This window comes from Podarcis melisellensis, assembly GCF_964234715.1.
Source record: "Podarcis melisellensis genome assembly, chromosome: 11".
Taxonomy (NCBI): Eukaryota; Metazoa; Chordata; class Lepidosauria; order Squamata; family Lacertidae; genus Podarcis; species Podarcis melisellensis.
The window spans coordinates 63,203,555-63,479,793 of record NC_138543.1 but is presented as its reverse complement, the minus strand read 5'-3'; the positions used below and the strand labels follow the sequence as shown (position 1 = coordinate 63,479,793).

Below are 276,239 nucleotides of genomic sequence, written 5' to 3'. Positions count from 1 at the left end.
GCTCCACCTCTTCCTTTGCTCTTTCCTCCTCTGGGTCCGCCTGTCCGCTGGGGTCTTGCCCTTCCTAGACTCTTCTGACGCTGAGTCCCCTGATTCTTCCCCCTGCCTCCGGCGGGCTTTAGGACCTGGTTCCCAATCCGGGTTTTCTGCTGTCCCGCGCGCCTGTACATTCGAACTTGGCGCGTGCATCCAGCCGGCAACCTTCCTCCTGACCGTTACACTGCTCCTGTCACTGCTTCCCCCTTCGGGGAGGCTAGCTGGACCTGACTTCCCCTCCGTTCCCTCACTCTCCGATGGAGGCGTGGTCAGCCCTGACTCATCTTCTCTCCCTGCTGGAGGAGACGCTGGCCCTGATGCATGGGACTCTTCCCCCCCCACTATGCTCTGGTGGAGGAGCTGGTCCTGATCTCCCGCTGCTGCTTTGGGAGTCCCCGCTGGCCTCTTGCTTCTGGTGCGTCCCCCCTGGGACCCCCCTTGCCCTAGCCATCGGCGCCCCCCTCTGGGAATCTTCTGATTCGCTGGAGAAGCTCATGGAATCCCTCGGGCCACTGTCATACTCCCCTACGCTGCCCTCAGATTCTTCCCCTTCGCTCTCCATTTCCTCTCTCCCCTGTGCCTCTGCTCCTAAGCCCCTGACAGGTGTTCTAAAGAAAAACACTTTATATACTCATGAGCATTCCCTTAGAGTAGGCTCATGGTTTTTTCCTTTTGTGGAGGTATAAATGTTCTTAGCCCCTTCCTGGATCACTGCCTTGCCATCGCGAAGGGGATTGAATAACTCAGAGAAGCCATGAACTATGCCGAGCAGGACACCCAAGATGAACAGGTCATAGTGAAGAGTTTTGACCAAATGTGATCCACCTGGAGGAGGAACCGGCAAGCCACTCCAGTATCCCTTCCAAGAAAACTCCATGCACACAGACAACAGGCATATAAAAATTATGACGCTGGAAGATGAGCCCCTCAGGTCGGAAGGCATCCAACATGCTACTGGGAAAGAGCGGAGGATGAGTACAAGTAGATCCAGAGCTGATGAAGCAGCTGGGCCAAAGCCGAAAGGTTGCTCAGTTGCGGATATGCCTGGAAGCGAAAGGAAAGTCCAATGCTGAAAAGAAAAATATTGCATAGGAACCTGGAATGTAAGAACCATGAACCTGGGTAAGTTGGATGTGGTCAGAAATGAGATGGCAAGAATAAATATTGACATCCTGGGCATCAGTGAACTAAAATGGACGGGAATGGGCGAATTCAGTTCGGATGACTATCATATCTACTACTGTGGGCAAGAATCCCGTAAAAGAAATGGAGTGGCCCTCATAGTCAACAAAAGAGTGGCGAAAGCTGTACTGGGATGCAATCTCAAAAATGATAGAATGATTTCGATACAAATCCAAGGCAGACCTTTTAACATCACAGTAATCCAAGTTTATGCACCAATTACTGGTGCTGAAGAAACTGAAATTGACCAATTCTATGAAGACTTACAAGACCTTACAGAAGTGACACCAAAGAAGGATGTTCTTCTAATTATAGGGGATTGGAATGCTAAAGTAGGGAATCAAGAGATAAAAGGAACAACTGGCAAGTTTGGACAGGATCACACTTCAAAATGACCTTGACAGATTAGAGAACTGGGCCAAAACAAACAAGATGAATTTTAACAGGGAGAAATGTAAAGTATTGCACTTGGGCAAAAAAAATGAGAGGCACAAATACAAGATGGGTGACACCTGGCTTGAGAGCAGTACATGTGAAAAGGATCTAGGAGTCTTGGTTGACCACAAACGACATGAGCCAACAGTGTGACGCGGCAGCTAAAAAAGCCAATGCAATTCTGGGCTGCATCAATAGGAGTATAGCATCTAGATCAAGGGAAGTAATATTGCCACTGTATTCTGCTCTGGTCAGATCTCACCTGGAGTACTGTGTCCAGTTCTGGGCACCACAGTTCAAGAAGGACACTGACAAACTGGAACGTGTCCAGAGGAGGGCAACCAAAATGGTCAAAGGCCTGGAAACGATGCCTTATGAGGAACGGCTAAGGGAGCTGGGCATGTTTAGCCTGGAGAAGAGGAGGTTAAGGGGTGATATGATAGCCATGTTCAAATATATAAAAGGATGTCACATAGAGGAGGGAGAAAGGTTGTTTTCTGCTGCTCCAGAGAAGCGGACATGGAGCAATGGATCCAAACTACAAGAAAGAAGATTCCACCTAAACATTAGGAAGAACTTCCTGACAGTAAGAGCTGTTCGACAGTGGAATTTGCTGCCAAGGAGTGTGGTGGAGTCTCCTTCTTTGGAGGTCTTTAAGCAGAGGCTTGACAACCATATGTCAGGATTGCTCTGATGGTGTTTCCTGCTTGGCAGGGGGTTGGACTTGATGGCCCTTGTAGTCTCTTCCAACTCTATGATTCTATGATCCTATGATTCTATGAACTATGGATGGAGGCTCGCAACATTATACAGGAGGCAGCAACGAAAACCATCCCAATGAAAAGGAAATGCAAGAAAGCAAAGTGGCTGTCCAACGAGGCCTTACAAATAGCGGGGGAGAGAAGGCAAGCAAAATTCGAGGGAGATAGTGAAAGATACAGGAAATTGAATGCAGATTTCCAAAAAATAGCAAGGAGAGACAAGAAGGCCTTCTTAAATGAGTAATGCAAAGAAATAGAGGAAAACAACAGAATGGGAAGAACCAGAGATCTGTTCAAGAAAATTGGAGATATGAAAGGAACATTTCGTACAAAGATTACCATAATAAAGGACAAAAGTGGTAAGGACCTAACAGAAGCAGAAGACATCAAGAAGAGGTGGCAAGAATACACCGAGGAATTATACCAGAAAGATATGGATGGCTCGTACACCCCAGGTAGTGTGGTTGCTGACCTCGAGCCAGACATCCTGGAGAGTGAAGTCAAATGGGCCTTAGAAAGCACTGCAAATAACAAGGCCAGTGGAAGTGATGGTATTCCAGTTGAACTATTTAAAATTTTAAAAGATGATGCTGTTAAGGTGCTACATTCAATATACCAGCAAGTTTGGAAAACTCAGCAGTAGCCAGAAGATTGGAGAAGATCAGTCTACATCCCAATCCCAAAGAAGGGCAGTGCCAAAGAATGCGCCAACTACCGCACAATTGCACTCATTTCACACGCTAGCAAGGTTATGCTTAAAATTCTACAAGGAAGGCTCAAGCAGTATGTGGACCAAGAACTCCCAGAGGTACAAGCTGGATTTAGAAGAGGCAGAGGAACCAGAGATCAAATTGCAAACATGCGCTGGATTATGAAGCCAGAGAGTTCCAGAAAGACATCTACTTCTGCTTCATTGACTATGCAAAAGCCTTTGACTGTAGACCACAGCAAACTACGGCAAGTTCTTAAAGAAATGGGAGTGCCTGATCACCTCATCTGTCTCCTGAGAAATCTGTATGTGGGACAAGAAGCTACAGTTAGAACTGGATATGGAACAACTGATTGGTTCAAAATTGGGAAAGGAGTACGACAAGGCTGAATATTGTCTCCCTGCTTATTTAATTTATATGCAGAATTCATCATGCGAAAGGCTGGGCTGGATGAATCCCTAGCCGGAATTAAGATCGCCGGAAGAAATATCAACAACCTCAGATATGCAGATGACACGACCTTGATGGCAGAAAGTGAGGAGGAATTAAAGAACCTTTTATTGAGGGTGAAAGAGGAGAGCGCAAAATATGATCTGAAGCTCAACATCAAAAAAACGAAGATCAAGGCCACTGGTCCCATCACCTCCTGGCAAATAGAAGGTGAAGAAATGGAGGCAGTGAGAGATTTTACTTTCTTGGGCTCCATGATCACTGCAGATGGTGACAGCAGCCACAAAATTAAAAGACGCCTGCTTCTTGGGAGAAAAGCAATGACAAACCTAGACATCACCTTGCCAACAAAGGTCTGTATAGTAAAAGCTATTGTCAGAGCTGCCCAAGGTCCCAGCTCACAGAGGACCAACGCCAGTTCTTGTTATATACAAAAGTCTTTATTAAGGTTCAGTTTCGATTTCAAAGCCGCGGCGCGCAGCTCTTACGTCTCAACCCTAGACCGCTGAAGCTCCGTCTGAATCTCCTCCCCCCAGACACCAGTTCAAGACCCTAGCCTTGCTCCACCTCCTCCTTTGCTCCTTTCTCCTCTGGGTCCTTCTGCCCGCTGGGGTGTTGCCTTTTCTGGACTCTTCTGATGCTGATGCTGACGAGTCCCCGGATTCTTCCCCCTGCCTCCGGCGTGCTTTAGGACCTGGCTCCCAGTCTGCGCTCCCGGCTGTCCCACGCGCCTGTGCATTTGAACTTGGCGTGCGCGCCCAGCCGGTAACCTTCCTCCTGACCGTTACACTGCTCCTTTCACTGCTCCCTCCTTCGGGGGGGGCTAACTGGATCTGACTTCCCCTCTATTCCCTCACTCAGCGACAGGGGCGTGGTCAGCCCTGACTCATCTTCTCTTTCCCCTGGAGTGGAAACCGGTCCTGACACCTGGGACTCTTCCCCCCCACTACGCTCTGGTGGGAAACTTGGTCCCGATCTCCAGCTGCTGCTTTGGGAGTCACCGCTGGTCCCTTGCTTCTGGTGCGCCCCTCCTGGGACCCCCCTTGCTCTGGCTATCGGTGCTCCCTTCTGGGAATCTTCCGAATCACTGGACAGACTCCTGGACTCTCTTCCTCCACTGTCATCCTCATCTACGCTGCCCTCGGATTGTTCTCCTTCGCTCTCCGCTTCCTCTTTCCCCTGTGCCTCTGCTCCTGAACCCCTGACATATATGCCAGTATTTGTAAATGTAAATGATTCAATCGGCTTTTGGTTTTGGCCCCTGTTGCAGGGGCTCAGCCCACTTAGTCTTGTGGCATTGGGGCAGCTGTGGGGCTGCTGTGGGGCAAATTGCACAGTTGATTTTTAAGGGGTGACACCCCCCAAACTTTATTTAGACATTACTAAATACTAAGATTTCAATTTTTTGAGAGACCGTGGGAAAATGCAATCTCCCTGACCATCAAGGAATAGAGACTGTTCTCTGGGAGGTTGCCAGGGTTACTGGTGTGAGGATAGGAAAAGAGACTTTTCGACCAGCTGTTTGAGCTGAAATCCACCTTTGGAGAAGGCAGGCTGCACCTCTGGAAAGGACCAGGCCTTGTGGAAGTGTAGGGACTGTGCGGTCTTACCGACTTAGAGAGATAGATAGGTATTTCCCACCGTTCCCTTGGCTCCTTGCTGCTAAGAAGCTTTTCCAGTGGATGGAAGTGGACTTAGGCAGATGTAGCATTCGACATTAAGGAATAAAGCAGAGCCCATACAGGCAACCCACCTTTTGCAACTGCATGGAGATGTCTGGGAGTTGCCTCTGCCACATTTTCTTTTCTTTGGCTGCCACGCTGATGGGCAAATCAGATGTTTGGAAAAGCAACTTAAAGGAGGCATTGGCATCTTGTCTCAAAAGATCCCCTTTCTCTCTCTCGACCCTTTTCTCAATCCCTCCGTCAGGCGAGGCCTCCCCTTCTCCTTCCCCTTTTTTTGGATCAGGAATTCAGCAGAGCCCATAGAAACCTGAGAAATATCACTGGGGTGGATTTTTTTCAGAACTGAAAGAGGGGGTCTGTGTAAAAACAGGCATAGGAACTCCCAAGCTCAAATTAATGTGCAAGGAATAATAAGGTAGTTCACAGGAAGTGAGGCTATCTACTGTTGGAAAATTCCATTCCACCTTTAGTTGCAGACATGGAACTGTTGCAAGTCACATATCTGTTCACATACCAGCACAGCTTGCTGGGAACTTCCGTTGTGTATGCAGTGGTACCTCAGGTTAATAATAATAATAATAATTTATTATTTATACCCCGCCCATCTGGCTGGGTTTCCCCAGCCAGTCTGGGCAGCTTCCAACAAAACACTAAAATACAATAACCTAGTAAACATTAAAAGCTACCCTAAACAGGGCTGCCTTCAGATGTTAAGAACTTAATTCGTTCTGGTGGTCCGTTCTTAACCTGAAACTGTTCTTAACCTGAGGTACCACTTTAGCTAATGGGGCCTTCCGCTGCCGCTGAGCGATTTCTGTTCTCATCCTGAAGCAAAGTTCTTAACCCGAGGTACTATTTCTGAGTTAGCGGAGACTATAACCTGAAGCGTCTATAACCCTAGGTACCACTGTATAGCTTTTGCTTCTCTCTGTCTCTCTGTCGGAGCAGAGGCAGATGGGTCTTCGCAGCGGGACGGCTGGAAGAACATGATCCAGCTGGGGCTAGCCAGCTGGCCTTGTGACCCTCTGCATACCGACAACTACAACTACAACTAACTTAAAGGAATGCTATTTCTCTTTATTCTTTCTGAAGCACTTTCCAAAGAATCATATGATGGTGGGTGAGTGGGTGAGTATATATCGGGAAGGGACCCCAAGGGTCATCCAGTCCAACCTGCTACAAGGCAGGGATTTGTGTATGGCTGAGGGATCCACACTTCTCCTGCAGCTGCAAGTTAAGTTACGCCATGAAGCGTATCTTGCCATCCCCTTTTGCTGACTGAGAGCAAAGGAAGTGCTGCTTACAGCCTCTCCAGGAGCATTTCGACAGTCAGGAGCAGGCCTGAAGTTCTTGGGGTGTTTGCACATATGCTAACAACATTTATACCTCCAGGCAAAGGAAAAACCATGAGCCTACTCTGAAGGCTCATAAATGTAGAAAGTGCTTTTCTTTAGAGCACCTCTCTTAACATTGCAAGCTGCTGTAAGTGTCCAAAACTGGTGTGAAGTTGCTGGTTTGTAAATATTAATTATTCCTACTTTATTGATCTGAATTACTCAAATTGCTTTTAGTGCTGGTCACTACAGCAGGGGCTGATCCCCATTTATTCTTGTGGTGTTCAATTCAGAGTATCTGTTAAAAAAATCAAACAGAAAGCAATGGAGGGTTGCCATTAAGGCTGGGGGAGGGGGCAAACTGGGTCTTATAGACCCAAACTGGGCTTTGGATGCTCCATTAGACAAATCAGCCAGCTCACTGCCTCTCTAATTCACTGGGCATTCAAGTATTTGCTTGCAAATTAATTATCTTTTTTAATTTATGCCTTTTCCAAAACATTTATCTAAAGATGTAATGTGCAAGTGTACCACTTTTGGATGCTAATTAATCTCCGCTTGGATTATGTGGATAAATCGATAGGTGAAAGAATCAGTGCCTTGAGTAATACCTGGTTAAAGCAATGGTTCATTTGAAGAAATTAAGTTTTCAACACATTCCTTTGTCACCTTTAGATAGCCTAACAAGAACAGGAAAAAGGAGACAAGCCACACCAACATGGGTGAAGCCAGGAGGTGCTGCCCTACCCCAATCAAATAAATAAAAATACTTTACTGTATTTTTACTGTACTGTACTGTGCTGGTTAGGGAGGATGAGGTCAAGCCCCACTTGCGTGGGTGTGATATATCAGGAGTGGGGTTGTTTAAAAATGTTCTTAAGTGTTATATGTTAATTTGTATTTCTATTTTTTCCCCTTTTACCTTTATGCCTGCAGCTGACTTTTCCTCAACCTCCTCTTCTCCCTTCGTCAGGCAAAGCTTCCTCCTCCTCCTCTTCAGAGCAGGAATTCAGCAGAGCCCATACAGACCTAAGAAATATCAGTAGGATCAATTATTCTCCCAAGAAGGGAAAGAGGGGGTCTACGTAAAAGCAGACATATAATATGTCAAGAACAGATTGCAGTGGAAGAAATAATAAAGTGGGAAAGAAGCCTCCCTTCCTTATGAGCCATCATACGACTAAATGGAAGAAATGTTTTTTTCCCCTTGTTTATTCTTTCTGAAGCACTTTCCCAAGAATCATATAATGGTGTATATAGCTGGAAGGGACCCCAAGGGTCTTCCAGTCCAACCCGCTGCAAGTCAGGAATATGTGAATGAACCACAAGGTGATTGCATTTAATAATAAGTCAAGGAATTGGGATCTTGAGGAATTACCTGGTTACAAAAACACTGCTTACAGCAGTGGTTCATCTGAACAATACATTGTTCAGATACAGTTTCCAATACATTAAAGGCGGCGTGAGGGGGAAAGCAATGGAGATCTGAACTCACAGCCAGTTACTCTGGAGTTGCTGTAGCCAAGGGGAGCTTCCCCGCCCCAATTGGAATAAATAAAAATATTATACTGTTAAGGCTTAGGGGGGAAGAGGCCATGTCCCACTTGGGTGGGTGTGATTTATTAAAATAATAATAATTTAACGTTTAATGATAATAATAATTTATTACTATTTCCCAGCCACCAGCAGAATATTTTTAAAAAACGATAAAACATAATATACTACAAATGTCCCTAACAGCCTCTCGGGATCCCAATTCCCCATGTCATTGGCTGCGAAGCCCCCGCGCGGCACAACGCCGCTTCCCTCCGCCCGGGCTTCGTCGCCCCTCCCTGCCTGACCCGGATATATAACCCCCGGGCGGCGGAAGTGCTCTCCCTTTGCGCCGAGAACCCGCCGCCATGGTGAGTGCTCGGGCTTCGGGTCGGTGGAGCGATCCGTAGCCATCCGCGGCGGCGGCTCCGCCGAGCGCGGCGCTTTCGGGGCGGGGGGCGCGGGAGACGCCGCTCTTCCGTGGGGCGGGGAAATGGGGCGCGGAGGCGCCGCGGCGGGGCTCGCTCGGTCTTGGGGGGGGGACGCCAGCATGCGCAGTGCGGGCCGCAGGGAACAAGGCCGCCGGCCAGACAGGCTCTCTAAAGCGATCGCTTGGGAAGGGCCGGGGGAACTGCCTGCCACTGGACTGGGGCGCAGCAGCGGGGCTGGATCCTGCTGGGGGGTTGCCTTAACGGAGAAGGGAGCCCAAGGATGCTCGACTAGAAACTAAGTGGGAATCAATTAATACGGGAATAACTGAAGAGCTGGGTGCGGGATCATAGAACAGGGGCGGCTGGAAGGGGTCCGAGGGTCATCTAGTCGAGCCCGCCGTCTTGCGAGAATGATCCGTTTAAACATCCGGGCAAATTCGAACCCACGCCCTTTGCCTGCTTTCCCCCCCTCAGGCTCGAGGACCCAAGAAGCACCTGAAACGGGTGGCAGCCCCCAAGCACTGGATGCTGGACAAGCTGACGGGAGTCTTTGTAAGTATCTTTTTTCCAACTTTGTATAAAAGGAGATAGGGAAAAGGCATATTTCTATTTCCTTTTACAACCCTTTTTAAAAGGGGAGCCTTGCACTTCAGGCATTAGTTTGCACCTGGGCTTCTTCATTAAATGCCTTACCCTTAGTTTTGTTTCCTTATTTACATATTAGATTCCTTGTGGTGGTTTATTAAATCTGTATTAAATCTATAAATTCCTTATGATGGTTTATTGAATTCCTTGTGGTTTCTTATTAAATCCCACCGTTCATCCCGGGATAGTTTATAGCAGAAAAATGCAAAATTAAACACAGTGCATAACAACAAGAATTGATAACCAGTAACAGAGAAACTAACACAATATTATACTTCAAAGTAACGGAAAAGTAGAAAATAAAGGATTTTGAGGAAGGATAAGTTGGGGAGTCTGTTGAACATTGTGACAAAACAACAAAGGGATGTAAAATATCATCTGGGAGAAAGCATGCCGCCCTGTAACTTTCCCTTTCTCTTTTGGGGTTCTAGGCACCACGCCCGTCAACGGGACCCCACAAGTTGCGTGAGTGCCTCCCGCTTGTGATTTTCCTCCGCAACCGGCTCAAATACGCCCTGACGGGTGACGAGGTCAAGAAGATCTGCATGCAGCGCTTTGTCAAGATTGACGGCAAGGTTCGCACCGACGTCACCTACCCGGCGGGCTTCATGGGTAAGGCCCTAGATTTCTAGCAGTGGGGTTTGAAATGCCAGATTTCCAGCGGTGGGGCATTCCACACAGCGGAAAACGGGTTTATGCAGCGGTTGCACCACACTGGCATCTCATCGTAACTCCCGCCCTTTCTCCCTGCAGACGTCATCAGCATCGAGAAGACTGGCGAGCACTTCCGCCTGGTGTACGACACCAAGGGGCGCTTTGCCGTGCACCGCATCAGCCCTGAGGAGGCCAAGGTGAGAATTGATTTGAATCCTTTTCTTACCAAAAGACTCAGTCTTGCTGGCATCTTAAGATGGGCAACCAGAGGAAGGAACAATAAATGCTCGGAGTGGTTTCGTGATTTAAGTCATGATTTAAATCCCTCGTGAGTTAGACTGGGTTCAAATCCCTTTTTTACAGAAATACTCGGCCTTGCTGGCATTCTCTTAATATTGACAAAATGACTGATTTCTCCATTCCTCCCGGCAGTACAAGCTGTGCAAGGTGCGCCGCATCCTGGTGGGCACCAAGGGCACCCCCCGCCTGGTGACTCACGACGCCCGCACCATCCGCTACCCGGACCCCCTGGTCAAGGTCAACGACACTGTCCAGGTCGACCTGCAGACGGGCAAGATCACCGACTTCATCAAGTTCGACACAGGTGACGGTTCCTTTGTTCCTCTGAGCGTGTCAAGAGCGCCAGAATCCTTCCCCAATGGGGGGAGATGGGGAGACTTCCTCTGGCCCTGGAAGCGAGCACCCCCATTTTTGGAAGCATATATATATATTTCTGTCCCCCCTGCCCAGTCCCAATTCCGCCTTCTGACCCTTTCCCTCCCTCTTCTCCCCAACAGGCAACCTCTGCATGGTGACGGGGGGCGCCAACTTGGGGCGCATCGGGGTGATCACCAACCGCGAGAGGCACCCTGGCTCCTTTGACGTGGTCCACGTCAAGGACACCAACGGCAACAGCTTTGCCACCAGGCTCTCCAACATCTTTGTCATTGGCAAGGTGGGTGCTTTTTATTTAATATTATTTCAAATTTTCCTGGAATTTATTAAGACCTTTTCACCCCCCCGAGATCCATAGAATACCACCCAATGTTCAAAACCATGGAAAAGGTTCCCCATGTAGGAATGCCTAAATGGGGAGCCTTTTCCATGGTTTTGAACGTTGGGTGGTGCTCTATGCCTTGCGGCTTGCTCCTTTTTTTTTTTTTTACTAAAGCAATAATCCATTCAAATCTGATAGGAAAGACGTTGTCAGGGGCAGCTCTGACAGACGTGAAATTAAACACCAGCAAATAATAATTAAACAGTTTGCGCTTATCGATTATAAGGAAGAATAGGAATTTATGGCATCATCTCCAGAATGTGAGATCCATGTCGATTGAGGGCTTCCTAGACAGGAACCCCACTGGTCGTCTAGTCTGATCCCATGCAAGGCAGGAAGAAAACCTATTTTATGTCATAAACAAAAAATCTGGCCCTCTTGCCTATTTCCCTCTTTGCAGAAGTTCCTTGCCCAACCTCCATTTCAGCCCCTCGTGTCCTAGTTTTATATTATTGCAAACAAGACATTAGTTGTGCGACACAGTGTGGATGGATTGAGGGTGCCGACTTCCTTGAATATTTCTGGTGGATCTTGTAGATAGAAAGCTTTGAAATTTTGGGAGGTTGCAGAGGTTACTATGGAATGGTTTTTTAAAAAGTTATTGTTACGATGAAGAAATTTTGATGAGATCTTTTGTGGTTTATATTTTGCTTTTGTAATAAATCCAGGGGAACAAGCCGTGGATTTCTCTGCCTCGTGGGAAGGGCATCCGCCTCACTATTGCCGAGGAGCGAGACAAGCGGCTGGCAGCCAAGCAGAGCAGCGGGTGAACATGCACATGGAAACCCGATTGGGACTAGACACTCTCGGTTTTATAGTCTTGCTTCTAGTCAACTCCCCTGAGGTTTCAAGGGTTTGTTTTCCATCAAGTGGCTTATGCCTTTTAGGAACCAAATAAAGAAATTACAAAAATGGTCATTTGGAGGGATTCATTACTTAATTTCCTGAGATTTGTAGCCTGCTGGATTGTCAAAAGCGATTTGCAAGGAGGTAATATAGGGAAAAGGAGGAAACCCCACCCCTATGAAAGTTAAAAGGCCTCAAAATGAATTAAAATTAATCTCAGGGTTAGGCTTCTCCGAAGGGGAATCTTTGGCGCAGGTGCTGAAAAGAAGGATCTCCAGAGCTGGTGAGCCACCTGCCCTAAATATGAGGCAGGGAGTTCCAAAGGGCAGATGACCAGGTACAAATGCCTCAATTGTATAAGCAGAAGCAATGTACACAGCTTAATACATTGGCAGGGTTATAAGAATACTTGTAATTTGATTATGAATGGACAATAAGTATTTCAAATGGTTAAAACTTTATAATGGACATGTAGTACATTGCTATACAATAGAACCAAGGAAGGGTTTTTATTTTGTGTTATTGTTGGAAAATTAACAAAATGTTATTGGGGGGAAAATGCCTCAAATACCATATTTTTCGATCTATAAGACGCACCAAGTTTTTGGAGGAGGAAAACAAGAAAAAAAATATTCTGAATATCAGAAGCCAGAACAGCAAGAGGGATCGCTGCGCATTGAAAGCAGCAGTCCCTCTTGCTGTTCCGGCTTCTGGGATAGCTGCGCAGCCTGCATTCGCTCCATAAGACGCACACACATTTCCCCTTACTTTTTGGGAGGGAAAATTGAGTCTTGTAGAGCAAAAAATAGGGTAGATTGTGGGCAGCACTGCAGCTAGCCTGGAAAAACAGGCCAGAAAAAGGATGGCAAAAGTGTTCGGGGACAGGGGGCTCGGGAGGAAGCCAGGAGACCTTGGCAATGCTGGTGCGATAAATCCTTTTTTAAAAAATCCCCTGTAAGCCACAATAAGCTTTCAAATATGGGTTGGGAAAGTGAACCGCTGGAAGGGTTGTTTTTCCATATATGGTGGTCCTTTGCAAAGGCCAAGGATTTATGGGAAATGAATGAAAAAAGATGTTGAGTTGGAGAAATCCCAAAGCCTTTTTGCGAGAGATAATTGGGACGGAGGTTCCGCAGAAGGGGACTCAACTGGCAACAACCTGATAGGCAAATCACAATTGTAGCATTGGAAGGGAGGGGCCCCAACGGTCATCTAGTCCAGCCCCTGACAAGACAGGTATCTTGGCTCAAGCATCCAGGATAGATGGCTTATAAAATAATGGATTATGCTGACATGTGAGGTCCAAACAGGGAACTGTATGGGCAATTGGGCTATCCATCAGAATATTTTCACGCTAAGGAAAATAGGGTTTGAGAGATGAGCAGTGAAGAAAAAGGAAGTTTCGGGAGTTGAGTGACAAAGTATACAGCAAGTATGAGGATACAAACACCAGCCAGAAAAAGTGAATGACTATAGAATCATAGAGTTTGAATGGGTCCCATGGACATGTAGTCCCATCCCCTGCAATTCAGGAATAATAGGTGATTTTTTTTAAAAAAAATTAAAAGCCCAATAATAATTCTTCATAATAAAAGGATCAAGGCTTTGTGTTCTCATCAGTTCGGAAAAACAAGGAACAGCCGGGAGGCTGTCTGAAGCGACTAATGAGTGGCATTAGAAGCTGCCTTGGAGTGTCACTTGAGAACGTCCCCGGAGAAACAAGGAGGAGCCAGGCTTTTTCCCAGGGAGAAGGGCACTTCCTGTCCATTTTGCTTGCCTGCCAGCTGGATGGGAAGTGTCAAAACGCATCCCTCCTAGCTCTACCACCCGATGATGATTCTAGGCTGAGATTCCTGTCAGGCCGGGGTTGGGCTGGATGAGCTTCTGGATCCCTTGGAAGGTTCAATAAGCCGAGAAAAGTCCTGTGTGACAATTTGGCTCTCACTCACCACTACTCCCAGGACCCAGGATCATCCAGTGCGACTGCCAGAGAGGTGAGTGCCAACCGTTTTCTACAAATGTGGTTTATTTAGTTTTCAAAAGTTTGCATGCTTTAATATTACCATTCTTGAACAAGAATAACAACTGCAACAATACATTTAATTTATCCATTGACTTCCTACCCCCTTGCAATTTGTGTCGAAATTATTTCACACACACCCCCCTTGCAAATCAGGAAATTCAGTTGCAAATGCAACTGCTCTGGGCTTCTCCAGTCTGATGATGTGAATTTGGGGGAACCACTTCAAGCATCCACCGTGCTTTGGAGTGATTTCCTCCTTTGCAAACTGCTGGAAGTCTAAATTTTGAGAAGAAGCCTGATTTGCAAGGGGTGGGTGGGTGGGTGGAATGATTTTGATGGCAACTGTCAGAGCTGCCTCCAGGTCCCAGCTCACAGAGGACCAACGCTAGCCGGTAGTAATGTACAAAAGTCTTTATTGAGGTTCAGTTTCCATTTACAAGCCGCAGCGTGCAGCCCTACGTCTAGACGCTAGATCGGCGAAGCCCTGTCTGAGTCTCCACCCCCTGTACACCAGTTTAAGACTCTAGCCTTACTCCACCTCTTCCGTCTCTCCTTTCTCTTCTGGGTCCTTCTGCCCCCCGGGGTCTCCTCCTTCCTGGACTCCTCTGACGCTGACCCCCCTGACTCCTGTCCCTCCTTTCGACGGGCTTTAGGACCTGGCTCCCTATCCGGGCTACCTGCTGTGCCGCTCGCCTGTACATTTGAACTTGGCGCGCGCGCCCAGCTTCCAACCTTCCTCTCGACCATTTCCTCGCTCTCCGATGGAGGCGTGGCCAATCCTGACTCATCTCCTTCCGCTGGCGGTGAGCAGCCTGATCCCGATGCCTGGGACTCCTCCCCCCTACTGCGCTCTGGTGGGGAAGCTGGTCCTGATTTCCAACTGCTGCTCTCTGAGTCCCCTCTGGCCCCTTCTTCCTGGGGTGCCCCCCTTGCTCTGACCCTGGGAGCCCCTTTCTGTGAGTCTTCCGATTCGCTGGAAAGACTCAGAGACCTCGGTCCACTGTCATCGCTTACGTTTCCTTCGGATTCCTCCCCCTCGCTCTCCGTTTCCTCCCTTTCCTGTGCCTCTGCTCCTGAGCCCCTGACAGCAACTATGTATTATTTATTATTTATTGGCTTTATATACTGCTCAGGGCACCTCGCAGAACAAAACCAGAACAAAAACCACACAAAATATATAATCAAAAATGACAAACCTATAATTTCTCCCACCAAAAAGACCACATTTTAAAAGGGCATAGGATACACCCTAAATAGTTATCTGTAACATCTTTCTGCTTTTGCTCCTATTCCAAATCCGCTTCGCGATTTCCTGCCCTTACAACCATGCTAGAGATCAACAAGACGGAGAAATGTCAACCAAAGAGTATAAACTCATATGACCACCAAAATTAGGGACCCAGAGGAATCAAGGGAGGAGTGGAAACCCTTTTGTAAAGCATTTGAAAGAAGCTTTCTTGGTTTTCATGAATTTTCCATAAAGACTGGAGAAGAAATTGCCACTGAAATATTAGACATCTTAGAGAGGCTCAATTTGAACTTTCAAGACTGTCGGTCAAGCATACGACAATGGGTCTAACATGGTTGGAAAGTACGCAGGTGTACAGGCTATCCTAAATGGAAAGAATGAGAACAAAACAAATTCCTTCCAGTAGCACCTTAAAGACCAACTAAGTTAGTTCTTAAGAGTCGTCAACAGGCTCATCACAGCTATCTGCCAATCACCCATTCCCACCACCCTTCTGAGTAATACCCCTCCCCACCTTCTCACTATATAGAAGGGTCTGGAAACTTCTGTTTCAGTGTATCTGAAGAAGTGTGCATGCACACGAAAGCTCATACCAAGAACTAACTTAGTTGGTCTTTAAGGTGCTACTGGAAGGAATTTGTTTTTTGTTTTTTTGTTTTGTATCTGTTTTGTATCTGTAACTGGAAAGAATGAGAACTGCATTTTCTCTAGTTGTGCCAATCATACTCTGAATCTTGTTGGTACCAATTGTGCTGAAGCCTGTAACGAAGCTATTACCTTCTTTGGAACCATTCAGAAAATGTTAAATGTCTTCAGTGCAAGCCCTTCACTTTGGGAGGTACTGAAGAAAAATGTTCCTGCCTCACTTCATTCAGTCTCAAAAACAAGATGGTCAGCAAGGATTGATAGTGTAAAACCAATTGCAAACCATTTTGATGGTATTCGAACTGCAGTATCTGAGATCAGTGAATTTAACGGCAGAATGTAAAGCTAATCTTCAGTGAATAAAAAAATACTTGAACACTTTTGAATATGTTGTAATGTCAAGGATTCAGAGCAAACTTCTCACAAGGAAACATGAGATAAACCTGGTAATAGAATCACATAATGCCACACTGGATGTTGAAAGGGACAACATAGATCAACTGCGTACAGACATTTTGAATTTTAGAGAGAAATGGAATAACATACTTCAAGAATGTCAACATGTATCCGTCAAACTAGGTGTTTCAGATACTTTTATTACTCGCAGGGGATGTCTAACTCAAGAGGATGCTGAAAAAGACTTCAGAGTGAATGTATACTTCAAAATAATTGACTTTGTTATTGTTGGACTGACACTGCGATTTTCTGCTGTTAGGAAAATATGTGAACTTTTCAATTTTTTGTGGAAGTTACAACACTTCAATAATGACGAACTGATACAAAAATGCACTCAGTTTCACTTGCGATACTCGAACCATATTTTCCGTGACGAAATTCAGAGTAAGATGCTCCTCCTTAAGTGAACTTTTGATACGAATTTCAAACTTAATTCTCCATCACCAAAAGAAATTGCCAATCAAATACTAAACTTGAATTTAGTATTCAAGTTTAGTATTTGATCCCTTCTGGGCCACTTGGCAGCATGCTCAGATATGGTTCAGGCGACACTTTTTTGTGAAGGTGCATGCACTGAGTGCATACACCTTTTCTTTCCTTCTGCATGCACTGAGTGATACACTCTTCTCATACTATTGAACAATATTGAGCACAATAGTGTTTAAAGGTAACCTTGGAGGTCATCATCTAGTCAAACTCAGAGCAGAAAGTCTGCAGCTACAGCATCTCTGACTGTCTAAGGATGGCTAATCTGTGGCTTTCTATATTTTGTTGGATTACAACGTCCATAATCCCACTTCCGATCTGATCGCCATGGCGTTTGGCTACTTTCCCATGGCACTAGACTCCAATCGTGCAATTATTCAGGGATAATATGGGGGTAATTATCCCTGCTGACCCCTCCCCAGGGTAGGGGGGGGCTTGCCATCACCCACGGGTCATCCGAAAACTCCCACTTGCTACAGAATGTGGGGGCAGGGACGCTGGGTGCTGAGTATCGCATGAATTGGAAACTCTCCAGAGCCATTGCCATGAGCAGGAGGATCCCTGTTCTTCAGAAAATTTTTGAATTTGGACTTTGAAACAAGTATGTTCTGGAAAGAAGGAGACAAAAAAAGGACCTGCTAAATAATTCAGTCACTGAGTGCCAAAGATTTGAAAAGGACTCTCGACATTTTGCTACGTTTTATGTGAGGTGAGCGGCTGTTTCTTCTGTTTCTTCTCTATATTTGTTACTTCATGATTTGGCAAGCCACACTAAGAAAGATCTAATTAATTAAATGGAATGCAGGAGGAACTGTATAAAAACTTCAGAATTTGATATTTTATGGCACGGTCCCTTGTGGAGGGCTCTAATTAGAACTGACAAAAACAAGATAAGATGTGCTTTCAGCTTGGGACGATAAAATGGCATAAACTGTGGTGCTGCTGAAAAAGAAAGGAGCCTCCATAAGGCGGTGGAAGACAACCAAAGGACTAAAACGGGAATATTTCACAAAAAAACTGCATCTGTTCACATGGATTTTGTCATATATGGATCAACATTAAAGTGAAAGTGAATCTTTGATCTTTGCAAGCTTCCCCTAGGGCCCGGGGGGAGCAAGCTTGGATTCTAGGGGAACCAAACAATTATTAACTGTGGAATATACCTGATGGCATTGCCTTCTATGGAAGACCTTTATTTGGATTTGGGAAACCCCAGGAGACTCGAAAGACTGCTTTGAATTTTATTAAACAAAGGAAAGTTGGAAGCCAGCCCAGAGTTTTGGAGTTAAGAGCACGTATTAAAAGGGGGCCCTCTGAGGGGGACAGTGCCAAAAACAATTGTCGAACAACAGAATCAATAAATATGGATTTGGTAAATATGATTAAAAGTCGCATACCAGTGATTGTCATGATGATAAAGGGTTAAGATCAGAACTATGATATTGGGAATAAACAACAGAGGAAAATTCAAGAACAAGAATAAAATACCTTCTCCTACTAGCCAGAACATGGGCAGTCCCATTAAATTATTTAATTTGGAATGTATAATTGGCTTTATTATTTGTGCTATGATGTGGCAAGATTTGATATGTTATTAATGAAAAATTAATAAAAATTATTTTTTAAAAAACTTCCATAATCTCATGGTAGCTAGGAGTGATGGGAGCTGGAGTCTAGGGCCATCTGGAGGCAATTTAGCTATCCCTGGAGTATGTAGTGCAGTTGAAAACGGCAATAACCTTGGAGAGCAGAATACACCAAGTGTGGCATCTAGTGGTAGACTACAGCAGGCACGTACAACATGTTGATCGCAAGCCCCCAGTCAACCGTGGTTTTTTTCTGGTCGACCTCAGGGCCTTTCTCTGCAACCTTAGATGCAGCAGCAGCAGCCGCTGCCAGTCTCCACAGCGATGCAACTCTGAGCAGCGCGCACATGGGGGGACAGAGGGAGGCACAAGGGAGCTGGGAGAGGTCTGTGTGATGCTGTTGGAAGAGGGGAGGTGGGCTTATTGTGGTTTTCTCAATTGGGGAAGGGGGCGGCTGCTGGAGACGGAGCCACATGGAGGGAAGGAATAAGGGAAGGAGGGATCGAGATCAGGACCAGCTGCGTGGCCCCCTTTGACAGGGAGGGGAGGGCAGGCACTATTGGGATCCACATCAGCTTTGAGGCTCCCTTTGACAGGTGGGAGGGAGGAACAGCTCAGCAGCCAGGGCTGTCTTTTCCCCCCAAATTTTTTTAATTGATTTTCCCATTTTTTTAAACAAACGAACAAATAGACAAGCAAACATAAAACACTGGTGATGGGGGCCGCATCTTCTGTCACATCTGAGTGCAGCAGCCTACCTTAGAGGGTGCAGCATAGGCTGCCTGGCATATACTCTGGCTCAATAAAACCTCACTGGTTTTGCCCACTTCTCAACATTTGCCATCTAAGACAGCTGCATCCCTTTGCCTAATGCTATGGCCAGGTCTGCTTTCAATCCCACCCTGCCTGTTCCCTAAGATTTTACAGACAACAGATATGCTCCTTGTCTGTATGCTGCAATTAACATCTGCTGAGCTAATTGACTTGGTAGGGAGTTTTCTTGTCACCATCTTCACCCAGAAGCCCCATAGATGTTATATAGATGCTGAAGGGGAGCCGAAGGAAGCAGTGGTGTGTCCGCTCTTAAAGAAAACTTCACTCGATCCTTCAGACCTATCCAAGGACCGCCCAGTTTCAAATCTTCCATAACTGGGTAAGGTAACTGAGAGAGCGGTTGCTGAACAGCTTGGTAGGTTTCTGGAGGAAACATCGGCTTTAGATTCATTTCAGTCTGGGTTCCGTCCTGGTTTCGGGACCGAGATGGCTCCGGTTGCCCTAACAGACAACTGGATTGAGGCTGGTCGTAGACAACTGGATCAAGGCTGGTCAGGACTGCTGATTCTTTTAGATTTGTCAGCGGCCTTTGACATGGTTGATCATGATCTTCTGGACCACTGCCTCGCTGATGTGGGGATACAGGGCATAGCCCATAAATGGCTGTGCTCTTTTATCTCTGGTCGGGGACAGAGGGTGGCGCTAGGGAGGGAGATGTCGTTGCGCCACTCCTTGGTGTGTGGAGTGCCGCAGGGCGCAATCCTCTCCCCAATGCTTTTTAACATCTTTATGCGCCCCCTTGCCCAGATTGTCCAGAGCTTTGGGCTGGGTTGTCACCAATATGCTGATGACACTCAGCTCTATCTGCTGATGGATAGCCACACCAACTCGGCCCAAGACATACTGACCAGATGCTTGGAAGCTGTGGCGGGATGGTTTTGTGGGAGCCGATTGAAACTAAATCCTTCGAAGACAGAGGTCCTCTGGCTGGGTCGGGATTGTATGGGGATGAGGGACCAACTCCCTTCTCTTGCAGGGGCCCAATTAGTGCCATTGCCTTCCGTTAAGAGTTTGGGTGTAATCCTTGACGCCTCCCTTTCCACAGACTTTGCTGGCCCCTTTCAGGGGAAGACATTCTTCATAGTGGTGGCTGGAAGTCGCACTGGTACCGTCCACTTCCACGTCCGGAGCCATCCGGGTACTACGCAGGGTGTTTGCAACCCACGGGCTCCCTGACACTCTCGTCTCAGACAACGGAACCGCATTTACGTCAGGAGAATTCCAGACCTTCACAGCGCAGAACGCCATCCACCACATCCGCTTGGTGCCATTCCACCCTGCCACCAATGGCCACGCAGAACGCATGGTGCAGACCACTAAGGACACCCTCTGCCTCATGACGCAAGGGGATTGGGAGTACCTCCTTGCCACATTCCTTCTAGCACAGCACAGCACCCCCAGCTCAACAACTGGCTGGAGCCCCGCTGAACTACTAATGGACCAGCGCCTCGCAATCAGACTGGATCGCCTTCACCCTGACAGAGCTCAGGATGAGGTAGTGGTGGGGGAAGGCAGGAACCCCTGGACGTTTGTGGCCCAGGACCCAGTGTACGCAAAGAATTTTGGGGCAGGCCCGGCATGGGTACCCGCCACAGTCACCAGGTTCACTGGCCCCGTGTCGTACAAAGTGCTAACGGAGGGGGGGCAATGCTGGCGCTACCACTGCGACCAGCTACGGTGACGATTCCCAGGAGAAAACCAGGAGGAGGACAGGTCAGAAGAGTCCCAAGGGAACAGTGGGGCAGTGAGGCCTGGAGAGCAGGAGGGGCCAGCGGGGGAGGCAGAATCAGTAACTACAGAGTGGACCTGTGAGGCCGAAAGGACACCGGAACCAGAGCCATGAATGAGCGAGTCAGTTGCGCCAGACCAAACAGCCCAATCGCAGCCAGCATCCTTGGAACACGAGCTAGAACCCAAACCCCTGACCAGGGAACACCCCAGGCTGCAACGCACACTTGAGAACTATGAATGCAACCTCCCGGGCAGGACTGGAACTTAGAGGGGAGGGGTGTTATGTACTTAGTTGAATAGGATCCAAAAGGCAGCAGTCTGATTGGTCCTAGCACAATAGGATTCAGAATGCAGCAGTCTGATTGGCCCTAGAACAATGCAGCAGTATGATTGGTTCGCAGGAGCCACCCAATCCAGCTCCAGGTGGAAGTGAATCCACAACCTGATTGGCCTACAGGAGAATCCCAGAATTAGCCAATTATGTGCGGCCCACTGTGTAAATAATGTATATAAAGCAGATATTTTGGGGGAACTTTCATTCCTCACTACTATGAGCTGAATAAAGAGCATGAAATCCACACTCGACTCCGAGTATATTTCAGCTGGGTATTTACCACTCTGCTTGATCCCTCCAGCTAAATGGGGGAAGAAAGGAAGGATTTAAGCCCCACATTGGGCAAAAGATTCCTGCATGAGGGACTAGTTGAACCTCATGGTCCCTTCCAACTCTACAATTCTATGATTCTGTGGCAGGTCCCCCATGCCTGGGTTAGGGGTTGTTTCTGGGGTGAGAATTTAGTTCTGGAGAGGCATTTTTTTTGCTGTTATGTTCTTGTGTTTTTATCAATAGACTTCAGTGTCCGGGCAGAAAGATGGGGGTGGAGACACTCATGTATACTGGGCCGAGGCCATTTAGGGCTTTAAAGGTCAACGCCAACACTATGAATTGTGCTCGGAAACATACTGGGAGCCAATGTAGGTCTTTCAAGACCAGTGTTATGTGGTCTCAGCAGCCACCCCCAGTCCCTGCAATGCAGGCAGAAGGAGAGTTGGAAAATCCAGAGAGGCTGTGCAGCTCTCCCTAGTGAAGCAGAAGATAGGATCCCCTGTGGATTTGCTACTATGTGAGAAAGAAATTCTAGAGGGAGGGAGGGGTGGGAAGCTGCGGAAGAGAATCAGTTGGACTAGATGATCCTTGTGGTCCCTTCCAACTCTACAATTTTATGATTCTAGGATCCCTTCAGAACTATTAATGTGTTGAAACAGCTAAGGTTGAAAATTGAAAGGACTCTCGTTGAAGCTTACTCAGGAGTTAATTTACATGTCAAAACTCCTTGAAAGGGTTTGCGCAGAACTAAGAAAATGGGTGGGTGGCAAAAAGCCTCAAAGCGGGGGGCGCATTTTAAAAGGAAACCAGAGGGTCTTGGCTGATCTTATGAAAATGCAATCTTTTAATGTCTTGAGACGCTGGATTTATGCGGCAGCTAGACTGGTGACTGGGAGCGGCCGCCGAGACCATATAACACCGGTCTTGAAAGACCTACATTGGCTCCCCGTACGTTTCCGAGCACAGTTCAAAGTGTTGGTCTGACCTTTAAAGCCCTAAATGGCCTCGGTCCAGTATATCTGAAGGAGCGTCTCCTCCCCCATCGTTCTGCCCGGACACTGAGGTCCAGCTCCGAGGGTCTTCTGGCGGTTCCCTCACTGCGAGAGACCAAGTTACAGGGAACCAGGCAGAGGGCCTTCTCGGTAGTGGCGCCCGCCCTGTGGAATGCCCTCCCATCAGATGTCAAAGCGATAAACATCTACCTGACATTCAGAAGACATCTGAAGGCAGCCCTGTTCAGGGAAGTTTTTAATATGTGACATTTCAGTGTATCTTTTATCTTTGTTGGGCGGGCTATAAATAATAAATTATTATTATTATTATTATTATTATTATTATTATTATTATTAAACCTGGGTTTGGGACACTTCCATACTTTCACTCTTTTCTGGTGGAATTCAATCATATAACAACATAGGACATCCGGGTTAGCGCCTCCGGCAATGGCGGAATTCCTCTGATCGGGAGGAATTTGCTTCGTGGGAATCTGGGTCTGGCCGCCACGGCGAAGGCGGAGACCCATTAAAAATCACAGGCGGATGAAGCCTGTGAACCTGGGATTCGGCTGGCACCTTTTGAGCCTCCCCTACTCGCGGGGAAACCCGGTTTCGGGGATCCGGAGTGACGTGGGGTGAGCGGCGCGGTGCTTCTAATTGACTGCTTCTTCCACGGAGCGAAGCCGCATGGCTGTTGCCGGAGAGCGCTGACTTTTTCCTGTGGACAATTTGATTTTAAAACAACTACCCGTGAGTAGAGCCGAGAATTGGATATTTAAAAGTCTTAATTTGGCACCGAAACGGGGAGGGTTAAAACAGGAAGTCCACCTTCCCCTTTTGTAAATAGACTGAAGCAAAGAGGTTGCAAGCTAAAGTCTTGGAAAGTCTTCTGTAAAGGACTAAATCTCCATCGATTAAAATTATTAACCCCCCCCCCTTGGAAGCAGGAGAAGAGGGGGGGAGTTTTGGACTGTGTAAACCTACAGGAGAGAGTGAAGAACGTAAAATACCACCTCTCTGAACCTGGAAACGGGCTGCTAGTAAGACTGACATTTTTGGAATGTTCATCAACTGTGAATAGAACGTTTTCTGACAGCTAGTTAAACAAGAGAAATATTTTGTTTCCACTGTCTCCTTCTGTGTTTAAAAAGGAGTAAAAGTAACTGAAAATTGAAACTAAATTTAATGTTTGAACTGTGTTTAAAAGGATTAATACAAATAGAAACTGTTTCCCTCTAGAGGAAGCTTTTGAAACTGTTACAAGAGCTGAGCTGGGGGAATTTCCAGCTGCAAGCTTAAAAGCCGTGAGATTTTGGGATTGACCTTGGATTGCTTAAGAATGTCGACAGAAGAGGCCTTAGTGGTTGTTTTAAGTAAGATAAGTAATTCACTGGAACAGCTCAACAAGAAGGCAGATGTGGCAACTGCCAAAATGATAATTTGGGACAAAAAGTGACTACTAATACAGAAACTATTCAGAAGTTGATACAGGATTCTACTCTGACATGGCAAACTGCGGAGAAGGCTAGGGAGAAAGTTGTTGCTGTTGCTGTTTGTCAGGGTTTCAGGGAGAGAAGAGCAGATGAGGGAGGAGACAGAGAGCGAGGGGGAAGAATCCCAGAGAGACGAGGAGGAGGATGACAATGACCAAAGGTCGTCCATGAGTCTGTCCAGTGAGTCAGAGGACTCCCAAAAGGGAGCCCCCCTGGTCAGACCAAGGGGAGCCCAAGGGGGAAGCAGTCAGGAGCAGGGGAGCGGAGGGAGAGCCCCCAGTGGGAGTTGGAGATTGGGGCCGGTTTCTCCGCCGGAACGGAGTGAAGGGGGTGGAGTTACCAGTGTGTCAGAGGGAGCAGAGCAGGAAGCAGACAGGGGAAGGAGATCGGGGCAAGACGTTCTGCCGGAAGGGGCGGAGAGTAGCACCGGGAGCAGTGTAGCGGTCGAGAGGAAGGTCAGAAGCAACGTACGCGCGCCAAGTTCAAATGTGGAGGCGCGCGGAAGTGAGGAGAGCCCTGGGGAGGAGCCCGGCCCCAAAGCACGAAGGAGGGGGGAACAGGCATCAGAGGATTCAGCCTCTGGTGAGTCCCGGCGGGAGGGAACCCAGGGGGGCAGAAAGACCCTGCGGAAGAGGAAGGAGAGGAAGAGGTGGTCCAGCACAAACCTCTTAAACTGGTGCAGGGGCGGCACTGATTCAGAGGGGACTTCAGCGGTCTGATGTCACAGACGTAGAGCCACGGAGATGGAATGTAAAAGCAGCAATGTTCTTCAATAAAGACTTTTGTAAATAAACTGGATTGGACTTAGGTCTCTTGTGAGCTGGGACCACGGGTGGCTCAGACAGTAAGTCCCCTCTCACAGAACGCAAAATTTTTTTTTGCAAAGCTCACCAACGGTAGCAGCCATGAGTGCGGAGGAACAGCTGCAAGCGCTGGGGAAGCAGGTTACCGAACTCACAGCTGCAGTCATTGCATCTCAAAAGAAGAATGACGAACTGGAGAAGCGCTGCCAGGACCTGCAAACAAGGTGGGAGCATGCAAGCAGGGCAGGGTTCCCGGGATCCAAATCGGAGGGAGTTGGACTTGGATGGCGGGGGGGCACCCTAGTCACCCACTTCGATGGGAACCTGAAGCACTACCCTAGTTTCAGGGCAGACGTCTTGTATGCACTGCATTTGCTTCGCAATGATTTTAAAGATGAGGAAGAGAAAGTGGGATTTATAATTTCGCATTTGCATGGGGAAGCCAGAGCTTGGTTGCGCAATTTGTGGCGCGAAGATGGCCCTGCCTGCCGAGACTCTGATGAATTTATTAAAGCGATGGATGCCTGTTTCCAGTCATCTGTGGACCTGGATATTGCGCGTAAAGAGATGCATGGGCTGCGGCAAGGCAAAGCCACAGTACGTCAGTATCATTCCAGATTCTTCGCATTATTAACTGTGTTAGGCTGGGAAAAGCACAGCAAACCACTGAGAGATCTCTTCTGGGAAGGTCTTAGCGGCCCCATCAAGGATGAGCTTGCCAGGGGAGACAGACCCCAGACCCTAGAAGACGTGGTGCAAAGGGCTCTTGCGATAGGAGTAAGACACGAGGGACGCCCTTGGCACGATGGGGAAGGCCCCCAGGCGCGTGCACCAGCAAGGACACCCCCTTTTATCCCCAGGGACTTTGGCCAGGCGCACCCCTCGCCCTTGGGGAGGCAGGGAGAAGAGCCGATGGAAATTGGTGGTGCTAGGGCTCAGACACCAGCCAGAGCCCCGGTTTCCGGTGCAGTAAAGGCGAAGCCTCCTAGAGGGACCAGGAAATGTTACATTTGTGACAGTGCACAGCATATGGCGAAAGAGTGCCCCCAGAGGCTCCAGAAGCACACTGCAGCTCTAGCAACAGTGGCAGCAGAAGTGATGCAAGGAGAGCAACCTCAGGGAAACGACAGTGCCTGGCTGGAAGCGGAGCTGCTGGGGCTCAGCCAGGCGGATCTGTAGAGCAGTCCCCAGCGCCTTTGCAACGCACAGACCCTTTACCACCCAAGCCAGCAGTGCAGCTCACTGCAACGCTTCAGTTGCCGAATGGAACCACCCTGGAAGTTCCCATCACGATCGATTCAGGGAGCAATGCGGATTTTGTGGGGATGCAATTTGTCAAGCAGCATCGCATAGCGCTTCTGCCCGCAACAACGCCTCTGAACGTAGTTACGGTGGATGGCAGGAAATTGCTAGGGGGGCAAGTTGTGCAACAGACGCCTCCCATGGTGATGCAGATTGGAAATCATCGAGAAGTCATTAGCTTCAATGTCACCCACCTGTCAGACACGCCCATTGTGTTGGGCATGAGTTGGCTGGAGAGGCACAGTCCCGCTGTAGCGTGGTACCAGCGGCAGATCACCTTCTGCTCATCGTATTGTGCTCAACATTGCATCCAGTCCAACCAGGAGGAGGGGGCTGAGCAGCAGCTGCAACTTGGCATGGTGCAGGCAGTGCCTCGCAAGTACGAAGGATTCTTGGAGGTTTTCTGCGAGAAAGAAGCTGACAAGTTGCCGCCTCACAGGCCTTACGACTGTGCGATCGACCTGGTGCCGGGGGCGCAGCTGCCGACTGCAAAGCTGTATTCCATGTCTGAGGACGAGAGTTCATAGAGCATAATTTGAAGCGCGGTTTCATCCGGGAATCCAAAGCAGTGGGGGGCAGTCCTGTTTTCTTTGTGAAGAAGAAAGACACGCCCCAAAAAAGACTCATTGTGGATTACCGGTTCATAAACAGACTGACTAAGCCCAAGGCCTTTCCCATGCCCAAGATTGACGACTTCCTAGCGACCGTTAGGAAGGGGAAGATCTTCACCAAGTTGGATTTGCGTGGAGCGTACAACCTCATCCGCATCCGGAAGGGCGATGAGTGGAAGACTGCCATGTTCACGCCTCTGGGCACGTATGAATACAGAGTTATGCCGTTTGGTCTCCAAAATGGCTCCCACGTTTTCCAAGCCTTTATGCATCACGTGCTGGCGGGACTCCTCTACAAGAAGTGTGTGTGTTTTCTCGACGACATCCTGATTTTCTCGGAATCGCCAGAAGCTCACGAGAAAGACGTAAAGGAGGTCCTGCAGAGACTGCGGGAGCACAGGCTCTACGCCAAGTTGGAGAAGTGCCAGTTTGATGTGACGGAGGTGGATTTCCTCGGCTACAAGCTGTCCGACGAGGGGCTGGCCATGGACAGCGTCAAGGTCCGAGCGGTGTTGGACTGGAAGAGCCCACGCAATCGGAAGGAAGTCCAGAGATTCATTGGGTTTGCCAATTTCTATCGCAAATTCATCAAAGGTTTTGCAAAGGAGACGGCAGCAATCACGGACACCCTCAGTTCCAAGAAGAAGAAGTTCGCTTGGACGGAACAGGCGGAGCGCTCTTTTCGGAAGCTTAAAAGCCTCTTCGCCTCCGAGGAGCAGCTGCTGCACGTGAATCCCGGCAGGCCCATGCGGGTAGAAACCGACGCGTCCGACAGAGCGGTTGGAGCCGTCCTTCTGCAAGAAGATCCGCAAGGGAATTGGAGACCTGGTGCCTTTTACTCCCGGAAGCTCAGCAAGACGGAGCAGAACTACACCATATGGGACAGGGAACTGTTGGCCATTCACGCAGCTTTCAAAGCGTGGCGACACTTCCTCATAGGAGCCAAGCACACAGTGCAGGTCCGCACGGATCACAAGAACTTAGAGTATTGGCGAACAGCGAAGCTGCAGAGCCAAAGACACATGCGCTGGGCAGAATTCTTCGCGGATTTCGACTTCAGAATAGAATACATCCCGGGGGATTCCAATGTTATAGCCGATGCGCTCTCCAGGAAACCACAATATCTTGAGGAGACGGCACCAATAGCAGCTAAGCACATTTTTGCACCGCAGGCGTGGGCGTGCGCTGCCATCGCAGTCGACCTGGACGCGGTGCAACGCGCGTTGCAAGTGGATCAGTTTGCACAATCCAAGATGGAGGAGCTGCGCAGGGGTTCACAGAGAGACGATGAGTTCCAGTTACGAGACGGGCTCTTGACTCGCAAAGGTGCTCTCTACGTACCAAGCGACGAGCTCCGCGCAAAGGTTCTGCAGCAGTTGCACGACGCCCCCAGTGCGGGCCACTTCGGCAAGGAGAAGACAATAGAATTAGTGGCCAGGGACTTTTGGTGGCCCCAGATGCGGGGAGAGGTGGCGGATTACGTCGCCAGGTGTGACACCTGTCAGAGGTCCAAACCAGTACACCAGAAGCCAGCGGGATTGCTGGAACCACTGGAGACGCCGCAGCAACCGTGGGAGAGGGTAGCCCTAGACTTTGTTACTGATCTGCCCAGCTCCAGGGGCAAGACGGCGGTACTGGTGGTTGTGGACCTGTTCACCAAGATGGCGCACTTCATTCCTTGTGTCAAGGTGGCGACGGCAGAACAGACCGCCAAACTCTTCGTCGACCACGTGTTCAGAGTGCATGGGCTGCCGCAGTCCATCCTGTCCGACAGGGGGCGCCAATTTGTTTCCAATTTTTGGCAGAAGCTTCTAGGTATCCTGCACGTCAAGATCAACCTAGCGTCGGCGAGACATCCACAGACCAACGGCCAAGCAGAGAGGGTCAACGCGATCATGCAGCAGTACCTGAGATGTTACGCCAATCAACGACCCGCAGCGTGGGTGGACTACCTGCCGATGGCTGAGTTTGCCTACAACAACACGAAGCACGCATCGACGGGGGTGACGCCGTTCTTCGCGAACAATGGTCGTCATCCCAGAACCTTTCCGAGGCTCGTAGAAACGGGAGAGGGGGTGCCGCAAGAGGCCGACCAGTTCGCAGCAGAGTTGCAAGAGGTGCACGAGGAGCTGCGGAGACATTTGGAGCTGGCCAAACAAGCCTATAAGGTGCAGGCGGACAAACACAGAAGGGCGGGAGAAGACATCCAGGTGGGGGACTGGGTATGGTTAGCGGCCCAAGCGATGCCAGCCAAATCGTTAGCCAAGAAGAAGCTAGGACACAGGCAGCTAGGGCCATACCAAGTTGAGGCTAGGATCAATCCTGTAGCGTTTCGCCTGGCCCTCCCAGAAGGATCCAGAGTGCACCCGGTCTTTCATAGGTCGGTGCTCACTCCCTACAAGGCCCCGCACAGGTTTCAGGAGTCAGAAACAGTACCAGACCCACGCAAAGAGTCACCCAAGAGGGGGGGGGGGTCGCCTAGGGCCGAACCACTCAACGAGGTCACAGAGATCCTGGACTCAAGATGGGGGGCAGAGGGAGTTGAATACTTTCTCGCCAGAGAGGGCACCCCAGCCAGTGCCAATAGTTGGGTGCCGGGCTACGCGTTAGACGAACCCCTTTTGAAAGATGAGTTCCATGCACTTTTCCCACATAGACCCATGCCAGCTGAGTACTTTGATGACTGGCTCTTTACGCCCACATTGTCAGATAGCACGTTCCGGGGCTTCTCTTCCACCGAGGAAGGAACGGCAGAATCGAGCCCGCCCAGAGGATCGTGTTCGGGAGTGGACACACTACCCTCGGATTGGTGGGAGGAGCAACCAGAGGAGGACTGGCGTAAGAGGTGGGTGAAGTGGCCTTGGCGGGCAGCACCAGACGAAGTAGCAATGGAAGAGGAGACTGAGAATGCTTTGGGTGAAGAGCCCGAGTTCGAACACACATACACAGAACTGCCAGCAGAGAACATTGACGTAGACGACCTGTATCCCGAATCTACCCCCGAAGAGCCGCAGCTCCCACAACCTGCACCCGACGGGCGGGAGGGGGGGCTTCGAGGGGGGGATGGATGTCAGGGTTTCAGGGAGAGAAGAGCAGATGAGGGAGGAGACAGAGAGCGAGGGGGAAGAATCCCAGAGAGACGAGGAGGAGGATGACAATGACCAAAGGTCGTCCATGAGTCTGTCCAGTGAGTCAGAGGACTCCCAAAAGGGAGCCCCCCTGGTCAGACCAAGGGGAGCCCAAGGGGGAAGCAGTCAGGAGCAGGGGAGCGAAGGGAGAGCCCCCAGTGGGAGTTGGAGATTGGGGCCGGTTTCTCCGCCGGAACGGAGTGAAGGGGGTGGAGTTACCAGTGTGTCAGAGGGAGCAGAGCAGGAAGCAGACAGGGGAAGGAGATCGGGGCAAGACGTTCTGCCGGAAGGGGCGGAGAGTAGCACCGGGAGCAGTGTAGCGGTCGAGAGGAAGGTCAGAAGCAACGTACGCGCGCCAAGTTCAAATGTGGAGGCGTGCGGAAGTGAGGAGAGCCCTGGGGAGGAGCCCGGCCCCAAAGCACGAAGGAGGGGGGAACAGGCGTCAGAGGATTCAGCCTCTGGTGAGTCCTGGCGGGAGGGAACCCAGGGGGGCAGAAAGACCCTGCGGAAGAGGAAGGAGAGGAAGAGGTGGTCCAGCACAAACCTCTTAAACTGGTGCAGGGGCGGCACTGATTCAGAGGGGACTTCAGCGGTCTGATGTCACAGACGTAGAGCCACGGAGATGGAATGTAAAAGCAGCAATGTTCTTCAATAAAGACTTTTGTAAATAAACTGGATTGGACTTAGGTCTCTTGTGAGCTGGGACCACGGGTGGCTAGGGAGAAAGTTGTTGCTGTTGCTGTTGAACCTAAAGTAACACAATTGGAGAGAGTGAGTGTCCCAGCCTTACATATGCAACTTGATGATTATAAGTTGATGCCCTCTATGACTGAATTTAAAGAAAATCAGATTTTGAGGACCAGAGTCCTATCTGAACAGGAGGACTTGGGTCAAGAAGAGATCAAACGTGTGAGGGCCTTCAGACTTGGAAGAGGAGGGGAAAAAGAAAAGAACAAAATTTTGAAAGACGTCCCGAAGTATCTTTTGGATCTTGGGTTTAATTACGGAGATTTGGTCGCCCTGTCGAAAAGGAATAAAATCATCTCTAGGTGGGAGCTTCCCCGAGATCTGCTCTCCAGCCTCAAAGGAAGGAAAACAAAAATAAGATCAGCAGAAGACAAAGTAAACTGCATGTATAAGTACAAAGAAGATTTGCAGAAGGGACTTGGAAAAGAGTTAAGAGCCACGGACAGAAAATCACCAGGTTGATGGACTATATGGATTTAGTGGAAATGACTGGCAGATTCTGAGACCAGGGAGAAGAGATGGTGGAAGAAGATTAGAAAAAGTTTAAAGACTATTTATAGAAATATTGTAAATTAATGAGTGTTAGAAATATGTTGGAATGAAGTTACATGGCTTTAGTAGAAATGTTATAAGGAATTAAGTACAATTAGACTATTAGAGTATTAAAGGGAAAATAAGATTAAAATATGTTAAGATAACTACATGACAGAAAATAGAGGAAGATGGAAAGGATTTGCTGAAACAATTAATAGAAGTGGAAGACAAAAAGGAAGGTGTGAGGAGGTCCCTGAAACAAGTGAATGAAAGTTAAGATATTGAAATGATATGATATGAGTTTTAAATTGTTTTTGTTTTGTTTGGTTTTGTTTATTGTGTAAATGTTGTGTTGTGCTGTGTAATGTTTATATATTGTATTGTATTGTTTTTCTTTTCATTTTCTTTTTTCTTTCTTTTCTCTTTTGTAGTGTTTAAAAGTGTCAGGGGCTCAGGAGCAGAGGCACAGGGGAGAGAGGAAATGGAGAGCGAAGGGGAAGAATCTGAGGGAAGCGTAGGGGAGTATGACAGTGACCCGAGAGATTCCATGAGCTTCTCCAGCGAATCAGAAGATTCCCAGAGGGGGGCGCCGATGGCCAGGGCAAGGGGAGTCCCAGGGGGGACGCACCAGAAACAAGAGGCCAGCGGGGACTCCCAAAGCAGCAGCTGGAGATCAGGACCAGCTTCCCCACCAGAGCGTAGTGGGGGGGAAGAGTCCCATGGATCAGGGCCAGCGTCTCCCCCAGCAGGGAGAGAAGATGAGTCAGAGCTGGCCACGCCTCCATCGCAGAGTGAGGGAACGGAGGGGAAGTCAGGTTCAGCTAGCCTCCCCGAAGAGTGGGGGGCAGTGACAGGAGCAGTGTAACGGTCAGGAGGAAGGTTGCCAGCTGGGCGCGCGCGCCAAGTTCGAATGTGCAGGTGCGCGGCACAGCAGGAAGCCAGGATTGGGAACCAGGTCCTAAAGCCCGCCGGAGGGAGGGGGAAGACTCAGGGGAATCAGCGTCAGAAGAGTGTAGAAGGGGCGAGACCCCAGAGGAGGGGCGGACCCAGAGGAGGAAGGAGCAAAGGAAGAGGTGGAGCAAGGCTAGAGTCTTAAACTGGTGTCTGGGGGGAGGAGATTCAGACGGAGCTTCAGCGGTCTAGAGTTTGAGACGTAGGGCTGCGCGCCGCGGCTTTGAAATCGAAACTGAACTTCAATAAAGACCTTTGTAAATAGTAACGAACTGGCGTTGGTCCTTTGTGAGCTGGGACCTCGGGCAGCTCTGACAGCGGGAAACAATTTACTTCCTGGTTCTGGAGCTTGCTGCAGGTCGAGGTGGGCTTCTCGACGGCGAGACACCCGGAAACCAACGGGCAAGCAGAAAGAGCGAACAGTATACTCCAGCAATACCTACGCTGCTACGTCAGTGAGAGACAGAACGATTGGGTAGAGAAACTAGCGCTGGCTGAATTTGCGTACAATAACGCTGAGCATGTGTCCACGGGAATGAGCCCGTTCATGGCCAATTATGGGTGTCACCCCAGGGCCTTCCCGGGGAGGGGGGAGGAAGGATGGAGTGTACCTGCGGCAGAGCAGTTTGTGGAAGAAATGGAGGCCTTGCACCAGCAACTCAAGATGAACTTGAAGCGGGCCAAGGAAGTTTACAAGAGGCAGGCAGACAAGCACCACCGGGAGGGGGAGGCCATACAGGTGGGAGACCGAGTGTGGTTGTCAACCCAAGGGTTACCCCTAAAGGGAGGGTGCAAGAGGTTGCAGCCAAGGTGGCTGGGACCTTTTGAGGTAATACAGCAGGTGAACCCTGTGGCATTCAAGCTCAAGTTGCCCGACAGCATGAAGATACATCCGGTGTTTCATAAGTCCCTACTCTCACCGTACAGGGAGGGGTGGGAATTTCCGGGGCAGGAGGGAGGAGTCACCACCCACCTGGGGGTAGAGGAGAGGGAACACCACAACCAAGCCACGGAAATACTCGATTCAAGGTGGCGAGGGCGCCAGGTGGAGTACTTGGTAGCTTGGGAGGGAGAACCCAGGTCAGAAATCACGTGGGTTCCCGCTGAGGCGATCAATGACGGATATCTGGTGGAAGAGTTCCACAGCCTGTTCCCAGATAAACCAAAACCACTAGCGAGATTCTGGGAGGAAGAATTTGGAACCACAGACGACGAAGAGGACTTTGTGGGTTTTCCTGCCTCCGAAGAGGAGTGAGGGGAGGTGTCCGAGGGAGAAGAATCAGACTGGGAGGCCCACCCCACGGGAAGAGATCGGAGCGGGTGGGAAGCGGGTTTTGAATCCTCAGAGGAGGGCGACAGCTCCTTCAGGGGATTCCCCGCATCGTCGGCCGAGGAAAGGGACGAACCATTACAGGTCACTTCCTGGTTCACATGGAAAAAACATTTTCAAGAGAGCCCAGCAACAGAAGGGCACAGCTGTATTGAGGCAGCACTGGGTATTGAATTTTTGCACCCCAAACAATTTTGCAAAGGGATGCGGGTGGCGCTGTGGGTAAAACCTCAGTGCCTAGGACTTGCCAATCGTATGGCCAGCGGTTCGAATCCCCGTGGCAGGGTGAGCTCCCGTCTTTTGGTCCCAGCTCCTTCCCACCTAGTGTTGGGATACTGCCAGGGAGACAAAGTCCATCATGGCTCCCAAGCCATCTCCGGACGTCCATCAACCTCCTGTAGAAACGCAGTAACAGCAATTAGCGACATAAGCTCCAGAAAATAGCTTGTGATATTCCAGAGTCAATATGCATGCTCTGTCAGGGGCTCAGGAGCAGAGGCACAGGGGAGAGAGGAAATGGAGAGCGAAGGGGAAGAATCTGAGGGAAGCGTAGGGGAGTATGACAGTGAACCGAGAGATTCCATGAGCTTCTCCAGCGAATCAGAAGATTCCCAGAGGGGGGCGCCGATGGCCAGGGCAAGGGGGGTCCCAGGGGGGACGCACCAGAAACAAGAGGCCAGTGGGGACTCCCAAAGCAGCAGCCGAAGATCAGGACCAGCTTCCCCACCAGAGTGTAGTGGGGGGGGAAGAGTCCCATGCATCAGGGCCAGCATCTCCTCCAGCAGGGAGAGAAGAGGAGTCAGGGCTGGCCACGCCTCCATCGGAGAGTGAGGGAACGGAGGGGAAGTCAGGTCCAGCTAGCCTCCCCGAAGGGGGGAAGCAGTGACAGGAGCAGTGTAACGGTCAGGAGGAAGGTTGCTGGCTGGGCGCGCGTGCCAAGTTCAAATGTACAGGCGCGCGGGACAGCAGAAAACCCGGATTGGGAACCAGGTCCTAAAGCCCGCCGGAGGCAGGGGGAAGAATCAGGGGACTCAGTGTCAGAAGAGTCCAGAAAGGGCAAAACCCCAGCGGACAGGCGGACCCAGAGGAGGAAGGAGCAAAGGAAGAGGTGGAGCAAGGCTAGAGTCTTAAACTGGTGTCTGGGGGGAGGAGATTCAGACGGAGCTTCAGCGGTCTAGAGTTTGAGACGTAGGGCTGCGCGCCGCGGCTTTGAAATCGAAACTGAACTTCAATAAAGACCTTTGTAAATAGCAACGAACTGGCGTTGGTCCTTTGTGAGCTGGGACCTCGGGCAGCTCTGACACATGCGTTCATTCACCACAATGCCTGTGCAATAGTGTCCAATAACCAGCATGGACGGGCTGATGAGTTGCTGATTACTATCATAACCATGCTGTTCTCTGGGAGGTACAGCCTGTGTAGATACAGAACTTGTCCGTACTTTCGCCTGACTTGGGCCTAGAAAGTACAGGTCCGGAAGTTTTCTACTTGTCCTCAGTGGCAGAGGAAGCCACTCGGGCCCCTGGGGTGGGGTGAGGCAAGGGCGGGGTGAGCCCCCCATAGGGGTGGGGCACACCACGGGGCCTCTGGAGTCTGCCTGCCTCCCCCCACTCAGCCACCCTTAAGTTGGGGGGGAGGCAGAGCGCCGCCTCTACGTGCTCAAGCCAGCGTGTCTCTCCCAGTAGAGATGCGTGGCTTGGGTGCACTGCAGGCCCAGCGGTGAGTGCCGCCCAGCATTTTGTCTCCCCCCTCAGTGGTGACACCTGGGGCGGCCTGCACCCACTGCACCCTGTGATGGAAAAGATTGTTTTTGCTGGGGCTGGTTGTGTCCCCAAGTACCGTATTTTCGCTCTATAGGACGCACTTTTACCCCTCCAAAAATGAAGGGGAAATGTGTGTGCGTCCTATGGAGCGAATGTAGGCTTTCGCTGAAGCCTGGAGAGCGAGAGGGGTCAGTGCGCACCGACCCCTCTCACTCTCCAGGCTTCAGGAAGCTATCCACAAGCCTTTGGAGTGCAGCGGGAGTTCCCGCCAGGCTCCGAAGGCTTGCGGATAGCAGCCTGCAGCCTGAAGCCCGAGGAGCGCAGTGCCAACTCCCACTGTGCTCCCCGGGCTTCAGGCAGCTATCCGCAAACCTTCGGAGCGCTCCCCCAGCCCGCAAGCTCCAAAAATGGCGGCAAGGCTGCGCAACCTTGCCTCTGCTCCTGGACCTGTTCTGGGGGCTGGGGTCAAGGGAAGCTCGGGCTTCCCCCGCCCCAGCCCCGCGGCTAAAAACGAAGCCGCGCGCAGCCTCTCCCGGCTGGAGAGGTTGTGCGTGGCTATAGAGGAAGCCAAGACAGCCAGCAGGATGGATCCCACTGGGTGTCTTGGCTTCTTTGCTCTTTGGGGCTGGGGGAGGGTTAATAAATTTCTTTTTCTTTATCCCCCCCCAAAAAAACTAGGTGCACCTTGGATCTGCAGTGCTGAGGAAGAGGCTGTGCCTAACCCTTTCTCCCTACATCAGGTGCAACTGCCTTCCTGAAGCTGTCAAACATCAAGATAGCTATATCAAGCAACACACATCTCTCCGCTTAAGTTGAGGGGTACTGCTGGGTTTCAGCAGGGTTGGGCAATGGGGATCAGGGGCACGATGGATGAGAGAGAGGGAATGACACATCAGACATGAAACCTAAAACAGGATGTAAGTAGGAGCCCAGGGCCCTTCTGTGCTTGAGCTTTAAAAATGGGGAAGTTCTAGCTTTGCAAACGGTTTTTGGAAATATTCCTTATTTCCCCAATTGCTCAACTGAATCAAATCTTTTTTTGGCCAGAGCTTAAGGGAACTTCCAGTAAAACACTTTAAAAACAACAACGCAGCATTGCCCCTTAGCTGGACAGAGAGCATGGAGAGAGAGAGAATCTCTATAGACCACAGCAAGTACCCTTCCCTGAACCCCAGGTCTGCCCTGATGCTGCACCAAGTACCCAGGTGGGCACAGTTGAGCGAGACCAACTCCACCCTGCTCATCCACCCAGGTCTCAGTGACACAGGCCAGATCAACATCCTCATCTATAATCAGATCATGGGTGAGGGAGATCTTATGTATTTCCTGTTTTAATATTATGATTTTATCCTGTGAAGCGCCCCGAGACCTGCTGGTATAGGATGGTATACCTTGTATTATTATTATTATTATTTAAATCTTATTCTGAGCTGCCCTGGCATTCAACAATAGTCACAGACCTGAGGGCTGGCTGATAGGACCAGCACAATTCCCCAGGTTGGAGGCTGGCACGTGTGCCCCTTACCTGGCCTGCCCCCCTCCATACCTCTCCCTACCCTAAACCACTGCGATTGAGGGGCCCTGCTCCTCTCCTCTCCTCCGAGGCACATCCCCCAAAGAGCCTTTATAAAACAGGTTGAAAACAGTTGAAAGCAATTTAAAATTATTAAAACGCTAAAGGCCATTTAAAACACTCTAAGCTGTTGGGGCACAACAGCAACAAAAATTTTTTTTTTCTTTATTCCCCCCCCCCCTAAAAACTAGGTGCACCCTATGGAGCGAAAAATACGATATTTTCTTTTTCTTTTCCCCATGCCAGAAAAGGGTTAATGTACAGCAGCCTCTGACTGTCCGAGGTTCCAGGAGGGAAGTTGAAAAGGAAAGGATTTGGAGAGGCAGCTAGTGAGCTTTGGAAGGAGTGTTGGGAGGAGGTTTTGGAGTAGGCTGGGATTTAGGTTGGGAGGATAGGTAGGAAGAGAGGGAGTAAGAGTTGGTTCTGGGTAGAAACATCCCCTTCATGGATAGAAATCCCCTTCATGGATCACTGCCTTGCCGTGGCGAAGGGGCTTGAAGAACTCAGAGAAGCTATGAACTATGCCGAGCAGGGCACCCAAGATGAACAGGTCATAGTGGAGAGTTTTGACCAAATGTGATCCACCTGGAGGAGGAACCGGCAAGCCACTCCAGTATCCCTGCCAAGAAAACTCCATGGACAAAGACAACAGGCATATAAAAGTTATGACGCTGGAAGATGAGCCCCTCAGGTCGGAAGGCATCCAACATGCTACTGGGAAAGAGCGGAGGATGAGTACAAGTAGATCCAGAGCTGATGAAGCGGTTGGGCCAAAGCCGAAAGGACGCTCAGTTGCGGATATGCCTGGAAGTGAAAGGAAAGTCCAATGCTGTTGTCAGAGCTGCCTCCAGGTCCCAGCTCACAGAGGACCAACGCTAGCCGGTAGTAATGTGCAAAAGTCTTTATTGAGGTTCAGTTTCCATTTACAAGCCGCAGCGTGCAGCCCTACGTCTAGACGCTAGATCGGCGAAGCCCCGTCTGAGTCTCCACCCCCTGTACACCAGTTTAAGACCCTAGCCTTACTCCACCTTTTCCGTTGCTCCTTTCTCCTCCGGGTCCTTCTGCCCCCCGGTGTCTCCTCCTTCCTGGACTCTTCTGACGCTGACCCCCCTGACTCCTGCCCCTCCTTTCGGCGGGCTTTGGGACCTGGCTCCTTACCCGGGCTACCCACTGTGCCGCTTGCCTGTACATTTGAACTTGGCGCGCGCGCCCAGCTTCCAACCTTCCTCTCGACCATTTCCTCGCTCTCCGATGGAGGCGTGGTCAATCTTGACTCATCTCCTCCCGCTGGCGGTGAGCAGCCTGATCCCGATGCCTGGGACTCCTCCTCCCTACTGCTCTTTGGTGGGGAAGCTGGTCCCGATTTCCAGCTGCTGCTCTCTGAGTCCCCTCTGGTCCCTTCTCCCTGGGGTGTCCCCCTTGCTCTGACCATGGGAGCCCCTTTCTGTGAGTCTTCCGATTCGCTGGACAGACTCAGAGACCTCGGACCACTGTCATCGCTTACATTCCCTTCGGATTCCTCCCCTTCGCTCTCCATTTCCTCCCTTTCCTGTGCCTCTGCTCCTGAGCCCCTGACATCCGTAAAGAAAAATATTGCATTGGAACCTGGAATGTAAGAACCATGAACCTGGGTAAGCTGGAGGTGGTCAAAAATGAGATGGCAAGAATAAATATTGACATCCTGGGCATCAGTGAAATAAAATGGACGGGAATGGGTGAATTCAGTTCGGATGACCATCATATCTACTACTGTGGGCAAGAAACCCGTAAAAGAAATGGAGTGGCCCTCATAGTCAACAAAAGAGTGGCAAAGGCTGTACTGGGATGCAATCTCAAAAATGATAGAATGATCTCGATACGAATCCAAGGCAGACCTTTTAACATCACAGTAATCCAAGTTTATGCACCAACTACTGGTGCTGAAGAAACTGAAATTGACCAATTCTATGAAGACTTGCAACACCTTATAGAAGTGACACCAAAGAAGGATGTTGTTCTCATCATAGGGGATTGGAATGCTAAAGTAGGGAGTCAAGAGATAAAAGGAACAACTGGCAAGTTTGGCCTTGGAGATCAAAACGAAGCAGGGCAAAGGCTAATAGAGTTCTGTCAAGAGAACAAGCTGGTCATCACAAACACGCTTTTCCAACAACACAAGAGACGACTCTACACATGGACATCACCAGATGGGCAGCATCGAAATCAGATTGATTATATTCTCTGCAGCCAAAGATGGAGAAGCTCTATACAGTCAGCAAAAACAAGACCTGGAGCTGACTGCGGCTCAGATCATCAGCTTCTTATAGCAAAATTCAAGCTTAAACTGAAGAAAGTAGGAAAAACCACTGGGCCGGTAAGATACAATCTAAGTCAAATCCCTTATGAATACACAGTGGAAGTGAGGAACAGGTTTAAGGATTTAGATTTGCTGGACAGAGTGCCTGAAGAACTATGGATGGAGGCTCGTAACATTATACAGGAGGCAGCAACGAAAACCATCCCAATGAAAAGGAAATGCAAGAAAGCAAAGTGGCTGTCCAATGAGGCCTTACAAATAGCGGGGGAGAGAAGGCAAGCAAAATGCGAGGGAGATGGTGAAAGATACAGGAAATTGAATGCAGATTTCCAAAGAATAGCAAGGAGAGACAAGAAGACCTTCTTAAACGAGCAATGCAAAGAATTAGAGGAAAGCAATAGAATGGGAAGAACCAGAGATCTGTTCAAGAAAATTGGAGATATGAAAGGAACATTTCGTACAAAGATTTCCATAATAAAGGACAAAAGTGGAAAGGACCTAACAGAAGCAGAAGACATCAAGAAGAGGTGGCAAGAATACACCGAGGAATTATACCAGAAAGAAATGGATGTCTCGTATACCCCAGGTAGTGTGGTTGCTGACCTTCAGCCAGACATCCTGGAAAGTGAAGTCAAATGGGCCTTAGAAAGCACCGCAAATAACAAGGCCAGTGGAAGTGATGGTATTCCAGCTGAACTATTTAAAATTTTAAAAGATGATGCTATTAAGGTGCTACACTCAATATGCCAGCAAGTTTGGAAAACTCAGCAGTAGCCAGAAGATTGGAGAAGATCAGTCTACATCCCAATCCCAAAGAAGGGCAGTGCCAAAGAATGCTCCAACTACCGCACAATTGGAATTAAGATTGCCAGAAGAAATATCAACAACCTCAGATATGCAGATGACACAACCTTGATGGCGAATTAAAGGACGAATTAAAGGACGAATTAAAGAACCTTTTAATGAGGGTGAAAGAGGAGAGCGCAAAATATGGTCTGAAGCTCAACATCAAAAAAATGAAGATCATGGCCACTGGTCCCATCACCTCCTGGCAAATAGAAGGGGAAGAAATGGAGGTAGTGAGATATTTTACTTTCTTGGGCTCAATGATCACTGCAGATGGTGACAGCAGCCACGAAATTAAAATACGCCTGCTTCTTGGGAGAAGGGCAATGACAGGCCTAGACAGCATCTTGAGAAGTAGAGACATCACCTTGCCAACAAAGGTTCGTATAGTTAAAGCTATGGTTTTCCCAGTAGTGATGTATGGAAGTGAGAGCTGGACCATAAAGAAGGCTGATCGCCGAAGAATTGATGCTTTCGAACCAAAGTATTAAGTGTGAAACAACTGAGAAAACCTTGAAGTGAAATAACATTGTAAACTGAAATATCCTAAGTTTTATCCACTTGTGTCATAAACTTCCCTGTTAAATAAAATTGTTATTGTTTATTTGATCAAATCCTGCCTGAGACTCCAAATTATTAAGTTTTCCCTCACACAATTCCCCCACAAGATAATCTGAGGTAGTTTGGGGGAATTCATGGAAGTGGTGTTCTGTAAGGTGGGTGCACTATATTCAAGTGAAGGGCGGGCCCAACGGTGTGCCGTTGCACCGTCACACGCACCCCTTCCTCTGCCCATGCTTGTCTTGCGCTTTCTGGATATAGGTTTTGCCTTTACCCTGCTGCTTTCCCCTGGAAAACCAACTCAAAACCAACCAACTAAATCAGAACAAATAGCATTCTGTAGAAAACCCAGTAAAACTGAATTACTATGTTGCGAAATGATGCATCTCTAAAAAGTGTGTCACCAACATGGAAAGTTTGGAAGGCTCTGATCTAACCCTTGAACTCCCTTATTTCAAAGAAGAGTTTTGGTAACCAAGATACGGTATATATCCTGGTTATCTTCAATCACTGCATAATTATGCCTAGTCCGCCATTACCTCCCCAGAAGTCGCAGAAAATGTGAATTCCTGTTTTCATCTCATTCCAGTCTCACTACATTTCTATTTCTTTTTCTCCACTGCTACATATTTTGTTTCTCAACAAATCCTTTCCTTGCCATTTGGCAGAAGTGACTGCTGAGGAGCAGTACTGCAATGAACCTGCCCTCCCAGCACCAGGGTTATCTTTTGATAAAGGGTGGTGTATAAATAGAATATAACAATAACAACAATAAACTGTTCATTTATTAATCTTTAAGATGCCACAAGGCTCTCTTGATTGTTTCTGCTGGAAAAGACAAATATATTTCTTTTTTCCTATTAGGTTATTATTTAATATTAAGGTAAAGGTACCCCTGCCCGAAGGCCAGTCGTGTCCAACTCTAGGGTTGTGCGCTCATCTCACTCTAGAGGCCGTGAGCCGACACCGTCCGAGGACACTTCCGGGTCATGTGGCCAGCGTGACGAAGCTGCTCTGGCGAGCATGCACCAGTGCAGCACACGGAAACGCCGTTTACCTTCCCGCTTTAAAGCGGTACCTCTTTATCTACTTGCACTTAAGGGTGCTTTCAAACTGCTAGGTGGGCAGGAGCTGGGACCGAATGACGGGAGCTCACCCTGCCGTGGGGATTCGAACCGCCGACCATACGATCAGCCAGTACTAGACACTGCAGCTTTACCCACAGCACCACCCACATCCCATTATTTACTGTAATATTACACAGATGCTAAATCTTTAAGCGCATACATGCTGCCTGCTTTAATCTTTTCCGTTGAAAATGTTAAGTGAATGTTGAAATATTTCCTAAGTTGCACACTGTTATCATATATCAAAGCAGAATTGCACCATTTGTCTGTTTTTTTGCAGGGGCGGGGTTCCTATCAATACTTATTCCCCTCCCCCTGTTAGTGTTCTGCTCACCATCTGGACTCCGCCCAAAACATTGGTCTACAAAAGCCACTGGGGATCCCAGGGAATCCAAGCATCACTCTCCAGGGAGCCGCAGAGATGAAGGTTCTGGCCCTCACCCTCTTCTGCTTCCTCTTTGCAGGGAATGAAGCCAAAGTGTATAACAGATGTGAACTGGCTGCGCGACTGAAACGGGGTGGGTTGGATGAATATCGTGGCGTCAGCCTGGCCAACTGTGAGTTTGCTCTTCCTTTCCCTTCATCTTTGCTATTTCTGATGTTTTGGGGCAAAACTGAAACGGGGACTTCTTTTCAGGAAAAGGTTCACACACCCTGCTGCCCATCAAAATGTCCCAACTTTCATTCGTAATTCGTAGTTTGTGCAAATTTCTATTTAAGACCATGGGGGGGGGGAGTAGACATTACAGGCAGCTTCCATAGTGAACATTGAAAGAATGTTTTTAAATTATTCTATTTCTAAACTTTGACAAAAAAGATTGCACACCGAGCGTATACCCAAATTGCAGTCCTTTTCTTGTTCACTTTCTTCCAGGGCTCTGTACCGCTTATCATGAAAGCAGATTTAACACAAGAGCCGTGGGGCCACCAAACTCTGATGGCAGCCGTGACTATGGACTCTTTCAGATAAACAGCCGCTGGTGGTGCGACAATGGACATCGCCCAACAGCCAATGGGTGTAGAAGCTCCTGCAATGGTAAGCAACTTGATACTGCAGGGATTGCTAGCTTTGTTGTTTTAGTGTATTTTTCATCTTTGTTGGAAGCTGCCCAGAGTGGCTGGGGGAACCCAGCCAGATGGGCGGGGTACAAATAATAAATTGTTGTTGTTGTTGTTGTTTAGTCGTTTAGTCGTGTCCGACTCTTTGTGACCCCTGGACCAGAGAACGCCAGGCACCCCTGTCTTCTACTGCCTCCCACAGTTTGGTCAAACTCATGCTGGTAGCTTCGAGAACACTATCCAACCATCTCATCCTCTGTCGTCCCCTTCTCCTTGTGCCCTCCATCTTTCTCAACATCAGGGTCTTTTCCAGGGAGTCTTCTCTTCTCATGAGGTGGCCAAAGTATTGGAGCCTCATCTTCACGATCTGTCCTTCCAGTGAGCACTCAGGGCTGATTTCCTTAAGAATGGATCGGTTTGATCTTCTTGCAGTCCATGGGACTCTCAAGAGTCTCCTCCAGCATCATAATTCAAAGGCATCAATTCTTCGGCGATCAGCCTTCTTTATGGTCCAGCTCTCACTTCCATACATCACTACTGGGAAAACCATAGCTTTTACTATACGGACCTTTGTTGGCAAGGTGATGTCTCTACTTTTTGAGATGCTGTCTAAGTTTGTCATTGCTTTTCTCCCAAGAAGCAGGCGTCTTTTAATTTCGTGGCTGCTGTCACCATCTGCAGTGATCATGGAGCCCAAGAAAGTAAAATCTCTCACTGCCTCCATTTCTTCCCGTTCTATTTGCCAGGAGGTGATGGGACCTGTGGCCATGATCTTTGTTTTTTTGATGTTGAGCTTCAGACCATATTTTGCACACTCCTCTTTCACCCTCAATAAAAGGTTCTTTAATTCCTCCTCACTTTCTGCCATCAAGGTCATGTCATCTGCATATCTGAGGTTGTTGATATTTCTTCTGGCAATCTTAATTCCGGCTAGGGATTCATCCAGCCCAGCCTTTCGCATGATGAATTCTGCATATAAGTTAAATAAGCAGGGAGACAATATACAGCCTTGTCGTACTCCTTTCCCTATTTTGAACCAATCCATTGTTCCATATCCAGTTCTAACTGTAGCTTCTTGTCCCACACACAGATTTCTCAGGAGACAGATGAGGTGATCAGGCACTCCCATTTCTTTAAGGACTTGCCATAGTTTGCTGTGGTCGACACAGTCAAAGGCTTTTGCATAGTCAATGAAGCAGAAGTAGAAGTCTTTCTGGAACTCTCTAGCTTTCTCCATAATCCAGCGCATGTTTGCAATTTGGTTTCTGATTCCTCTGCCTCTTCTAAATTCAGCTTGCACTTCTGGGAGTTCTTGGTCCACATGCTGCTTAAGCCTACCTTGTAGAATTTTAAGCATAACCTTGCTAGCGTGTGAAATGAGTGCAATTGTGCGGTAGTTGGAGCATTCTTTGGCACTGCCCTTCTTTGGGATTGGGATGTAGACTGATCTTCTCCAATCCTCTGGCCACTGCTGAGTTTTCCAAACTTGCTGGCATATTGAGTGTAGCACCTTGACAGCATCATCTTTTAAAATTTTAAATAGTTCAGCTGGAATACCATCACTTCCACTGGCCTTGTTATTAGCAGTGCTTTCTAAGGCCCATTTGACTTCACTCTCCAGGATGTCTGGCTCAAGGTCAGCAACCACACTACCTGGGGTGTATGAGCCATCCATATCTTTCTGGTATAATTCCTCAGTGTATTCTTGCCACCTCTTCTTGATGTCTTCTGCTTCTGTTAGGTCCTTACCACTTTTGTCCTTTATTATGGTATTCTTTGTACGAAATGTTCCTTTCATATCTCCAATTTTCTTGAACAGATCTCTGGTTCTTCCCATTCTGTTGTTTTCCTCTATTTCTTTGCATTACTCATTTAAGAAGGCCTTCTTGTCTCTCCTTGCTATTTTTTGGAAATCTGCATTCAATTTCCTGTATCTTTCACTATCTCCCTCACATTTTGCTTGCCTTCTCTCCCCCGCTATTTGTAAGGCCTCATTGGACAGCCACTGTGCTTTCTTGCATTTCCTTTTCATTGGGATGGTTTTCGTTGCTGCCTCCTGTATAATGTTGTGAGCCTCCATCCATAGTTCTTCAGGCACTCTGTCCAGCAAATCTAAATCTTTAAACCTGTTCCTCACTTCCACTGTGTATTCATAAGGGATTTGACTTAGATTGTATCTTACCGGCCCAGTGGTTTTTCTTACTTTCTTCAGTTTAAGCTTGAATTTTGCTATAAGAAGCTGATGATCGGAGCCACAGTCAGCTCCAGGTCTTGTTTTTGCTGACGGTATAGAGCTTCTCCATCTTTGGCTGCAGAGAATATAATCAATCTGCCCATCTGGTGATGTCCATGTGTAGAGTTGTCTCTTGTGTTGTTGGAAAAGCGTGTTTGTGATGACCAGCTTGTTCTCTTGACAGAACTACGTAATGAAATTCAAAATGTTTCACATAGTATAGGTTCCATTTATTTGTTAGAGTTAAAGCCATTGGGGTGAGCATAGGGAAAATTGCAGAGAGTACAGTACAGTCATTGCTGCTTCCCTCCCCGCAAACTTCATGTTTATCATGGAAAGCCAGCTGTGCCCTGTTTGTCCTGACTGTGTCACTTAATATTGTTTTTACATGCAAACGTACACACTGGTACCACTGTTGTCCAATAACACCAGGGAGCACTCCCTGTACCAGGAAAATCTATACAAGGTAGCCGCACGACACTATTGTGTACACACAGAGCCCTCACATATACAGACCACAGACATACATGCAAGTTTTGTGTCTCTCGCTCCACCTTATACTGCACAGATATACATTCACTCAGATATGCCTCTCTCTCTCTGCTCAGGCGCTTGTCTTCCTCTCTCTCTCATGAACCACATGTGCATATGTGCATCCCTCTGCCCTCACCAGCAGCGCAGTGTGGGTTGCCGCCTCCCTCCCTTGGTGGACTGGGCAGTTGGGGCGGGCACCAGGGGTGGCATGCAGAGCCCGCCTCCAACAGGCTCTTCGACTGCTGCCTCAATCCACCTGCTCACCAGACCAGCCTGCCTGCCGATGTGCCTCAGCTGCCAGGGCTCGGTACCTGTCGTGGGGATACCTGATTGCACACCCTCAAAAATGTGTGCCAGGGCGGTGGCCCCCCTGGCTCCCCCTGGCCCCTACACCTCAGCCCTACCCCACTGCTCTCCCTCTTTACTCAGATACATATCTTCCCTTCTGAGCACACATACATGTAACCCCTTTTTCTCACTTGCACGAAACAACATGTAAATCTGTCCCTCCCTTCTTCCATCACACACACATCACAAATACATCTCTCCCACCTTCCTCACACAACTTGCACAACTCTCTCGCAGTCACACACACATTACTTGAGCACTAACATCCCAGCTCTAAAAAGCATCCTCATAGGGCTAAAGAACCATCTGCCAACAGTGCCGCCTAGTGGGCAGCAACATTCCCCTGACTCTGACCTCAGCCTCTCCTTTACTTTTCCACCCCTTTTAAACAAAACATCCCCAGCACAAGGTTGGTGGATAGCAGAATCCTGGATCCATGCTCTTCCTCCTCACCCCCCTCCATTCCATTCAGCCTTACTTACCATGGGACAAACAAGACACTCACTGCTTGCTTGCTGGCAGGCAGCAGCAGCAGCCGGAGCACACAGGTATAACCCCACAGATCCTTCCTTCCTTTCCCAACCTTTCATTTCAAGTAATCTGAAGGCAGGCAGCTGTGCAAACAAAGGACCTAGCACTCCTTACCAAAGTATTCCAACGGGGGTGGGGGTGGGAAGCACGGAAGCAATCGACCCACTTCAGCGGGTTTGCCTGCCCACTTGCAGGCCGTGACCCACAGACTGGGAAACAATGCCCTAGGCCATGAGCTCTCACTAGGCCATGCTCTGCCCCACTGCCTCTGCTCTGTATCCTCCTGCTTTTACCGGGTTGCAATGTCTCCTGGAACTGTGACCTTGCTTGTCTGGATGGAGGATGAGATGGCCATTTTTAAAGAACTGATTTCTTTCTCTGGCTAGAATGCAGCTGACTAGAAGGGATCCCCCGCTTGGTGCTATAATGACTGAATGCCAGCTCAAGGGGGAAATGCTTTAAGTGTTCCCCAAAAGTTGGATGGATCTCTAGGGAAAGGTTTTCCACAGATCAGAGGCAGCCTCTGCAACCCTGGGGGTGTTTGTATTCTGGGGTTTGCATTTTAGGAATCCCCAGTAACCTCCTTTGCTTTCTGACAAATCTTTGCCAGCGTTCTTAAATGATGACATCACAAATGATATTAACTGTGTCAAGAGGATTGTCCGTGACCCCCAAGGGATGAACGCCTGGTAAGTGCTAATGTCTCAGTGCTTGGAACATTCAATACCAGCCAAGTTTTCAGTTCACATAACTGTGAAGAGGAAGGTGGTTTCACTTGACTGTTGTATAGCTGGCAGCTAAAGATCCTTCCCCAATAGGCACTGACAAAGGCCAAAGATGCTTCCTTAAATGTACAGCCAGTAGTGCCCCCACTGCTCTGGGACCCTGCTGCCCTTCTCCGCTTCCTCTGAGTAACTGGCAGCATCACACAGTGCTGGGAAGCCAGGAAAAGACCGCAGCGCCCCCCCCCCCCCCGCATCACAAAGCCAGCCACCACTGTATGCAGCAAACACTTGGTAGCTGTCTTGGTGGGGATTTAAGGAAATGATTTGGCAACTGAGCCAATGTGGAGTAGTGGTAAGAGAGGACCTGGGAGACCAGAGATCAAATCCTGACTCAGCCAGGAAGTTCACAGGTTGACATTGAGTCAGTCACTGTCTCACAACCCAGCCGACAGTGTTTTTCTAAGGGGAAGAACCATGTATGCCACCTTGAGCTCCTTGGAGAAAAGGTGGGGTATAAATGTAGTAATACATAAATTGGAATGCAGGAAAGGAGGAGACAGTCTGAGTTCTGCCATGGGCTGGAGCGAAGTCCTGGGGCAGATGGTTCACTTCCCAAGTTTGCTTGGAGGTCTTTCACAGAAGGCTATCAATGCTTAGCAGCCACAATGACTCTGTTCCACCTCTGTTTCACTCACTGGATCATCACCTTGTCGTGGTGTGAGGGCTTGCACGTTGTCGTACTCCCAGCAGGGTCCCCCAAGGCGGTAGGGTCAAAGGGGAGGAGCTAGACAAAGAATGATCCAAGAAGTCCTCAGTGGCAGGACCGTGAAATCTGGAAGCCCCTAGTCATGAACCGGCACATGGGAGGTGGATACAGATTCAGTTGCTCAGACTCAAGGAATGAGGCAGTTGAGCAGCTCGACAGCTGTATCAATGACTGAGCAGTAAAGTTCCATGGGATGGGATGGGATGGGATGGGATGGGATGGGATGGGAAGTTAAATTTTGCTAGAAGGGCACCATGGGCTGTTAATAGGTAGACTTTCCGTGGACCGCTTAAACTGATCATCAGCAGAGAATGACCCTGCAGCTGACCCAAATGCCTCACTTGGAAATGTTGTGGAGCTTTTAAAGAAGATCCACCTCACTTGTAGTTACCGGTAGTTATACAAGCAACAGCCATGTGGCTTCCCTTGCTTCATTTTTTGCTCTCATTCTGACTTTTAGGGTTGCTTGGAGGAATAATTGCAAAGGAAAAGATCTCTCAGGGTGGACAAAAGATTGCAATCTCTGAGTTCCATGGTCCTGAATGAATTCCAGCATTTCTCTTGAGATCCCCTTTGATGAAACCTACTGCCATATAATCAAAATCCAGCTGCTTCTTTCTGGGCTAGCACTGCATGTTGTGCCCCACCCCATGGTGGAGGGAAATGGCCCTCTCTCTATATGAGGGAAAGTGATTATTATTTGTGAGTGTGTCTGGGGTGGTGAGTCATCTTGCTTTGGATTGAGAGCTTCTTTGCTTGAAAATCTTCAATAAACTGAACATAAACAAAACTCTTTTGTTGCTTGATTGGTAAATAGAAACAACAGAATTAGGTTAAGCATCATCGTCTCATCATAATTTGCAGGGAGGTGCAGAGGCGTATCTAGGTCCCTTGCACCCCAGCAAGGAGCTGTATGGGCACACACACACCACCAGAAAAATCACTTCTCGCACATGTGATCTTGCTGTGACATCAGCAATGCACTGCCACACACATACACATCATAATCTCCCGCAGTCTACCTTCATGCTTCCTTGCCATCTCTCCCACCACTCAGCTCCCAGCTCTTGTCTAAACTCATGACCTTATACAGATAGTGACAGATTTCTGGGGTGACCTACAAATGTCAGATAGATTGGAAAATGGGCCCCAAGTTTGCAGTCAATTTAAAATCGGAACACACCCTATAATATTCCCATTACTTCCTAACTGGCTTTCTCCTGCTTATAACTTCTGGTACATCCTATTATTATGAAGTTTTCCAGGCATTCTATTAACCCTCCAAAGGACCAGGATTGCCTTGATTTGGACTGGGTCTGCAGTGCTGAGGAAGAGGCTGTGCCTAACCCTTTCTCCCCACATCAGGTGCAACTGCCTTCCTGAAGCTGTCAAACATCAAGATAGCTATATCAAGCAACACACATCTCTCCTCTTAAGTTGAGGGGTACTGCTGGGTTTCAGCAGGGTTGGGCAATGGGGATCAGGGGCACGATGGATGAGAGAGAGGGAATGACACATCAGACATGAAACCTAAAACAGGATGTAAGTAGGAGCCCAGGGCCCTTCTGTGCTTGAGCTTTAAAAATGGGGAAGTTCTAGCTTTGCAAACGGTTTGGGGAAATATTCCTTATTTCCCCAATTGCTCAACTGAATCAAATCTTGTTCTCGTGGTATGGATTTGTTTAAGAAATGCTATCAGTTCCCCATTGCTGGTGGCCAGAAAATATACAGAACATTTCTTCTCCTTTTTTGGCCAGAGCTTAAGGGAACTTCCAGTAAAACACTTTAAAAACAACAACGCAGTATTGCCCCTGCTCATCCACCCAGGTCTCAGTGACACAGGCCAGATCAACATCCTCATCTATAATCAGATCATGGGTGAGGGAGATCTTATGTATTTCCTGTTTTAATATTATGATTTTATCCTGTGAAGCGCCCCGAGACCTGCTGGTATAGGGTGGTATACCTTGTATTATTATTATTTAAATCTTATTCTGAGCTGCCCTGGCATTCAACAATAGTCACAGACCTGAGGGCTGGCTGCTAGGACCAGCACAATTCCCCAGGTTGGAGGCTGGCACGTGTGCCCCTTACCTGGCCTGCCCCGCTCCATACCTCTCCCTACCCTAAACCACTGCTCCTCTCCTCTTCAATTGCGTTCTATGTTGTATTTCTCCCAATATACATACATTTGTATGCAACTGTAACTTATGTAATGCATTTTTCTATATTGTTCTCATTAATATATTGATTTTCCCCTAAAATACATATTATTTGGCTGGAGAACTGCATTGCAAGATTAGGGATTATAACTGTATTTGGAGGTTTTGAAACTGTATTTTGAAAGATAACTGTTTTTGGGATTGCATAATATTTCAGGAAGTGCAAATAAGATAATTGGGTGAAACAAACTGAAGTTCACCCCCTGTTCCTTGCCAACCACTGTGTGTTGCTGGAGAAGCAAATAAAAACCGTTACATGTGCCTCTCTGTTGAATAGTTCTGAAGAATTGCTTCCTCTTCGCCCCCAGATCAAGTTCTTGAGCTTAGATGGGAAAGCATAATCAACACAATGGCTTCTTCTGCTCCTCATTCTACAAGCTTCAGTCAAGGATGGAAGGGGAGGCAGTGGCGTAGCGTGAGGGGCCACTGAGGGGAGGCAGTGCATCTTGAACATTCTCTCCCCTCCAGCCCCCCCACTCCACATTCCCCGACACACTCTTTAGCCCTCCATGATTCTAGTATAAGAAAATGCATTTTCAGGCTTTCACCCATCCATGAGGACAGCCAGAATGCTTTGAATAAGGTGAATTAATTGTGTGACTAAGTAGCGCTGTTATGATTCCTACAGCTGTTACTGAGTAGCTAGTGCAGGATGGAATCCAACACATCCCTAAATTAATGTTCCATAAGCCAAGGATTTCTGTTTCCGCATTGAAACATTATGCCCCTCTCCTCTCCCAGCACGACTCCTCAATCTGTTCTAAGGTAAGGTTACCAGAATTTTTCCAATGAATCCGGGGACACTTTTCAACTTCAATGGATTTTGTATGGGGACTGATTTGTAAATCCGGGGACTGTCCCTGGGAAACAAGGACCCCTGGGAACCTTATTCTAAGAGTCCCCCCAACCCTCTGAAGCAGATTTGGCAAGGCCATGGGGCACACATGATGAGGGGAGAGGGGAAACTTTTCTTTGAACTTGTAGTCACTATAATCAAGGGCATCCTGATCAAATTTGCAGATGACACCAAACTGGAGGGGTGGTTAACACCCCAGAGGACAGGATCACACTTCAAAACGACCTTGACAGATTAGAGAACTGGGCCAAAACAAACAGGATGAATTTTAACAGGGAGAAATGTAAAGTATTGCACTTGGGCAAAAAAAATGAGAGGCACAAATACAAGATGGGTGACACCTGGCTTGAGAGCAGGACATGTGAAAAGGATCTAGGAGTCTTGGTTGACCACAAACTTGACATGAGCCAACAGTGTGACGCGGCAGCTAAAAAAGCCAATGCAATTCTGGGCTGCATCAATAGGAGTATAGCATCTAGATCAAGGGAAGTAATAGTGCCACTGTGTTCTGCTCTGGTCAGACCTCGCCTGGAGTACTGTGTCCAGTTCTGGGCACCACAGTTCAAGAAGGACACGGACAAACTGGAACGTGTCCAGAGGAGGGCAACCAAAATGGTCAAAGGCCTGGAAACGATGCCCTATGAGGAACGGCTAAGGGAGCTGGGCATGTTTAGCCTGGAGAAGAGGAGGTTAAGGGGTAATATGATAGCCATGTTCAAATATATAAAAGGATGTCACATAGAGGAGGGAGAAAGGTTGTTTTCTGCTGCTCCAGAGAAGCGGACACGGAGCAATGGATCCAAACTACAAGAAAGAAGATTCCACCTAAGCATTAGGAAGAACTTCCTGACAGTAAGAGCTGTTCGACAGTGGGATTTGCTGCCAAGGAGTGTGGTGGAGTCTCCTTCTTTGGAGGTCTTGAAGCAGAGGCTTGACAACCATATGTCAGGAGTGCTCTGATGGTGTTTCCTGCTTGGCAGGGGGTTGGACTCAATGGCCCTTGTGGTCTCTTCCAACTCTATGATTCTATGATTCTATAATTAACACACAAACACATAACCCCCACACAGGGAGGGAGACCTTCAGGGCAAATGTGGCCTTCCAGACATATCTGTCCACCTTGCATGACTTTCCCTTGACCACGCCCTCTCTCATGGCCCTGTGCTGTGTGCAGCCCAAGTGCTTCACCTGAATGTGCCCTTGAACTGTGATGAAACCCCCTTGCTTGCCTGCCTGGAGGATAAAGAGACAAGATGGGGGTTGAAAACTCTGACTGTTCTGTGGCTACTGTAGCTGGCTGCATAAAGAGTCCTATCCTTTGACCCACCCACTTTTACCTCTGCACTAGCATGTGGCCCTCATAAGACTTCCCAAGAGGAATTGTGGCCCTCAGGCTGAAACATACTCTCCAGCCCTGCCCCAATATCTGAAGGCCAGTTCAAAGGGGAAATGCTCTAAATGCTCCCCCAAAGTATTCCGGCTTTGAGTTTGAAGGGAAAAGCGCTTCCACAATTCTGAGGCAACCCAATGTATCCTCCGTGAGCCAGTGTGGGTTTAGTGGTTAAGAGCGATAGTCTCGTAATCTGGGGAACCGGGTTTGGGTCTCCTCTCCTCCACATGCAGCTGCTGGGTGACCTTGGGCCAGTCACACTTCTCTGAAGTCTCTCAGCCCCACTCACCTCACAGAGTGTTTGTTGTGGGGAAAGAAGGGAAAGGAGGTTAGCTGCTTTGAGACTCCTGAAGGGGAGTGAAAGGCAGGATATCAAATCCAAACTACTACTACTACTACTACTACTACTACTCTTCTTCTTCTTCTTCTTCTTCTTCTTCTTCTTCTTCTTCTTCTTCTTCTTCTTCTTCTTCTTCTTCTTCTTCTTCCTGAGTGCAAAGGCAGTATGTGCTTTATGGATTGGAAAGAAGCTCTTTAGAAAACCAAACACCCTCCTTTCCTTTCTGCTAATTTTTTCAACAGCTTTCACAGATGACGACATCACAGATGACATTGAGTGTGCTAAGACAGTTGTTCATGACCCCCAAGGGATGGATGCCTGGTGAGTCTTGCTAACTTCTCACTGCTGGCAAGACTCAAAAGCAGCTGAGATTTCAATTGTTGTGACTGCTTAGAGACGTGTCTTTCACTAGGCTTTGTTGCAGCAAGAAGCTAAAGATTATTCCTCACTAGGCACTGGTGATGCCTCCAAGATGCTTCCTTAAATGTTCAGCAATGGCTTTAGGTGTCTCTTGCCTCTTGGGAGCTGTAAGTATCCAGGTGTGAGTTTAAGGGAACAGTCTAACAACTGAGCCACTGTACAGCAGTGGTTAAAAGTGATGGACCTGGGAGGCCTGGGTTCAAATCCCAGCTTACAGTGGTGTAGCATGGGTTGCCAGCACCCTGGCTGTGCAGAGGGGTCAGTGGGAGGGAGGGAAACAGATGAAGTACACATGCGCACTGCCTAACAGTGTTGGTGTCACGCAGGAGATCGCAGCTGCAGAGATTAGAAAAGAAGAGTTGTTCTGTTGTCTGGAGAGGTCACTTCCTGGTTCACATGGAAAAACCATTTTCAAGAGAGCCCAGCAACAGAAGGCACAGCTGTATTGAGGCAGCACTGGGTATTGAAATTTTGTGCCCCTAACAATTTTGCACCCACAGCAACCACCCCTGTGCCCTCCCATGCAATGCCACTGCCTGCTCACGGGCTGATACTTGGTCTCTCAGCCTAATCTACCTCACAGGGTTCTTGAGAAGATAAGATAGAGGGGAGAACCACATATGCAACCCCGAGTGCCTTGAAGGAAATGTGGAATATAGGTGTAAAAATAAATAGATTGTACTGTAGGAAAGGATAAGGCTGTCTGAGTTTTGTTGCTGATTGGGAAAAAACCCCTGGGGCAGATGACTTAGTGCTTTGGAAAACTGAAACTATTTTAAAGATTCCCCCCCCCTTCCTCATACCCAGAAACAGTAGCTGTAAATAAGCAGATATTTCCAAAGATGCCTTCTAGCCAAATCCTAGCCATGTATAGGGAAAGGGAAAGGGAAAGGGAAAGGGAAAGGGAAAGGACCCCTGGATGGTTAAGTACAGTCAAAGGTGACTATGGGGCTGTGGTGCTCATCTCACTTTCAGGCCGAGGGAACCGGCATTTGTCCACAGACAGCTTTCCAGGTGTGAGAAGTTACTTACGTGGACTTACAATGAGACAAGGAGACACCGAGATAAGGTCTATTACTTCCCTTTTATTATAACGCGTTTGCAAAGGCGGGCTCCCCGTCCCAGGGTGGTACGAAGAGCCCCGAACAATGGACGGGCAAGTGTATTTATCCCTATTGCTGCCGCCCTTCATTCGAAGCTTGGCTTACAATCTGTCTAATCATCAAAGACATGGTACTAATACATCATCCATTCTACACTCTCTAAACCTAACCTTATTTAGAGACTCTTTCTACTTCCTTATCTTGTTGACCTGGCTCCCCTGCAGCCGAACCCACGCTGGAATTTACAACAGCCCAACTCTGGAATTTACAACTGAGTTCGAGGCACACCTTTTTACTCCTTCTCACAATCCCCCCTCTTTTTGTATCTTGTCTCGAACTCACATAATAATTCTTGGGCTGTTATTTCTGCTTCCTCATCGGATGTGGGTACTGAGGCATATTGCATCTTCATGAAATAAGTGGATACCTTCCGTTCCGCTAGGAGGGACAAAGAATTATTGATGGTTCTAACAAAGATTGGCAGAACGCATGGAAGTAGTACGCATCCTGCCGCAATTAACCCAATTAGGGCCACTATGGCCTGCAGACCAGGTAATTTAGGGAACCATGAACCAAACATATCCTTAAGGTTGCCAATACACATGAGCCGACCCAATTTAAAGGTAACCTATTGTAAGCATAGCTCTCACAAGCCCAGTAAAACCCATCGGGGGTTGTCCATTCTAGCATTCTGTTCTCCGGGTCTAGGAGAAAGCTCATATTGGTAATATTTCCGAGGGGAGAGGGCCAAGTTTTATTATTATTCCCTTGACTCCACCACTGTTTGTCCTCCCATTGTCCTATACAAGGGAGTGTCCCCACATGCGTTCCATTTATTCGGCTGGTGTTCCTGGTGAAGCATTCTGTCCCAACTAGGTGATTAGAGATTTGCCATACCTCGTTACCCAAATGCTTATAAGTGTAATTGTTTTGTGTTTTATATACCTCCGTATAGTTTACTTCATGAGCCACCCATGGCCACTGATCCCCCATTTGTTCCTCCACATACAAAACAATTTTTCACCGTTAATTCCTTGGCTATAGTCTCAGCTAAACTCAGGAACATATTATGGGCTTTAGGGGGTAGGGGAAGGGTATTTAAATGCTGTACTTCTTCCTCAAAATCTTCGAATACTGATATGGGTTGTCTTGTTACCTTAGTTGTGTGTATTTGTATGATGAGATATCCATAAGGATCTTTTCCAGTCCCATCAATGCCTATACCTATGTGCACAAATTTAGGCGAAGTAGAAGGTCTCTCGCTCGCCCATAGACATACTGGGTTGCATTTTCCTGTGGAGCAGTCGGTGGAGGCAGCTCCCCTAGTGAGATTTATTCCCTCAGGGCCTCTATAGGTGGGCTGTTTATTAACTCCCTCTGAGTACCAATAATTATATACCCCGGCCCCAGCCCCCACGTTGCTTCCTTTTATTCTCTGGAAAAGGTACTTTCTTTCCTGTAAATATGATTGTTCCCATCCACGATTTCCACACCAGACCCCTGCCCCTCCATTTGGGCCCTGTCCTTTATCTATTGCGATACAAGCATCAAAACAGACCATAATCCTGCCCTCTCCCCTTGTTGTATTATGTGCTATATAACCCTGTCGGTTTTGGGCCAAGGAAAACATACTTCTCCCCTCACCAGCTTGATTAGCGGTTCCGCCCTTATATCCGTAAACATATATACTGGAAGTTATGGGTCCCACCGCCAGGGGTTCATAGCATTCCGTCTTGTTTCCTTTTACCCTACATCTATAATATTGAGTTTGGTTGTGAACACAAGGATCTAACTGTTGAACACATTCTGGCGCTATATTATAATACATTAGGGTCTGTGTGATTTTATTGCCTGTTCGGGTTGTCTGGATGCACTCGGTGCACTGGGGTTCCGATTGGGTTGCCCATGAAGTGGCCCATCCTATTAATACTATTCCTAATACTTGCCAGTTACCTTTCATGTGTGGGGTTCAAATAGATTAAAGCTTGCCTCACCGTTGGGGTTTCTGCTAATTGGCACGTTACCTCCCCTCCTAATTTCACTTCACAATATTGGAGTATAACGTCCTCTATAAAGATGATGCTGCACCTTTCAGTACAATGCACACACTGCACACACCCTTCGCAATGTTGACAGCAACAGCACTCGAAAAAAAAACACACACAGGTACAAAACAAACACATCACAGTCTAGGTGCGCCCTTCTGGATCCCGGTTCCTGATTTGGTAAGCGTAACTTTCAGCGGATTATTTGGACTAGTCACTGCTGTCCAATTTTCAGGTGGAGCTCTTTTCACCCGGTGGTAATGGGTCCATCCATGCTCTCTGGTCCGTACTGCTGATTCGGTTGTGAGCAGGACCTGGTATGGGCCTTCCCAACTCGGGCTGAGTTTCTCCGTCCGCCAAGCCTTTATCAGGACCAGGTCTCCGGGCTGAAAGGTGTGCTGTTGCTCCAGGAGCGGGGGCCGCTGTGCTAGTATGCCTTGTCTGTGGAAAGATAACAGAGACTGGGACAGTGACTGCAAATATTTCCTGATAAACTGATCCCTGAACTCGATTTGAGGGTTTCCTAATACTACCAAATATGGGTGACCCATCATCATCTCAAAAGGGGACAGACCAGTGTCTTTTCGGGGAGCTACCCTCATCCTTAATAGTGCCAAAGGGAGATTTTTCGTCCAAGGCAGCCCATTTTCAAGATATAACTTAGTCAAATGTTTTTTTATTTCCCCATTCGCCCGTTCCACCTTTCCGCTGCTCTCAGGGTGCCAGGACGTGTGGAAACTCCACATAATCCCCACAGTACCTCCTGCATTGCTTTTTTGGTGAAATGAGTTCCCCTATCAGAGTCTATGACTTCTATTATTCCATACCGAGGAAGAATGTGTTCCAGAATGGCTTTGCTAACCACCTGAGCTGTGGCCCTACGGCTAGGGAAGGCCTCAATCCAACCTGTCAAATGATCTTTAAATATCAACAAATACTTCTGCCCCCCCCTTTCTGGCAGTTCGGTAAAATCTACTTGTACTCTCTGGAAGGGCCATACCGCTAGAGGCCGCCCACCCCTTTCAGTTTTCCTTGCCCGGGCTTTGTTAACCTTTTGACATATCAGACACTTCCATGCGATGGCGTGCGCCATCGGCCACATGTCTCTACTCCAATACACTGACTTCACCAAATTCACCATTCCCTCCGTGCCTAAATGACTTCCTTCATGTATTTTCTCCAATATATTTAACATAGTTGATTTTGGAAGGACCATTTGCTTTTCCGGAGTCTCCCAACTTTCTCCTTTTCTTTCCCATCCCTCCTTTTCCATCTATTCTTTCTCCTTTTGAGTGAACACTAAATCTTTTACATCCTGCGGGTCAATCACAGGTACTTGCAGGACACATTGTTTAAATATTTCCTTCCTTGGTTCCCCCTCCGCCGCTTCTCGCGCTCGGAGATCAGCCCATGCATTTCCCTGTTCCTCCGAACTGTATCCTTTGGTGTGGGCGAGGATGTGCACAATGCCTATCTTCCGAGGTCCCATCAGGGATTCTAGTAGCCGCTCGAGTAAAGCAACGTGTTCAATTTGTTTCCCATCCGCCTTTATGAAGCCCCTTTCTCTCCAGGTCCGACCGAAAGTATGCACCACTCCCCATGCATATCTTGAGTCAGTCCAGATTGTCACATCTAACCCGGTTGCCAATTCCAGGGCTCGGGTTAGCGCCATTACTTCACATTTCTGGGCTGACCACGTGCTAGGGAGGGCCCCACTCTCTATCGTCTCCCCGTCTTCCTTGACCACTGCGTATCCCGACCTTCTTTTTCCTTCCCTCACATAACTAGATCCATCTACGAACCATCTTTCCCCTTCCGTTAGAGGTACCTCGCTTAGATCTTCCCTAACTTTGGCCATTAATTCTATATCTTTAAGGCAATCATGCTCCTCTAGTTCCCATTCTTGCCGCTCCCCTCTTAGGAATTCCGCTGGATTCAAATTTCTATCTGTCCCTATGGTTATATCATTTCCAGTTCTGAGTATCCCTTCATATTGCACTAGGCGCCTGTCCGTCATCCAGGTGGGTGCAGCACCTGTCAGTACTGCGCCTATCTGATGAGGGCTGTGCACTATCAGTGCTCCCCCAAAGGTCAATTTCCTGCTTTCCAATACTAATTCGGCCGCTGCAGCCACCGCTTGAATGCACGCCGGCCATCCTCTAACCACTGGTTCTAAGGTTGCGCTTAGATAAGCTACTGGCTGATATCGCCCCCCTCTTTTCTGAGCCAGGACTCCTACTGCCGTCTGAGCAGCCGCTGTCACATACAAGTGGAACGGCTGCTGTAGATTTGGCAGGGCCAGAGCCGGACTAGTTATTAAAGTTTTCTTAATTTCTTCCCACCTGGCCTTATCTTCCTCGTCCCATTGCACCTCCTCTTGTTTTCCTGTCAGTTTCCTATTCAAAAACTGAGTCAACTTTGAATACTGATCTATCCACAATCTGCAATATCCCAATAATCCTAACATTCTTCTTACATCAGTTTTATCTTTAGGTGGTCGTAGTTCCATGATCCCTTTTACTCTATCTGGGTCTAATTGCCTTATCATCCCAAGCCAACAAAACCTGTCCCAAAGGACTATTTGGATCTATGGGGTCTTTGGTCCCATTACTGGGGCCCCTTTTACATGTACTCTGACTCTTTCCCATACTCTATTATGTCTCTTTTTCGTTCACTCACACAATCACGCGGAATCGCCTGGCCGTTTCCCTCGCGGGAGAACGGAACCGCAAGCTAATCCTCCCGCCGGGGTCCCAGGCCCCCCGGTCCACACTCACGCGTCCGTTTGGAACCTCTCTTTCATACAGAGACCACACACCAACAACACCCAATATTCCCCTTCCCAGGGATATATTACCAAGATACTCACCCCCTTCAGTCTAGTGCCTCCTTCTCGGTGGCTGGTAAACTGGCAGGCGTCCCTGCAGGGCGAGGCAGTCCCCGACTGCGGCGGTCCCAGACCACCAGTCTTTCAGAATATCTTAAGTCGGTTCTCCGTCCTTCCAGCTCCCGGAACCTGTCACCGCGGGCCCTGAGCAACAGATCTCTCCGAAAATCGGAGTGCCGGCTGATCCGTTCCCCAGCCCCCGCCGAGCAGGTCGTCGAGAGCCCCACGTTGGGCGCCAAAAATTGTGAGAAGTTACTTACGTGGACTTACAATGAGACAAGGAGACACCGAGATAAGGTCTATTACTTCCCTTTTATTATAACGCGTTTGCAAAGGCGGGCTCCCCGTCCCAGGGTGGTACGAAGAGCCCCGAACAATGGACGGGCAAGTGTATTTATCCCTATTGCTGCCGCCCTTCATTCGAAGCTTGGCTTACAATCTGTCTAATCATCAAAGACATGGTACTAATACATCATCCATTCTACACTCTCTAAACCTAACCTTATTTAGAGACTCTTTCTACTTCCTTATCTTGTTGACCTGGCTCCCCTGCAGCCGAACCCACGCTGGAATTTACAACAGCCCAACTCTGGAATTTACAACTGAGTTCGAGGCACACCTTTTTACTCCTTCTCACACAGGTCATGTGGCCAGGATGACTAAACTGCTTCTGGCACAACGGGACACCATGGTGGAAACCAGAGCTCACGGAAACGCCATTTACCTTCCTGCTGCAGTGGTAACTATTTATCTACTTCCACTGGCATGCTTTCGAACTGCTAGGTTGGCAGGAGCTGGGATAGAGTAATGGGAGCTCACTCCATCATGGGGATTTGAACCACTGACCTTCCAAGTGGCAAGCCCAAGAGGCTCAGTGCCAGACCTTAAACTTTACTATGAATCAGCCGCATTTTGCTGGCTGAAAGATTGGCTGCTTATTGAAAACACGGACATTTTGGATTTGGAAGGCTTTAATAATGTTTTTGGATGGCATGCATATTTGTGGTACGATAAGGTTAAAGCACATAAGGCCTTTAAAAACCATATTGTCAGGAAAGCATTGTTTAATGTTTGGATGAGATATAAGGACTTGCTTGAAAGTAAAACACCAAGGTGGCTGTCACCAATGGAGGCTAAGGCTCTGAAAAAACTTAATAAGGAGACAAATTGGCCAAAATATTGGGAAATTTTGGAACAAGATGGAGATAAATTGAAGTTGCAGAGCTTTGACAGATTAAAAACTAAAGTACGAGATTGGTTACACTATTATCAAATAAGGGAGGTTTACAATTTGGATAAGAAAATTGGTTTTCAGTTGGAAAAATCAAAATTGGAAACAGAACTGTTAGATCCTAAAACTAAGAATTTGTCAAGAATGTATAACTTGCTGTTGAAATGGAATACACAAGATGAAACGGTTAAATCTGTTATGATTAAATGGGCACAAGACTTTGGACACAACATTATGATGGCTGACTGGGAAAAGTTATGGACCACAGGTATTAAGTTTATGGCATGTAATGCCTTAAGAGAGAATATAATGAAAATGATGTACAGGTGGTACTTAACTCCAGTCAAGCTTGCAAAAATCTACCATTTGCCCGATAATAAATGTTGAAAATGTAAAGAGATTGAGGGTACATTTTTTCACCTTTGGTGGACATGCCCAAGGATTAAGGCCTTCTGGGAGATGATTTATAATGAAATGAAAAAGGTATTTAAATATACCTTCCAGAAGAAACCGGAGGCCTTCCTCCTGGGCATGGTCGGCCAATTGGTGCGAAGGGAGGATAGAACTATTTTTATGTACGCTACAACAGCAGCAAGAATACTCATCGCAAGGTATTGGAAGACACAAGAATTACCCACTCGAGAAGAATGGCAGACGAAAGTGATGGACTATATGGAATTGGCTGAGATGACTGGCAGAATCCAGGACCAAGGGGAAGAGTCGGTGGAAGAAGATTGGAAAAAATTTAAAGTATATCTTCAAAAATATTTTAAAATTAAGGAATGTTAGGAAGATGTTGGAAAAAGAAAGTTAGGTGGTTTTGGTAGAAATGATATGATGAAATTGATGAAAGAGAGGACGTTAAAATTTAATATATTAAATTAAATTACTTAATTGAAAAGTAGGTTGGAAGGATGTGCTGAAACAATGATTTGAACTGGAATACAAAATTGGGAGGTGTGAGGAGGTCAAGGAAAGAAGTAAAGGAAAAAAGTCATATAAAGGTTTAATATTCTTTTTTTTTTTAGAGAATGTATTTTTATTCTCTCTTGTTTATCTGTTGTATTTCTTCTTCTTCTTTGTATTTGGTATTGCTCTTGCTTTTTTTCTTTTGTAACTTTTAAAATCTGGAATAAATATTATATATATATATATATATATATATGCAGGTTTTGGTGTCCTCGGGTGTCTTCCCGTGTAAAAGTTGGGGTGTCTAGGCGACGTTTCGACGAGGTCTCACTCGTCATCTTCAGGCTGGTGCTTTCGGCTTCTTGTTACTGGAACAGAGCAGGATCTCAGTGTTTGAGTTCCTATAAATACTGTTGAGGGGGTGTGGTGTATAGCCTCCAATGTTCTGGGCAGAGAGGAAGTTCCCAGGCTAGTGTGCCTTTTCTTCTTTTGTTCCTTAATTACTTGAGGGATATCTTGAGTGATTTCTTGAGTGATATCCTGAGTACCACTTAGGTGGGTCATTAGGTGTGGATTAGTTGCTAAAGTCTTTGTGTCTTGACCTCTTGAACTTTGTGAAGAGTTTTTCTGAGAAGATGGCTGTACTGCACTTAGTTGTGCTCTGGCTTGGCTTCGTGTATAGGGGCGAGCTATGGTTTTGTGGCCTGTGTCAGCCAGATCTGTGTAGGGATTGCAGGGGGGTGCAGCATCCGGAGGTGCCACCATGGTTTGGCTACTGGATGGTGTCTGTAATTTATCTGTGGAGAGGGTCTGGGTTTGGGTCTGGTGTGGTTGATTGGTGATGGCGTTCTGTGTGCCTCTGGATCTGGTGTCAGTTTTTGTGGGGAGGGCTAATTTCCAGATGTCTGGCAAGCGGGATGTGTCGTCACGCTTGTTCATGTTGTGAGGGTGTTTCTCTATCTCGATGGCTTCCATGATTATTCTCTTGTGGTGATGTTCCATGTTAAAGAGCAATTTGGAATCTGCAAAATTAATTTCGTGTCCTGTTTCTTTCATGTGTTGGAAAAGAGAGGAAGTTTTTTCTTCTTTTTTGACGGCATTCTTGTGTTCTGCGATACGTGCATTTATTCGTCTGTTTGTTTGTCCAATGTACGTGGCTGGGCAGACTTTGCAGGGTATTTCATAGACCCCTTGGTTTTCCAACTGGATTTTATCCTTGGGGTTTCTGAGGATATTGGCTATTTTTTGGTTGGTGCAAAAGGCTGTTTTGATATTGTGTTTATGGAGGATTTTGCTAATTTTATCTGTAGTGCCCTTGATATAAGGAAGGAGGGCCATGCCATTGTTTTCTTCTGTGTCTTGGTTTTTGGGGGGTGTTTCTTTTTGGATTAGCTTCGTAACCCTGTTTTGCTGGTATCCATTGGCAATTAACACATTTGAGAGATTCTGTAACTCAGTTGTCAAGTGGTCTTTGTCAGCCAGGCGTTTGGTTCTGGAGATGAGAGTCTTGGCTACAACATCCTCTGCTCCAGCAAACCACCCAGAAGCAATTTACACAAAGAAGAACAGAAAGCACTCACCAACCTGAGGAAAGACAACAACATAATCATTCTCCCAGCAGACAAAGGTAATGCCACTGTTGTGATGAACACATCGGACTACCAAGCAAAACTATCAAATCTACTCCAAGATCCTACCTACCAACCTATAAAAACAGATCCCACCACCTATCTGGAAAAAACCACCAAATCCAAAATAAAAGCCTCTCCTATCAGTGAAGAAATCCAGCTAAGAATCATCCCCAGAGAAAAATCATCCAGATGCCCCAAACTCTACGGCCTCCCCAAGATACACAAAGAAGGAACACCACTCAGACCAATAGTCAGCTCCATAGGCTCACCTCTACAAAATCTCGCGAAATTTCTCGCCAAGCAACTTCAGCCCTATGCAGAATCCATCTCTTCACACGTTCCAAACTCCTTCCAGTTCATAGAAACAATAAAGAAGCAAAACCTACATCCTAATGACCTACTTGTGAGCTTCGATGTTGTATCTCTCTTCACACAAGTGCCCATTAATGAAGCCTTGACAGCCATTCAAAACAAATACAATCCCCCCGAATACATCTTGGACCTGACCAACCACTGCCTAACCAACACGTACTTCATCCACAATGGACAAAGATACAAACAGATAGAAGGAGCACCTATGGGATCACCCCTCTCACCGGTCATCGCAAACCTGTACATGGAACACTTTGAAACCAATGCTTTAGACAAGTCAGAACACAAACCCAAACTTTGGCTCAGATATGTTGACGACACCTTTGTAATTTGGCCACACGGGAAGGAAAAACTGGATAGCTTCCTCACACATCTCAACAGCCTACACCCCAAAATACAATTCACTATGGAAATAGAAGCCAACAACCAACTTCCCTTCCTTGACGTCCTAATCTACAAAAAACCTGATGGCTCCCTAGGACACACTATCTACCGGAAAAAAACACACACCAACCGCTACTTACATGCACAATCACACCACCACCCTGCACAAATAAACTCCGTAGCCAAGACTCTCATCTCCAGAACCAAACGCCTGGCTGACAAAGACCACTTGACAACTGAGTTACAGAATCTCTCAAATGTGTTAATTGCCAATGGATACCAGCAAAACAGGGTTACGAAGCTAATCCAAAAAGAAACACCCCCCAAAAACCAAGACACAGAAGAAAACAATGGCATGGCCCTCCTTCCTTATATCAAGGGCACTACAGATAAAATTAGCAAAATCCTCCATAAACACAATATCAAAACAGCCTTTTGCACCAACCAAAAAATAGCCAATATCCTCAGAAACCCCAAGGATAAAATCCAGTTGGAAAACCAAGGGGTCTATGAAATACCCTGCAAAGTCTGCCCAGCCACGTACATTGGACAAACAAACAGACGAATAAATGCACGTATCGCAGAACACAAGAATGCCGTCAAAAAAGAAGAAAAAACTTCCTCTCTTTTCCAACACATGAAAGAAACAGGACACGAAATTAATTTTGCAGATTCCAAATTGCTCTTTAACATGGAACATCACCACAAGAGAATAATCATGGAAGCCATCGAGATAGAGAAACACCCTCACAACATGAACAAGCGTGACGACACATCCCGCTTGCCAGACATCTGGAAATTAGCCCTCCCCACAAAAACTGACACCAGATCCAGAGGCACACAGAACGCCATCACCAATCAACCACACCAGACCCAAACCCAGACCCTCTCCACAGATAAATTACAGACACCATCCAGTAGCCAAACCATGGTGGCACCTCCGGATGCTGCACCCCCCTGCAATCCCTACACAGATCTGGCTGACACAGGCCACAAAACCACAGCTCGCCCCTATACACGAAGCCAAGCCAGAGCACAACTAAGTGCAGTACAGCCATCTTCTCAGAAAAACTCTTCACAAAGTTCAAGAGGTCAAGACACAAAGACTTTAGCAACTAATCCACACCTAATGACCCACCTAAGTGGTACTCAGGATATCACTCAAGAAATCACTCAAGATATCCCTCAAGTAATTAAGGAACAAAAGAAGAAAAGGCACACTAGCCTGGGAACTTCCTCTCTGCCCAGAACATTGGAGGCTATACACCACACCCCCTCAACAGTATTTATAGGAACTCAAACACTGAGATCCTGCTCTGTTTCAGTAACAAGAAGCCGAAAGCACCAGCCTGAAGATGACGAGTGAGACCTCGTCGAAACGTCGCCTAGACACCCCAACTTTTACACGGGAAGACACCCGAGGACACCAAAACCTGCATATATATATATATATATATATATATATATATATATATATATATATATATAAAAAGAGGCTCAGTGGTTTAGACCACAGTGATTTAGATGCCACCCGCGTCCCTAAAACAGAGACATCACCTTGCCAACAAAGGTCTGTTTAGTTAAAGCTACGGTTTTCCCAGTAGTGACGTATGGAAGTGAGAGCTGGACCATAAAGAAGTTTGTCCTGGGCTTTGAAGACACTCAAACTCAGGACGCAAGGGAGAAACGTGCTGAGAGGAAGGCACATTTGACAAATCTTCACCTGGATCAACTCCTGCCTGGAAACCTACATCCCCACTGTGGAAGGACATGTGGATCCAGAATTGACCTCCACAGTCACTTACAGACACAACAATAAGACCCCTACTGAGGGGAACAGAAGCAGTGATCTGTGGGCCTGACAAGATGTCTCGGGAGGTGTGCTGTCTCCCCGGGGCTAAGATCCAAGATGTAACTGAACGACTGCAAGGAATCATAAAACCCACTGACAAATACCCCTTCCTCTTGGTTCATGTGGGAACCAATGACACTGCAAGCAATAGCCTCCAGAAGATCAAAAGAGACTATGAGGCTCTGGGCAGGAAATTGAAGCAATTAAATGCGCAAATTGTCACCTCATCTGTCCTCCCAGTTGAACGACGTGGCCCAGGGAGAGAGGGAAAAATAGTGGAAGTGAACAGCTGGCTTCGCAAATGGTGTAAACAGGAACGGTTTGGATTCTTAGATCACGGACTGCAGTTTCTTGAAGATGGACTTCTGGCAAGCGATGGGCTGCACCTCACAACGGTTGGGAGGAATGTTTTTGCCAAAAATCTCAGAAACTTCATCAGGAGGGCTTTAAACTGACTAATGTGGGGGAGGGAGACAGTGCTCCTGAAGGTAGGAGTCTATCAATTGATGAAGATGATCATCCAAATGTCATAGACCAAATGGAGCAAACAGCACGCAGACCTAGCGGTGGGAGGAAAAAAATCCTTAAATAAGAGACACGGGGGAATGATTAATGGACCAATGTCTGTACACTAATGCGCAAAGCATGGGAAATAAACAAGATGAGCTTGAGCTCTTGGTACAGCAAACTAAATATGACATAATAGGCATCACTGAAACCTGGTGGGATAAGTCCCATGATTGGAATGTAATAATGGAGGGATACAATCTATTTCAGAGAAACAGACCAGACAAGAAAGGAGGAGGAGTGGCGTTATATGTCAGGGATGTTTATACCTGTGAAGAGATCCAAGATTTAGAACCTCAAAGCCAAAGTGAGAGCATTTGGGTCAAAATTAAGGGAGAGAAGAATAACAGTGACCTCATTATGGGAGTTTACTATAGATCCCCAAGCCAAACGGAGGACATAGATGATGCCTTCCTGGAACAGATGGCCAAGCATGCAAAAGGAAGGGAGATAGTAGTAATGGGGGACTTCAATTACCCGGATATTTGTTGGATGTCAAACTCAGCCAAGAGCATAAGGTCAAACAGATTCCTCACTGGCCTTGCAGACAACTTCATTGTCCAGAAAGTGGGAGAAGCAACAAGAGGAACAGCCATTTTAGATCTGGTCCTAACCAATGTTGATGACCTGGTTAGTGGGGTAGAAGTGGAAGGATCATTAGGCGCGAGTGATCATGCTCTTCTGAAGTTTACTATACAGCGGAAAGGAGCAGCCAAGCATACTAGGACTCAATTTCTTGACTTTAAGAAAGCCGACTTCATAAAACTTAGGGAAGTGCTGGGTGAGATCCCATGGACAGTAATACTAAAAGGAAAGGGAGTTCATGATGGCTGGGAGTTTGTTAAGAGGGAGATAGTATAAGCACAACTTCAGGCAATCCGATGAGACGGAAACGTGGAAGGTGCCTAAAGAAGCCAGGGTGGCTATCTAAAGAACTTTTAACTGATTTAAGATTAAAAAAAGGATGTGTACAAAAAATGGAAAAGGGGGGAAACCACCAAAGAGGAATTCAAACAAATAGCCAGCACGTGTAGACACAAAGTCAGAAAAGCTAAAGCACAGAATGAACTCAGGCTTGCTAGAGAGGTTAAAAGCAACAAAAAAGGCTTTTATGGGTATGTTCGTAGCAAAAGGAAGAACAAAGAAACCGTGGGGTCACTCAGAGGAGAAGATGGTGAAATGCAAACAGGGGACACAGAAAGGGCTGAACTCCTCAATGCCTTCTTTGCCTCAGTCTTCTCCGATAAAGAAAACAATGCCCAACCTGAAGAATTTGGAGCAAATGATTCAGCAGAGGAAACACAGCCCAGAATAGCTAAGGAGATAGAACAAGAATACTTGGCTAGTCTAGATGTTTTCAAGTCTCCAGAGCCAGATGAACTGCATCCAAGAGTATTAAAAGAACTGGCAGATGTGATCTCAGAACCACTGGCAGTCATCTTTGAGAATTCCTGGAGAACAGGCGAAGTCCCGGCAGACTGGAGGAGGGCAAATGTTGTCCCTATTTTCAAAAAGGGGGGAAGAGAGGACCCAAATAATTACCGCCCAGTCAGTCTGACATCCATACCAGGGAAGATTCTGGAGCAGATCATTAAACAAACAGTCTGTGAGCACCTAGAAAGGAATGCTGTGATCACCAATAGTCAGCATGGATTTCTGAAAAATAAGTCATGTCAGACTAACCTGATCTCGTTTTTTGACAGAATTACAAGCCTGGTAGATGAAGGGAATGCAGTGGATGTAGCCTACCTTGATTTCAACAAGGCATTTGACAATTTTCTGAAAAATAAGTCATGTCAGACTAACCTGATCTCATTTTTTGACAGAATTACAAGCCTGGTAGATGAAGGGAATGCAGTGGATGTAGCCTACCTTGATTTCAACAAGGCATTTGACAAGGTGCCCCATGATATTCTTGTAAAGTAGCTGGTAAAATGCGGTCTTGACTATGCTACCACTCAGTGGATTTGTAACTGGCTGACTGACCGAACCCAAAGGGTGCTTATCAATGGTTCCTCTTCATCCTGGAGAAGAGTGACTAGTGGGGTGCCACAGGGTTCTGTCTTGGGCCCGGTCTTATTCAACATCTTTATCAACGACTTGGATGATGGACTCAAGGGCATCCTGATCAAATTTGCAGATGACACCAAACTGGGAGGGGTGGCTAACACCCCAGAGGACAGGATCACACTTCAAAACGACCTTGACAGATTAGAGAACTGGGCCAAAACAAACAGGATGAATTTTAACAGGGAGAAATGTAAAGTATTGCACTTGGGCAAAAAAAATGAGAGGCACAAATACAAGATGGGTGACACCTGGCTTGAGAGCAGTACATGTGAAAAGGATCTAGGAGTCTTGGTTGACCACAAACTTGACATGAACCAACAGTGTGACGCGGCAGCTAAAAAAGCCAATGCAATTCTGGGCTGCATCAATAGGAGTATAGCATCTAGATCAAGGGAAGTAATAGTGCCACTATTGTGGGCCAACAGTTCATGTTTGCGGGTTGTGTAGCCAGCGATTTCTGGCCCGGGCTGCTGCTGGGCCATCCCTTCCACACCCAGTCCAGGACCCAGGAGATGACCCTATCTTTCTTGGAATGGTGTGCAACTTCTTGTGCCTGAATGGGGCGGTTGGGAAGCAGCTCCAGGCTCATAACCTCTTGTGAGGGCGCTGGGTCGGGGCCTGTTTCCGGTAGTGGTAGCCTGCTGAGGGCGTCCACGTGGCCCATCGCCTTCCCAGGGCAGTGAATCAGTGCATACTGGTAGCTGGCAAGGAAAATTGACCACCTGAGGACGCAAGGAGACAGAACTTGGGGGGTCTGCTTTTTTGGGGGCAAACAGGCCAAGCAACAGCTTGTGGTCAGTCACCACGGTAAAGGGCCGCCCGTACAAGAAATCATGGAATTTTTTTACTCCCTTCAGAAACAACCTTTCTCTCTCCTCTATGTGACATCCTTTTATATATTTGAACATGGCTATCATATCACCCCTTAACCTCCTCTTCTCCAGGCTAAACATGCCCAGCTCCCTTAGCTGTTTCTCATAAGGCATCGTTTCCAGGCCTTTGACCATTTTGGTTGCCCTCCTCTGGACACGTTCCAGTTTGTCCGTGTCCTTCTTGAACTGTGGTGCCCAGAACTGGACACAGTACTCCAGGTGAGGTCTGACCAGAGCAGAACACAGTGGCACTATTACTTCCCTTGATCTAGATGCTATACTCCTATTGATGCAGCCCAGAATTGCATTGGCTTTTTTAGCTGCCGCGTCACACTGTTGGCTCATGTCAAGTTTGTGGTCAACCAAGACTCCTAGATCCTTTTCACATGTACTGCTCTCAAGCCAGGTGTCACCCATCTTGTATTTGTGCCTCTCATTTTTTTTGCCCAAGTGCAATACTTTACATTTCTCCCTGTTAAAATTCATCCTGTTTGTTTTGGCCCAGTTCTCTAATCTGTCAAGGTCGTTTTGAAGTGTGATACTGTCCTCTGGGGTGTTAGCCACCCCTCCCAGTTTGGTGTCATCTGCAAATTTGATCAGGATGCCCTTGAGTCCATCATCCAAGTCGTTGATAAAGATGTTGAATAAGACCGGGCCCAAGACAGAACCCTGTGGCACCCCACTAGTCACCCTTCTCCAGGATGAAGAGGTACCATTGATGAGCACCCTTTGGGTTCGGTCAGTCAGCCAGTTACAAATCCACTGAGTGGTCCTCCTTGCTTGTAATTCTGTCAAAAAACGAGATCAGGTTAGTCTGACATGACTTATTTTTCAGAAATCCATGCTGACTATTGGTGATCACAGCATTCCTTTCTAGGTGCTCACAGACTGTTTGCTTAATGATCTGCTCCAGAATCTTCCCTGGTATTGATGTCAGACTGACTGGGCGGTAATTATTTGGGTCCTCTCTTTTCCCCTTTTTGAAAATAGGGACAACATTTGCCCTCCTCCAGTCTGCTGGGACTTCGCCTGTTCTCCAGGAATTCTCAAAGATGACTGCCAGTGGTTCTGAGATCACATCTGCCAGTTCTTTTAATACTCTTGGATGCAGTTCATCTGGCCCTGGAGACTTGAATACATCTAGACTAGCCAAGTATTCTTGTACTAATTTTACAATTGTTTTTCATTTTCATTCAGTAGAGCAGAATGTTTCTCCAGTGCTGAAAATTTAAAGTCTCTCTGCTTCACAAATAGGTTTCCGCTTCCATTTTAAAATATTTTCCCTACAGTCTCCATTTAGCACGTTGAAAACAAGAGGTTGACAGCTTTTGGGGAAATAATCTCCTTTATTCCTAAGGATGTACAAATTATATTTAACCTACATGTCTCTGAATATCATAAATCAATGAGGAAGAGGGAAAATTCAAGTTAGATCCAAATTCCACTGCTCTTGAACTATTTATTTTTATACTCTTTTGGTATCTGACCTGCTCCTTCCATTGAAGAGCCACTCATACTGCAAGGGTGATAGCTTCAGAGTTTCTATAGAACCCTTTGTCTGTTCTTCTTTGTAGGGGATCAAAGGCCATATGGTGGACTCTGCAAACTGAGAAGTGTGTCCCTCCGTGGACTGACACCTTATAGTCTGACACTGGTAACTAAGTTTTGTCTCTCAATGGGAGGAACATGACTGAGAAATAGAGGCTGCTGGTTCTTTGGGGAGCAAGGAAATAGGCCAGCCTGCTGGGGCACATGTACAGGGATCTCCTAAGGTGCCACATAGCCATGACCCTTCTTAGTCAGGAAAGTTTCTCAGCGGGAATGTTGCAGGGCAAAAGCACATCTCTTGTAGACAGCATAGAGAAGAAGGATGGCTCGCAGCATCTGTCGGCACATGGCCATAGCCACGCGCACTTGTGGCTCCTGGAGTCCACGGGGCCAGCGCTGGCGGGGACTTATGACTTGACTGAAGGCCGAGGGCTCAGAAACCCTGAGAGAGCCAGTCCAGCGTGGGGGCTGTGCTGTCACGAGGTGTCCAAAGACAGAGTCAAGCCCTGAGAGGCGCACGACCTGTGGCCTGTGCACACTGCTGGAGCGCCCCCTTGTCTCTCCTGCGGCTCCAGGAGGTTGCAGCTGCCCTGCCCCCGTCTTTGCACCAGGCTCTAACACCAAGCTAAGTCCCTGGAAGCAAAGCTGCACTTCCAGGTCAGCTGCTGCTGGGCTCTGCCCACTTCGGAAGGGGTGCTTGGTGCCAACAGACCGGGCACCCCTCAGCCATTGCAGGGACTCATCAAGAGGAGACCAGGGTGCCCAAAGCTGGTACCCACCAGCCATGGTCAGTGCCAGCAGGCGTCCATCCTCTGTACTGCCCAGGTTCCAGGTGCATCTTTCCTCTACCCAGCGCCCTTGGTAACCTATTGTGAGCACAGCCAACCTAGAACTCTCCAACCAAGGCAACGTTCCAGAACATCCTCATTCCCCAGGACGGTGTTTCCTGCAGGAGCTGTGTGTCCGTTATAAGAAATTATCTTCAGGCAAATGAAAATAGGTATAATAAATAATACTTATTGTCAGGGGTTCAGAAGGAGAGACACAGGAGGGGGAGCAAATGGAGAGTGAGGAGGAGGAGTACGAAGGGGGAGCAGGCAGTGACAGCGGCCAGAGTCACTCCACAAGCCTCTCTAGCAAATCGGAGGACTCACAGAAGGGAGCGCCAATGGCCAGAGCGAGGGGGGTTCCAGGGGGGAAGCCCCAGGAGGGAGGGGCCAGCGGGGAGTCCCTGAGCAGCAGTTGGAAATCAGGACCAGCTTCCCCACCAGAGCGCAGTGGGGAGGGGGAGTCCCAGGAGTCGGGACCAGTGCTCTCACCACCAGCGGGAGGAGAGGAGTCAGGTTTGGCAACGCCCACATCAGGAAGCGGGGAAACGGTCAGAAGGAAGGTTACCGGCTGGGCGCGCGCCAAGTTCAAATGTACAGGCGAACGGCACAGCAGGGAGTCCTGACAGGGAGCCAGGTCCTAAAGCCCGCCGGAAGGAAGGGCGAGACTCAGGGGGGTCAGCGTCAGAAGAGTCCAGGAAGGAGGAAACCCCAGGGGGCAGAAGGACCCAGCGAAGAAAGGAACAGCGCAGGAGGTGGAGCCGGGCTAGGATCTTAAACTGGTGTGGGGTCAGCAGTGAGTCAGAGGGGACTTAGCCGGTCTAGCGTCAAGACGTGGGTCTGCGCGCCCAGAACTTGGAAATGGAGACTAAACTTCAATAAAGACTTTTGTATATAACATCCACTGGGCGTTGGTCCTCTGTGAGCTGGGACTTAGCGGCAGCCCTGACACTTATGTATAAAGTTACTTTATCCTTTCCTAGCAGCGAAAGAGCTCTGACGGCTTCACAGCGCCATCTACTGTATCTATAATGAATAACACCAATTCACAATGTCGATCCACTCCATTCAGTGAATGAGGGCTCATTCATAAAAGCTGTCAAATTGTGTCCCCCCCCCCACACACACATTGCATGATGCCCGTGATCTACATACTACGTATATAAGTCAAAGAACCGGGTACAGGTAAAACAATAAAGTTTATTATTTACACAAGAAATAAGATGATAATTTAAGTCTATACATTCTATATAGCTTTGCTTCCATATACTCTGGTTGGCCTCTGCTTCTTCTCTCAAACCCATATAGACCTTCCCAAGGGGCTCTATACGGGACCCCAGAAATGAGATGATTTTTTTTCTTACAACATGTCTTCTCTCACACATTCACAGAAACACTGAATCAATTGTAGAGTTGGAAGGGACCCCCGGGATCACCTAGTCCAACCCCCTGCAATGCAGGAATCATAACTAAAGCATCCCTGACAGGGGGCCGACTGACCTCTGCTTAAAAACCTCAAAGGTATTAAGAGTCAAAATAGGATGGTAGGCAGCATAAGTGAACAGAGTCAAATCTCTCGAAAATGCTTTGATAATTGTCCAAAACCACAGCAGAAATGTGTGCCGTTGGCATAGGCATTGTTGTTGAGTTGTTTAGTCGTGCCCGACTCTTCGTGACCCCCCTGGACCAGAGCACGCCAGGCACTCCGGTCTTCCACTGCCTCCCGCAGTTTGGTCAAACTCAAATTAGTAGCTTCAAGAACACAGTCCAACCATCTCCTCTGTCGTCCCCTTCTCCTTGTGCCCTCCATCTTTCCCAACATCAGGGTCATTTCCAGGGAGTCTTCTCTTCTCCTGAGGTGGCCAAAGTATTGGAGCCTCGGCTTCAGGATCTGTCCTTCCAGTGAGCACCCAGGGCTGATTTCCTTCAGAATGGAGAGGTTTGGTCTTCTTGCAGTCCATGGGACTCTCGAGAGTCTTCTCCTGCACCAGAATTCAAAAGCATCCATTCTTCAGCGATCGGCCTTCTTTATGGTCCAGCTCTCACTTCCATACATCACTACTGGGAAAACCAGAGCTTGAACTATACGGACCTTTATTGGCAAGGTGATGTCTCTGCTTTTTGGCTTGGGCATAAGGTAAAGGTACCCCTGCCCGTACGGGCCAGTCTTGACAGACTCTGAGGTTGTGCGCCCATCTCACTCAAGAGGCCAGGGGCCAGCGCTGTCCGGAGACACTTCCGGGTCACGTGGCCAGCGTGACGAAGCTGCTCTGGCGAGCCAGCACCAGCACAGCATACGGTAACGCCGTTTACCTTCCCGCTGTAAAGCGGTCCCTATTTATCTACTTGCACTTAAGGGTGCTTTCATACTGCTAGGTGGGCAGGAGCTGGGACCAAAGAGGGGAGCTCACCCCGCCGCGGGGATTCGAACCGCCGACCATGCGATCGGCCAGTCCTAGGCACTGAGGTTTTACCCACAGCGCCACCCGCGTCCCCTTGGCTTGGGCATCGCCAGGATTTATTCTGGAGGGGAACAGGCATTGCACTGGGGCTTCAGAATCGAGCTCCTGCATCGCAACTGGTCGCGTATTCTCATGCATTTGCCGCCCGCTTGACCGGCAGAATCCTCAAAGCAGCCCGGGAAGCCGGCGGCGCCCTTTCCCCGGGCGAGGCCGAGCAGGAGGCCGGGCCCCGCCCCTTCCTCTCGCCGCGCCGCCTCGAGCCCTGACCTCAGGGGCGGGACTTCCGCCGCCGGGACACCGGCCAATGACAGCGAGGCCGGGCGGGTCCGCCTCCCTCTGGCCCGCGGGCCACGTGACCGAGGGCGCTTCCGGCTGGCCGCTCGGTGGCTCCGCGATGCGTCTCTCGGCGGCGGCGTGGATCAAGCATGGGCGCGTCTACCGGCGCCTCGGCCTGGGGCCCCGCTCGCGCCTCGACCTGCTGCGGAACCTCGTCACGGCCCTGGTGCGCCACGAGCGGATCGAGGCCCCTCGCGGGCGCGCCGACGAGATGCGCTTCTACGCCGAACACGTGAGAGGGGCGGGCGGGAGCGGTGCACGTCGGAACGCGAGAGCCTCGTAGACACGCGTCCAGGCGGGCGGGCGGGCAGGCGCGCAGCGGAGAAATGCCCGTGAAATGCCCTCTGCGTGCGCGCGGCCGTGAAAAAGCAAAGCCCTTCCTGGGGACCGTTAGCAAAATGAAACTGCCATGAGGCAAAGCTCTGGCGCGGCCGCGTCCTCAAAAGGGTTATTGCCGAGTTAGGAAAGGGGGCAGCGCCCCTCCCTTTCTCATAACAGTCCAACTTGTGGGCCTCTAGTGAAGCTGCAGGTTGGGAGATTCAGGGCAGGTGTACATCGTTCAACCTTGGAACTCCCTGCCACAGGAGGCAGTGATGGCCTGAATGGCTTTAAAAGGAGGACTGGGCAAAGTCCCCGATAGCTCCGAGCCGGGATGACTCTGCTGTTCCTCCACAGCTGGAGGCAGCAATGCTTGTGAATGCCGGAAACCACGTGAGGGGAGCGTTGCTGTTGTGGTCGAATCCTGCTTGCAGGTTTCCCATTGGGGGCACCTGGTTTGCCAGTGTGAGAACAGGAGGCTGGACTACATGAACCCCCTTTGGCCGGATCTAGTAGGCTGTTCTTACCTTGACATCCTCTCCTCTCTCTCCTCCCTTCAGCTGATCAACTATGCCAAGCGTGGGGACACGGACCCCCAAGCAATGCGCATGGCCGACTTCTGGTTGACGGTGAGGCTGCGTCCCTTCTGGGGGGGAGGGTCTCCTGCCAGCTCTGCCCCCACTGAGCCCCCCTCTTTTGCCTCCCCCACCCCAGGAGAAGGATCTCCTGCACAAGCTCTTCAAGGTGCTGGCTCCTCGCTTCCAGGCACACTCCAGCAACTACACACGCCTGCTGCGGATCCCCAACCGGGAGAACCTGGACCGTGCTGAGATGGCCGTCATTGAGTACAAGGGGAACCCGTTCCCGCCCCTCCTGCGCCCAAAGCGCGACAGCGAGAAGACGCTGGTGAATCAGCTGCTGAAGGGCTTCCGGGAGGATGCACTGAGGGCGGCGGAAGCTCCACTCCAGGGGAGCCCATCTGAGGGCACGGCAGTGTAGACAGAAGGACAGACACCACTTCTTGCCCTGCTCCTCTCACTTGGAAGCCTGCCTACGGCCTCACCTTGATGTTGGGGAGAGGAGCTGCATTTCTTTGGGTTTTTTGGGACCACCTCCCTGCTTTCATCTACTTTGCTATGCAGGTTACTAGTTTTCTCTTGGGACTGGAAACTTGAAAAAAGAGCAGCTCTCTTACCATCATGCACACAGAAATAAACGACAGCAGCCGTGGGGCAAATGCCTTGGTTTCTCTCAATTCTCTTTGTGCTGCTTGCAGCCGAGTGATGGTGCTTGGTGACATATCTGGCCTGCGGTGGCACCAGCGGAGCCAGGAGCAGGTGACTTACTAGGTGGTTGAGTTGGGGAGGGAGAAAACCTTATGCTGGAGTGCTCTCGCAATTTAAGACAGCCATTCTCAAACTTGTGTCCCCAGATGCCATAATCACTATTTAGCAGAACCAGTGGTCAGGGATGATGGGAGTTATAGTGCAACATCTGGGGACACAAGCTTGAGAAAGGCTGCTTTAGGAACACAAAAGTGCCGCCTAGCAACTGGAGCCACTGTTTGAAAACCAACCTTTGCATTTAACTAGTAACTTCCACTGGATCATTTCTGTAAATCCCAGATCTCCCCTCTCATTAAACGTCTTTTATTAAAAGAAGTACATCGCTTTGCTTTTTCATTTATTTTGCCCCAACATCAGAAAGAGCTTGCTGACAGTAAGAGCTGTTTGACAGTGGCACAGATTCCCTCGTGAGGTTAGGATCTGTCCTTCCTTGGAGGTTTTAAAGCAGAGATTGGGTGACCATCTGCCAGGGACTCTGTAACTCTCGATTCCTACATTGCAGGGGGTTGGACTAGATGACTTTTGGGGTCCCTTCCAACTCTACAGTTAAATGGTTCTATGACATTTTAAACAACTCACATTGCTACATTTCCAGCTGAGGTTAAAAGATAGGTTTTAATACACCAAAATCTCAAAGAAAGTATATTAAAGCTACACAAAACTTGAACACAAAAACCATAATCTCAAAATATATTTTGTGATGGCAATGTAAAAATGGTTATCATTGCAATTATAAATGTCAGGAGTGAGTAGAACATACTTCAGTTAAACTTGACAAGCCAATTCTTTGTGGAAGCTGTTGCCTTATGGAGATGCATTTTACTTGGGTGGTCACACAGAGGGCAAGTAGAGAGAGGAGGGGCAGCTTCCCGTCTCCTGAGAAACCTTGGGCTGCATTGTGTCCAATCCCAGGACCACAGATATCCCTTGGCAGAGAAGCGGAGGGCATCCTTAAGAACAGGAACTTACTAAAGTTGCTTAAGGCCAGCGTGAAGAACCCTTTTCTCTTGGGGTCTCCCCTTTTCCGCCTTGCTGAGGGACGCAGGTTCCTGACCTCTGGCTTAAGACATCACAGTGCTTGCTGACATCACAGACTTTAATCACTTTGCGGAGACCACAGTGTACCTCAGATTCTTCAAGGGATTTTGTTTCTTAATAGTAGAGAATAAACAGGGAGCAGCAGCTGCACAGGATACACCACTCAGAGGCATCATGCCTTCACCATCTTCATCATGCCAAACGGACCCACGGGGGGTTTTGGCCCCAGAAGCAGTCTAATGTTAAGAATTCTAAAAGGATTGTCATTTTTTTTACAGTCATGAAGGTAAAATGCAGATTTTAAAAGGTCACAGCTTGTTCAAGCCAAGGGAAACTTGCAGCTTTTGTTCCCAGCCATCTTGGAGTGAGACTGCTGATGCAGCTCAAGCCAGATGGACGTTTTGCTCCTTCACCTGACTATGCTTAAGGCTCAGGTGCCTCTGCAGCCTGAATAGGCAGAGTGGCCTTGCAGGTAGCAGCTCCAATGAACAGGCCAATTCTGGACATCTTGCGGGTCTCCAGGTAGAGTCAAGGGGAAGCAAAAGCAAGGATGGGCCAGTGCTAGGTCAGGTTGGGCCTTGGGCTGCGGCTTCCAAAGAAGGGAAATGGTGGCTTTGGTAACCAGTGGTTTCTATGTAGCCCGCACAGCCGTTGGCACCCACTGGCCTGGTCCTGGCTTGTCCAGCCCCAGCAGGAGGGGCCCCTGTGCAGGTCCTCTATTCAGCAGGAGGGGAGTCCACCTGCAGCTGCCTGTAGATGGAAAGGGAAGGAGGTGAATTCTGGATCTCAAAAAACACAAGCCTAGCAATGTCTCCACAGCAGAGGGGCAGGGTGTAGCCTACCTGACAGCAGTCAACAAGGTCTGGTGCCATTCATGGAAGTCCTCCTGATTACACGACATCAGCAGCAACGTCCTGTGGGGGAAGGAGACCTGGAAGAAGGGAAGCATTGCTGGGAGATGGCAAGCTCTTGGGCTAAGGCAGGAGGTTGGGCCACAGAAATGGCCCAGGGAAAGGTGGTCCAGGACTTCCTTCTCAAGGCAGCCCATGACGGGGGGGGGGTGCTTGGAGGCCTGCCAGAAGCCCTTTGTGGCAGAGCAGCAGCCCCCCATCCCCACCCATTTCTTGGACCTTTGGGTGTTTGTTCCTGTGTGCGCACACAAACACACACCCCAGCAGCTCCCCTTTGTTGTTAAGCTTGTTGCCTCTCTGCCCCTTGCACCTGCCCTGATGCTGCTGCCACAGGATTTACCCAGCAGGCCAGGTGTGGACCCCCCAAGTGAGGTGGTCGGGACAAGGGCTTCCTACACCAAGGCAGAATTTGCTGGGTTTGGGAAGAACTTACACTGAGCAGCCCCCCTTGGCTCTGCGTGTGACCGAAGACTTTCTGCACCGTGCCATGCCTGAGAGGGAGAACGGCCTGGCAGGCAAACTTGTGTGCGTTCCAGGGGTGGAGCGGGTGGCAGGGCTTGGTCACCAGCAAGATGTCGGAGAAGAGGAAGAACATCCGGCGCTGCAGCTCCTCCCCCTTCGGGGGCACCACCGATAGCCAGCCTTCCCGGAGAAACCAGCGCCCTGTGACAAAATGTGGGGCCACAGAGGCCAATTGGGGTGTTGGGACTGCTGGAGTCAGGCAACCTCCCCAGACCCACTGAGGGCGGCAGCTCCCTGACAGGCTGGGACCCTGTTGGGCCTGTAAGCTGCTCTCATGGCCTTTTCAGCCATCAATGCATGGCTCTGTCTTGATGAGACTCTGCCCTCTTTCTCCCCAGCATGGAGGAGGTTTGCTGCTGTCACACCGGAGGAATCTGCTGAGATTACCAGGCTCCCCTACTTCACAGGGTGGTTGTGAGGATAAAAGGGGGACAGGGAGAACCATGTATGTCGCCTTGTATTCCTTGGAGAAAAGGTGGAACACAAAGGCAAAACCAACAATAGCCAGAGCACAGGTTGACTTGCACAGCAGCCCTTCTAGGGCGGCATAAGGGCTTCTCACTCCCGACTGGCCCTTGCAGGGACCTGGTGACCCTTCGCCTGAGTATCTTTCCCTGTCTCTTGGGTTTCCCTCCAGCTTTTCATCTGTGACAAAACTGGCTAGGAGGTCCTTAGCCACAGAGAACAGGGAGAGGAAGGACAAGGGAAAGGGGCAAGCCCACCCACCCCTATGCACTGGGGTGGATAAAGCCTGGAGGTGGGAGCCGCAAGGCTGCAGAGCAGCCCTGTGCACGCAGGATGTGGCTGCGGGTGCCCCACTGCCAGCCTGGAAAGCCCTTTCATGGTAAGAGAACCAAAGCGAAGGTTTGTAAGTCACAACAAAGAAAAGCCCAAAATAGTCTTGCGTTCTGAGGCTGGCATGTGAGTCACCCATAGAGTAGGAGTTGCCAGCATCCCTAACATGGAATCCTAGGACTGTAGAGTTGGAAGGCACCCAGCCATCTAGTCCAGCCCCTGAAATGCAGGAGTCACAGCTGCCTGAAGCTTCCTGAGCAATGCTGGATTGAGGAGCATCCCAAACCTGCAAATCCACGGGGAGCTCCTCTGTCCTCAGCGGCGTAGCAACCGGACATTGGCTGTGCTGCCTTGCAGCACCAGTACCAGGAACCAACTCCTGTGCCACCCTGCAGTTCCAAAGCTGCCCTTCAGAGCCCCCCCCCCATGACGCCCTGTGGTCCACCCAATGCAACTTGTGCTCTATGCCCAATGCAATGCCCCTCTCCTTGTGCTGATGGTGGGACTCTGTCGCTAAGGGCTGCTCCATGGCTGCTTGTCTTGTGAGGAGCTGAGCATCATCCTTGACGCTGTTGCTCTTGCCTAGCTCAAAGGCCATTCCATTTCAGGTGAGGCGACTGCTCTCCCCACTGAATTATCCTTTTAAACTAAGCAGCAAAGCATTGGGAGAATTGCCTTAATCAGTGCAGAAGGAGGAAGTGGAATGATGGAGTCCAGGCAGAGGAAATGGGGGCTGAGCAAGGACGAGAAATGGGAGGTGGGAGTCTTTGGGGTGGAATCGCCAAAGACCACTCTGGCTCTAGCAAATGATCTCTGCTCCAGTTGCCAGAAATGTCCAGCCCCAGGAGCTGCCCGTCAGCTGCATCCCAGAGCAACAGAAGCATGAACCCACAGCGTCCTGTACAGACACGTTTGAGGAGCAAAGATAGGTGGTTTACCCAGCCGAAGGGTGGCTTCTTTGCTGCCTGCCCTGCCTCCTTGTCTCCTGTTACCAAAGCAGAGGACCCACCTGGAGCCAGAATCCGGGTCTTCTGTCCCTTAAGCAGCTTCTGAACCCGGCGCATCTGGTTGGCATTGTCACGGCAACGAGATATTTCCTGGACTCGGTGATATGCCTCAGAGACAGACTTCAGAACTCCTGCAAGGACCACAACACCACCTGAGACAAGGCACACACCCACACCCAGGGGAAGTAGTTTGGAGCCTCTGTGGCTCAAGGGAGTTAATATTATTTACTTGATTCCTCTGCCCCCGCCCTTCAGCAAGTCCCCCCGGCTGCTCACAGAAAAGTTAATATCCTACCTGTCAGCTGCTTAAAGTCAGAGCTTTCTGGGTGGGTATTTCCTACCAAATCCTTCAGCAAGTGCCTGTACCTGCCAAAGAGAGGGGGCACTGTCAGATGGGGTGGGGAAGGAGGGGCAGGTGCACGCCTTCCGGCTCAGCCCTCCAGCAGCCTCCTCCCTGGGGCTGAGGGGGTGCAGCCAGGCTGTGGAGCCCCAGTGGGGCCAGCTGAGCAGCCCCTCCCAGATGCGATGAGCACAGCATCCTCCTGCAGAGGCGGCCACCTACCGAGAGAGCCTCTGGAGGGGCAGCGGGAGCAGCTGTTCCAGGCAAAGGCCCCCAAACTCTGGCCGGGACTCCTGGAGCTTCTTGAAGCGGGAAAAGGGTTTGTTCTTCCGCACCTGCCTCTGGAAGGGCAAGAGAGGAGAAGCAGGAGTCACGAGCTGACCTGCCACCCACTCCCCACCCCAGGGCATCACAGAATTGTAGAGATGGAGGGGCTCCAAGAGGCATCTAGCCCCGCCCCCTGCAAGGCAGGAATCACAGCTAAAACATCACTGACACGGCTTGATCAGCAAAGGGCAGGAAAAGGCTCCAGGCCTGGGGGGGGGGGCTGTGTGCCCAGAGCAGCGACCTGCAAGATTCCTGCTCAAAGGGTGTGACAGGGACAGAAAAAGGAAACAGGTACCTCCAGGGTGCTCTGGGCCTTTCCCAGGTTTTCAGCATAGCAGACGTAGAGAACCAGCTGGTGGCAGAAACCCTCCAAGCCAAGCCCCAAGCGGCCTCCCTCCAGATGGAAAAGCAGAGTCCTGGGTGCAAAGCGGGAGAGGCTCCTTGAATCAAGAAGTTTGTGAGGGGCAATGCCACTTTACCCGTATTGCCTCACACTGGCGCTCCCCCTTGCTCCCCCCTCCCCAGCCTCCATAAGGGGCTATATGAGAGGTGGGTGCAGGACTATCCACGACACTTGTGGTTAGTGGCATATCCTGCCTTGCAGGAGATATCCTGCCTTGGAGGGGAGCTCACAGGGATTCAGAGGTAGGCTCTGTTCTGCACCAAGGGGGGGGGTCGGGTTTGATATCTCAACACAGGACAAAGCTTCCTCCTGTCCAAAGGAATACTATTCAGCTGTAGATGTCAGGACGATTCACAACATAAAAACACAAATACATAATAAAAATATGAGCAAAACCAAACCAATAATCCATGTTTCCACATTTAAAAGAGCACCAGGTGTCAATCAGTCAAAGGCCTGGTTGAAGAGGGACGTTTTCACCTGGCGCCTAAAGGTGTATAATGAAGGTGCCAGCCGAACCTCCCTGGGGAGAGCATTCCACAAATGGGAAGCCACTGCAGAAAAGACCCGTTTTTGTGTTGCCACCATCTGGACCTCTCATGGAGGAGGCGCACAAGGAGGTACACTCAGTGGATGATCTCAGGATCTGGGTAGGTTCATATGGAATATTTTCAGCACATTGTTCACATGTGAGTTTTGCACAGTGCTAAAATTAGGGCTGGGCGATCTCTGGTTTTCAACATCAGGCTATATCAGCAGCTAACCATCGTGATATACTGGTATCTCATGATGTCTGAAATAAGGCGGGGTGGCTGGGCTGTGGCAGGAGGGAAGCTTTTTGCTGCATGATCTCCATGCTCTTTCTTAGAGCACCAGGTTGTCCTTCCCAACAATGTGCACAATCGAGGCGCCTGGGCTGGGTAGGATGGGAGGGAGCAGAAGAAGTGACCAGGAGAAGGAAGGAAGGAAGGAAGGAAGGAAGGAAGGAAGGAAGGAAGGAAGGAAGGAAGGAAGGAAGGATCGCACCTCCTGGGCTGGAAGAGCTCTTTGCCATCCTTCCCAGCCACATGCAGGATCACATCACCTAGGCTGAGGGTGCTGGGCTGGCAGCACTCAGCTGTCCTTCCCAGCACAATTGTGGTGCCTCGGCTGGAAGGAAGGAAGGAAGGAAGGAAGGAAGGAAGGAAGGAAGGAAGGAAGGAAGGAAGGCAGGCAGTGGTGTTTCTTAAAGCACCAACACTGCAATTAAGGGGAGGTGCTGAGGCTGACTTCTCAAATTTTTCACAATTATATTGCCCTCTGGAATTTTGAAGGCCGTTTACAGTGAATTGCTGGGTCAAATATTGCAATGTGGGCTTCAAACCGGATTTGAACTATGTATTGGTACATCGCACAGGCCTAGCTAAGATGTTGTCCCAAAGGCCAAAATCCAGCCAGGGGCAGCGGTTGCCCCAAATATCTGAGGAGACAACTTACTCCCCCAATTTCCTTTACAGATCCATGTCTGTCATTTGAGAGCCTGCTCTAGTCCACACATATCAGGTTGAGAGGCAGCATTGTGGTTCTTGCAAAGAGGACTTCCAAGTGCCTGTTTAGTCTGATTGAAATAAAATCTGAAAATTTAAGAGGGTGCAATCGCCTCCATCATAAAGCTAACCCCTAAACCCAGCTCCCATTTACCCCCACCCATATTAAACAGTCAGGAGGTGTCTCAGTGTACTGAGGTCCTGTAAGTTTGGAAAATGTGGGCTACAGAACCAGACAGGATACAGAGCAGGAAGTTAGAGGAAAACTCTCAGAGCCCACTGCCACCACCCAACAGACCCATGCTACCCCACCCATCAACAAAGGCTCCCGCGGTGGGTCCCTTACCGGCTGGCAGAGCAGATGGCCTCCAAGCACCCGAAGATAGCCTCCTGATCCGCTGGCTTCAAGGTCCCTTTGGCCTTCAGGATGGCCACAAAGTACTAACAAGAGACATGCAAAGCAGTTACTCCTCCCCAGATCCAAAGACTTTTCTAACTAACCTAACCCTTGACTGGATATATGCATGTTCAGGTCACAATCAAGGGGGAACATTGCTACATACTGTAAATGACGGCATCCTACAGCAGTTGGTGATCTGACTGACCAGAGGGGTGACTATGCTGGACTTCATCTTGAAGTGGGGCCCACAGCTTGGTGTGAGATGTGCTGTTGAACCAACCAGTGACATCAGCCAGAGTGCTGCCCAACGTTAAGTGGGCAATTGTCAAGAAAGTATGGCACCTTTACATTGGACTTCAAAAGAGATAACTACCCAAAAGCGAGGAGTCTGGTAAGAAGGAAGTTGAACAAGAAAATGATGGTGGCCAGATTTACCCAGAATGCTTGTGGGTCGTTCAAAGCCACAGCAATAGCAGTTCAGTTAGAACACAGTAGAGGGCAGAAAGGCCTCCTTTAGAAAATGGAAGGCCTGTCCAAACAAGGACCACAAAAAGGAAAGTCAACTTGGGCCAAAGAAATGCAAGCAGACAATCAGGGATGCAAGGGGGGGAGGGGAATACGAAAGAAAGAGAATTTGAAGAGCCAACTGCTAGAAGCAAAGGCCCACAAAACCATTTCAATACATTATTGTACGGCCAACCAATGAAGCGGAGTGTTGGAAGACTCAAAGCTAGAAAAAAGGAAACCCTTCTTCATACTGATGTATCACAATGTCTGAAATAAGGATGGAACTATGTAGAGGTGAACAGTAGGGTTGGGAGATATCTGGTTTTCAACACTGTGATATATCACCAGCTAAACAAAGCAATATACTGACATATCCCCATGTCTGAAATAAGGATGGGGCTTTCTAGAAGCATTGGCTGCCTTCACAGTTTCCCCCACATTGTGATTTTTGCATTATGGTTCACAATATATCGCCAAGTCAAAATTTATGAAACCGTTATCATGATATGGACATGCTCTGCTTATGTTCTTAGGAGCCCTGCCAGAACCAAGAGAAGGCTGCAGTGCTCAGGGCTTGATTGAGGGTGGTGAGAATCTGCCTTCTCCTTTCTGCTCCTCCTTCCTCTGGTCTCTCTCCCTGCACCATTTGGCTGCTAACAGCAACAAAGAAAAAGCAGCACATCACTGAAAAAAGTGAGCCAGGAAGCCGGCTCAGCTTGCTCCTTCAAGAAAGAGCTGGGAGCAGAATGGCACCCTTAGTCCTGCACAGTATCTGAGCTCAGAGAAAGGCCCAGGGCCCTGCAGCCCAGCTTCTCACCGTGGCTACCAAGCCCAGCTGCTCCAGGTACTGCTGCTCTGTTTCCACCAGTTCCTTAGCCGTCCGACAGCGCTTCCTCTCCCACCGGGCTCTCTGCTCCTCCACCGGGTGGCAGCTGCTCCCAAGGGTGCTGGTCATTGTGTGTTTTTCTTAGGGAGAAAAAGGGAAGCCTTGAAAAGAAAGTTGCTCCAGCCAGCCCATACTAAGGATCATTAGGAAAGGGACTGGGAATAAAACTTCAGATATGATAACAATGTCTGTATAGGAACTCTCTCCTAAGAGGAAATGCTGCAACATTAGGTACTTTCTAGTTTAGAGAAAAGGTAAGCAAAAGTGGGCAGGGCATGATAGAAGTTAAAAGATAATGCAAGGGATGGAGAACATAGGAAGAACCTGCAAAACCCACAAGCAGGACATGAGCACAACAGCAGGACTCTCCTCACCTGCAATTCCCAGCACCTGGTATTGTCAGAGCCCTACCACCTGCAGCCTTCCAGCTTGCTCCCCAGCGCTTCCTCCTTCCCTGATCTTAAGCCTGCACACGGTCAAGAGTAGGAGTCAGGGACAAATTGTGGACAAGATGGATTGTTTCAAGAAGTGGCAGAAAGATATTTCTAGATTTGTCTGGCAGGGCAAGAAGCCCAGAATAAAATTTAAGATATTAACTGATGCAAAGGAAAGGGGTGGATTTGCCCTGCCAGACTTTAAACTTTACTATGAATCAGCAGCATTCTGCTGGTTGAAAGACTGGCTGCTTCTTAAGAACACAGACATTTTGGATTTAGAAGGTTTTAACAATGTTTTTGGGTGGCATGCATATTTGTGGTATGACAAGGTTAAAGCACATAAAGCATTTAAAAACCATATTGTCAGGAAAGCACTGTTTAACGTTTGGATAAGGCATAAAGATCTATTGGAAAATAAAACCCCAAGGTGGTTGTCCCCAATGGAAGCAAAAGCTCAGAAAAAGCTCAATATGGAGGCCAAATGGCCGAAATATTGGGAAATTTTGGAACAAGAAGGAGATAGACTGAAAGTGCAGAGTTTTGAGAAACTAAAAAATAAAGTGTGAGATTGGCTTCATTACTATCAGATAATGGAGGCATATAATTTGGATAAGAAAATTGGCTTCCAGGTGGAAAAATCAAAATTAGAAACATAACTGTTAGAACCCAAAACTAAGATTTTATCAAAGATGTATAACTTGCTGCTGAAATGGAACACTCAGGATGAAACGGTTAAATCTGCTATGATTAAAAGGGCACAAGATGTTGGACATAACATTATGTTTGCTGACTGGGAACAGTTATGGACCACAGGTATGAAGTTTACTGCATGTAATGCCTTAAGAGAGAATATTATGAAAATGATTTACAGGTGGTACATGACCCCAGTCAAGCTTGCAAAAATTTATCATTTGCCCGATAATAAATGTTGGAAATGCAAAGAAAATGAAGGTACATTCTTTCACCTTTGGTGGACGTGCCCAAGGATTAAGGCTTTATGGGAAATGATTTACAATGAAATAAAAAATTTATTTAAATATACCTTCCTGAAGAAACCAGAGGCCTTTCTCCTGGGCATGGTCGGCCAATTGGTGCCAAAGAAGGATAGAACTTTCTTTATGTATGCTACAACAGCAGTCCTCATTGCAAAGTACTGGAAGACACAGGATCTACCCACTCTGGAAGAATGGCAGATGAAGATGATAGACTATATGGGACTAGCAGAAATGACCGGCAGAATCCGAGACCAGGGAGAAGAGTCAGCGGAAGAAGATTGGAAGAAATTTAAAGACTATTTACAGAAACACTGTAAAATTAATGAATGCTAGAATGATGTCGGATAGAAATTAAGTGGTTTCTAGCGGTAATATTTTAAGAGAATAGGGGGGGGGGAAAGGTTCAGAAGCAGGTTAAAACTTATTGATAAGGATTTGCTGAATTAACAATTTGAATTGGAATACAAAAAAGGGAGGTATGAGGAGGTCTGGGAATCAAGTTAATGGAAAGTAAGTTCTGGAAACTTTGTGTGTTTTTTAATTATTCTTACTTTTGTATTTTTGTAATTTTGTTATTTTTGATTTTTCTTTTTGTATTAATATTGAAAACCTTAATAAATATCTTATAAAAAAAAAAGAGTAGGAGTCAGGGACAAAGCTCCCGTATTATAATTTGGGGCCATCCATTGAAGCAGACTGCTGGAAGCCTCAGGACACACAAAAAGAACTTCGTCACATGGCACATAGTTACACTATGGAACTGGCTCTCACAGGAGGCAGTGATGGCCAGCAACTTTAATAGAGGATCAAAAGAGGATTAGACAGATTCCTGGAGGAGAGCTGGACTTTCTGTGGATACTATCCTTGATGACTGTGTTGCCCCTCCATGGTCAGAGGCACAGTTGCTGCCTTGCTTGCGGGCTTCTCATGAGCCACCTGGCAGCCCCTGTGAGAACAAGAGCAAGAGCAGGACTCTTAGGGGGCCCCTGAGCAGTGCAAGTACCTGATCCTTGGGTCTTCACCAGGCACTATGCAGAATCAGCACAAGCCAGTGTGCAGCCCTTTGGCACACAGCAGATGGAACCACAGTCCATTATTATTCAAAGCACTACCAATGAACATGGCATAATGCAGAATAACAGGGGGAAGAACATGGCTTGGGAGAAATGCCGGGCTGTGAGGTCCCCGCCTTGAGCTCGGAGGAAGCGCACCAGCCTTGCACGAGGCCCTGGCAGCAGCTTCCCCCGCCGGGCCAGAAGGCCCAGGCCAGCCCAGAAAGCCTTTCTCCGGAGGTTTGCGGCAACGCGGAACCGGGAGGCCTTGCTCCAAATCCAGTCAGCCACGAACCTCGAGGTGGGGGGCAGGGCGAGGCCAGGACCTTGAGCTCCTTGGGGGAAAGGAGCCACCAACCCCGCTCTTGCCCGGCTTCCCCGGGGTCCCCGGCAGCCCTTCGGAAATGGGGCCGCTTCCGGGGACCCCGAGAGCCCAGCCGACTCAGGTCTACTCGGAAGCAAGTCCGACTACAAGCGGAGTCCGCATGGCGGCTGCGTGGCGGGTGGCTTGGGGTGGGAAGCCCCCGAGGGAGCGGGAGAGCCGGGGGGCTGGGGGTCCCCGGCCCGGCCACGCTCAGCGGAACCAAGGGGGTCCGGGAAGCCCCCTGCCGGCCTCGCCGCTCCCCTACCTTGCTCCGTCCGGCGGCGCCCGCCAAGCGTTCAAACGGCCAGCTGGTCCGGCCCCTTCCGGGCGGGCGAGCGGGCGGGCGGGGCTGAGCTCGGGGGCGGACTCGGGGTCGCCCGAAGGGGAGAGCGGCTCTTGGTACACCCCTTCTCCGCCCCATAGGATTGCCCGGCAATGGTTCTTCTTTCTTTTTTAATCAGAACTGTATTCATAGACAAAACAAACAAAATTCCTTCCAGTAGCACCTTAAAGACCAACTAAGTTAGTTCTTGGTATGAGCTTTCGTGTGCATGCACACTTCTTCAACACGGCTACCTATCTGTAACTGTATTCATAGAATCCAGTTTGATGGGACCCGAGGGTCGCCTAGTCTAAGAGCCTGCAATGCCGGAATCTCAGCTGAAGGATTTCTTTCAGATGGCCATCTCTGCTTCAAAACCTCCCGGGAAGGAGAGTCCATCAGCTCCTGAGGGAGGGAGACTGGTCCACTGTCGAATAGCTAAAAGGTAAAGGACCCCTGGACAGTTAAGTCCAGGCAAAGGCGACTGGAGTTGCCACGATGCCACGTTTGTTCCCAGGCAGCTTTCCGGGTCATGTGGCCAGCAGGACTGAACCGCTTCTGGCCAACGGGACACGTGGCTGCCGTAGCAGCGCCTGGTATGCTTTCGAGCTGCTAGGTTGACTGAGATAGCTCCTTCTGTCAGAAAGTTCTTCCTGATGTTTCTTCAGGCTCTAGCTGATCAAGTCCTACACTGCAGAGCAGAAGAAAGAAAGCTTGCTCCCTCTTCCATGTGACTGCCCTTGAGATATTTGGAGATGTCTATCATATCTCCTCAGTCTCCTCTCCTCCAGGCTAAACATAGCCAGCTCCCTCAACCACTCCTCATAAGGCTTGGTTTTCAGACCCTTGATCATCTTGGTTGCCCTCCTCTGCACATGTTCCAGCTTGTCAATATCCTCCTTAAATTGAGGCTCCCAAAACAGGACACAGGACTCAGAATGTGGTCTGAGCAAAGCAGAATGGAGTGGTCCTATGACTTCTCTTGAACAGAATACTATACTTCTGTTGATGCAGCCTAGAACAGCATTCACTTTATTTGCTGCCGCATCACACTGCTGTGTGGTCCTAGATCCTTCTCACTACTAGTAAGCCTGGTGTCCCCCGTCCTATATTTGTGCATCTCATAGGAGCCAACTCCTACGGGCTGTGAGGGCTTTGGCCCCCACAATAAAATGTTTGAGGGGGCTGGGCCCCCCCAAATTTGATGGACATTCCTATTCAAATGGAGTGTGTGCACTGCATCATGTGATTGATTATGTGGGGCAGGCCTTACCTGGGCCCCTACAATATTTTATTCAGGTTGGCACCCCTGGTGCATCTGGTTCTTCCTGCCTTAGTGCAGGAACATTGGTCTCTGTTGAAACTCACTGTTAGTTTGCACCCAGTTCTCCAATCTGTAAAGGTCATCTTGAATCCTGATTCTGTCTTCTGCGGCATTGGCTACCCCTCCCAGTTTAGTGCCATCTGCAAATTTGATGAGCATCCCCTCAATTCCTTCATCCAAGTCATGTATAAAGATGTTAAACAACAACGGGCCTAGGAAACTCACAAGCAGAACCTGAGCAGTGGAGCCCCCTCCCCACCAGTGGGATTCTGGCATTCAGTAGCTTGAGAGCCTCCAGGCATTGCTGAGGTCCTCTGGAAAGGCCTGGAGTCAAGCAAGCTGCTGCCAAGTCAGCTTCCTCTCCTTCCTGACCTTCCCAAGGAGCAGAAGCAGGTCTTTCCTGCCCTCCTTCCTGGTTTCCAGCCCATCTCACCTTTGCTTTGTATTGATCTTCATCCTGCCTTATTGGCCAGCCCTTCCCTCTTCATAGGATCAAGGTTGCATCCAAATAAGATTCGTTTTTTGAAGGGGAAAAAAAACCAGGATTAAAAATAAATATATTGGCAATGCAGATTTATTTATTTAGCATTCCAATTTCTCTCTGCCCAGGGATGGTTGCAGCTGGCAGAGCCACGTGCCACTGATGCCACCCAGGCCTCCAATGATAAATGTGGGTCAAAGAGAAGCCCCAGGCTCCCCACCTGCTCTTTCAAAGGGAGCGCAGCCCTTTCCAGGACACGCTTTGCACCCAGTTCCAGGGCCTGAGAGCCGTCAGTCCACAACACCTCTGCCTTGTCAGCATTCAGTCACCGTTTATTGGCCCTCACCCAGATATACCTATGGCAGGTACAGGTACTGAACAGATAATGAAATGTCATTAAGGGGGGGGGACAAGTGGCAAACAAGCATTGCATAATACAGACACATGGATCCAATAAAATATGGAGTAACCTTTGATTTATTTTTATCTATTATACAAAATGTATATGCTGTTTAATTGTAACAAAACCTCTAAGTGGTTTACAATAAATCATTAAAGTCACTTCAGGCATTCAGGATCATTTTGCTATTTGTCCCTGTGGGGTCAGAGGCAGCTGCAAGTGTTGGGTCTCCTCCTCCTCTGCTTTCTTCCTTTGATCAGTAGCGTTTCTTAACCACCAACTGACCTCAGAGGCTGTTAACTGCATGGCAATGCTGAGAATGAACAAAATTAAGTAATTTTTGCAAGATAGCCTATTAGCCTAATGAAAATATTTTCAATGTGACAGGCTTTGACATTTTGTGTCATTTTATTTGAACCATTTCAGAAAATACTAAATTCCCTTGCTCAAAAGCATCTTTTACCACTGGGATCAGTGGAATGGTAGTTTTCTAAAATGTGCGATGCTTCTGGGCAATGGTGTTGCATCCATATTTGGCACCCAGAGAGCGCCAGGCCAACAGACGCCACCAGGCAGGCCAGCCCTCGCTGCCAATGCTGCTAGGCATGTGCAAACAGGTGTGGAGGGTTCACAGAGCCCATGCACCAGCTCAGCCCTGGGCACTGGAGCCAAGCGGGGGTCCTAGCCACCCATGCAGTGTGGCTGGGGATGTGGTGGCAAGGCCAAGCCGGGCTCCAGGGCTCAGAGACCCCCGGCAGCAGGCAGGGCAGGGGAGTGATCCTTGGGGGGGGGCTGGTCTGGCTTCCATCCTGTAAAAATCATGCGCCCAGGGCTCTGCTCCCACCCACGCCCACCCCACTACACCCATGCTTCTGCAGTTTGTGTGAAAATGGCAAGCATGCGGACGGATGGGTTATGCCAATCACATGTGCTCCTGGGTTCCTCACCAAAGACTCCTGAGTAAGCCATGGAATATGAGGAGGGGGCTCTGTTCCCCTTCCCAGCCAGGACTAGACCTTTGCTTTCTGATGTGGTTCCTTCTGACCAACAACCACTCTGGTCACTCTTCTGTCTTCAGCATGTCCTGGAACTGCAGGCAACCACCTCTTGCATTGCCACACAAGCTCAATGTCCCAGTAACTGCATCATTGCTTGCTTAGCTCCCTATTTTCTGTGCTTATAACCTATTTTCTTTGCTAAAGTGGTTATCTTTGTCCCCAGGGCTTTCTGAGCCTCTCTTCTAGGCCTTGAAATGCTGCTGAAAGGAGTGAGGTGGTGATGGACTTCAGGGGTGATCCTGGAAACTACAGGCTGCTCAGCTTAATGTATAACTTGAGAAAATTGGTGTAAAGTATTGTTAAGGATAAAATAACTAAGCACATAGAAGAACAAGCCCTACTGAAGCAAAGCCAGCATGGCTTCTGCAAGGGAAAGTCCTGTTCCATTAATCTATTTGGGTTATTTGGGAGTGTCAACAAGCATAAAGATAAAAGTGACCTGGCTGACATGGTGCACTTGGACTTTAAAAAAACCTTAAAAACTTTAAAAAACTTTCAACAAGCCAAAGACTTGTGAGTAAGCTTAGCAGCCACCGACTAAGAACCAATGAGGTCCCCTTGTAGATCAGGAATTCGTTGTTGCAGAAAGAAGAGAGTAGGAGCAGTGGCGAAGCTGCATGCCCTGGCACTGGGGGCAGAGTGCGCATCCTGGGGACGAGGTGCTGCCTGTGGGGCCGTGACACCAGGCGCGGTGTGGGGGGTGCGCAGCACGTGTCCGGGGGGGCTGCTGCGATGGTACCTCCCTCCCTGATGGTGCTGGTGTCGGTGCACTCCCCCTGCCCCCCTGTTCCTCTGCCAGTGAGTAGGAATAAATGGACACTACTCCAAATGGAGAGAAGCAAACAGTGGAGTCCCCAAAGGTAAAAGGTAAAGATAATAGACCACTGGACAGTTAAGTCCAGTCAAAGGCAACTATGGGGTGCAGTGCTCATCTCGCTTTTCAGGCTGAGGGAGCTGGCGTTTGTCCATAGACAGCTTTCCAGGTCATGTGACCAGCATGAGCAAATTGCTACTGGCACACGGAGGACTGTGACAAGTGACAGAGCGCATGGAAACTGGCGTGTGCTTTTTTACTTGTTCATAAATGAGTAACAGTACTGGAGTCCTGTGTCCAGTTCTGAGCAGCACATTTTAAGAAGGATAGTGACAAACTGGAAGGTGTGCAGAGGAGGGCGACCAAGATGATCAAGGGTCTAGACACCAAGCATTATAGGAGCAGTTTAAAGAGCTGGGTATGTTTAGCCTTGAAAAGAGGAGACACAACAGCCATCTTCAAATATCTGAAGGGCTGTCACATGGAAGTTGGAATGAGTTTGTTTTCTGCTGTTCTGGAGGGTATAACTCACCAATGGATTCAAGGCACAATAAAGGAGGTTCCAACTAAACAGGAAAAACTTTCTGATGGTAATAGCTGTTCAGCAGTGGAACAGACTCCCTCAGGAGATTGTGGACTCTCCTTCCTTGGAGGTTTCTAAGCACATGTTGGATGATCAGCTGCCAGGTAGGGCAGAAGTAAGTGGCCAGGTTGCTCACTGAGGCAGGTTAATCTACCTCTCATTTAAATCAGAACCAGTGAAAGTCTGTGTGAGTGTCTGGAGGCGGTTGGAGGATGGATGGCGGCTAACAGAATGAAGTTGAATCCCAGCAAGACAGAAGACTGTTTCTAAGGGGCAGGGGACTCCCTGGTCCTGAATGGTATAACTGTGTCCTTGAAGTACCAGGTGTGCAGCCTGGGGGTCATTTTGGACTCACAGCTGTCCACGGAGGCACAGGTCAATTCTGTGTCTAGGGCAGCTGTCTATCAGCTGGCTGAGACCCCACCTGCCTGCAGACTATCTCTCCAGAGTGGTGCATGCTTTGGTTATCTCCTGTTTGGACTACTGCAATGCGCTCTACGTGGGGGTCCCTTTGAAGGTGACCTGGAAACTACAATTAATCCAGAATGTGGCAGCTAGACTGGTGACTGGAAGTGGCTGTCAGGACCATATAACACTGGTCCTAAAGGATCTTCACTGCCTCACAGGACTTTTCTGAGCACAGTTCAACGTGTTGATGCTGACCTTTAAATCCCTAAATGGTCTCAGCCCTATATACTTGAACGAGTGTCTCCACCCCCATCTTCCAGCCCAGACACTGAGGTCCAGCTCTGACGATCTTCTGGCAGTTCCCTCACTGAGAGAAGTGAAGTTACAGGGAACCAGGCAGAAGACCTTCTCAGCAATGACACCTTTCCTGTGGAATGGCCTCCCATCAGATGTCAAGGAGATAAAAGAGCTACACAACTTTTAGAAGACATCTGAAGGCATCCCTGTATCAGGAAGTTCTTAATGTTTGACATTTTATCATTGTTTTTATGTGTTGAAAGCCAACCAGAGTGGTTAGGGCAATCCAGCCAGATGGGCAGGCTATAAATTATTATTAGTAGTATGAAGAAGAAGAAGAAGAAGAAGAAGAAGAAGAAGAAGAAGAAGAAGGAGGAGGAGGAGGAGGAGGAGGAGGAGGAGGAGGAGGAGGAGGAGGAGGAGGAGGAGGAGGAGGAGGAGGAGGAGGTAACACCTGGCTTGAGAGCAGTACATGTGAAAAGGATCTAGGAGTCTTGGTTGACCACAAACTTGACATGAGCCAACAGTGTGACGCGGCAGCTAAAAAAGCCAATGCAATTCTGGGCTGCATCAATAGGAGTATAGCATCTAGATCAAGGGAAGTAATAGTGCCACTGTATTCTGCTCTGGTCAGACCTCACCTGGAGTACTGTGTCCAGTTCTGGGCACCACAGTTCAAGAAGGACACTGACAAACTGGAACGTGTCCAGAGGAGGGCAACCAAAATGGTCAAAGGCCTGGAAACGATGCCTTATGAGAAACGGTTAAGGGAGCTGGGCAATGTTTAGCCTGGAGAAGAGGAGGTTAAGGGGTGATATGATAGCCATGTTCAAATATATAAAAGGATGTCACATAGAGGAGGGAGAAAGGTTGTTTTCTGCTGCTCCAGAGAAGCGGACATGGAGCAATGGATCCAAACTACAAGAAAGAAGATTCCACCTAAACATTAGGAAGAACTTCCTGACAGTAAGAGCTGTTCGATAGTGGAATTTGCTGCCAAGGAGTGTGGTGGAGTCTCCTTCTTTGGAGGTCTTGAAGCAGAGGCTTGAAAATCATATGTCAGGAGTGCTCTGATGGTGTTTCCTGCTTGGCAGGGGTTGGACTCAATGGCCCTTGTGGTCTCTTCCAACTCTATGATTCGAAGAAGAAGAAGAAGAAGACGACAAATCGTGGCCTGACTGCACTGGTTGCCAATTACCGTAGTTTCTGGGACCAATGCAAAGTGCTGGTTTTGACCTGTAAAGCCGTAAGCAGCTCAGGAGCACAATACATCAAGGACGGCCCTTCCCCCATGTGTACCCACCCAGACCCTGCAATCATCATCAGAGCCCTTCTTTGTGTGCCTCCTCTATGCAAAGTCTGGAGGGTGGCAACACATGAATGAACCTTTTGCAGTGGCTCCCATTTGTGGAATACTCCTCCTAGGGAGGTTTGCCTGGCACCTTCGTTACATGTTGTTAGATACCAGGTGAAAACTTTCCTCTATGATCAGGCCTTTAGCTTTTAAGTATCTGTGGTCTTTTAGAACTGGGTGGGACATTTTTAATGGTTTTCTCTTTCCTCTTGGTTTCTAAGGGTTTGGTGTTTTGTTTTTTTTTGGTTGGTTCGTTGGTAAGTTGCTTTGAACAAGATAAAGTTACTAACAAGTTTAATAAATAATAATAATAATAATAATAATAATAATAATAATAATAATAATGTGTAGTATGTGAAAACCAAAAGTTTATCTTAGGATTGATATGACGACAAATTCCAGGGAGTGGGGTGGGCAGTATTTATCTATGCAAGAGAAGACAACAAAGGGTCTTATGCCACAACAAACCTTAGTCTTCAAGCTCCAACAAGACTCTAGTTAGTGAGAGGTAGAGATTCTGCATGATTTGCACTCCAAAATATGGAGGTGTGGCAGCATTCACAGGTGAACATTCTCACCTGCCCTCTTGCATTGGGATGTGGCCACCTTCCCTCTTACACCATTTCCAAGGCTTGAAAGGAGACCTGCTGTTGCAGCTCCTCCTGAGATCAGTCTGGGAGCTGAGTCTCTACCCCACAGGATCAGGGCACCTGAGCATCCTCAGCAGCTGCTGGGGTCTCACCACTGAATGACCCCACTGGTTCTGGCAGGCAGGCAGCTCCAAACCACCCATTAAAGTAGGAGCATTGGAGGCTGCTGCCTAGCTCCCTACTGTCTACTCTGACGGCAGCTGCAGTTCCCCAGAGTTTCAGGTAGGAACCCTTTCCTTTGCCCTACCTGGAGATAGTGCCAGCCAGGGATTGAACCTGCAACCTTCTGCATGCAAAGCAGGCAAATGCTCTGCAACTGAGCTGAGGTTCTTTGGTGCCCCACAATGCAGCAGAGCAATGCTCTATTGGAGACTCTGGGTCCTTGTGGGTAATTTAGACTGGTGGCTACCAAGCTCCGAAGGGGCCTTTAAGACAAAGAGAGGCTCTGTAGGAGCAGCTGAGAGGAGTAAGCCGGCTGGTGCGTCTCAGGGGCGACCATGGCGAGCGCTGGGAAGAACGGCAGCAGGGCAGGGCAGAGCTCCCAGGCTCAGCCGGGAGATAGTCCCCCAGAGCCAGGAGCCAGGAGGGGGCGCTTTCAGCCCGCGGGGCTCCCCGGAGGAGGCGGCGGTAGCAGCGACAGATCCTGGCTATAAAAGGGCGCGCCCGCCCCGTCGGCCGTCCTGAGCGCCTGCCGGTCCCACTCGGCCAGGCGTGGAGGGAGCCGCGTGCAGCGAGGACCATGCGCGCCCGGGACTGGCGAGGGCTGCCCCGCAGCCGCCTCCTCCTGCTGGCCGCCCTGCTCGCCTGGGCCGCCGCCGATGCCCACGAAGAGGACGCGGAGGGGCCCCACTCGGAGGCAGGTGGGTCAACAGTGCGGCTGAAGCCCCCAGGTCCGCCCCCGTGTAGACCTGGTAGAGCCGCCGATCTTCCAAGGGAGGCCCCGCCCCGGGGGCAAGTGCATCTCCCCCCGGGATGGAGGGCGCGTGGAGAAGGGAGAGCCGCTCCGCCAGGGACCGCCACGCGTGCCGCTGCTGCTCTGGTGCCGTCCTCCGGCTCCAAGCTCGCCTTTACTCCCGGGGCCGGAGCCGGAGGTCGCCCCTGGAGGGGCCGAGAATGCCGACGCGACCTGCAGGCGCCGGCGGAAGAGGATGCCTCTGAACATGCTCAGAGTGCCCTTCGCTCTCTGCTCCCTCCCAGCGGGAAAGGAAAGTGCCTCCCGGGACTCCATCCTGCTCTCGCTTTATCACCTGGGAGCCAGCGGCCCCCACGCCGCGCCCAGAGCAGCACAGCAACGCGGCCAGCCAGGGGTGAACAAAAGGGGGCGAGGGAAGGCGCGGATGCTGGTCTGTTTAGCTGGCTTGGCTTGGGGGTCCGGAGGATCCTGATCGGGAGAGAATCTCGGTGGGAGTGTCCCCCCCCCCGGGTCCTGGTAGTCCCGCTCCAGCTGTGGAGGCGCCCCGACGAGCCTCTCCGCCGGGAAGCCACCTCGCCTCCCTGCCTCCAGAGGCATCTCCCTCCCCCCATTCCCGCCTTCTCCGACGGGCCCCCGGCCTGAGGCCTCTGTGAACAATGGCTGGGGGAGAGAGGGGGGAGGTGGTCTAGTTTGGGGAGCCGGAGAGGCAAAGAGTGGCCCACGTCCCCCCGGCAGCCCCCCTTTCCCGCGGGGCTTTCTGGGCTTTCTGCTTGTTCCATCCTCAAGTCAAGGAACCAAGTTAGTCGGACCCTTTGGCGGCGCGGCGCCCCCTCCCCGCCCGGCGCTGCTGCCCCCGAGGCTTCTTTCTCTCGAGCCCGGACAAGAGGCAGCCGGGCTGCGCCGAGGCTCCCGAGGAGGTCGACTGAAAAGCTCTCGACTTCTTTTTCCTTGGAGGCTAGAGCTGTTTTATGTATGGATTAGCTGCTACATTTTGATGGTCGTTTGGGCGCAATCCTGTATGAGGAAATTGACCTTGAAGGAAGATCTGAACGCAGAACCTGAGTACTCTGCCCAGGTCTGGTTGTTCCACCTCCAGCCGCGTACAGGGAGCCGGGGAGGGGCCCGATCCCACAGCCATTTCCCAGCCTTCCCGCAGCAGTTTGTGCCCAAGATCCTCCTGGCCTTAATGTCCTGGGGGCTGGGGCGAGGGGGGCGCAGCTTATGGCAGGCATGCGCTTGCAGTACTCTCCTCCCGCTGCTTTTAAATAAAAATTGGGTCGATGTGAGCTCCCTGGAAGGGGGGGGGGCATGCAGAGCCTTCAGGTAATGCAAAATACAAGAGAGCTTCAGGTTCAGTCAATTTATTAAGTTGGTTAATCAACTAAAGGTTTAATTGCCGACTGAAATGTTCTCCCCATCCCACTTCATTGGCGCGGCAGCGACTGAGTCAACCTCGAGGGGAGGCGGAGGCTTAAAGCCGGCTTTTCTTTCCCATCTCCACCCCAGGGATCAGGAAGCCTGATCCTGTGGGTTTCAGGGGAAAACCGCAGTGGCATTTTCTTCCAGCAACTGGAGCTGGTGGGGCTTGGTTAAGTAAGTGTTGCTACAGTAAGTGTTCAGGAGAAAGCTCTCAAGAAGGCTGGATGGGCTCCTACCCGAGGTCCACAAATGGGACTAAATCCATAGGCTTCCTCTCAGGCAGAGCTCTGGGAGGTGAAACACTGGAGCTCCTGGGGGTGCTGCTGCTGCCCCTCCCCAGCTCCTGCTGCTTCAGTCACTTGGTCTGATTATGATACTCCCAGCCCCCTTTTCTAAGCCTCAACACTGGGAGTTCTCTGCCCTCCCCTCCAGCCTGCTCCTTATGGGGGGACCCTGGTGCTAAGGGGGCGGACCGCAGCTGCTTGTCTTGTGAGGAGCTGAGCAGCATCCTTGACGCTGTTGCCCTTGCCTAGCTCAAAGGCCATTCCATTTCAGGTGAGGCCACTGCTTTCCCCACTGAATCATCTTTTTAAACGAAGCAGCAAAGCGTTGGGAGAATTGCCTTAATCAGTGCAGAAGGAGGAGGTGGAATGATGGAGTCCAGGCAGAGGAAATGGGGGCTGAGGAAGGACGAGAAATGGGAGGTGGGAGTCTTTGGGGTAGAATCGCCAGAGACCACTCTGGCTCTTGCAAATGGTCTCTGCCCCCTACTGGGCAAGCCACCTCTATCTCTTCCACCTCTCCTTGGTCACCTGGTGGGAAAGGCTGAGCCCATGTTCTGGGCAGAGCATAAGGAAGGGGATTTAGTGCCTCTCTTGCTCTGAGCTTTTGGGAAGTGCCCAAAACAGCAAAGTCTCCCCAGAAAGTGAAACTGAACTAAACGACATTATGCTACCGTTTCTGCACAAACTTTTTGCTTTTGTTTCCTGCATTTAGCCCAAGATATCCCAGACCTCCCACAATCCACTTTGTACCTAACTTACTCATGTTAGCAGTAAATGGCCTCTCTGGTTGGTATGAGAGGAAGCAGACTGCGTCTTTCGCATTACTTGGGGCAGTTCCAGGAGGCCTTGGGGTGCACTGGCAGCTTCACCCTAGAACCTGCGGTGGGCCTCGTGGTGGCTTAAGGCCTGCTGAGCAAGGCTTCAAGAGGCACCTGCAGTCCACTCTTGGAACCACTGAAAGACACCAGCACCCGTCTCCTGAGCAGGCTCAGCCACATCCATGTGGGGCTTGTGGGAAGAGAGACACTGGCCACCTGAGAGGCCGGGCATGTGTGTACACCCTTGGGGTGGGTGGGTGGGTGGGCGGGCAGGGAGGAAGCACATTACAGTCTGTGCCACCAGCACGGGGGCGGGGGAGAGGGGAGAACTTGCAGGAATCTGGCCCACTCCCAGCCCTCAGGCACATGAATTCCTGGCCCAGGTTGCCAGGAGGGGATTATTATGTGTGGCATAAGTTGTTCTGAGCGGAAAAATGTTTTTCAGGAAATTTCATTAATTACATCTCAGGGTGTTCCATTTTCTTCCGCATTAGCTGTGCTTAATTTATATATGGAAGAAACTGAACAGTTAAAAAGCAAAGAGCTTGTAACATGTCTTTTACCAGCAGCACATACAGCCATAGCCAGAAACTGGAAAACTTAAATTCTCCAGATATGAACCAGTGAGATAACATAGTTTGGCAAACAGCCTTACTGGGGAATCACTATCACACAAATTAAGTGTCATGTGGACAAAACAAAAAGCACCTGACAATTTCCATGAAATCTGGCATTATTTTATTGTATATACAAATAATGAAGCAAGGGTCTGGGAAGAACCTCCAGTTCAGGGTGCAGTTGGCTTCTATAGACCAGAGGTGTTTGTTTGTTGCCCACCAGCCATATCCTGTAACAAAGGAAGTAAAGAAGTTAATGATATAGTGTATTATAATTTGTTTGGTATTATGGCAGCCCTGTATCTGGATGTCTTTAATGTTTGATGTTTATTATATTTTTATATGTGTTGGAAGCTGCCCAGAGTGGCTGGGGAAATTATTACTACTACTGCTACACCATGAGAGAGAGAGAGAGAGGAAGAGAGAGGACGAGCTCTTAGATCCTAATGACTTTTATTTATTTAGCTTTTGTATGCCTGAGAAACTTGCTTTTTCTCTTTTTGTATTGGTTACTGTTTTGAAATTCATTAAAAACGATTTGGTGGGGTAAGTTGTTCTGAGCAGGAGGTTGCAGAGGAAGCACTCCAGCAAAGTCGCTGCCAAGGAGGGGGGCTGAAGTCCCACCTGGCCCACCCGTCCTTTTTAGGTGTCGATTTTATTAGAGCTTTCATCTTTTCACAGTAAAATGGTTCAGTCCCTTCTGCCACTGGAGCCTCCACTCATCCCCCAACCCCGTCATCTTTTTGCAATAATATTTTCATTTCTGCTTTGGAGTCCTTGGCACATTCTAGTGCTCAGCTTTGCTTAATCCTCCCTCCTTCTAGAGGAAATGCCTCAGGTGGTTTCAGTGCCACCTCCCAGATGATGTTATTGTTCCTTCTTACATCCCCAAGTCTGAATGCAGGTGGGGGAAAGGTCAGAGTAGGGTGGTTAGGAGTCCAATGAATAGGGCTTGGAGGGACTTGAGACCCCAGAGACCCAGTGCTGCCAGTCAGTGTGGGCAACACTGGCCTAGATGGACCCAAGGATGTGACGCAGTATAAGGCAGCCTCCTGTGCTGTGTGCAGGAGGCTTCAGTGGGGACAGTCCAGGGTGTTTTGCTTCCAGGGGCAGCTGCTTCCATCTGCCTAAGGTTAGGGCTACCCTCTGTCCCAGGTCCAGTGCCCCGTCTCATCTCCAGGTAGGAATGGGAAAGAGCCACCTGCTAGTCAGTGGAGGCAATGCTGAGCTGGGGGGTGCAGGGAATAGAAGGCAGTTTTCTCTGCAACAGAGGGCACACCTGTTGATCAGAACAGACTCTCAAAACTGGGCAACTGTGTTCAAGTCTTGTACCTGGCCTTCCTCTTGGTTTCTAAGGGTTTGATATGTGGGGAACATGTGGGTCAAGGGCGAGTAGGGTGTATGTGGAGCTCCAGGAGCAGCAGGTTTCCAAAGGGCAAAAGGTGGGGTTGCAGATAGTGCAGAGCTAAGAGTGGGGTCTTCCCTGCTTGATCTGGGAGTGGGCACAGCCCAGAGTTTTCTTTGCAGTCATGCAGGAGATTAGGAAGGAACCGCCATCTAAACAGAGGGCCCTGAGCTAAGAACTGAAAGTGCTTATTGGGACAAGTGCCCCAAACAGCCTCATGGGAGGGGGCCCCAGTGCCTGAGTGCTTGCCCAGAAGCCCTCCAGGGGAAATCTCAGCTCAGTCATGGACCCAAGAGGGGAATTTTCGCAAGAATCTCTCCCTCCCATTGTTCCTTCAGCAGGACAAGAATAATCCTGTTGGACTACTTTACAGGGTTGTATGAGTTACTGAGAGGATGTGTGTGAAAAACTTTCAGCATGAGAAAAGAGCCATAAAAGGCTCCCATATATTCTTCCACTTGCCTCTCCTGCCATACATTGACACCAAGTTCTGCCATCCTCATGAGGCTGCCTGGCTGGCTATGGGGACTTGGCCTCCCCATCACCATAGAAACCAAGCCAGGCCAGGTGTGGAGTGCACCTGAGCAGGGGAGGGGGAAGGGCAGGCAGGCAGGGAGGGAGGGAGGAGCAGCCACTCACCTCTCTTCTCTAGACCACCTGGCCTCCCTTTGGAGGCAAGCAGGATTATACCTGGCCTAGGTAGGTAGGTAGGTAGGTAGGTAGATTGGTTGATAGCCAAGCTGCCTTACCAGGTAGGGACTGGTAGGCTCCTGGCACTCTCCCACCTCTGCCATGCAGTGGGGTTGCATGGGATGGGAGTAGAGGACCCTTTCCCAGGATAATGCCTGAGCCGGTAATATCCCCTTCCTCCACCAGAGGCTCACCAGGAGGATGGGAGCCGGTAAAGCAGCTGTTGAGCCTTGCTGGAGAACCTTCAGACTTCCTGATCCCTGGCTTTCCTTTCTCTTTCCAGGTCTTCCTCCTGGCCATGGAAACCGTCACTGGAGCTATGCAGGTAAAGGCTGGCGGTGAAGGCTGCCCCCTCCCTCTCTCCTCTAGGCTTCTGGCCAGAAAACAGACGCTGTGGGGCTTAATGATTAGCCAGCTCCCTGCTCCCTCCCTCTCATGCAGAGCCAGCTGCCCTGCTCTCCCTGGGCCTGATCAGCACCACCCCAAGGCCTGCATGGGTGGGTCTGGGTCTGGCTAAATGAGAGTGGGGGCAAAGACCTCTTGCCAGTCAGTCCTGTTGGTCCCCCAGCTCAGTCGGGCACAGCGGTGGACCTGGAGTCCTCTGCAGCCGCAGAACAGGTGCCACCATCTCCCGTGAGGCTGGGCCCCCAGGGCCTCCTTCCGTGGCTCTGGCGCTCCTTGGCCCCCTCCTCCCCCAGCAGGAAGCTCAGGTGCCTCTGCTGGCACTTGGCCCTGTGGGAACCGGCTGCTTCTGAGATTCAGCTGGTTTGCCTTGGGGAGGAGAGCAACCTTGGCACGTGCCCTTGAAGGCCTGGCTCAGTGCGGAGGTGTGTGGGGCCCAGCTGGGGGGGGGCTGATAGCAGGGAAGCAGGCGCCAGGAGGGCACTTTGTAACAAGGGCAAGACAGGAGAAGTTGAGCCACTTGCATCTCATCTCTGGGGTCCTTGATGGCCTCTTAGTTTATCCCCCAAGAACATCAGGATGAGAGTGAAGGGCTTGTTCAAGGTTGACCTCATCAACCCCCAAGATGGGCCACAAGCAGCTAGAAGGAAAAACCCCTCCCCTGATGCCTGCCCTCCTCTTTCAGACAAGGCAGAGTGGGCCTCTGATTTCCCCCACTGCGGGGGCCACATGCAGTCCCCCATCAACATTGAGACGGGGGCCACCCTCTTCAGTCCCCAGCTGGAGCCCATCCTGCTGCCTGACTACAGCCTGCCTCCCAGGAAGATGCTCCGCCTCCAGAACAATGGACACACAGGTGAGACCCCTACCTGCCCATGCCCAGCCACACCCAGGAAGCACCAGTGCGCAGGGAGGCGTTGGCACATCAACCGTTTGGGATTTTCATGAGGCTGGCAAAGGGACCCCCACAGGTTGGCACCGCTTCCAATTATGGCGAAGTCCAGGCAGCCTTTGGCAGGTGGAGCTGCTTCTCTGTTGATGTTCCAGTTCTGCATTGTTATGGTTCCCCTCCCCCCGGCCAGGGGGAAGCCCCCCAGGGGACTTCATACCTGGACCTAGATTCAGACCTGTGGCTGTCATGCTGCACTCCAACCCTCCTTATTCTTCAATGGTTTATTCACTTAAAATGTTTCTCAACATTTACAAAAGGATCAACAACACACAAAAAAGAAAAAACTTCCATTTCCTCCCCATCCCACACTTTCCCAAGATAAAAAAACCCAATAAAGATATTCAGCCAAGCAATTAAAACATTTTCCACAGCTCAGCAACCCACAGTCTGAGCCAGAGGGCATTTCTCAAGGACAGGCTGGTCATAAGAGAAACTTCAACGCCTCCCCAAAGGTGAACAGGCGGCTGAATCTGCTTCAGATCCACCAGCAGGGAGTTCCAAAGGCATGGGAGCCACCACAGGGAAGGTCCTCTCTCTCATGGACACCAACAGCACTGAGCTAGGAGTTGTGTGCATGCAGAGGGCTTCAGCCCATGGGCAGGCTGATAGTGTGTGCTGCAGGCAGTCCATTAGATAACTTGGGCCCAAACGGTTTACGGCTTTAAAGGCTAAAGCCATCACTTTAAATTGGGCTCAGAAATGCACCAGAAGGCAGGGCAGAGCCAGGACAGCAGAAGGGGTTACAGTAGCTGGCCACTTCTCTTCCTTGTCAAAGATCTAGTTACAGATAGGTAGCCATGTTGGTCTGCCATAGTCAAAACAAAAAAAATTCCTTCCAGTAGCACCTTAAAGACCAACTAAGTTAGTTCTTGGTATGAGCTTTCGTGTGCATGCACACTTAGAAGTGTGCATGCACACGAAAGCTCATACCAAGAACTAACTTAGTTGGTCTTTAAGGTGCTACTGGAAGGAATTTGTTTTGTTTTGTCAAAGATCTAGTCTTTCAGCAGCCCCCAAAGCAAGGCCAAAATTTGGGGAGCCCCCATCTTTCACCAGCCATTCTGCTTATTTCACTATGTCATAGCTGTGTGTTAACAGAGAAATCTGAGGACTCCCTTGGGCAAAAAAAAAAACAAAAAAAAAACCAAGGACACCAGCCAGGAATCCCAGAGCAAAACAGCAGCCAGTCGGCTGGGTCTTGATTGAAGACTGTCGCCACAGGACTCCCACCTGCCACCAGGTGGAACAAGATGGAAGCCCTGAACGAAAGAAGACCCCAACTTTTATTAGCTACTAATCCCCCATGCTACACCCCTAAGACTACATCATAACTACATCATGACTACATCATTGACACATCACAAAGAGGAGGGGTTGAGGTAGGAGTTGTGGTGGTAACCTGAGTGTCTTGTCACCTGTCCAGTTCCTCCTTTCCCCCTCCCCATGATTACATTCCTGAGGACAAAGAGGAGTTCACTGTTTCCTGCCCTGAGGGAATAATAATAATAATAATAATAATAATAATAATAATAATAATAAATTAATAATAATTTATTTATACCCCGCCCATCTGGCTGGGTTTCCCCAGCCACTCTGGGTGGCTTCCAAAAAAACACTAAAATACAATAACCTATTAAACATTAAAAGTTTCCCTAAACAGGGCTGCCTTCAGATGTCTTCTAAAAGTTTGGTAGTTATTTTTCTCTTTGACATCTGGTGGGAGGGCGTTCCACAGGGCGGGGGGCACTACATCCCAGAGGCTAAGTGGCCTTGGTGTCTCCTGCCATCTTGCCCCTTCTTGTGCTGCTAGATCAAGGGTGTCTGGCTGACTGGTCGGCAGGCAGAAGAGGAGCAGGTGGTGTGAGCGGGACGGTGCTCCCAATGTAGGGAAATCTCTCTGGCTGTCTTGTGCTTTTGCCCTTCTACCCACCTTCCTCCAGCCCTCTTCTCCTCCTCCTCTTTTTTGCTGGGCCAAGCAGAATTATTCTTGTAACCTCCGCACAGAAGAAAGGACTTTTGGAGCTCTCCAAGGATCAGCTCCCCCCATTTGCAAAGTCTTCCTTTGTTCAAAGTGAGTCATATGGGGGAGGGAGGATGAGGGCTCCCCCCCCCATTGCTCTCCCATAGGCAGCAGGGAACCTCTTGAACTCTGGGGGCTGCCTATGCACTCTGGAGTCCTGGATTCCCCCCCTGAGCTCTAAAATGCGTGAAGAGCCAACAGGATCCACAGAGTCTCTCTGCTCAAAGTGGCTTGACCCTCTGCCTCTTGGAGGACAACCAGGAAGGCGAGGGAGGGGGCTGGGCAAGCAGGTTCATCCCCACCTTCCTCCTCTGCATGATTAATATCTCAAGGGCAAACCCAGCTTTGAATGGGGCTCTCATGTTTTACTGCAGATACTCAGATGACTGATAATACCTTTTTGCAAAAGCAGCAGTGGGGGGAGGGAGGTTGAGGCTCCTTAGAAACTAGTGAATGCATAGAAGCAGAAATACATTTTTGTGGAATCAAGCCTCTAGCTGCACCTGATAGACTCCAACCTTCAAAAGCTTCTTCTGTTGTGTATCTGTTTGCCTGAGGAGCCTAAAGACTCAGTGCCAGCAAAGCGTCTTTAATGCTCGTCCAGTAGGCAATAGAGAAAGTGAGCCCAAGGAGGGGGCAGGCAGGTCTCACTGGGGCTGAATTGCCCCGAAGGCCTCCCCCCCCCCAGTACTCTGGCCGTCCTGGCCACGCCCTGAACACAGCCTATCCTGCCTCACCAGGCTGTTGTGAAGACAAGGAAGAGAGGGCTGGCTGGGCACTTTCTGCAAGGCGCTTCTCGGATGTAGGATGACTAGGGCTGGAATAGCTGCCATTTGAGGAGAAACATAAACAGCCCTTGCTCCAGGAAGTGGAGAGGGCAGGATACCTGAGCTCATGAATCATTTCTCTTCTTTTATAATATGAAAGTGTAAAGGAAGCTCAGTGAGAGGAATCGGCTGCAGGTGTAAAGCCAGTCAGGGGGCTGTGGCCGCTTTTCCACACCCAAAAAGGTCACGGAAAAGAAAGAGAGGCGAAATGATTACGGTGGATGCAGCAACCGCACAAAGGGCCTTTTGACAACTCAAGGGGCATTGTGGGAGAAAGCAGGACTGAGCATGTGCAGAAAGCAGGGGGGGAGGCACAAATGCCTCAGGAAGAGTGAGCAAAAGTGTTTTTGCAAGTCGGTGGAGGGAGCCTGGAGTAAGTCTCTTTTGTCAGATCACGAGGGAACGTCTGCTGGAACCCAGGCAGAAACCCTGTCTGTGGGTCCTGGTGGAGTGAAAAGGAAGGGCGACAGTGGGGGGGGGGTGGAGCTGAAGGTCCCAGTGGGCAAAGCTGACTCCTAGTCTGGTCTCCTCATCCTCCCCATCGCGAAGACCGCTGAGCTGCAATCCTTTACGTGGCAGGAGGAAGCGCCATTGAGCTCAATGGGATTGATGTCTAATTCATGTACAGTGGTACCTTGGGTTAAGAACTTAATTCGTTCTGGAGGTCCATTCTTAACCTGAAACTGTTCTTAACCTGAAGCACCACTTTAGCTAATGAGGCCTCCTGCTGCTGCCGCGCGATTTCTGTTCTCATCCTGAAGTAAAGTTCTTAACCCGAGGTACTATTTATGGGTTAGCGGAGTCTGTAACCTGAAGCATCTGAAACCCAAAGTACCACTGTATTTAGGCAGCCTCTAGACCCCTTGCACAGACCACAGTGTCATTTACAATAAAGCAACTAAATAAGGCCACACAAAACATTTTCTATGAATTTATAACAGAAGCGTTGTTTGTGTGTGTGTGTGTGTGTGTGTGTGTGTGTGTGTGTGTGTGTGTGGTTTCTACAAACTGAATGATTGGGCGGGGAGGTTTCCTGCAACAGAGACATGCTTGGATTGGACTCTGGGCACGGCAGTGCAGACCCCAAGAAAGACATGAGAGAGAGCAGAAAGTCAGTTGTTATGGTTGGCGGGGATTGGTGAGGAAGACTAGGCTCAAGGTGTGGGCTGGGGGGAGGCAGTGCCCCAGTTCCCCATAGCAAAAAACATCATCTGGCATTGCTTGGAGGTCATCCTCTGAGCGTGTGCACTACATTGTCCTCAGCACACTGAAGCTCTATGGCGGAAGTTACAGTACCCTTACAGTAGCCTTACTCAGCCTGCTCAGATTAAAGAGCTTTCCATCTGCTTGATATATGATTTCTACACCAGAGGGGAGTTTCCCTTCAACGATGTGTAGGATCATGGCAATGGGAATAATAGAGTTGGGGTGATAACACATCCTTGTTTAACGCCTGATCCCACTGTGAATGGTTGACTTTGAGAGGCATTGTTATCCATGATTGTTGCCATCATATTATCTTGGAGGAGCCAAAGGATGTTCACAATTTACCGGTATATGGTTAGCTGATTTTCAGAAGGAAAGTCCACAGGGCAGTATGATTTACAATGTCGAAGGCCTTAGTCAGGTTAATAAACGCCATATACAGGGGTTGGTTTTGCTCTCTGCATTTTTCTTGAAGCTGTCGAGCAGTGAAAATCATATCCACTGTCCCCCTAGAAGGTTGAAAACCTTTTTGGGATTCAGGAAGGGTAGCCTCAGATATAGTTAGGAGACGGTTTGCTAAGATCCTTGCAAGAATTTTGCCGACCGCAGCTAATAGAGAGATGCCACAATAATTTGAAGACTTTGACAGGTATCTTCTGTCTTTGCTGTTTTTCATTTGGTTAATACCTGTACACAACTCTCCCAGATATGGAGATACTGCATATTGGAGATATTATGTACAGCATCACTGTGTTGTAACCTCAGCAAAGCTTTTGTCCTAGATCAGGCACCCCCAACTTGTGGCCCTCCAGATGTTTTGGCCTACAACTCCCATGATCCCTAGCTAACAGGACCAGTGGGCAGGGATGATGGGAATTGTAGTCCAAAACACCTGGAGGGCCGAAGGTTGGGGGTGCCTGTCCTAGATCCGTTTGTTCTCTCAAAGCAGGAGTTTTTCCAGTGAGGGTGTTGGAAGGATTGTTTAGCCTGGCTCAGAAAAAGAGGCCTTGTTCAGACCAGAGTTTACTGTGTCAAGTAATACATTCACACAATTTGCCTGTGCAGTTTCCTGGTGATTCTACGGGCAAATCTGAGGGGTCTAAATGGTGGGGGGAGGAATGCACCAGATAAGGCACTCCTCTCTACCTCCCTGCCCTGTGGTACTTAATGAAGTCAACCCATGAGATGGTATCGAGTGTCTGCTGGCTTGGGTGCAGAAGATCAAAGTTGCTCCTCATAGGCAGATTCAAATCTGGGGGGGGGGGCGGCCAGAGAGAGAGCGGATGAGCAGCTCAGTAATGCTCAAATGTGGACAAGCCCTTAGCAACAAGGTGCTTCCTCTGTGAATGGGCAAATGCCTCTCGCGTGCCTACTGGGGATAGAGGCTGCCAGGCTCTGCCTGCTCCCCTAGCCAGGCTGTGTTCTGGTTAGGCAAGAGTCAAAGTCCCTTCAAGCCTATTGTGCTGGTTGTTGGGTGGGGGCAGGGTAAGAGCAGCCTCTTTTCTTTGCCAAACCTTTTCACTCTGGCTCACTGAAGCCAGCGGTGGTGCGGGAAGTGGATCCCTGCCCTTCTGGGTGTGATCTGCTAAGGACAAGCACCTGCTGCCAGCTGAGCTCCCTGCTTGTTGGCTACTCTTGCGTTTGGGAAGATGTGGGCACCTCCTTTCTTGGCAGGGGGTGGGGTGGGGGGAACAAACTGATAAGGAGCTGGGACTCTCTCCAGCAGATGTGGCAGCCAAGGCAATTTGATCCCTGGACAAATTGGGCAAGTTTTCCATTGCCAGGTTGCTCTGGCCTTAGAAAGACCACTTGCTGATCTTGGCCCGTCTTGCTCAGAAAGCCCTGCCCACTCTCCCTGGCATATGCTCTCGGCCATCTCTAGGGATGGGACCAGGGTCACTGCCACTGCCACATGAAGTCACTGGAGGGGAAACGCTCTGAATTATAACGGGGGGGGGGGGAGGGCAGATCCATAGTACAGTGGTACCTCTAGTTATGAAATTAATTTGTTCTGGAGGTCTGTTCTTAACCCGAAACTGTTCTTAACTAGAGGAGTGCTTTCACTAATGGGGCCTCTTGCTGACGCTGTGCAGCTGGCACATGATTTCCGTTCTCATCCTGGGGCAAAGTTCTCAACTCGAGGTAACTCTTCCAGGTTAGTGGAGTTTGTAACCTGAAGCATTTGTAACTCGAGGTACCACTGTACTGTACTGTACTGTAGATGGCTCTACTGCTGAGTTATGCCATCTTTCTGCTCATGATCTCCTTTCACAATGTGCTGTGCAGCAAAGCAGGTTTCCTCTCTGCCTATTTTTTGAGTGGATTAGAGCCCAGCAAAGTCTGAAAAGAGTCTACTCTGGGTCAGTTTGGTTTGGATGGAGGAAGGCAAAGTTTTTGCCTTCAGCACATTTGACTGATGCAAATATGAGGCAGATTGCAAAGTTGAGCAAAGCTGAGCAAATGCACAGATGCCCTTGCAAAGCGATTGCATAGGCAGGGAGTAGAGGCAAATCTGGAAACTCCTGTGGGCTGCAGACTGAGCAGGGCTGCATAGTGACAAGAGCCTGTTGTAAAAGAAAGGAAAAGGAAGGAAGGAAGGAAGGAAGGAAGGAAGGAAGGAAGGAAGGAAGGAAGGAAGGAAGGAAGGAAAGGAACGGAACAACCATGATTGTTCAGGCAAGTGAAAAGGGCACACATCTTCTTGCACTTGGCCTGGACAGATCTTGCTCCGTCTTGCTCTTGGCCAGTAGTCGAGTTTCCTTCCTTCATTGCTGAAGCTGTGCCTTTGGCCTTCTCCTCCCTTCAGTTGGGCTTCCATGGACTGAGGGGGGCAGGGATGGATGCCTAGGGACCAGGAGGGTGGGGGGTGTGTTCCTCCTCCTTGTGGCTGCCCAATTCCATGGGAGCTCTTTGAGGCTACAGAATTTTCTCCTGCAGATGTAAAACCCCAAAATCAGAGGGACACAGAGTGAGAGAAATATCTTAAGTTTGAAGACAGCTGGAGAGTCCATTACTGCATACTCTCTGAATAATAGTTGCTACTTGCAAGTACATGCCCTCATTCTGATAAAAAGCACTACAGTGGTACCTCAGGTTACAGACGCTTCGGGTTACAGACACTTCAGGTTACAGACTCCGCTAACCCAGAAATAGTACCTTGGGGTAAGAACTTTACTTCAGGATGAGAACAGAAATCGCGTGGCGGCAGTGGGAGGCCCCATTAGCTAAAGTGGTATCTCAGATTAAGAACAGTTTCAGGTTAAGAACGGACCTCCAGAACGAATTAAGTTCTTAACCCGAGGTACCACTGTAGAAGGAAGTTTAAATTGCCACAGATTTACACACATCAATGAAAAAATCAGAACCAACAGCCCCCTTCTTACTATGCTGGAGTGTGGAATGCCTGATTCTTCTTACTCCTCCTCCTCCTCCTCCTCCTCCTCCTCCTCCTCCTCCTCCTCCTCCTCCTCCTCTTCCTCCTCCTCCTCCTCTTCTTCTTCTTCTTCTTCTTCTTCTTCTTCTTCTTCTTCTTCTTTTTTGTTTTATTTTCTACCTTATCTTAATTAACCACAATAGGCCAGAAACATGTATCACAGAACTGGGTTTTTTTCCATCCCCAGGTGTCATGGATTTTATTTTTATTTTATTTTTTATGGGGAGGGATATTTTAGTATATGCAGTGATTTTAAATAAGTTCTATTGTTTACTTAGGGTTCTTACATTGCCTGAATTGGATGATTACTTTTTGGGGGGGGGGGTTGATCACACATATGAATGTCTGCTATCTTTTCCCCCCAGTTTAAGGTGGGATAAACTTGCATTGTACAAAAATCTGCATGACATGTGAGTTGGTATTTGTATGCTTTTATTTGAAAATTAAGAGAAAGAGACCCGCCATTTAGGCTAAGGTCCTCAAGGACCCCTCTGAGTCCCAGAGGCAGCTGCCACAGACCAGCCTCCAGCTCCTCTTACTGGAGAGAAGGGGGCAGTGCAAGGAGCTGGGCTACGCAGCCCAGAGAGTCTTTGCGGGAAGGTCTTGCCTCTGCCACAAAAGCAGCAGCCAACCAAATACGCCATATAATCCCATATATACTCGAAGATGAGACAAAACAATGGGTACACCTAGAGAGGGACACAATTGGAAATACCTGCACCACAGCATACCCACTCCTCCCAAACAAACTAAAGAAAATTCCCACAACACTTAACAGGTAGACACAGACCACGCTCAAAGCATGGAAAACACAAATAGGCAAACTATCCCCAAGCCCATCCCCACTAATCCCCCTGGCGTACCACCCATTATTCCACCATGCAGCACAAAACCTCCAGATAAAAACCTGGCAAACCAAAGGTTATACCGCCTAATAGACTTTTATAAAAATAACAAACCCTTGTCAACACAAGAAATACAAGACAAACTAGAAGACACCCAAATGCCCTGGTTAACACAACACCAACTACATGCCCTCTTAAACAACCCAACAGTAAAATCAGCAGCAACTAGGCCCCTGACAACCTTCGTAAACCTCCTCCTAACAACAAAGGGAAACAGTAAAGGGACGGTATCCGCAATATACAAAATACTACTCCAAAATCCCACAAACCCCCTAGACGCAATCAAAAAACAATGGGAGAATGACATAGGCTATGAGATTAACCCCACTCAATGGACCAGAATGTGGTCTAAACCCCCCTTTAAATCCATATCAACGAAAAGAAAAGAACTCACACTGAAACTCACCTACAGGTGGTACCTAACACCAAGGAAACTAGCGCTAATACACCCAGGAACCTCACCAAAATGCTGGAGAGGGTGCACCTCCACAGGCACATACTTCCACATGTGGTGGGAGTGTCCCAATACCCAACTATTCTGGACAACAGCCATACAAGAAATATGTAAAGTAACTAAGCAAGTATTAGACTTCACCCCAGAATTGGCCCTACTAAACATCTTCCAAGACAACAATGCCCATTTACACCACCAAGAACTCATAACCCACCTACTTTCAGCAGCCAGAAACATCATAACCAGACACTGGAGAGACCTGTCAGGAGTAAGCATGGACCAATGGTACCAAATAGTATGGGAAACAGCCCTACTAGAAAAATTAACTAATAAACTGAAACTGACACGGGGACAAACAGAAGAAGACGCCTTCACCCCGGTATGGCTCCCCTTTATCACATACACAGCCCAACAGGACAATGACAAAAATCCACCAACAGCATACAAATCAATATGGCTAACCTGATCCAAAACACCCACCCACCTCACTCACACACGAAAACAAAGATCACCACAGCCAATCACAAACAAACAATCACACCCTAGGCCAACCCCAACCTCTCTCACCACCAAAGGAACACAAGTGAACAACACAAGCAACGCTGACACCAAACTCTACATACATTAAGCATAATAGAAACACCGCCACCCGACCCCACCCCCATCCATCTTCCCTCTCTCCACCCCCTTTCTTTTTTCTTTCTTTCTTTTTTTCTTCTCCCTCTAATGCCTCAACAAATGAAACAGATTTGTAAAAATGTTACATGGGGGAAAAAATACGAGGCATTACACTTCTGCAAAACAGGAAAATCCTTAATACAATATTTTTTTTAAAAGCAGCAGCTGTAGATCTCAAGAAGAGGCAGGAGAAGGGGCCTCCTGCCAAGTTTCCCACCCCAGAAACCGGTGCCTCTTTCTATCAATTTGGCAAAGAAGTCAAAGTATCCAAATGAGATGGGGAATTTTTAATCTCACCCCATCCCTTGGATGCAAAGGTCTGTGTGGGGTCAGGGGTGTGGAATTAGGCCGGCTGCAGACCCTCACCCAGTGGCAGGCGGGGGGGGGCACCTGGGAATACATTTGCCATTGCAATGCCACCTGCAGACTCCTGTCCCCGGATGCCTCAGATTTGTTCCAGCGTGCGAGTGCCAGCACTTCTGCCCAAACAGTGCCGGCTGTCGGAAGGGGGTCTCCTCCTCTGCAGAGAAGACAGAAAAGTTGACGGAACTCACTGTGTGCCCCCCACCCATTTTCCTTACAACTTTTGCCCAGAGTAATGGCCGCCCACCCAAGGGGGGGGGGTGGGATTCATGGAAGAGAAACCTACTGATGTCTACTAGACATGAGGACTGTGCTCTGCCTGCGTTGCCAGAGGAGTCAGTGCCTCTGAATGCCAATGGCTGGGGGGGGGGGAGAGTGGCTGAACTTGCACTCAGGTCCTGCTTGTTTCTAGGCTTCCCTTTGGTGAGAAGACAATGTGGATGAGGTGCCCAGCAGGCACTTAAGAGCATAAGAAGAGCCCTGCTTGTTGTTGTTTAGTTGTTTAGTTGTGTCCGCCTCTTCGTGACCCCCTGGACCAGAGCACGCCAGACGCTCCTGTCTTCCACTGCCTCCCTCATGCTGGTCGCTTCGAGAACACTGTCCCACCATCTCGTCCTCCATCGTCCCCTTCTCCTTGTGCCCTCCATCCTTCCCAACATCAGGGTCTTTTCCAGGGAGTCTTCTCTTCTCATGAGGTGGCCAAAGTCTTGGAGCCTCAGCTTCAGGATCTGTCCTTCCAGTGAGCACTCAGGGCTGATTTCCTTCAGAATGGAGAGGTTTGATCTTCTTGCAGTCCATGGGACTCTCCAGAGTCTCCTCCAGCACCAGAATTCAAAAGCATCCATTCTTCGGCGATCGGCCTTCTTTATGGTCCAGCTTTCACTTCCATACATCACTCCTGGGAAAACCAGAGCTTTTACCATACGGACCTTTCCTGGCAAGGGGATATCAGAGCCCTGCTAGATCAGGCCCAATAGGACCCACCCATTCCAGCACCCTGCTCTCCCCTTCACCAGCCAGAAGCAGGAGCTGAGCACCAGAGCCCTCTGCCCTCAGGCGCCTTGTGAGTTTTGCCTGAGAGGTGCCCTTGGTGCCAAGGATGCCAAGGAGGGAAGCTCTGTCTCCAGCGTGCAAAGAAGGAGAGGGAAGCAGCAGCTTCTCATCTTGTCTCTCCCCCACAGTGGTCCTCGACCTGCCCAGGAATTTGACCCTCACTGGCGGTGGATTCCCACAGCCATACCAGGCTGCCCAGCTGCACTTGCACTGGGGGTCTGCCCTGAAGCCCGGCTCTGAGCACACAGTGGATGGGCACCGCTATGCTGGGGAGGTAAGTCCCACTGCCCCTTGCGCGGCTCCACCTGCTTCTGGCCTCTTGCTTGGCTGCCTTGAGAGAGTCTCATGCAGACAGGTGGCTTATGAGTAGTTTGAATAAATAAAAACTATGACAGCCCCCCCAAAGAATCCCCAGTCCTCCTGATCCACAGACCTGACAGGAGGGGGTGCTGGTGACCCCCCGGCCCTTGGCTGATCTGGGGGCCCAAAGGTTGCATCATCAGTGTCAGGGAAGGGCTTGGCGGTGGAGGGGGCAGCACAGCTGGATTTATGACATTTACAGCCCAGCCCCCCCCCCAAAATACCTCAGAGGGAAGCTCACCAGTCCAGTCTAATCCATAACAATGAGGGCAGTATCGCAATCAAATAGTATAAAAATATTGTATGATGTCATGTAATAATGACCATGATGACAGTACAAATAATAATATCAGGTAAGCACAGGTATTTATTTTTTAAAAATAGCAGCCATTAATTTCACTTTTGAATTTATAGGTAATAATAATAATAATAATAATTTTTTAATTTATACTGGGCTCAGGGCAGCTAACAACAAATTTAAAACACTTAATTGTAATACAACATAGAAGCAGCATAAAATAACAGTATAAAAACATGAATAACAATAAAATTCAAAGTTCAAATATCAATTTGGGGGAAATCCATCCCATAAGCATTAGATAGTCACCAGGGCTAGCTGGCTGAATTAGTCCTACTTGGGCCAGCGAGGAGACCAGGGGAGAATTAGCTGTGGGGTCTCAGAGCAGGTAATCTTCATAAAAGGGGAGGAGGAGGGAAGAGAAGGGAAATAAAAGATCAGGCTGAATTCAAATTAAAGGCCAGGTGGAATAGCTCTGTCTTAGCAGGCCCGACGGAAGAAGGTTAAATCCTGCAGGGCCCTAGTCTCCTGGGACAGAGCATTCCACCAGATCGGAGCCATAGATGATTTTGTGTAGACTTTCCAGCTGAAACCTTGCTGAATTCAGCTAATGGTCCATTGAATCTGGCATTCTTTGACCCAAAGCTGCCAGCTACCGTATTTTTTGCCCTATAGGACACACTTTTCCCCCTCCAAAAATGAAGGGGAAATCTGGATGCGTCCTATGGGGCGAATGCAGGCTTTTGCTGAAGCTTGGAGAGCAAGAGGGGTCAGTGCGCACCGACCCCTCTCACACTCCAGGCTTCAGGAAGACATCCGCAGCCTGTGGGAGTTCAGCCCTGCAGGGCGCCCTGAAGCAGAGCACCCCTCGCGCTGGGCAGACATCCGCAGCATGGGGAGCCCTGCAGGAGTTCCCCGCAGGGCTCCCCACGCTGCGGATAGCCGCCTACTGCCTGGCGTGCGGGCTGCTCTGCTTCAGGGTGCCCCGCGCACCGGACAGACATCCGCAGCGTGGAGACCCTGCAGGAGTTCCCCGCAGGGCTCCCCACACTGCGGATAGCCGCCTGCCGCCTGGCGGGCAGGGCATGCTGAAGCAGAGCGCCCTGCGCGCCGGGCAGACATTGGCCAGCCCCACAAGCTCGGGGGACAGCAGGGAGGCGCAGCGCCATCATCCCGCTGTTCCTCGACCTGGTTCGGTTTCCCCGACCTGGTTTTGGGGGGGAAATAAAGGGGGGAAAATTCCTAAAAACTACGTGCATCCTATGGGACGGAGCGTCCTATGGGACGAAAAATACGGTAGATGCCTCTGCATCTCAGGAAGAAATCCTGAAAGTAGGATGGCCATCCCTGGAGGAATATAGGAAAATAAAGCTACCAATATCATAATGTCATTCTACAAACATACTGTATGAAGTGAAACACTTGGAGTACACTGCCTGACTTCTTGAGCTGCTGGAGAAGGTACAGATGGGACTTTTGAGGGACTCATGGCTCTTCTCTCTTTCTGCTTCCAGATTCATGTGGTTTATTACAGCTCCCACTTTGACACCATCCAGGAGGCGCTGGTCGAGCCCGGAGGCTTGGCTGTGCTGGCTGCATTTCTGCAGGTGACGGTGGCAGGAAGAGGGGGCAAATGAAGCCGTTCAAGGGGTCTGAGCAGCCCCTCCTGCGCTCTGGGGCAGTGGGAGGGGGCTGCGTTGGAGACATCCATCAGCACCAGCTCATGAGAGGTGCAAACGCCCCCACTCAGAGCTCTCAAGAGCCCTTTCCACTGCCATTCCAGGTTGGGTCGGAGGAATACGAGCCATATCAGCACATCCTTGAACATCTGAATGATGTCCATGAGGAAGGTAAGAGCAAGGGGTGCTGCAAGGAGCCCATGGGCAGAAGATGTTCATTCAGCCTGTCAGCTCTTGCTGGGCTCCTTTTGCTTTGCCTCCTCTAGGGAAATCAAGATTCCTGCAAGACTCTGTGGGTGCAGAGTGGGTGCTGGGCCATGGGGAGTCAGGGCTGCCTCTCCCTCGGCTCCAGCCCCTTTGAGGAGGGGTTCTGCAACACAGCTTTGCATTTGCACTATTTTGGGGGGCGCACCTCATGATGTTTTGGGACCTGAGATATTTTGGGGCTGGAGCAACTCCCCTAGGAGGAGAGGCCACAATGTTTGGGGTTTGTCCATTTAGGAAAAAGGCCCATGAGGTGTGTTAGATTGTGCATTGTGTTTTCTCACACACACACACTTGTTACTGGAACTCTCTGGGGCCGTCTAACGAAGCGGATGTTCTGGGTCCCTTCGCTATGGACCACCCTCCCCTCCTTTCCTTTCCCAGGAGAAGAAACCTGGATTCCGGCCTTTGATGTAGCCAAGCTCCTTCCTGACGACCTCAGTCGCTACTTCCGCTATAATGGCTCACTGACCACTCCACCTTGTTACCAGACGGTGAACTGGACGATCTTTAACCAGACAATTCAGCTGTCCCCAGATCAGGTCTGTCTGGGTGGAGGAACATGCAGAGGGGTTGTCTTGGAGGAAGACGGTTCCCTGCATGTTGCCTTGCTTCTCCATCACAGTGTGTGGTCTGGTGATCCAGCTATGATTCCTGCATTCCTGGGGAGTGCTTCCAACCCTACAATTCTATGTTTCTGTGCTTTGCTGGACTCCCCCCTACAGTAGGTCTGTCTTTGGATCCTTGGGAGTGTTGTTTTCTGTCGGATGTTTCATCTCAATGACCTGTGCCTTCTCATTTCAGATCTCTGTGCTGGAGGACACCCTTCATGGAGATGAGGACGAGCTGATCCAGGACAACTTCCGCTTGCCTCAGAGTCTGCAGGGCCGGAGTGTCCTGGCCAGCTTCCCGATGCTCCACAGCCCAGAAGGGGCTCAACCGCCTGGTAAGGGAGCCTGTTGTTGGCTTAGCTGAGAGTTCTGCCTCAGGACAGTCACACCTCCAACCCTGCAGAACAGCAACAAGGCAGCCTGTGGCTCCCTAGAGGGTCTTGGGGCGCAACTCTCATGATTTATGGGCTGGAGTCCAGCAACATCTGGATGGCCGCTGGTTCTCCATCCCCTCTGAAGGAGGGCCAGGGACCAGGGCAGGTGGAGAGCCTCCCCAGAAACACCTCTGCCACCGCAGAGTCCGGCCACTTCTCTCTTTGGATGTTTCATCCCCTGATGCTCACCAGTATTTATATCTCTCCTTTAGTCTTTGTTTCTAGTAGCTCCCTGCCCTGACCTCTTTCCTTCTCCTCCTTGTTCTGCTACTTTGTCTTCCCTGTACCGGGAGCAGCTGTATTGCAGGGGGTTGGACTAGTTGACCCTTGGGGTTCCTTCCAACTCTACCGTTCTATGATTCCCAGAGTTTTGAGCAGCTCCTCTCGCCCACTGATTTCTGTTTTGGTCTCATTCTGGATCAAAGGATCAGTCCCTCCATTCAAGGTGATCTTGAACAGCCTTGTCTCTTGTGGACTGAGGTCCATGACTCTGGGACAGACACAGCCCTTTCTTCTCCTCTCTTCTCCCTCCCTTGGCCCTTGGCTACTTCCTAGCCTCCTCCGTCCCACCCACAAAAACACACACAGTCTGACCCTGATTCCTCGGGCCGTGGGACAATCTTGTTATCAGGCAAGGCTGTTGATCTGGCCTCCCTCCCACTTGCCCTCCTTCCTGGTCTCCCTGAATGGGCTGTTGCGTCACAGGAAGGTTCCCCCTCCCAAGCCAAGGTGTGCCTCACCTGGCGGCTGGGCCTGGCGGGGGGGGGGCAGGTGGAGTCCTTTGGAGGAAGAGATAGGATTGTTTGCCAGGCAGTTGCTCAGCAGCCACAGGAGAGTTTGGGGCTCCGCCATCTCCACCTGGCATGGACGTCACTTGAGGGCATCTGAGGCTTTGCTGGGGAGATACCAGACGGAGCCTGAATCTTCGGTGCCAGGGAGGACCTTACTGCCACTGAACAGGTGAAAGGGCTCTTAATATTAGACAGCAGCACCAAGCTTGGGTAGGAAACCTTTGATGGAGCTGAGCAAAGCCCAGGACCATTTCTTTGCCTGCCTGCCCACCCAGAGCCGCCAATCCCAGGAGAGCTGTGCAGAACAATGGCTCCCTCCCAAAGACAACCATTGATATGCATGGCACTTTGTACCTATGGGGGCAGTTTCAGGCACCCTGAATGGTTGGATGATGGTTAGCTCAGTTGGTGAGAGCCTGGTGCTAGTAAAATCAAGGTTGCAAGTTCTTTGAGTCCTGCCTTGCAGAGGGTTAGACTAGATAGATGACCCTTGTGGTCCCGTCCAACGCTACAATTCTATGCATCTATGATTCAGACCGTTATGGGGAAACCAAAGTGTCTGTCATGGGATGTGCGTTGCTGTTGCAAGTTCTGCTCAGGGAGAGCAGTACCCTCCCCTACTTTTCCCACCAAATGACAAATCCAGCCACGCTCCCTGGAGGGGCAGCTGTGGCAACTCCCTTGCACTCCTCTTGGAGGCTGTGAAGTTGGGCCACAGGGCTGCAGATTCCCTGGGATGAGGTGGTTGCCCCAGGGACATAGGAAGCAGAGGGTCACAGGCTCAGACCCCTGGACCATCATGCTCCGAGAGCAGCAGTGGCTCTCCAGATTTCAGGAATGACTCTGCCAGCCCTTTCTGTAAATGCCACCAATCAAGATTGAACCTGAGCGCTTCTGCCTGCAAGGCAGCAGCTCTACCACTGGGCCATGGCCCTCCCCTGGCCCAAGGGGTCTCGCTATGGGGCTCCCTCTTTGCCTGATGCCTTGAGTGAACACAAGGACCAAAAGCGCAAAACAAACACTGACCAGCAGCTCCTTGTGCTCGATCCTGCAGGTGAGGGGGGATCTCCAAGGGCCCCCGATCCTTATGGTCCTGCAGAGGAAGGCGGGGGCGACAGTGCAGGATCTGCAGCAGGTAAGCCTTGGGCTGCCCCCAAAATGAGGGGGGCCTGGTGGGGAGGTCTGGCTGGCAGCTCTGCTTCTGGGCTTCCTCTGGGGTGAGGCCAGAGGGGGAGACATACCCCCGCCTTGATACTCCAGTTGGCAGGCTCAGCAGGCGTTTCCCCTTGGGCTGCCTCTTCTGAGGGCAGAAGCAGCTGTGGGCGAGGAAGGGCAGCCCTGGGGGCTTCCCCTGGAGGGGCGGGTCTGACGCTCTTGGCCTCCTTGCAGGTGGAGGGCAGCCCCACACCCCAGATGGTGCCTCAGGGAGAGACCCTGAACCAGCCTCTGGAGAAGGTATGGCTCTCTGGCTGGTGGCTGTGCTTCCTCTCTCACCAGGCTCCTTTCCTTCTCTGCTCCCTCCCCAAATCCCTGCTCTTCATGCCGGGTGGGCCACTGCCGCCGCCTCCCTGATGCTTGTCTGGGCTCTCCTTTGGCTGTGGCGCCCAGGGAGCTAAAATCTGGGCTGAGCTGCAACCTATCGGCTGTGGGCCTGATGTGGGGCTGGGTGGTGTGTTACCTAACCCCCTCCCCTGCTCCCAAACCTGCTGCCTCCCTTTTTCTCTTGCTCCTATTCTTTGGGGAACAGTCAAACCATTCCTCTTCCTGCCAAAGAAGATGTGAATGAACCTCTCAAAAGCTCTGCCACTGCCTCAGCACCACCCAGAGTTTTGGGGGGCTGTGGGGTCCTTGTGAAACTCCCTCTGTGGCTACACAGTTGCTGTGGCTTTTGTGTGGTTGCTGCTGGGAAATCTTCCATGCTGGGCACATGTGAAAATTGGGAGGGGAGGAATTCACGCCTTCTCTCTTCCCCCCATCAATCAATCAATCAATCAATCAATCAAAGCTCTACCTATTTTTTGGCACCAGGCTCGTCCCTCCCCTTTTACCTGGGCATTTGGTTCTGAAACTTAAGGGTTTTAAGTGCTGTTACGCCATTTCGTGTGGCAGGTGACGCCTTTCACTGGCGCTTTTGGGGTTTTTACTGTTCTGCAGGCTTGTTCTTGTTGGGTTTGGTGTCTAGAATCTGCTGTAAGCTTCTTTGAGACATTTTTGTGAGCAAAGCGCCTCATAAATATAAAAGAAAATAACCACAGCTCCTCCTACAATTCACTGCCTTGTGTGTTTTAGGTCAGAGTCCAGCCACAAGTTCAGGTAAGAGCAGAACTAAGGGCTGGTGTCTCCCCTCCTCCATCTTCACACCCCCACACCCCAACCTGAGACATTGATCGCTGGGTAGTAGCTCGGGAGAGGAGCCCCCCAGCTGCCCCTCCCTGGCGCCTGACTCCCATTTTTCTGCTTTGCATCCAGGTGCTGACCAGCAGGTGGGCTCCTCCCTTCAGACAGGTATGTGCCCCATCCCTTGCTCCACCTGGGCACTATAGCTTGTGACCTCACTGCCTTCTTGCTGGGGGGTCTGGGGCAAGAGCTCTTCTCCACTAGTTTCCCTGCAGGCTTTGTGGTTCCCACTGCCATCCTTTATGTGCGGGTCACGGCTCCCTCATGCAAGCCTGGAAGGTGCCTCAGAAGGGCTCCCCCCCAGCCCAGTTTCTCCAGCCAGACAGGGCAGGACCTCCCTCCCTCCCCTCCCTTGGCTACCTTCCCCAGGACAAACCAACAGGTTGCTCTCTTTCCACAGGGGACGTGTTGGCCGCCATATTTGCAGCTCTCTTTGGCATCACTGCTCTGGCCTTCTTCCTCTATGTCCGGAAGCACCAGGCCCAGAACCGCAGGTAAGAGGGGAGGGGCATTGCAAGCCCCTGGAGCTGAAGGCACAAAGCCCAGCAGAGGCTCCTTCAGGGCAGCTCCTGGATCTGGGCTTCTGCCTAGGACCCCCTTCTGGGAGGGGTGCCACGAGAGCCCACGTGGCTGGGGGGGGAGCCCCCGTGCCTCCCCGGTGCTCTTTCTCAGCCTCTCTCCCCCTCCCGCTTCTCAGGGAGGGTCCCAAGAGCTGCTCCCTTTCCTGCCTCTGTCTCTGACCTGCCCCAATGGAAGGACAGTCTGAGGCACAAAGGGGTCCAGTGGAGACCTGGCTGCTGGGGAGAGGGGGAAGAACTCTGTCCTAAATGTGCCTCAACTTGCCTCCCACTCCCCCCCCCTGCAGACAGGATTCTCAGCCCATCAAGTCCAGCATCATCTACACAGCAGCCACCACGGAGGAGAATGCAGCCTAGAAGGAAGCCCTCTCCCCCTGCCTCTCACCACTCCCTCTGCCACGTCTGAACACCTCCCTGCCCCACCCCACAAGGAGGAGACACCCAGGCACCCAGCCCCACCTGCCCCCTGACCGAGCATAAGCATGCAGGAAGGAGCCTCGGAGACCTCGGCAAGGGCAAGGGCTCCTGGGGAAGCAGTGGCAAGCCCCCTCTCCCTCTCCCTCTCCCACAGTCCCGGGCAGCAGCGGCTGGATCTGGCCCACCAGAGGGGGCTCTGCTCTGCTGGGCCAGGCCCAAGGCTTCTTGAGCCCAGCCTCCTGTTGCCCCCTGTGGCTACCCAAGGGCCTTGTGAGGACGTCCCTGGGGTGGGAGACCCTCCCTGCGGCTGCTCTCAGGAGTCCAGGTGCCTCTCCTTCCACGGGGAGCCCACAGCCAGCATGCCCTGTGGCCACAGAGGGCCCCCCACAGGTGGCTTGCTGACACTGCGTCTAGTGGGAGCGATGTCTAGCCTTGGCGAAGGAGCCCTTCCTGCTGTCCATCCTGAATGTGTCAACAACTGCCTTCGTTCTGGCTGGTTCTGAATGGGAGGAAGACTGGGACCGAGCGCCGGATGAAACCCATCTCTCCATTCCCACCTTGCTAGGGTGGCAGCTTGGGCCTGCTGCTCTGAGCCATTGCAGGGCAGGGCCAGGTGGGCATCTTGGCTGATGAAGGGATGCCCAGCCTGGGAGACGTTCTCCGGCCGACACACAGTAGAAGTGAGCGGGACAGAGACAGGCGTCAGGAGGGGGCAGGCGCTAAAGGTTCTTCTGTGCACAAGAAGCGCCCCTGGAGTATTTCAGCTGCAAGAGCAACAGAAGCAGCTCCCTCTCTTGCTCTCTCACTCACAATCTGATTCACGGCTTCATTTCTGTTGCTTGAGACACCTTTCTTTCTTCATCCCGAAAATGTTTTTCCTGGGTTTTACTGGCAATGTTACAACCAGGAGAAATATGTACGGGGATGAGATGGAAGAGAAACGTAGCATTTCCGCATTTTCCTTTGGTCTCCTCTTCATCTTCCCCTTTGTATGTCACGCGGTATATTTTGTTTCCCGTTTCTGTTCCTTTCCTGTGGTTTCCTTGCCCACCAGCACTCTGGTCTGCCTGGATGGGATGGAAGCCTGGCTGGGCGTGGACTTCGCTGCGGCAGTTGTTGGGTCGCAAAGGCCGCACACAGAGCATTTGTTGTGAACTGAGACCCTCTTGCACCCCACCCCCTTTTGACAAGAACCCACAGTGGAACCAGACCTTTATTGTGCCAGTTCTTTTTTGCATTACAAAAAGGTTTGAAGCACATGCTCCCATCTCTGCCCACTTTTTAAAAGAAAGTCACAGATGTGCTGGGTTGGAAGGGACCCCTGGGGTCATCCAGTCCAACCCCCTGCAGCATTCCTGATGTGAAGGACAGCCCACCCTCTTCCCGGGGAGCCCCCTCCCTTGTTCAGTTCTGGGGGAAGCTCCCTCACCCCGCCTGAAAGAGCAGGGCTTCAGGGAGAGCCCAAAGGGCCCTGGGTATGGGGAGAGGGGGAGGCCTCAGAGCCAGCCCAGCCTGCTTCTGCCCCCAGAGGCTCAAGCTCTGCTGCTCCTGAGGCCCACTTGGCTGTGGGGTGTCCTTCGGCTGGGAAATGAAGTGTGGCCCTGGATCCAGGCGTGAAGACGATGCCCCACGACACAAGGCAGGGATGGGCAAAAGGGCCTTGGGCAGCACAGCGCCCACCTCAACCATGCTGTGCACATACAAGAAAGGAGGTCTCCCTAGAAACTGCAGAGGGTTGGGCTAGATGACTCTTTGGGTCCCTCCAACTCCTCAGTTCTTGGACTATACAGGAGAGAGAAATGTCAGGATGCCATGGGTGAATGGATCAAGACCACTTTGCCAGACTGGCGCTGCCATGTCAGTTCAAGAGAAATCAGAAGCCCAAGAGCACACAGACAAGTTTGGTGACTGAATTGCCATGGCCAATAAACCAGCTGGGGTGGGAGAAGGGAAGGGCTGTAGCTCACTGGTAGAGCATCTGCTTTGCAGGTAGTAGTTCTCCAGGTGAATCCCCAGCATTTCGAGACAGAGTTGGGAAAGAGTCCCGGCCTGAGCCCCGGAGAGCCACTGTCTGTGGAGAAAGTGTGGAGCTCAAAGACCCAGCGGCTTCTGGACTCGGCTGCAGTGCCAGGCCAATGGCAGTGGGTGGTGGGCACCTTTTTAGCAGGGGGGGGAGGGCCTGTGGCAAGAGCCGTCCCTGTAGCCTAGGGGGCAGCTGAGGCTGAGCCGCAGGAAGGGGGGAGGGCTGGCAGGTGGGGGAAGCTGGCTGACTGTGAATCACATGACCTCATGCTGTCACCTGATTGGCAGGTGAGATGTCCTTGCCACCTGTCAAGATCCCTCGGCTGAGGTTCCTGGTGTGGTGGCTGAAAGGCAGCTGCAAGCAGGACTTTTCGGCTTTGCCCGCAAAAGGGTGCTTTCTGCCTGTTCTTCTTGCAGGTTTCCCATAATGGGCATCTGGTTGGGCACTGTGAGAACAGGATGCAGAACACTGGCCCTTGGCCTGATCCAGCAGCCAGTCTCTACTTAGGTTACTGTTTTGTCCTTCTCACCACTTGAGTCAGCCAAGCAGGATTAGACTCCCTTCACACCAGCTGGCATGGGCCCTCCTGGCCCTGGACTCAGCCTGGCACCACCAGGATTGCTCTCTTCACTCTGGCTTGATGTGAAGGCGCCATGTTCTGGGCATGGATTCCAAGGCCAGACTTCCCGATTCCCAAGCTGAAGCAAGAATGGATAACAATCAGCAGGACAGACCCCTTCACCAGCAGTGCCCCTCTTTTCTTCTCTTTATTTCTCTTTTCTTTAATGGCCAATATTGCTGGAGTGTCAGGCTGATGGGGAGCTAGTTGCAGAGGTTGACGGGCCACGGGGGTTTCTGTGGATATGGCTGAGGTTGAATGCAGGTGTATCCTTAGGGCATCAGGAATCCCAAGACAGAGAAACCAGTAGGAGAACACTTCAATCTCCCAGGACATTCTATACAAGATCTCAAAGTAGCTGTTTTACTACAAAGGGATTTCAGAAATAGACTGGAAAGAGAAGCTGCTGAATTGCAACTTATTACCAAACTTAAAAACATGGAGAGACCTGGTCTGAACAAAGACATTGGATTCTTATCTCATTATACATGACAAAGCCATTTTTCACCTTCTCACCCCTTGCTTTTTCCTGTAAGACCTATTGCAGTCGTTAAGAGTCGTCAACAGGCTCATCACAGCTATCTGCCAATCACCCATTCCCACCTTCTCACTATATAGAAGGGTCTGGTGACTTCTGTTTCAGTGTATCTGAAGAAGTGTGCATGCACACGAAAGCTCATACCAAGAACTAACTTAGTTGGCCTTTAAGGTGCTACTGGAAGGAATTTTTTTTGTTTTGACTATGGCAGACCAACACGGCTACCTATCTGTAACTTAGGGTATCAGTGAAGGGTGGTATAAAACTCAAACAAAGCATGATGTCAGAAGCAGGATAAGCTCCAGGTCCCAGCAAAGGGAGAGGCAGGGAAAGAGCTCAGGCTGAATGCTCTCAGGATGCATCTTCATGGCAGTTATTTGGAGCTATATTAACTTTTTCCATAAAGGAAAGGTTTGGGGACGGCTGGAGGAGGAGGCGGCTCATGTGGCCTTACCTGTGTAGTTTATCAAAGAAACTTGTGTTTCTTTCTATATTTGGGTCTCTTCACACTGAAAAACTGTCCCAGAGTATACAGCGAAACAGGAGGCATTGGGGGGCCCAATTAGTACTAGCGTTGAAAACCCTGGATTAATTGGGGTCCAATTACCTGAAAGTATTTATTCATTTAATAGAACTGTAGAGTTGGAAGGGACCCTGAGAAGCATCTAGCCCAACCCTCTGCAATGAAGGAATTTCAACTAAAGCATCCATGGCAGGTAGCCATCCAAGCTGTGCTTAAAAACCTCCAAGGAGGGGGGATCCACATCCTCCAGAGCAGCGTTTCCCAACTTTGGGTCTCAAGCTGCTTTTGGACTACAACTCCCATCATCCCTAGCTAGCAAGACCAGTGGCCATGGATGATGGGAGTTGTATTCCAAAACAGCTGGAGGCCCAAGGTTGGGAAACGCTGCTGCAGAGGGAGACTGTCTCTTGACACCAGAAAGTTCATCCTGAGGTTTAGCTGGACTCTCCTTTCTTGTAACTTGAAGCCATTGGTTTGAAGCTTACCCTCCAGAGCAGGAGAAAACAAGCTGGCTCCCTCTTCCATGTGGCAGCCCTTGGGATATTTGAGGAGGGCTCTCTATCTCCTCTCAGCCTCCTCTCTTCCAGGCTAAACAAAACCAGCCCCACAACTGTTTCTCATCAGACTGGAAGGACACCAAAGGACATCTTGCCACCCCCAAAAACATAATCGGAACAGGAGGGGCCCCTGAAGCAACCCAGTCCTATTTCTCAGAGGATGCAGCCCCCTCTCTGAAGCCCCCCTCCCTCAGTGTAGCACCATCAACCCCACCACTGCCCACAGACAGCGCACACACTGTGGGCCTCATCCAGCCTTTTTATTAGTACAAATGTGCAGAGATGTGCCCCCCCCATGAAAGAAAGAGGCTATGTGGGGCACTCTCCCTTCCCCAGTAACCCCCACCCCGATCCCCTCTCTCCTCTAAGCAGACCACACAGCTGGCTCTCCCTCTGCACCCCCACCCCACAGAGACAGATGCTCACCCCCCCAACACCCTATGCCGGCACCTGTCATTTGCCCCAGCACCCCCAAAGCCCCCCCCCATTTAAACAACGCCAGCTGGCCAGAGCCAGGAACCCCTCTCTGGAGGGAGGGGGCTTTTGCTGCAGATTCACAGGGCCTGGAGCTCTGCTGCAGCGCCCCTTGTGCCCAGACCTTCTACGGCAACTCGCCCCAAGAGGGGCTTCTGGGGGCAAGTCCAGGGGCCCCCTCCTCGGGCCCAGAAGCACTCCCAAAGGCACAGCAGCTGCGTCCTCCTTGCCCCAGCAAATGGCTCCAAAGGACAGGGCGGGGGAGCCCAGCGGGGCCTCAGGATCCGGGTGGTGGCGCTGTCCCACTCCGCAGGCCTGTGGAAACAGACAGAGGGGGTCAGAGGCAAAGAGCCTGAGACCTCAAGCCCCAGGAGATGGAGGGGAGAGCCAAAGGCCTCTGGGTGGGTTGCTGCTTGGAGCCAGCGTGATGGGTGTTGCTGCTCCTGGGGCAACCTCTGGCCATACTTACACAGGAGGAAGTGGCGCAGGTTCTCTTTGGAGCCGCCAGAGACGAGGAAGGCCCAGACGGCAGCACCTGCCATGAGCAGGTAGGCAGGGAGGAGGCTCCCCAGGTAGATCGGGTTCCAGAACGTCTGCAGGAAGGGAGACAACATCACATTGCAGTAGACAAGCAGGGAGGGGAAGTGAATGCTTCTGGAGGAAGAACTAACTAACAAAAGGCATTTCCATAGGGACAAATGTCAGGTTTTGCAATTAGACGGGAAGAACCAAGTGCACAAATATAAGATGAGGGACCCCTGGCTTGCCAGCAAAGCATGTGAAAAGGATCCAGGGGTCTTAGCTTGAGTCCACCGTGGGATGCAGCAGCAAAAAAAGATTAATGCTATTCTAGGCTGCATCAACAGATGTTCAGTGATATCTCTGGTTGCGAACGGGATCCGTTCCGGAGGCCCATTCGCAACATGAATAGAATGCAACCCACAGCAGCGCGTGGTTGCAATTCGCTGCGTCTGCGCATGCGTGAGCGGCGAAACCTGGAAGTAACCCTTGCCGGTACTTCCGGGTCGCTACGGGATGCAACCTGAAAAAATGTATCGTGAAGCAAACAGCATGAGCTATGACTGTAGTCAAAAGGCTCCCTTGGGCGGTGGTGGAATCTCCTGCCTTGGAAGGTTTTCAGCAGAGATTGGGAGGTCATCTGTGAGGGATTCTTTAGCTGTGGTTCCTGCACCACAGGGGGTTGGGCTAGATGACCTTTGGGGTCGCCTTTCAGCAACAACTCTGACTCTAACCTCGGATTTTGAATCACTATATGCTAAATGTAAGGTGAAGAAGGGCAGGAATTGAGTTTCATTCTGAATGAAACTTTTCCATTCTCTCCTTTGCAGGATAGTTCTCAAATGTGCTGCTGCTTTTCTTGTCTTTTTAGGATTTTTAGAATGTCCTTAAGAACTTGCTCCTAGCCGTCATCTAACTATTGGCCTGTTCAGATTTCTGCTGGTCTGACAACTGAATGGAAGAAGTATCTCAGACCTGCCTCACCCTTTGGCTGCCAGCAGTGTGTTGGCGGGGTGTGTGTGTGTGAGGCCCCTCAGAGGACCATCACGGCCCCCTTTCATGGTGACCCAGACACTCCATTCACCTTGTTTCAGGTGTGCTGGCGCAGGTCAAAGAGGGTGTGTCAACACACACACCCTTCAGTACAGCACCTGAGCTCCCCATGACCAAAGTGCTGGGTTCAGGAAGCCGCTTCAGAGCTCTCTCGGCACAGGTGAGGGCAGAAGGTGCCCAGGAACGCCTATGCTGGGTCTTGGGAAGATGGGACAGGAGAGGCAGGGAAGGGGGGGAAGAGCAGAATGGGAGGGGTCCCCAAGTCTGGGGCCAGCCCTTTCTCTCCCCCCCCCCCAGTGCACCTGGGAGCTGGCTGCTGCTTCCTGAACCAGTTTCTCCATGAATGCACCATCGCAGAGGCCGGGGTGTGGCAATGGGCACCTCTCTGACTCAGCGTGGGAAGGAAGTTGCGCCTGCGGCAGCCCAGATCCTGGAGGAGCATCATGGGGGGGGGGGGAGGTGTCTCACCATCCACCCCGATCCCTAAGCATGCACTGGCTGCCAGTGGGCAACTGGGCCTGGCTGGTTGCGCCCACAGACTGGAGCGACTTGGGACCCCAGGGCTTGGGACAAGAGCTCCTTCTGTGGGGCTCCTGCAGGGCTGGCCTGACTTGAGGCAGCAGCCCAGGGGCAAGAAGCAGGGCCTTCTCGGTGGTGGTGCCCCCTTGACACAACTCCCTCCCAGGGGATTTTCAACTGGCTCCCGCATGAGAAGCATTTGGGTAAAAATGGCTGTTTGTCTTGTTTTCAGGGACTTTCAAGGATCTATTCCTCAGGGAGCTTTTGGAGAGCTGCTTCTCCACAGCCGGCTTTCCCATTCTCTGGCTGTCTGTTCCTTGGACCTTGCTGGGCTGCTTCCTCTGAACATGAAGAGACTAGCATGGTCTTCCCCCTCCTTTCATGCCATTCCCATTTCCCCCCGAAGCATTTCCATTTCTGTGGACATGGACGGATTCCCTCCATGGAGCAGCTTCACAGATTCCATTCAAAGCTCCAATTAGACTTCTCCATCACACGTCTCCCTCCCCCCGTAAAACTTGCTTCTGTGGTAATACTAATTTTATACCAGAAGTTCTTCTAACTTTTGCATAAAGACTGCAAATGCTTTGGGGACTCCTCTTCTTTTTACCTGGGACATGACTTTGCAGTGCTGAATTTTCTATTTGAGAGGCAGATACAGACTGCTTTATGCTGCCAATTAAATGTAGCTAAATAACAGCAAATTCAACGCAATTTCTCTGGAGATTCATTTTAAAACAAAACAAAAAAAACTATTAAAATACTAGCAAGTTAAGAACAGTTGGGAATTTGGAAGACCCAAGTCAGTATTATTTCACTTATTCCTTTATGATTTAGATTAATGCATTTTCCTACTTCTTAAGGGAGTTGGAATGGAGAGTGTGGAAGAGACACCCCATAGCAGCCGGAGAGGATGGCAGTGCTTTCCCTCTCCCCTTCCCAGCCCCACATCACTGCCAGTCACCGGCAGCGGAAGGGGGGGCGGCAGGGAGCTCAGCACAGAGCAGGTGCAGTGTCAAGGTTGCACCACTCGACCCCAAGCCCCTGCCCCCCCCATGACAGCTGCTCCCTTCTCTGCCCTTTAGCGCCCAGGATTTGTTTTTGGTAGCTTGACTTCATTGATGCCATTATTTTATATTCCATTTATTCTTTTATCCTTCCTTTAGAATAAAAGAATAAATGTTGCCCCAATTTGTTTATTATGCAATATACTGTTTGTTTTATGCTACTGTTTGTTTTATTATGCAAATAAATAAATAAACGAACCCTGTTTTTGGCAAGCAGCAGCATGAGAAGTGAGCCCCTCTCTGCCTCCAGCTACTCACCAGGCCAGAGACGATCAGGTGGGTGAGCACCACAGCCCCCACCTCCCACCACTGCTTGGTCTCACAACCGTGGAAGAAGATGATCCCCCAGAAGGTGTGCAGAAGGACCAGCACCAGCGTCATGAAGGCTGTGGCGGGAGAGAGAATCCGTTAGGCAGGGAGGAGGCAGGCCAGAGGTGGGGGGGCGGGGGGCCTCTGGAGACCCTTACCTGACGTCAGGAAGTAGAGCTGGGAGTCCCCGTGGATGCCCACCGTGCCAGGCCCCAGAGCGTCCGCCAGAAGGTTGATCATGGAGAAGGCCCCACTCATGAGCCCAAAGCCCAGGCCGGCCACTGGGGGGAAGAAGCCGTTGTGCGCAGAGTCAGACCGTGGGACCCTCCCACCCCCGCCTCAGACCCAGACATTTCTCCAGGACTGCTCCCAGAGCCTCCCCCATCTTCTCCACCCCTTCCTGCACTGCTCTTTTCCCTCCCAGAAGGGAGATGGCTCAGCCCCAGATTGTCTGGACCGGGGGGGGGGGCGCTCAAGCAGCCCCTCCCATGGATATAGAAGTCGGACCCCTCTGAATAAAGTGGGACCCCACCCCACCCCCGCTTTCGGGCCTCCTTTCTCCCCCCTCCCTCCCCATCCCCAAGGGAGCCTGGGCTGAGAGCGGACCCTCTTTGCCCTCTAGAAACGCACCGTACGCCATCTGCTGGATGGAGATGGGAGAGCAGCCATCTTCACTCAGGGCCAACAGCCCCTCAATCGCCTTCCTGGTCAGGGGAGAAAATGAATCCGGAGTTTTGTACTGGAAATCTTCAGCATCTCTCACCTTAAGTACTTTGAGTTAGAGATAGGTAGCCGTGTTGGTCTGCCATAGTCAAAACAAAACAAAACAAAAAAAATCCTTCCAGTAGCACCTTAAAGACCAAGTAAGTTAGTTCTTGGTATGAGCTTTCGTGTGCATGCACACTTCTTCAGATACCAGATACCAGGTGCTACTGGAAGGATTTTTTTTGTTTTGACTTAAGTACTTTGGCCTGTCTTAGAACCCGAGAACGGTAGAGTTGGAAGGGACCCCCAAGGGACCCCCTCAGCAAGGCAGGAATCACAACTGGAGCCTGCAGTCTTGGTGCCATGTGAGGGGCATCAGGAGAATAAAGTCTGCGCAGAAGAACCCCCCAGCCAAGCTGATGGTTGGAGTCCACGCAAGGCAAGCCCCCCGGCTGGCCTTCACAGTCATGGGGCAGCCCACCACCTCTCCCGATGGGGCTCCTCACGGGTGGCGCTCATCAGGAGGGGAATCTCTGAGCTCCAGAGGTGGATGGGGGGGGTGTCCTGCAGACCAGACAGGTACATTGGCCTCAATGGGACCAAAGGCCCAGGAAGACCCCTCGCTACAGGCAGACCAGTATCTCCTCTGCCCCCACACCAGCCATTGCTGTGTCTGCCAAGCCCCTGTGGTGGACTGTGGGGCAACCCACACCGCTCTGCCCCAGGGATCTCATTTTGCCACAGTCCTCATGGGGGTCGGGGGAGGTGCAACAGGTTAGTGCTGGCAACAGGAAGGATCACTGCGCTGACAGCAATGTGCAACCTTGGAAGAGAAGATTATGGGGGAAAGGCAGGCCTTCCGCATGGTGAGATGTGCCAGAGCCCAAAGAGATCCGAGTAAAGGAAGAAGCAGGAAGGGTCCAAGGTGCAGACTTCCACTGCAGCTCCTCCTCAGTGTAAGAGGAGTGCAAAGAACAGCCTTGCTTCCCCTTGTCTGTGGCCGCTCAACCCACCACGGACAGGAAGAGGGGGAGCTGCCTGGTGCCCCCACATCCCTCCACCCACCTGGCCCTGCACTGCCTGCCCTGACTGGCAGCAGCCACAGCAGTCCAGGCATTCCGGCAGGTCTGCCAGGCCTTCTTTTCTGGGGGTCAAAAATGGGCACCTGGACAATCTGTGGTATCAACCGGCGTAATGGGTCATGGGCAGCATCATTTTGCCCAGGAATGGTATCAGGCTGGTTGGGCGGTGACTCCCGGGGGGCCTCGCTTGCCACCTGCAGCTTCCACCACTGCTTCTCCCCCCCCCCCCGTTTGTCGCTGGGTTGCTGGGAGGGAGGGTCCCCTTGGCAGGGCAGGGCTTGGCTTTAAAGGGACCCCCGTGTGCCCCTACCTGAGCAGCTTGTAGTAGAGGAAGCGGAAGGCCTCCTGCAGCAGCACCGAGAAGATGACGCCGAAGATGAGGAGGCCCCTCTGGAGCGCCTCGTTGGACGGGTCGCTGGCCTTGGCCGCGATGAACCAGACCAGCGAGGAGAAGAGCAGCGAGGCCAGCCAGAAGAAGGCCCTGCAGCCGGAGAGGAGAGGAGGGCCAAGGTCACCGGCGCCCCCCAGCCAGGCACCCCCAGGCATCGCCCCCAGCCCCCCGGCAGTTGGGGGTCCGAGAGCCAGAGGCGCAGCTAGCTGCTACGGCACATACTGGGCACCGGGGGCGGGGAGAGTCCCGGGGGGCGGCGCGCCGATGTCTCCCCCCCCCGGGATGACACCGGGCCGGGCCGCACCCAGCGCACCCTCTTCCTCCGCCGGGGCCGGCAGCTCCCCCGAGAGAGGCCGGGCCCTGCGGGGGGGGGTCTTCCCGGCCCGCCTCCCCCTCTCCTCCCCCCCCCGGCACTGACCCTGCGATGAGGATGATGATGCGCAGCGGCTCGGCCACCACCGTCAGCAGGAAGAGCGCCAGCGCCGGCCCGAAGGCGATGAAGGCGCAGCCGAAGAAGACGGCCAGAGTCATGGCCGCCGCGCTCAGGCCGCGCACCCAGCCCCGACGGGGCGTCCCCGCCGCCGCCGCCGCGATGCCCGCCCTGCCGGTCCCGGCGCCCCGGAAGACGCGCTGCTTCCGCCCCGCCGCTCCCCGCCGGCCCTCCGCCCCGCCGCTTCCGCCCTCCTGACATCACATCCCGGCCGGCGCCGAGGCTCCTCCTCCTCCTCCTCGGGCCCGGGGGGGGGGCGCGGCGGCGGCGCAGGGGCGGCTCAGGGGCTCCCGGGCGCCTTCCGAGCCGGGACCAGGGGGACCCCCCCCCCAGTGCCGTTCCCGGGCGCCCCGTCCGTTGCCAGCGCGCGGCTTGGCTCCGGGACCTGCGGGCGGGGCAAGTGGAGTCGACTGGGGGGCGGCAGGGGAGCCACGCGGGGGCAGAGCCCCGGGGAAGGGCAGTGCCCATCGGCGGCGGGGCGGGCGGGCGAAGGGCCCTCGGCGTGGGGGGCTGGGAGTTGCAGCTGCCGAACTCTTGCCCCCTTTGCAAAGTGGGGGCGCCATCTAGGAACACGGGGGGACGGAGGGGATCTCGACTTGCTTGGGGGTGGATGGAGGGGAGCTCAAGGGCACACAGTACCGGCACCTTTTTTCAAATGTTAAAAGCCTGACACTTCCTGTAACAACTTCATGGTGAGGACGGGCACCGTTTTCTATATACATATATAAAAGCACTAAGGCTTTTGACAAAGTGCCCCATGATATTCTTGGAAGGAAGCTTCTAAAATGTGGGTTGAAGGAGGTAACTGTTAGGTGGATTTGTAGCTGGTTGACTGACCGAGCCCAAAGAGGACTCCTTAATGGATCTTCGTCATCCTGGGAAAAAGTGACAAGGGGTGTGTCACAGGGTTCTGTCCTGGGCCCGTTGTTGTTCAACATCTATAAATGACTTAGATGAAGGGATTGAGGGGATGCTCATCCAATTTGCAGATGACACCAAACGGAGGGATGGCCAATGCCACAGAAGACAGAAGCAAGATTCAAAATGAGCACAACAGCTTGGAGAATTTGGCACAGGCTAACAAAGTGAATTTCAACAGGGACAAATGTAAGGTTCTGCACTTCAGCAGGAAGAACCAGATGCACACATATAAGATGAGGAACATCTGGCTTACCAGTAGGACATGTGAAAAAGATCTAGGGGTCTTAGGACCACAAGCTTAACATGAGTCAACAGTGTGATGCAGCAGCAGAAAAAGCAAATGCTACTCCAGGCTGCCTCAGCAGAAGTCTAGTGTCCAGATCAAGGGAAGTCATAGTCCCATGGTCAGGCCACACCTGGAATACAGTGTCCAGTTCTGGCCACCAGAATTTAAGGAGGATGTTGACACGCTGGAACGTGTGCAGAGGGTCTGGGAACCAAGCCTGATGAGGAACAGTTGAAGGAGCTGGGTATGTGTAGCTTGGAAAAGAGGAGACTGAGAGGAGATATGAGAGCCATCTTTAAATCTCTAAAGGTTGTCAAAAGGAAGATGAAGCAAGCTTGTTTTCCTGCTCTGCAGGGCAGAACTCAGCCGGCTATAGACTGACAGTACACCAGAAGGAACCATCTGAGAGCAAGAGCTGTTAACACAATGAAACGGACTCTCTGGTGAATTCTTTAGCTGTTTTATTCTGCACTGCAAGGGGTTGGGCTAGATGACCCTTGAGGTCCCTTCCAATTCTACAATGCTATGAAATTTAAGGTGTATTTATTTTGCAGCAGTGTGCATCACTGTACATTTATTTTCAGTGAGCTGCAATTGCCCTTTTACTGCTTATTCAGCCGCCTGAGGAATCCTCCCAATGCCTTTTGGGGTGACGCCTCATTGGGCGTCAACATAAAACCTTTCCCCCGCTCTTCTCGCCTCCAACTTCCTGGATCCTCCTGCATCCCTTTTTGATTGACCACTTTCACATCCTGAATGATCTCAAGCTTACATTAGTTCTCCCCTCCTCTCCAAAGCAGCTGGCGGGCTCTGCTAGGCAACTCCCCAGGGCAGAAATGAATCCCTGCCACCCTCACACCTGGGGCCACGAGGCAGAGCATGGGTGTCAGAGCTTTGCAGAAGGGCAAGGCAGCCTCATCCAGCACATGAGGAACCTCACCCCAAGGGGCGCAGGATGGTTGCCCCAGGGCTTCCGGCACCCAGCAGGCATTGCAGCCAGACCTGAAAGCCTCCATCCTTCCTACAATCAGGTGGGCTAAGAAGGGTCTGTGTCCCACCCACACGCTGAGGGCCAGGTCTGCATCTACCTCCACTTCAAAACATGGAAGTTAGGTGCTGGTTCCATCCCCCCCCCCAGTGACTGTGTCCATTCCTGTAGGGCTCTTGGCCCCCCAACAGGGGTCTCCTCTGGCTGGCGGCTTGCCCAGCCAGCTCCTCCTCCTCCTCCCTGCCTGGCCAGCCAGCCTGCCTCCCCGCAGGCCCCATTGTGGGCTGCAGCTGTTTGTGGAGCACCTGCCTTGGTGTGCAGAAGAGTCCAGGGTCCATCCCACCTAGAGAGCAGCTGCCAGCCAGTGCAGACAACACTGAGCTACATGGCTACATTCTTCCAAGGACTGGCTCCCCCAAACGCCCTCTCAGACACCCCTTGCCTTCTCCTTGCAGTCAACCACCAGGGCTGGCCCACCCATGAGGCAAGGGAGGCAGAGCCACAGGGCAGCAGATCAAAGAAAAGCATTGCCTCCAGGGGCCCCAAAAATCGAAGGCGCTGCTGCTCTCCTCCCCTAGGGAGCAAATGGCAGGTGCTGCCCTCTGGGGTCTCCTGGGCGCTGCACTCACCCCTGAATCCCAGGGGGTTGTGCTTCACCTCAGGTGTCAGCCCAGACCACCCCAAAAATAAGAGGGGCCACAGCTCTTCCCTAGCACTCCCCCCACCCCTCAAGGGAGTATCCACAAATACCTTAGTCTCCCCCCTGAGGACAACAATGAGGCCTGTGTCCAGAGACCCCCTGCCCCTCCCTCCCTGCTGCCCCACCCAAAAGAGACCTCGGGAGACAGCCCTCCTCTGTTCAACTTGCTTTAATAACTGGACAGGCAGGTGAGGGGCAGTGCAGAGGCAGAGCCCCACAGGGGCCAGCACAGGCCTGGGGGGCAAGGGGGCTTCCCTTCAGCAGGAGGTGCTGGCCGGGCAAGAGTGTGGGGCGGGGGGAGGGGGCCGCCGCTGCTGCTCCTCCAGACCCTCCTCAGAGGTTGTTCAGTTCCAGCAGTGTCTGGTCCAGGACCTGGTGGATGCCGACGTTCTCCTCCTTGGCGCTGGCCAAGCTCTCTGCAAACACAAGGCAGGCAGGCACCCAGGCACACCCCACCACCGCCAGAAGGAAGCCCCCCCCCCAGCCCAGGAGAGAAAGAGGCAGGAGATAAAGAGAGACACACACACAGAGAGAGCGAGGGCCCAGTCAGTTCAGCGGCTCCATCCAACAGCAAGATCCCACCCCAGTCCCTGGAGGGCAGCTGAGGTGGCCCCTCCATCCTGGTTGCCCAGAGGCCTGCCCTCTTCACCACCACCTGCTCCTAAGGAGAACAGTCAGCTCCGGTCCCCAAACACCTTGGAAGAGGGTGTCGATCCGTGAAGAGGAGCAAGGCAGCAGCAGCAGCAGCAAGAGGAGCATTGCAGGAGAGATGGAGAAGCAGAGAGGAGAGACGCTGCTTGCCAGGATCCTGTCCCATTCACCCCACCCCTGGTCAAAAGGGGCTCCCACCCTGCCCAGCATCTGCTGAGCTCTTCTCCAGCTCAGACTGGGAACCACGCCTCTCTTCTGGGAGGCCCATCCTCCAGGAAGGCGTGCAAGAGAGGAGACCCCCTTCCCAAATCCTCTTGCTCCAAGAAAAGGGCTTCTCAGGGGGGAGAAGGGAGGGGCAGGGGAGGGGCTGCCCCCCCATGAAGCAGGCAGGGGCAGGGGCAGCTGGGGGGCTCAGTTGTGGAGGCCGTGGAGGACCAGCCGCAGCTCAGTAGCCAGGAGGCTGTTTTTCTCCTCCTCCTGCCGGGAGCGCTCTGGAGGGGAAAGATCCATGTCCAGCAGCAAGAAAGGAGAAAGAGAGAGACAGAAAGAGAGAGAGAGAAGAGGAAGGGCAGGAGGCCCGTCAGCACCAGAGGAAAAAGGGAAGCCCTGGACATCAGGGCTGCTGCTCCAGGGAGGCCTCCATGCCATGTCCCCATAGCCTCTTGCAGGGAGGAGCTGGTTGAGACCCCCAAGCCCCCCTCCAGGAGCCAGAAGCACTTCCCTGGGACAGCTGCCAGGCAACCCAACCAAGGACACCCCAGTTATCTCCTGCCACCTGCCACCTTCCCTAATCTGGAGCCAGGGGAGGAGGCCGGCTGCAGGATGGAGGACAGCAGACAGCCAGGGGGCAAGAGGCTCCCAAGGGGTCACATCCCTCAGTGCCCCCAGAAGGCTGGCCAAGGGCAAAGAGGCAGGACCCTCCAAGCCCCCTGCCTCCATGGGGCTCACAGGGAGGGGGGAAGCCCTTTGACGCCCCCCCCCGCAGGGGCAGCCCTTGCCCACTCAGATGCCAGGGTTCAAGGAGGGAGGGAGAGGTTGAGACAGCAGATGAACTAACCAGGCATGTTGGGCAACCGGTGAGTCCAGAGCCCCACAGAGGAGGAGACAGAAATGGAGGCGAGAGAATGAGAGAAAAAGAGGCGTTTGCTGAAACTGTTTATTGAACCAGAGACTGGAGAGGAGAACAGTCATGAAATGCAGCATGGAGGACAGACAGTGGGACGGACAGACAGGCAGAGCCAAGAGGGGCACGGCAGGGCCTCAGAGGGACCTGCCAGGGGGGTGCAAGGCTGCTTTCCACAGTGGGGTCTCGCTCCCACCCACCAGGGAAGAGGCCCAGATCCCCTTACCCCCCAGCCCCGGCTGCATGGCTGGCAGAGCCCCCAAACGCCGCCTCCTCTGCCAGGAAAGGCACTTCTGGCGCTGGCACAGAGCTCCCCACCCCCTATCCCCACCTGAGGTAACTTGGCCTCCCCTCCTAACCCCCCCCAGCACACACACTGGGGAGCACTTGGGGGGTGTATCCTGGGCAAGCAAGGGGGAGGGCGGGAGCAGACAGAGACGGAGCTCAGAGGGAGGTGATGTCGTTCAGGGCATTGTCCAGCTCCTCACTGATGGCTTTGAACTTCATCTTCTGGGCATAGACCTCGTCTGCAGGTGTGCATGGAAGGTGGAGAAGGTGGAGGCAGTGAGGAAGAGCAGAGCAGTGCAGGGGGGTGGAAAGAAAAGAGTGAACGTGAGAGGGAGGGAAGAGAGAGGAAGAGGAAGGCGGGTGGCTGGGAGAGAGACGAGGAGGAGGAGGAGGAGGGAAAGAGGAGGAGGACACCCTCACCACCTTCACAAGGACCCAACCCTCTCGGAGCCCATCCCCTGCTCTGGGTCCCAGCCCCACCACTTCCCAGCCCAACGGAGGGGGCAGGCGGGGGGGAGCACCTTCTTACCTTCCAAGTCGTCAATGGTTTTCTCCAACTTTGCAACAGACCTCTCAGCAAACTCTGCTCGGGTCTCAGCCTGGGGGGCGGGGGCGAGAGAGAGGGGGGATAGAGATGAAGAGCCCATTGGGTGGGAGACTCAAGGGGGGGCATCCTCCCAGGTTGCTGTTGGGTCCAGGGCTGCAACCTCCACCCCCTAGAAGGCAGGAGCAGCTCCGCAGCCGCTCCCCATTCTCCAAGCCTTGCAACACCCTCCGGAGCAGAACACAAAGGCTCCCTCTTCTGCCCCCCCCCCCATCATGAGAAGATGGTGAGAATATTCCTCAGTCCTTCAGTTTGGGGAACATATTTATTCTGTCTTCTTTAATTCTTTTACAGTATGTTAAGAAGCAGTTCCCTCCTTTGGGGCTTCTTTGTACAAAGCCTTGCACAAATAAGGACACTTCATGGTCCCCACAGTTAAGTGGCAGCTCTGGCTTCCAAAGATGCGTGCACAGAATTGTAGAGCTGCCTGGGCAGCTGGGTGGGGTGCAGGAGAGATTTCTGCTCAGGCTGCTGCGGGCTGAAAGGGTTCCTCACTCCCCCTGCCCGCCAGGGAGGGTCTGGCCCTGACCACCCCCACCCTGGACTCTGCGCTGGTTTCGCTTCTGAATGCCTCTCCAAACGCAGCAGAGCCTGGGTCCATCTCTCTCTCCTAACTCAAGAGCTCATGGGCCTCCCATGAGGCTGAACATTGAAGATTCAGGGTTTCTGACTCAGGATCTTTTCCCCAGCCCAGTCTGCTACTGGGACTGCACTGTCTGCCTCTCAGCTGCAGCTTTGGAGGGAGAGGGGAGAGGGGAGACCCGTCCCAAGCGCTGCTCACCTCCTTGAGTTTGTCCGTCAGCAGCTTGATCTCTTCCTCGTATTTGTCCTCCTTGGTGGAATACTGGAGACGGGGAGAACAAGTGTGAGGGGAGAGAGGGAGGGCAGCCCCTGCCCCACTCCAAACAGGCCCCTCCCTGAAGGAAGCCCACCCACCCTCATCCCACCAGGGAGCTCCATGCCCCTCCCCGCCCCTCCTACCTTGTCTGCCTGGGCCTCCAGGGACTTGAGGTTGTTGGTGACAATTTTCAGCTCTTCCTCAAGATCCCCACATTTACTGTGTCATGTCCAGAAAGACAGAGGCAGGCGCAGGACAGGAGGAGGAAAAGGGGGAGAGGGAGAGGAGGAGAGAGGGAGAACCAGTTGAGCAGCAGAGAAGAATCTGAAGAGGAAGAAGCAGCAGCAGCAGCAGAAGAGAGAAAGCAGCAGGAGGAGGTTCCTCTGGTGCCACAAGAGGCATCGCCAAGGCCCTGAGAATCCCCCTTCTCCGTGTGGGGAGAGACACAAGCCGTGGGACTCCAGCAGCAAAGCAAGGCCCATGTGTCCTGCAGGCATCCCGAGGCCTCTGTCTTGGCACAGCACACTTCCCTGGGCTGAGACAAAAAGCCGCCTTGGGGGAGGCACAGGTCACAAGCCGCATTACAGCATTGACGGGTAGATGTGTGTCAGGCTGAGGGCCAGCTCTGTCTCTGCAAGGCCAGGAACCTCCCTCGGACCCCTTGCGACTTAAGCTCTTCGCCCTGGTTAAGACGCCCCTTGGAGAAGGTGGCTGGGAGATCCCCGTCTCCTTCTGGGCTGCCTGCAAACCACGTCCCCATTCCACTGTTGCCAGGGCCAGGCTGGCAGCCTGATTCCTGCCCCATCACTGCCCATTCCCCGCTTGTGGGGTGCTCTCCCCAGGGAGGCTTGCCTGGTGCCATCCTTCTATATCTTTAGATGCCGGGTGGGCATTTTCCTGTATAACCAGGCCTTTGGCTTCTAACTATGTGTCCTTTCAGAAGTTGGGGGCCTGTTTTTCTGTACAGTCATACCTCAGGTTGAATGCGCTTCGGGTTGAGCGTGTTCAAGTTGCGCTCCGCGGCAACCCAGAAGTAACAGAGCGCGTTACTTCCAGGTTTCGCTACTTGCGCATGCGCAGACACTCAAAATGACATCACCGCATGCGCAGAAGTGGCGAAAAGCATCGCACGCATGCGCAGACATGCTGTCGCTAGTTACGTTTGCTTCTAGATGCGAACAGGGCTCCAGAACGGATCCCATTCATATCTAGAGGTTCCACTGTATTCCCTCCATCCTGGTTTTAATTGTTTATTATTATTATTTATTGAAATTCTACGCCACCCTATACCCAGAGGTCTCAGGGCGGTTCACAGAAAAGATCAACATAAAAACCACAATACAGTCATGCCTCGGGTTACAGGCGCTTCAGGTTGCGTTTTTTTCAGGTTACGGAGCGCCCAAACCCAGAAGTATCAGAACGGGTTACTTCCGGGTTTCGGCGGTCGTGCATGCGCAGAAGCACCAAATCGCAACCCGCGCATGTGCAGACGCACCGCTGCAGGTTGCGAACGCTGAACATTCGCAACCCACAGTGTCCACTGTATATATAATCAAAATAAAAACATCAACCCAATAACATCCCCCCCCAAAAAAGAGCCACATTTTAAAAGGGCATAGGATGTGTGTATCTATGTGGGGTTTTGTTTGCTTGGTTCTAAGTCACTTTAGGTTGCCTTGAGCAAGATAATCCGACAAAAAAAGACATATATATAACACATATAAATGAAATCTCTTGCTTGGTGGCTTTTGCTGCACTCGAGAGGCCGTGGGCTCCAAGGCAGACCCCTTCCCCAGCGTGCCTCTGGAAGGCGCCAGCTGCCCTCCATTCCTAGCCAGACAGCCGTGCCACCCTTGCCCAGGGTGAGCCTCTGCAAGATGGCCGGACACAGAGTGGGGCCAAAGCCGCCTCTCACGCCTCCCCTTGAGGGTCCTGCAGGGGGGTGGCATCTGAGCACAGAGCGGAGAGGCTGGGTGGGAGAGGAGAGGAAGAGGTGCTCAGAAGGACAATGACCAGAGGAAGCAGGAGCAGGAAGTGCGCACAGCTCAGAGAACGAGAGAGAGAGAGAGACGGAGGAGGGGGTGCCCTGCTCAGTACCTCTTCCTCTGCAGCCATCAGGGATTTGAGGGCCTGATCCATGGTGCGGAGCTCCTCTTCGAGCTGCCTCATGCGGCTGGGGGGGCAAGGGGGCAAGCAAGGTTTAGCAGCGGGGAGGATGCAGCCTGTTATGTAGTGAAGTTCACCCTGGGCCAGCAGGGGGATACTGTACATAGTTTTCACTCAGGTCTGTAGATAGTTTTCACTCAGGTCCACGTCAGTTATTTTAGGCGGGAAACTCTGGGTTGTTGTTGTTACAATGTTGACAGCCGGCTGCCTATAAAAGCAGGCCGGCTGAGCTGTTTGCGGTTCAGTCTTCTGTTCCAGCTTACAAAATAAAGAGCTGCTTGGAGAAATCGCTGTGTCGTCTGCCATGTCTACCCACTATTCTACATAGCCCCCCTGCAACGCCCTGGTCCTGGCTGCCCCCAGAGAGCAGGACAGGTTCCCTGCAAGGGGGACCCCACGCAAGGCAGTCAAACGTATGTTAACCTTGGAAGGCGAAAGGGAGCTGGCTCTGCCTGGGGTTCAATCCTGCCTGCACTGCTTTCCTTACGTAAAATGAGAGGCTCTTGCGGTGGGGAGGGAGTAAAAAATGATGGGAAGGAGCCAAGGGGGTCAGCTCCACAACAAAGAGAGGGGTGGATGAAATACCCCCCCTTTACAAAGGAAAACCAACCACACACGGGGGGCTGTGCAGCATCAGCAGACCCCTCCTCACCAGAGCCAAGGGAGGGGAGGGACAGCTGCCCTTTCTAGTCCTATTTGGGCCTTGGAAGCCCCTCTGCCGCAGGGGCTCTGCCTCAGGCCACGTGGCTCAAGGACAGGGGTGCAGAGGATGAATCCCCCCCACGTAGGCCAGGGACCCCTCCCCAGCACTGGGCCTGCATAAAAGCCAATGTAGGTTCCCTTCCTCCCCCACTCCCACCCGCATGGGGGTGGGAGAAGAGAAGAACCATGCTTGGAGCTCCAGTCCCAATGCAGCACAGCCTCCAGCACTCGGATGTCCAGCCCTGGTGCCCCCTCCCCCTCTGCCTGTGGCCACACTCACCTCTCGGCCACCTCGGCCCTCTCCTCTGAGCGCTCCAGATCCCCCTCCAGGATCACCAGCTTACGGGCCACCTAGGAGCCAAGCAGAGAGACGTCAGGAGTGCAGTCCGGGGGGGGGGCAGCTGCTTCCCTCCCCAGGCCCCCTCCCCTCCCTGGGGCCCCCTCACCTCCTCATATTTGCGGTCGGCATCCTCTGCAATGTGCTTGGCCTCCTTCAGCTGCATCTCTTGCAGCTCCATCTTCTCCTCATCTTTCATGGCTCTGTTCTCAATGACCTTCATGCCTCTGGTGGGGAGAAGCCACAAGCCCAGTCAGCCACAGGGCCCAGGACTGCCCCACCCACACTGCCCCCCCTCCAGAGTCCCAGACAGCCTGCCCCACCCAGGCGCCCCAAGGAGAAGCCCTAGAGTCGGAAGGGACCCCAAGGGTCATCTAGAGCAGCCCCAGGAAGGCCACATCCTGGCTCCTCTTGGCCTGGCTGGCTTTGCTTGCACACCCAAGGCAGAAACTACCCCAGAAGTTCATCCAAGACAGGCTCTCGCCTCACCCTCCCTGCCCAACACCCCACACACAGAGGTGGGAATGGTCCTCTGCATGGGAATGGTCCTCTGAGTGACCCCACTGAAGTCTCCTCTTAAAGGCGCTGAGGGGGCAGCCCTCCCTGCCCAGAGCAGTGGCCAACCTCGCAGGGAGGGCCAGGCCACACAAAGGCACCTCAAGGGTCTCCATCATGGCACAAGGCAGCATCTCTTTGGAGAGGGAGCCAGGAATGGGCTTCTCTCCCGGCTGCCCTCCCTGCCTTGGAAAACCCAAAGCCAGGGCCAAGAGGCCCCTCAGCAGCCTGGCTCCCCTCTCCCTCTGGCCAGAGCTGACAGAACCTCTCTCCTGTGGACTCTGACACAGAGACCCCCCTGCCAATGGGGGAGGGTCTCCCAGTGGATCTCCTCCTGACTGGACTCTGGGCAGATCCAGAATGGGAGCAGGAGAGTTGAGAGGAGGAGCATGAAGCACTTGAGCCATAGCCTTCCTGCCTTTGAAACCTCTCCTCATCATATCCAGATAAGGGATGAGTCGAGAACAGCACTTCCTGCATCAGAAGGAGGTAGGTCTGGATGACCTCTGAGGTGCCTCCCGACTTGACACTTCGGCTGTTCTCTGTCTCATTTCACATTCCCATATTCAGATCTTCATCAGAGGACCTTCTTTGCCCCGGTGCCTTTCAAGCCCACCCAAAGTGGCCCCAAGGCAGTTGTGGGGAGCTCCAGCAGGCCCCTCACCCACCTCTCGCTCTCGTCAGCCATCTTCTCCGTCTCCTCCAGCTTTTGCAGGGCGGTGGCCAGGCGCTCTTGGGCTCGGTCCAGCTCCTCCTCCACCAGCTGGATGCGGCGGTTGAGAGAGGCCACATCGGACTCAGCCTGAAGGAAGGAAGGAAGGAAGGAAGGAAGGAAGGAAGGAAGGAAGGAAAGAAGAGGGTGCAGAGGTCAAGCACAGGCACAGCCCAGCCTCCCCCTTTCCAGGCAAGCGCTGCCCTCGCCATGCCGCCCAACCACAGCCCCACAGGGCTGCCCACTCCCTCCTCACAGCCCTTCCCACCCCACAGACGAAAAACGCGACCCCAGGAAAGCCAAGGCCATTCCAGGCACATCAGACGCTGTGCCTACTTGGTGGATCCAGCCAGTCACTGGTGGGCAGTCATGACTCGAAGGGTGCCAGGCAGGGTCGGTGCCAGGCAGGGGTCTGTCCCTGGGGGTGACACTCTGTCCCTGAGCTCCAGCCCCTTCCTTCTCCCTGCTTGACCCCAGTCAAGGCCCAGCCAACTCAGAAGCCAAAAGGGGCCTTGAGCCGCCACCAGCCCCCCACCTAGCCCCACAGATCTCACACACACAGCCTTAGACCCCTTTCCCATCCCAGTCTTGGGCATGCCAGAGCCTCACCCCCTTCCCCATTGCTGGCCCTTTGGGGAGCCCCAGCATCTTTCCCCAAATCTCAGCTCCTCTGCTCTCCCCCCCCCCCCGGCTCACCAAGCCCAACGCCTCTCAACTCAGCCCCCATGATCGTGCCTCACTTCTCCTCGCCCTGCTCTTGCACATGTGTGTGTCCCCCCACCCCGAGGCATGGGGCACAGTTTCCCTTTTGAAACTCCCACTGGTCTCCTCTTGGCCTCACTGCCAGGAATCAGGAAAAGTTTCCACTTTCTTAAACTTAGTTGATTGCAGCTTCTGGGAGCTTGCAAGCGGGGCGTTGGAAAGGATTGCAGGAGGCGGCGGAAGAGGGTGATCTTGTGTCTTTGGCTGCTTGCTTGTCTGAGCTGCTTGCCTGCTTGAGGGTGCGGCAGAATGCTCTGCTGAGCACATGATCTGAGCAGGAGGTGCTACTGCTGAGAGGAAGCCGGGCTGAAGGAGGAAGTGAGTTGGGGAGGAGATAGCAGCCAGCAGCAGTCACAGTTTCGCTGGTTGCCACTTCTGGGAGTTTGTGCACAGAGTCCCTGGCCAGGACCCTGCGTTGGGGAGGCCCCAAGTCCTGTCTCATGGCGTGCATAGGACCAAGGGTCATGGAAGGTGAGGGAGCTGCTGCCATGACCTGCAATGCCTGCGCCATGTCAGTCTTCCTACCGGAGAACGTGCAAAAATGCAAGCTGGTTGCCTTGCCAGATGAGAAGGTCCAGCAACTTGAGGCCTGCCTAAGCACACATGCAGGTTTCTTGACAGAGCTGAGCGGATGTGATAGAACAACAAGACAGGTGGGATGCCCCTAAAGAGGAGGCAGATCGCCCATTGCAAGAGATGAACCCCTGGGGGAATGTGGCACACAGAAGTGGAACTGTCAGGAGCCGTGCTGGGTCATTGGGGTGCAAAATTGCTTCCATGTCTTCACCCCAGACACCAATTCTGGGCCAGAAGAGCTGGGACAGCAACTGCTGACCTCCGAATACACCAAGATGACTGTGAAAGGTACAGAACAAAGAATGATTCCCGCTACCCTCCAAAGGAGGAAGAGATAGGAGATGGGTTTGGAGGAAACGTTTTCCGTTCTTGACCTGGGACTCAGCTAGATTGGTAAAGAAATGTGTTTTCTATGCGATATAGCAATGTGACAACAGATGGCGCTGTGGAGTCAAGTCTTTCCCAACCGGATTCCCCTGGATGAGTTTACAACACATTTAACTGAAACGCTTCTTTGATGTGTCTGGATCCAGCCCTAAAACTTAAAATCCAGCAGATCCAAGGCTGCTGATTGTGGATGAGTTTGCTGATAACCCACTTGCTACCTTCCAAGGAAAGGATCGCAGACAAAGGGAACTGCTGTCCGGAGAAGGCAAGTTGAGAGGAAGGAGTAGGAAGTACTCAAACCATAAGGCAATAAGGCCTTTGTAATCTACCCCGATAATATCCAGATAAGCTCCAATAGACAAGAGGGTGAGACTCAAGAGCAGCAGTGGGAGACCTTAGAACCCTTCAAGGAGGCTTTGGAAGGCAGAGTGCATAGAACAATTGCTGCCCCTCCAAGAAGAGAGAGAGATGAGTGGTGGTAATAGAGGACTCCCTACTGAGGGGGACAGAGGCAGAATTATGCAGTGGAAACAGGAGGTGTGCCGTCTTCCAGATGAAAAGATTCATGATGTGACAGAGAAGTTGCCAAGTCTTATAAAGCCCACTGGCCACTACCCCTTCCTTCTGATTCATGTGGGTATAAATAATACTGCCACACACAGTCTGCAACATATAGCAAGGGACTATGAGACTCTGGGCAGGAAGCTGAAGAACCTTGGAGCACAGCTGATCTTTTCATCACTCCTTCCTGTTGAAGGCCATGCTCAGGAAGGGAGGAAAATACTGGAGGTAAACCACTGGCTACACAGGTGGTGTCGTCAGGAAGGGTTTGGCTTATTGGATCACGATCGTCACTTCCTTGAGGAATGACTTCTGGCGGGAGATGGGCTGCATCTCACAGCGGTTGGCAAGAATGCTTTTGCTATGAGTCTCGTGAACCTGATCAGGAGAGCTTTAAACTAGATCTTGAGCAGGAGGGAGACAACATGACAGACAACAGAAGAACACATGGTACTGGGGATAATAGCTTCAGTGATACTCCAGAAACCTGCTAAAGGGCAAGAAATCACAAGAAGGAAGCAGCTGGAGTTTCGACCGGTGGTTTCAGTTGTTTCTACACAAATGCACAGAGAATGGGAAACAAGCAAGACAAATTGGAGCTTTTGTACAGGATGGCAAATATGACCTGGTAGGCATTACTGAAACTGGGTGGGATAAGACTCATGACTAGAATGTAGGAATTGAAGGGTATAACCTGTTCAAAAGGAGGACCATTATATGTAACGAATGTGTACACTTCTGAAGAAAACCATGACCTGGAGCGTGGAAAGCACATTGAGAGTATATGGATAAAAATTGTGGGAGAGAAACACAACAGGGACCTTACTGTGGGGGTCTGCTATAGACCGCCAAGCCAGACTGCAGACTTGGGTGATGCCCTACTAGAGCAGATTACCAAACATTCAAAAATGAGAGATATAAACATGCACGGGGGACTTCAACTTCCCCATCTGTTGGAACTCAGACTCTGCCAAAAATGTAAGGTCCAACAAATTCCTCCATTGCCTCAATGACAATTTCATTTCTCAGAAGGTGGAAGAAGCAAAAAGGGGATCATCTATCTTGGACCTGGTCCTCACCACTAGGGAGGAACTGATCAGTGAAGTGGAAGTACTTGGAAACTTGGGAGGAAGGGATCGTGTCCACCTGGGTCTTGTGATACACAGGCAAGGGAAAGCTGCCTGTAGTCAGGCATGAACTCCGGACTTTAAGAAGGCCAAATTCAATAAGCTTAAAGAGCTGGGAGGCATTTAAGGAAACCGGTGTGGCTGCATAAGGAGCTCACAGATGAGCTGAGATTTAAGGGCATGTATAAGAAATGGAAGAAAGGGGAAATCACAAAGGAAGAGTATACACAAGTAGCCAACAGTTGCAGGGTGAAGGTCAGGCAGGCTAAAGCTCAGAATGAGCTCATGCTTACAAGAGAGGTTAAAAATAATAAAAATATTTATTCAGCTATGTTTGAAGCAAGTGGTATGTCCTCTGTGTGGAGAGGATGGAGAAACGCTATTGGATGACAGAGAAAAGGTGGAGCTACTCAGCACCTATTTTGCCTCTGTCTTCACCCAAAAGGAAACTGATGCCCAACCTGGCGATAACAGAATAAATGATGTAAGGAGGGAGCTGCAGCCCGAGACAGGAAATGAGGTAGTAAGGGAACACCTAGCTACTTTAAATGAATTCAAATCTCCAGGGCCTGATAAGCTGAATCCAAGGGTACCAAAGGAGCTTGCGAGTGTCATCTCAGAGACTTTGTCTATGATCTTTGCGAATTCTTAGAGAACAGGTGAGGTCCCTGCAGACTTGATCTGGGCAAATGTTGTCCCCATCTCCAAAAATGGTGAAAGATAAGAACCAGGTAACTACCAGCTGGTGAATTTGACATCAAGACCAGGAACATTCCGAGAACAGATAATTCAACAGTCGGTCTGTGAGCACTTAGTAATTACAGCATCCTTTTCTAAGACCCAGCATGGGTTTCTCAAAAGTAAGTAATGCCTGATGAATCCCATTTCTTTTCTTTTTTTTAATGGAGTTACAAGCTTGGTGGATCAGGGGAAGGCTGTAGACTTAGTGTATCTTGATTTCAGTAAGGCTTTCGACAAAGTCTCGGGTGATATTTTTGAAAGGAAGCTGGTAAAATGTGGGTTGAAGGAGGTAACTGTTAGGTGGATTTGTAGCTGGTTGACTGACCGAGCCCAAAGAGGACTCCTTAATGGATCTTCGTCATCCTGGGAAAAAGTGACAAGGGGTGTGTCACAGGGTTCTGTCCTGGGCCCGTTGTTGTTCAACATCTATAAATGACTTAGATGAAGGGATTGAAGGGATGCTCATCCAATTTGCAGATGACACCAAACGGAGGGATGGCCAATGCCACAGAAGACAGAAGCAAGATTCAAAATGAGCACAACAGCTTGGAGAATTTGGCACAGGCTAACAAAGTGAATTTCAACAGGGACAAATGTAAGGTTCTGCACTTCAGCAGGAAGAACCAGATGCACACATATAAGATGAGGAACATCTGGCTTACCAGTAGGACATGTGAAAAAGATCTAGGGGTCTTAGGACCACAAGCTTAACATGAGTCAACAGTGTGATGCAGCAGCAGAAAAAGCAAATGCTACTCTAGGCTGCCTCAACAGAAGTATAGCATCCCAATCAAGGGTGGGAGAAGTCCCATTCCATTCTGCCTTGGTCAGACCACACCTGGAATACTGTGTCCAGTTCTGGGCATCATAATGTAAGAAGGATATTGACAAGCTGGAACATGTGCAGAGGAGGGTGACTAAGATGATCAGGGGTCTGGAAACCTTGTGAGGAACCGTTGAAGGAACTGGTTGTGTTTAGCCTGGAAGCAGGAGGCTGAGAGGAGACAGAGAGCCGTCTTCCAATATCTGAAGAGCTGACACATGAAAGATGGAGCAGGTTTGTCTTCTTCTGCTCCAAGAGGTAGGACTCAAGTGGCTTCAAGTTACAAGAAAGGAGATTCCAACTAAACACCAGGAATAACATTGTGACAGTAAGACGGTAGAACGGTCTCCCTCGGGAATTTAGACGGCCATCTGACATGGATTCTTTAGCTGAGATTCCTGCATGGCAGGGGCTGGACTAGATGACCCTTGGGTCCCTTCTATCTCTCTGATTCCATGATTCTCCCTGGTGATCCTGTTTGTGCTCTTTAGTCCCTTCCTGCTTGGGCTGTTCAAGGGGCAGGAGGGAAGAGACAGGGGCTCTGCCCACAGAAGGTCTCCCGTCCCTTCCCAGGAAGGTTCCTTCCCAGCTCTGGCTTGCAGCAGCTCCCCCAGGCTCCCCCCTGCCCAGGCGCTTTCCCTTCTGCTTCTTCTGCCTGGAGCTGGCCCAACTTGGGCAACATCGCCCCCTCCCTTCCCCAACTCCCCCCTCCTTCCATCTCCTGCACTTAAGACTGAACATCTGCAGGCCAAGACTTGTAGGCTTAGAACTTCATCATGCATTAGGCACTTTGAAGCACGACTGGGGGTGGGCAGGGCAGGGGGGGCGCTCTCCCTCTCAGCAGCACAGAAAAGAGAAAAGAACGTCCTCCTTCTGCACACTGTGGAACTCCCCACCCCAACTTGGAGGGTTTGAAGAGAGAATTAGACCAATCCATGGAGGAGGAGGAGGAAGCCGCTCTCAGTGTCTCCTAGCCGGGATGGCTCTGCTCTGCCTCCACGGTCAGAGGCAGCAATGTCCCCGAATCCCCGTTGCTGGACCCCGCTGGAGGGGAGAGGGCTCTTGCCCCCCAATCCTGCCAGAGAGCTTTCCGTAATGGGCCTCTGTGAGAAGAGGGTGCTGCATGGGGCCTTGGCCTGATTCAGCGGGCTCTTCCTAGGTGACGCTCCTGAGACACACACCCCGCCCAGGTCCCCAGCCTACGCAAGAGGAGTGCCAGGCCACCTGCAAGGTGACATCACATCCCAACTTGTGTGTGGTGAAAGCCTTTGGCACAGGGGCTGGTGCCACCTCTGTGCAGCCCAGCACAGGGCAAAGAGCAGCGCAGGCAGCTCCTGGGAAACTGCCCCACCCAGACAGGATGGCTGTTGGGCCGCAGCAGCCCACCTGGGGGTCCAGGGCAGCAGCAGGAGGAGGAGCATGTGGGTGGGAAAGGGAGGCAGCCCAGCAGGAGGGGGGAGGAGCAGGATGGGTGCCTTGCCTGCCTGCGCTGGAGTGACTAAAGCGGCAGGAATGCCTCCAGAGCAGATTCGCTCCCAAAAAGGAGATGGACAGGAGCTGCTCAGGGGGTGGGGGGTGGATTTCCTGTTTATTGCAGCTGCAAAGCATGGGGGTGGGATTCCCCCTCACTCCTCACTCCCCATCCATGCTCTGGCTGAAGGGAAGGGAGGAGCCAGCGGAGGCAGGGCTCCTCCCCTACCTCCTCCCTCCCCCCACTCCCTCAGCCCCTCCCTCCCCCCACATTCCAGCCAAGGGAGGTGCTTTCTGCTGCTGGTTCAGGCCCAGGGCTGAGCAGGGATCAGCAAAGGGGGCACAGCAGCCACGGAAGGCGGAGGACCACAGAGCAGAGAGGGTCAGGAAGCAGCCTTCCCCCAAGACCCTTGGAGAGCTGGGCCCAGGGAACGAAGAGGCAAAGAGGCAGCCGGCAGCAGAGGAGGCCGGAAGGGCTTTGGGGGGCACAGGACCAAGGAGGAGGGGGAAGCCCAGCTTCTGCGATGCTCACCTGGAGGAGGACTCCTGAGATCCCCCCCCCCGCTTCCCCATGGCAATATAAAAATGCCTAGCTAATGCAACCAGGTGGTTGGACTAGATGACCCTTGTGGTCATCTCTCCAGTTCTGTGATTGCATTCTTGTACTGGTAGGGCAAGGTATACTGCCTCTGGAGAGGGAGGATCTAGTCTGAGCTAGCAGGGTCAGCCATCCTGAATCCTGCAACCACTGTCTTTATGGGCCAGACTAAAGGTTCCAGCAGAGAGGCAGGCTTGCTCCTCCACCTGCCACCCAGAGTCCACACAGCAGTGCACAGTTAGCTGCGGAACTCACTGCCCCAAGACACACCACCAGCCACAAAGGAATTAGGCAACGAATGGAGCCAGGAACAGCCAGACTGAAAGGAGCATAGGAAGCTGCCTCTATGGCCACTGGTCCATCTGCCTCTGTATTGTTTACACTGACTGGCAGCAGCTCTCCAGGGTTTCAGGCAGGGGACATTCTCAGCCGTACCTGGAGATGCTGCCAGGAATTCAAGCCAGGACCTTCTGCACTAACCAGGGCCAGCTCAAAACATTGTGGTGCCTCAGGCAGGCGGGGAAGGAGGGGGCATGAAGATCTACATTAGAAACAAGGAGAGAAGGATCCGATCCGCTGCCTGAGATGGTCACCTCACCTTGCCTCAAGGGAGGGCCGGCCCTGGCCTTAACCACAGGGCTCTTAAGACAGGAGGCTGCACACAAGAAGCAGCGGGAGGCTTCTGAGTACCAGAACAGCTGTAAGGCAAGACCTGCACTTTCCTGAACAACTTGTTGGCTGCTTCGACCTGCAGAACTGGCCCTTTTACAGGTGCCCCATAAAGTGCCCCAGCACTTTGGAACTCCCTGCCTATTGACATCTGGCACGCACCTTCCCCGTATTATTTTTCATGCCTTCTTAAAATATTTTTGCTAGCCTAGTCTTATTCGTTCACTGCTGATTCTAACCATTTTTCAATGTTTAATTGCTGGTTTTTATTGATAGTCTTAATATGTCTTATGGTGGGGCAGTGTTCTCAAAGCTACCAACATGAGTTTGACCAAAGTGCAGGAGGCAGTGGAAGACAGAAGTGCCTGGCGTGCTCTGGTCCAGGGGGTCACAAAGAGGCGGGCACAACAAACGACTAAACAACAACAATATGTCTTACAAACCAGTTAGATGTTTTGTTACAATCAAATCGTATATAAATTTCATAAACTAAACAGAATTTAAATTAGAACAAATTGTTTGGCTGTTGGTAGAGCTAAGGGCTCTGTTTCCAGGATTCCAGCCTGAAACTCTGGCCAGCTGCTGTTGCTCAGTGCAGACACCCCCAAACCAGGCGAGCAGGTGAGCTTCCTGTGGGGACCCAAAGCTGTTTGTGGGGTCAAGGCTGTTGGGCCTTTGCAGCCCAACTAAGCCAGGCAGCCTTCCCACTCCATGCCTCGCCCAATGGAGACACGGGGGGGGGGGGAGGAGGGAGAGCCTGGCCCTGGGGCTAAGTCCTCCACCCCAACTACCAGCCCACTTCTCTTTCCACCACACAACCAGCTTTGCCTTGGGAACAGCCCACCAGTGGGATTACTCAAGATCCTTGGGGGAGGGGTGCACAAGGAAGGCCCTCTCACCCTCCCAGAGGGCCAGAAACTGGAGGGAAGGAAGCCCTCCAGAAGGATCTCTCTGGCTTGGGAGTCCCAGCCACAGGGAAGGAGACGCCTGCTCATGCCCTGCACTGCAGAAAATGCTCTCACAGCTCTGCAAAAAACCAGACGGTCCCCTCCTCATATTTGCGCCCTTCCCTCAGGTGTATGGTGCACTAGATAATCTGATTCCACCTGGTCTCAGGGAACAGCCAAGGGACTGGAGGGGGGCACCAGCTGGTGCTGGCCAGGAAGCCACCCGCAGGACTCCTGCCAGCCTCCTGTCAATTATTTACCGGGCTGCTTCAGTTCCAAGAGCCTGCAAAGAGGAGGGGTCAGGAATACAGGGACAGACACAGTACTGCACCCTCCTTATTGTCTTCTTCTTGGAGGCAAGACCACTTTCAAGCCCCCCCTCCCCGCCAGGCCAGGCATGTCCCACACCCCAATCGTCCGAGCCCCCCACAGAATGATGTCACAGGCAGTAGCAGGCCCTGGCCAAAGGGGGGGTGTCAAGCTGACCCAAATCCTGTCCCCCAACCCATCGTGGCTGCCTAGCAGCTCCCCACCCCCAGCTCTTGCCCAGCCAGCGCTCTCCCTGCAATGCGCAGCGCACCCCCTTCTCTCAGGTAGGTCCGCACCTGGATCAGCAGGAACCTCCATCTCACGCACAGCTGAAATGGCACCAGGATCCCACCTTGCCCTCTTTGCACTACTAGAGAGATGCTCCTGGGAAGGGGCGCGAGTACCAGAGTGAGGATTCAGGGGCAGGAGCCCCAGGAGGAGGAGGCGCTGCAAAGAGGTCCGTGGGCAGCGTGCCAGCCTCGCACCCTCCGCTCCCCCATCTGGGAAACGGGCACAAGGGCGTCCCCTGTCAGGAGTGGCTGAGAGGGGAGCCTCGCACATGCTGTTCGCTAGAGAGTAGAGCCCTTGGCGGAGACCCCGTCCTCTGGGACCCCCCAGCACCCTCCAGAAGGACCCCTCTCCCGAGGGTACCCATGTGGCCCGGGGCGACGAGGCCACGCCCCTGCCGCCTTCGGCCGGGAAGGGAGCGCGGAGGAAGCGGCGCCTCCCCGGATCCAGGTGGGCCGGGCGGCTCTGCGCTGGGCGGAGCGCGAGGGAGCGAGGCAGGCAGGATGCAGGCGGATGCCTGGCGAGTCCCCCGACGGGAAGCCCCGCCCGGGTGGAAGCAGCCCTCTGCACATGCTCGGGAACCCCGCCCTTCCGGGGTCGCCCCGGGGAGAGCCCGGCGCCGGGTGCCCCGCCAGCCCCCCGCAAGCTTCCAGAGAAAAGGTCGCCCCGGGGCTGGCGAGGCCGTGGGCGCTGCGGCGAGCCCTTCCGGGGGGCCAAGCGGACCCTCTCTCACCCGCTCGCGGGCCTGGCGCTCGGCGTCCACTTCCCGCTGGAGGTGCTCGGCGCGCTCCTCGGCCTCGTCGGCCACTTGCTGCAGCGTCTGGATCTTCTTCTTGACCGCCTCGATGGAGCTGCTCCCGGCCATCTTCCCGGGCGGAGGCGCGGAGGGGCGGGCGGAGGCTGGAGCCCGTCGGGGGCTGGATCGGGGGCGGCGGGCTGGCGGGGCTCCTGGCCCGGGCTCTGGCTGGCGCTCGGTCGCTCCGTCTGCTCGCCTACCCGCCCAGCAGGAAGAAGCGCTCAGGATGCGGGGCGAGGCGGCCTTCCGCGCCCCGCCTCCTCCTCCTCCTCCTCCTCCTCCTCCTCCTGCTGCCGCCGCCGCCGGCTCTGCCCATCGCGCGCCTCCTCCAACGCGCCGGCCCGGCCTCGCTCTTAAAGAGCCCGCCGCGGAGGCAGGGAGGCAGGGAGGGGCTGGCGCTGTCCGTCGGGGGTCGCGGCGCCGTCGAAAGCGAGGCGGCAACGCGCAGGCCCGGCCATTGCAGCCTCCTGGCAAGCGGGGGCCCCGGACTCCCCGACGCTTCCTCCGGGGCAACGTGCCAAGTATCGGTGCCCCGGGAAGAGCCTCGCTCGCCCGCCCGGCGGCTTCATGCGGTGGCCTCGGGGAAGACTCCGCTGCGCGCCCTTCTGGGCTGGCTTTGCCCCACAGGGCTGATCCGGTGGCCACTTGGCTGGAGGACTGAGAAGAGCACCAAGCCAAGCGGGGACTTTCGGATCTCCCTGCTGCTGTGACTCCGCCGAAGGACAACTCGATCCACTGCCACTTGACTGAACCGAGTCTCCCCATCAGACGGGGTCAGCTGCTGGTTGCTGCAAAGGCACAAGAACGAAGCCACATCTGCTGCTCCAAGGCTGCTCTCCTGTAAAGCTGAGCCATCAGTAGGGATCTGTGTTAAAAGAGATTCTTCGAGGGACACTCTGCATGTGCTTTGGGGCATTTTGTCCTTGGAGCTGCAGGATATTCGGTTGTGGTCTTACTTTCTTGCAACATGGCACTCAGAGCAGCAGCCCCCAGTGGCTGCTCCAGGGACTCACCAGTCCAGGCGCTGGCCAGGCCTCCATGGCTTCAGTAAGGTGGTTGCCTCCTGGGCAGACCTGGCACCCTGTGTATGCTCAGAAGCCCGTGGACCAGACCTGTGAATCACAAATGGGCAGAGGGCCGATGGAAGAAGAGCGTCCCCAGTCAGGGCCACTGGGATTTCTCTGCTCCTTTTTAAGCAGCCTTTATCCCATTCATCACAGAGTGTTTAGACAACAGCACTGCACAGCAAGGGGGAATAAAATTCTGATTAAGAACCTGAGAAGAGCCTACTGGATCAGGCCAGTGGCCTGTCTAGTCCAGCATCCTCTTCTCACAGTAGCCAACCAGATGCCCTAATGGGAAACCCAATAGCACTTCCCCCTCTGCTGGTTTCCAGCGATTCACATTCAGAAACATTACTGCCTCACACTGTAGAAGCAGAGCAGAGCCATCTTGGCCTGGAGCCCTTTATAGCCTTCCCCTCCATGAATTTGTCCAATCCCCATCTAAAACCATCCAAGTTGGTGACCATCACTGCTACTTGCAGTGGTCAACTTTGGGGTCTCAAATTTCAGCAGCATCCTGTGCAACACCGAAATTTGGTTTCCTTGCCTCTTTCCATCCTGAGGCTCCACGCCCAACTGGTTGCACTTCCCTAAATCCGCCTCTGACTTCTTGTGGGAATGAGTTCCACAGTGTGCCGCAGCAGGTAAAAAAGCCAATGCAATTCTGGGCTGCATCAATAGGAGTATAGCATCTAGATCAAGGGAAGTAATAGTGCCACTGTATTCTGCTCTGGTCAGACCTCACCTGGAGTACTGTGTCCAGTTCTGGGCACCACAGTTCAAGAAGGACACTGACAAACTGGAACGTGTCCAGAGGAGGGCAACCAAAATGGTCAAAGGCCTGGAAATGATGCCTTATGAGAAACGGTTAAGGGAGCTGGGCAATGTTTAGCCTGGAGAAGAGGAGGTTAAGGGGGGATATGATAGCCATGTTCAAATATATAAAAGGATGTCACATAGAGGAGGGAGAAAGGTTGTTTTCTGCTGCTCCAGAGAAGCGGACACGGAGCCATGGATCCAAACTACAAGAAAGAAGATTCCACCTAAACATTAGGAAGAACTTCCTGACAGTAAGAGCTGTTTGACAGTGGAATTTGCTGCCAAGGAGTGTGGTGGAGTCTCCTTCTTTGGAGGTCTTCAAGCAGAGGCTTGACAGCCATATGTCAGGAGTGCTCTGATGGTGTTTCCTGCTTGGCAGGGGGTTGGACTCGATGGCCCTTGTGGTCTCTTCCAACTCTATGATTCTAAGTTAACTGTGCACTGTGTGAAAAAGTCCTTTCTTTGATCTATCCTGAATCTGCCAACATTCAGTTTCATTGGATGTCCATGAGGTCTAGTGCTGAGAGGGAGAAAAGCTTTTCTCTTGCCACTTTCTCCATGACTTCTATCATATCGCCTCTTCCTTGCCTTTTTTCTAAACTAAAAAGTCCCAAACGCTGCCACTTTCCTCCATCCCCACGATCATTTCAGTTGTCCTTTTCAGAACCAGATCTGAAGTCCTTTGCTCATTTCTGGGCTCCTCCACTTTGCCATAGATAAACTGGAATGGTTTCAGAGGAAGGTGAGAAAGATGCTCAAGGAGTGTGGGAAACTAGTCCTGCGAGGCCAGGTTGGAGGAACTGAGCCTGCTTTCCCTGGAGGAGACCTGAGAGCCGCCCTCCGCTTCCTCATCATCTTTGCTGAAGGGCTGTCATTAGACAGAAAAAGGCAGGGAGTTCTTTTCTGCTGCTGTCCCGGGTGGCAGGATGAGATCCACCTGGCTTACATTACAGGAAGGCCTCTTTATTGATGGTGGGGGCATTTTGAGGGTGGTGGGAGCACTTCCTGCTCCCTGGAGGGTGAGCCTCTCCGCCCCAAGTGGTCGTCTTCAAGCAGGACCCAGACATCCATCTGTTTTCTTTTTGAGTTGGGGGCTCCAGCTCTGGGTTTCCTCCACTGAGCAGGGGGCTGGACTAGATGGCCTCCGAGACCCCTTCCAGCCCCTTCTTGGGTGAAACAGCTGGCAGTGAAGGGAGAGCACAGCCCTTGTGGCTGGTAGCTAAGCACCTGCCACCTTTCGGCATGATAGGGCCCTTCCAAGACATGTCTCAGTGTGTGAGTGCGTGCGTGCTGGGGAGGGGGTGTCACAACACTCTAGGCCAAGCTGGATGTGCTCATACATTTCCCATGTGTTTCCACTTCCTGGTCTCTTGAAATACTAGGTTGCTGCTTGCTGCATTGGAGCACAATTCCTTCTCTCTGCCTTCTGCTGAGTCAGACCACTGGGGCCATCTAGGTCAGTAGTGTCTGCACAGGCAGGCAGCGGCTGTTCCAGATTTCAGAAACAGAGTGTCTCCCAGCCCTGCCTGCAGTTGCTGCCATTGGAGTTGAACATGGGACCTTCTCATGCAAGGCAGATACTCCACCACTCAGCTGTGTCCTGTCTGTCTCTGTTTTGTATCATTAAAGCTGCTTGAATAGTGTTGGGTTTTCGGGTTTTATCTTCTTTTACTATTTGCTTGCACAGCTCCCAGAGTCTGATAGTTCTTGAATGTCTAACGTTTTAATTGAATTAATTATGTTGAGATTCCTTCATTGCAGGGGGATAGGCTGGATGACCCCTGGGACCCCCTCCAACTCTACAGTTCTGTGACTCTAATTAGAAAATGAGATGCTCATAAATTCAAAAAATGGCACGAGGTTGCCAGTAGCCATCTGTGGCCACCAACTTACTTTCTGTTCCAGAGGACCAAGGAGGCTTGTACCTGAAAGACTCCCTAGTCCAGGGCTGGTGCTTGCCAGAACTGCAGGAGCACTTGCCCCCCCCCCCCCCGCTGGCCAGCCTCTAGGGAGCCCCACTCCTGCCTTCAGCTGTGAGGGTGCCAGAAGCAACTCCCTTCAGCTGTGCCTGTGCTATAGCCATTGTGTGACATGGCAGCCTCCTGCTGCGCAAAGAGAAACACAAGCTCCCTAAGGCAGAAATGCATGTTGGGAAGAGGCTTGGGGTCCAAGGGTGGGCTGAGCCAATCCTGCTCTCAGCAGAGCAAACCTGAAGCCCAGCCTTTGCTGACACTTAGAAACACCCTCAGGTCCACATCCTCTCCCAGGGACACGGCATGGCTCTTTGGCTAGGCACCGCCAGCCGCTTTGAGGCCGGAACTCAGAGGTCAGGGTTTCTTCCTGTCCCTCTAGGTCTAGGATGTCCCTCCCCACGCAAGCACGCATGCCAAGTTTCCTCCTGGGGAGGCTGTGAGGCCAAAAGTATCTGTCTCACAGGGCCAGGGAAAGATGCAACTGGCCTGTGACATTTATGATCATAGTCCCTTCTGAATGGGGCAAGTTGAGCCCCCTGGAGCAGTCAATCTGGGGCCACCTCCCCTTTTGCCTCCTCTGGTCACGTCTGCACTGTGCTGTCACCCTCCTACATTCTCAGGCTCCAGTTCCTCTCTTTCCATTCAGGAGGAAAGAACACCCCGTGGCTTCTCCCCCTTCCCATCATCTCCTGCTCTGATGCTACACAGGCGCTCCTTGGACCTCCACCTCTCAGGCAGCCCCCTCAGGCCCCTGAGCAGCCACCTGTGGTGCCCCCCCCCCGCTGCTTTCTCCTTCCCCAGGGCCTGACCTGCCTCCCCCCTCGCTCAGCCTGGCCTCCCCCTGCATCCAGTGGTGGCTTCCCCAGCGGCTGGCCTGGGGGAGGCCAGATGACCACCTGGGCTCTGCCCCCCCCCCAGACCAGCCCTTTGAAGTGGCATCAGTCAGCATGTGTGTGCTGGACTCGTGGAAATGGGGGACCTGAAAGGCGAGGCTGAGGAATGGTGCCAGGCCAGCTAGCCTGTTTCCAAGCCAGAATTTCTGCCTTGGTCTTGGTGCCCCCGAAGGGGCCTGGAGCCCTTGCAAAGCAGCCCGGTGTTCCCTTCCAAGTGCAAGCGCAGGAAATGGGGGGGGGGGCGACGACTGCTCAAGGCAAAGTCACCTTTACATAAGGACTCAAATGCACACACGCTTCCGGGATGGGGAGGCATTTATTTCCCACATAGGGTTGCGAAAAATGTCCTCCATTGGCAGGACATACAAACATGGGGCAGAGCCCAGCTGCACTGGGGAGAAAACCTGCGTCTGCCTTGTTCTGGACGGGCCGCGAGAGGGAAAGGGGGACCTGCCTCCGAGTGGGGCAGAGCCAGGGCGGCTGCGCTCCTACATCCCCGCAGTTGCTCTGCGCCAGTCGCCCCCCCCCCCTCTAGTCAGTCTCCTCCTCTGGGCTCGGGGAATGGCCAAATATGAGCAAAGGCGGCGGAGGCTGGGACGGGCGGGAGGCTGAGCCAGCTGCGCAAGACCGAGCGCAGAGGCTGGGCAGCCTGGCAGCCACGAGGAATCGTAGATTCAAAGGATTGAGAAGTTGGAAGGCACCCAAAGGGCCATCTAGTCCACCCCCTGCAATGCAGGAATCGCGGCCCTGGTGGAGACGGGGATGCCCCTCGGAGGAGTCGCCCGCAGCCACCCGGTCCTGCGCCCAAGCGACTGGCTTCGAGGCTCATCTGCGCCCTGCAGCAAGCTAGGAGAGCGCCTCTCGTGCCAACCTGCGGGAACTAAGGGGCATCATGCAGCCATGGGCCCCTGTGCACTGTGGCCTGGGGGGGGGGTCAGCAGGTAGACCGTGTCCCCCCCCCCAGGCCTCCCGGGGCTAAGAGTGGCAAGCCTCTGGACCAGGCTGCGTCGCCAGCCTCCCGCCTCTGGGTTAAGCCTCTGGAGGAAGGAGCAGGCGGGAGCCTATTAGCACCCCGATTAGCACCGCCTCGCCTGGCATCTGTCTGGCTCGGGCCCTCCGCGAGGAGGAGTCTGCAGACGGGCTCTGCCTGGAGGGGTCATATCTGCTGGCAGTGCCCACTGGCACTCGAGGAGCAGCCAGGGCGGCCTCTGCTCATGGACTGGCCCGGCATGATGGGCGCAAAGACAACCGCAAGGCAGGCTGCGCGTGTGGGCACCGATCTTCCCCGGCCAAGAAGGGGCTTTTCCGCGGCCCGGAAACACCGGGCAGGTGCTGGCAGAGTGCCCGAGCTGTGCGCGGACCAAGCCGAGCAAGCAGCCAGTAGGCCGCCCGGAGAAGCCCGGTCCGAGCACGAGGGGACCCGCCCCGCGCTCCCGCTTCGCTCCAGCCGCGCAGGTTGCGCCCCCTCCTCGCCCGCCCTCTCTCCCGCTGTTGGCGGCGGGTCCGGGCTGGCGGCGCTCCAGGCGGCGGGTCCCTTTTAGGCGCTCCTTAAGACCCCCTGATCGCCTTTCACCCGGGCCTCGAGCCTGGCTCGGGCAAGGAGCATTTATTTATAGGGTGTCAAATGCCCTCGAAGGAGGCCGGGCCAGTGGCGGGTCCCCCGAGCGGGCTCCTCTTTAAAGCCCTCGCAGCTGTCGCTCCCTGGAGCTCGGCCTGGCCGGAGGAGCACGCCGTGTCACCACCTCCCGCGCCAAGAGCCCCTTCCTGGCCCCGGGGAGACCCTCAGCTAACGAGCGCCCAGGAATGCCTTGACAACTTGATGGGCGGCTCGGGTGCCAAGGCCCGCGCCCGGAGCCTCCCCTGCCCGCCCGCCCCGTCTTAATGGCCCAGTGACGGCTCAATTCATCCTCGGGGAGGGAGGGAGGGGGGAGGCCCCACTGGCGGGCAGCTGCTCGGGGCTTAACGAGCCCGGAATACCTGGAGGGGCCCCGTCCCCTATGCCCTTGCTCCTCGGCGCCACCCACCCTGGCCCGGGCAGGACTGGCCCTCCGAGGGCATGCCGGCGCCTTCCCTTGCCGCCCCTCCGCCCCGCGAGCCGGACTTACGTCGCCGGCCTTCTTCTCGGCCAGCTCCAGCTTCTCCTGGGCCTCCTTGACGGCCTCCGAGTACTTGTCCACTTCATCCTCCGTCCCCTTCAGCTTCTTCTGCAGCCCCTGCTGCTCCTCCTCCAGCTGCGGGGGTCGGGGAGAGAGAGGGGGGAGCGTCAGCCGGAGGCCGATGCGCTGCTGCTCGCTCCTACCCGGCGGGAAAGGGGATGCCCGGGGTAAGGAAGGGGCGGGGGGGGGGGCAGAAGGGTCTTCCTGCACTCAGGATTATCTGGGGTGGGGGGTCTCCAGAGATGGGAGCCCAGCGGTGGGAGCTGGGAGGGCATCTGCCTGACTTAGTCCGGGCAGCTGGAAGCGGATTCACAGCTAGTGGGTGGGGGTCTTCTTGCCTGGCCAAGCGTCCACCCAGATCAACTGTGGGGGATGGAGGGGGCTAGTGAGGTGTGGTTCCTCCTGGGGGTCTGCCCTTCTGGGGAGTGGGCGCCAAGAGGCCTGTGGGGCTGGGCGGGCGGTTACCTGCTTGCAGCGGTCCTCGGCCTGCTTCTTGTCGGCCTCCGCTTGCTCCGCTCGGTCGATGGCGTTCTCCTTGTCGAGCTTGAGCATCTGCATCTTCTTCTTGATGGCTTCCATGGCTGCGGCTGGAGAGGCGTCGGGACCCGACGGGAAGGACGGTCGGAGGCGCTCAAGCGGGCGAGAGCGAGAAGGAAAGGCGAGCGGAGCCGCGAGCGGTGGATACTGGCTGCGCGCCCCGAGCGGCTCCCACTGCCTAAAAGCCGGGGAGGGGCCGGGCCCTCCCCCACGGCCGAGCAGCACCTTTTAGGGACAAGCTGGCAGGGACGGGACCGGCCGACGAGCCTCGACGGGCGGGAGCGGGGAGCGGGAGGCGGGGACGCGGGCAGCCGGCCAGGCAGGCAGGCAGGCGCGGAGACGGGACGCCCCCAGCCCATCGCCGCTGGCCAGCCAGCCTGACGGCACGCGCCCCGGCACCTCTCCCCCTGCCTCGAGCAGGAGCCTCCCCGCTACCCCTTTCAGCTCGCTCCGTCCAGCTATCCATCCCTCTAGCCTTGGATCTGTTGCTATAGTAACCGCCCCATCCCGGAGGCTGCCCGCCTAGCCCGCCCGCGCCCCGCCAGGGCCACTGAGGCACCGGGCAGGGCCTTCGACCCTTCTGCAGGGTCGCCCCATGGCCAGGAGGCCCCCAGGCGAAGGCAGGCCCCGAGTGGCCCCCCTTCCGCTTGGGCAGGCGAGGCGGGGGTCGCCAGGCCAAAGACAGCTGCCGCCCGGCCAGCCGCTTCCCCCACCCGGAGTCTCCCAGCAGGCCGCGGGACAAGGGGAGCTGGAGGACGCTCCCAATTTGGGAAGCGGCGCCACATATTTCCTCCCTTTCAGGGACTATTTTGGGCTTTCTCTCTCACGGACTTGCTCTGGGAACAGAGGGTGTTCCCTTCGCGCAGCGCTCCCCAGAGTCAGGCAGATGCTGGAGGGCTATGGGGCGGGCGAGGGTCCGAAGCTGTGGGGCTTTTGCTTGGGCTGCGCTGGAGTCCCAAGTCAGCCGCAAGCCTCCCCCTGTGGCCGGAGCCTTGCAGTCTCCAAGGCAGGAGGCTCTGCAAGCGCCCAGCGGGCCTGGAATGGCCGCTGCCTCTTGAAATCTCCCCATTCCTGCCCCACTCCGTGTCTTCCCTTCTGAGCAGCGGTGACCTCCAGCAGCAGACACTGGCCGGCCCCTAGCAGACAGGAGCAGGTGGGCCTCTTGGCGGGGCTTCAGCCGGGCCTTCCTGGGCTTGCGCTGTGCAGGAGTCGAGATGCAAAGGCACTCCTCGCACCAGGTGAGGCAAGTCCTCCTGCTGCAGCACACTTGGCCCACCCCCGCCCGGACAGGAAGCCTCTTGCTTTGCTCCTCATCCCCCAACTTGTGGGCAGGGATGTGCATCGCTGGGGATCTTTCTCTAAGCTAGAGATTTCCAGTCTGTGTCACCACCACCTCTCCAAATCATCTTGCTTCTGAGGTCCTGCTGCTCCAAAATAGCCCTCATTTTCATTAGGATTTGTGTGCATCCAAAACATCAGTGTTGCTTCCTCCCAGGTCTCCTAGTCCTGTCTTCCCAACTGCCAGGTACCAAGAGGGTTGGGAATTTGGGGGGAAAGAACCTGCGAGATCAGGCCCATCCAGACCAGCCTCCTGTTCTCACAGCGGCCAGCCAGTTGCCTGTGGGAGTCCACAAGCAGGGACTCCCCACCCTGAGTGACTGGCGTTCAGAAGCATTACTGCCTCTGACCATGGTGGCAGAACATAGCCATTGTGGCTAGTAGCCCCTCCTAGCCTTCTCCTGTATTTGTGGGTTTTCTACAGATGAATCATGCTTTGCCATTACTTCTGTGTCACAACAGCACAGTCCTAGCTTTGGCACCAGAAGCCACACAACGGGACAGGACTGGCACCAAGCAGTAGAGCCAGAAGCACCATGAGGCTGGAAGGCGGCTCATCCTTAGGATCAGCAGAAATCCTGAGGGACCTCTTGCAGGTGGCCCAATGGGGTGGCCAGGACAGGAGCCGGATGATGCCAGACGGGATCCTGGAAGCAGCAGTAGTTGCTGCCCCCTACACTCAAAACCCTGCCTGCGCCAACACATCCTGTGAGCTGCAAAGGCTGCTGGGCCTTGGTGCTCAGCTCTTCCTCGCCAGGTGCTGAGGTTGTGTGTAATGCCAGCCTCCTGCCACCCAACCCATTCCCTGTAAGAGGAGGGGAGCAGGCAGGTGCCAGGACTGACAAATGCCCCACAGAAAGGGGGGGCACAGTGCTGAGGCAAGAGGAGCAGAAGGGTCAGGAAGACAGTGCCTGAGCAGCTTACAGAGGGAAGCTGACAATGTGGGAGGCCAGAAAGGGGGTCTTGTCAGGGGGCTGAGCCTGGCGTTATGGAAACTCCTCTAAGGGGGTATAAAGCCCAGGCACTGTGGGGTGAATTAGCTGCCAGCCCAAGAGGAAGCGGCTGTGGGGGCTGTACTGGGACCCCTCATCCCAGCAGGCAATGGGGGTTCCTTCTGTGGGAGACCAACACATATTCTCGACAGTAAGTTGAGGGGCAAAGGATCACAGAGCCACCTGACTCGTTGCTGGGGAGAGAGCTCTGGGCAATGCCATCTCCCTTGTTTGCAGCAGCGGGAAGAAACAAGAGAGCCCTTCTGCTTCCAGTCACTCTCACACTTCTCTGCATCTTCGAGGCAGACAGATGTCTCTTGGTGGCTTCCCTGAGCACAGACTCCAGGTTTGTAATCAATGATGTATTTTGTAGCCTAGAAGTGTTTTACCTGCATAGTTTTACTCTGATCCAACGCAAGACTGTTAAGTAAGTAAACACCATTTTTAAGCTGACTTTATAAATTGTTGCCTAGTTCTTTGTTAAGAGGGGGAAGCCAGCTAACCTTCATTAGCTGGGATTGCTCAGAAAAGATAAGGCTTGGCAGCAGTGGCGTAGCGTGGGTTGTCAGCACCCGGGGCAAGGCAAGTAATTTGCGCCCCCTAACCCGTGGATTTGTGCCCCCTAACCCTAACCCCCAGATGTTGCGCCCGGTGCGGCCGGCCCCCCTGCACCCCCCACGCTACGCCACTGCTTGGCAGCCTAGTTTCAAGCATCTCTGTTTTGCTGCCACACGTGGGAGACTGGAGGGATAAATTGTAATTAATATATCTCCTCCTAACCATCAATAACCCATTCCACACCTTCCACTGATGGGCCCTCAGTGTGACGGTGCTCAGCCCCAGCTCTGCTGCCTGAATGAGGCCCCGGGGGGCCCTTGGCTCTAGGCAGTGTGGCTGTGGGGCATCTTGGCTGGTGGATCACAAGAGCCCTCCATAGAGCAAAGACCCCTCCCCACCCGGCCTTGCCGCTTTGCTTGTTTGCTGCACAAGAGGCTTGAGGGGTCCTGGAGGAGGAACCCCTTGGGAGGGAGTCCCGATTCTTTTCTGCACCTGATTTTGTGTTGGGTGTCCTGGGCTCCTCCATGCCCTCTGCCTGAAGGGCAAGGGGCTGTGGGGTGGGGGCACAGCCAGAGACAAGGAGCCAGACACCCACGCCCAAGTGTCAAGGCATGCAGAGAGCTAGTTCCTGTACTGAGTTTGGCCTTCTGAGTAATCACCACTATCTGGATGAGACCCCGTGTCAGAAGATCAGAGGACAGCTGGAGAGGAGGGGGAGGGCTGGGCTCCTGGGCCTCTGCCAGGGGGGCTGACTGCCCCCTTGGGGGCTGACCCAGCACTGTGGCCAAGGGGAGGGTGGGGGAGATGAGGAGAGTCCTTGCTTCCCTGGTGAAAGGCCCTGCCAGTCTGGCATTTGGCTTGGTGGCAGAGGGGCTGTGGGATTATCACGGCCTGGCCTGAAAGAACATCGCAACACGGACGGATCCAGCTGGACGTCTTCAGCAGCCCTTGTCCCTTGCATAGGTAGCCTAGGAGATCGGGCTGGGGAGGAGTTGGTGGCCTGCTGGCACCAAAGACATGAGGTCCTGGAAGCCCAGCGTAGGATGCTGAAAGCCAAGACCTCAAGGTAGCTTTCTCTGAAATGCTACCTGCTCCATGCGCAGGCCAGACGGACAGGCACAGCTTGGGGGTCTCAATGCATGGATGAGATTAGGGTGTCAGGAAGAGGGGTTTGGACTGGTCAGGTTGGGACTGTACAAAAGGGTTAGGGTTGGACTGGGATGGAACCAGACTGTTGTGGAAAGCTCCAAGGGGACTTCTCCAAACCAATGGATGCTGAGACAAAGAATCTCTGGGTTCAGTCAACCAGCTACAAATCCACAAAGGATGTAGCCCACATTTTACCAGGAATATCATACGGGACTTTGTTGAAAGCCTTCTTGAAATCAAGATAAACTTCGTCCAAAGCTTTCCCCTGATCCACCAAGCTTGTAGCTATTAATAAGAAATAAGAAATAAGGAAGTTGTTTTTCCTTTCTACTATTGTTTTGGAAAGTGCAAATTTGATTGATCCTCCTTTAAATGTGAACTGAATTTAATTTCTCCTCACTCCCTAGTACTGCTTTTTCCTATGCTGTGATTTGTCCCTTTGGCTGCCTTGCTGCAGGAGGCAGGAGACAAGTGGCCCCCAGTGCGCGCGCTCTCTCTCTCTCTCTCTCTCTCTCTCTCTCTCTGTGTGTGTGTGATGGTTTTGTGGCCTGAGGAGTTTCTCTGGTAACAGATGGAGGAGCTGCTCCCTGGCTGGCCCTCATCAGCACCATCTTCTGCAGGCAATAGCAGAGCTTTTTAGAAGCAGAGTCATGCGTTAGGAAGTCAGTGAATCATCCCGTTTGACAGCCACAACCAGGCTTCAGAAGGGGCCTTATGGCTCCTTGTGGCTCATCCCAAATCCTCCTTAGCCTAGAAAACACACACACACACACACACACACACACACACACACACACACTTCTTCAAGATCCTCAATCTGGACCTCTCCTGATGAGGATCTACTTGTTATGACTGAAAACCCTAAAAAAAGTTTGAAAAGTGTGCTGGAATTGATTAAAGATTTTGGAGAAGTGACAGGCTTTAAGCTGAATATAACAAAAACAAAATTGCTTGTTAAAAATGTAACAACAAAGGAAAAGGATGGTTTAAAAAAAAACATAGGGCCTGAAAATTTATCAAAAAGTGAAGTATCTGGGTATTTGGATCACCCCCAAAATATAAATTTATTTATAAATTTATTTCAGGATAACTACACAAAAATTTGGTTAGAGATTAGAAAAAACCTTGAAACCTGGAGTAAACTAAAGTTAACATTTCTGGGCAGGATTTCCCTTATAAAGATGAACGTGCTTCCAAAATTAATCTTTTTATTTCAAATGATTCCAATACTGGGTGAAGTGGGCTGCCTCAAGATATGGTAAAGAGAGATTTCCAAATTCTTGTGGGAAGGGAAGAAACCCACATTCCATGCCAGAGTGAGAGCCAGGTATCCAGACAAACTGTGAGTGAAGGCTGTCCCCCCCCCCCAGTCCCTGGGGGGAACTTGCGAGGATAATTACCCTCAATCATCCTTGTTTTTTTATTTGCTAACAATCTCCCGCTATTCTAGGAGCTGCCTCCATTAAGGCAAGCAGGAACCAGAAGCCAAGGGATGCTGTAGTTGTGATTCCTGCATCACAGGGGGTTGGATTAGATGACCCTCGGGTGTCCCTTCCAACTCTACACTTCTAAGATTATATGACACCAGGCAGCAAGGAAAGCAAAAGGCAGCCGATTTACACACACAGTCTGCCACCTCTGTCAAAATCTCTATGGAGCAGAACACACTGGTTCCCTTCCACAATGCATGGAGGGAGGGTGCTGCGTGGACCTTCCAGGGAGGCAGCTCTATGGCCTGCTGGGCCCCCACCCTCTCCATCTGAGCTCAGACAAGGAGGAAGGCACAGCTGGGCCCAGGAGTGGCAGCATCTCCTTACTAAGCATGGAAAATCCACCCCCCCACTCTGAGACATGTTCTCCCTTCACTGTCAGAGGCAGGAGCCTTCAGAGCACCACTTGCTGGAAGCCACCAGGGGCCGGGGGGGGGGTCCAGATAGTCCTCTTGTGCTTGGGTCTTGCTTGTGGGCTTCCATAACGGGCACTTGGTTGGCCCTGTGAGGAGAGGATGCTGTCCTAGGTGGGCTCCCTTTGGCCTAATCCAGCAGACCCTTCTCATGTCCTCCACAGTCCCACTGCTGGTGTGTGCCTGCTGGCAATGTGGACCCCCAGGGAACACCCTGCTGCAGCTCCTGCCCCTCCACCCCTTATGGGGCCTTCTGGCCCACAAGGGCTAAGACAAGCCCAGCCCCTTCCTACATGGTCCTGCATGCAGTGCCTTTTGCTGCCTGCCGGGTGGGGCTGCGGGGCCCTTTCCTGCCCAGCTCCCTCTGCTGAGAGCTGCTTACAAATATTTATTCTGCCCTCTATGAAACCTCCCTTTCTGCAGGCTGTGCAAACTTGTTAATAGCTCTGCCCAGCCCCAGGCCAGGCCAGGGTCAGTGCTAGACCCAGAAAGGACTCCTTCTACTGGAAACCACTTTCCTGAACTTCCGGTCGGCGCCAGCGTTAATGGCGGTCCTTGCTTCAAGCTCTGAAGCAGGACTGCTCCGTAAGTTCGGGTCTGTCCCGCTACGGCGAGCGGGGGACCCCTAAAATCACAGGCGCTGAAGCCTGTGGACAAGGAGATTCGGTGGGCACCTTTGCGCCCCCCGGTATCGTGAAAGAGCCTTTTTAAAGGCTCCGGAACGGCACCGGGTGTGAGCGCGGTGCTGAGGATCGTAACCCAGCTTGCGGAGCGAAGCCGCGTCGCCATTAACGGAGAGCGCCGATTCCTTCCTGAAACGACTAATTGGCAACAACAACCCGTGAGTAAGAACGGCAAATATAAAGTTAACGGACTCAGTAAATTAAGAAGATTTGGCTGAAAACGGGAAGGCGAAAAAGTAAGGAAGTCAGCCTCCCGGAACTGCACGACTTAAGTAGCAATGAAAGGAACTAGCTATATTTAAAAGGAACCCTTATTTTGAAAACTGTTAAGCCTGACATCTGAGGTGATCTCCCCCCCTTTTTTTTTTTTGAGCGGGAGAGAGGGGGAAGAAGATTGACTGAATTTAACCTGCTAACTGAAGAGAGTTTAGAAAGGAAAACTCTCCGCTGTCGATACCCCTGGCCGGGCTGCCTGAGAGGTGAGCGCCTGGAGAGAACTGTCAAAAGAAAGCGGCGCTACAAAGTAAGATCTCTTTTGAAACAAAAGTATAGGGACTTTAGAGGGCAAAATTTGTAACTTTTCAGTAGCAACAAAGTAAGACTGTTGGATAAACTTTTTCTTTTGGGACTTTGCATGGCTTTTGGCTCCCCTGTCTCTTTGTTACAGTTATTTGGATACAACTTCTCCCTCTAGAGGACTAAAACAGAAAATCAAGGCAGGAAAGTGGGACTTTCCATTTACAACTTTCCTGTGTGAATGACCTTGAGATGAGCACTCCACTGGAAGAGATATCAACAAGAAGCAAAACAAAACAAGCTCAAAAGCAAGCTCAAAAAAGAGGCTCTTTAACAGGAGCTACAGCTGCGCAGGAAAAAGGCACATCGGCATCAATGGATTCTATGACACAGGCTCTGCTCAGAATAAATCAATCCTTAGAAGCACTTACCAAGCAATCAACAGAGAACTCTAAGAAACTGACGGAGCTGACAACAAGACTTGACCTGAACACAACGGCAATATCTTCAAATACTGACTCTATTAACCGTTTAATTCAGGAAAGTACTGAGACAAGGAGAATAGCTGAGACCGCTAGGAGCACTGCCGAGGAAACCAGGGGAAAATTTGCACCTATTGCAAAGAAAGTACATGAACACGATGCTACTTTGGCACTTTTGGAATTGGAGAGAAAAAGCAAGAATCTGAAATTAAGATTGGTACCAGAGGAGGAAGAGGACAACCTTGGGGAATTTCTCACAGACAAATTCCAAGAATTCTGGACGGATGAGTTGGAAGGAGAGGAAGATGAATTTGCAATAACCACAGCCTTCCGGATTGGCAGGAAACAAGGCAAGAAACCAAGGGACTGTTTAATCACGTTGAGATCCAAAGAAGAAAGGGATAAATTATTGAACCTTCACTTCCAGAAGGCTTTGATCATCAAAAATTCCCAAATACAGATCTTCAAAGATATCCCTAAACACTTTTTGGAAGTTAGGGCCCAATTTAAAGACCTAGTGGACCTACTGAAAGCAAATAACATCCGATTCAGGTGGGAGTTCCCACAGGGGTTGTCCTTCAACTTCAAAGGGAAGAAAATTAAAATCAAAACAATCCATGAGAAAGATCAATTCCTCGAAAGAAACGCTGAGGATTTCCAAAAAGGAACCGTGACTGAGAGGGAGGTATTGGATATAACAAACTTATCATTTGGCCTGACCCCAGCACCGACAGACGAGGAGCAAGCACTTGGAGCAGTCGGTGGAAAAGAAGCCCAGTAACAAAATGTCTCTGCAACTTCTGAGTTGGAATTGTAATGGTCTGAACCACCCCCGAAAAAGAGGTCAAGTATTTCACATATTAAAGAAAGAACATTTAGATGTAATATGTCTGCAAGAAACCCACATTGCCAGGATACATAGAAAATTACTGATAAACAAGAGATTAGGATTGGAATTCATTTCGTCAGACAAAGTTAAGAAAAGAGGGGTAGTGATGTATGTTAAAGAAAGATTAGAACCAAAAATGATCTTTAAGGATGAACAAGGAAGATATCTGGCAGTGGAAATTCAAATACATGGAGAAAAGATCTTGATTGTAGGAGTTTATGCACCTAACGAGGGGAAGGCAGAGTTCTTTAAGAAGTTGCATGAGACTTTAATGGACTATATGGACTTTAAAATCATAATGATGGGCGATATGAACGGAGTCGTCTCCACAAACATGGACAAAGCGCAAAGACAAATAATTTCTAAAGATGGGAGATTACCAAAGACCTTTTTCGAGCTGACTGATACCATGGACTTGATTGATATTTGGAGAACAAGGAATCCCCTGGAAAGAGAGGGGACCTTCTTCTCTGAAGCAAAGATGACCTGGACCAGGATTGACCAAATTTGGATCTCTAGCAATCTGGCACCAAGGGTTAAAAAGACAGAAATCTGCCCAAAAACCTGCTCCGATCATAACGCAATAAGGATGGACATGAAACTGACAACAGCTGGAAACTTCAGATGGAGAATGAATGACACCCTATTTGGAGATGATGCTATTTACAAAAAGGCCCAAAAGACATTGAAAGACTACTTCGAGGTGAATTTAAGATCAGATGTGGAAAGAAGAATAGTGTGGGATGCTAGCAAGGCCGTGATGCGTGGTTTCCTAATCCAACAAAATTCTATAAAAAGGAAAAAACAGAATGAGAGAAAAGAAAAAATTTGGGAACAGATGAAAGAAGGAGAAAAGAAATTGAGATCTAAACCCAAGTCTCAAGAGATTTTAAGAGAAATAAAGTACCAACAAACCCAGTATATGGAACTGATAAATCAAGAAATAGAATGGAAAATAAAACAAATGAGGCAAAAGACTTTTGAGTCAGCAGATAAATGTGGGAAACTGCTGTCATGGCAATTGAAAAAGAGGCAAAAGCTGAACACGGTAACATCCCTCGAGGTAGAGGGGAAACTTATCAGTAAACCAAATGAGATCAGTAATTGTTTTCAAAGTTTTTTTAAGAAATTATATGCACAAGGGCCAAAGAATGAACAAGAGATAGAAGATTTTATTAAAAAATATGGACTTTCAAAGATTAGTGAAAATAATAAAAGGATTTTGAATGAGAAAATTACAGACCAAGAAATAGAGGGTGCCATTCAGGGTATGCAATTGGGGAAATCACCAGGACCAGATGGATTGATCGCGAGGTACTACAAAGCACTTAAGGAATGGCTAATACAACCGTTGAAAGAAGTGTGTAATCAAATCATGGAGGGGAAAAAGGCTCCTGAATCGTGGAAGCAAGCATTTATCTCACTCATACCGAAAACAGAAACTGAGAAGCACCAAGTTAAGAACTACCGCCCTATCTCACTATTAAATGTGGATTATAAAATCTTTGCAGACATTTTAGCAAAAAGATTGAAAAAAGTGTTATTGGATGAGATTCATAAAGACCAAACAGGCTTTCTCCCAGGGAGATATATGTCAGACAATGTGAGGAACATTATAGACATTTTGGAGCTTTTAGAGACGAACATAAACAGAAAAGCAGTTTTGATCTTTGTGGACGCGGAGAAAGCCTTTGACAACGTTAGTTGGAGTTTTATGAAGAAGAATCTGCAAGGGATGGGGGTAGGCCAAAAATTTGAAAATGGTATAGGTGCAATATACTCTGAGCAAAAGGCTAAATTAATTGTGAATGGTATGGTGATGGATGAGATCCCGATAGAAAAAGGGACACGACAGGGATGCCCAATATCCCCCTTATTGTTTATATCGGTCCTGGAGGTACTGTTAAACATGATTAGAAGAGACCAGCTGGTGGAAGGGATACAGCTCGGAGCTAAACATTATAAGTTAAGAGCATTTGCAGATGACTTAGTTTTGACTTTGCAAAAACCAGAAGCCAGTACAAAAAGGGTATTGGAACTTATTGAAAAATTTGGTCAAGTGGCAGGTTTTAAATTAAACAAACAGAAGACAAAGGTGTTGGGAAAAAATTTAACAATGGAGGAAAAAGATAGCTTCCAAAGGGAAACGGGTTTGGAAATAACAAAAAAAGTGAAATATCTGGGGGTGAATTTAACATCTAAGAATATGAATCTGTTTAAGGACAATTATGAGAAATGTTGGTTGGAAGTGAAGAAAGATCTTGACATTTGGTCTAGACTAAGACTCTCCTTGTTAGGCCGAATTGCTGTTATTAAGATGAACGTATTGCCGAGAGTGTTGTTTCTGTTCCAGACACTACAAATTTTGGACAAGATGGACTGTTTCAAGAAGTGGCAGAAAGATATATCTAAATTTGTCTGGCAGGGCAAAAAACCCAGAATAAAATTTAAGATTTTAACTGACTCAAAGGATAGAGGGGGCTTTGCTCTGCCGGACTTAAGACTTTACTATGAGGCAGCAGCATTTTGCTGGCTGAAACAATGGCTACTTCTTGAGAATACAGATGTCTTGGATTTGGAGGGATATGATAATAACTTCGGCTGGCATGCATACTTGTGGTATGACAAGGTAAAGGTTCATAGAGGCTTTAAAAACCACATTGTCAGAAAAGCATTATATAATGTATGGATTCGTTATAAGGATTTGTTGGAAAATAAAACCCCCAGGTGGTTGTCACCCATGGAAGCCAAGGCGGTAAAAAAACTTAATATGGAATCAGATTGGCCAAAATATTATGAAATTATAGAATACGATGGTGAAAAGCCTAAATTACAGAGCTTTGAGAAATTAAAATCTAAAGTTCGAGACTGGTTACATTATCATCAAATTAATGAGACATTTAAGCAAGACAGGAGACTAGGATTTCAGAAGGAGAGGTCAAAGTTAGAAACAGAGCTATTGGAATCCAATACTAAGAATTTGTCTAAAATGTATAATTTGTTGCTGAAATGGAACACTCAAGATGAAACAGTAAAGTCAGCAATGATTAAGTGGGCACAGGATATCGGACATGATATTATGTTTGCAGACTGGGAACAGTTATGGACCACAGGCATCAAATTTACGGCATGTAGTGCCTTAAAAGAGAACATAATGAAAATGATCTATAGGTGGTACATGACCCCAGTCAAGCTTGCAAAGATATATCATCTGCCCAATAACAAGTGCTGGAAGTGTAATGAATGTGAAGGAACCTTTTATCATCTTTGGTGGACCTGTCCAAGAATTAAGGCCTACTGGGAAATGATCTATAATGAAATTAAGAAGGTCCTAAAGTGGACATTTGCAAAGAAGCCGGAGGCCTTTCTCCTGGGCATGGTCGATCAAATGATTCCAAAGAAAGATAGAACTTTTTTCATGTACGCAACCACGGCAGCAAGAATTCTTCTAGCAAAGTATTGGAAGACTCAAGAGCTACCTACTCTGGAAGAATGGCAGATCAAGGTGATTGAATATATGGGACTAGCAGAGATGACCGGCAGAATCCGCGACCAGAGGAGAGAGACGGTGGAAGAGGACTGGAAAAAATTTAAAGTGTATCTTAAGAATTTTTGTAAAATTTTGGAATGAGAAGATGTCAAGGGCTATGAAATTAGAGAATTTATAGCTGTTAAAATCTAAACTTAAGAAAATTTAAAGAAAGTTGTTCTTTTAAAATTGAAAGAAGGATTGCTTAAAGCTAATTTAAAAAATAAGGGTGCAGTGATGGGAAGGTTTGGGGAAGTCATGTATGTTTGTTTGTATGTTTTTCTTTTTCTTTTTCTATTTTATTGTCTATTTTGTTTTCTATACTGTTTAAAATGAATAAAAAATTTTATAAAAAAAAAAAAAAAAAAAAGGAAACCACTTTCCTACCATGGGAGCATCTCCATTTGCAGCTCCCTGTTTAAATGGCATAAACTCTGTCATCGCCTCCAAACTGTTCCATCTTCTCTGCTAATGAATGTCTAATTACAGCAGGTGCTGCATGTGTGTTCAGCGACCGAGGGCAGAGTGTGCCCCACGCTGCTGGCAGCTCCAGGACGACGTGGGCAGCAAAGGTGCTCCTCTGCCTCCTGCTCTCCCTAATTCCCCTCGGAGTGACGAGCCAGGAACAGGTGTGGGGCTGAGGAAGGGGTGCCTTCCTCCTGGGGCACCCGCTTGCTTGCTTGCCTGTCCACCGGCCCACCTGTCTCTCAGATCAGCCCCGGGGGGCTATTTCTGGCTCTGGGCTCAGCGCAGGCAGCTGAGGATTAGGACCACCTCCCCATGCCAATAACGTCACCTCTGGCACAGCTCCGGCTGCCTGGGGAGCAGGGCCTGCTCTGTGGGCTTCTCCCCATCTCCTGGGAACAGCTCTCTGGGGACCTGATGGCAGGAGCAGCAAAAGCCCCCCCCCCCAAGAGATGGGGGTTTCAGAGGAAGGGAGAAGAACAGGCCCGGCTCAGATGTGGGGGGAGGAGAGCTCCCTTGGGTCCTCTGCCCCAGGATGCTATTGCAGGGAGGATTGAGTGCAGCATGCAAGGAGACCCAGGAAGGGCTCTGTGAAAGACACAAGAACCCCTCAGCCTCAGTGGGCCTCAGGAACTGCAATGAAGACGACTTTATTTGAGATGACTCACAATATGAAAGTACTGTAAAATATATAGTGTTATGGCTGGGGGACCAGAGTCTGTTAGTGAATATTAGAAAGTAATAAACGGTAGTATTTAGATAATATTTGGGATATGAAGGGAAAAGACAAGCTGCAGAACTGCGCCAGAATCCATGGGTTCTTCTTGCAGAGCCACTGAGCAACAATGGGGGACCAGCATGGAGTCATTCAGGACCTTGGCAATGCAAAAGAACTGTGCCCCCAGGAGTGGAGAATGAATTGGCAGGTTGCCAAGGGGATGGGGACATGGGGACATGATGTCACAGGAAAATCTGTCCTTTTTGAAATCTAAAAGTGTGCTGGGAAGGAGTGGGAGGACTCTGTGGGCTGCTGGGGAGCAAGAAGCAGGAAGAGACACAGACCCTGGTTGGGGGCCAAGACCCCAGGAATCTTGTGCCTGGCTCAGCAGAAGCTGGAGCGGCTTCCCTGGCTTGTAAGAAGCTGCACTTCCCAGTGGAAGAGGCATGAACTGCCGTCCATGGTGATCTCTGTTCCTTCTGCATACAAAGTGGGGATGGGAGTGGGTGGCCAAGAGCCCCTCAGTTTGGTTCCCCTCAGAAGCCTAGAAAATACCCCGTGTCTTTCCTTCCTTTCAGCCTCCCAAACTGGGCAGCCCAGTCAGGTGAGAGGAGCCTTTGCCAGCTAGGGTTGGCCAGGCTGTTTCACTGCCAAGACAAGCCTGGTGTCACCCCCACAGAGGAGCCAGGACTGAGGTGCCCAACAAACAGAGGGGCTCCCCTCCCCCTCTGGGAGGAGGCCAGATTTGGCCCTGGCAGCTCCTGTGTTTGCAGCGCCATGCCATACCTGGCATTCTTTCCAGGCTACAGAAGTCTGCAACTGCTAAGGAGACGCTCCCATAATAAATGCCTCAGGACTGCAGCAGATGAGGGAGAAGAGGGAGAGCCCTGCATGTGGGGCTCAGGAAGTGCAGTGGGTGAGGTCTTGTGGGGCCAGAAGGCCTTCCTTGCAAGAGAGGCAGGGAGGTGCCAAGCCAGCGGGGTCACCAGCTGGGCAGGGGGCACATAAAGAACAGGGATGGAGGTGGTGTCCTGGTCTAACCCAGTGAGCCTCTTGGGCTTGCCGATCAGAAGGTTGGCGGTTCGAATCCCCACGACGGGGTGAGCTCCTGTTGCTCGGTCCCAGCTCCTGCCAGCCTAGCAGTTCGAAAGCATGTAGATAAATAGGTACCACTGTGGAGAGAAGGTAAACAACATTTCCGCGCGTTCTGGCTTCTGTCACAGTGTTCCACTATGCCAGAAGTGGTTTAGTCCTGCTGGCCTCACAACTTGGAAAACTGTCTGTGGACAAACACCGGCTCCCTCGGCCTGAAAGCAAAATGAGGGCTGCGACCCCAGAGTCGCCTTTGACTGGACTTAACTGTCCAGGGGTCCTTTGCATTAAGAACACAAGAAGAGCCTGCTGGATCAGGCCAATGGGCCTTCTAGCCCAGCATCCTGCTCTCACAGCAGATAAGAGAGTTTTCCCATGGGAAACCAGCAGACAGGGTGGATCTGAGCCCAAGAGGCCTCTCCTGTAGCTTCCAGCCACTGGCATTCAGAAGGCAGAGCAGAGCCATCCAGAGACTCTCCTCCTCCATGAATTTGTCTAATCCTCTTTTAAAGCCATCCAAGTTGGCGGCCATCCCTGCCTCCTGTGGGAGGGAGTTCCAAGGGTTAACTATGCCTGGATCATATCAGTAGCCCCAGTAAAGACTTTGGGCCATGCAAGCCCAACTTCTCATGGCCATCCAGGGGCTCCCTCTCAGCCCGCCTTTCTTTACAGGTTTTGTTGTGACAATCTGAAACGGAAAGAATTGTAAAGTACTTTGCATGATGCACTGCGCTAGAAAAGACAATGATGACCACCACTGGCCCAGCACCCTGGACGTCTCCATTACCCGCCCCCCCCCAGGTGGGAGCTTTGCTGCTGGGGCTGGAGGAAGGACTGCTGGATGCCCTCCCTTGGGGCAAAGCTCCCCGGAGGCCTGGCTGTCACAGTGGCAGCCAAGGGGTTTGAACCCTCCCCTCGTCTGCAGGAAGGCGCCCCCACCCCCTTAGGTGGCCTTAGAGGCAACTCTGGGCTGTGCAAGAGAAGGGCGCCAAGGGGCTTCTCCACCCCCTCAGCCCAATTTCCCAAATGGGGACTCCCCCCCCATGCTGGTCCCCCAAGGTCGCTCCGCACCATCTGCAGAGGAAGCCAAGCCACACAGAACCGAGTCTTTCTTCCTTCCTGCAGCAGAGAGGGGCTGCGCTGCACTGAGTGTCCTGGGGCAGAGAGGCTCTGGGGGCGCCTTCATCCTCTCGCTTCCTGGGGGAGCTTGGCTGGCCTCCCTGCGCAGCGCTTCCTCCAAGAAGGTGGGAGACTCAATTATTGCCAGTGGGAACTAAGGGACTCCTGCCTTCTTCTTCTCCCAGGCCTTTTAAACTGTGTGTGTTGCAATGTCTCTGCTATTATGGTATGGATGTTTGTGTTTTTATGTTGTAAACCACCCTGTGATCTTTGGATGAAGAGCAGTACAGAAATATAATAAATCCTTCTCCTCCTCCAGCCGAACTCCTTGCAACACAGGAATCCCAGACCGATGCCCAGCTGACCTGTTTCAAAACCTCCAAGGAAGGGAGAGCCCAGCATATTGAGGGAGTCCATTCCAATCTTGAACAGCTCTCACCATCAGAGTGTTATTCCTGTTTAGTCAGAAACTCATTTATGCCCATTGGAATCCATTGGTTTGGGTCCTACACCCCAGAACAGGAAAGAACAAGCCTTTTATGGCTATCTGAAGGCGGCCGCCATGTCTCCTTTCAGTCTCTCCTCTTATCCAGACTAAATATTCCTAACTCCCTCAACCGTTCCTCCCCAGGCTTGGTCTCCAGACCCTTGATCATCTCAGTCGCCTTCTCTACACATTCCAGCTTGGCTCTTCAACTAGGGTGCCCAGAACTGGACCCAGGACTCCAAGTGTGCTCTGACCAAGGTCAAAGAGGGCAGTGCTAGGACTTCCATCTGGACACGAGATTTCTGTTGGTGCAGCCTAGAAGAGCATGAGCATTGTTGGCTGTTGCATCTTGCTACTGTTTCATGCCAAGCTTATGGCCTACTAAGACCCCCAAGTCCTCATGTACTGCTGTCAAGCCAGGTGCCCCCCCCCATATCTATGTGCAACTGGTTCTTCCTGCCCAAGTGCAAAGCCTGGCTGTCTCTCAAGAGGTTCATGAGACAGAACTTGACTTGCAGAAGCCATGCTGGCTATGCTTCAGCAAGGCTTGTTCTTCTATGTCCTTATTCTGTATATATTGCCTGTGATTGGTGTGAGCAGACAACTTTGCCCCCAGAGGACATGAGTCTGCATATGGAGGGGGACAGTCCCCGAGATAGGGAGATCTGTAATACGGAGTAAACACACCCTTACTGGGGGTTCAAGGACATGTGCCAAAGGTCAAGGGAGGACCAGTTGAGATTGCCCAGGGGGGCTGGGTGCCCAGCATTTGTGCATGTTCTGCAAAGAGAGCCACTCCCCCCCCCCCGTGTCTCAGAGGAGCAAATGGGAGTGACACCTCCTGGGACGGGAGGGACAAGGCTGCCAGCGGGATGTGTGAGTGGGGCTGGGCGGGGCTCCCTGCTTACGGCCGCAGAGAATAAGGCAGGCACTAGACTGGCTCTGAAACTCTTTCCAATCTTCCTCCGGCTCTTCTTTCCCCACAGCTGAGCCCCATGCATGACCCTCAGGATGGTCGAGTGGGGAAGAGAGACCCAAAGGTGGGGGGGGGGCGTTGCACCTGTTCCACACCACTGAGAGACGGAAGTTGCAGGGAAGCCAGTTTATTCAAGGCAGGCCCTTTGCAGGCCTGGGGGGTGGGGTGGGGGCGTGTCTGGTTCTTTGTGTGCTGATCACACACACCCCATAATCCATAGACTCATGCAACTGTACAGAGTTGGAAGGGACCCTAAGGGTCATCTAGCTCAACCCCCCGGGACACAGGAGTCCCTCCACCCGCCTCCCTTGGATTCCCTGACATAGAAAGGACACAGGCGGCTTATGGATGTATCAAAATTACAAAAGGTGAGAAGCCTCAGCAAGTGGGGGGGGGAGGGTTTCAAAAAAAGGGGGTGTCGAGCCTTGTGGTTTGGGGGTTTGCAGCACAAAGCGAATTTGCTGCTGCTGCTGTAATGGGGGTTCAGGGCAGGACCTGGAGGGGGGCAGGCAAGTGGGTGCCAGAACCGGGGGGGGGTGTGTGTGTTCTGGGCCCACACAGGCAGGCACTTGGGAACAAAGAGCAGCTATGACAAGAGAGGAGTGGGGTGCAGAGGCCTGGGGGGCAGCAGGCAGAGAGGGGGCTGAGGGGGGCTGCTGCCTCCAAGCCCCCCTGGCTCCCATTTAAGGCACCCAATATTTGGTTGGAGTGGAGGCTAATCCACATTGCACAGTCAGGCCACAGGCAGCGACCCCCCCCCCCACAGCGAGAGGCAGGCTGAGTAGCCAAGGCACAAGGAAGGAAGATTCCCGGAAGAAAAGGCGAGGGGACTTGGGGAGCCTCTGCCCCCTCCCGACGTTCTCCCTGGAAGGGCAGTCCAGAGCGTGGCACGTGACGGGGGCCGTGGGGCAGGGTAGGCGCAGGGTGGGCAGTGGCAGGCCCCCATCTCTTCCTGCTCGGGAGGAGGCCTGGCTGGTCCTTGCTGGGGGCGGGGGTGTCGGCATTAAATAGGGGAGCAGGGTGGGGCCGCGGCGGTGCTCAGGAGCAGAGGCGATGGCGGAGCTCAGTTTGGCCCTTCGTCCCGCAGCTCTGAGGGCAGGAACTTGTACTGCTGCTGCCGGATCATGGCCAGCTTCTTGCGCGCCTCCTCCAGCTCCCGCTCCTTGCGCAGCATCTCTTCCTGGGCAGCAATGATCTGGGGGGGGGGAGCAGGGGAGACCGTCAGGTGGAGGGGGGAGCAGCTGCCCCATTGCTTGCCAGCAGCGCCTGCACTGGGGGGGGGGCACCTGGCACTCCCCCCTTCCTTGCTTGCAACCACTGGGGGGGCCAGAGTCCCACCTGCCTGCAAAGGCAGCCTCGGCCCCCTGTCCTCCCCCCAGCCCTCCCTGGGGACTCACCTGCGCAATCCCGCCCACCATCTTCTCCTTCACCACCACCGTCTCGTTCTCCTGGTCCTGGAAGGCAGCTGCTTTCTGAGCTGCCTTCACCAGGTTGTCGGATGCCCTCTTGACGGCGTTGCCAGCGGCCTGGAGGGGGGGGGGAGAGAAAGAGGGCTGGGACTCTCCCCCAGGATACAGGCATGGGGGCGGGAAGGGGCTGGCCAGAGGAGGCCCACCAGCCCTGGCTGCCTGCCCCAAACCAGACGCAGGAAACTTTTGGGATTATTATTTTGGTGTTGGGGGTGGGATTAAGTCTGGAAATAAAACCTTCCTAGAAGGCAAAATATTCTAACAGCCACATCGCGAGGCATGAACTGCAGGAGAGCAGAGCTGCCCTGCGCTGTCCTTTTGCAGGACCCTCGCCCATTTCCCCTGCCCACATCCATTTAGCTTATGCTGGACACAGGGTGCAGGGGGAGGGAGGGGTCGGCAGCGTGGGGGGCAGGGGAGACATGGCCCCCACAAGCCCTTCCTGCCCACCCTTGAAGACTTGCTGCTCCCAGGATTTGGAGAGTTGGAAGGGATCCAAGGGTCATCTAGTCCACCCCTGCAATGCAAGTCACAAAGCGAGGGCCAAGGCCGTCCTGTGCCACCTCCCAGGGCTGTGCTGCAAGGGCGCAAGGCAGGTGGGCAGCATCAGCCGAGCGGCCCCCTCCCCTGCGCCCGACTTGGGTGTTCCCGAGGGTGTTCCTCCCCGGCCTCCCCGCTTGCTCACCTGCAGGCGCTTCATGGCCTCCGAGTCCTGATCCGCCTTGACCTTGCAAGCCACCAGCAGCTGGGCGGTGGAGGCAGCCACCTGCTTGGCGGAGGAGATGAGCTTCTCCTCGCTGGCGTGGCCCTGCACAGCCGCATTGGCCGCCTCACACAGGTTGTTGGTGGCAGCGGCCACCATCCGCGCCTTGGCAGGGGAGGAAGGAAAGCGAGTGAGCGGAGGGGGAAGCCGGCGGCAGCTCACTCAGGCTCCCCTGCAAAGTGGCTGCAAGTGGGAACTGCGGCCCCTACAGGGGGAAAGGAGCCTCCTTCCCCCCCCCCTTTGGTCCCCTTCGTACTCACCGCTGAAATGAGGCCCTGGGACCACTGCCCGTCGTCCAGGGCGTTGGCAGGGATGGCACCCACCTGGCAACAGAGAAGGCGGAGGGGGGTGAGCCCAGATGGTCCCCAAGAGGCCAGGCCTCCCCCCAGACAGAGAGATAGATAGATAAACTTTATTTGCATTAGCCAACGGCCAGGGCAACATAAAACAAGCAACATATACAAATAAAAAAAGTCAGCAATGGGTAAAAAGGGCAACCAAATGACCAAGATTATCCTTCAGATAGTGGCCCTTAATCTCATTGCGCCCTTGATCAACCCTGCAACCTTTGGGGTTGTCTGATCATTTTGATCTGATAAAAGAAAGAGCAATGTGGCCTCAGATGGGCGGCCTGGGATGGTAAGTAAGAGTGGGGGTGATGATCTCATTCCTCAGATCTTTATAAAGGGGGCAGGACAGGAGAACATGAGCCACTGTCCCCCCCCCCCCCCCGTCCACAGGACTCACCTTCCCTTGGGCCACCAGCTCTCTCTGGGCGGCTGAGGCTGCTTTCACCAAGGCGCTGGTTGCAGCCGCAATGGACTTGGCAGCCTCCAGAATCTGCTCCTCAAAGTTCAGGCTCTCGTCTGCCTGCTGTTGGGGGGAGAGCAGAGTCAGCGGGGAGAGAGGGGGGGATCACCTGGCATTGTTGCAGGATTTCGAAGCCCCCCCAAACCCCACATTCAGAGACCAGGCCAACAGACCCCTGGGAGGGACTAGGGTGGCCTCCAGCCGCAGCCCCTGGGCAGACGGGTGAGGGTGGCATCTGGGGGCCCTCCTGGGGGCAGCCCAGCTACCCACCTTGGGCTTTGCCCGCGGCTTCAGCTGCTCCAGCTTCTTGGCGGCAGCCTCAATGGCGGCAGCGGCGCCCAGCAGCTCGTTCTCTGCGATGACGGTGGGATCCTCAGGGTCCACCCACTCTGTCCCTGGTGGGAGAGGGAAGCAGGAGTCAGGAGGACAGAGAGCCTTTCCTCCCTCCCTCCCTCCCTCGGGAGCCCCAAGAAGACCCCTCCCTTACCCCCACCCATTTTGCTCTGCCCCCCACTGGCTTCCCTTTCTCCTGCTTCAGAGGGGTCCTTTCCGGAGAGGGGAAGCCGGGGGCCCCCCGGGGGAACCACGCACCTTTCATGGCCTCCGCTGCCTGGATGAGCTCCGTCACTGAGCCGGCCACTCGCTTGGAGTACGCGGCCAGCTGCTGCTTCAGGTCATGGCTTGGTTTCTGGAGGATCTGGAGGAAGAGCGGGGGGGACGGACGGGCAAGGGGTGAGCCGTGCCCAGACCCACAGGGGGCAGGGCGGAAGGTGGCGCATGTCTTGGGGAGGGGAGGGGTCCCCCTGGCAGGGACTCGCCTGCAGTAGGGCACCCAGGGGTGGGGGCCATGGAAGACGTGGACACCCTGGAAAGAACCACACGGGAGGCCCCCCGGGGGTGTAGGGGGTGAAGCCTGGGGAAAGGGGCAAGGAAGGTGCAAGAGGCTGAAGGAGGGAGGGGAGAAGGTGGAAAGAAGAGCAATGGAGGTTCAAGGCCGCACAGACTTCCCGGCTCCATGAGCTGCCCAGCCTCAGCAGAGCAAGGGGTCAGGGAGACCCTGAAGCTGCCTCCCCTGGAGCAGGCTGGGCACCTCTTGTCCGTTTGCGTTGCTTAGTGCAGAAAGTATTGATCTGATGTGCAGAAAGATCTTTCCTATTCTACTGAATTCAAGAGGTTCTGGAAGCTTCTCTGCGTGAAAGAAACAGGCAGAAGGTTCATGATGTTTGGGTTCTTCCTTCAGAGATGCTGAGTACAGTTGGCGTAAACTGGTTCTCTTATCTCTTTCAGTCAAGGTCATGCTGACAATAATAAGAGGCCAGAAGGAGCCTGTTTTTCTATCTCTTTTCCTTCTGGTGTTCTGTATGCTTAGTGTTATGGTTTAGACTATTATAAACTATTTTAAGTTTTAGTTAAGTCTGCTGCACCTTGATTTCTTATGGTCAGGGCCAGTCCTGAATGTATTGGATTTGTGACCATGATGCTCATTTGCCTTCAGGAGCAATAAAGCTCTGCTGGATGAAATATAATTGCCTCCGGTCTATTTTTTGGGAATCTGCAACGTGCTTGTTGCTCTGCTAACTACACATCACAGTTCTGCTCTGGATCAATATTGAGTAGAATTTCAATGACACCTCTAAGGGAGGCTGCTTGGCCTCAGATCTCAGAATCGCAAGATTTAAAGGGACCCCAAGGGCTCATCTAGTCCAACCCTTTGCAGTGCAGGAATCCCAGCTGCCCTGACCCCGGGGAGCAAGAAACCATCTGGGCTGCACCCCTGAGAATGGGAAGACCTTCTATTGCCCCTCCTTCCCGCAACACAGAGAGGCAGGCAAAACTGCCGGCTCAAGCTAGTCATGGCCGAGCCAGGATTAGAACCCAGAACACCACTGCCCACCCCTGACCCAAGTGAGATGTTAGCCACACTGCAGCCAGGACTGGCTCCCCGCAGTTATTCGCCACGGCATCCCAGAATCCAACACAGCACAGCAGAACGGCAGGCACACAGCAGGGCCCAGAGTTAAGGGGGGCAGGAGAGCCTGGCTCACCCCTCCCTTCTGCCAGGAGACTCTCCCCCCATGCGCGTGAGCAACGCCCCCCCCCCCCAGGTGCCACACACTCCCATGCAGGGCACTCCATACTCACAGGCTGCCCAGAAGAAAAAGAGAGAGGAGAGAGAGAGAGAAAGGGGGTGAGCAGGGAGGAGGAGGAGGCTGCTGGGGGGGCAAAGGGCCCCCGCCCCGAGATCCAGCCTCTGCCACGCAGGGTACAGGGCAGAGGGAGGCACATGCACTCACCACCAGCACGTGCTCCAGCAACTCCAGGTAACCGTTGGCACACTCCTTTCCAAAGCGCAGTGCCCGCTGCCGAACCTCCGCGTTGGCCTCTGGGTGGTAGGCAGCCTCCTGCAAAAGCCCCACGGGTGAGAAACAGCCTAATGCAGGAGCCTGGCAGGGTGGTGCCAGGGCTGGGGCACTGGGCACAGGTTCGCTGGGCACAGGAGAGAAGCATCTGGAGAGCCCCTCTGGCTACAAGCTCTTCCAAGATCCTGGCTGAGCCTCCTTTGAATTGTGGAACTGGCAGGGACCCCAAAGGCCATCTAGTCTAGGGTTGACACATGTCTGGTTTCCCCAGACAGGTCCTCTTTTTGGGGTGCAACATCTCAGTCTGGGCGGATTTTTTGAATTTGCCAAAATGTCTGGGTTCTTGCAAAAAAAGCCAGGAAGTGTGCATGTGAGGATCACTCTTAACCTTTTCCTGTTTCTACAGTGCGCCCACATGGTGCATTTTGGGATTGGGCTCATCATCAAACGGCAGATTGGCTGCTACTGGTCCTAGACCTGACCTCTGTTGGCCATACTGGTGCCAGTAAGCTGCCCGTGAGCAGATGGGAAAAACTCCCTGGAGGGGGGTCTCTGCTGGCACCTTCTTGCTCTGTCTCCCCTTCCCACCCCAGGGCTTTGTCCATTGATTGCAACTAAGCTGACTCTATTTTGCAATATCAGAAAGATCTGAGAAAAGAAAGAGAGCGCTGGCTAGGAAAGAGGACTCCCCCCCCCCAGCTCTCTCTGTCCTAATTAAAAGCTTGGGGGGCATTTGGAGATGAACCAACTCACCTCGGCTTTCTCTAAACACACTTCTTGAATATAAGTTAAAATGCACAGCTCTAATGGAAGGCCAGGAAAAGCCCCCCCTCCCCATTTTTGTGTGTGGGGGTGTGTGCCCTATTTTATACATCTCGAAATCTTAGCAGACTGAAAAGTGCTGGGGGTTGTGGGGGGGAGAGTGGAGGAAATGGCAGAAGCATTGGGCACCCCATTTCCCCCCCTAAAAGCTCCAAACCAAGGAGATAAGTCACTATACAACCTTTAGAAGACATTTGAAGGCAGCCCTGTGCAGATTATAAATGTTCCATGTTTTATTATATTTTTATATATGTTGAAAGCCACCCAGAGTGGCTGGGGAAACCCAGTTGGGTGGGCGAGGTATAAATAATAAAATTATTATTATTGAATAGGATGTCCCTATTTTCACTGGAAACATGCTTGAGGGTACAGTGTGCCCAGTGTGTGTGTGCCATGGAAGGTGAGGGGGCTCCATGTCCTCTTTTTCGCTCTTCAAAATAAGGCAACCCTATTCCAGTCCAACACTCAGAATTTCAGGATTCGCACCTGGAGCCTTGTAAATGCACTGTCCCCCCAGCCCTCCGCTGACCATCCAAAGGTGTCCTGTGACCTTGGCCCACCTGTTTCCCAAGATGCCCCCCTTCAGCTCCCCCCACCATGAGCACGCCCCTCCGCTCCCCACCTTGCAAGAGCGCAGCATGTCGGCGATGGCGCGGCGGCTCAGGTTGGCCGTGGCGATCACGTCCTCCTGCCGGCACGAGTTGCCAGCTGCCACAGCCTTGGCGGTCGCCATGGTGATGCCTTTGGTCATGCGGATGAAGTCCTCTGGCGTCGAGGTCTTGGCGGGGGGCACCTGGGAGCAGAAGACCTGCGGGGGGTGGGAGGTGGTCAGCCTGGCCAGGGGAGGAGGTAGAGGGTGGGGCAGAGCAAGGGGGCAGCAGCCCCAGCCCCCCCCCCGCCAACACACTCACCGCAAGCTCCTGGCGGATGTGCTCAATTGTGGCTTCCAGCGCTCGGGTCCCCTTGGTGGCTTCGTCCTCCACGGCCTTCACCGTCTTCAGCAGCGACGTGACGTTGGTGACCATCACCTGCCAAGCAGAAAAAGGGTGGCCTTGGGAGGGAGGAAGAGGGCTCCCTGCTCCCTACCGCCCTGGGGGAACTTCCTCCCTTGTGTGACCATAGAATCTAAGCATTGCAGAGGGGGAAGGGACCCCTGGGGGTCATCCAGTACAGCCCCTGCCATGTCACAACCAAATCACCCCTGAGCAGTGGCCATCCAAGCTCTGCTTAAAAACCCCCAAGGAAGGAGAGCCCACCCCCTTCTGAGGAGCCTGCCCTCCCTACAGACCCCACTCTGCCCCCCCCACATGCCCATGGCCTGCTGCAGAGCCTCCTACCTTGGCCGAGTTCTTCAGCTGGTAGACGGCTGGGTCATCGCCAGACTTGCCCGCGGCAGCCTTGGTGGCGCTGATCAGGTCCCCGAGGGCCTTGGCCACGTCCTTCACGGCATTGATCAAGACCACCTGAGCGCAGAGAGGAGAGAAGGAGGACATGAGCAGAGCCTGCAGCTGGATCAGGCCCAAGAGGGTCCCCCCACGGGAAGCCAGATTCGAGCGCAAGAGCCCTTGGGTGGTCAAGGGAAGGACAGAGCCAGCCATTGTGGCCCTTACCTGCGTCTCAGGGTCCTCAGAGCCCAGGCTGGCGGCCCCCAGCTTCACCACCTCTGAGAGGCGTGTGATGGTGGCCACAGAGGACTGGGCAGCCTGTGCCAGCTTCTCCTGGCTGGCCGTGGCGTTCTGCACCAGCACCTTGGTGTCCTCCACCAGTGCCTTGGCCGTCTTCAGGATGCCCTCCCTGCCAAAGAAATGGGGTGGGGGGTTAAGAGGTGGCCAGGAATTCTGGAAGGCCTGTTGGAGGCCGCACAGGAACCGCTGGGGGTCACTACCTGTGGTCGGCAAAGGTCTCTGCGTTTTCGCGGTTGAGGGTCCCGGCTGTGGCAAACATGATGGTGGTGTCCAGATCCGCGATGATGCCAGAGACAGCGCTGGCTGCTGTGATGCAGGCCTGGGTTCCCCGGTTGCCTGCCTGGAGGGCGGCCAAGACGTGGGATACCTGCGGAGGGAGAGAGGACACTTGGCCTCCCATCGGCACTGGGCAAACCCCCAACACCGTCCCAGGAGAGGATCCCAGGGGGAGGAGACGATGCAGGCGTGTGTTGGTGCGGGAAAATGTTAGGAGGGGATCTGTTCCCACAGTGGCTGACCAAATGCCCAAAGGGAAAGCAGCACGCAGGATCTGAGCATGAGAGCCGCTCTCCCCACCTGCGGCTTCTGGCCGCTGGCATTTGGAAGCACTGCTGCCTCCGAGGGGAGAGCCCAGCTGGCAGAGCCAGCTCCTCTTCCCAGAGGCCACTGGGTGCTGGTGCCCCTGGGCCCTGGCCTCCCTCCCCCCCCCCAAGCCCAGGCAGGCAGGCACCTTCTCGGAGACCCTGCGGGCGCACTCAATCAGCTCCTTCTTGGTGTAGGTGTCGCTGGGGCTGCACTGGAGGGCTCCCGCCTTCGTCACCAGCGCCGCACAGCCGTGGCCCAACTCCTGCACCCGGTTCTTTATGTGGGAGCCAATCTGGAGGGGAAAGAAGGCTGTGGGAGACTGGCTGCGTGGCCCTCATTTTCTGCCCACACCTCCGTGTGCGGCCGCTGCTTCTCTCCCCCAGCCCCACAAGACCTCCAGCCACCCCTTCCCCCATTCCAGCCGCCAGAGGTGACAAGGTCCTTCTCAGCCCACCCACTTGGGGGCGCTTCTGGGTTCAGGAAGAGAAGGCAGAAGAACCCAACGTTTGATGCCCTGCCAGGCCAAGGCTCACAGCTCTGGGCAAACCAACCAGCTCCCCACCACATGCCTGTCCCACTGCCCAACCACCAGGGACGTCCCCCCTCCTCACCTCATCGTTCTCAGCCGTGATGGCAGCCGGCTTAGCCTGCAGCGCCAGCTGTCCGTAGTCGCTGGTGAGCTGGTTGGCCAAGGTGCCCAGTTCGTCCGGGTTGGTGGTGGATTTGGTGACCTGGAAGAGAGGAGGGACAGTTGGAGGGGGAAGAAGAGAGGGGCACCCCCAAATCCTGGCAGAAGGAAGAGGGGCTTGGCCCAGATCCCCCCACAACACCCCCAATGCCTCACCATCTCCTGGACGGTCACAGCTATGGCCTTGGCAGTCTTCACCATGGTGGTCTGGTAGTCCACAAAGGTCCCCTCTGGCTCTCCCACCGGGCCCTCATCCAGCTGGGTGGGAAGAAAGAGAAACGTCCCCTTTCAGAGGACACCAAGGCTGCCTCTGACCCCCAAGCAGCTGAGCTCCACTGCTGGCCCTGCAAGCACCTTGGCCTCTGAGGTCTCTGCTGCAGGAGGCCCACCCCTGGACCCAAGAGGCACCCAAGAAGCTCCCAAGGCCTTTCTGGAGACAACCCTGTGGGGGGAAGCCTGGAAGGGAGTGCCGTTTAATCCAAGGTGGTGGGTTGGAACAAAGGCACCGGGAATTCCAACGTAAAAGGGAGAAGACGTGGAATGGAAATCAATCCAGCAAACACAATCGACTTCCAGCGAGAGGAAAGGCCAGATTGACCGTTGTTCTGATTGCTCTCTGCTGACAGATCATTACATGGCGATTGACAGCAATCAGACAGAAGGTCTGGTGACCAAATCACTCTGGGATAAAGTCACGCAAATGCTCTGACCAAGGCTGTTTGAGCCAAGGAACTGAAATCATGTTCAAATGCCACGTAATAATACTTTATGGGTATAAGATCTACATCTTCTCTTTCTGAAACATTTATGGGACAAGATAATCTGTAACTTAAAGAGTTAAAGAGTTGCGCTTTGGGGAAGGAGTCGCACCTGGTTGATGGCTTGAGTGATGGAGTCCACCATGCCACCAACCACGCCTGCTGCGCTGGCCGCCTCGTTCAGGGTGGCCGTCAGGTCCTCCACGGCCTCCTTCATCATCTGCGCAGACTCCTCGAGGGCTTCCTGCGTGTGGGCTGCTTGCTGGGGGGGGGGGGGAGAAGGCGATGCATCACCTGCTCTCCCAGAGGCGCCCCAATGCTCATCATCCACAGGCAAAGGCTCTCTGCCGCTCCCCACCTGAGCAGACACTGGTGTGGCGCTCCCCACCCGCCCGGCCGAGCCAGCCTCCCTCTCCCTGCCCCACACCAAGCTGGCACCTTGGGATTCCCTCCGGCCTCCTTGGCCGTGTAGAGCATCTGCAGGGCCGACTCTGCCAGCGTCTTGGTCTGGTCCAGGAGGTTCATCTGCTGCTGGCTGTTGAGGGTCTTGGAGGCAGCCCCCACGGCCGCCAGAACCAGCGGCTGAAAGTACTGAGCCAGCTGAGAGACCTGGAGGGAGAGAAGGGGCAGGTGAACAGAAGCAGAATCCCAGTCTCCCTGGCAGGGGGCACACAGCGCCAGGGGGGCCAGCCCTCCTGCAGCTCCTGCCTTAGGCACCCTGGGTGCAGAAGAGGGCCACATCCCAGAGAGGACACCCCCCAACGTTTTTCGTCATGTGATTCAGTCACAATGAGCATAACCTCAGCAGAAGAGGAGAACCGCAAGGAGGGAGGCAGAGGAGGAGGAAGGAGAGGCGAAGGGGCTGCTCTGGCACTTCCCTTCAGCGGCCTGAAGAGTCTGCCAGGAGAACCCCTCACATGCCACTCTATGCCACAGGAGGGCAGGAGATCTCCCCAGCGAGCACCAGGGGCCAAGGACTGAGTTTGCTGCTTTGCTCATCAGCCTGGTTGCCACGGCATTGAATGCAAAGGCACAGGTACACCAGGGACCCTGGAGAAGAGCTCTCTGGCCACACCTGAGGCCTCGCCCTCAATGCCAGGGCAGCTGGACTGCCCTTCGCTCTCCCGCCTGCAGCTCCTTCCAGGATCCCAGGCCCACAGAAGCTTCCTCTCTGGCACCAGACGTCCAAAGCCTCCCCACTCCAGATATGCCATCATCCCTCGCAGGAAGAGCCCAAGCCAGGCCACTGGCCCCTCTGGCGCAGGGCTTCCTGCACAGGCTGGCAGCAGTGGCTCTGCAGGGATTCAGGCAGGTGGGCTGCCAGTGGGGATGGAAGCAGGAACCTTCTGCCTGCCCAGCAGCTGCTCTGGCCCTTCCCCACCAGCAACTCTCGTTAGGCAGTCCTTGGCTCTGCCTTCTTCCAGCCCCCCACCAGCCCCCCACCCTCTTACCTTGTGCCCCAGCTGAGAGGCCTCGGCTCGCGCTGCCCCAGCCACCGGCTCAATGAGGTTGCTGATCTCCTGGACGGCCGTGAGCATCTGGTTGTGCAAGGCCTGCGGGGGAGAAGGGAGAGTTCCTGGCAGGCCCATCTGGGGAAAAGGGCACAAAGCCCGCCCACCCACCTGCTGCCGTGAGTGGGGAAGACCCAGCTGCTCAGAGTCAGAGCCCCACAGGTTCCCCCCCCCAAACACTAGAGCCCAGCAATCCCTGTGGCACACGACGGCTGCTCTTGACTGGGAAAGTGTTGCAGGCACGGCAAAGGGACTGGGCAGGATTTGTCCCATGTGGGCTGTGGGCCCGTTTTTCACCAGGAAAAATGACTGGCCCCCTGCCCACCACTGGCATTCTGGATGGCGGCTAATGGATTGGGGTTGAATCCTGACAAGACAGTGTTAGGGCATAGTTCCATTCCACCTTAAAAGGGTCAGGCATGACTGTTGTGTATCACCTGCCCATTTACTTCCAGCACAGTATGCTGGGAACCTCCGCTGTATGTTGCTTTTGCTATACTGCTCTTTTGCTGGACCCGAAAGCAATCAGACATGTTTTCTTTTGTTCCTGAGCTATGCTGAATAAAATGCTGTTCATTTTGCTTGCACATATCTCTGTCCGCCTCTTCTATTGTGAGGTGATTTACACACTCTGCTGACAGAGTGTGAACAGGTCTCTAAACGTATCTGAGGCTCGTGTCGCTGACTGACTGATGCTGTTCCATGGGAGATGGGTGATCGTCCAGAGCCAGCGGGGGCCTGCCTGATGCCCCCCTCTCCCCAGCAGTATCCCAACAGACAGAAGTACTGTTTTTGGGTGACAGGAGGCAGGCAGGTGTGGAGGATTCCCTGGTCCTGAGTGGGGCAACTGTGCCCCTAAAGGACCAGGTGCACAGCCTGGGAGTCATTCTGGACTCACAACTGTCCAAGGAGGTGGTCAATTCTGTGTCCAGGGCAGCTATCTACCAGCTCCATCTGGAACGCAGGCTGAGGTCCTACCTGCCCGCGAACTGTCTCTCCAGAGTGGTTCATGCTCTGGTTATCTCCTGCTTGGACTACTGCAATGCACTCAATGTGGGGCTACCTTTGAAGGTGACCCGGAAACTACAACTAATCCAGAATACGGCAGCTAGACTGGTGACTGGGAGCTGCCACCGAGACCACAAAACACCGGTCCTGAAAGACCTACATTGGCTTCCAGTACGTTTCGAAGCACAATTCAAAGTGTTGGTGCTGACCTTGAAAGCCCTAAACGGCCTCAAAGGCCCAGTATACCTGAAGGAACATCTCCACCCCCATTGTTCGGCCTAGACACTGAAGTCCAGCTCCGAGGGCCTTCTGGCGGTTCCCTCCCTGCGAGAAGCAAGATTACAGGGAACCAGGCAGAGGGCCTTCTCGGTAGTGGTGCCTGCCCTGTGGAACACCCTCCAATCATCTGAAGGCAGCCCTGTTTAGGAAAGTTTTTAATAACTGATGTTTTAATGTATTTTGTTGGAAGCCGCCCAGAGTGGCTGGGGAAACCCAGCCAGGTGGGCGGGGTATAAATAATAAATAAATAAATAAATAAATAAATAAATAAATAAATAAATATTATTCTTCTTACTCGCTCGCTCACTCACCTCCTGAGAGATGCCCTCGCGAGGCGCCAACTGCTGGCTGATGGCAGCCAAGGATGCCTGGTCCACGTCCCGAATACACTTGGTCAGCAGCTCAATGGCCTCGTCGCACTCCCGCTGGCCAGGAGCCTTGTCTCTGCCGGGAGGAGGGGAGACCATCAGTGTGGCTGCACCCACCAAACACCCAGAGCGGCCAACGCCCTCCCCCTGGCACAGCCCTGGCAGCGCGGGAAGGCATGGCAGGCACTCAGCACCCCCCACCCGGCAGCTGTGGTTCTCACCTCATGTTGGTGATGAGCTTCTTGATGGAGTCGGAGACGGTCCGCGAGTGTCCGGCCAGCACTGACCACTTGGGCGGGTCCTTTGGGTTGACGGCCAGAGAGCGAGCTGTCTGGATGAGGCCGGCAGAACTTTCCAGCATGGTCTTGGCAGAGGAGATGATGGGCTCCATGGCTCTGCGCCCCTGCGGGGGGAGGGGGAGCGCCAGGTGGTCAAGGGGAGGCTGGTGAGCAAGTGGGGGCAGAGCTGGGGCTCTGAGAAGCCCCCCACCAAGTCTAACTCCCTGCTCCCCCCAAAAGGATGCTGCCCTTGGCAGCAGAGGAAGTATTTCCCCACCAGGCCCTGACAGGGTCCTGCCCCCCGACTTACCTCTGGGCTGATCTGAGCAGGAACGGTGGCAAACTCTGGGTTGGAGGCAAAGGCGGTCAGGTTGTCCACGGCCTCAATGAGGGGGGAAGTGGCCTCGCGGCAGCGCTCCCGGTTCTCTGGGGTGAAAGCCCCGTCCAGAGCCTGCAGGGAAGGACAGAGGGACGGGCAGCACTGGCCTTGGGGCTTCCTCCCCACGGATTAAGCCCATGGCCAAAGAGGACGTGGGGCTGCCAAGGTGGACTCCCCACTCCAGCAGCTCCTCCAGGGACAGGATCCCCTGAGCTCCCCATGAGCAAGGCCAGGCAGTTTGGGCTAGGCTGCCGGGGGGGAACCAGTTTCCTTGTAGAAAGCAGGCCCTTTGGGTCGAATCCTTCAGCTCCAGCCTGCGCCGCTTCTCCCCTGAATCTGTCTTTTGTCAGATGCCAAATACTTCTGGGATTGCTCAGCCAGCAGCTCTGTTCCTGGCAGGCGAATCTACTGGCGCAGCAACAGAAATGAGTCTCCTTTGACGTCCAGCGGCTGCACCAGCAAATTCTCCAGCCTGGCTCTGAGGCTTTTCCCTTTCATTTTTGTGTTCATGAAGGTAATGATCTAATCTCTAATCACTAGTCCTCATACAAAGGACCACTTTCCACTCTGTATCACAGACCCCAGAGCCCCCTTTCAGAGCTCCGGCCCCTGGCTCAAGACTGGCTCTCCACGCCGCTTCACGGGCTGAGCCCCGGAGACTGGAGCAGGGAGCCCTTGCTCTGCGTGGGGAAGTGGGGGGAGCTTTCCCCTGGGAGCTGGTGGTGGCAGAGCAAGGCCAGGGAGGGGCTGCCTCACCAATGCTTGTCCTTGACCAGAGAAAAAGAGGTGGGGGGGGGAGAAAAAGAGCTTGAGAAAGAGAAAGAGATGGGGTGGGGGAGAGAGAACACAAAAGGAAGAGGGAGAAAAGAGAAAAGGATTTAGAGGGGGATAGAGAAAGAGAGAGAGAAAGGAGGGCTTCCCCCTTCCCAGGCTCATCACAGTGTCATCCCACCCACGCACCCTGACACCTGTCAATCAGTACCTTGATGGTCTTGACCAGGTTGGCGGTGCTGTTGGCCACCTCCTTGGCAGACTGCACAAACTGGCGCTTGGCCACTGGGTTGGCGGTGCGAGATGAGGCCAGTCGGCAGGTGTTGCAGAGGGCAGAGGTGTGCTTGGCCACAATGGTGGCGGCTGAGAGGACCTGTGGGAGGCAGGGGAGGGTCCTCCACGTTAGCCATGGCAGGTGGGCGGTAGCCAGGGAGGTGGGGGGCTTTCAAGTCCTCCTGCCTGGCCCCTGGAAGCCTCACCACCACGGCAGGTCTCCAACCTCCCAGTCCGAGGTGCCACCTTGCTTACGGCACCGCCAACGTATGCAGCTCGACTTGGGCGTGTTGCTGGCCCCTTGCGGGACTTTCGCCCTGACGAAGGACTAAGCCAGCAACAAGCACAGACAGACAGACAGACATACGCCTCACGAGGGGCTCTGGCTGTGCTCCACCCCCCCCCCACCCCATGGCTCTCTTGCACAGCCTGGGTGCTGCGCCACCCGAGGGCTCACCTGGGACTGGGTGCAGGCCGGGTCAATCAGGTTCTGGCAGGCCATCTGGATGGCTTGGTTGGCTCTTGCAAACTGGGTGGGGTCCACCAGGCCTTGCTGTCCCGCCTGGCTGTTGGGGTCCGAGACGCCAACCAGGTAGGCAGCCTGGGAGCAGAAGGAAGAGAAGCGAGAGATGTGGGGTGGGTGAGCAATGGAGAAGCAATACGCTCTCCCTGCACCCCAAAAGGAGAGGCCCCCCATTCCCTCATTTCTCGTGGCCTCCCTACCTGGGCAGCTGCTTCCGTGAAGCCGCAGAGGGCCTTGGAGGCGGTGCTGATGGAGTCGCCAAACTCGGGCAGCTTGCTGTTCTTGGCATTCTGGGAGATGCCGGCCATGGCTTCCCCCAGGACCTGCAGAAAGAAGGAGGGGAAAGGGTGGGTGCCAGGCCTGGGAGGGGAAGCAGAGCCCCCCAGGGCTGGGGTCACAGAAAGCAGCCACTGCCCGCCCTCCAAAAGAGAGAGTCGCCCCCTGGCTGCTCACCTTGGAGTTCTCCATGACACTGTCCAGGCAGTTGAAGTACGACATGTCGTTGACAGCCTGCGTGGGATTCTCCAGCAGCTCTCGCACCGTCTGGGGAGGGGGAAAGGCAGCTCAGGGCTCCCCCACCACCACTGCAGGCCCCTCCTAGAGACTCCCCTCCCGCCTGGCAGGCTGTGCCCCCCCCCCCAGCAGGCCCCAACCCCCTTTGCTGCGCAGAAGGCTACCTCCAGCTCCCGCAGGGCGTTGTCGCACTCCTTCTGGCCGGGCGCTTGCTGGGTGCACATAGTGATCAGCTGGTTGATGCTGTCTGTCACGGCCCTGCAAGGACAGAGGCAGCCCATGAGCCCCTCCTGTCCCGTCCCGTCCCCAGCCAAGGCCGGCCAGCCGCTCCGGGAAGGAGCATCCACAGCTGCTTGGACGAAGGCCAGCCCCAAAGACAACACAGAGCATCCCCACTCTCAACTCCCACCCTGGCCCCCTTCAGGAGGGAGCCCCTACCGGGCAGCGGCTGCCAGCTGGTTCTTGAGGTTGGGGGCCGCAGGGTCGGCAGAGAGGGCCTTGGCAGCCAGGAGGAGCTTGCTGGACGACATGGAGATGCTCTTCAGGTTGGAGACCACCTGGGCCTGGGCTTCCCTGGACTGTGGGGAGAAAGGGAGGGAGGCAGAAGGAGGGGTCACTCGGCCATCCGCCCCAGGCCAGGGCCAGGGGGCCTCGCATTCATCCAACAGCCCCACTGCCAGCCAACCAGCTTGGCATTGGCTCGTTCCTTGGGACGAGGGGACACGCCACTCAGCACCTGCACCTGCTTTCTTTACTATGGTTGAAGAGCCACATAAAGCCAATCTGCTGTTTTCCTAGGGAGCTGTCAGGGCTCCCAGGCCCAATCCAGCCAGGTGCTGAGCCTGAATGCAGGAGCAGAGTGGGACTCCCCACCTTGCCCTCCAGGCTTTGCCGGGGTCAGTGAAATGGCCATTTTGGCAGAGCTGCGACTGAGCAGCCTGCCCTTCTTCTAGAGCCCATCCCTCCAGGGAAGATGGTCGCCTGGCATTTCCCACCCGAGTCCCTCTCTAACCCCACTGCGTGCACACACACACACGTGCAATTTGCCCCCCTGCGTACAGCCCTCCCTCCCCAAGGGGGTCTCTTACCGGCGACTGGCCGGCCATCTCCACGCCGGCCTGCAGGAACTCGTTGAAGTCTTGGCCGAACTTGCCGGAGGCCTTGGCCAGGTCCTGCGGGGTCCCGCGAGATGCCTGCACCAGCTCCGTGGCCGACTGGTTGAGGCCAGCAGCTGCCTGGTTCAGGTGACTCTGGGCCTCCTGGAAGTTTTTGCCACTGGGGGGGAACTGGAGGACGGGGGGGAACAAGAGTCAGCTTCAGGCAGGGGACTCACAACAGGGCGATGCCCCCTCTCCCTTGGCATGCAAAGAGACACTGCCTATTGGCCAGAATAAATTACAGCAGCACCTCTTCCCTCTTCGGATACAAGACCCAAAGGGCTTCACTTGGACCAGGGAGAAAAGCAAGAGGCAGGTCCACCTGCCCAGGTATCACTTGGCTGGGATGGATCTGCTGCCCTCTGTGCTGATATTTGTACCGCTCCTTTCATGGACGTGAATTAATTTTCTCTTGTATCCATGGGACAGCAGGACGACCTGGGAAGAAGGGGCCAGATTCTCCTTCGTTGGAGGTTTTACAGCAGAAATCAAATGGTTGCCTGTCAGGGATTCTCTAGCTGTGTTTCCTGCACTGCAGGGGGTTGGACTAGATGAGCCCTAGGTGACCCTTCCGACTCTACAATTTGTATCCTGCCCCAGAATGGCTTTTATAACAAGGAGCAGGACAGAAATGCTTTAAGTAACTGAGGGCCCAGGGCATATTTCCCCTGTAGCCCCTCTGTGGCCTAGACCGGCCCACCTCCTGATGCCCCCAGAGGAAGGGCCTGTCCATCGATGGGGGCCAAAGCCCCACAAAGTCACTTGAATCCCCCCTCAAAAAAACAGGAGCAGGAAACTCTCGGCTGGATCCTATGGGGCAAAGTGGCCATGCAGAAGGGAAGCTGACCTCCCGGCAATGGCGCCCCTGTGGTTTTTTTGGGGGTGGGACTGGATCTGATGGGGTTTTGCTCTGCAGGATCACTAATGCTGGGGAAACCCAGCCAGATGGGCGGGGTATAAATAATAAGTTATTATTATTATAATGCAGAGGCAGTCGATGGGGCAGCCCTAGAGCCCCCGCTGGACTTCAGCCACGAGCGAGACGTTGTGCGATTGTCGGGGTGTGTTGTGCCTGGGCCATTTTAAAAGGGGAGGGATAACTGCAGCCCAGATGATGGTGGGCAGACACGCTGCCCTGGGTTGTACAAGGGCCCCCCAGTTTGCTAAACTGGTCCCAGAGCTGAGGGGCCAGGAGACAGGCCTCCTCGAGGGCCCAGACCCCCCAGAGGGGACGCCCTCTGCCCGCCCGCCAAGCCAGAGAGAGAAGGGAAGGGGCTCACCGAGTCAGCCAGGAGCCTCTTGCTGGCCTCGCCCACCGTGCGAATGGCGGCGTCCACATCTCGTTGTCCAGGAAGGCAGTTGACGCAGCGGTTGAGAGCCTGAGAGACGGCCTTGGCCACCTGCCGGGAGAGGGCAGAGCGGCTCAGTGGGGAGGGCCACTACCCCCACCCCACCCACAGCCCCCACGCCAGGCCGAGGACTCACCTGCGCCAAGCGCTGCTGGCTCTCGGGATCTCCCGGCTTGGCCACGGCCTTGCGGGCCTCCTCTATCAGGTTGCCAGCCTTGTCCATGACGTCACCTGCGCACTCCAGCATGGCGGCCTGGACCTGCGGCTCCTCCGAGTTGGCGGCCACTCCGCGGGCAGCTTGGCTCAGGGAGCGCAGCGCATGGGCCACATCGCGGGCAGCAATCCCTGGGGGAGGAAGGGGGAGGAGGCAGGGGGAGAGGGCAGCATCAGCCCAACCCTGGCTGGGACAGCCCCCCCAGGCAAGGACCCTCCCTCGCCAAGAGGGGGTGAGGAGGAAGAGGAGGAGGATGGGGCCAATCCAGACCCAGGAGGAAGAGAGGGACGTATCCTGAACTATGCATAGCAACAGCCAGGGGGAGGAGCAATGGAGGCTGCTGGTGGGGAGGGGGGTTGGGGGGCACAGAAGAGTACCTGTGTAGTTTTCGTTGCCCTGGGCAACCTCTCCCAGCAGCTGGGCGATGGCGGAGCTGACGGCCTTGGTGCTGTTCCCCAGGTCCTGGGCGCTCTTCTCCATCTGCAGGACACACAGAGTCAACAGGCCTCTGTGCCCCCATCTCCCCCCGTGCCCGCCGTGCTCACCCCACACCTTCTGGCCCCCATGCCCCCCTCTGCTCGCTCACCGTCTCTCCCGGAAGAGGCTTCAGCTTGCCCTCTCTGGCCGCCGTCTTGGCTTCCTGCAAGTCCCTCTCCAGGCTCTGCACCAAGCTGAGGGCCGAGTCAATCTCCAGGGGGCCGCAGGCCTCTTGTGCCTGCCGTGGAACAGGAGGGTGTCACCCCCAGGGGGCACCACACATCATCCCCAGCCCCCAGTCCCTGCCACCATCCCACACTGAGGGCCTTAGCATAGAAGACTGGCAGAAGATCTGTGGGGAGGGAGGTCCCCTTCATCCCACAGAGAACCAATGGCCACAAGACGCGAGAGGAGGAGGAGGAGGAGGAAGAAGAAGAAGAAGAAGGGGCCACGGCTGTGAAGAGGGCAGGCGGCTTGACGGCTGCTCCTCCTTACCTTCTGTGCTGCTGTGCGAAGTTCGGCCAAGGCGGCTGCCAGGTTCTTGGCGCACTGGCTGAGCTGCATGGCGGAGGCCTGGTCTGAGATGGTGGGCACCGTGGCCTTGGCCGCAGCTACCATCTTCCCGCCGGGCTGCAGCGGGGGGAGGGAAAGGAGAGTGGTGACCACGAGGACCCCCCAATCCTGAGCAGCCCCCCACCCTGGGTTGCCCACACAACCGCCCCCTCGCCCTGTGGGCGCCCTCCACTGCTCATCCCCTCACCTGCAGGAAGTTCTGGCTGGCAGCAATGAGAGCCAGCTGGGCGCTGGGGCTGTCAGGCTGTGACTGGCTCCCCCGGACGCCCTGGACCAGCATGGGGATCTGGTCCGCCACCACCTGGAGGAGGGCGGGAGAAAGAGACTGTTGGGGGGCCTCCATCTGAACCGAGTCCTGGGTCCTTCTTGCCCCAGAGGTGCCCGGAGAGCGTCTGGGGCTCAGGGGGTGAGCCCACCAACACCCAAAGGGAGCAAGAGGCGCCCATGGGAGGAAGTACGGGTGGCTGGTATTTCCGATCAATGGGATAGCAGCCATTCATTAGTAATAGTAATAATAATAATATATTATTTATACCCCGCTCACTCTGGGCGGCTCCCAACAGAATATTAACCACAACAACAACAATAAAAAAGCAATAAAACATCAAATGCTAAAAACTTCCTTAAATGTGGCAGCCTCCTCTGTCAAATGAATGAATGTATGACGGCTAACATAATGTCATGTTAAGGCTATTAATATCGCTAGCAGTATTGTTATTAAAATCATTGTGTTACGCACTGTGTGTTTTTCTGCTGCAACCTGACCTGTGATCTTTGGGTGAAGAGTGGTGTATAAATGTAAATAATAGCAATGGTCCCAACAGCAACAATGAGAGGTTGGGATGGCCTCTCCCCCCCCCCCCCCAGCCAGACACCTACACTGAAGCCGGGGGGGGGGGGACAAGCCCAGCACTCCCACCCTCCCTCCCTCCCTCCCTCCCTCCCTCTCACCTTGCAGCCCTGCACCAGCTGCTGGTGGGCAGCCGGGTTCTTGTTGGTGGTGGCTGCATGCTGGGCGGCTGCGATGGTTTGGGTGGCGGCGGCCGCTGCTTGCTTGGCTGCATGCTGGGGAGAGAGAAAGTGGGGGACGGGGTGAGGCCAGGAAGGCCCCTCGCTCTGCCCAGCCAGCCAGGCCATGCCAAGCACCGGGCATGGGCACACACACACACACACAAGCCACTTGCAGCGCTAACCTCCAGCCGGTGCACCAGCTTCTTCTTGATGGCGTTCTGGGCGGCTGCGTTGGTGGCCATGCGCAGCCCCTCGGCCGCCTCCCGCAGGCGCTGCTGCTGCTCCTCGCTGTCTGGGTGGGCTGCAGCCCCCTGGTGCGCAGGGAGCAGGAGGGGAGGCTGGTCAGAATGGCTCCCGCCAGGCCACCCACCACACCTCACGGGGACCAGGAGCAGGGAGTCGGAGCGGGGGAAGAGGCGCCAGTGAGGCTCCCCCCAGGCGCCCAGGGGGCACTGGCAAGGGGCACCGGCCGGCTCTAGCCTGGTGCGGCTCCCAGGAAATGTATGCGGCTGGCACCAGAGGGCATGAGGACAGGAGGAGAGGGCATCACCCGGGGGAAGTGGACAACCCCCTCCCTGAAATGGGGTGCAGCAAGGAGGGCATCATTGTGGGCACAGATGTGGCACTCAGTTGTTGTTTCCCAAGGAAGGGGGACCAATCCAGGGCTGGGGAGGCTCTCCCTGGCCACAGCGCCTGCACCCTCCCTCCACCGCCAGAAGCAGGACATGAAGTCGTGGTTCCTGAGTTGCCAGAGGGTGGTCTAGATGATGCTTGGGGGCCCTCCCTCCTCTACAATTCTTTAACCCTGTTGCTGGGAACTCCAAGTGGGGAGCGTCACTGCTGCCACCCTCATCCGGCTGCCAAGGCACATGGGCAGAGGTCCGACAGGTAGGCCTGCGCCCGGCCCCCCACCTCGCTCCCCTGCCAGGCATCTGCCCAGCCCCTCCACCGACACCACACCTTGGCTGCCTCCACCATCTTGGCTGTGGCGTCGGCCAGGATCTTGGCCGCACTCAGCAGTTTGCGCGAGTTCTCCAGGTCCGTCTCCCCTTCGGCATCGGCCTTGATGGCGTTCACCAGGTCGGAGGTGGCTTGAGCCAGGATGCGGGCCTGACGCACCATTTCCCCTGGGGAGGAGGAGGGGAGAGGTGAGGGCCAGCCCCACAGACAGACCCCAAGAGGCCCTCAGCCATCCCTCCCGCCCACGTGGCCAGCCCCCCCCCCAGCCTCTGTGGATGGGGCCCAAGGGTCCCTCCCCTCAAGGCCCGCTCACCCGCATCCCCCATGGAGCTGAAGATGTTCTCCGTGACGTTGAGGATGGTGTCGGTGGCCTGGTCGTAGCGGCCGATGGGCTGCCCGCCCGTGGCATGCTGCTTGATGTGCTCCAGCAGGTCGTTGAGGGCCTGCGTCACGGCCGTGGCTGCCACCCCCACCTGCTTCAGCAGCTGCTCGTCGCCCGTGGCCGCCTGAGACGCGTCCACGCAGCTCTCCACCGACTTGGCCACCAGCTTGCCAGCTTCCACCAGCTGCTCCTGGCAGACGGGCGAGCTGATGGTGGGCGCCACCACCTGCCAAGGAGGAGGAGGAATGGGCAAGGCACAGGGCGGTCAGAGCAGTGGCCCAGTCTGCCCCAGCCCCACCAGCCCCACCTCCCACAAGACTAAGAAGTCATTCTTTGGGGAGATGGCAGGGGCCGGCTTACGCTCCTCCAATGAGGGCCTTCTCCAAAAGGAAGCCCAAACAGTGCCCCGATGCTAAGGCGGGTGTTTCCTGGAAGAGGAACAACCAAGGCCAGCTGCTGCCCCAGACCCTGAGCAGGGCCAGGGTGCCAGAGGTGGGTGCTCAGGGCCTGCCGCTCACCTTGGTGCAAGCCACCAGCTGGGAGGTGGAGAGGGCACACTGCGTGGCGGCAGCAATGACCTGCGTCTGCAGCACCGAGTCCTCCGTCTTCTGGGCCACGTTCTTGGCCTTCAGGACCAAGGCGGCAGCCGCACTGGCCACGGCCTTCGCCAGCTGCATCAGCATGTCCTGTCGGGGGGGGGGGGGAGAGGCGGCATTGGCTGGTTGCGCTCATGAAACATTCAGCAGGGAAACCCGAGCCGGGCAAGGAGGGCCCTTCCAGGCTCTCCTGGCGCAGGTGAGATCATCCTTCTTCCACCTCTGCGAGCACAAACCTCACCCCTCCGTGCTCCTGCGGCACTCAGGCCCCCCCCGACACCCCCAACCACACCCTCTCTGGCCTCAATCACAGGCGCAGAGAGCACCGCGCACCAAACCCGTCACCAAGAGGAAGCGCCCACAGCCCCCCACCGCAAGGACCGGGAGGGGGGAGAGAAGATGCTCGGATTCCCCTGTTGTCGAAGCTGCCAAGACCCCACATGGGGCGCTGGGGGCAGAAGGAGCCTCAAGGCCCCCTGCCCTGATGCAGACCCAGTGTCCGGAGGCTGGCAGGGTTCCCTGGCATCTGTGGGAAGATCTGTCAGCACCAGCTGCTCTCCCAACAGAGGCCCCTGCTGACTTCGCTACCATGCCATGTGGCGGAGAGTCCCACAGGCAGCCTCCTGGAGGTCCTGCCAGATCTTGGCCTACGCGGACCCTCTGGCCGGTGATCTTGGGGGCTTCCTGGCTTGTGGATCAGAGCCATCCCACCAACTGGAGGGGCCAAGGCTCCTGCAACAGGGGGAGCCGAGCATGAGCCAGCGAGAGCAAGTGCCCCAAGCCCCTTGGCCAGCGAGCCCCACAGATTGGCAGCAGCGCAGAGGAGAGCACAGCCCCTGCTGGGCTCAGGCCCTTTACCGTCTTGGGGTCAGGGGCGGACAGGGTCCGAGGGCGCCGGCTCTCCACCATCTGCACACGAATCCACAAGACAAGAGAGGTTACTGGGCCCAAGCGCCACCCCCACTGCCCATTCTGTGCCAGAGGGCAGGTGGCCTGCGCCAGGCTGTCCCCGCCAGGTGTGCCCCAGAGGACTCCCACTTGCCACTCACCTGGAAATGGGGGTCGGCGTCGCTCTCCCCAATCTGCTGCAGCAGCTCCCCACTCATCTGCCCCACGGCGCCTGCAGCTTGCAAAAGGTTCTGCCGCGGCTGGAGGAGGAAAGGGCTGGAGATTAGGGGCAGCCCCTGAAGGCAACCCCCAAGACCTAAACCCGAACAGGCAGCCCCTCGTGGTAAAGTCTCATTTGTCCAGCTGGGAATGGCTGTCACAGAAAGTGGGCAGAGTTGGGTGCCTGTCGCATCTCTCGAGGAACGCTGTCCCTCAGAATAGGGGCAGCCACACGGAAGGCTCCGCTCAGAGTTAATGTGGAGGTTTCTGGGGTCCATGGCGGCTCAATGGAAAATCACAGCATCATAAGTTGGAAGGGACCTCAGGGTCATCTAGTCCAACCCCCTGCAGAGCGCAGGGCTCTCCTGGGTGTAGGAGGGTCAAGGAGGCCTCTCAAGGGGGGGGGTCTCCAGCACATTAACCACGACATGTTGGCTGAGAACCTTTCGGCGCTGCTAGGCTTCTGAAGACATTTGCAAAAAATGTTTTCTGTAGAAGTTAACTGAGCTGCGGTTTTAAATGTTGCTGTGATTTTCATGTGCATATAGGGTCACAAAGAGTCGGACATGACTAAACGACAACAAACCGTATTTTTTCGTGTATAAGACGCCCCTGTGTATAAGATGCCCCCCTTTTTTGGGACTCCAAATTGAGAAAATGAGGGGAGATTGCCCAGACTTGATGAGCTTTTTTTGGGGGGGGGGGTTGCCAAAAATTGCTCACCTGCAGGACTGCCACAGCCAATCGCACACACATCGATGAAGCCATCAATCATATGCACGCTCACCGAAAGCAAGTGCCAATCGCCCACACAATTGCCCCAGCAGCCAATAGCCAGCAGACCTTGGCTCAACCACCAACCCTCTGCAAAAATGCCACTGACAATCTACTGCTCGCGGCAGCCACCCATTGCCCGTCCCACCTCTCCACTTTCTGTGTATAAGCCGACCCCAGATGTTAAGCATAATTTTCAAATAAAATAACCTCATCTTATACACGGAAAAATACGGCATGTTTTGAAACCACTTTGATCTTTTTTAAAAAAACATGAGATTGCGTAATACAAATATAAAATCACAGGCCTGCCTGCGGAGTGGGAGGGGCCCCAAAGGGTTGCCTGATCCAGCCCCTGCAAGGCAGGAATTGCACTGAAGAGGAGCTTTTCCCTGGAGCCAAGCCGCCAGGCTCACCTCTGCGCTGGAGGGCTGCGCGGTCTTCAGCAGCTCAGAGACGGCCCCCGCCAGGTTCTTGGCTGCCTGCAGGAGCTGCCGGCCATTGCCCCCCTCATCCTCCATGAGGGCGGCCAGCAGCTTGACCCCCTTGGACATCTCTGTCAGGTTGGAGGAGATGGTGGTGACGGCGCAGCCCACGGCCGTGTAGTCCGTCTCGGCCGGGTCGCCCGCTGTCAGGTTGACCACGGAAGCCGTGCCGGCCGTGATGGCATCCACCTGGGAGTGGATCTCGTGCTTCGACTCGTCCATCTTGTTCTTGCGCCAGGCTTTGGAGGCCTGGGGGGGAGGAAAGGGGGCCGTTATTCCAGGACTCCACATGGGAGGCTCCCCCCCGGTGGGTACACAGTCGCCCCCAAGGGCCCCACTCACCGCGTCCTGCCCCATGGGGGGCAGCGTGTCAAAGTCCTCCAGGTTGGACTGGGCAGCATGGACCGCCTGCATGCTGGAGAGGATGGTGCCCGTCAAGGCCTGCTGGGCAGAGGTCTGCAAGGAGAAGGAGAAGGAGAGGAAGAAGGGGGCACAGCCTGGCCCTCTCCTGGAGCCCAAGGGCCCCTGAAAGGAGGGGGGCAAGCAGAGAGCCCTGGGTGGGGAGGGGCACCCGTGGGCTGCAATGTGGGTGGGGCTACATAAGCACCACTCCCAGGGCCCTCAGCTCCTGGAGGTAACAGGCCCCTTTCTATGTCCAGCTGTCCTTTGTCAACAACAAAGTGTCGCTGTCGTTTATGGACCCAATAGGTATCTCAAGCCATTTGCACATAACAAAATTTGTGTTTTATCCAAGTAATTGTTGAATTGAAATACAATTAAAAGGTGTATATTAATAGTGAAATAGAATTAAAAAGAAGTATATTAATAGTGAAATAATTATTAAGCTCTAACTAAAAATGACTTTTTATTCATAACAAACTTAACAATGCAAACACATTGGCATTTGGCAACAACAAAAGTTCCTTTTGAAACACAATTTACAAAGACTCAAAATCTAGTCTCTAGGAACTTCCTATAATATGAAAAAATAATAGGTGTAAATACTGTATATGATGCAAACTACTAATAATTATAAATATCAGAATGTAGGCCTCCTATATATATAGAAAGGAGCAAACCAGTGATATTTGAGGGGCAGACTAGCAGGTGGGGCCCATGACTTATGTCACAGGAGCCTACACAACACAAAACACGGTATGTAGGTTTTATTTCATTTGTTTTTTATCTTATATTTTGGAAATGGACGTCCAGTTTTTTCCCTGGGGCCTTAAGCTATAGCTTGTTACCACATACATAAATCTGGCCCTGACCGCTCCCCAGCAGCAGCCACGGGTGCAAACAGGCCCAGAGGGAAGAGGACTTGTAGAGGTGGACGGGACCCCTTGCAGTCATCTAGCCCAACCCCCTGCAAGGCAGGAACTGAAGCATCCCAGACGGACAGCCACTCAGTGCTCTTCGTGCTTCTTGTGCAGAGAAAGGAGCGAAGGGGAGAGGGAAGGGCTCCTTACCAGGGGGGGCATGTGCCCGCGGTGCATCTGCCCGCTGGTGATCTGCTGCTGGGCCTGGGGCATGGTGCCCATCTGGAAGTTCTCCGGCCCACCGGCGCCCAGGCGGATGATGCCCGGCAGGGCCAGGGAGCCCGTCTCAGCCTTGTTGACCTGGTTGAACTGCTGCTGGAGGACGGTGGACCTGTGAGGCAAGCAGAGGGAGGGAGGAGAGAAGAAGCACCCCCACTCCGGGCAGCGGCAACCCCCCCTCTACCCCACAGCCCTCCGCTCCCTCCTGACTTACTTTTTGGGGGAGACAGACTCCTCCAGCATGGTCGATTCCTCGTCCCCCTCCAAGCCAAAGTGGTCTTTGCTCTTTTTCTGCAGGGCAGAGAAGGGGGCAGGCAATGACTCCGCCACCCACAGACGAAGGCGGCCATGGGGCACAGGGCGCAGAAGAGCCTCTCAGCACCGCCAGGGCAAGGCAGCCCACCCTCCTGTTGGGGGTCATCCTTCCCCTCGGCCAGCACCCTTGCCCTCCTGCATGCCCAGGCAGACGCCACGCCTGAGGTGGGCACCCCTCTCCCTGCCTCCCCACAGCCTCACCTTCTTCAGGATGATGTCAATGTAGCCGGCAATGAGCTGGGCAATCTGCTCCCCCTCCGTCGTCTGGACAGAGTAGTAGCCGTCCTGGTAATCCCCAAAGTCCTGCAAGAGGAAAGCAAAAAGGTCTCTCTCTCCCCACTGCCCCCGACCACTGTAGGGCAGCCACAAGGTGGGGAAAACTGTGAAGCCAGATGGTGATGATGATGGTGGTGATGATGGTGATACCCCACCCATCTGACCAGGCTTCCCCGGCCACTCTGGGTGGCTTACAGCATATCTCAAAGCAGAGTGTGAGCTGCTGGGAGCCTGAAGGGCCCTGCCCTGCCCCTCTCCCCCCAGCTTGGGACGGGGCCTGGCTGGCTCCATAAAGGACGGCTGCTGCCACGGCTGCTGGGAAGAGGCCTCCAGTTTTGTTTCTGATTTCATTTTGTTTTTAAATTGCTTTTATTTTTTATCCATGTCACTTTAAATTGTGATTGTTACGGAAATTACAGGGGGGGGCACATCTTTAAAGTTAAATGTTACAAATATTATGCCCGAATGTGTCCTTTCAACTTGACAGCTCAGGAAAGTTGCCTAGCTTTAACAATCATATAAAATCAACTCCTTTGCCAGTTCCCTCCATTCCAAAGCTATTTTGCCCTTGAAAAGGGACTCCAGGAAGTGCCCAGAGGTGACAATTGCTGAGCTGATTGTTGGCCAAGGAAAGCCTAATCCCACCCAAAGACTTGCCAAGGGGCCAGACAGGAAAAGGAACTTCTATTGTACTTTGGGTGGTGGGTACTTAAGACATATTTGTCTATGCTCATCTTATACCTGGGTCTTGCCCTGCCATGTCTGCTTAGGCTAATCTTGTACTAAGGACTCCTCTGGACCTGTTTGTCAAGGTTTTAAACTAGTGTAACCCCTGTCTGCCCCTCCCCTTTGGTGACATGTCAGGGATGTAGCAATGATGCTGTACGAACAGTATTCTGGGATATGGTGGGGAAGTTTTAAAAGTCCTTGTCTCCCCATCCTCGGGGTTCAAAATTCCTCTTTGAACCTGATGCGCAATAAACTTTGGTCTACAGCTATTTCCTTCAGTTGGTGGCTGGAATCCTTCCTTTATTCTGCAGGGACCCAAGGGCTCTGCCCGACGAGCTGGGTAACTGAGCAGCCTCACACCTAGATTTTTCCCGTAACAATATTAATGCTGTATTCTGAGTTTTAGATTTTATGATTTATGTGGAAATTGTTTTTCCATTTGGTTTTGTACTTTTTGATGTGTTTTATTTATTGTTTAAGACTTTGGTTATGTTGGTAATTACATAAATCTTGTCATGTTGTAGGCCGCCTGGAGCATTCTTTTAATTATGGAAAGGTGGCAAACAAAATGATGATGATGATGAAACGTAATAAAAACATCAAGCATTAGAAGCCTCCTGTTACAGGGCTGCCTTCAGATGTCTTCTAAAAGTTGTACAATTCTTTATCTCCTTGACATCCGAAGGGAGGGTGTCCCACAGGGAGGGCGCCACCACCAAGAAGGCCCTGAACAGCTCCATCCTCATTCCAGGCATTGTCTATTGCGATGTTCAGCTGGTGATGCAGCACGATGTTGAAAACCGGCTGTCGCTCAGCCCTCCCGCCTGCCTGCCCTCTGCTTGCAGGACGCAGCCCCAGGCAGCTCAATTCTGCCGCTGCGCTTCTTCCAAAGGACACCCGGGGAGGGGGCAAAGGGAGTTGGAGATGGCGGGGGAGGAAGAGGAAGGAGGAGGAAGGCCTACCAGCGTGAAGCTCTTGGGGGAGGCGGCCCAGCGCTTGATGTTGGTGAGGTTCCACTCCTGGATGACCTCCTTGGTCTTCTCATCCACCCTCATGACACATTCCTTGGTGATGCCCAGCAGGCGGGGGACCAGCTTGTTCTTGCCCTTCATCTTCTCCTGCAGGGGGGACACGTGGGTCAGGCCCAAGGGGAGCCCTCAGCTCCCCCGCCCCCTGCACCAAGGGGGCACCAGCCACCCCAGAGCCACCGTGCCCACCTCAAAGGGCGAACATGCAGGAGAGGCCCCCCCGCCAGGCGTAGAAGTGCCAAGGGTGCAACAGCCCCACCTCAGAAGGAGGCAGGGGGCTCCCCGAGCACCCTGCCCCCCGATAGGGCAGAGAGATGGGGCAGGGCCCCCCTCACCTTGACCAGGAAGAAGGAGACCCCGTAGGTCTTGAGGGATCGGGCCAGCTTCACGTAGCGGACCTTCGCCTCAATCTCGCTCATGTTGCCACAGTTCTTGTGGGCCTGAGGGCAGAGCAGGGGGGTCACTCTTCTGCTGCTCCCACCCCCAGGGAAGTGGCCCCCTCTCCCGCCAGAGCCGCCCCACACAGCAGGGGTGTCCCAGTCCCCACAGGGGTCCTCCTGTCAAAAGCAGATATTTTGCCAGGCACAAGGTGTGCCCCACCCCCAAGTCCACTCATGGGTGGAGGGGGAGGAGTGCCCCCTGTGAGCCCCCTTCCCCCGGGGGTCCAAGGGGTCCCTGGTTGCAGCCCCCCCCTCCCCGCTTCCACTCACCATGAAAATCTTGCGCTCGCCTTTCTGCTTGATGTACTCCTTGGGCAGAAAGTCCTTGAGGCTGGAAAAGGGGAGGAGAGGAGGGGGGCATGAGGGGAGGAGAGCAAGGAAGAAGCCCAAACCTCTGCTGCCCAACCCAAACTCATCCCTTGGGGGGGCAGTCCTGCCCAGCGCAAGGAGGCCTTGCCCAAATGAAGGGAAGTGCAGTGAAGAAGCCCTGGCGGACGGCTGTCCAACCTCGACTTGAAAACCCCCAGGGAAGTGGAGGCCACTCGCTTCTGTGCGGCACCATGACCCGGTTTTCCCTGGCACTCCGCTGCGAAGTCCACGCCAAGCGGGCAGGGGCACTCACTCCAAGAATCCCGGCTTGTGCTTCTGCTCATTGTGGGGGCCAAACTGGATCTGGCACTGGAATCCCGCAAACTCGCAGGCCTTGTCAAAGGAGACGGGGTGGGAGCCGTTCAGGATGTCGTCACGGGCCTGAAGAAGGGGGCGGGGCACAGGGAAATCATTCTCCTGAATTAATTCACAGTTCATTCATATCTCCTTAATGGGCCCTTCCCCTTCCTTCCCTCCCACCCTCTCCCCAAGGATTTTGGGCTGTGGGGGGGAAGAGAGACCTGCTGCCCACTCCACCAACCTAACCTTCATGGCACCTGCCAGGTGTACCTTGGGGGTTATTTATTTTATTTCACAAAATTTATACACTGCTTGATTGTAAAAAAGAAAAACAAAAAACCCAGCAACCTCAAAGCAGTTAATAAAAAGAGAAAACATTAAAATTGAGTTCAAAGCGTACAGAAAGTAAAAATACTAAAACAGGTTAGAACTTCTACTTTCTAAGCATGGGGGGGCTGTGTCTAAACAAGAATGTTTTTAGCAAGTGCCACAACATGCAAAGCAAAGGCAGCTGCTTGATATCAAGAGGCAGGGAGTTCCAGAGGGCAGGTGCTGCCACACTAAACGATCGAATGCTTACAAACGCAGAAAGTGGGGCTTATGTGGCATCTATGGCGGGGCCCGTTCCCCTGAGCAGCCGCATGTGGGGTGAGGGGGTTTCATAGGTAGACTGGGGTTAGGATAATGCCCGAGACTTGCAGGATTGTGTGACGGGAACAGTACCTGCACATAGAGCAGGTTGAGTTGCACAGGATCCCGCGAATCCACGTTTTGGTCCGAGTAGAAGAACTTCCGTCGCAGGAGGAGGGTCTCGCTGTCATCGATGCCCTGCTCTCGGAGGGTGCGCCCGTGGTCCAGCCAGTTCACTGTGGGGGCGCAGAGAACATTGGGAGGGGAGGCAGGGGGAAGGAGAGAGAGCCCCCCACTCTTTGCTCCTGGGACCTCGTGGGTCGTCCCCCCACCCCACCGACTTACACTCATCGTCCGTGTGGAGTTTCTGCTTGAGCTTCTCCATCTTCTTCTCATCCCGCAGGAGCGTCTTGTCCTTCTTGAGGGTCCCCGTCTGGTCCTCCTTCTTCTCCTCCACAATTTCCCGCACCAGGGAGTACTCGTCGTAGTTCGTGATGCCTGCCGGGCAAGGAGACCCCCGGGTCAAGAGAGTGGGTGGGGGGAGAGAGGTCAGCCCTGCCAGACTGGGAGACATTCCCAGAGAAGGGCCTCCCTCCTGACTTCTGCAGAGTGAGACAACATGTCTCTGTGTTGGGGGGGAGAGAGCCCTTGTCCTTCCCTCCCTCCCTAGATCAAGACCCCGCCCCCCGCTCACCGATTCTGGCGCAAATGGTCATGAGTATGTCTGTGACCGTCTTGGAGTCGTCCACCATGACCGTCTTGACCGTCCCGTCCAGCATCCGGATCTTCAGGGGCCTCTGCTTCTTCTTGTACTCCAAGGTGTCCTGGAATGGGGGGGGCATCAGAGAGGGCCGGAGGAGAGAAATTGGGGGGGCAACCCAGAGGGGGGGGCAGGGGAGGGGAAAGAGGGGGCCATGCAAAGGAGGAGACGCCCGCCTGGCAAGGGAGGGGGCGGCCGGGGGACAACCCAGGTGGGGAAGGAAGGGGGGGACGCACCCCATTGCGGAGCATGTAGTAGTCCAGGGCCTTCCCAGCTTCCAGCCAGATGCCTTTCTTGGGATCTTCGTCCGACAGGAAGAGGCCAAAGTCGGTGGCTGGAAAAGAGCAGGAAAGACTGTCCCAGGACAGGCCAAAGGGCAGGCCCAGTGGCTGCAGGCGGAGCTCCAGGCACGGCTTTGGGGAGGCCCAGCCCCCCTGCACTTGGGCCTGAGGACCCGCCTCTGCAGATGTCCCCCAACACTCCCTGCCTTACTTCATCAGAAGGGCAGCCCCCCCCTTGCCTGGTGTGAAGAGATGCAGCTGAGAATACATTCAATGCCCCCCCCCTCCAATATCAGCTGCTCCACCCTACCCAACCCCCCTGCCCCCGACTTACGCTGGCCCATCTGCGCCTCCGGAACTCGCTCCCGGATCATGCGGCAGGCGTCGTACACCATGGTGGACGGCTCAAACTGCATCGTCTTCACCACGTTGCCAATGCTGATCTTGAGGGATAAGGCAACCATGGTGGCGGCTGGGGGGTCCCCACTCCTGCTTCACCTGCGGGGCAAAGAGGGGCCACAGCCGCTGGTGAGCAAGACCCCCGGAGAGGCCACAAGTCCCTTCAGCCAGGAAGCACTCACTGAAGCAAAGGTTAGTCAACTGACAGGGGTCCCTTCCAGCTCGACCATTCAATCATTCCCAGGCTCCAAGCCCACTTGGGTGGGGATCCACTCTTCCCCCCATAAGGGCCAGGCTGGGACATCGGGGGTGGGGTGCAAGGTAGAATCCCACTTGTCTTTTCACAGCTGAGCCTGAGGTTCAGTGAAGCTGCAGGCAGCAGCGGAAGAAGCTCTTGGGCACCTGCGGGGGCATGCCCAGGGGCAGGGCGAACCGCCCACGGTCCCCATAGGGATGGAACAGGGTGCTGGGCATCCCGTGCCGTCCCTATGGGCGCTGCATGCCCTGTGCCGTGTCATCTCGTGCCACCAGGCGTATTTGCGTGATTGGTGGTCAGATTTTCACAATTGGTGAGTGGCGCTGGCACCCCCGGCCACTCGGCAGGCAGTGCTTGTACCCCGGCTGCCGCAGCTGGGAATGCAAGCACTGCCCGCCAGGGGTGCCAGGCAGCGCTGCCCGCTGATCATGGAAATCCGATTGCCAATCGCATAAAACCCGCTGGGGATGTGAGCGCTGCCTGCTGGAGGGGCCAGGCCGATCAGCAGGAGTATTTGCGTGATCAGTGGGCGGGTTTCCATGACAACGACCACACCAATCACAAAAATCTGGCCACCGGGGGTGCGAGAGCCGCCATGCAGGTCCCCCGGGGGGGGGTTGTGTCCCCCCCAGGCATGACACCCGGGGTGGACCTCATCCACTTGCAACGCCCCTGGCTGAAGGTTGGTCAGGCCACCAGGCCAAGGTGAGTGAAGAACCTCCAGTGCAGGATGGGAGGGGGGAGAAGATGGCAGAAAGTCAGAGCATCATCCCCCCCCACTTCCAATGAATCTCCCTATACAGTGGTGCCCCGCAAGACGAACGCCTTGCAAGACAGAAAACCCACTAGATGAAAGGGTTTTCCGTTTTGGAGGCGCTTCGCAAAATGAATTTCCCTATGGGGTTGCTTCGCAAGACGAAAAAATATTGCGAGTTCCTGCAGGTTTTTTCGCTTCCCCCCTTTTCCTAAGCCGCTTAACAGCTGATCAGCTGATAAGCCGCTTAACAGCTGATCGCTAGAAGCCGCTAGACTGCTGTAGCGCTAATCCGCTAAACTGTCAATGGGCTTGCTTCACAAGACGAAAAAAACGCTAGACGAAGAGAATCGCGGATTCTTTTCGTCTTGCGAGGCACCACTGTATTTTTATTTGCAGGGACCCCCTCAGGTGCTGAGCAATGCTGGGTTTCCCTTGATTATAAAAGCGGTTTGGCGAAAGTGGAAGACGGAGCTGGACCCAACACAAGTCACCCTGAACTGAAGGAAGGGCAGCAGTTCCAGGAAACAGGGCAGTTCTAGCTCCAGCCAAGACCCTCCTCAATTCTGTGCAGTGTTAGAAACTCAAGATATATAAGCTAGGCGCCAAATGGCTTAAACCAGGGTTACAGTAGCCAAAATGGAAGGTTTGGTTGCCATTTTTGTGCCAGATGGCTCAAAAGTCGACTTTTTGGTTCCTGAAATTCATTCTGGTTGTGCAGATAGAACAGAAGGGATAGAATTCTATGGGATATGCAGAGCCAGGATAGCTCAGGGGGGTACAGTGCGGTCCTGAGAACACCAAAGTTGCCGGTTTGATTGCTGCATGGGGCAGCTGCACACTCCTGCCTGGATGATCCGCAGGGTCCCTTTTTTGCAACTGGATGGGTGATTCAGGGGGTCTGCAGGGGAGAACGGGAATAAAAGAAGGTCTTTGTTTTTTGCTGCTGCTGCTGCGCTGCAGGCAAATCAGCTGCTATCCTGCAGACTCCCTAATTCACCCAGCAGAAAGAAAGAAAGAAAGAAAAATAAATGTTGCATCTGTCTTTAAATATAAATATATAAATGGCTAAACATTCTGTGTTGGTACCTGCAATCCAAATCCCAGGAGCCACACGGCTCCTAGCCTGTGTGTCCCAGTTTCTAACACTGCTATGAGCATGTGTTGCTAGTGTGTGAAATACCATATTTTTCGCCCCATAGGGCGCACCTAGTTTTTTTGGGGGGGATAAAGAAAAAAGGCGCGGGGGAAGCCCGAGCTTACCCTGACCCCAGCCCCCACAACAGGCTGCTATCCGCAAGCCGTGGGAGCCCAGCGGGAAGTCGCATCGGGCTCCCAAGGCTAGCGGAGAGCTGCCCGAAGCCTGCATTCGCCCCATAGGACGCACACACATTTCCCCTTCATTTTTGGAGGGGGAAAAGTGCATCCTATAGGGCGAAAAATATGGTAGCCCAGACCTGAAGATCCCCAAGCAGGCACCTCCAGATGGTGGAGACGTCAGGCGCCCTCCTGGCAGCCGGGCATCTTCCTTTGGTGGCAAGCGGCTGACGGCCAGCTGCAAAAGGCGCCGGGTGGATTTTGATCGTTGGCCAGTGCCCACCTAGTCCAGGAACCTGAGGTCCTACTCCTGGTCCCCCCCCTCCAGTTCAGACCCCTTGAAGTGTGCATGCTGCAAGAATATGCATTTTTACAAACTACCAATTCATTTTTAAAAAGGACAATACACAATCAAGTCATTAAAACACCATATAATTATAAAATAATAAAATGGAGAACAAATGACCAACACCAAATCAAACTGATTCTGCAGAAAAAGCTTGGCGAGACAGAAATGTTGTTATCGGAGCAAATTGCCCAACTGCGGGTGTCTGGCTGGCTACAGGAGTGGCAGCGATCCAGAGGGCAGGTGCAAAGCCCCCCATGTTGGCTGTGGGGGAGCCAGAGAGCAAGTGGCCCCTGCGACTGGGAGGCAGTGGCCCCAGGACTGAGCAGGAAGGAACAGCGAGTCGCTCTGGAGTGACAGCCCTGCTGTCCAAGAGGAAGGGAGCCTGCCAGGAGCCCCGGCTGATAAGACCCTGCGGCAAAAAGGAGCCAGAGATACGGAAAAGTGGCTGGCGAGGATGACGGAGAAACCACAGGAGGGAAGCGTGTGGCTCCAGGCTTCACTGGAAGAAGAGCCTGCAAGATCAGGCCCAAGGGGGCACTGAGTCCAGCTCCTGTTCTCATGGCAGCCAGCCAGGTACCTTGGGGGGGACCTGCAAGCAGGACTCGGGCACCAGAGCCCTCTCCCTGCCGCCCTTTCCGGCAACTGGCTGTCAGAAGCATTGCTGCCTCCGCCACGGAGGCTGAGAGGAGCCAGAGGAGCGAGGAGCCATGGACAACTCTCTGCCCAGGGAATGGAGGAGGCAGCCAGTCAACAAGGATCTTGGCAAACTCCCCCCGACACTTCTTCCAGGGACCCCCGAGGCTGGGTCCCCTCTTTTCAATGGCTCATCTGAACAGGAGGTCCTCTTCCACCCGACGGGCAGGGACAGGGACCCTCCTTGCTGGCTGCCTTCCAGGGCCCTCAAGGGCACCAAACCTTGGCCCCATGAGCCAAGGGGCACCGGAAGGCACGGTGAGGAACGCCAAGACTGAAGCTCAAATGACGCCTTCATCCTCAGTTACGGTCACCACAGCTGTCTGGTTGCCTTTTCCCCCAGAGAGATTTATTATTATAGGTTTACAACACACAAAAACATCAAATAAAAGGATCCAGAATAAAACAGTGACCAGGCATCTCCATGCTGCTACCTGCCAGTCGGATGGTGGAGATGTCAGTTGCCCAACCCAGTGTCAGGACACCTTCGCTCAGTCACAACTGGACCCACTGCCTGAACTGCCTGCTGCACCTTAGACCAGGGGTCACCCACATGGATGCAGGTGCCCCAAGACCTTCCCTGGGGACTACAATGTGCCCCCCTTTGCAGAAACTGAGCAGGAAAGAAGCATGCTGTATTCCTAGCCAACAGAACAGGGTGTGGTGTGCCTTCCGTTGTGGTGTTTGTGTGTGTGATGCCCACCTGTGGCTTGCAGGTGGGGGACAGGAAGGTGGGCGAGCCTTGCCTTAGACTCAGCTGTCTAGACAAAGGTCTCCTGGTCAGGAATCCACCCAAGCTCCCTCCTGGGCTGGGTTAAACCAACCCTTCTGCCCACCTGATCTCCACCAGCCCAGCAGAGCACCTGAAGAACCACAGGATGTGGGCAGCTGCAGCCAGGCAAGGGAAGCCAACTGTTTGGGGGGTTGGCTGGCTCCCACCAGGACAGGGACCCTCTGGGTTTGGGGAAGGGGCTGCTGAGACCACCACCACCACCTGGGCAATAAAGGAACAGAGAAAGAGGTCTCCCAGCTCCCTTGCAGCTCCAAGGGACCAGATCCCCCCAGCCTGCCCAGCTCAGCTCCTCTGTGGTGTCCCAGTGCCTGGACCCAAGGAGCTTCATCCTGCCCTCTCCTAGGAAGCTGCTCCAAGCACCAGAGGGGCCCCTGCCAGGCCAGGAGGGGGGGAGGCACTCTCTCCCTCATGCACTGGTCTCCCGTCCTGGCCAAAGCTGTGTACGGAGTGGACTCCCAGCTCCCAGAGGCCTTGGGGGGCCTGCTTTGGGTTCACCTACTTGCCCCCTGGCACCATGCCTCACTGGGCTGTGAACCGGCTCGTGAGCACCCAATTCTGAGCAGCACAAGCCCCCCTCCCCCGGCCAGGCCCAAAGTGTCTCACTTGGCTGTGCAGGTCTTGGCCAGCTGTGCTCCACCACTGGAAAGAAGCAGCTTCCGAGCCAAACAAGCCTCCCAGGGCCCTCAAGCACTGGCCCTCCTGCTGCCCCCGGGCTCCTCTATGAGCAGTCTCTGCAGCCAGGATTGCCTCTGCCTGCCTGGGCACACAGCTCCTGCTGCTGCTGCTGCTGCTGCTTTGGGCTCCTCACCCCTCCGCCTCCTTCCTCCTATCTCCTCCAGCCCATTTCCTGACCCGAGACCAGCGACCAGCCCGGCTCTCCCCTGGCCTGAGCCTCTTCCGCCCTGGGCCACTTCCTCCCTGCCCCCTGCATGGCTCTCATCCTCTGCCAGGAACTGAGCTCAGGGGCAGGAAAAGGTCCTGCCAGTGACCCCGGAGGCTCAGAGCCCAGCCTGCCATGGCCCTGGCACAAGGCCAGGAGCACAGAGGGAGTCTCCAGGAAGGGAAGGGTCCTTCAAAACTGGGTGCCATGTTTGTCCCATGTGGTTGGGAGACTGTGGGAGCACCCACAGGGGGGTCCAGGCAAGGGCTGCAAGCTCCCAGCGTGACTCCAGCTCCTCACACATGCCAGCTATGGGTCAAAGAAATGCAGGGCTCCTCTTCTTCGTTCTCACCAAGGAGACGGACTCAGAAAGAGTTTGCCAGAGGCTCCTTTTGTGGCTTCCGCTTTCCGTCTGCTGCTGCGCTGACTGTGGGGTTTGGGGACCAAGAACTTGCTAGCCATTCTGGGAGGCTGGTTGCCCCCTGACGGCGAGTCACCAGGCAAGCTCCAGCCTCACCCACAGTGTTGCAGGCGCAGGGAGTGGGCGGTGGGTGGGATTTTGCAAGAAGGGAGAGCAAAGGGAAACAATTCTGAAGCGGCAGCGGAAGCACGAGAAGGGCAGCAGGAGCATTGCTGGGGCCCCAGCCAGGCAGAGGCTGCTCCTGGGGGCCAGCGCCCGCTCCGCACTGGCCCCAGGGTGGAGGGGAGGCAGAGCGCCAGCAGAAGCAGAAGCTGTACGTGGCCCAGGAGGAGGAGGAGGAGGAGGCGGTGAGGAGCCCTCCCCTCCGCTCCACAGAAACATTCCAGGCCTGCATTCTTGAGCAACTCAGCAATGCAGCGCCTGCAGAGGCCCAGGCTCCCCATTGGCTGACAGAGCCCATCGGGCAAGGGGAGGGTGTCCCCCCCCCCGCAGGCCAAGGAATGTCAGAAGCACCCTGGCAGAGGGCGGCACGTGTGGCACAAAGGCACCCACACCCCACGCAGGCGTGGCACCAACCCTCCTTCCACCAAGGGAACGGGGAGAAGCAGCACCATTCCAGGCACAACGAACGCTTGCGCCCCTCTGCACAGACCTCCTGCCGCCCCCTGACTTTCTCCCCACACTCGCCCTGGCTCTGTGGCCAGTGGGGAGTCTGGGCCGCTGCCCTTTTGCCCAGGAAGTCTGCCAGCCGGGCTGCCCAAGCCCAGAGAGAGGCAGTGTGTGTATCCCGCCCGCAGCCAGCGCAGGATGCCTCTTCCAGCCGCCTCCAATTAGGGCATTACTCAGCACATGCCGCCTCTGGAGGGATGGGATCTGTGTCAAGAGCCAGCCGGAAAACCAGCCTTTCACAAGAGGAAGGAGATCACATGTGGGCAGCATCATGGAGCTGAAAGGGTCCTGGGAGTCCACCCCACCCCACCCAATTTGGTAAATCCAGAGCCAGGGTCCCCCGCTGGATGAAGACCCTCTGGCCAGGCAGGTCAGCCAGATTGTGTGGAAGAAGAAGGAGGGAGGGAAGCCCACAAGGAAAGAGGCAGCTGAACTTCAGGAGCCTGCATATCCATCATCCCTGTCCAAGGCCCATCCAGGCCAGCCCTGTCCAGCTTCCCACAGCAGCTTCTCTTGGGGAGCTCAGGATCCAACCCTGGCTATTTGGCTGCCAGCACCTCTCCTGACAGGTAGAGTGTCCCCCCCCCCCCGCTGGGCACAGAGGCTCCGTTTGCAACTAGCACTCCCAACTGGCATTAGTTTAAGCTGTGCGTCTGCCCAACGGTTCTCCCAGGCTCCTTCTGCTAATCCCCGCCTGGCGCCTGGTCTCTTCCTTCGCGGCCACCAGAGCTTCTTGCATCTACAAGATAAGTCGTCTTCTGACACACACAAGGCCGAGAGGAGAGGCCTGGGGCTGCCGTGTCAAAGGTCGTGCGGATCCCGGGAGGCAGAGGGGAGTTGGTGCCTCCCCCGTCATGCCCACGGGTGTCAGTGCCCATGCTCAGACCACCCAGAATCTCAAGACAGAAAAGTCCAGGCGAGAGGCAGCCCAAGGGGGTTCCAGGCAGATGCTCTCCCAACTACCCCCCTCAGCTGTGAGCTACCAGAGGCCCCTTGACAAGATGCCCCAGAGGGAACGCTGTGAGGGGCTGGGCTGCTCAATGCTAGGACTGCTGCTCCCAGTCCCCCGGCACCAAGGACAGCCCTCCTGCTCTCAGGGCCCCAGCAGAGATGGAAGATGCGCAGGGAGAAATACCAGGCACGCTCCCCCCCCCATGCCTTGAAGCTTCGCCTGCAGATGCTGCAAGGTGAAGCAGAGAGGATCTTGCAAGAGACAGAGGGGGGGGCGGCCAGGCAAGTCCCCCAAACAGGAAAAAACAGGTCCTTGCTGACAGGCAGCTGCAGAGGGGAGCCAGCTCCACGCTGTCTAAGGTGTCACCCAAGAATGCCGGCCTGAGTCAAGCCTTTGGCTTCCCATCCTGGAAGGCAGCAGCCGGACGGATCCAGGACCAGCCAAAAGGACTCCTCAGGAGGAAGAGTCAGCCAGCAAAGCAGAGCTCTGGAGCCCATCCCAGGAGAGGCATCCAGAAGGTGCAAGTGGGGATGAGGCAAAGGCACAGAGGGGGGAAGATTCCTGCCACCTCCATCAGCCCAGCAACAAAGGTCTGGCCCCCAGGAGCCAGAGCAGGATCGGGCCTTTGGGCTCTGCTTGTGGGCAGAGGCTCCTAGCAGGTCAGGGTGGGCGGTGGGTGCTGGCCAGAGGTCCAATTCTGCTGCAGGGCTCTTCCTCATACGGAGGGGCCAGCAGAGAGCAAGATGGGAGCAGGGGGGCCCTGAGCAGGTCCGAGGAGCCACAAGGGGGGGCAGATGAGAATGGGAGCCTCCATAGGCCCCACACCAGATGGGTGAACCCCTGAAAGGAGTGGGGGGCGACTCTGTACACTGAAAGAGAAGGAGCAGTTCCCAGAGAAAGGAACCCCATCACTCTGGGGGAAGCCACAGAGAAGCAGCGCAGGATTGCAGGGGGCTGGACTAGATGCCCCCCAGGTCCCTCCAGACTCTACAACACTATCATTCTGCGAAGGAGTCCCTGAAGGGACAGAGCTGTGCAGCCAAGATTCTGCACCTCTGTAGCACCCCACGTTCAAGTGGGTTGGCCCCTTCGCAAGCTGGCCTCCATGTGCCCCACGGTACCCCAGCCACTCGGAAGCGCAGGTCAGAGAAGGCCTTGACCCCATGGCAGAAGACAAGGGCCCCCATCCTTTTGCCAGAGTTGGGAAGTCCCCCTTCCAAGCTCTGCAGGGCTCAGGATCACTGAGAAAGCCAAGCGTTCGCGGCTTCTGCTTAGGAGCAGGGCTCAAAATTAGCAGGGAGCCAGGTGCATTTTGCGCCTAAAGAGTCTCCATTTGCGAGCATCTCAAAAAATCTGGGTGCCATTTTTTGTGCCTGGCTGACACTCAAGGATTACTGAAATGTACATGATTTGAAGCCTCAATGGATATTTTAAGGACAGACAATATGTTAAGAATATGTGTTTTGAAAACTGAAGTACGGTACCAATATTTCTGTGGTAAACACCAAATTAAACATATATTAACAATTTCTGATACAAATGCGTCACTAATGTGAATTGTGTATTAATTCATGCTATGTTGAAAGTATTATATGTGTTGGTAATGTGTATCAGTTTTTTACTGACTGTTTTCTTTTTGGAATTAATAAAGCATATTAAATATATATATTCATGCTTATTAAAATAATAAATAAAAAGTGTTGCCCCCCCCCAGTGACGACTAGCCATTATGTTTTGGCACCCACAACCCAGGTCCCAGAAGCCATTTGGCTCCTAGCTTTTCTATCCCAGTTTCTAACGCTGCTTGGGAGGACCCCCCCCCCCCCGGAGGAGTGGGAGGGTCTTCTCTGCCCCACACCCAAGTCTCAGCACCAGTGTTAGAAACTGAGATATAACATCTAGGAGCCAGGTGGCACCTTCAGTCTAGATGACAGTTACCAGAACGATAGGTCTAGGCAGATTTGTGTGCCTTGTGTTTTTGGTGCTGCGCTGCCCTGCAGATCAGCTGACTGGTGGGGTATCGCAGCCATGCCAGCCTGCCAGACAGATGGAGACGTCAGGTGCCAAACCTGGAGACCAGACACTGCCACTTTCTCGCAAAAGGCCAGTTGTCTGTCGTGAAACGCGCCTGGTGCCCAGCTAATTTCAAACGCTGCTCAGAGCCTGCCCTCCCCATAGCAAGGGGGCTGCCAGCACACTTGCCAATTGCCAGGAGGGGAACTTGATGCTCTGTCAATCTCATCACCTCCTGCACTCCGGCCTTTTCATCTTAAACTGTTTCTGGGACGTCATAATCATTTTTAGCATCCTCTGTAAACTGCCCCAATAAGTGTTTTGTTTTGTTTTTTAATAGAAGAGCATTTTACAAGCAATTGGGATTGAAAGTGGCCACCAGCTTGGCTAGTCTTGAAAAGGGATCAGACACATGCCTGGAGCAGAATGCGACCCACAGCTAGAATGCGACCCACAAGAGCTCTGCTGTATCTCCAGATGCTGGGATTGCAGGTTCCCCACTGGGGCATCTGGGCGGCCGTGAGAACAGGATGATGGGCTAGCTGAGCCTTGGCCTGATCCAGCGGAGGGGGGGGGCAGAGGCAGGAGGGGCTGCTGTCCTGTCTCTTTCAATGGCTTTGGGGGGGCTGGTTTGGGTTGCTGTTTCCTCCCTGGTGCCAATTCCCTGGTGGGGCAAACCATCCCTTTGAAGCTGTTTTCCAAGAGGGTCAAGCACAAGCTTTGTAAGGGGGAATGATGCAAAGGGAAAGAGCAACCCCCCTCCCCCCCCAGGGGGTTCTTCTAAAAAGAATTCAGAGGCCACTGCTCTCCAGGGACTTTTCAGTTTGGTTCTCACCCTGCAAGGTCAGAGTGTCTGGAGTGGGAGAACCATCTGAGACCCCAAGTGAGCTCCCCACAGCTGGCAGGGGGGCGGTGAAGGTCCACAGCAGAGGTAAGCCTGGACTGAAGACCACCCTCTTAATGCTCCCAGTTTGTGCCAAGAGCGCTCTGGGCCCGGCTGGGTGCATTTGGAGAGTCGGCCCTGAGCTGCCAGGCCTGAAGAGGAAGAGGAGGAGGGAGGGGCTTGCAAGCCTCCCCCTCACAGCTGCGGGGGGGGGGAGAAACCTCTGCAAGGCCTGCTCTCTCTGCACAGGAAGTTGTGCAAAGCAGCGTGGTTAGCGCTCAGCTCAGCAAGCGGCTCTGCAGGCCTCTGGGGAGGTGGGGGAGGACGCCACACAGCCAGCCCCCTCCCTGCTTTGGCCAATGTATGGATGGGCCTTGTGCAATCGCTCTGGCCTCACCAGCTCACCAGCAGGGGCCAAGTTCCCGCCAGAACTGCATGCACACACGTTCACACGTGCTCACAATCTCTCATACGCGCACGCCGGGAGGGATTTCTCGTGCAAAACACTCAGCACTCAGGCCTGACGGGAGCCTTTGGGGACCGGCAATTCTGCACACAGCCCACTGGGCCGCAGGGAGGGCGCAGGGCAAGGCGGCTCGGCCGGCATCCTCCCCAGCCCCAGCCCAGCCCCCTTGAGGTCCCTGTTTCCGCTCCCCACCCCCACTTGGGCCAGAAAGAGCAGGAAGAGGAACTTCAGGCTGGGAGGGAACAGCTCAGCTCCCCCCCCCCCCACTTCCAATGCTGCTCTCAGCCAAGTCACAGGCTTCTCCAACAAAGAGACCCAAAAATACTTTTCAAAACCCCTAGTCATCTTTGCTCCAGCTCTAGTCAAGCTGCAGCCCCAAAAGGAAAACTCAGTGGGAAAAGAGTCGGCAAACTTACTGTACTGGGAGGTGGAATTCAGTGGCAGAAGCTCAGATATATAATCTCATTGCCAAATGGCAGCTTAAACCTAGGCTGCTGTTGGTACAATGGAATGTATAGGTTCTGTTTCCCCCCCATGGGATATTGTTGTTGTTGTTTAGTCGTTTAGTCATGTCCGACTCTTCGTGACCCCATGGACCAGAGATATTATTATTATTATTACTACTACCATTTCTATACCACTTTATATTTTAAAGAACAAATCTCAAAGCCATTTACAGCACATTAAAACATCAGATAAAACATTCCAGAATAAAACTAATTCAAGCTTCAAGGAGATCCTTCTCTAAGGGACGTTTTGTTTTCCTTAGTCACCAGCCTGGCATCCAGAGATCTCCCTGTGGTCCCGCGCCAGACAAAAAATGCACCTGGCGCCTGGCTAATTTTGAACGCTGGTGGAAATAGCTGGTGAAAGCCTTCCCTACTTGGGTGCCCAGCAAAATGTCAACCCCGGGGCCCTCCTCCACCTCTGTCACATCACTCAGCACATGATCACACAAGGGACTGCGCCCAACCCATCGGGCACAAGGAAATGCTGGGCGCCTCCCAGGCCTGACTCAGGACTTCTCAAGAAGCAGAATGCAACCCTGAGAACATACAAGGCCACTGGGCCTCAGCGGAAGAGGCATCTGCTCCCCAAGATCCACACGCTGCACCCATGAGGCACCTCCCCAACCGGGGTGCCAACTTGAATAGAATATTGGGGGGCCCAGGGAAGCCCCACCCCACATAATTGCATGCACGCACACCATCTGAATGATGCAAGACCAGAGGGGTCATTGGCCTGGTCCAAGAGGCTGGGAGAGGCAGATGTGCAGGTGGAGGTGCAACCGGGCCCCACTCCTGCCCTCTTAGGAGCAAGTTGCTCCCTGGGAGCTCTCCTTGGTGCTGCAGCAGCCAACCTGCCTTCCTTCACCGGCTCCTCCTTGGGACCCGAGCAGCACACCGCCATGCTCTTGCAACTCACACACGAATTGGAGGGTTGGAAGGACTCCTGAGGGTCATCTAGCCTAACCCTGGCAACACAGGAACCACAGCGAATGCCTATCAATGAAAGACCACAACTGAGTTGAGAAGGCAAGTAGGAGCACAAAGAGAGCCAAGATCCATCATTCTGGGTTGGGACAAGCCATGCACTGGCACAGGCAACTCAAGGGAACTCAAACATGAGTGAATAGGCACCCCAGGCAGCCACCACCTTCTCTTCCACCCCCACCGCTGCCATCAGTGGATCCTGAGTAGCCCAGCAACCAATCACAACCAAGCATCAGCCGTCTGTAAGTCCCAGTATTGTCTTGAGCCCATGTCAGAGAATCCTCCATGGCAATGAAGGCAGCAGAGAAATCCCCGTCTCCATTTACCTGAGAGATGGGCTGGCCAGGGGGGCCTTTCTGCATGGGCAGGTGGTATCACCCCCCCCCCGGCCCTTGCTTGCCATGCTGGCTGGGGTTGATGGGAGGGAGAGGGAGGTGAGCAGCACTTACAGGGCGTAACTCTGGCCACATCCACACCGGGGAGGAATTTATTGGTTCTGAGAGCCAGGATCTCCAGGGGGCTCCTGCGGCCAGTTTGCACCATGCTCTGCTGGCAAAGTAGCTTGAATTTAAGCCCCAGATTCGGAGGAATGGGATCAGCAGTGGTCCTCTTTAGAGGAAGAGATTTCAGCTCATGCAGCCTGCGGGTGCGGTCAGTTGCTCCGAGGTTTCAGACCAGCCTCGAGTCCTGTCTGACCTGGTTGGTGAAAACCACAAGGCCTGGGGCGGCAGAAGCTGCCAGGACCTATTTAAAAATTAAATGGTACCATTTCTTGCAAAGGAAGCAGGCATGAGAGGTCTGCCCAAGCGATCCTGACTGGACTTGCTGCCCTCCTGGATAATTATTAGCCGGTCTTGGTCTTCAGCACTGCCATTTCCTAGCAAATTATCTGAGCAGGTTGTGGCAACTCAACTCTCGGCTTTCTAGAGGATTTGGGATCCAACTTATCCAAAGTCAGACCTGGCTTTGGAAAGGAGTTTTGGATGCCTTTGCTCAGAACCGGACGGTTGGTTCTTCTGGATCTCTCTGTGGCTTTTGACGCCACTGGCTCTAGACTGTTCAGGGTGGGGACTGGAGGCAGAGCCTTGCGGAGGCTGCCAGCCTGCCTGGTGGATGCTTGACCCGCTGTCCGCTGCCCTACAGGACTCCTCAGGGTTCCAATCCATCCTTTCTCCCCTCTGTAGAGCACCAGGGAGACATTCTCCAGGGATGCCAGTCAGGGTTCAAAATTAGCCAGGTGCCTTTTGCGACTGGGGATTGTCAGAATGCGAGCACTTCGAGAAGTCTTGGGACTGGGAGTCAAGAATACAATTGCTGCTGCAGCTGCTGAGAGCATGGGAGGAGAAAGGCTCCCCCCCCCCCAACTCCAGAGCAGGGTGGATTGATTTAAATCAAATTGGTTTAAATCACGATTTAAATCACTAGTCAGTAAGGCTTGATTTAAATCATTTTTTTTTACAGAAAAACTCATTCTTGCTGGTATAATCTTAATATTTACAACCAGATAAAGGTTCCATTTTTGGAATAATAACATTTCAGAGTAGTTTGTACAGTTATATCAAAAATTGCAGATTTGGTTATACTATTAGAAACACAAAGACAGGTAATTATGAAATTTTTGCTTATATTTGGGCAACTTTTCTGCTGTACTTTATTGGCAGGAGAAAAATAATCATTTCCTTAATAACAATTTAAACAATTTATTTAACTAAAACAATAACATTATAGCATATGTATCCATGTTTGTTAACTGATGTGATTAAACAATTTTTAAAAAAACTTAAGAGTGAGTTTTAGCACAAATGAAAGACTTAAAACAAATCCTTATTTCTCGATGAATAGCCTTTTGACTATAATGTAAGTTAAATGGAAAATTGTTTTTAGAAAGATTTTTCCTCCAAAAGTATTTTATTTTAAAAATCTGATTTAAATAAAAAAAAATCCAATTTACATTTAAAAAATCCAATTTTTTAAAATTTATTTATTTATTTATTTGAAAAAAATCATTGCTTTTTTTATCCCCCCTGCTCCAGAGTAGGAAGGTTCACTGCTGCATGTGCAGGGAAGGGCTGCTTCCCCAGGCTGGAGCTGAGGGCGCCAAAGGAGAAAGGCCTCCCCCCCCCCCCAACTCCAGAGGAGGATCCCGACTGTACAGCCAAGCGCCGCTTCCCCCACCAAAGAACGAGAAGGACAAGATGGTGACCCACCCTCTGCTTCTGCGCCCATAACCTGGGTTCCAGGGGCCATTTGGCCACCGGCTTTTCTACCCCTGATGCCATCAGGACGCAAATGACTCTCAGCCCTCTCCTCCCTCCTTTTCCTTGGATGCCAAGGAAGCAGAAAGAACTTTCCAAGGGGTCCGGTCTGTCTGGATGGGGCGGCCTGGCCTGGGAGGAGGCTGCTTCCCTGTGCTAAGGGATTCCAACAATCAAACATGCCCATGAACGCTAATTCCTATGATGACATTTTATATAAAACACCTATAGACTGGCAGTTCTCAAAGCAGTGCTCGAATTTAGCCAGGCGCCAGGCACATTTTGCCCCTGGCTTTCGACTTCTTGCCACCAAGTGAAGATGCCCGGGTGCCAGGAGGGCGCCTGACGTCTCCACCCCCTGGAGGTGCCTGCCTGGGGATCCGTGGGTCGCGACTGCTTTCACACACTAACACCCCATCCAATAGAATGCCATCAGCTATATTTTATCTGCACAATTGGAACGGGAATTGTAGCTCTCTATGGGAATTAGGGGTTTACTAACGACTCTCAGCCCCTTATAGATAATAATGTTCCAAAAGAGTTTGGCACCTGCTGGAAGAAGCCACAGGACCTGCCCCCCCCCCCAACACCTCATCTGCCCGCCTGGCAGGCACAAGGAGAGGAGGCTCAGTCTGGAGAAGCCGGAAAATATTGCTGGGAGAGCCCTGACTCTCAGAAACAGGATCTCCAAAACTCTTTCCCCTGAAGACTCACTTCTGCCTGCTTGTCTGCTCAGACAGTCCATTTCTGCAAAAGGCATCGGAAGGAACTTCTGCAGCCCTTGAATTCAGGGCAAAGAGCAGGCGGGGAAGAGGTTTGGGCAAAGGCTCAGAAAGACCAGGGCTGCCATCCTCAACACGGTCACTACACTTGGGAGCAAACTCCCCGGAATTAACTGGGCACTACAACCGCACTGCACAATCCTCAGAGCTGCAGCAGACTCTCTCCAAGTCTACTCAAGCGCCACAACCTGAAGATGAACTGTGAAAAATGTGTGTCAAATCTTTTAAAAGGAAAGGAAGTGAAGCCAAGCGGGGAAGCCTCTTCTGCAGGGTCCCAAGACTCACTGTAATAAAACGTCATCTCACAAGTATTTTTTTCATTTCTCAAAATAATCAGAGTCTGCTGTTTCTGAGCGTGGGAAAAGGGAACCAGGGGAGCGGGGACAGGTAGCCAGGAAGTCAGAGGAGGGGGTTCCCAGAGGGCAAGCAGCCGAGCAAGAGCCCCCTCACCCACCTGCCACAAAGCCCACCTGCTTCTGAGTTTGGCAGGAGCACAGGAAGGGGGCAGAGTGGGCAGGAAAATTGCCAAACACTTGGGAAATCTCTTGACAAACTGCTGGCCTCCCCCCCCCCTTTAAAAAACCCTGTAGCAGGTTCCACAGATGAGACCTGCAGCCAGTCTCTCTCGTCCAGCCTCGTCTCAGCCATTCCAGGCCAAGAGCAGATTCCAGCAGGGAGAGGGAAGCTCTGCTGCCTGAAAACATTCACCCTCCGCGCCCCCCCCTTGCAATCCGAGGCGTAAACAATGACTGCTACCAAATATGGAATTTGTAGCCAGCTGGCCAGCCACAGAGGCAAGAGCCCCACAGCCTTCCAGCCTCCTCCAGGCAGCCGATGCAGAGGACCACGGAAAGAGGGGCCCCATGCCGGTGACTCAGTGCAAAACCTGCCCTGAAGAGGTGGCACGTGGTGCAAAGCAGGTCCATCATTCTCAAGGGGGCTTCAGAGGCACAAATCAATTTTCTATGGAGGAAGTTGCACTCATATCAATATTGGCATTTGCACACACAACACCCTCAGGCAAATCAAAGAACCGGGCCCAGGCACTTCTCCTGCTCCCTGCCAGGCCCACAACAATCTCTGCTCTCTGAAGGACCCCCCCGCCCAGGCCACAAGTCTCTCCCCCCCCCCCCCGCCCCAGAAACACAAAATGTCCTCGGTCCTCATCCTTCACAGGCTGGATGCATTCCTGGGCTTGTGAGGGGCGCAGCCCAGGGGCCATGATTCTGCCCTACACACCGGCCACCGTGGGTCCCTTTCCAGCTGCCCCTTTAGACCTCGCCATCACCTGCCACCCATGGTCTCCTGCCGCTGAAAGCGCCAGCCTGCTCTGAAGCAGAAGCCCAGAAGGTCCTCACCACGCGAGGGCCGGGCCCAGCCAAGGAGCAAGGGCCCCAGGGCCCCCTCTGCTGCTGTGCCCACCCAGCCCCAACCTGCCTCAGGGGCGAGAGAGACAGAGAGCCCTATTCTCTGCAGCCAGGCTGCCCTTTAAGTGGAGCAAGGAAGGGGGGCGGCATCTTCCTGCATCTTACACCCCACGGGGCCTCTGCCTCTGGGTACAATTGCCACCTTGTTCTGGGATCAGGGCAGCAGCCAGCCTGCGCAGGACACATGTCACAAACAGCTTAGGGGATCAGCAGGCTCCGCTCTGGAGGGAGCAAGGAGGGCCCAGAGCCCAGGTGGGGAGGGGGGCAACTCCAGGCTGCCGAGTGGATCAGGTGAGCAGCTGGGAGGGTCTCCGCAAAGGGAGGCCACTGCAGCTTCTGAGCTCCCCAAAGACAAAAACGGAGACGGAGACATGACAACCGCACTACAAATGAGGAAATGATTAATTTAGCAACTAGCATCAGGCAGAGAGCAGGCCGGGAAAAAAGAGGGGCATCAACACCGAGCAAGAAACAAACAGCTACAACTTTACTCCATTAAGAAAGGAGCAAACGGAGGCCAACTTTTAATCTGTTTCCTTGCAGTAAAGAAAGATGGCAAACTGCTGGTGGCTGTTCTTCCGTTGCCAGTTGGGAGGGAGCTTTGGGGGGCTGGGGGAGCTCCGATTTCCCCTGCAGACCCAGCCCGGGGAATTTTTAGCTCGTCGGGGCTCAGAGCGGGGGCCACTAAGAGTGAGGGAAAGGGCTCCAGCAGCTGAGTGCGGATCTCTGAACGTGCAAGGAACAAATGGGGCAGAAAGTCCGGCCTGAAGGCTAGAGAAACAGAAGGACTTCCACGTCTGTCCGGAATGCCAGGAAGGCGCCCCACGCCCAGGAAAAGGAGGGCAGCTCTGCCCTGGAAGCGCCGGCCAAGGGTCGCCAAGTGGGACCCGCACCGTCCAGGGCCTGGCGCGCAGCCCCGCGAGTCGGGGCGACTAAGCCTAAGGGGAGAGCCTTGCAGAAGCGGCTGCAAAGCGTCGGGGAAGCAGCGCCGTCGGAGGAAAGGCGGGAGCAGGACTGGCCGCGGCACTTCGCCAAGCCACGCGCTCCGCCTCCGCGCTCCCGTTTCGCGCGCAGCCCGCCGAAGGCAAAAGCCCGACAGGCAGCGGGGCCTCGACGGCTGCGAGGCCGACCGTGGCGAGCGAAGGGCCGCGGGGAGGGAAGCGGCGCCCGCCGGAGACTCTGCAGAGCCGCAGCCTGCCGCTCGCCGGGGCGGAACCCGGCCGGGCCTGATTCACTTCCTGCCCGAGGGGCGCCCTCGAGGGCCGCGCCCAAGCCCAGGCGCCCCGCGGCAGCAAGCGGCGCCCGCCCGCTTCCCTGGCCAGGGAGCCCCGACGAGGTGGTCGCCACCGCGGGGGTGGGAGGTTTGCGCACATCTGGAAGTCACGTGCAAGCAGCCGGGACCGGCCCGAGCAGGAGGAAGCCGAGACCCTCCGGGAGGCGGTCTTCGCCCGCCCCGTCCCGCTCGGAGCCTCGCCCCGCGCCCACGCGCCGCCCCGTCCGCCCCCCCTCCCCTCCCCTCCGCCAAGGAACGGCCCGTGCCCCGCGGGCAGAGACCCTTCCTCCCCGCCGGAGAGCTCTTCCCGAGGGCGGCGGAGCCCGCCTAGGCCCGGCCCCGAGGCTATGGGAAAGCCGTCGGGGCAGGAAGCCAGGAGGGTGGGACCTGCCCTGCCCCAGCCTTGCTGCGCCCAGAGGCGGCCGGGATGCGCCTGGCACGCGAGCGGGAGGCGGCCGGGGCGGCGGCGGCGGCGGCACTGGGGCACCCGCGGGCCGAGGGAGGAGTGGCGCGGAGCGGGAAGGGACCCGACGGCGGAGCCCGCCCCGTCGCCGCCGCTCGACTTCTTCTTTTCCCTCCCCGCCCGCCCCGCTCCCGAAGGCACCCGGGGGGGGGGTCTGCTCCTCCTCGGCCCCCCAACTCCTGTCCGGATCAAGGGAAAGAGAGTCGCCTCCGGCCCCCCGGAATGAGGCGGGGGCGCCTTCCTACCTGGGGGGACGCGGCGGCGGCGGCGGCGGCTCCTGCGGGGCGCGACTGGCTTCTGGGGGGAGGAGCGCCGAGGGGCGGGAGCGCGACCTCCCCTCCTCCTCCGGGTCCCCCGGACCCGCCCCCCGGCCGAGGGAAAAGCGGCGCCCGCCCCGTCTGCCCGCGGCGCAGGCGCAGAGCCGAGGGGAAGCCGCCGCGGCCATGTTGGGTGCGGGCGCCGGGCTCTTTCCCCGGCGGCGCTGGGTGGCGGCGCCATCGGCCAATCAGCTGGCGCGACGAAGCCTCGCGGGGCCGCCCCGCCGCAGTGCGCTGAGCAGAGGCTGAGCAGGCTCTCACCTCCCCAGACACGCGTCTGGCTGCGTCTTTGGGAGCCCAGAGCAGCGCCGCCAACAGCGCGTGGGAAGGCTCGGGTTTGGTGGGGACGGACAGGCGTCGGCGACGGAGGCCGGGGAAAAGCCCCTCTCAGCTGAGGACAGTGCGGAATTCCGCAAACAAAGGCCATCGCATGTCCTTCTGGACAGAGGTGCTTACAAGCCTAACACCAGTGTCCTGGAAGAAGCAAGGAGCAGCGGTGTCGAAGCAATTGTTCTTGGACATCAACTTCGTGGGACTGGTCATGTTGTGCCTGATTCTCGTCTTCCAAAGCAGCTACTCTAATCCCAACTCAAGAATGGAAAGCGAAATACAGTGGTACCTCGGGTTGCATACGCTTCAGGTTACAGACTCTGCTAATCCAGAAATAGTACCTTGGGTTAAGAACTTTGCTTCAGGATGAGAAAGAGAAATCATGCTCTAGCAGCGGGAGGCCCCATTAGCTAAAGTGGTGCTTCAGGTTAAGAACAGTTTCAGGTTAAGAACGGACCTCTGGAATGAATTAAGTACTTAACCTGAGGTACCACTGTACTGGTGGGCAACAAAAGGTTTAAAGATGCTCTCAAGGCCAATCTTTAAACATGTAGTATAAACACTGACAGTTGGGAAACACTGGCCTATGAGCGGACCAACTGAGATGTCCTGGGCTTTGAAGACACTCGAACTCAGGGCTCAAGGGAGAAAGGTGCTAAGAGGAAGGCATGCTTGGCAAACCCTCACCGTGATCAACTCCTGCCTGGAAACCTATGTCCCTGGAAGGATGCATGGATCCAGAATTGGCCTCCACAGTCACTTACAGACTCGCAGCTAGGACCATGTTCATGGAAGACAATCTTACTCAGCTAGGAGGGATCACCAAAGAAAGGAAGAAGCAGCTTACAAGCCTCAAGACCTGAAGGGCCGCCTCTCCCCCAGGAAGGGACCCCGGCTTCCTCTTCGAGAGGATCAGAGGAGGCAACACCAGAGGAGGCCTTTTCTGCAGTGGCTCTTCCTTTGGGGGAATGCTCTCCCCAAGGAGGTTCAGCTGGTGCCTTCATGATCCATATGTAGGAGCCAGGCCTTTGAGTGATTAACATTAAATGTGTGTGGGAAAGCCTTCTGCCTGGTCAACGAACCAGTTGAAAAGCTGGACTGTTCTTCCTGCAACTAACCAATTTCTGATCCCCAAGAGAATTTCTCTTCCTATTCCTTGGCTGCTAAATTTACCCAGGAGTCTCTGGTGAGGGGTTTTGTCAAAAGCTTTTTGGAAGTCCAAGGACCCAATGTCAGCTGGATCACCTCTACATGGATGCTTGTTAAAGAACTTCTTCTTGTTGGTCTTGATGCTTTTAGCAACATTCTCCTCAAAAGATTTTTCTTAAAGCACCCTTCACTGTCTGCTTGCCCTTTTTTGGCCAGAGTTTTGTGTTCTTTTTCTGCTCTATTCATTTGGACAACAGTTCCAATTTTTTAGGGGAAGCTTTCTTGCCTCTAATAGTTTCTTTGACTGGTCTTTGTGGTATGTTCCCTGATCGGTGGTACACACTCCTCTTGAGTTTCTAATACTGTGTTTTTACAAAAAACACTCCGAAGCATTTTGGAGTGATTTGACCCTCTTGACTTCACCTTTCAACTTCCTTTTTACCAGCCTCCTCATTCTGGGGAATTTTCCTTTTTGAAATCAAATGTGACTGCGTTGGATTTTCTTGGCAATTGGCCATTTACATGTAGATTTAATTTAACAGTGGTATGATCACTTCTTCTGCAGCAAATATTCCCACTTCTGCAAACATTTTTTGCACCTATATTGGCTGGTTTCGGAGGCAATGGAATAGGCTGATATCCCTTAACCTAATGCAACACAATTAGACTTGTTCACACTGGAACAAAAGGCATCTCTCTATTTTTGTAACATCTTTTGGAAACAGGCCAGATCTGCATACCAGACACTGCTATTACCCACTCCCTAACTTGCAACAAGACACTCACGTCTCCTTATAAAAATAAAACATTAAATTGGCCTGAATTAACCAATCCACCTTTGTAGATTAGTTATATATTTAAAGCATATACTACGTTTAACATTGAAACTTTTAGTATGCTCAGATGTGAGCCACACACTGCCTTGTATCATTTTTGATAGTATGTCTGAAAGGTAAAGGTACCCCCTGACCATCAGTCCAGTCGCAGACAACTCTGGGGTTGCGGCGCTCATCTCGCTTTACTGACCGAGGGAGCTGGTGTACAGCTTCTGGGTCATGTGGTCAGCATGACTAAGCCTCTTCTGGCGAACCAGAGCAGCGCACGGAAACGCCGTTCACCTTCCTGCCGGAGCGGTACCTATTTATCTATTTACACTTGACGTGCTTTCAAACTGCTAGGTGGGCAGCAGCAGGGACCGAGCAACGGGAGCTCACCCCGTCGCATGGATTCGAACCGCCAACCTTCTGATCTTCTGATCGGCAAGCCCAAAGGTCAGTGGTTTAGACCACAGCGCCACCCACATCTACATAACTTCTATCAAGATGTTGGCATCTGTCCGTCTCAGGAGACAGTGGAGGAGTAAAGCGTCTTTGGGGATGAAGTCAAACTGGGCGAAGGTTACAGCTCCTGCTGTGGTTGTAGAGACCCATGTGGGAGAGACATGTTTTCATGTAGCTGGGGCAGAGGAAGGTCCCGGTTGCGCTAATGCAGATGCACCGCTGCATTTATTATTATAGGAGTGCAGAGAGAAGCATTTATTATTTATATGTTTCCCATCTGACTGGCTAACTCCCCTCCAATGTGACGGCCACTAGGCAGTAGAGATCTTGCCCCCCCCCCAATTATATTCTACTACGTTTTTGTAATTTCCTTTCAAGATCAAATCAGTATTATTTTGATCTGTGGTTGTGGGGCCCCTAGTAGGGATGGGGCCCCTAGGCCAGTGCCTGCTCTGCCTACTTCAGGCTTCTTCAACCTCGGCCCTACAACTCCCATGATCCCTAGCTAGCAGAGGTCAGGGATGGTGGAAATTGTAGTCTCAAGACATCTGGAGGGCCGAGATGGAGGAAGCCTGGCCTACTTAGTAATCTGGCACTGCTCCCACAGCTGTCACAGAGGAAACTCAGGTGCAAAACTGAACTGTCTGGCTCCGTTTCTGCTGCATAAAAATCAGGCTTCTGTTTGTCCCCCAAGCAAAACAAAGTTGTCACACTCCAGATTGGCTCAGCATCAACCCATCTCACACTTAGTCCAGTGTCGCCCCCTTTCTGCCCTGTTCTAGGGCTCAGTCCTTTCGGGGATTCGCTTGGGCATCGGGACAAGTGGGGCTGCCAAGGCCCAGGCGGTGCTGCAGACACGGCCGGGCTTTCGGAGCTGTGGGGATTTCTGGATCAAGCTGCTGAGCCCCTTCCCTGGCGGAATGCCTCTCCCAGAGCCGTCCAGGAAGCACCGCTTTCAGATGCGGACACCTCGAAATCCCCGCGCCACGAAGAGCAGGGCACGCGGGAAGCTGCCGGAGTCAAGCCTCGCAGGTCCATCTCGCTCCGCCGTGTCCCCCACACGGGCCGGCAGCAGCTCTCTGTCCTTTCTGGCCGGGGACCTGGCCAGCCCGCCTTCCGTCTGCTGAGCAGAGCTTCTGCCTCGGAGCAGCGACCCTTATTCTATTTTATTTTTTCTATAAAATCTCATAGCAGTTTACAGCTTATTGCATCAATAAAACATCAATAAAAGAAAGTCAAGTATAGAGTATACAGTCAAAGCAACATACCAGAAAACGAAAATATTATCTTACAGCTTTTCAAATCAAACTGGACACAGGTCAGCTCCCGAATCCCTCTTCCTTCCGGGCGGAGCCGGAGCGAGGGAGGCCCCTCTGACGCCAGATCCGAGCCCCGCCCCTGCAGCCCGGCCGGCCGAAGGGGGTTTCCCGGCCGCGAGCGACACTCGCCTCGGCCAATGCGGCCCCGGCCTCTCCGCCGCTTCGCCAATCAGTGCGCGGGGAGGGCGGGCCTCGGCCAGTTCCTGCTCTCGAGTGACGTCGCTTTTGCTGCGTTGGAAGGAGAGCGGAGGAGACGGAGCGGGGCGCAGAGGGCCGCGCAGGTGGGTGGGGTCCCGTCGGGGTCCCGGGGCTTCCCTTCTCCCCGTCCCCAGCAGATCTGCCCCTGGGACCCCTCCCGCCCGGTCCTTTCTCTCCGGGGGACCCAGGAGTCCGGCGCCGCCCCGCCCCTCTCTCTGGGGCCCCGACGGCGCGCCCCAGCCTCGGCCGCGACGGGGCGGCGGCTGCCTCCGCCTCCTCCGGGCTGGCCGCCCCCACTGCCCGGCCAAGGCGAGGATCGGGGCCGGGGCCGCCGCGAGGTGGCGGGGACTCCTGTTCCCGAGGGGGGGGGGCAGCCTCGGCTCGAAACCCCACGTCCCGGGGCAGCCAAGCCCGGAGGGGTGACCTACTGGAGCCCACCCCCCTTGGGCAACCTGGTGGTCCTGGGAAGGGAGCGGCCCTTGCGGAATCATAGACGGATAAAAGTGGGCAGTTGGGAGGGACCCCCGAGGGGCATCTAGTCCACCCCCTGCAATGCAGGGGTTACAACAAAAGCATCCTTGACAGGTGTCTACGCGACCTTGGATTCAAAGCCTCCAGCCGAAGTGAAGGACGACCCTTTTTGTGGCCCACCCCACCTGCCCAGCTGGGGCTCGGCAGCGAAGCTCCCTCCTTTCCTTCTGGGAGCATCTCCTTGAGGACAGGTAAGCAAAATGAGGGGAGCCCAAAGCCCCCCCCAGCTCCTGCTTCTCCCTGCTGCTCCTCTGCACAGCTGCCTCTGGGGGGGGGGGTAAGAGAGGGAGAGCTCACCTTCCAGATCTCTTGGGCACAACCTAAGGTGCTCAAGCTGTCTGCATCTGACAATGTTATGGAAATTAATGATGTGCCGTTATAAACATACAGGGTTGAGTGCATTTGGAAATACACGTGTCCAGGTGTGCCAACGGAATTTTTTTTGGGGGGGGGGACACCCAGGTAAGCCCCGTCCCACAGAATCGATCACATGACGCAGTGCACGCACACCATATGACTGGCAATGCCCATTAACTTTGGGGGTGCCTGGCCTCCTAAAAAAAATATTGGGAGGGGCTGAAGGGACCTCGGCCCCCAGCCGTCGCTCCTCTGCCCCTGTCAGCAAAACACCACAGCCTCTGCATGCACCTCCAGGTAACGCAATAGGAGCTGTGGTGGAAATGGACTTTGCAACATAACTTGGTGCAATATGACTTTTACCAGCAACACCCGAGGTGGAATAGTACAGAGAGCAACACGGCAGCCGAGTTTCACCTTTGTCAATCACAAAGCAGGAAATTGTTCCTGAGCCTCCTCTCTCTGTAAAACTGGTTTTAGAGGTATTGATAACTCTGCATGATGTGTGAAAACAGATTCTGGAGTCAAGGTATTTCAAAATAATGGCTTAGGCTGGCCAGCAAAAGGGAATCAGTAAATGTTACCAGGTATGTTGACAGATAGGAGACAAGCTACATTCAAATTTCTCTTTCTGTGATGCTTGTATGATTCTTTTAGTGGGTTTTGGTTAAGGGGTCGAGGAAAGCTTTTAAAAGTTGTTATTCACCTTTGTTCTGGGTCGTCCTCACCTCCTTGTAAAGTGGGGGGGGGACTCTGTTGCAATAGAAAAATAAAAATCTGCCTGCCTAGACTGGGTCCTGCCTCCAGTGCTCCTTCTCTGACCATTCATGGACATTGGGGACTCTCTTAAGGGGGAGCTGGACCGTGAAAGCTAACCTCGGTTTTTCATGTAACAATGGCCGTTGCCCAGTGGTGGAGTTGGCACTACGTGATACCCATTCTGCTTTCGTCAGCACTCAGTCATTTAGTGTGACAGCATCTACACCCTGGAACTCCCTGCCTATTGACATCCGGCAGGCGCCTTGTACTCTTTTTGGAGCCTGATAAAAACATTCTTCTTTTGACAAGCCTACCCTGAAAATGCTTAGAAAGTTGATGTGAATTTTAACCAGTTTTAATATTTTAACTTTCTGTATTCTTAAAGTGCTGTTGTAATTTTTTCTTGATTTTCTTGTTTTATCATTTTGTAAAGCTGAGTTTTTCCGAACAAGTGGAGTACATGTTCAAGTAAATAGTCAGTTTTCCTTGGGGGCTCCTGGCCCTGCTGCCTGACCCTGACACCCTCCCTCTCCCTCCCTCCTCCCTCCCTCCAGATGTTGTGCCCAGAGGAAATGGCTTCTCTGGCAGATGAGGACCTCCTTGACTTCCTCCTCCAGGACGGAGGTCCCTCCGCTGATCTGGGCAAGGGAAGCTTCCTGCCAGAAGACTGGGACTTTCCAGGGCCCGAGGTGAGTGCCAGCTGCCTTGGGCAAGCCAGGGGTGGGGTTGCTGCTGCTCCAGCCCCCCCCCTTGCCTCACGACCTCCTTTCCCTCCAGGCCTTGGGCGAGGAGGAGGTGGACGACTTTCTGAGGTGCCTCCTGAGCCCTTTTGCAGAAGTGTCCAGCGGCTCGCCGGACCCCTCCCCTCCTCACAGCAGCAGCAGCAGCAGCAGCCTTGCCGAAGAGCAGAACTTCTCCTGCAGCCCCGGAAGCTGGGAGGGGTCCCCCACTGGCAGCCCCGCCAGCTCCGAAAGTGTCCAGTCCGACCACAACTACTCCCTGCACCCGGCGCTGCCTGGGCCCCCCGAAGGCCCTGCGCTGGAGAGCGTCAGCTCCTCCTCGGATGTGGGCGACGGGGATGTCGCCATTGACCTGGGTGAGTGCCCAGGGCATCTGGGGGGTCCTGCAATGTCCTTTGGGGCAGGCGCTGAGCTGGGCCAGGGCGGGCAGGCTCTGAGCTTTCCCCTGTGCTTGCTGACGTGGTGCTGCAGAACCTCTCTCTCTCCTTCCCTCCCTCCATATCTCTCTCTCTCTCTCTCTCTCTCTCTCTCTCTCTCTCTCTCTCTCTCTCTCTCTCTGCATCTGCTGAGTAGCTTCTTTAGGACCAGGAAGGAGAGAGTAGGAAGAAATGGACAGTTCCCCCAGCAGAGGGAATCAAGGGGTAGCTGGACTGGGACCAGTGCATAAATAATAATAATAGTAGTATTAGTAGTAATTATAATAATAATAATACATCTATTTATTTATATATACCTTGCCCATCTGGCTGGGTTTCCCCATCCACTTGGGTCAGCTTCCAAAAAAAGATTAAAAATACATTAAAACATCAGTCATTAAAAACTTCCCTAAGCAGGGCTGCCTTCAGATGTCTTCTAAAAATCTGGTAGTTGTTTATTTCCTTCCTGGTGGGAGGGCATTCCACAAGGCGGGCGCCACTACCGAGAAGGCCCTCTGCCTGGTTCCCTGTAACCTCACTTCTCACAGGGAGGGAAGCACCAGAAGGCCCTCGGGAGATGGACCCCGGTGTCCGGGGTGGAGAGGCTCCTTCCGGGCTACTGGGCTGAAGCCTCCAGAGCAGGAGAAAACAAGCTGGCTCCATCTTTGATTTGTCACTCCTGCTTGGGAGCTTCCCTGGGGCAGGAGGAGGATGCTGGACAAGGGGCCCACTGCCCTGGTCTGACTCGCGGCCGGACACTCTCTCTGCCCCCAATCTCTCCCCCACTCCTTATGGGGAGCTGCCATCGCCCTGAGCAGGGTCTGATGGGCTGGAGAGCTGTTCCCTTTGGGATGCCTTGGAAGGGGAGAGGCAGCGGTCGTGCTTGTTGTTTGCACACACCTTTTCCAGTGGCCAATTAGCCCCCACTTCCTCACATGTGCAAAGCGCCTTCCTCAGTGGGCAGGTGCACAGCAATGGACGCACGGAGAATGCAAGCGCTGATTGAATGAAATGCAAAAAGCAAGGGATTGCCCCGCGGTGAAACCGTTTCTGTGACCTCATTCACAAAGGAGCGTTGGCAGTGCTGATTTGGGGCCCGATCCATTTTGGGGCCAGGAGCAGCCTCTTTCTTGGCTGGCGTGTGGGACTGGGGTGGAGCCACGAGCACTGCCATGTTCTCCTGACATCCTTGCACCGCCCGGGGCAAAGTGTGCCAAGGAAGGAGAGCAGAGGGGTGTGTCCCCCCCCCCGGCAAGCCTGGGCCCTCTGGCCTCGTGGCCCCTTCCACCCCTGACTGTGTGGCCCCCTTTCCTCTTCCAGAGATGTGGGAGATCATGGAGACCTCGTCAGAGTCCTGCTTCAGCGATCGGGACAGTGCTCTCCCGGTCACAGTTTCCATTGAGGAACCGACACCCCAGCCAAGTGGGGGGGACCTGCAGGTACGAGACAGCCGTGTCCCCCCCCCCCTTCGCCCTCAATATACCTGGCTCTCGGGGGGGGGCCTCCCACAGGGGTTTCCCTTCTCCTGCCTCTTGGGGGGTGCAGCTTGGCGGACCCCACCCAGCCCCACCTCTGAACGTGGTGCTTTTTCAGTTTGACTTCCCTCCGCTGATTCTGACGGATGAGGAGAAGAAGCTTCTGGAGAAAGAGGGCGTCTCCATCCCTTCCAACCTGCCGCTGACCAAGGTGGGTGCCACAAACTCTGCACCCTTGCCCTGAGGTGCGCTTCTGGGCAAGGTGGGCAGAGGCCAGCGGGAGATGGGGGGGTGCAATTCCTGGCTGCAATTCCTGCTTCTCCCGGGGGGGGGGGGGCTTTCTGGATGGGCTCTCTGTTTTTCTCTGGAACGGTGAGGTCTAGGTGCTTGATTCCAGAGTAAAGGAGTGCCCTTCCTACTAGGGGGTGGTGCCTTTGCAGCCAGCCTGTACTTCCCGGGGTGAATGCCCCTTGGGGCTTTGGGGGGGGGACACATCCTCTTTGCTGCTGGGTGAACTGGAGGAGGGTTGCTGGCTGCCCGCCTGGCCTTGCCTGACCCTCCGAGCCCTGTGCGCTGCAGGCCGAGGAGCGGGTCCTGAAGAGAGTTCGCCGGAAGATCCGGAACAAGCAGTCGGCCCAGGACAGCCGGCGCCGGAAGAAGGTCTACGTGGACAGCCTGGAGAGCAGGTGAGGAATCAGAATGGGGGAGTTGGAAGGGACCCCGGGGGTCTGTGGCGGGCATGGCGGCACTTTTCCTCTCACGCCACGTTGTGCCCGCTCTCACCTAGATAAATTGCCCCATCTCACTGAACAACCCTTTACCTGAAGGTTTTTTTCCCTATCCTCTTAAAATTCTATCCCAGAGTATCCTGTGTGGGAGCTTTGTGAGGGGATAACTAGAAAGTTGGAGTCTCAGATAGGTTAAACAATAAAGATTTATTTAAGGCAAGATAGTATATAACACATATGGATTAAACTTAGGTTACTTCCAGAATACAGTGCAATTTTGCTTTAATTTGTCCTCAGTTGTTTTTGTGTTATAGGTTTGGTTCTTTCTTTCAGTTCTCCGTCCCCTTTAACACTCCTGAGGCACTTTAAGAAATAGACCCAAGGGCTCTCCACCCCCCTCCCTTCACGGGGCTTGGGAGTTGCTTCTTCTCCTTCGCAGAATCTCTCCCCTCCGGACTAGACTGGAGTCCCTAGGAGGCTGCTCCTTTCCAGCTCCTTCTTCTCCTTGCTCAACATTGGCCTCCCTGTAAAATTCCAGCCTGCTCCTCCCCGAGGACACCCCACTCTGTCCTTCCCAATACGCTCAGAGCAGAGGTTGTTTTTTTCCAGAACCAACTCTTTCTCCCTCCACCTGCCTCCCCACCTGTCTCCCAGCCTCTCCAACCAACTCCCAATTAACTCTTCTCAAATCCTCCTTTTAAACTCTTCCTCCTGGAACATCAGCCAACCAGAGGCAGCCTTAACTATTTGCTTCCTTAACCATTTGCTGGTAGGGAAAGAAAGAGCGGGGGGGGGGGTGGCAGAGAGAAACACTTGTTGATTCAACCTGTACAGCCAAACCAACTTTTTTGTCACAGGGTCATGAAGCCCAGCCCCCTGCCCTGCCAAAATCGCAGTGCAAGAGTCCCTGATAGGTGCCATCTGACTTAGCCTTCTAAACCTTCTCTGAAGGAGCATCCATCACCTCCCAAGGGAGTCCGTGGGGGGGGGCAGAGGCCTCTTTGCCCTGGGGGGAGGGAGGATGGACACCCCAGGGAGGCAGGCAGAGCAGAGGGGAGGGTTTCCTCAGCACTGAGCGGGGGCTTTGCAGATCCAGGTGTGCTTCCCTGCCTTCCTGCCTTGGGGCTCCTCTGCCCCCCTGCTCCTGCACCTCCAAGGGCCCATCTGAGACCCCGGCTGCCAGGCCCTTCCTGACCCTCTTCCTCTCCTGTCCCTCCCTGCAGGGTCGTCGTCTGTACAGCCCAGAACAACGAACTTCAGAAGAAAGTGCAGCTGCTGCAGAAGCAGAACATGTGAGACCCTCCTTTGCCTGGCAGGTCCCTGGGAAGGAGGGTGGGCTCCCCGGGACTTCGCCACCACCTCCTCCCAAGGAGGGCCTTGGAGAGAACGGGGGGGGGGGTCTTCCAGCCCAAGGCGGAGAGCAAGGGGGCAGCCCCAGTGGCGGTTCCTCCTTTGCTGACCTCCTGCCTCTGGCACAGTGCTTTGGGTTTTGTCATCTTGCTGTGCTGTGCCCCCTGTGACAGCCCTGTGGAGGGAGGTGGGCCACTCCTGCTCCCATTTCATGGGCGGGGGCATTGAGGCCGGGAGGATGGCTGTCCCCAGGCTCCATAGTGCAGGGCAGAAACCCGCCCCTCCAGACCCCGCATCCTCAGTCAGGTCCCCTGGTCATGTTGGACCCTTCCTGGGAGGTGCGTCTGGCCGCAGAGCAGAGCGGGGGCTCGGGGGCAGCGGGAGGCTGACTGGCTGCTCTGCCTCTCCTGCAGGTCCTTGCTGGAGCAACTGCGGAAGCTGCAAGCCCTGATCCAGCACTCGACCACCAAGACCACCACGGCCAGCACCTGTGTCCTGGTGAGTTGCAGGACCCCCGCAGCCCCTTGGCTCAGCAGTCCACTCCAGCCTGCTGGTCATTGTGCCCCCCTTCTTGGCCAGAGGGGCTCTGCCTTGTTTCTGGGGGGAGAGGCATCTTCTGTCTGTCACTGGTGCCTCTGACCTTCAGCGTTGAAGACTCCTGACTTCTGTGAGGTCCTGGTCCTCCTCCTTCTTGCCCCCGTTCCAGCCCCCCCCCCCAGGTGCTGTGTTCTCCTGAGCTGCCGCCAGGCTGCCTGCCACCTGCCTTTGCAGCCCTTGCTGAGGGATGCCTGCCCTGGGCTCCCTCTCCCGGGGGGTGGACTAGAAGACCCTTTGGGGCCCCTCCAATGCCACAATTCTCTGTTTCTGCGATAGGTCCTGGTCTTCTCCTTCTGCCTGATCCTCTGGCCCAGCTACTACCCCTTTGGAGGAAGCCAGCAGAAGCAGCTGGAGCTCCAGGGAGGTGAGTCTCCTCAAAGGGTGCCAAGGCGGCTCTTGCAAAAGCCACACGCCGCTGGGGAGGGGGTCGGGTGCAAGGTGGAAGGACATGGGAGCCCCCTTGCCTGGAAATGGACAGGCTGGCTCAACAGCCCCTGAACCCCACCTTCTTAAGCTGGACAGAAAGCACCTTGGGCAAAGTTTTTTCTGGGATCTCTCCCCCCCCCCCAGCGTAACAGAGCAGCTCCCAGGGCACAGTGGCTTGTTGTCCCGAGACCCTCCGTTTGGCCTTTCCCTGAGGCATCACGCAGGGTCCGGCCCTTGCAGGAGGCAGCCCAGAAGTCCTTGCCACACATTTCACAGGTCTAGCGCCTTCAGTAAATGAGGATTCTGTGGGGAAGAGGAAGAACCTTGATTCTGGAGTGAGCAAAGGGGCCGCGGGGGGGGGGGACACTCTGTGGCAGCAGATAATGCAGTCAAGATCAGCCAGATCTCCGCTTGTTTTCTCTGACTGATAGTGGGCCTTGAATGGGAGCAGGGCTGTAAAAGCCCACCCCAACTTTGAGAGAGAGAGAGAGAGAGAAGTTCTGGGTTCTGCAGCTCAGGGACAGCCACACTATGACACTCAACATCTTCTTGAGTGGGAAAGAAGAAGGTCCAGCATTGCTGCGTTTAATTTCGGAAGAGGGAACTCCTCCAGGGAAGATGACCTAGAAGGGAGAGGCAGGAGGGCCAGGAAAAGCCCTGCACCTGGATCAGGCCCACAGTGCGCCTTGCTCTCTTGGGAGCCAGCCATGTCCCCAGGGGACACCCCCAAGCTGAATGCCGGCTTAGGAGGTTTAGTGGTTAGCATAACAGAGGCTTGGTTGAGTCGTATGCTAGAGAGAGTGAGGGGCTGCCAGCAGGACTGAACCGCAGAGTCAGGGCCAGACGGGGGCTCCTCACCTTATACGCTCCCTTTGCCCTTGCAGTGCTGTCCCGGAGGCTGCGGGAGTACCAGAGCAGCGTTGCCCAGTTCCAGCCAGTGGAAGCAGCCCCTGGCCTTGCCCCACCCTCCGCACTGAAGGCAGAGCCCACGGCCGCCCTGAAGGACGCAGCAGCGGGGAGCCTCAACCGGTCCCTGGAGGACCACCGCAGCCCCCCTGCCGAGCCCCAGCCGCCCTCCAGCAGCAGCAGCAACTCCTCCTCTGACCCCTCGGCTTCTCCGCAGGCAGAGGGGCTTCCTTTGCCCCCCGAGCACCAGCCTCTGGGGAAGGAGAGGGCCCTCCCGTTGGCCTCTGCCCACCCCCGGGAGCGGGGCTGGATCGATCGCACCACTAGCGTGGTCATCCAGCCACGCCACTCAGATGAGATGTGAGGGCTTGGCCAGCAGCCCGTGAATGGCGGGGCAGGCCGGCAGACGCCGCCATGGAAAGACGGGGGCTCCCGGCCTGGCACTTTTTTGCAGGGGGGAGAAGAGAAGCTGTGCCTGGTGCAGAGACAGAAGCATTTATTTAGAATCCCGGATCCTGGCACCTGGGGGGGGGGGGAGGCATCCTGCAGCTCACTGGGCGAGGGGGGGCTCCAAGAAACGGCTCCACTCCAGAGTCCGACTCTGGTCTTGAGGGGCCCAGAACTGAGCCGTGGAGGCCTGGACTGTGGCTCTCGTGACCCCCCCCTCCTGCACGTGTCCCCCTTGTGTGTCCCCCATAGTGGAAGCCTTCTGAGAAGCAGCCTCCTCCTCCCCCGGCCTTTGCTTGTATCCCTTACGGTGCCTCCACCCCCAGATTAGCAGGGGAGGGGGCCCTCTGTGCAGGGGAGCGAGCCAAAAGTGGGAGGGGCACTATTTGCAGGTAGGGAGGCAGGCTGCTCCAGATGCATCGCCTTGGCATGCGTGGCCCCCACCCACAGCGCAGACCCCCCTGTTCAATCCAGGCACCTGGAAGAGCAACTCCAGCATCTGCCCAAAGGATGCGCTTTCATTCCTGAGACCCCCAGAAGCTGCTGCTCTGGATCCCTGAAGGCTCTTGCTGTGGGCAAGGGGACTCTCAGGTGGGGGTCTCTGGGGAGGCAGCGTCCGGCCTCCAAATGAGACACAAGGAATTGAGACAAGCAAGAGGGAGGAAGGGAGGGAGGCCAGAAAGGCCTCCTCTGCTGTGTCCAGGAGCTGCAGTCGAGCAGCCGTGGGCATGGGTGGGTGGGCAGAGCAGCCCCTTACCCATCCCAGGAGGGGGGGGGGAGATAGGCCTGGGGAGTAACCTGGAGCCCTTCTCCTTCCTTTTCACTGTTTAAATGGACTCTCTGCTTCCGTTTGTTTCATTGTTCTTGCTTTTATCTATTTTATCATTGAAAGAAGCTGGGTGGGGTGGGGAGGATAATAGTTTAGCCCAAAATCTGGATGTAAATTAAATAATAAATGACTACAAAATGGTTCTCCTTCCTTGTTTTGTGAGTAAAGCGGAGGAGCGGGGGGAACCAGAAAATACTTCAGAATCCTTCCTAAAAACCAAGGGGGGGGTGTCCCAATAAGCGACTTCTGCTCCATGGGGGTGTGGGATGGAAAAGCAGGTGGGGGAAGAAGGCAACCTGGCCCCAGATTTGTGTCTGGTTTACTCCTGAGCCTTTTCTTCTCTGAATATGTCCCGAAAGGCAGCGGGTACGGATCGTTCCTCAGTGTTCATTCCTGAAGCCTTTCTCATGAATGAGTCGAGCTGCCAGGCAGGAGAGGTTTGGGACCGAGAGCAGGCCAGCTCAGGAGACCAACGCTTCTGATGTGTGGGTTGGGTACCCCCCTCCCTTGTAACAGACGAAAGGCTGGATAGAAGTGCCGGGAAATAATAAAAGAAAAAGAAAAAAGGAATGAGGGCCAGGACTTATGTGCAAACCTAGAAAAGACTGGGCCAGAACCCCTGACCCCTGTCCCATTGCTGGTACTTTATTGGAGAATCATCTAGTCCAGTGTTTTTCAACCTTTTTTGGGCAAAGGCACACTTGTTTCATGAAAAAAATCACGAGGCACACCACCATTAGAAAATGGTAAAAAAATTAACTCTGTGCCTATATTGACTATATATAAAGTAATTCTCTTGAACAGGAATCAAATAAACACAAAGTATTTTATAATTTACTTTATTATGAAATAGTAAGTAAACAGAAATATGAAAAATTATAAAATACTTTATTTTTAAATCTTTCGAATTTTTCAATTTTTCCCACGGCACACCAGGCAACATCTCGTGGCACACTAGTGTGCCGCGGAACAGTGGTTGAAAAACACTGCTCTAGTCCAACACCCCCCCCCAAATATCAACCTCTGCTTAAAAACCTCCAAAGGAGAGTCCACCACCTCTTGACAGAGTCTGTTCCACTGTCTCTTGCTGTCAAAGAATTCTTCCTGATGTTTATTTTTTGTTTTAATGCTTTATTAATATTGCAAATAAAAAAGACAACAACAACAGCAACAACAGTACAAAATCTAAATCAAAACACAGAATAAAATATGCATAGCGATTAAAAGAAAAACAAAAAAGAAGGAAAGAAAAGAAAGAAAGAAAACTTTGTTCGATACAATCATTTAAGGAGTACAAACCATAATTTAAATATTCTATACATACAGTTTCTAGAAAGACATTACCTTCATATTTGTACTTTTCATCTCTATTTAATCTGATTCTCTAAACCGGTTTTGGTCCTTGATGTGTTTTTTGACTTCACTCTACCGATGTTTAGTTGGAATCTCCTTCCTTGTCACTTGAGTTCATCCGTTCAGGTCAGAGCCTCCAGAGCTCTTTCTTCACTTGCTGGGGAGGGAGGGCGGGGGCCTGCACAGCCACGGTACATTTTTGTAGAGCAAATAATCTATATAAATGCTTAATCAAGAAGGGAAAGGGAAGCCCTCTTCCTGCAGGTGCCAGATGGGAGAGCAGCCGCGGCAGCAAGCGAGTCTCTTGGATCCTGTTATGCTGTTCGTGTGAAGACGTTCCTGCCAACCCTGCAAGGAAACAGTGAGTAAGGGTGAGGCCCTTCCTTGTGCTTGCCCTGCTCTGAGTAGGGCTACCATGAACCCCCCTTGGTCCTTGTGGTTGTCACCTGCCCCAGGGGCATTTTCCAAAGCCCTCCCATGGCAGCCGGGTGGGGGCTTCCCCTGGCTGCCCCCAGACATAAGATGATGCCCCCCAAGGAAACACCATGGCAGCGTCGCCCTCCTGCAAGCACCACACAGCCTCCAATCAGAGTTTTTGTAGAGATCCCAGGACCTCAGAGTTTTTTGGGAGAACCCCAGAGAAGGCCCCCGTCGAGAGCTGCTCCTTTCCGCTTACCGAGTGGCCTCCCAGTCATCGCCATGGGATTCCACCTTCTGCCGCAGAAGCCAAGTTGTCTCCAGGGTCTCCTTCCCTTTTTCATCCACAAAGCGCTGCCCCGCAAATGCAGCGATGGAGTCTGGGGGGGGGGACAGAGGGGGGGCGAAGCTGCAGGTCAGAAGCTCTCTTCCCTGACCAAACAAAACTTTTGCTGTGGGAGGGGAGTGATGGCCGGGGAACAGGGAGGCCAGGCAGAATTGCGTTGGGGAAGTCAAGCTCCCCCCCCCAACCCCTTGGGGCTCCCTGCCTGGCTGCAGCGAAGGCGGGCAACTCCAAGTCCTACAAGAATCCCATCCAACAGAGGAGAACTCAGCCGCTCCTCTGGAACAATCAGACCCAAACAGGACCTATCAATTAACAAGTTTGAGACTTGGTGCGCATGATGATGGGATGTGGCTCAGCAGAGGCCACCTGCTTGGCATGTAGAAGGTCCCAGACTCAACCCCCAGCGGCATCTCCAGGGAGGGATGGGGCAGACTCTAGAACCCTGGGGAGGTGTTGCTGCCAGTCAGTGTGGACAATACTGAGCTAGATGGACCAGTGCTCTGACTCCAGTTCTACTTCTCAAAGCTTTATTGGCATATAACCAGGATTTCAGTGGCTTCAGCACAATAAAGTCAGCTTCCTCTGTTCCAGAAATTATTATTGCTGTAATTATTTACTCAATTTATATACAGCCCTTTATCCGGGCAAAGTACAACATTAAGGACTTAATTTATGCAGTGTAATAAAGAAAACATAACGAGATGCCTGAGTGATGCAAACAAGGGCACGATCTAAATTATCAGCATGTGAAATAAGGGAAACCCCTGATCCGCCTGGAGCTGCTGAAGCTGCCCCCCCCCCCAAGTCCTAGCTCTCAGCGGCCCCAGCCCGCCCTGGAAAGTGGGGAGGGGCTCCTTACCTGAAAACGACCAGTTGACCAGGAAGCCAAAGGTATACTCCTCCTCGGCCCCCTTCGGGTCGTGCTGGGCGCCCACGAGGGGGGACACCCGGATGGGCTTCTGGGCTGCGGAGACGGCCGTCAGGTAGGAGCCCGTGAACTGGCCGGAGTCGTCGGGAGGGTTGAGGACCATCTTGGAGCCCAGCTCGTTGACCCACGTGCCGGCCAGGGAGCTCTGGGCTGGCGAGGAGGGCTAAGGAGGGAAAGAGGAGGGTCAGCGGGGGGGGGACTTCCGGGAACCCCCCAGACCTACCTTCCGAGGCTGGTTTGGGGGGCACAGCCCTCAGGCCCCGATTCCTCACTTCTGCCCCCGACGGGGCGGGTGAGGGCTCCGCGTCTGAAACTGCTCCTAGCGCTAAAAACGAAGCGGAATGGGTGGAAACTTTCTTGGCTGCGGGCTAAAGGCGAAGCGGGCGCGCCTCGCCGCCTAGGACCCCTCTCCGTCTCTCTCGGGGCAGCCCGGCGGGGGCCAAGGCTCGCTTTCTCGTCCCAAAAGGGGCAGCCCCGGCCGGGCACGCACGGAGGGGCATCCGGGCGCTGCTGGCTCTGCCTTCGGGGCCGCAAAACCCGCCCTGCCCGGCGGCGTCGAGGCAGCGCCCCACCCCCGGCCCGCCCCCTTCCTGCCCAAAAGAGGGGGCGAAGAGGGCCGCCACGGCCTTTTTAAAAGAGGACCCGACCCATTCCCTGTGGAGGCGGCGGCAGGTCTGCCCCTGCCTCTGGGCTCCCCTCCAGGACCGACGCCTGCTCGGTGCCTGGAGGGGGCTCCCGCCGCGACGTCCTGCGGCCTCCCTGCCAAAGGACCCGTCCGGAGCCCCCGAGAGGCAGCGGGTGGCCAGTTCCCCACCCCGCAGCAGGAGGAGACCAGTGGGCCCCCAGCCCAGGCTCTTCTTTCTCCCGCAAGGGCACCCGAGCAGAGCAACCGCCCCTCTCCCCGCTCCTGCGCTTCCCCAGTAACGGGAACTGACTGTTTTGCTGGGTGAAGGAAGGTCGGAGGTGGCGCAGAAGCGCCTTATCCGCCTCGCCGTCCACGTCCCTCCCCTCCCAAGGAGTCTACCTTGCGGCGGTAGACGCTGCGCCCCGCTCAGCCTCACCTTCCACCGCTTCTCCGCCGCCTCGACGACGGGCAGGACCGGCGGGTCCGAGCGGGAAAAGGTGAAGCCGGCCGTCGCTCCGGCGGCCAAGAGCATCGCCACGGCGGGCGCGCGCGCCACTTTGCTCCACATCTTGCTGCCGAAGAGCTCCGAGCCCGGCGAGCCCCGGCCGCCCTCATATACCCTCCGGCCGCGTCCCCCCCCATTCCCGGTGCTTTCTGAGAAACCAGCTGATTTTCCTCTTCCCTGCAAAACCGAAAGTTCGCGAGCAGTTGACGCGGGGTTTTCCTTTCACTTCTCCAAAAATACCGGCGTCTTTCCTTCCCGCTAAGGCCGGCTCAGGACTCTCGCTCCCCCGGCGTGCCTTCCCTAAGGGGCGGGGGCGAGGCGACTGGAGGAGGGGGATTTGGAGGGGAGAATCCGCGGGCGGGGAAAGCGGCGCAGGGGGGCTTCAGAAAAACCTCTGCCCACTCGCTGCGCCCCACCTTGGAAGTCCAGTGGTACCTCGGGTTAAGAACTTAATTCGTTCTGGAGCTCCGTTCTTAACCTGAAACTGTTCTTAACCTGAAGCACCACTTAAGCTAATGGGGCCTCCCGCTGCTGCTGTGCAATATCTGTTCTCATCCTGAAGCAAAGTTCTTAACCCGAGGTACTATTTCTGGGTTAGCGGAGTCTGTAACCTGAAGCGTATGTAACCTGAAGCATATGGAACCTGAAGCGTCTGTAACCCGAGGTACCACTGTAGCCCAGAGCCATGAGAACAGAAGGGCCCGACCGGAAGGGATGCTGGACATCATTGCAGAACCTCTGCCCACTCGCTGCGCCCCTCCTTGGAAGGAGCCCAGAGGCATGAGAACAGAAGGAGATCCTGCCTGATGAGGCCAAAGAGGACCTTCTGGTTCAGCCTCTGTCTCCAGGTGGCCCATCTGGGCACCTGAGCCCTCTGCCTTCCTGCCAGTTCCAGCAACTGGGATTCAAATTTTACAAAGTCAGAAGCTATGTGCTTTAACACCCCTCCTCACACCCAAAAAGAACTCACGAAGGTCACCAAAATAAAACTTTGCCACACCAAGTTCAGATACCTAGGGGTACAAATAACCAGAAACCTCAATAAATTGTACCTCCACAACTACAAGCCCCTGTGGCGACAAATTAACAAAGACCTAAAGAGATGGAATAACATGAATTTCACTCTCTCAGACAAAATAGCCATGATCAAAATGATCACACGCCCAAAACTAACCTACCTATTCCAAACCCTCCCAATCTGGATCCCCTCAACCCAACTTCGCAGTTGGCAGAGAAAACTACACTCTTTCATCTTCTCACATAAAAAACCAAGAATAAGCTCCAAATACCTGCACCTCCCCACCTCAGAAGGAGGATGGGGAATCCCCAACATAGAAGCATATTACAATGCCAACCAAATACGCCATATAATCCCATATATACTAGAAGATGAGACAAAACAATGGGTACACCTAGAGAGGGACACAATTGAAAACACCTGCACCACAACATACCCACTCCTCCCAAACAAACTAAAGAAAATTCCCACAACGCTTAACAGGTACACACAGACCATGCTCAAAGCATGGAAAACACAAATAGGCAAACTATCCCCAAGCCCATCCCCACTAATCCCCCTGGCGCACCACCCATTATTCTACCATGCAGCACAAAACCTCCAGACAAAAACCTGGCGAACCAAAGGCTTATATCGCCTAATAGACTTTTATAAAAATAACAAACCCTTGTCAACACAAGAAATACAAGACAAACTAGAAGACACCCAAATGACCTGGCTAACACAACACCAACTACATGCCCTCTTAAACAACCCAACAGTAAAATCAGCAGCAACTAGGCCCCTGACAACCTTCGAAAACCTCCTCCTAACAACAAAGGGAAACGGTAAAGGGACGGTATCCACAATATACAAAATACTACTCCAAAATCCCACAAATCCCCTAGACGCAATCAAAAAACAATGGGAGAATGACATAGGCTATGAGATTAACCCCACTCAATGGACCAGAATGTGGTCTAAACCCCCCTTTAAATCCATATCAACGAAAAGAAAAGAACTCACACTGAAACTCACCTACAGGTGGTACCTAACACCAAGGAAACTAGCGCTAATACACCCAGGAACCTCACCAAAATGCTGGAGAGGGTGCACCTCCACAGGCACATACCTCCACATGTGGTGGGAGTGTCCCAAAATTCAACTATTCTGGACAACAGCCATACAAGAAATATGTAAAATAACTAAGCAAGTAATAGACATCACCCCAGAATTGGCCCTACTAAACATCTTCCAAGACAACAATGCCCATTTACACCACAAAGAACTCATAACCCACCTGCTCTCAGCAGCCAGAAACATCATAACCAGACACTGGAGAGACCTGTCAGGAGTAAGCATGGACCAATGGTTCCAAATAGTATGGGAAACAGCCCTACTAGAAAAATTAACTAATAAACTGAAACTGACACGGGGACAAACAGAAGAAGACGCCTTCACCCCGGTATGGCTCCCCTTTATCACATACACAGCCCAACAGGACAATGACAATAATCCACCAACAGCATACAAATCAATATGGCTAACCTGATCCAAAACACCCACCCACCTCACTCACACACGAAAACAAAGATCACCACAGCCAATCACAAGCAAACAATGACACCCTAGGCCAACCCCAACCTCTCTCACCACCAAAGGAACACAAGTGAACAACACAAGCAACGCTGACACCAAACTCTACATACACTAAACATAATAGAAACACCGCCACCCGACCCCACCCCCATCCATCTTCCCTCTCTCCACCCCCTTTCTTTTTTCTTTCTTTTTTCTTCTCCCCCTAATGCCTCAACAAATGAAACAGATTTGTAAAAACGCTACGTGGAAGAAGAAGAAAAAAAATACGAGGCACTACACTTCTGTAAAACAAGAAAATCCTTAATAAAAAATATTTTAAAAAAAAAAGAAGCATCGCTGCCTCAAGCTTCCTTCTCCTCCCGCTCCTCCCCCCACCCCGTTCACCCTTCTCGCCCCGCCAGTCCTGGCCCCAGCTGCAGCGGAGTGGGGAAGTGGTCCGTCCTCAGTCCAGGGAGGAAGACAGAGGTGGGGCAGGAGGGAGAAGGAAGGTCAAGCAAGATCCCACCTGTGGTTCCCACCTGGAGGGGTCATGCTCACTCAAGGGGGTCTTGCTTTGTTTGTCGCAAAGTTGTGACACAGATCACTCCCTCGTGGTGAGCCAGATCCGTCTCCAGCCAGAGGACCCGTAGCACAAAGCAGAAAGCGCAGCCTCCCATAAACACTGCCAGAACAGCCATATGTACTTTGTGAACTCTGATTCCATTGAACAAGCTCTACTGAACTGCCCTGGAGACAGCATCGAAGCAAGGGGGAACCACATCAGAGAGACAACCTCCTTTGGCAAAGGAGAGAAGCAGATTTCTGACCGCTTTGAGGCCGGCATAAGAGACAGGGAGCTTGTGATGGCTGCAAAGCACGAGATTCTCCTGAACTCCAAGCCTGCACCCTGAAAGAAGACGCTTGCCACACTGAGAAAGGCAATTAATAATAATAATAATAATAATAATAATAATAATAATAATAATAATAATAATAGAAACCCCTCTATCCGGAAAATCTCTTTGAAAAAATGTTTTTGTTTTTTGTTTTGTTTCCTGGTGAAACTGAAAGTAAAGCAGTGATTATTAGCCATGAGAAAGCATTTGTTTTGAGATAACAATTTTGCAGCTGTGGTTCAAAGGGGGTGTCACCGGAAATCACCCCCCCCCACATTTGTCACGTGTATTACACAAGCACCACACTCACACGTACACGCATCTCCCCCCCCAGCCCTGGAGATGTCCCTTTAGAGGGTCACCTCCCCAAAAGCCTTCCGTAAATAAGGAAGCGCTAGCCTGACGGCTTTCCACTCTAGCGCTCCGCATCGTCCTATTCTTAACATGGGTAGACCGGGCGACCGAACTCTGGGTCAATCGACAGCCGCTTCAACCAATGAGCATTAGCGAACAGCGCCCCTGGTGGCGACTGCGCTGGTACTGCAGCCGCCTTTCGCTGTGTCCCTGTTTGACAGCTCACTGATACAACGTTTCCGAATTCACTCAACCGTGACTGATCCAATCAAGAGCTTGCTACATTGTTTCCTGAACTTGGGGTTGGTTTGAACTTCAAAGTATTCGCCGTTTTATATTCGTTAAAAATCAACCGTACAACGGATTTTTATCGGACCACTTTTATTTTACTGCATATCCAAAGGACTACCAAAGGGGGGTGACATGACGCTGGGCAACCATAATCTCCTGACCGAGCAGTCACGTACACAGCGATTCCCCTCGGCTGGCGTGACTACCTTGATAGCCATCGTGATGGGTCCAGACAGGAGACTATCAAGGACACAATAAAGCTGCACCTTTTAGTGTATTCCACCCAGACTTATACAAAGGACACTGACCGGATTCCCCTCAGGGGGCAGGAAACTTCGCCCTTCTCCTTTTGTTCTTAAAATTGACTCATGTGGGGAGGGGGAAGGAGGCTCCGGCCAGGTGGCAGGTCACTCGGATTACCTGTGTAGCTCCTCCTCGACTCCTCCTAATTTTAATGTAATCATGATGTAGATGTGATGTAATTCTGGGGGTGTAGTTTGGGGGATTAGCAACTAATAAAAGTTAGGGTCTTCTTTTGTTCGGGGCTTCCATCTTGCTTCACCTCGTGGACGGTGGGAGCCCTGTCGCGACAGTCCTTTTCCTTAATAAAGACCAAGCCTACTGGCTGCTGTTTTGCTCTGACTTGCCCTGGTCGGTATCTTCGTTTGTCCAAGAGAGCCCTCGGATTTTCCCGTAACAGTTTTTGGCGACCGTGCTCAGGGACACTTGGTTCTCCTGCAAAGGTGAGAGGGGAGATAGAGGGGATCGGGCGCCACTGGGCAGCCTTAGCCCAGGGATCCTTTTTTCCTCTCCCTGCCTCCTTTTTGCGGGCGGTAATCAACCGTCACCAGGAGCCCGACCAGAGAGAACAAAGGCAAGGTAAAAGCCGGCTAAAAAAAAAAGAAAGGATCCCGGGATCTGCGGGGGACATCTTCGAACGTGAGTATGGTTTGAAGTAAAACACATTGGGAGGGGGGTGGAGAAGCAGTGTCCCCACGACAGCCAGACTTTCCTTCTTTCATTTCTGGCGTAACCTCTCGGAGTCGGCCGGGTACGCTCAAACTCCGTCCTTTTCTAACCCGATTCTCCCTTTCGGAAAGTGGCCAGGAGATCGTGGAACTTTACTGTCTGGCGTTTACCTCTCGGAGTCGTCTGGGTACGCCAAAACCTTTCTCTTTCTCTCCCCTCAATTTCTTACGCGGAGTGTGTCCGGGGAAATTGTGGCACCTTTAACTGTTTTCCGGCGTTTACCCCTCGGAGTCGGCCGGGTACGCCTTAATCTGCCTATCCTTTTCTCCCCCGTTTTCCGTCTTGGAATTGAGTCCGGGAAAGCGCGGCTCTTTACTGTCTTTCTCTGACGTTCCCCTCTCGGAGTCGTCCAGGGGCGCCCATCCAAGCCTTTCTCTCCCTCTCTCCTGTCTCATCTATAATGCAAACGAAGCCGCCCCTGCTGCCCGGCGACCTTTGTTAGGGATGACCCGGGTACGTCAGAAAGCAAGGTCGTTTGCTTCCTTTCCAAACTATCATTTTCTCGGACCTTGATCTGGCATTGCACTGCGCAAGCGTCCAGTAAAGGCTCCGAATTTAGTCTCAAAAGCTAGGCAGGAGGCTGTCGTGGAGAGTAAAAAGGGGTGGCTCACGAATTGGGGCCCCACACTAGGACCAGTTGTGTAAGCAGTACTGCGGTAGAAACTTTAGGAGCTGTGTATCGTGTATCGGGTAGAGAGAGAGACCTGTGAGTTCAAGGCTGATGTTCTTCGAAGTATAGATGATAAGTTAGTTACAGATAATGGTAGAGAGGATTGAGTTTAATAGGAATAAGCTGAGGTACCTAAATTACTGAAAGAATACTATTTTTTCTCTCTATTCCCCCTTTTCGTGTGTGTGTGTATGTCCCCTTGTCTGTCTATTTTCCCTCCGTAGTATACATTGCTAGCGAACCCCATTTCCGTAGAACAGAGAAATGGGAGCTAACGTTTCTCAACACTCTGACTGGACTCCTCCTAGCGACAAAGCTTCTATGAAGCCTTTTCGCTCCAGAAAGGACTCCGATACCCCTCTGCAATTTGTCCTTCTCAACTGGAAGGAACTGAGAGGGAGAAAGGGACTCTCAAAATCTAAACTGAGGGATCTCTGTAACATCTCGTGGGTCGCTTTTACCCACCACCTGGAACCATCCTCCCAATGGCCGCCTCATGGTTCCTTTAACCTCATAAGAATGCAAGCACTTAGGTCTTATTTGGCTGACGAGAAACCCCAACAATTATACTACCTAAATGTCTTCATTGAAGCCCGCGAATTATTTCAACGGCAGCAAGCTCAAATTGCCCGTCAGATGGCAGTCCTGAAACCAACCAGACCCCCTCCATATGACGAGATTAGAGCCCAAGAGGAACAATTGGATAGGACCCTCGTCCCATTCTACTACCCCGAACCACGAACTTCCCGATTGCCAGGACCCGGGGCAGGAGACAGGACAGGATCCGGTGGAGGGGGCACGGGACCGAGGGAAAGCGCAACAGATCCAACTGCTGTTACCCCTTCCCAAGGTGCAGGACTAGGACAACGCGTAGTGGACCCACCCGCTGTTACCCCTTCTCAAAATATTCCAAGTGCCTCACTGCCTAACCCTTCCTCAAGCACTCCCACCTCGGGAGAAGACCAAGTAGACTTGGAGCTTGGACCCCTCCTCAACGGGCAACTTTTAAACGGAGAAAGAGAGGGACCCGTCTCCAGCAGAACTAGAAATAGGGATAATCTACAGAATGGAGAAATAGAAGGTGCTTTCCCCCTGCGTGCATTACCTATACCCCCAGCCAGAGCAGGAGACCCACCACGCATGGTCTTTACTCATCAGCCCTTCCTTACCTCGGACTTGATGAATTGGTCCGACAAGATGCCCTCCTTAAGAGACGACCCCGATAAATGCCACCGCCAGGTGGCCACCATTTTCTCTACTCACAATCCTACTTGGGCAGATGTTCATATGTTGCTTGGGGCCCTTTTTAACGAGGCGGAGAAGAGGGAAATATTGGCAAAAGCGGGGGAGGCTCTAACACGAGAAGACTACCAACCAAATCGTCCCGCCTCGATGACCCCACTGACTGCCCAGACAATACTTAATGACCCAGACTGGGACTACAACACCGACAATGGCATATGGGGTCTAAAAATTTTCAAAAAGGCCATCCTAGATGGAATAAAAGCTGCTGGTCAGCGAACTGTAAATTGGACAAAAGTCCAAGCTGTCCTTCAAGGGCCAGAAGAACACCCATCCGACTATTACACCCGTCTAGTCTCTGCTATCAAAACCTGGGGTGGGATAGACCCGGAAAGTCCCCAACATGAAGTCATAGTCAAAGGGTTCTTCAAAGACCAGGCGACGGCAGATATAAGGAAAGCCCTAAACTCACATCTGGGGTACGACGGAAAGACTATAACCGAGATCCTTTCCATTGCCAAGTCGGTCTTTAACTCTAGGGACGAGCGGAGAAAGAAAGATCAGAAACCCGATTCCCCGCGAGTATTAGCTTATGCAGGAGGAGTCCCCCCTTTCAAAGACAAAGGCAAACCGAGGAGACCTGACTCCCGAGACCGGCGTGTTTGCTATAACTGCGAAGAAATAGGGCACATAAAAAGATTTTGTCCCCTCCTACCAGAAAATGCAAGGTCTGACTATAGAGACTTTAGAACATACAGGCCAGACTATCAAGAATTCCACTACCCCAAACCCAGAGAGTCAAACCTTCCCTATGGACCCACTCAACCCACGACCCACGCACAACATCGTGCGGGTCCTCCCCCACCACAACCAAGAACCAGGAGCCTCACCCAAGATCCACAGAATCATTTTAAGCCGACCAACCGCACCACCAATTCCGCACACGAAATGGTAATGGACGAGTACCAACCACATTGACAATTAGAAGCAGATCCCGCCTCTTTCTCTTTCCTTTGTCCCGTCTTACAACTGTCATCTTCTGACCCGATCTGCACAATGCAAATCGACGGACAGTATTACGATTGCCTTTTGGATACCGGAGCCACTTACTCCACCCTTACGAATAGCCATTTGACCCCCGGGGAAGAAACCAGAACCGTAATGGGACTGGATGGAATCCCTCGGAACTGCCCTCTTTCCCGACCTGCGAAGGTTTCCGTTGGACCGCTATCCGTTAAGCATACTTTCTTGTTAACTTCTAGCCCTGTCAACCTATTGGGGAGGGATCTGTTCTGTAAATTAAACGCCACCATACAATGTGGCCAAGAAGGGATTTATCTACATATGCCAAATGAATCCATCTTCAGTTTCCAGGGAGTCTTACAGGAAGCCCACAACACCACAATTGACCTTCCACCCGAACTGTTAAACAATGTCTCCCCTTCCTTATGGGGAACCGAGTCAACCTCCGTGGGGCTCTTAAGGTCCGCAGTGCCAGTAAAAATAAACTACAGAAAGGATCTACCTTTCCCTTGCACTAAGCAATATCCCCTTCCTCCAGACGCAATAGACGGACTAACCCCGATGATTGACGAATTCCTGAGAATGGGAGTTCTAGTACCATGCGCCTCACCCTGCAACACCCCTCTTCTTCCCGTCAAAAAGCCTAACACAAACCCCGTCAAATGGCGGCTGGTTCAGGATCTCAGACTCGTAAATTCTTTTGTCATCCCCCGGCACGCGGTAGTTGCTAACCCTCCTAAGCACCATTCCGGAGGGAACTGTGGTGTACTCTGTCATAGACCTATGCTCCGCCTTCTTTAGCATTCCTGTAGACCCAGAAAGCCAATTCCTATTTGCCTTCACCTGGCAGACAGGGCAGTTAACGTGGACCCGACTGCCTCAAGGATATGTAGAATCCCCAGCAATTTTTTCATCAATATTACACCAAGATTTATCGGACGTGACCCTGCCGGAGGGTTCAGCCCTCAGACTTTATGTTGATGACATTTTACTCTGTTCCCGGGATCTAGAATCCTGCAAGAACGACACTATAACTCTCCTAAACATATTAGCACAAAAGGGACACAAAGTATCCCCAAAGAAGATACAATACTGCAAAAAGGAAGTAAAATATCTCGGCCACATCCTAGGAGAGGGTACTCGAGCACTAACTACGGACCGAATTGAGGCTATAACCAAATTACCCTTACCAAAAACGAAAAGGCAACTCCGGGGTTTCATTGGAATGAGTGGATTCTGCAGAGCGTGGATCCCCCGCTATGGAGAATTCACCCGCCCCCTTACAGCAATGACACATGATGATTCCCCAGACCAACTGCAATGGCCCGCTGAGGCACTCGAAGCCTTTGAATCTATTAAAAGAGAACTAAGATCCTCGCCTGCCCTCGGACTCCCTGACTATAGACTTCCCTTCTCTCTGTATGTACATGAGAACAAAGGAGTAGCTTCTGGTGTCCTTACCCAACCATTCCAGGGGAGGAATAGGCCTGTGGCTTATTACAGCCTTCAACTTGACACCACGGTACTGGGAAACGTAGGCTGCCTGAGAGCTGTAGCAGCGGCAGCCCTACTTTTAGAAAAGGCGCAAGAAACAGTCCTCGGACACGACTTAACTGTGAATGTTCCCCACGCTGTCGCCACCCTACTTAGCCTGCAGGGGTGTCAACGATTCACTATTCAACGCCTGAATAAATACGAAGCTATTCTCCTCAGCCCATCAAATGTCACCATAAAAAGAGTGAACTCCCTGAACCCCGCGACCCTCCTTCCCCTCCCGGATGATGGCACCCCACATCATGACTGCTCCGAAATAGTTCGTCACCTAGAAAAACCCAGAGAGGACCTCGACTATCTCCCTTTAACCAACCCTGACCTCGTCCTGTATACTGATGGGAGCTCCAAAGTTGTGGGAGGGGAACGGAAAAGTGGATACGCCGTAGTTGCTGATAACGAGACCCTAGAGGCACGACCCATCAATGCAAGATACAGCGCACAGGCCGCTGAACTCATTGCACTAATCAGGGCTTGCGAATTGGGAGCAGGGCAGAGAATCACAATCTACACGGACTCAAAGTATTGTTTTGGGTTAGTACATGCCACCGGCCAGATCTGGTTACAAAGGGGTTTCTTGACTGCAGCGGGTACCCAAATTGCACATGTCCCCCTGGTGCAACGCCTCATGGATTCCATACACCTACCCGAAGCCATTGCAGTAGTCCATTGCAAGGCACATACCAAAGGGAAAGACCCCATCTCAATAGGGAATAGATGTGCTGACCGCACAGCGCAGGAAGCAGCACTTCAACCCTTTTCCGCCGATAATGAGTTCCAGGGACCCCAAATTCCATCAGATGTGAACTTCGCCGAAATGTATCAAACAGCAACCCCAGAGGAGATCAAGGGATGGGAGGAACAAGGCGCCTATTTAGATCAAGGTGTTTGGTACTTCCCGGACAAAAGACTCATAATGCCCAGATTATGGGTACCTAAACATTTGAGAGTTCTGCACCAAAGTACCCACTGGGGAAGAGAAAAACTTATTGACACAATGCAACGCTGCTGGTATGCTCCAGGCCTCGCCCTTGCCGCCAAGGCTGCTGTAAAGAATTGTCATACATGCCAAAGTTTTAATCAAAAGCATACCGCCAGATGTCCACCAGGAGCCAGACCATGGGCTTTTGTTCCATTCGAAAGCCTTCAAATAGATTTCATAGATCTACCCTCTTGCCAAGGCTACAAACATGCTCTTGTAATCATTGACCAGTTGACAGGGTGGATAGAATGTTTCCCCACTCGCAGAACAACTGCACACATTGTCGCAAAGATTCTAATTCAAGAAATTATACCCCGTTTTGGAGTGCCCAGGCACATAGACAGCGACAGGGGTTCACATTTCACTTCAGATATAATCCGACAAGTTGCCAGTGCGTTAGGAGTCAAATGGAAATTACATACCCCATACCATCCTCCTTCCTCCGGACAAGTCGAAAGAATGAACCAGCAGCTTAAATTACAATTGGGAAAACTTTGTAAAGAATCTGGCATCAAATGGGTAAATGCCCTTCCACTAGTTTTGCATAATTTACGAGCATGCCCCCGCGGGAACCTAAAACTATCCCCCTACGAATTATTATTCGGCCGACCATCCCCAGTATACAACACCCAGTTTCCAACATCAGAACTAGAGGTGGGCGAGTCAGAATTAACTAAATATGTAATGCAACTCCAAAAGCAACTCATAACTCTCCACAAGTACGCAGCCTCAAGCCAAAACATCCCTCTGGATGTAAACATCCACCCATACCAACCAGGCGATTGGATCTTAGCAAAAACTTACCATAAGGTACCCCTACAGCCCACTTGGGAGCATAGGGTTTGAGGGGGCCCGAGCCCCCTCAAAAATTCGTTTGGGGGGGCTCCGCCCCCCCAATAATCTCCGGCGCCCCTCCAGCAGAGCGCCATCGCCGCCCCTCCCCCAGCCCAAAATGCACAGGGAGGGGCGGGCTGCATGCCTCCTGCCCTCCCTCCTGAGCAAAAGCTCCACCCAATTTCCTTTGGAGCTGATTAATAGGCGCAGCACGCTCTCCCCTATTCGCTCACGAGGAGGCGGCGCCACTTTATTTGCATATTCATGAGCTTATTTATTATTCATGAGCTTTCCCGGCCCCCCCCCAATATTTTTTATAAGTCCGCGTCCCTGCTTGGGAGGGCCCCTACCAAATACTCTTAACCACTCCAACTTCTGTTAAGGTAGCAGAAAAGACAGCCTGGTTGCACCACACCCGCTGCAAACCCGCATCTCCACCCAAGCCCACAGTGGACGACTCGCCCTACGACACGCCAGCCCAACCAGCAGACGACGACACCAGCATCGAGGAGGACCAACAGACCGGACCAGATCGGGGCACGAATCGAGCCCAACAGACCGGACCAGATCGGGGCACGGATCGAGCCCAACAGACCGGACCAGATCGGGGCACGAACCGGGCCCAACAGACCGGACCTGACACTTCAGCCCATTGGACCTCCGAAATCATCACAGCAGCCGAGCAAAACGACCAACCCCCAATTCGCCTCAAACTCCGTAAAACACACGCCCGCAGTTTGACAGCTCCGCTTGACAGCTCCGCAGTTTGACAGTGCCGTTTGACAGCTCCGCAGTTTGACAGCTCCGTTTGACAGCTCTGCCGTTTGACAGCTCCGCCATTTGACAGCTCTGCAGCTTGACAGCTCTGCCGTTTGACAGCTCCGCCATTTGACAGCTCTGCAGCTTGACAGCTCCGTTTGACAGCCGCCATACGTAATGGCAATTACCATACCCACCCTGCTCGTCCTTTCTATCACCTCTGTCCTCTCACAACACACCATAACCACCCACGGCTCATGCCCAGGATTGCAAGTGGAATACAAATATCTGGACTTTGGAATTGTTGATATGGTGAAAACAGGAACACCGGACCGCCTGGGGGATTTTGATTTCTGCTTACCCGAAACCCGTGTTCTCCTAAGACACACCATATTACCGACCCTTGCAACTCACCAAACTTGGGAACTTTTTATTCGCTCGCCCTCTTACACGCCACTTGGAAAACTCATCCTCACCAAAGATGACTCTTGGAACCGAGCCCACTGCCTCAATGGTTCCTATGTACTCTTTTCTGATGGTACCCCTCAACAAGCCCTGAACTGGACACTCCTTGACAATGGTGGTGGTGAGTCAGTTTATACTGACAGAAATCACCCCACAGACCATCTAATTCATGGATTTTACTGCCAACGAGTGGACTCCGCTCCCCGCCAAACCATCCTGCAAGGAGTTTGCCTCCGAAGGTACTGCTGCGTCTGGGACATCGGACTCGCCTCCGGTTGGGACAGGAAAGCGTACCTCGAAGGCTGGCACCACTCAGTTACACCTCCAGCAGAATGGGACACTACCGGACCCCAAAGATGTGGAGGTCTCACCACAAACCTCACCTACCTACTCCGCCAAGATCCCCTTCACCCCGCGGGTACCGCACCTCGACAAAGGGGGGAACTGTCAGCATCTGAGAATCCCAACAATAATGACCTTTTGTCCACTTGGCATTCCAACACCTATGTGAAATTAATCTCTCAAATTGCAAAACAGACAACAATCAAGGAGTGCTGGATCTGTGCCAATGCTCCTGCACACCTTCACAGTGGCATACCGTTCCTAGGAGTACCCCTCACCCTTCAACAACATCTCTCCGCTGACGTGCAGTCCTGGAACCTGACTGCCGTGAACTTGACTCACCAATACATCTACCTAACCGGACCCACAACAGGTGACCTTTGCCGGAAATTCAGCGGAAATGACAGAGTCATCGGCGAGAGCACCTGTAAGTACACCATTGACATTGCTTTAAATGGCAGAATTACCCTATGGCACCAAGGCAACCCCTCTATCCACCCCACCTTAACGTCTGCATGGAAACGCGTTATGACCTTGCCCGACTCCTGGAGCCCCTCCCCGGTCTCCCAGTGCTTCTTCCGCACCTTCCTCACCGGCCGCATAGACTCGTGCCTACAAGGGTTGTTCTGGGTTTGTGGCCACCGCGGCTACGTATGGGCCAGTCCCCACTCCCGCGGCACTTGTTACCTTGGCCTAATCTTACCTGGAGTCCGCGTCACTCAAGACCTACCCCCCGGGAGGAGGCGGAACAAGAGGGCAAAGGACTTGTCACAACTCTCTGATGTAGCCGCCAACAGCGAGACTTATGGCCGGGCTCTTTTCCCTGCGTACGGAGCCGGCTCCAACCACGTTGATATCCTTAAATTAACGGACATCTTACTAAATTTCATGGAAGAATCCAATGCGGCCACTCAATCTATTCTGACGGAATTAACGGAAGTCAGGCAGACCGCGATACAGAACCGCCTTGCTTTGGACTACGTTCTTGCCTCGACAGGAGGCGTTTGTGCCCTTGTCGGAACCGAGTGCTGCACCCACGTGTCCGACCAAACCCTTAATATTACCGGACACCTCAACAACATCCATAGATTAACAGACGAGCTTAAAGACATCCAACACGAAGGGCTGTCAGACACCCAGTTGTGGAGCTGGCTGCCTGGGACAGGCTGGATAAAACAACTTCTAGGGAACGGACTCCTCATCCTCATTACTGTAACCATTTGCGTTGCTGTCTTCTGCTGCACAATCCACTGTTTCCCGATGTGCTGTCAAACTTGCGGCACTTGCCTTCCAACCCATCGCCCGCGACTGGCAACCACCTATGGACCATCAGCACCCGGAACCCGGTCGAACCTCATCGAAATGGGACCCCTGAAGGACTTCCGCAGCCCAGACCCTAGGTATGACATATCAGACTTTTATTGATTGTGCGGAGAGAAGGATTGCGCGGTTTTCCTACCTTCGCAATCTTATCTCCGAAGGGGGGAACTGTCACCGGAAATCACCCCCCCCACATTTGTCACGTGTATTACACAAGCACCACACTCACACGTACACGCATCTCCGCCCCCAGCCCTGGAGATGTCCCTTTAGAGGGTCACCTCCCCAAAAGCCTTCCGTAAATAAGGAAGCGCTAGCCTGACGGCTTTCCACTCTAGCGCTCCGCATCGTCCTATTCTTAACATGGGTAGACCGGGCGACCGAACTCTGGGTCAATCGACAGCCGCTTCAACCAATGAGCATTAGCGAACAGCGCCCCTGGTGGCGACTGCGCTGGTACTGCAGCCGCCTTTCGCTGTGTCCCTGTTTGACAGCTCACTGATACAACGTTTCCGAATTCACTCAACCGTGACTGATCCAATCAAGAGCTTGCTACATTGTTTCCTGAACTTGGGGTTGGTTTGAACTTCAAAGTATTCGCCGTTTTATATTCGTTAAAAATCAACCGTACAACGGATTTTTATCGGACCACTTTTATTTTACTGCATATCCAAAGGACTACCAAAGGGGGGTGACATGACGCTGGGTAACCATAATCTCCTGACCGAGCAGTCACGTACACAGCGATTCCCCTCGGCTGGCGTGACTACCTTGATAGCCATCGTGATGGGTCCAGACAGGAGACTATCAAGGACACAATAAAGCTGCACCTTTTAGTGTATTCCACCCAGACTTATACAAAGGACACTGACCGGATTCCCCTCAGGGGGCAGGAAACTTCGCCCTTCTCCTTTTGTTCTTAAAATTGACTCATGTGGGGAGGGGGAAGGAGGCTCCGGCCAGGTGGCAGGTCACTCGGATTACCTGTGTAGCTCCTCCTCGACTCCTCCTAATTTTAATGTAATCATGATGTAGATGTGATGTAATTCTGGGGGTGTAGTTTGGGGGATTAGCAACTAATAAAAGTTAGGGTCTTCTTTTGTTCGGGGCTTCCATCTTGCTTCACCTCGTGGACGGTGGGAGCCCTGTCGCAACAGTCCTTTTCCTTAATAAAGACCAAGCCTACTGGCTGCTGTTTTGCTCTGACTTGCCCTGGTCGGTGTCTTCGTTTGTCCAAGAGAGCCCTCGGATTTTCCCGTAACAGGGGAAACATTAAGATGGATTGACTGGCTAATAACATCCTGAACTTTAGAATAATAGAATTGTAGAGTTGGAAGGAACGGGGGTGGGGGTCTCCTAGTCTAACCCCCTGCTTTGCAGGAATCTCAACTAGGTCTTGTGTGACAGATGTCCATCCAACTTCTGCTTAAAAACTCGAAGGAGAGTCCACCACCTTCTGAAGGAGTTTGTGCCACTGTCAAACAGTTTTTACCGTCAGAAAGTTCTTCCTGATATTTAGTCAGAATCTCCTGTCTTGTAACTTGGTTACAAGACATTCTTTTGAGTCCTGCCCTCCAGAACAGGAACTGGACATAACTGGACACAGTATTCCAAGGCAGAATAGAGCATTCCACAAACCGGAAGCCCATTCTCATGGGGCCACCCTGTGGACCTCTCATGGAGGAGGCACAGGAAGAAGGGCCTCAGGTGGTGATCACAGGGTCCAGAAACTCTTCCATATCCTTGACCTCAGAGATCGTTTAACTGCTGCTAGTACTCCACCTCTGGGCCGCTGACAATGAGGCTCCTTGCACAGAAATAGGCTTGGAGACACAGCTCAGCCTCCACTTTGACTGGGATCCTTCTCAAGACTCAGCTTCTCTTACTCGTCAGAAAAGCATGAACAAAACTAATACCTTCCTTGAGTATTTTGGATTATGACCAAGTATGGCACACCTTCCTGTCCAATATATCCTAAAGAAGGCTTCTTTTAGAGAAGAGAAGCAGGCATGCCTGGAGATTTTAATAGAAATAGTTTTTAATACTGATTAATCTTTAACCCAGATAGCTGTTTAGTTACATCAACAGGAGAGCCAGGGAAAAGCATAATCAGTAGTTTGTGTTCTGGTCATTAGGACAGACAGATCTGAGAACAAGGGCAATTGTTTAAGTCACTTTTTCTTCTATTCTTTCAGAGTCCCCTGACCTCATGAACCCGACTCACCCACGCACCCACACAAATTACACACTGGCCTGCTAAGAAGCTTTAACAATTGCGTCTGCTACTTGCCAACTTCATCCCATTCAGGGAAATGGTTAAAGCTGTTCTAGCAGAAAAGATGAAAAAATTCTTGACTAATAATTCAGGTGAGACATTCTAGCCAGTCGTTTAGTCTTGACACTAAACCAGTGCCCAGCCCACCATCCTCCCCGAGCAGGAACACATGGCAATTATATTCACCCAGAGCAATTGATAGTCACACAAAGTTCAAGTTAATGAATCGACAATTGCTTCAAAACCTGATAAAAATAATTGTTGTGCATCACTGCCTAGAAATGATTTACCTATCAGCAATCGTCATAATTGAGCACAATTAGAAATACAATTTGGACAAGTCATCAAACAAAAATAAATAATTTCCCCATTTGAATCATATTCCTTTTCCAAAGGGACTGGGCTTTTACTTTAGGCTAGTTTTTCACCAATTTCTTTATTGCACTCATTCTTTATCAGCAAACTGATTACAAAGGAGTCTCAGAGTTAAGCCATACATGCTGAAACACAGCTCTCTTTCTGAAATACGGATGTTCTCAACATCAGTTGCCGGCAAGTAAAATCTGGCATTCCAGCTGAAGCCAACTGAAGCCCGGGAATGCTTGTAGAGTCCTGTGGAAAACAAGATAAGCGAGGCAAAAGTTGCTTGAACCTTTACATTGATGCTCCACCTTGGCCCTTCTTAACCATTAACAGCATGGCTTGGTAGAACTTATGATCAAAGCCATTCAACACCATCCACTGGTATCCTGAATCCCATCTTAACACTGTATAATTTCCCACAAAAGACAACCTATTGAGGTCAAAACATGTCAGGATTATAGATACTTTTTCTTATATTGTTATATTACCAGACTTATCAATGCTAATTTTTTGTATACAGTACAATTGCCTCTTGTGCGCAATCAACTTTCATGATCTCAAGTATCCAGGATGTCAAATGTACTTTTGGATCAACCAGTCTCAGTTGGTTAAGCAGTTGATGGCTGAACAATTGAAAGTGGTCAGATCAATGCTTGATCAAGATGAAGAAAATGAGCCAGAGAAGCAGGAGGTGGAAGCTGGGAATGGGGAAGACTCAGAGGCAGAAATGACCTCCATACAAGGATTTGGAGGAGAAGAAGATAAAACTACAGGTGGTGATTTGCAAAGCTATCTGGATATGGCATTGGTGGCTGAGAGGGAAAGAAGCTGTAGGACCTCAGTCCTGGCCTTTAGTTCTAGCAGAGAGAAAGCACTGGAGTGAATTCAGAGAATGATGCTATTAAAGTTATGGAAAATATTGGAAAATATTGGAAAAAAGAAAGCGGAAAGAGTTGCATTCCAGACCCCTGCATGAGTTGGTGGACATAATCCCGCTCTGCCTTCATCACTCTCCTCCATTTCAGGCATGTCCCCATCGCCTCTGGTGGGGCCCCTGCTGTGAGTCTGGTCCTCCGCATCTTCTTCCTGCTCATCAGCTGCAGAGGGGGCTATGAGGGTGGAATGCAGATCTGGGCTGCTACAGGCTAGTTGTGGGAAGTACACGAGGTCTTGTGTTTCTTCCTCTCTTTGCACAGAAAGATCTTTTGACAGCTTTCTTAACTGCCTGTCCTGATCTGCCTTCTCCTGCTTTTCAGCCCATAATTCTATAGCTTTTTCCTACAGAATAGGGACGCGGGTGGCGCTGTGGGTTAAAGCCTCAGCGCCTAGGGCTTGCCGATCGAAAGGTCAGTGGTTCGAATCCCCGCGGCGGGGTGCGCTCCCGTTGCTCGGTCCCAGCACCTGCCAACCTAGCAGTTCGAAAGCACCCCCAGGTGCAAGTAGATAAATAGGGACCGCTTACTGGCGGGAAGGTAAACGGCGTTTCCGTGTGCGGCTCTGGCTCACCAGATGCAGCTTTGTCACGCTGGCCACGTGACCCGGAAGTGTCTCCGGACGGCGCTGGCCCCTGGCCTCTTAAGTGAGATGGGCGCACAACCCCAGAGTCTGTCAAGACTGGCCCGTACGGGCAGGGGTACCTTTACCTTTACCTTTCCTACAGAATAAAGAGCTATATAGGATTCCTTCCTGTGCTCCAGTGTCTAGCTTTTCCCTATTTTCTTTGGATATGTTAACTATCAGATATGCTTCACATGTGTGTGACAAGTTGGGTGTTCTCCCATGCCAGAGTCCAAAGGTGTGTGTGGAGCTCCCTTGGTTGGCAGTCAGTTTTGGAGATGCACTGCACTGGCTGCTGGGTCTCCCCACATTCTCTGGGGAAGATTTTCATCCTTTAGCAGGCAACATGTCATTTCCATAATGGATCTAAACTTTCTCTCTACAATATGTTGTGGGGCAATCCCTTCCTTTTCATGTCAACTGAACAGTACTCACCCCATTGTCAGTCCTGAGAACTGTGGTTTTTCTCTGGAGCTTGTAATTTGCCATGACAATATACTTTATGAAAATCTATGTTGTTGTTTAGTGGTGTCCGCCTCTTCATGACCCCCTGGACCAGAGCACGCCAGGCCCTCCTGTCTTCCACTGCCTCCCGCAGTTTGGTCAAACTCATGCTGGTAGCTTCGAGAACACTGTCCCACCATCTCGTCCTCCGTCGTCCCCTTCTCCTTGTGCCCTCCATCTTTCCCAGCATCAGGGTCTTTTCCAGAGAGTCTTCTCTTCTCATGAGGTGGCCAAAGTATTAGAGCCTCAGGTTCAGGATCTGTCCTTCCAGTGAGCACTCAGGGCTGATTTCCTGAAGAATGGATAGGTTTGTTCTTCTTGCAGTCCATGGGACTCCCAAGACTCTCCTCCAGCACCATAATTCAAAAGCATCCATTCTTCGGCGACCAGCCTTCTTGATGGTCCAGCTCTCACTTCCATACATCACTACTGGGAAAACCATAGCTTTAACTATATGATCCTTTGTTGGCAAGGTGATGTCTCTGCTTTTTAAGATGCTGTCTATAGTGTTTCACTTTTCTCCTCTAGAAAATACACAACAGAGAGTTATAGGGAAATGGGGGGGGGTTGTCTTTTACAACCCAGCTCTCTATTATTATTATTATTATTATTATTATTATTATTATTATTATTATTATTATTAAATATTTATACCCCGCCCATCTGGTAGGGTTTCCTCATCCACTCTGGGTGGCTCCCAACAGAATATTAAAAACACGATAGAAGATCAAACATTAAAAACCTCCCTTAACAGGGCTGCCTTCAGATGTCTTCTAAAAGTCAGATAGCTGTTTATTTCCTTGACATCTGATGGGTGGGTGTTCGACAAGGTGGGTGCCACTAAGAAGGCCCTCTGCCTCAAGGGATTCAGTGTCCCCCTAATTTTGTTGTCGGTCAGAGAAAATTAAATGAAGGCAAGAACTAGTGAAAGCAAGGAAGATCTTTATTTTTTCTGTTGCAACAGAGTTCCAACCCAGGTATGCGGGAACTTTTAAAGGCTTTCAAAATTGCATTGCCCTTTAGCCAAGGACCACCCAGAAAGGATCATATACAGAGAGTGTGGCTTGTCTCCTGTCTGTCAAGATATCTGATAATTGTATGCTGATTGCCCTGGACCATCCTTTTGAAATGGTATATACCTTAGTTCCTGACTCTTGCCCATTGCTAAAAGAAGATGCCCTCTTGACAGGTCCGCTCTGCTTTACTTGCCAGACTGGTTTTTGCAGAGGGCAAGCCCCTTCATTCCAAGCAGTTTATTTGTTTACAGGATTTACAAGTGAAAAATAACTATTTTGAAAGGTACCCCCCCATACTTCCTTCTACTGCAGAAAAATATTTGGGGTCATCAAAAGAGTCTCAGGATTGCTCTCTTGCACCATTTCAGAATATAGTTTATGTACCTATGTTTGTATGCCCATCCTGTGTATTTATTGTAGGGACGTCTATAGATGCTAGGAGAGGCTATATTTATGAGATATTATCTTTCCTTCCTTCCTCATGTCTGTGAGCTCAGCAGTGCCCATCCCTTTGCAGCTTAAAAGGGAAGCTTGGATAGGCTAGGGTTAGCTTTAAGGCAGACTGGATTCTCCTGGTATTTTCCCTTCTTTGTCCTCCTTAACACAATCACACAACAGATGTGTAAAAGGTAAAAACAACCGTTATTCACTCAGAACATTTATTGAAGAGTAACAGAAACCGCAGCTGTGTTTAGGCAGCCTTAGCAAAGATGGTGTCAGCAGTGGAGCTGGGACACGGAGATTGTGCTCACGTTTCTGGCTTGGTGATGAGATGAAGAGCAAAGAGTGACGAGAGGCGAAGGAGAGGATGTGCCCAGGTCAGGGCACGGTGGGAATGTACTGACTGAGCTACCAGGTGGGCACCAGGAGGCCTCAGCTGAAACTGACTCTACAGCTCTAGGATTCTCTGATTCCTCGACGTTGCGCCGCAGACCGCCCCAAATGAGGCATTGAGATGCTTCTAAGCCAATAAGCCCCAAACGTTGCAACCTTTCTCTCCTCCCGCAGCCCCTTGGCTGAGCCTTTTCCAGCTCCGCAGACTTCTTTTTGGGGTTGAGGTGCTTCCTCTCCCCTGAAATGTCTGAGGTCCTTCTGTCCCAAATCAGCCACGGAGATCTTCTCCCGCAGCGTCAGGAGTTCGCAGGGCTCAGCTGACTACAGTACAAAAAGCTGAGCCTTTGGTGTCATCACCAAGTCCTATGGAACTCTCTGCCACTGGAGATTCCGCAGGTGCAGTCTGTGCCAAATTTTAAACGCCTGCTGAAACCTCTTCCTTTCCGCCAGGCCTAGGCAACCCCCACAACGGTCAACTGAATATTGTTTCTTGTTTTTTTAAAGTTGTTTTCAACTTTTTATGATTTTACTGTGTGGTTTTATATTGTCCTAAACAGCTGTGGTATATTCTATGGTACAGCAGTATACGAATATATATAGCTATAAAGAAATAAGGAAGGAAGGAAGGAAGTAAATAGATAACGGTGCCTGTTGGCAGGTGGTCGAACATCTTTCCTGGCCGGGGTGGGGAGATGCCCGGGATACCTCTGCCAGCCCCTCCGCCCTCTTGGCAGCTGTCTCCGCACCGCGCCCACCCGACTTGCGCAATTGCCCGCCCGCCCGGGCGCTATAAGAGGGCGGCCGCCGGCTCGAGGGGGACATTCCCTTCCTGGCATCGAGGATGGCGCAGCGCTCGGTCTCTCTCGGCGGCCTGGCAGGCTTGGCGCTCCTGGGCGCCCTTCTCTCCCTCTCGCCCGCCGAAAGCCAGACCCCTCCCCTGCCCAAGGTAGGGCCGGGCCGAGGGAAGGCAATCGGGCGGGCAAGCGGCGCCGGCTGCCTTCGGAGGGGACACCCGCACCGGGGCGGAGGGGCTTCGCCGGGTCTCTGTCTCGCCCTCCCGTCTGCGAAAGGGGAAGGCAACAGAGAAGTCAAAGTGCGAAGGGAGCGGGGCTGTCGAGGCGCACTTGGGGGCGGGTTGTGTGTTTCTCTGGGGGCCTTGGAAGCCACTGCTGCTGCCGGCTTCCCCTGCTTGTTTCCCGGGGTCTTAATTTCCGACGTGCAGCAGCTGCCGCAGGCGCTTTGCATGAGGTTCCTTCGGATGGGATCGAAAGTGGCGAGCAGGCGCAATCTCCACTGGGCGCAAAGCACCCCTTTCGATCTCCGCGCCCGTTTGTCCGGGCTGGAGGGGGTCTCTCTCTGATCTGGGGGAGGGGAGTAGTCTTCGGGGTTGGACTTGATGACCCTTTGGGGTCTCTTCCCACTGTCCCTTCTCTGACTCGCTTCTCTCCCCTCTGGCCCCGTAGTGCAACCTGCAGGGGATGTGGGTGAACGATCTGGGCTCCCGGATGTTCATCGGGCCCCTGAACGCGGCCGGCCAGTTCTCGGGCTACTACCTGGCCGCCGTCTCGGCTGCCCCCGACGCCGCCATCCGGGAGTCGCCCCTGCACGGCACGCAGCACCCCAACCCCCCGCGCGCCCAGCCCACCTTCGGCTTCTCCGTCAACTGGTCCTTCTACGGTAGGCGGGGGGGGGGGCAGGAGGGGAGAGGGAGGGGTCTGAGCAGCCCCATGGACGAAGAAGAGAAGGGCTCCCAGCCGCCAGGGGCCCTCTCGTTCACGCGGTGGCGTCGGGGGCCCAACTTGGGCTGGCCAGCCCAGGGACAGAAACTCTGTCGCCCCTGAAGGAGAGGCTGGACGGCCTCGGCTCGGCGCCAGCCCACCGACCTCCCTCTCTCTGCCCCCCCCCGCCCCCGTAGACTCCACCACCGTCTTCGTGGGGCAGTGCTTCTTGGATGAAAACGGCGACGAGTTCTTGGAGGCGACGTGGCTGCTGCGGGAGGAGGTGGCGACTCACGCAGACAACTGGAAGGCCACCCGGTAAGCCTCCCCGAGGGCCCGACTGGGGAGGGCGTCCCCCATCCATTAAAACAGGCAGGCGAGGACCTCGAGGGCGAAGGAGCGTCAGTTTCCTTCCTAGTAATAAGAAGAAACTTTTCGCTGCTGCTCCCGATGGTCCCCCCCCTCTCATTTCCGTAACAGTACAAAGCAGATCTCGGGGACCAGGCTGCCCCCACGAAGGCGGGCCTAGGTCCCAGCTCAGCCCCCACCCTCCATCAACTCCCTGTCTGCAAAGAGCCCCAACCCATGATATGAAATCATGCCAGAGTCGTCCAGGAGCCCTCCTGACCCAAGAAAATGCCAACTGAATGGTTGATCTGAAAGTTCTCTCCCTCTCTCTCCTTGCAGGGTTGGCCAGAACGTCTATGTGCGTGTCAGATGAAAAGGAGCCAGGATCTGGGCCTGCTTCTGCTACTCGTGCGTAGGACCAGCTAGAAGACAACTCCCCTTCCCTCCACCAACACTGCCCCCACCTTTTCCACAGGGAGGGGCAATCACCCCCCCTCAGGGCAGGGGTTGGGGGTGCTGCTTTTACCACCCCACCCGCTAGAGAGAACAGTTGCTGCAGGTGGTGGCAGCTTTTGATAAGGCAACTGCTGAGGCTTTATTCTCTGCACTTGCTAGGGGCTTTTGGGTGGCCTTTTACATGTTTTAAACCTTCTTTTCAATGCTCTGTGCCTGCCCCAGAGAACTGTCTCATGGGGCAATTGCAGGCAGGAAACCAATAAACAAACCTTTCTGCTGTTAAACATGTCAGAAAAATCACCTTCAAGGCCAGCATAGTGTTTGAATGTTAGCATCCCAGAGGGAATACTGACATCACCACCGTCCGCCTCCCCCCACAAAAAAACCCTGGGAGAAGGCAGGGGGTCCCTCAACAGGTGGAGAGGCAGGCACTCCACTGCCCTGGAAACACAGAGGATCACGGGGGGGGGGCAGGACATTGACACAGCCCCCTCCCCTCATTGAGAGAACTACACTGAGGCTCAGAGCAAAAGGCCGGGCCACCACCAGGAATGGCCAGGGAAGAGGGGGCACTACCTACTCTTGCCCCCCCCGACACACCTGGAGCAACAGACATCCGCCCACAAAAAGGCACAGAGAGCCTCCCCCTCACCAATCACCGTTTGTTTTAAGTTCAAATTATTCAGCCTATAGAAATAACAGTGGGGCAGCCCCCAGATTGTACAGAGCGTGGGTCCAGCTAACCTGATAAAGGACCCCCTTCAGTGTGGGAGGGGCAGGCCCCAAACCTCTGTGTGCCAGAGAAAGGAGCCAGCCCTGTTCCCCCAAACTCAAGACACACACGTGTCCCCTCCCCCACTGACAGGCTGAAGCCCCACACAACAGCTCTGGCTCTCGGGTCCTGGAGGGGTCAGTTGTCTGTCACCTGAGGAGGGGGCTTGATTCGCACATGGTGCCTGACTCCTAGAAGACTCTCGTACAGACAGTCCCCTGCATCCCCAAGGCTCTGGAGAAACTGGGCCCCACCTCCAGGGGTGGTACGCAAGTGCAGTAATTTGGGGCAATGGTATTCAGATAAAGCTACAAAGATCTTAAATTGGCACATTATCCTAACTTCGGAATTAGCACTTTTGTCTATGAGGGGAGCCAGGATTTGCACCATAAGACTTGACAGGGCAGCTGCTCCTAGTAGCTAGAATGACACCAGGGTTTTGGGAAAACGTAGACGGGGCCAGTCTTGCCACTTGAAACATGAAAGTGTGGATATTGCATGGCTGGAAAAACTAACAAAGAAGCCGAGAGTCCTCTGGGGCCAAAGGAAAAAGGGGGAGTTTATCCCTTTCTTCTCTGACTTTGTAAGCAAGGAGGAACACGGCTGAGGACCACCAACCCCCTTGGCCCACAAATGAATATGGCCACTGACTCCCGGGAATCCCTTTCCATTACAGTCAAACCTCCATTGTCAAATGTAATCCGTTCTGGAAGCCCATTCGGCTTCCAAAATGTTCAACAACTGAAGCGTGGCTTCCTGTTGGCTGCACGAGCCTCTTGCACTCAAGAGGAAGCTGCATCAGATGTCTGGCTTCCGAAAAACGTTTGAAGACCGGAACATTCACTTCCGCGTTTTTGGCATTCGAGAGCCAAGGTTTGACTCTGTTATGGTAAGGTATGTGTTTCACAATCATGCCTTGTTTAAACATTACTCCCATGTCATAAACCGTTCCAGTCAACTTCCAGAAAGATGGACTGAAGAAAGCTCACCTGAAGACAGCAGCGGAGCACTTGGGGCAGCGCTCGCGCCCTATGCCCAGGTCCAGGGCCAGATGTGCGTGGGGCGGGGCCAGGCAGAGGGCAAGAAGCTTCCGAGGACTCTGCCTGCCTCCTCTCACTCAGCCTACAGCTGAGGGGGAGGTGGTGGGCAGACTGTTTTGGGCAGTGCGGAGCCTGCGGGCACCCAAGCCACTGTGTCACTCCCAGGAGAGATGCGTGGCTCAGGCGTGCTGCAGGCCCTGTGGTGAGTGCCGCCTGGCATTTTGTAACCCCTTCAGTGGTGACACCCAGGGTGGCCGCCCTCACTGCACCCCCTTCCTACGCCCCGCCTGAAGAGTCTCCCACGCCGCCCAAAGAAACCCAGGACACTCAAGCGCAGGATAGTGCCAAAGGCGCCCACTCGAGGAGAGAAAGAAGGGACAAGAGCACCCCCCCTCTAGAAAGCAACAGGGGAGCCTGACCACATTCCAGCTCTCCCTCTTTTGATGGGAACAGCCTCACGCTGCCTGTCTAGCTGAGAGAGACAGGGAGAGCCGGCCAGGCTTAGAACAGCTGCAGAGGGCTCTGTGTCTGCCACTGGTCACAAGTCAAGGGCTGCCTGTTCAGATCAAAATCAACTGGAAACAAAGAAAGGACAACTGAAGTTGCAAGAACAAGCTGACATTTGCAGGGTACAGAATAAGGAGGGAATTTCAAGGAGGCAATGTGGTAGTAGACACTGGAAGGTGGCTGGTAGGCCGACCCAACATTTATGGGATCTGCAACTTCTTGGAGTTGTTATGGACAAAGGGGAGGTACCCTAACCAACACATCAGAAGGGTTGACCTCCTGAGCTGAGCACTGTAAGGGCTTGACAACAGCACTGTTCCAGAGCAAAGGAGAAAAGCCCATTTTCCAAAACACAGAAATTCACCAGAAATAACAAAATAAATGGTTTCATTTAGTGCCAAAGCATAATAAAATGGTGGTCCAGGGATAGAGGGGACTTGACTCATGGCATGAAGGGAACAAGGACGCGATAATCCTCCAGATGTATCATCACAGACTCTGAATCCCCCTCCCATCTGCCAGACTAGGTGCTATCAAAATCACCACAGGAAAGCCCAGCCCCAGAGGGGAAGGAGGCCCAGGAGGAGCAAAGAAGCTGCGCCAACCAAGTTTTAATGAGAAAAGGAGGTGTAAATGCCGCCTTCTGCCAGGGGCATGTCTGGATCTCACAGCAGTGGCGTAGCGTGGGGGGTGCAGGGGGGCCCGGCCGCACTGGGCGCAACATCTGGGGGTTAGGGTTAGGGGGCGCAAATCCATGGGTTAAGGGGCGCAAATCCACGGGTTAGGGGGTGCAAATTACTTGCCTTGCCCTGGGTGCTGACAACCCACGCTACGCCACTGTGCCACAGCCTTTCATGTGAGATGTAATCCACTGGGAGCAGTCAAGTACAACATTCCTTGTTTTGCTAGAGTGGACATGCAAGGGAATGTTTGGTCCAGCCAGTCGAAACTTCCTGTTGCTCCTGGGCTGGAGCATCCTTCCTTGCATGGGACTAGTGGGTGAGTGTGACCTTGCCAGACCTGGTCAAAGGCCAAGGCCTGCTGCCACTCTCCCTCTTCTCCATCTTCCTTTCGTCCTGCGAACTTCCTGGACTGCTACCTGCAGCCACTAAGGTAAATCTCCCTTATGGGGTAAACCTGTTTGTAACTTTAAGCCTCAAGCCTGCCTTCAGGGATCATACTGTCCTCTGCCTGATCAAGAGTAAACTTTCTTTTTGTTGCTTATGAATAAGACTGTGGTGTCTTTATTCTTTTAGGAGGGATTCAAAGGGTCTTACCAGGAAAGTATTAGGACACATTTCAATCTGGACAAGCCAGACTGAATTGCGTATTGTCTTAAGGAACTCACATGAGTTTGCAACTAGTTTTCTGCTGTGTAAAGGGGAATCCACTCTGCTAAGTGAAGGAACTTGCTAGCGCATGTTAGGAAGGATATTAATAAACACTATATCCTCTCCTGCCACCCTGAACATTCCCACATTTCTGTGACATACCACTGATGTATGCTGTGTGAAATGCAGCGCTTTTCCCCCTAGAAAAATCGGTGCTAGTACTCACCCCGAAGTGCCACACTTTTAAACCAAAAAGGGAGGTGCCAGTACTTCATACCCTTGAGTACTCCCTGGTGAAATGCATTGTGGGAACTTTGAAGAACAACCCACGTGCTTTTTCTTCTGGACTTCTTCGTTTTTTGTGGAGCTTGGAGCCTTGTGGCAGCAATAAATGGACAGGCTTCCTATCTGCTGTTTTGCTTCCGTTTGCCTGGCTGTGGTCTCTTGCTTGAGGCTGACCAAGTCTGAACCCGCAGGGCTAGACCATACCCCAAGATTTTGTGACCTTATCAGATTTTTAAATGTTGCCATTTTTCTTTCTTTTTGCTATGAGCCACACACCAGGCAAGAAAAGGCTAGTGACGACTGCCGCCAAGGCTTGGGGTCGTAAAATGTTAGCACCACCTACCGTAATTTTATTCATTTTAGCTCTCTTTTACTCTCCTCCTCCCCCCTTCTTCCTCTTACTCTTTACTCGCAGCAGCTCCCCCTCCCCCGCCCCACTAGAAGCAGGCACCAGAGAGTGAGAAGCGCAGGTCGGCTGGTTGGGGTTTAAAAGCCTCTACCCCTCTCTCCTACTCTCCTTTCCCCTTTCTTCCCTTCCTACCCACCGTCAACCACCCCCTGAGCCAGGGGGACCAGGGAAGGACGCAGACCACCCCCCGCCCCTCAACTGAATCCATCTGTCAGTGAAAGGGAGCGACACACTCACCGGCAGGTCTGTCAAAATCTAGTTGCTGGAGAGCTCTCTGGCGGCGTAGCAACAAAGCTGCTCGCTCTAGTGCAAGACTAAACAGGGAACCCTCTGATTAAAAACCTAATTGCCGGTGCTTCACTTTTTCCTATCTTTTAAATTTTGTTAAAATCAGGAATGGGGGGCAGTTAAATGACTCCCCAAAAATCCCAAGTCTCAAATTAAGACCAGAACAATGACTGTTTACACAGGCACCAGACATGCACAACAGCAAAGAGCTCAGAAAAGGCAGATTCATTTCCACCAAAGGAACACTAGATGGCAAAGCTAAGCAGTTAGACTTCATCCAGAAAACACTAAATAAATTCATTTCCTTCTCCAAATGGGAAGCAAGCCTGGGAAGTGACCTCAACCTAAATGTGAGAGGAAACTCCCTGAGAAACATCCACCCCACAATCCCATGGGCAGCCTTCCTCTGAGGGAAACCCCGAAAAACTGAGAGAGACTATTAAAAATGCTTTTAAAATGGTGGCCCTATGCGATATTTGGGGTGAAAGGAACCCAGGTGGTACAAACATTGGTAACATTGAGATTGCAGGCCAGGCCCCAGCAGAAGCTGCCCTCAGGAAACACAAACTGCCCCATCCCCACTCACCCCCCTGCCCCACAGCACAGCTCAAAACATCCAAATAAATGCACGGCAAGCTAAAGGCTTGTCGTGCCTAACAGATTTCCACAAAAATGACACCCCCTTACTGATACAGGAAATACAAGACAAACTAGGGGACACCCAGATCCCCCGGCTAACACACCACCAACTACACGCCTTCTTAAATAACCCAGCAAGAAAAGCAGCAGACACTAGATCTTTGACCACCTTTGAAAAGGCAAAGAGGGCCAGGCAAGAGGGAGATGCTCTCCATAAGCAGCGTCAGCAAGGACATCAGAGGAGCCTGGATCAGGCCAGAGCCCCTCCCCCGCTCCGACTGCCAAGTCTGGCATCCTTTTCTCACAGTGGCCAAACAGATACTGTGTTTTTCGCTCTATAAGACGCACCAGACCACAAGACGCACCTAGTTTTTGGAGGAGGAAAACAAAAAAATATATATTCTGACTCTCAGAAGCCAGAACAGCAAGAGGGATCGTTGCACAGTGAAAGCAGCGATCCCTCTAGCTGTTCTGGCTTCTGGGATAGCTGCGCAGCCTGCATTCGCTCCGTAAGACGCACACACATTTCCCCCTTACTTGTTAGGAGGGAAAAAGTGAGCTGAGTGTAGCAACTCTCCCCGTTGGTGACTCTCAGCAACTGGTATTCATTGAATCACAGAGCTGTAGAGTTGGAAGGGACCTCAAGGGTCATCTAGTCCAACCCCCTGCAATGCAGGAATCACAGCTAAAGCATCCAGGACAGATGGCCAGGCAACCCAGATTCTGAGTACTTCCACTTTGTCGATCAGTTCCTCCCAGCTGGTGAGGACCAGGCCCAAGATAGACGATCCCCTTGCTACTTCTGGGGAAAGAAATTGTCAGGAAGGCAACGGAAGATGTTGTTGGCCTTTACCTTCTTGGCAGAGTTTGAGTTACAACAGATATCAGGGAAGTTGAAATCTCCCATGACCACTATATCTCTCCTTTTTGAATGGTTGGTAATCTGCTCTAGTAAGGCGTCACCCAAGTTTTCAGTCTGGCTTGGCGGTCTATAGCAGACCCCCCACAGTAAGGTCCCTGTTGTGTTTCTCTCCCACAATTTTTATCCATATACTCTCAATGTGCTTTCCACGCTCCAGGTCATGGTTCTCTTCACAAGTGTACACATTCTTTACATATAAAGGTCCTCCTCCTCCCTTCCTGTTTAGTCTATTCCTTTTGAACAGGTTATACCCCTCAATTCCTACATTCTAGTCATGAGTCGTATGTCACGGCTAAAATGGCCGCTGTTTCTTTAATGCGAATAAAGCTGGGTCAGCGTGACTCAGCGGCCTGCACCAAGTATATATAGAGTGAGAAATGTTAGTTTGGAGGCTGGAGGTTGGGTTGATTGGTTAGTGCTGGTGTGTATAGTTATTCAGGATATTCTCGTGGACTCTTTTATGCAGACAAGGGTCCGAGGACCAGGCTAAGGAGACAAAGGGAGGTCAGAACCCTTTCCTTCTTTTTTTTGCTTTTTTACAAACACTGACATCGTATCCCACCCGGTTTCAGTAATGCCTACCAGGTCATATTTGCCATCCTGTATAAAAGCTCCATTTCATCTTGCTTGTTTCCCATACTCTGTGCATTTGTGTAGAGACAACTGAAACCATGAGTTGCTTCCTTCTTGTAGTTTCCCTTTGCAGGTTTCTGGAGCAGCACCTCAGTTTCCTGTGCATCAATGAAGCCATTATCCCCAGTACCAGGTGCTCTTTTGTCATTTGTAATGTTGTCTCCCGGCCCCTCAGGAACTAGTTTAAAGCTCTCCTGATCTGGTTCACAAGGCTCATAGCAAAGGCATCCTTGCTTACAGCTGTGAGGTGCAGCCCATCTCTCACCAGAAGACCTTCCTCAAGGAAGCAGAGACCATAATCCAAGAGGCCAAACCCTTCCAGCTG

The 276,239-nt window shown here is 52.7% G+C and overlaps 12 protein-coding genes, 3 long non-coding RNA genes and 1 pseudogene across 34 annotated transcripts; 7 read left to right on the top strand and 9 right to left on the bottom strand.

Annotated features, from left to right (window-relative positions):
• Nucleotides 1–4,869: 4,869 nt before the first annotated feature.
• On the bottom strand, nucleotides 4,870–8,546 carry LOC309380787. 2 transcript variants are annotated; one of them, XR_014173142.1, is made up of 3 exons: nucleotides 7,972–8,546; nucleotides 7,516–7,622; nucleotides 4,870–5,394 (listed from the first exon to the last, which is right to left on the bottom strand). It is a non-coding gene; the product is annotated as an uncharacterized lncRNA (long non-coding RNA). The 2 variants fall into 2 exon arrangements; XR_014173143.1 differs by having other exon boundaries at nucleotides 8,089–8,546.
• Nucleotides 8,547–8,951: 405 nt separating this feature from the next.
• LOC309380453 (small ribosomal subunit protein eS4-like) lies at nucleotides 8,952–11,826 on the top strand. The gene is made up of 6 exons (XM_081930325.1): nucleotides 8,952–9,109; nucleotides 9,634–9,814; nucleotides 9,956–10,053; nucleotides 10,289–10,460; nucleotides 10,654–10,811; nucleotides 11,582–11,826. Exons 1-6 carry the CDS (start codon nucleotides 9,083–9,085, stop codon nucleotides 11,681–11,683), a joined length of 738 nt encoding a protein of 245 aa, XP_081786451.1. The 5' UTR covers nucleotides 8,952–9,082; the 3' UTR covers nucleotides 11,684–11,826.
• A 29,983-nt stretch (nucleotides 11,827–41,809) lies between these two features.
• LOC309380190 (lysozyme C-3-like) lies at nucleotides 41,810–180,329 on the top strand. Of its 2 annotated transcripts, XR_014172710.1 has the most exons (5): nucleotides 41,810–41,993; nucleotides 42,311–42,472; nucleotides 46,752–46,830; nucleotides 48,093–48,215; nucleotides 180,318–180,329. XR_014172710.1 is itself a non-coding variant. In XM_081930079.1 (4 exons), exons 1-4 carry the CDS (start codon nucleotides 41,858–41,860, stop codon nucleotides 48,157–48,159), a joined length of 444 nt encoding a protein of 147 aa, XP_081786205.1. In that variant the 5' UTR covers nucleotides 41,810–41,857; the 3' UTR covers nucleotides 48,160–48,422. The 2 variants fall into 2 exon arrangements, 1 of the variants encoding a protein (XP_081786205.1); XM_081930079.1 differs by lacking the exon at nucleotides 180,318–180,329 and having other exon boundaries at nucleotides 48,093–48,422.
• On the bottom strand, nucleotides 70,223–71,194 carry LOC309380812 (FANCD2 opposite strand protein pseudogene; annotated as a pseudogene). The gene has a single exon. The product of its transcript is annotated as an FANCD2 opposite strand protein pseudogene (transcript).
• MRPL17 (mitochondrial ribosomal protein L17) lies at nucleotides 73,986–75,935 on the top strand. Its single transcript, XM_081930063.1, has 3 exons — nucleotides 73,986–74,188; nucleotides 74,835–74,903; nucleotides 74,989–75,935. The coding sequence occupies exons 1-3, from the start codon at nucleotides 74,015–74,017 to the stop codon at nucleotides 75,271–75,273; spliced, it is 528 nt and encodes a 175-aa protein (XP_081786189.1). The 5' UTR covers nucleotides 73,986–74,014; the 3' UTR covers nucleotides 75,274–75,935.
• On the bottom strand, nucleotides 75,357–87,460 carry ARHGEF39 (Rho guanine nucleotide exchange factor 39). Of its 5 annotated transcripts, none has more exons than XM_081929965.1 (11): nucleotides 87,396–87,451; nucleotides 84,657–84,748; nucleotides 84,214–84,362; nucleotides 82,836–82,930; nucleotides 80,856–80,976; nucleotides 80,456–80,574; nucleotides 80,189–80,259; nucleotides 79,896–80,024; nucleotides 78,003–78,232; nucleotides 77,501–77,589; nucleotides 75,357–77,408 (listed from the first exon to the last, which is right to left on the bottom strand). In XM_081929965.1, exons 3-11 carry the CDS (start codon nucleotides 84,349–84,351, stop codon nucleotides 77,375–77,377), a joined length of 1,026 nt encoding a protein of 341 aa, XP_081786091.1. In that variant the 5' UTR covers nucleotides 84,352–84,362; nucleotides 84,657–84,748; nucleotides 87,396–87,451; the 3' UTR covers nucleotides 75,357–77,374. The 5 variants fall into 5 exon arrangements, with proteins under 5 accessions (XP_081786091.1, XP_081786092.1, XP_081786093.1 ...); XM_081929966.1 differs by lacking the exon at nucleotides 87,396–87,451 and adding an exon at nucleotides 86,718–86,736; XM_081929967.1 differs by lacking the exon at nucleotides 84,657–84,748 and having other exon boundaries at nucleotides 87,396–87,460.
• On the bottom strand, nucleotides 78,240–93,757 carry LOC309380115 (uncharacterized protein). The gene is made up of 2 exons (XM_081929945.1): nucleotides 93,717–93,757; nucleotides 78,240–79,525 (listed from the first exon to the last, which is right to left on the bottom strand). The coding sequence occupies exon 2, from the start codon at nucleotides 79,482–79,484 to the stop codon at nucleotides 78,375–78,377; it is 1,110 nt and encodes a 369-aa protein (XP_081786071.1). The 5' UTR covers nucleotides 79,485–79,525; nucleotides 93,717–93,757; the 3' UTR covers nucleotides 78,240–78,374.
• CA9 (carbonic anhydrase 9) lies at nucleotides 95,522–121,125 on the top strand. Of its 2 annotated transcripts, XM_081929848.1 has the most exons (14): nucleotides 95,522–95,681; nucleotides 101,251–101,292; nucleotides 102,055–102,225; nucleotides 113,389–113,534; nucleotides 115,433–115,525; nucleotides 115,702–115,768; nucleotides 116,246–116,403; nucleotides 116,666–116,807; nucleotides 118,752–118,832; nucleotides 119,087–119,152; nucleotides 119,987–120,010; nucleotides 120,167–120,202; nucleotides 120,495–120,588; nucleotides 120,960–121,125. In XM_081929848.1, exons 1-14 carry the CDS (start codon nucleotides 95,561–95,563, stop codon nucleotides 121,027–121,029), a joined length of 1,311 nt encoding a protein of 436 aa, XP_081785974.1. In that variant the 5' UTR covers nucleotides 95,522–95,560; the 3' UTR covers nucleotides 121,030–121,125. The 2 variants fall into 2 exon arrangements, with proteins under 2 accessions (XP_081785974.1, XP_081785975.1); XM_081929849.1 differs by lacking the exon at nucleotides 119,987–120,010.
• On the bottom strand, nucleotides 98,977–103,102 carry LOC309380246. Of its 3 annotated transcripts, none has more exons than XR_014172763.1 (3): nucleotides 102,239–103,102; nucleotides 101,162–101,259; nucleotides 98,977–99,102 (listed from the first exon to the last, which is right to left on the bottom strand). It is a non-coding gene; the product is annotated as an uncharacterized lncRNA (long non-coding RNA). The 3 variants fall into 3 exon arrangements; XR_014172764.1 differs by lacking the exon at nucleotides 102,239–103,102 and adding an exon at nucleotides 101,505–101,953; XR_014172765.1 differs by lacking the exon at nucleotides 102,239–103,102 and having other exon boundaries at nucleotides 101,162–101,278.
• On the bottom strand, nucleotides 124,868–132,051 carry LOC309380158 (gamma-secretase subunit Aph-1b-like). The gene is made up of 7 exons (XM_081930029.1): nucleotides 131,887–132,051; nucleotides 131,388–131,558; nucleotides 129,921–129,994; nucleotides 129,449–129,571; nucleotides 129,240–129,367; nucleotides 126,293–126,416; nucleotides 124,868–126,138 (listed from the first exon to the last, which is right to left on the bottom strand). The coding sequence occupies exons 1-7, from the start codon at nucleotides 131,997–131,999 to the stop codon at nucleotides 126,101–126,103; spliced, it is 771 nt and encodes a 256-aa protein (XP_081786155.1). The 5' UTR covers nucleotides 132,000–132,051; the 3' UTR covers nucleotides 124,868–126,100.
• On the bottom strand, nucleotides 135,007–160,506 carry TPM2 (tropomyosin 2). 8 transcript variants are annotated; one of them, XM_081930910.1, is made up of 9 exons: nucleotides 160,254–160,506; nucleotides 159,738–159,863; nucleotides 142,786–142,919; nucleotides 141,672–141,789; nucleotides 141,506–141,576; nucleotides 140,455–140,530; nucleotides 138,301–138,363; nucleotides 137,445–137,514; nucleotides 135,007–135,269 (listed from the first exon to the last, which is right to left on the bottom strand). In XM_081930910.1, the coding sequence occupies exons 1-9, from the start codon at nucleotides 160,365–160,367 to the stop codon at nucleotides 135,187–135,189; spliced, it is 855 nt and encodes a 284-aa protein (XP_081787036.1). In that variant the 5' UTR covers nucleotides 160,368–160,506; the 3' UTR covers nucleotides 135,007–135,186. The 8 variants fall into 8 exon arrangements, with proteins under 8 accessions (XP_081787036.1, XP_081787034.1, XP_081787040.1 ...); XM_081930908.1 differs by lacking the exon at nucleotides 140,455–140,530 and adding an exon at nucleotides 138,501–138,576 and having other exon boundaries at nucleotides 160,254–160,503; XM_081930909.1 differs by lacking the exon at nucleotides 135,007–135,269 and adding an exon at nucleotides 136,647–137,154 and having other exon boundaries at nucleotides 160,254–160,505.
• LOC309380811 lies at nucleotides 153,322–156,498 on the top strand. The gene is made up of 2 exons (XR_014173154.1): nucleotides 153,322–154,579; nucleotides 155,197–156,498. It is a non-coding gene; the product is annotated as an uncharacterized lncRNA (long non-coding RNA).
• TLN1 (talin 1) lies at nucleotides 177,333–227,683 on the bottom strand. Of its 3 annotated transcripts, none has more exons than XM_081929526.1 (57): nucleotides 227,599–227,683; nucleotides 209,150–209,313; nucleotides 208,771–208,868; nucleotides 208,469–208,598; nucleotides 208,120–208,272; nucleotides 207,868–208,010; nucleotides 207,098–207,225; nucleotides 206,746–206,806; nucleotides 206,371–206,475; nucleotides 205,970–206,125; nucleotides 204,204–204,305; nucleotides 203,902–203,978; nucleotides 203,619–203,799; nucleotides 202,492–202,605; nucleotides 202,081–202,398; nucleotides 200,833–200,931; nucleotides 200,642–200,692; nucleotides 199,706–199,873; nucleotides 199,119–199,413; nucleotides 198,806–198,972; nucleotides 198,028–198,156; nucleotides 197,786–197,899; nucleotides 197,022–197,135; nucleotides 196,757–196,891; nucleotides 196,371–196,499; nucleotides 196,162–196,264; nucleotides 195,707–195,915; nucleotides 195,502–195,621; nucleotides 194,153–194,350; nucleotides 193,503–193,642; nucleotides 193,229–193,322; nucleotides 193,005–193,094; nucleotides 192,752–192,874; nucleotides 192,486–192,629; nucleotides 191,967–192,128; nucleotides 190,916–191,056; nucleotides 190,549–190,730; nucleotides 190,271–190,403; nucleotides 188,613–188,714; nucleotides 187,600–187,770; nucleotides 187,274–187,423; nucleotides 186,560–186,661; nucleotides 186,327–186,446; nucleotides 185,861–186,007; nucleotides 185,331–185,497; nucleotides 185,056–185,239; nucleotides 184,783–184,908; nucleotides 184,357–184,473; nucleotides 184,068–184,253; nucleotides 182,558–182,665; nucleotides 180,855–180,960; nucleotides 180,534–180,658; nucleotides 180,201–180,326; nucleotides 179,714–179,776; nucleotides 179,376–179,558; nucleotides 178,619–178,747; nucleotides 177,333–178,416 (listed from the first exon to the last, which is right to left on the bottom strand). In XM_081929526.1, the coding sequence occupies exons 2-57, from the start codon at nucleotides 209,277–209,279 to the stop codon at nucleotides 178,285–178,287; spliced, it is 7,680 nt and encodes a 2,559-aa protein (XP_081785652.1). In that variant the 5' UTR covers nucleotides 209,280–209,313; nucleotides 227,599–227,683; the 3' UTR covers nucleotides 177,333–178,284. The 3 variants fall into 3 exon arrangements, with proteins under 3 accessions (XP_081785652.1, XP_081785653.1, XP_081785654.1); XM_081929527.1 differs by having other exon boundaries at nucleotides 209,150–209,316; nucleotides 227,603–227,637; XM_081929528.1 differs by lacking the exon at nucleotides 200,642–200,692.
• Nucleotides 227,684–231,936: 4,253 nt separating this feature from the next.
• On the top strand, nucleotides 231,937–241,650 carry CREB3 (cAMP responsive element binding protein 3). The gene is made up of 11 exons (XM_081930868.1): nucleotides 231,937–232,029; nucleotides 232,532–232,668; nucleotides 234,148–234,282; nucleotides 234,371–234,689; nucleotides 236,070–236,188; nucleotides 236,343–236,435; nucleotides 236,804–236,910; nucleotides 238,176–238,244; nucleotides 238,716–238,800; nucleotides 239,176–239,263; nucleotides 240,210–241,650. Exons 3-11 carry the CDS (start codon nucleotides 234,148–234,150, stop codon nucleotides 240,593–240,595), a joined length of 1,401 nt encoding a protein of 466 aa, XP_081786994.1. The 5' UTR covers nucleotides 231,937–232,029; nucleotides 232,532–232,668; the 3' UTR covers nucleotides 240,596–241,650.
• Nucleotides 241,651–242,587: 937 nt separating this feature from the next.
• LOC309380445 (avidin-like) lies at nucleotides 242,588–245,779 on the bottom strand. The gene is made up of 4 exons (XM_081930317.1): nucleotides 245,613–245,779; nucleotides 244,483–244,714; nucleotides 243,537–243,657; nucleotides 242,588–243,208 (listed from the first exon to the last, which is right to left on the bottom strand). The coding sequence occupies exons 1-4, from the start codon at nucleotides 245,742–245,744 to the stop codon at nucleotides 243,175–243,177; spliced, it is 519 nt and encodes a 172-aa protein (XP_081786443.1). The 5' UTR covers nucleotides 245,745–245,779; the 3' UTR covers nucleotides 242,588–243,174.
• A 21,577-nt stretch (nucleotides 245,780–267,356) lies between these two features.
• LOC309380187 (avidin-like) lies at nucleotides 267,357–269,160 on the top strand. Its single transcript, XM_081930072.1, has 4 exons — nucleotides 267,357–267,512; nucleotides 268,030–268,243; nucleotides 268,482–268,602; nucleotides 268,972–269,160. The coding sequence occupies exons 1-4, from the start codon at nucleotides 267,408–267,410 to the stop codon at nucleotides 269,003–269,005; spliced, it is 474 nt and encodes a 157-aa protein (XP_081786198.1). The 5' UTR covers nucleotides 267,357–267,407; the 3' UTR covers nucleotides 269,006–269,160.
• The last annotated feature ends 7,079 nt before the right edge of the window (nucleotides 269,161–276,239 follow it).

Coding starts and splice junctions, on each gene's coding strand:
- LOC309380190 (XM_081930079.1), top strand. CDS start 41,858: ATGAAGGTTCTGGCCCTCACCCTCTTCTGCTTCCTCTTTGCAGGGAAT. Junction 41,994..42,310: donor TGGCGTCAGCCTGGCCAACT/GTGAGTTTGCTC, acceptor ACTTTCTTCCAG/GGCTCTGTACCGCTTATCAT. Junction 42,473..46,751: donor GTGTAGAAGCTCCTGCAATG/GTAAGCAACTTG, acceptor AATCTTTGCCAG/CGTTCTTAAATGATGACATC.
- LOC309380115 (XM_081929945.1), bottom strand. CDS start 79,484: ATGGCCTTTGAGCTAGGCAAGAGCAACAGCGTCAAGGATGATGCTCAG.
- ARHGEF39 (XM_081929967.1), bottom strand. CDS start 84,351: ATGACCAGCACCCTTGGGAGCAGCTGCCACCCGGTGGAGGAGCAGAGA. Junction 82,931..84,213: donor AGCTGGGCTTGGTAGCCACG/GTGAGAAGCTGG, acceptor GTCTCTTGTTAG/TACTTTGTGGCCATCCTGAA. Junction 80,260..80,455: donor CCCCTCCAGAGGCTCTCTCG/GTAGGTGGCCGC, acceptor TCTCTTTGGCAG/GTACAGGCACTTGCTGAAGG.
- CREB3 (XM_081930868.1), top strand. CDS start 234,148: ATGTTGTGCCCAGAGGAAATGGCTTCTCTGGCAGATGAGGACCTCCTT. Junction 236,436..236,803: donor CCAACCTGCCGCTGACCAAG/GTGGGTGCCACA, acceptor TGTGCGCTGCAG/GCCGAGGAGCGGGTCCTGAA. Junction 239,264..240,209: donor GCAGCTGGAGCTCCAGGGAG/GTGAGTCTCCTC, acceptor TTGCCCTTGCAG/TGCTGTCCCGGAGGCTGCGG.
- LOC309380445 (XM_081930317.1), bottom strand. CDS start 245,744: ATGTGGAGCAAAGTGGCGCGCGCGCCCGCCGTGGCGATGCTCTTGGCC. Junction 244,715..245,612: donor CGGCGGAGAAGCGGTGGAAG/GTGAGGCTGAGC, acceptor TTCCCTCCTTAG/CCCTCCTCGCCAGCCCAGAG. Junction 243,658..244,482: donor GGTCAACTGGTCGTTTTCAG/GTAAGGAGCCCC, acceptor CCCCCCCCCCAG/ACTCCATCGCTGCATTTGCG.
- CA9 (XM_081929848.1), top strand. CDS start 95,561: ATGCGCGCCCGGGACTGGCGAGGGCTGCCCCGCAGCCGCCTCCTCCTG. Junction 116,404..116,665: donor TTCAGCTGTCCCCAGATCAG/GTCTGTCTGGGT, acceptor TTCTCATTTCAG/ATCTCTGTGCTGGAGGACAC. Junction 116,808..118,751: donor AGAAGGGGCTCAACCGCCTG/GTAAGGGAGCCT, acceptor TCGATCCTGCAG/GTGAGGGGGGATCTCCAAGG.
- LOC309380158 (XM_081930029.1), bottom strand. CDS start 131,999: ATGACTCTGGCCGTCTTCTTCGGCTGCGCCTTCATCGCCTTCGGGCCG. Junction 131,559..131,886: donor ATCATCATCCTCATCGCAGG/GTCAGTGCCGGG, acceptor CTCCGGCTGCAG/GGCCTTCTTCTGGCTGGCCT. Junction 126,417..129,239: donor ACCTGATCGTCTCTGGCCTG/GTGAGTAGCTGG, acceptor CCCTTCCTGCAG/ACGTTCTGGAACCCGATCTA.
- TPM2 (XM_081930910.1), bottom strand. CDS start 160,367: ATGGAAGCCATCAAGAAGAAGATGCAGATGCTCAAGCTCGACAAGGAG. Junction 138,364..140,454: donor TGATGGCTGCAGAGGAAGAG/GTACTGAGCAGG, acceptor CCCCGTCTCCAG/TATTCCACCAAGGAGGACAA. Junction 137,515..138,300: donor TGACGGACAAACTCAAGGAG/GTGAGCAGCGCT, acceptor CCCGCCCCCCAG/GCTGAGACCCGAGCAGAGTT.
- LOC309380187 (XM_081930072.1), top strand. CDS start 267,408: ATGGCGCAGCGCTCGGTCTCTCTCGGCGGCCTGGCAGGCTTGGCGCTC. Junction 267,513..268,029: donor AGACCCCTCCCCTGCCCAAG/GTAGGGCCGGGC, acceptor CTGGCCCCGTAG/TGCAACCTGCAGGGGATGTG. Junction 268,244..268,481: donor CGTCAACTGGTCCTTCTACG/GTAGGCGGGGGG, acceptor CCGCCCCCGTAG/ACTCCACCACCGTCTTCGTG.
- MRPL17 (XM_081930063.1), top strand. CDS start 74,015: ATGCGTCTCTCGGCGGCGGCGTGGATCAAGCATGGGCGCGTCTACCGG. Junction 74,189..74,834: donor TGCGCTTCTACGCCGAACAC/GTGAGAGGGGCG, acceptor TCCTCCCTTCAG/CTGATCAACTATGCCAAGCG. Junction 74,904..74,988: donor TGGCCGACTTCTGGTTGACG/GTGAGGCTGCGT, acceptor CCCCCACCCCAG/GAGAAGGATCTCCTGCACAA.
- TLN1 (XM_081929526.1), bottom strand. CDS start 209,279: ATGGTTGCCTTATCCCTCAAGATCAGCATTGGCAACGTGGTGAAGACG. Junction 200,932..202,080: donor CGCAGCCCTCCAGCGCAGAG/GTGAGCCTGGCG, acceptor TTCCTCCTCCAG/CCGCGGCAGAACCTTTTGCA. Junction 179,559..179,713: donor CCCAGGGCCTCATTTCAGCG/GTGAGTACGAAG, acceptor TCCCCTGCCAAG/GCGCGGATGGTGGCCGCTGC.
- LOC309380453 (XM_081930325.1), top strand. CDS start 9,083: ATGCTGGACAAGCTGACGGGAGTCTTT. Junction 10,054..10,288: donor TCAGCCCTGAGGAGGCCAAG/GTGAGAATTGAT, acceptor TCCTCCCGGCAG/TACAAGCTGTGCAAGGTGCG. Junction 10,461..10,653: donor CTTCATCAAGTTCGACACAG/GTGACGGTTCCT, acceptor TCTCCCCAACAG/GCAACCTCTGCATGGTGACG.